General features: G+C 44.9%; 1 protein-coding gene and 1 long non-coding RNA gene across 4 annotated transcripts; one reads left to right on the top strand and one right to left on the bottom strand.

Moving 5' to 3' along the window:
* Positions 1-48,300: 48,300 nt before the first annotated feature.
* Positions 48,301-178,009, top strand: LOC138265363 (dehydrogenase/reductase SDR family member 4-like). 3 transcript variants are annotated; one of them, XM_069213007.1, is made up of 11 exons: positions 48,306-48,496; positions 57,583-57,674; positions 85,485-85,657; positions 93,345-93,522; positions 109,607-109,708; positions 120,820-120,890; positions 121,498-121,549; positions 148,723-148,857; positions 149,100-149,162; positions 172,835-172,887; positions 177,706-178,009. In XM_069213007.1, exons 2-11 carry the CDS (start codon positions 57,639-57,641, stop codon positions 177,818-177,820), a joined length of 978 nt encoding a protein of 325 aa, XP_069069108.1. In that variant the 5' UTR covers positions 48,306-48,496; positions 57,583-57,638; the 3' UTR covers positions 177,821-178,009. The 3 variants fall into 3 exon arrangements, with proteins under 3 accessions (XP_069069110.1, XP_069069108.1, XP_069069109.1); XM_069213009.1 differs by lacking the exon at positions 57,583-57,674 and having other exon boundaries at positions 48,301-48,496; XM_069213008.1 differs by lacking the exons at positions 48,306-48,496; positions 57,583-57,674 and adding an exon at positions 48,973-49,068.
* LOC138265365 (uncharacterized) lies at positions 105,291-215,441 on the bottom strand. The gene is made up of 3 exons (XR_011199350.1): positions 215,227-215,441; positions 214,951-215,021; positions 105,291-106,276 (listed from the first exon to the last, which is right to left on the bottom strand). It is a non-coding gene; the product is annotated as an uncharacterized lncRNA (long non-coding RNA).
* Between the last annotated feature and the right edge of the window lie 72,917 nt (positions 215,442-288,358).

Here is a 288,358-nt window from a genome sequence, read left to right as displayed (position 1 = left end):
CACAAGCCATTGTCTCTTCCAGACTGAGGTCACATCAGCACTTGCAGTGTAGGTCCTCTCCTGTCGAAGATCAGGTATCAAGTGATTGAACAGATAGAAAATGGTGGTCACGTCCACGGCGGTGCGTACCGTCACCGCCGGCGTACATCGTGATTGGCTCCTGGGACCCAAAGGGTCCAATGTTAACCAATGCAGAATCGCGCCACGGTCTTCGACCGCCCACCGTGACGGTGTACAACACCAGCACAGTTACCTCACATCCCAATGTCCCACTTTACAGGTCAGGCAGCCACCATTTCAGGGGCCCACATGGATTTATTTTTAACTGTATCACACATACCTAGGCCTTGCCTACAACACTCATACAGGCCAAATTCGGGTTATGAATGGTTTTCTGAGTAAGCTGTGTTTACGTACCTCTGAGTTGGTTGACTCTGTGCTCGCTGTTGTCCTTCATAGGCACCGTCCGCTGGGACATGTAAGGAGATGGCGGCATCCTCCGGTGTACAGACCGCTGGTGGACCTGTCGACAATGGAGGAAAGACATGTAATCATCACCTACAGGATTGATTGTGCCACAATCCTGGAACTGTGCCCAGTTGGAGCCAGACCTGATGTCAGCTATCCACCATCCCACAGGAATCCCCCCTCAAGTGCAGGTGCTATCAGTACTCCATTTCCTAGCAAGTGGGTCTTTTCAAACAACAGTGGCCATAGCATCAGGGATGTCCCAGCCTGTTTTCCAACGTGTTGTCCAGAGTGTTGTCTGCCCTGCTGAAACACATGTGCCGCTATATCGTGTTCCCTCAGGTGGAGGATTTGCCTACAGTGAAAGGTGACTTCTTTGCCCTGGGACATACCCCCAACATACCCCCAACATCATAGGAGCCATTGATGGGACACATGTGGCCTTGGCCCCCCCCGCAGGAGTGAACAGGTGTACAGAAACCGGAAGAGTTACCATTTGATGAATGTGCAGATGGTGTGTTTGGCCGACCAGTACATCTCCCATGTTAATGCCAAATTCCCTGGCTCAGTGCATGATGCTTACACCCTGCGGAATAGCAGCATCCCCTACGTGATGGGGCAACTCCAGAGGCACAGTGTGTGGCTATTAGGTGAGCATCTGGAACCAAATCAGTGGGAATAGTTGTCTGGGTCTGGGGATATCCCTACAGGTTAGTGTGTGTCTAACAGTTGTCCCTCGCCATTTGCAGGTGACTCTAGCTACCCCAACCTGTCATGGCTACTGACCCCAGTGAGAAATCCCAGGACAAGGGCAGAGGAACGCTACAATGAGTCCCATGAGCGAACTAGGAGGATTATAGAGCGGACCTTCAGCCTCCTGAAGGCCAGGTGCCAGTGCCTCCATATGACAGGTGGTTCCCTATTCTACTCACCAAAGAAGGTGTGCCAGAACATCGTGGCCTGCTGTATGCTTCACAACTTAGCTTTGCGACGACAGGTGCCTTTTCTGCAGGAGGATGGTCCAGATGGAGGTGTTGTGGCAGCTGTAGAGCCTGTGGACAGCGAAGAGGAGGAAGCAGAAGAAGAGGACATCGATAACAGGAACTCTGTGATCCTGCAATACTTCCAGTGAAACACAGGTAAGAATACAAACCTGCCTACTACATGTACTTTAACACTAATACCTCTCTACTGTCTGTCATTTTCACCCAGTGTATGGTCACTGAGTTGTCACTTTCCCTTACGATTTCATAGATGTGGGTCCCACTGTGTGACATCTGCTTTGTTTCCTCATGGACTAGAGCTGTGTGACATAGGTATGTTGACATTACAATTGAAAGAGCATTTGGTCACTGTAATTGCTAATACACTATTTCGAAATCACAGACAGACTCCAGATTGTTTTGTGCTTTAAGGGTTTTTATTTAAGTGCTCAATATTGGAGGGGGTTGTAAAATGGTGAGAGGTGATGGTGGAGGAATGTCCATGGCAGAGTCCAGTCTATTAGTCTCACAGGTGCATTGTCCAAATGGGCATAGGAAGTGGAGCTGGGGCAGTTTGAGGATGGACAGGGTGACAAGGTGGGACAAAAGGATGACATTCAGGGCGGTCTCATTTCTTGGCGGGGGTCTTGGCATTGTTCTCTGTCTTTGTCCTGGATCTCAGGAACCGTTTGCGGGGTGGTTCTCCCTCTGCAGGGGGTGGGGTGTTGGTGTGGTGGTCCTGTGGCGATGCCTCCTGTCCACTAGCGCCGGCGGAAGTGGTGGGTAGTTCATCATCCAGGCTAGTGTCAGGGGCCCCTTGTAGTGCCACAGTGTCCCTCTCGGTGTTGAGGACTTCCTTCAGCACCCCTACGATGGTGCCCAGGGTGGAATTGATGGATCTGAGTTCCTCCCTGAAGCCCATATACTGTTCCTCCTGCAGCCGCTGGGTCTCCTGAAACTTGGCCAGTACCGTTGCCATCATCTCCTGGGAATGATGGCACGCTCCCATGATGTTGTAGAGGGCCTCGTGGAGAGCGGGTTCCCTGGGCCTGTCCTCCCCCTGTCGCACAGCAGCCCTCCCAGTTCCCCTGTGTTCCTGGGCCTCTGTCCCCTGAACAGTGTGCCCACTGCCACTGCCCCCAGGTCCCTGTTGTTGTTGGGGTGGTGGGTTAGCCTGGGTTCCCTGTAGTGGTGGACACACTGCTGATTGACGTGTCCTGGGGACAGAGGTATGGGCCCGCTGGATGGATGCTGGCTGGCGTTTCCAGAGGGGGCAAGCTCTGTAATGGCCTGTGCCCGATGAGTGGAACCGACTGTCCCGAGGTCCCAGATGGGCCGGGCTGGTCGTCTAGATCCAGTTGGACAGAGCTGCTGTCATCACTGTGGGCCTCTTCTGTTGGTGGTGTGGACCCTCCTGTGTGGTGACGTTCGGTAGGGGTCCTGCAGGGGTGTGAAAGCATGATTATTGCATCTGGGTGTACCATGGTGTGCAATGGGTGGGTGACTGTGTACCCCAGTGCTTGCATTCCTGTGTGGGACCTTGTGTGATGATGGTTTAGGGGGGTGTATGGGTATGTGCAGTGGCCATGCATTGGTGATGGGTGTCCATGCTTTGTTGTTGCATGCAGGGCTTGGTGTTGGGAAGGGTGGTTTGTGATATTGGGACATTTTTGAGGAGTAGGAGTGATGGGGGTGAGGGCGAGGGTGGGGATATGTGATGGCATGCAGGTAGGGTGGGGGATATAGTAGTTAAGGTTTGACTTACCAGAGTCCATTCCTCCAAGTTACTCCTTCGAGGCCCTCAGGATGCAGAATCGCCGAGACTTGCTCCTCCCATGTTGTTAGTTGTGGGGGAGGAGGTGGGGGTCCGCCGCCAGTCCTCTGAACCGCAAGGTGGTGTCTTGAGACCACGTTACGCACCTTCCCCTTGTAGGTCGTTCCACCTCTTCCTGATGTCATCCCTATTTCTTGGGTGCTGTCCCACTGTGTTGACCCTGTCCACTATTCTTCGCCATAGCTCTATCTTCCTAGCTATAGAGGTGTGCTGCACTTGTGATCCGAATTGCAGTGGCTCTACCCGGATGATTTCCTCCACCATGACCCTCAGCTCCTCCTCAGAGAACCTCGGGTGTCTTTGCCGTGCCATGGGGTGGTGTGGGTGATAAGTGGGGTGGTGTGTATTGTGATATGTGGGGTGATATTTAGTGGTGTGTTGTGTGAGGTGCGTGGATGTTATGTGGGTGATGGTGTTGTGTGCCTGTGGATGCTTGGTTGTAGATTGTAGTGTCTCTCTCTGGCCTTCTGTCGCAATTGTGGTCGAAGGGGTTTGTGGGTGATGTGGGTGTGTGTTTTATATTGTATTGGGTGTGTGGGAGTGGTGTGTGTATGTGTATCAGGTGTGTGTAGTTTGAGTTGTCCAATGTGGCAGTGTTTTGTAAGAGTGTATTTTGAGCACGGCGGTGTGTACCGCCAATGGAATACCGCGGTTGAAAGACCGCTGTGTAGATTCGTGGGTCGTGATAGTGTGGGCGTATTTCTGTTGGCGTGACAGTGGAGGATTTGTTTTCGCCAGTTTATCACTGACCTTTGGTGTGGCGGACTTGTGTGGATGTCTCATTTTTGGCAGATTCCGAGCTGTGGGTCATAATGACCGTGGCGGAATTCCGCTGCTGCGATGGTGTGTTGGCGGTCTTCTGCACGGCGGTAAGCAGCTTTTACTGCCAATGTTGTAATGACCCCCTTGGTGTATGGAGTTGAAGTTACAGAATTTCATGTTGTATCCAAGTTACATAGTGCATCAGCTGTCAATGTCATTGCTGGGGATCATGTCAAGGTACTGTCTGCATCTCACTCAACTGCAACAGTACCCCCATTGTAACCTGTACTCTGTGTTCCACTCCCTCCACAGGTAACCTTGCCATTGTCACCATAGAGAAGATACCAAAGACTGCCACTGCCCCCTCTGGATGAAGGCCCCAGTGAGAGCAACACCCCTGGATGTCTGGACACTGACGAAGAATGTGGCCCATCTGGGACACTTTGTCAGTCAACAACTGTCAGCCTCACCCTGCCCACAGCAACTCCTCCCACCTCTGTTGCTTCTACATCTCAGGCAACCATTCACCCCCTAATCTGTGTTCCCATGACTGTGTCATCTATTGTGTGCACTACAGTACAGGTACCTGAGTCTCACCTTGCCTCCTCTGACAATAATGGACCTGCCACCATTGGGAGTGGGCACACTGTGCCAGAGGCACAGGCACGTGGGGGCAGGGTGTGTGGGAGGGATGCTGTGGGCCAGAGGATGGGGTCACAAAGGGACACTACTGACTAGGATACCATCTCCCAAGACTTGGGGGCATACCAAAATTCCCAAGGCATGATTGGTCAGGTTATCACTTTGTTGGGGAAATCCAAAAGCTGCATAGGGACAACCACCAGGAAGTTATGCAGCAGTGGCAGGCACAAAATGCCCACTTGGCTTCCATTGCAGGAGTGCTGAGAGACTTGAATACCACACTGAATACGTCTTTTACCCAACCTCTGGCCCCTTCCACTAGCAATGATACATCAGGCCCTTCTACATCTGCGGCTGCTAGTGGAATGGAGGCCCTGCAAGGTGAAGGACATGCCTCAGACACCCCACCCTCTGTAGCTGAAGGACACCCTCCGCACAAAAGTAGACGTCCACCTAGACATCCAGCAGCTGCCAAGACCAAACCCACTGCCATGAAGTAAAACTCTCCTGAACTGTTTCTGTTGACTGTCCTGTAACCAACTCCATTTTCCTGTGGGGCAAAGGACACTGGACCTGTGTTCCCAAATGGTGTACAGGATACCCTGATGATGTAATCCACCATGACTATCACCATTTTTTGTGTGTGGTTAACCTTCATAGCCACATATGTGTTATGTTTCAGTTTCTCCACAATAAATCACACTTAAATACAGGTCCTGTGCATTTCTCGTTCATCAACAATATACAATAGTTGTGCATGCCAACTCTAGTCTGATCATGTCCCTCTGTATTGTACACCCATTGTTAAGGACCCCATACGTGGACGGCATCAGCAGGAGACTCATTACAATAGTATTGAAACTGTAGAGATACCAAATAGGTTGTAAACTATAACTACACACAATCAGTAAAAGATATACTAACAGCACAAAGATCATGAATGAGAGTAGCATTAGGATGTCTGCTAAGGTGTAACACAATGCTAAACTATACAATACAGAAGTTAGGGTCATGTCACTCTACCAACAAGGCAGGAGGCACAAAGATTGGTTCTCTGTATCCCCTGGCAAAGCCTTATCACATACCCATACCATAGCTTCCAAATACACATATCCCATGGTACAGGCAGAGATCAGTACAGATCTACCCATACTTGGAAACGTTCACTTACATTTGCCACATACCTATAGGCTTGTCATTCACCTTTGTCAGTCCAATGTGACATAAACATTGGTTTGCAAAGTAGGAACACACTGACAGCTAGATTAGCTGACTGCTACCATTGTGAAGGGAGAGGCTATGGTCCTACATTTACACATGAGCCAGACACTTATTCAGACACAAATGACAGCATTAGACAACCTCATGTACCCTACAAGTGACCATGACAGGAAAACACTTTCCCACCCCAGAGTCCTGACAGTCTAACAATGTCACCACATAATCTAGACTCATGGTACCTGTTATCAGCCATGTCCACTTCTAATGTTTGTCTGCAGTTCCCATCTGCTTCTGACACTGTCTGTCGTTTGCCAAGGTTGATCAGCCAAACAGGATCCAGGCAAATCTGTGTTTGTAAGCAAAGAGGGATGGGACATAGCACTATACACTCCTCAGATTAGAGAAGTCATGCCCAGAAGTGTAACTTTGCATCTGCCATAACAACACATGACAATAAAGACCACTCTGTTCTGTACACAATACAATTTACAGTTTGCAAGCACAACTTACCTATAGCTAGTGAAACTATCTACAACCCCACAGATGATGCAAGAAAGGAGGTGACATGCTACCCCTCTACTTCACGTTGCGAATTTGACCCACATCATTACGTCTACTTCACATACAATTTAGTCAGTTGAAGTACTGATTGATGTTATCTACCCCAGAGTCTTCATCTTCATCTGGATCTTCACTTGACAAATATGCCTTACCACCCACAGGTCCTGCTGGCTCCCCCTCATCTGGTATAAATGGTATCTGTCATCTCGGGGCAAGATTGTGGAGCATGCAGCAGGCAACTATTATTTGACGTGCTTTGTTGGGGGAGTAGAGGAAGGCTCCTCCTGATCTATCCAAGCTTCTAAGTCTTGCCTTCAGGAGCCCAAACGTCTGCTTAATGACATGCCTTGTCCTCCCGTGGGCCTCATTGTAGCAGACTTTCCCTGGTATGTTTGGGTACCTCACTGGTGTCAACAACCACAAATGGTTTGGATAGCCAGAGTCACCTGTGAATAAAGTGGTAGAACAACACTCACATATATGTGGGAAATGAAACATTGTGATGGCAGGAGACATACATTGCAAACACGCATTTCAATTGTAATTTACCAACCAGCAAGGCCCTCTATTTGTGGAGTAGTATCAACAACAGTGGGACATTGCTGTTCTGCATGATGAAGGAATCATGGACTGATCGAGGATACTTGGCACTGACTTGTGAAATGTTCTGGTCCATGGAATGGAATGTGGAATGTGTCACATAGCATAAAACTCTGCCTTCACATAGGCCAAATCTGCACTTTGGTGAAACCTAATGTAGCTGCCCAGGTGTTTCAACAACTAACAAAGTGAATCCCTAAAGACCAGACTGAAGATGGGCTGAGACTATCCTGCAGTTATGGCCTCTGTATTCTGAAAGGACCCAGTGGCAGGAAGTGTATCACTGATGAGACTTGGATGATGGAAGGAATGTTATAGGGATTGTGAATGGCAGGCATCAGATCTGGCTCCAATTGATCACAAAGATTAATGATAGTATGGCAAGTCAGCTGATAGATCTGGATACTATGGCCCTCTTTATGACATTGGTGGTGAAGACCACTGAATAATGACCATGGCGGTGAATCCTCCCATAGACAGCCAATGTACCACCCGAACTGCCAGTGCAGTCTGTCCACTGACCACGGCAGTTGGCATCTTCAGGCTGGCGGAAGATAACAACCTGCCCACCATATAATGACATAACAGACCGTCAGGATTTCCGGGGCGAGACCACTACCACCAAAAGCCTGCCGGAAAAAAATCATATAAAAGGAGACACTCACCTACAAGGAAACAGAGGAGTCCACGGCCACCATGGACCCCGAACTGGAAGTCCTGCCGATGCTGTACTACATGATGGCAGTCTAGGAGCAGCAACGCCGATGAAGACAAGGGTGGCGAGTACAGCCACCTAGCACACAAGGGAGGGAGGGGAGAGTGACATACCGACGCACACAACACACACCATACACACAAACCACACACTGAGAACAATCTGCAGAGAAATCCTACCCCAACATAAGCCAGAAGTAAAGAAAGCCAGGTCACATACCTTTGGTACTACCTCCGTCCCCAGCTGGGACTCTGCGGTCTTCCGGGCCTAGCATCTAAGGTCCTCCCACTGTATCCTGCAGTGGGTGCTCTGCTGGCTATGGGCCCCAGGGTCTGCACTTCCTTGCCGATAGCACACCACAACCCTTTCTTCTGATGGGCGCTGACCTGTATAGGGAACACAGACAAATGGACACCTTGAACTCAACACTCCATTCTGTAACGGAAATGGCTTACATACTGCATAGACCCCACATTATTCCCACACATGACCCGTACTTCTGCATACACATTGCATGCAGCAAAAACACCCCCCCAAATGACACACTGCCAGCACACACATACATCTTCATGCAGCCATGTCGTATCCAGTGTACCCATGAGGTACTCACCTGTTGGTCTGGAGTCCATACAACTGCCCATACAAGGGTAGGACCCCAACTACAAGCTTTTCCAAATCCTCCGATGTGAAGGCTGGGGTCCTTCCCCCTGTAGAATGAGCCCTTGTGGGTTCCAGACACAGGTCACAGCAGCACACGCAGTGGAGGTGTTGATCAGTAGAGAGTCAGGAATCAAGTGACGTTTTTGGTTTACTTAGTTACCTACCACTGCGGAGGAGGAGGCAAGCACCCGTGTACAGACCCCTAGTGGACTCGGCTACACTGGAGGAACCACACATCATAATCACCTATTGTCTGGATAGGGCCACAAATACTGAGCTATGTCAACAATTGGAGCCAGATCTGATTCCTGATATCTGTAGCACTACAGCTATACGACCTGAAGTACAGTATAGTCAGAGCACCACTTCCTGGCAAGTGGTTCTTTCCAGGTGACTGTGGCTTGGCTGCAGGAATGTCACTGTGATTGTGCTTGGTAGGGTTTTGGATGCCTTGCTCAAACACATGAGCAGTTACATCTCATCCTCCCAGAGTGAAGATTTGCCCACTGTGAAGGCTGCATTCTATGCCATGGGACACATACAACATGTGATTGGGCCATTGACGGGACCCATATTGCCTTAGTCCCTCCCAGGGCAAATGAGCAGGTCTACAGGAATAGGAAGAGTTACCCCTCTCTAAATGTCCACATGGTGTGCTTTGCTGATCAATACATCTTCCACGTCACTGCCAAGTTTCCTGGATCTGTGCATGATGACAAGTGTTGAAGAATAGCAGCGTCCCACAGGTGATGGCACAACTACAGAGGCAGAGTGTGGCTCATAGGTACGCTTTGATCTTTACCCAATGTATGTCAGTGTATGCCAAATGAAGTTGTACTCCATGCCATTGCACATGAGTAATGTGTGTCTCTCACTACTTCCAGGTGACTCCGGCTACCTAAACCTTTCGTGGCTGTTGACCTGATGGACGAATCTGAGGACAGGGCAAGAAGAGTGGTACAATGAAAAGCATGGGCGTACCAGGAGGGTTATTGAATGCACATTTGGTCTACTGAAAGCCAGGTTCCGGTGCCTCCATTTAACTGGTGGATCCCTATGCGCATCCCCTATGAAGGTCTGCTAAACAGTGTTGGTTCGCTGCATGCTTCACAATTTGGCCTTCAGATGCCATGTGACCTACCAGCAGGAGGAGGGGGAGACATTGCACCTGTGGCAGCAGAGGACACTGTAGACAGTGAGGAGGAGAAGGATGTGGAAAACAGGATACATATGATACAGCAGTACTTCAACTGACACTCAGGTAAGACTGTACTTCCGGTCATATCCCCATTACAGTTAAGTGCTGTGTGTCTGCTGTGTTGTGCCAAGCACTACCTTTACTTTTCAATTGACTGTCACTTATGCTTTCCCTTTTTGCAGATGTTGGTTTGGTCACATCTGTGTACTGATGTGATGACTATAGACTGCTTAAACACATTTGTTGGATGGATTCACTCATTACAGGACATTTGCACAGGATAATGCAGTTCAATACATTGCATATTGTTGTATGATAAAGCACAAATACTTCAGTTGTGTTCAAGGGTGTTTATTGAAGTGACAAAAAGGATGGGATAGAGCAATATAGTGGGGTGATGGTGGACGAAAACGTCAGTGTAGTGACCCAGTTGGTTTATAGCACAGTTCCATTATCCATGGGACCATAAGAAAAGGAGCAATGGCAGACCAAAGTGAACAAGGTGACTTAGTGACACAAAAGGGAGACATTCTGGAGGGGCTCATTTCCCAGCAGTGGTTCTGGTCTTGGCAAGTCTCTGGTGTCTTTTTGTGTCACAGGGAACGTTTGTGAGCGGTTCCCCTTCTGTAGGGGGAGGGGTGCTGGTGGCCTGTGAGTGGTGTGGCAGATCCACCTGTCCACCAGTTGCAGGAGATGTTGTTGGCTGGTGAGTATACTGGCTAGTGGAAGGGGCCCGCTGGTGTGCTCTGTTCTCATGCATCGTGTTGGCCATGTCACCCAGCACCCCTACAATGGGGGCCATGATGGCATTTAGGCCCTGCAACTGCTGCATGACCTCCCTGTGGTGTATCCCCTGCAGCTGCTGGTTCTCCTGCAAGTTGGTAACCACCTGACCCATACTGTCCTGGGATTGTTGGTAGGCCCCCAGGACATGTGTAAGTGGCTCCTGGGCAGTCGGTTCCCTGGGTCTAGCCACCCCCTAGGGCACAGCTGACTTCCTACTGGCCCTGCCCCCCCGTGCCTGTGTCCCCTGAACAGTGTGCCCACTCCCACCCTGACCTTCATTGTCTTGCCTGTGTGGTGTTGACTCAGGTCCCTGTACAGGTGGGAACACTATTGATCAACGTGTCCTGGGGACAGAGGTTTGTGGACATTGGGTGGCTGCTGGGGTGTTGGAGTCAGATGGGGGGGCCCAGTGGTGGACTGGGTATGGGACGTGGAAGCTGACTGACCAGTGGTCTCAGATGGGCCAGGGAGATCATCCAGATCGTGACATCCAGAGTTGCTGTCATCACTGAGGGCATCTTCTGGTGGAAGACTGGGTTGCCGTGGCACATGCTCACCGCTGACATTGGCTGGGGTACCTGTGGACATGTATGTGATTTGTTACAGTCATGGTCTGTCACATATTCAGCATTTCAGGATTTTCCTATGGGTTGGGTGTTGTCCTCCCACCGTTGATTAGTGTATGGGGATGAATTGTGGGATTTGTAGTGCTACATGCTGTCCATGCATTCCTGTTGTGTATGCATGCAGAGCTGGGAGGGTGTGCTTGCAGTGGGTAGGGCATGCAGGGGTACACAATTGAGGGAGGTTATGGGGGTGGTGCACTGTATGGGGTGGAATGTGGTGTAGGGAGCGAGGGTGAGACATGCCATGCAGGTATCGGTGGTGGCAGGGTAGTAATGGTGACTTACCAATATCCAGCCCTCCAGTGACTCTAGTGAGGCTCTCAGGATGCAGGATTGCCAAGACTTGCTCCTTGCGTGCTGTCAACTGTGGGGGAGGAGTCGGGGTCCATTGCCAGTCCTCATGATGGCAACTTGGTGCCTGGAGGCAATGGAACGCACCTTTCCCGTAGATCGTTCCACCTCTTGTGTATGTCGTCGCTTGTGGTGGATATGTTCGCACGGAGTTCATCCTGTCCACGATCCCCTGCCATAGCTCCATCTTTCTGGCAATGGATATCTGCTGGACCTTTGCACCGAACAGCTGTGGCTCTACCCTGACGATTTCCTCCACCATCAGCCGCAACTCCTCATCTGTGAAAAGGGGCTTCTTCTGTGGTGACAGGCCTATTGTGTGGCGGTGCAGTGTGTGTGTTATGCAGAGTGTGTTGGGGTATGATGTGTGGTGTTTGATGCGTGAAAGGTGAATAGATGGCTATGGTGTGCATTTCTTGTATTGTCCTTTGCTGGCAAGGTGTGGTTCGTTTTTCGTGTTTGCGAAGGATAGTGGGTTGTGTGGGGGTGTGTTTTATAGTTCTGTTGGTGGGTGTGTATATGTGTCAAGTGTGGGTTTTTTCATCTGGTCAATGCTGGCTTCTGTTGATGGTGGATGCCCAATTCTACCATGGCGCCAATGGTTGACTGCCATTGAGTGTCTGCTGTGGTGATTCGTGGTCCATTATTTGGAGGGTGGTGTGTTGCTGGCGTAACGGGGAGGGTGGTGGGTATGACAGATTTTTGCCTCTGTTGGGTCTGACAGAATTGTTGTTGTGGCTGGTTTCTGTCAGATTTGTGTTTGTGTGTTATTATCTGTTGGGCAGATTGCCGTCTCCATGGCTGTCTGTTGGCGGCCGTCACCACAGTGGTCTTTGGAAAAGACTGGCAACATCATAATGAGGGTCAATGTCTTTCCTCCATAGCGTGCAGGTCTACTAGTGGATGGTACACTGGTAGTTGTCGCCCCCTCCTTATGGCAGGAAGAATATGGCCCTCACTTTGAACACAGCAGGATTTCCCGCCCTGTTCAGGCTGGCGGTCTTTCCATTGACCGCCAGCCTCCTGGAAAACCCGCTGGCTGAATAATGTTTTCCCCGCCATGCTGGCGGGCGGAGACGGCCTGGCGGGGAACACGGCTGCAACATTGCCATGACAGGGTAGCTGCGGATAATGTTTCATAAGCTGTCAACCTTTTCCTGGCGGGATATCCTGCCAGGAAAAGGCTGGCAGAGGGGGTGCCCTGGGGCACCCGTGGGGGCCCCTGAACTGCCCATGCACTTTGTATGGGCAGTACAGGGGCCCCCGAGCAGGCCCCCGTCGCGCTTGTCACTGCCGGTAAATTTACGGGCAGTGACATGCGCAACGGGTGCTGCTGCACCCGCCGCACACCAACATTGGCGGCGGCTCATTCCCGCCAGGAAAAGGTTGACAGCTTATGAAACATTATCCGCAGCTACCCTGTTGGATGGTGTTTCATCCCGCCCCCAGGCTGCCTAGCGTCAGGAGCATGGCGGTGGGTGACGGCTGCCGCTGGTGGCCGTCATCCATTTCATTATTCAGCCCACCATGCCGGCTGGCAGCTTCAGCCGCCGCTGCCAGCATGGCAGGCCGAACCACCATGTTCATAATAACCGCCTATGTGAAGAAAATTCAACATAGTATGTGTCACGCAGCATGTTGACATCTTGTAAAGTCTGATGCCCAACACACACATATCTGCTGTTGAGGGTGGTTACAAACTCAGATATCTACGTTACAGCACATAGGTATGAACCCGATGACACCCTCATTGGGGCACATTCCCGCACTTAACTGTTGAAATACATACAGATAATTCTGTTACTGTACATTTTTGTAAGTCCAGCAGATTTGAAATGTCTTACACATATTGCTGCATATTATCTACGTTTTCTAGAAAGCATTGGAAAATCAGAGAAGGTGTACATTGCTAACACCATATGTCCTCCTGTAACACAGCACTTAGTGCACAGAAGCACATATTGACAACGAAACATGGAGGCAGTGTTGTGTAGCCATTTTAGCTGTAGCTCCATGCACGTTATTTTAACACACTTGGCCAAGCCGCCGTGCACCTTAACCTGAATATATTTTATTTGACTTTATCTTATTATTATTACAATAGCCACTTTTATGGTCTTGTTTTAATTTCTGTTTATCTAACTGTTTTTGCCTAGGCCAGCACTCTGTTCTCAAACAAGACATTCTTGCTCACTCTGTGCTTCTTCTAAGGCTACAACACGGTACATTGCCGGTGAAAGTGGTAGATGTTTAGTCTCCAACATTCTTAGAAAATACACATCCTTATGTAGGGACATTTTCTTAGAACATCTTGTCCTTTACACGTTAGAGGGAGATTCCGCCCAGAGAACCACGACTGCTGAATGCCTCACTACAGATGCTAACGCAGACTACAGGCCTTTGCTTAGGTATGGGGATGATGTCTTCCCAGGGGAACCTGAAGGGCAGAATCAGAGCTTAACATGCTGTGCTCAATTATAGCCTAGAAAGGAATTTGTCTGTTGACTATAGTGACAATATGATAGCGTTATTCCTATGCTTCACTCTTCTCGTCATGATTTTAATACTGTCATGCTGAGTCATCATGGTTACTGCAGCTCATGCTTTGCTATCTAAGATGCAGTAATTTTATTAAAATCATTACTGAAACATATACTGCCTCTGTTTGTCATTTTTATGTGAGACCAAGGTAACTGAGAGAAACGGATGAGACCTGAAGTGACCAAAGCTTCCCTGAGAAACCAAATATGTCATGCGCTCTGCTGCCCAGTCATCCCTGCCCTTGGGTAGAGATGAGGCACTATTAGTTAGCCATAGCAAAACCCGGATTGGAGTGACAGGTATCACCCGCAGTGGGTCAGACTTAGGCCCTCATTACAACCCTGGCAGTCGGTGTTAAAGCGGCGGTAATACCGCCAACAGGCCAGCAGAAAAAAAAAAAGAGATCACGACCATGGCAGAAACTGCCAACATAGACAGCCTCTTTAACACTACGACCGCCACAGCGGTAGCAACAAACACCGCAGCAGTAACCGCCAACAGACAGGCAGAAGACAATGCTCCCCCCACTATATTACAAGAGGCCTATCACCCACCTTTTCTGGGGCGGTACCAACGCCATCAAAAGCATGGCGGATACAGTACTTGAAACGGAAACCAGTCACCTTTCAACACCCAACGAGGAACCAGGACGCCATGGAGCCAGAGTTACAGGTCTTGCCCATGTTGCTTTACCTCCTCTTGTATCAGGAGCAGGAAAGACGCCGGCGACGACCACGGTGAGTACTGCACCTAGCACACAGGGGAGGGGAGGAGGGAAAAGAGAGTGACACACACATGCAACACCCCCACCCTCACCCACAACACCATACGCACAAATACATGCAGCAACATTACATATACACCCCGCACCCACTGGAAAAATGCAAGGACAAAATGAAATGATTGTAACGAGTGTAATCATTGAAAAATCAGATAGGCCAAATTAAAATATCGGTATATACAAATATGTATACCAACTACACAAGTCCGGATATTAATGAAATCATTGTCCATGGACCAGTGGTCCCAAAATGCATGGACGAAGCCCACACAAGATACCTGACTCGAAACGGAGAGAACACTGCAGGGTCATCAGATCATAAATAAACAGGCACCTTAGGGGTAGGGGGTGGGGGGCACCTCAGCCGGATGAACAGACGATGCCACTGCTCCACGAGGGGGCTCCATGCCCACAGTTTGGTCCTGGGGAGTGCAAAGCCACAGTCTCTCAAGTGGGTGGTTTGCCCACTACTTTATCCTGGGAGTGCAAAGCCCCAGTCTCTCAAGTGGATGTGATTCTCCACTGGTTCTGGAGGGGAATTGTGCCCAGAGTGCTTCATCCTGCCAAGGACTGAGGTAGTGGATGTGATTCTCCAATGGTTCTGGAGGGGGCTTTGTGCCCAGAGTGCTTCACATGCAGTGTGGCAGGTCCAATTCCCTCACCTGGGTGTGTGTGCCACGAGATTGCCTGGGAACAGGTAGCATGACACTCCATGGAGGCAGAGACACACTCCACCCTGCTGCAACTTCGCCTGCCAACTGCTGGTACTGCCAGTGCTGGTTGTGTTGCCTCATGTTGTGTGTGCAGGGTCCAGGATGTCTCCTGCAGCCTCGGACGGCTGCCCACTGGGGATGATAGCCATGTCAGCTGTGGTGGCACTGTCTGAGCACGTCGCGGGCTGGTGGCGGTGGTTGCGGCGGTGTCTGTGGCAGAGGTGCTAGTGGTGGTGCATGTGTCAGCACCTGTGGAGGGACACAGCAGGACGTCTCCTACATCCTCGGATGGCTGCCCACTGGGGATGATGTTGGGGACTGTTGCTGAGGCAGCAGACATGCAGGTGGCGGTGCAGGTGGCGGTGCAGGTGGTGGTGTACACCGCTGTACAGGTTGATGTTCTGCTTGACAGAAGGGGTGACTCTGGTCTCTCAGCCAGAGCCTCCGTGCCCTGTCCTGATTTGCTCTTCATCTCGTGTCCCTTCCCCACCTTTGATGTCGCTGCTGGTACCTTGGCACTGTCCCCTTTTGGCTTGGAGGAGCCGTTGCTTGGTGGTTGGTGCGGCTTCTCCCTCTGGCATGTGGGGACATTCTTCACCTTGGCAGGTGGCGGAATGGGCTGATCCTTGGCCTCGCAAGGTGGCACACTGGCAGCCCTGATGGGTGCCACCCGCAATGTGACCGGACTTGCTGAGACCACTGTGCTGGATGATTTTGTGGCCGAGGTGCTGGGCTGAGACCTGGACAGCCTAGACCTAGGGGAAGGACGGGGGGGAGGTGTAGGGAAGAGGCCAATCTTAGCCAGTAAGAGTTCTTAGACACACTGGGACGGGAAGATGGAGGAGGTTTGGGAGTGGAGGAAGAGGTAGTGGTTGTAGGAGGTGTCCGTCTGCTGAATTTGGGTAAAGGTGCATGGGCCGGAGGCTTTTGTGAAGTGGATGGCTGCTGTGTGCGTTTGTGTGCCTGCATTTGTGTAGATTGGGAGGAGGGCTCACAGACACACTGGGAGATGACACAGGGAATGTGTGCATGGTAGTATGGTAGTGGGGGTGGTGACTGCATTTGAGCGGTGTGTGGTGATGGGCGTGATGGTGATGGAGGTAGTGGATGAAGATGTAGTGCATGCAGGTGTGAGTGGAGATGAGATAGGGAGGGAGGAGGAGGACGTGGAGGAGGGGGACATAGTGGAGGCAGTGGATGTTGCTGTGTCTGCATGGGGATGGTGCTTGTGTGCGTGCCTGTGGGATGTGTGGTGCTTATGTTTGCCATGTCCACTCTTGTGTGTTGATGAGTGTGCATGCTGGTCTATTGGTGTGCTTGCGACAGGTGGAGGTACAGGGGATTGGGTTTGGGTAGAGGAAGTTGAAGTGGGGAGGCTGGACACAGGGACAATGGCTGTCATCAGTGCTGAGGCCAGAGCCTGAAATTCTCTCTGTTGGGCCGCCACGCCAGGATGAATGCCCTTAAGGTATGCATTTGTTTGCTGCAAATGCCTCTCAACACCCTGGATGGCATTCAAAATGGTTGATTGCCCAACAGTGAGGGATCTCAGGTGGTCATTAGCCTCCTCACTGAGGGCAGCAGGGCTGACTGGGGCAGGGCCCGAGGTGCCTGGGGCGAAGGAGATGCCCACCCTCCTGGGTGAGCGGGCACAGGAAACTCGATGAGGGGCTGCTGGGAGGGCGGGGCTGGTGGAGGGGATGGCATGTGAGATGCAGCTCCCTCCTGGTCCGATGCCACTGCTCCTCCGCCAGATGATGCTAATGAACACAAGGACAGGGTGACAAAACAAAAAAGAGGGTAAAGACAGAGGAGACATGGTCAATGCCGGCAACACCACTAACGTTGGCGGACACAACACACAGGGAGCAGCTCTTTGCACTAAGCCATGCACTAACAGGGCAGGGGAAAAGAACATGCCCATGGGGGACTCTTTCTAGACCCATTTCATGCACAGCTTGAACCCATGGGATCCTGACTAGGTGTAGAGGGTAAATACCACCTTTGAGGTTGGAGTGTGAATGAGCCTGCAAATCAATGTTGTAGATGGCCACTACCACTATTGGGGTTTGGAGTGCCACAGAGCCTGCCTAACAAGGGACCTAGCCTACCAAGATCGCCCTGGCCTAGGGGAACCTACAGCCACCTCCCTCACCCAGACACCTTGTTAAGCGTGCAGAGTCAGCTGAATGAGAGTGTACTCACCCCCTTGTGGCTGCTTTGATACCCTCAAGCGCCCATCCAACTCAGGATATGCCACCGCCAGGATCCGATACATCAGGGGGGTCATAGTGCGACGGGGACCCCTTCCACGTTGGGAGGCCATCCCCAGCTGGGCCTCCGCCTTCTTCTTGGTCCAGCAGCGCAGGTCCTCCCATCTTTTCTGGCAGTGGGTGCTCCGTCTATGGTAGACCCCCATGGTCCGCACTCCCTTGGCGATAGCACACCAAATACCCTTCTTCTGGTGGGCACTGACCTAGAGGAATAGTGCAGTTAAAAAGGATGTTACTTTCCCGTACAGTGGTTCTCACACATTGGACACAAACCTCCCACCCTATCCCATAAAAACATACACTCACCATCCTCACATGCTGGCCCGTCCCCCTCTCCCTTCTCTTCCATCCACAACACTCCATACAATCATGTCCCATCCACCATGCACATGGTTCACTCACCTGTTTGTCTGGAGGACCGTAGAGTAGCGTGTACTGGGGAGGACCCCATCCACCAGTTTCTCCAACTCCTCCACAGTGAAGGCAGGGGCCCTTTCCCCAGACACTGTATCCATTGTTGCTTCCAGACACAGGTCACAGCAGGACTTGCAGTGTAGGTCCTCTCCTGTTGACGGTCAGGTATCAAGTGAGGAAACAGATAGAAAATGGCAGTCACGTCCGCAGCAGTGCGTACCGTCACTGCCGGCATACATCGTCATTGGCTCCTGGAACCCATAGGGCCCAATGATAACCAATGCTGAATTGTTCAGCGGTCTCCGACCGCCTACCGCAACACTGCACAATGCCAGCGCAGTTTCCTCATTTCCCCTTGTCCCACCTTACAGGTCAGGCAGCTGCCATTTCAGAGGCCCACATGGCAGGCCAACTAACTGCGTCACACCTATTTAGGCCAGGAATATGGACAGACGAAGGCACATGGAGACAATTTAACGATTGGGCTAAACAGCCTTGTGCAACCTATGTGGTGTATGACCCTCTGCTCACCGTTCTCCTCCATAGGGCACGTCCTCTGGGGCAGGTGATGAGATGGCAGCATCCTCCAGTGTACAGACCCCTGGTGGACCTGTCGACAATGGAAGACAGACACATCATAATCACCTACAGACTTGATCATGCAACAATCCAGGAACTGTGTGCCCGGTTGGAGCCAGACCTGATGTCAACTATCTGCCATCCCACCGGAATGCCCCCTCTCATGCAGGTCCTGTCAGTGCTCCATTACCTGGCAAGTGGGTCTTTTCAAACAACAGTAGCCATGGCATCAGGGATGTCACAGCCAATGTTCTCTAACGTGTTGTCCAGAGTGTTATCTGCCCTGCTGAAAAACATGCGCAGCTACATCGTTTTCCCTCAGGTGGAGGATTTGCCCACAGTGAAAGCTGACTTCTATGCCCTGGGACATATCCCCAACATCATTGGGGCCATTGATGCTACACATGTGGCATTTGTCCCCCCCCCCCACAGGAATGAACAAGTATACAGAAACCGGAAAAGCTACCATTCAATGAATGTGCAGATGGTGTGTTTGGCTGACCAGTACATCTCCCAAGTGAATGCCAAGTATCCAGGCTCTGTTCATGGCGCTTACATTTTGAGGAATAACAGCATCCCTTATGTGATGGGGCAACTCCAGAGGCACTGTGTGTGGCTAATAGGTGAGCCCAAGGTCCCCACACAGTTTAATTTGGTATCTGGGTATGGGAGATCCCCTAATGTGCGGAGGATGTCTAACAGTTGTCCCTCGATATTTGCAGGTGACTCTGGTTACCCCAACCTGTCATGGCTACTGACCCGAGTGAGGAATCCCAGGACAAGGGCAAAGGAACGCTACAATGAGGCACATGGGCGAACTAGGAGGATAATAGAGCGCACCTTTGGCCTCCTGAAGGCGAGATTCCGGTGCCTCCATCTGACAGGTGGATCCCTATACTACTCACCAAAGAAGATGTGCCAGATCATCGTGGCATGCTGTATGTTGAACAACCTGGCTTTGCAACGCCAGGTGCCTTTTCTGCAGGAGTATGGGCCTGATGCTGGTCTTGTGGCAGCTGTGGAGCCTGTGGACAGTGAAGAAGAGGAGGCAGAAGAAGAAGATGTAGATAAGCGTAACAACATCATCATGCAATACTTCCAGTGAGACACAGGTAAGAGGATGGAATTGCTTCCCACATCTGATACTATTGTAGGACCTAGCATAAATCTGCCTTTTTAGCTCTGTGTATGGACCCTGACATGTCACTTTGGCTTTCCATTTCACAGATGGGGGTCCCACTTTGTGCCCACTGCTATGTTTACTGCTGGCCAACAACTGTGTAACATTGGCATGTGAACATGTACATTGACATTGCTATATTTCTGAGAGGTTGCAATTACACATTTGTGAAAGTACAGACTGACTCCAGATTGATTTGTGATTCAAGGGTGTTTGTTTCTGTACTAATAAGTGGAGGGGGTGTTCAATGGGCTGGGGTGATGGTGGAGGAATGTCCATGGTGGAGGTCAGTCTCTTGGTATGGGGGCATAGGAAGGGGAGCAATGGCAGTTTAAGGTGGACAGGGTGACAAAGTGGGACAGAAGGGTGACATTCAGGAGGGTCTTATTCCTGGCGGGGGTCTTGGCAATGTTCTCTGTCTTGTTCCTGGATCTCAGGGACCGTTTACGGGGTGGTTCTACTTCTGCAGGAGGTGGGGTGCTGGTGGCCTGTTGTTCCTGTGACAGTGCCTCCTGTCCACTAGCGCCGGCAGAGGTGCAGGGCTGTTCATCGTCCAGGCTAGTGTCAGGGTCCTGTTTGTGTGCCACTGTGTCCCTCATGGTGTTGGCCAGGTCTGCCAGCACCTCTTCAATGGTGAATAGGGTGCTGTCAATGGACTTCAAGTCCTCCCTGATCCCAAGTTAGTGTTCCTCCTGCAGCCGGTGGGTCTCCTGAAACTTGGCCTGTACCGTGCCCATGGTCTCCTGGGAATAGTGGTATGCTCCCATGATTTAGGAGAGTGCCTTGTGGAGGGTCGGTCACCTGGGCCTGTCCTCCCCGTCTCACAGCACTCCTCCCAGTGTCCCTGTTGTCCTGTGCCTCTGTCTCCTGAACCATGTGCCCACTGCCACTGACCCCAGGTCCCTGATCGTCCTGTGTTTGTGATGTTGCCTGGGGTCCCTGTAGTGGTGGACACACTGCTGATTGACGTGTCCTGGGGACAGAGGTATGGGCCCGCTGGGTGGGTGCTGTGCTGGTGTTTCCTGAGGGGGGGCTCTTGGTGGTTTTGGAATTCTCGCAGGGTAACCGACTGTCCAGAGGTCTCTGATGGGCCAGGTTGGTCATCGTGATCCAGGCGTGCGGAGTTGCTGTCATCACTGTGGGCCTCTTCTGGGGGGGGACTGGATGTTGGTGGTACCTCCTCTCTGGTGACGTTGAGTGGGGGTCCTGTGGGGATGTAAATGCAGTGTTATTGAATCTGCGTGTGCCATCTTGTGCATGGGTGTGTTTCCCTGTATGGTTGTTATTAGCAAGGCAGCTTTGCCTTGTGTGAGTGGTGATTTTGTGGGCTAGGTGATTCTCTCTAATGTGCATGCTTTAGTGATGGGTGTCCATGCAGGTCTGTTATGGGTGTCCATGCATTGGTGTGGCATACAGGGCTTGGTTTTGGGATGAGTGGGTTGTGATAGTGGGGTGTATGTGAGGTGGTGGAGTGATGGTGTTGCGGGTAGGGCTAGGAGTTTGTGATGGCATGCAGGTAGGCTGGGGGTATTATAGTAATAGAGATTTGACTTACCAATGTCCAGTCATCCTGCTACTCCTGCAAGGCCCTCAGGATGCATTATTGCCAAGACTTGCGCCTCCCATGTTGTTAGTTGTGGGGGAGTGGGTGGGGGGGGTCCACCGTCCACCCCGGTCCTCTGTCCGGCTTCCTAGTGTCTTGCAACCATGGAACGCACCTTTCCCCATAGGTCATTCCACCTCTTCCTGATGTCATCCCTTGTTCTGGGGTGCTGTCCCATGGCGTTGCCCTGTCCACGATTCTCCGCCATAGCTCCATCTTCCTAGCAAAGGATTTCTGCTGCACCTGTGTTCCGAAAAGCTGTGGCTCTACCTGGATAATTTCCTCCACCATGACCTTTAACTCCTCCTCTGAAAACCTGGGGTGTCTTTGGGGTGCCATGGGTGTGTTGTGAGTGGTATGTGTGAGGGTGTGTGGGTGATGTGTTGTAGTGTGTGCTGTGACGTGCGTGGATGGTGTATGGGTGATGGTGTTATCAGGCTCAGATTGAGTGGGTGCTCCTGGCTTGTCTGTCTCTCAGTTAGCGATAATTTTTTTGTTGAAAGGGTTGTGGGTAATGTGGGTGTGTGTTTTATATTGGATTGGGTGTGTGGGTGTGGTGTGTGTTTGTGTGTCAGGTGTGTGTAGTTTGAATTGTCTGATGTGGTGTAGTTTTGTTAGTGTGTGTGTATTTTGAGCGCGGTGGTGTGGACGCCAATGGTTTACCGCAGTTGAAAGACCGTCGCGGTGATTCGTTGGTCCTGATACTGTGGGCGTATTTCTGTTGGCGTAACGGTGTGGGTTTTGGTACCGCCAGTTTATCACTGACCTTTGGTCTGGCTGACTTGTGTGGGTGTCTGTATAGTGGCGGATTTCTCTGTGTGGGTCATAATACCCGTAGCGGTATACCGCCACGGTTATGGTATGTTGGCGCCAGTCAGCACGGCGGTATGCGGCATTTACCGCCAATATTGTAATGAGGGCCATAATCTCAGAAATAGAGATAATATAAAAACGCCTGATAGACATCAATATACTGGCCACCTGAATTTGTCCACACCTGCTCATATGGAGAAGACGTTATTAAATCTTCCTTCTCGCCCCTTGTTCCAGAGGAACTCACTGAATCCTATGCCATTGATTGGGCTTTGGCACAGGCACCTGCGTTATATCATAATCACATAGGGTGTGATAAAGAATCCCCTTACCATGTAATTCCTATTATTAAAAATCAACCTCAACCACAACCTCAGTATCCAATAAAACATGATGCAAAAGCACCTGTGAGGGAAATACTCACACAACTAGAATACCAGGGCGAAATTGAACCCTGTGTCTCCCCAATGAATAATCCATTATTCCCAGTAGATAAACCAGACCATTCATATAGACTGGTTTTAGACTACAGACACTTGAACAGTCATACACGCACATATGCTATAGAAAATTCACATAGCACAGCACTAATGAACAATATAGAGGTAAAAAATACAAAACAACACTGAATATTTCCAATGGTTTCTTCTGCCAGAATATAGCGCCTGAGAGTAGAGATTTAACAAGTTTCAGTGCACTAGGCTCCCAGAAAGAATTCTATTGTTTACCCCAGGGGTATAAGAACAGACCAGGACTGTTCGCAGCTTGTGTTACTGCAATTTTATACAAGATTGACCCTGAAGCATTGTCATATGTAGATGACATTTATCTTATGGATAATGAATTAATACAACATTTAAAGCGGGTAGCCTGCATTGTTGTCGGATTTGCTGATTTTGGCCACAAGTTCAACTCAGTGTCCTGTTCCTGGGATATGAACTGTCAAGTCAAGGAAAGAGCCTAGTGCCACACTTCTTAGAAAATGCACACAACTACAACCTCCAACAATGATCAAAACACTCCAATCTTTTTTGGGTTTTCTAAATTTTGGCAGAACTTACATTGCAGATTATGCTTCATGCATAAAACCTTTATATGATTTGATACATCTTGATTTCTCAAGTACATTTTGGACAATTGAGCACACACGCATTCTCAGAGAATTGCAGACAGACATGCTTGCAGCACAGCATTTACACACAAGGGACAACAAAACACATTTGGTCATCAGAGTAATTGCTGGTGCCATTGGTTTCACTTAAGTGACATTTAATGAAGGTGTGACAGTCCCTATTGCATACAAATCACACTTGTACTCAGCAGCTGAACAACGCTTTACTCCCACTGAGAAAATCCTCACTGCTGTACAGATGGCTGTCTTTAAAGAGAGACCTCTAGCCCAGAGCAAACACATTATTTTCGTTTCTCCAATTCCAGCCCTAGAGGCCGTTACAAAAGCCAGTGATCCAAACGCAAACGTATTGCATCCACGTTTGATAAAATGGGCCACGTCTTTGACAGCCACTGATGTAGACTACGTTTTTGACCCAAAGTTACAAATTCAAGAATTTTTGCAGTATGAACTATGATACCCAGTTCCAGCAAACACACTGCCTATCGAACAATACCATAGAGTCATGTATACCAATGGCTTTGCACAACCTGCAATTGGCAATAAACATCAATATTCTGCTGCTTGCGCAGTTGTAAGCGGGTCTATGGAATGCAATAAATTTTGTCCCTTACACACATTTACGCAAAACCTAGGGGGTTGCACAGCACAACTGGCAGAACTAAAAGCTCTGTTGATGGCACTGGAACACACAGATACTGCACAGCCTACGCTGATTATTTGTGATTGTACTATTGTGTCCAGTCCTTCAATGAATACCTGCATTACTGATGCCAGAATGGGTTCAGAGATTCTAAAGGCAACACCATTAAACACAGAGTTCTGTGGGGGAAAGTAGCAGATCTGAAAGAAACGCTACCAAATGTCATGTTGTACACACACTTGGACACCAGCGTGTTAGAATACAGGTTGCTGGGAATACATTGGCTGATGAAGCCGCAAAGTCAGCTGTGTCTGTGGCTGCTGTTGCTTTAGTAACTCGTTTGAGTTAAAAACCGGACACAGACATATGGGCTGCCGTGACTGCTACGGTAGATGGTACGCCCTATCCAAAAGGGTTTCCTGACAAATATTCCTACTGAATGGGAGATATGCTGAACACTGAGGTTAAAATACCAGGCCTAGGGGAGGAATGTTTTGAATACTGACCACTAATGTCGTGTCACACTGCTTTGCACCTGGTTTAGCTGCCTATTGGCTTTTGACGTGGCATTAGACATTACTTTTTGTATTGGCCTTATTGTGGTGTTAGACATTGCAGTGGAGACATTGCAAATGAGCTGTGTTTTTTGACATGGAAAACCAAGCTGTGTCTTTTTTTTCTGTATTTTGTTCTCACCGAGCCCTAGCATGATAAGGGAGTGCATGTTTTGTGTAATTTCCCCCTCTAGTCAGCCTTGGGAAAAGAACGGGCCTTGGAGACCTGGCCATCCATCGACGCTTGTTTTTTTTCCCCAACTCTGACCTACAGTAGCCAGCATTTGTTTAAAAAATTATCCTCTAAGGGGGAGGGCTTTCTAGAAAGTTCTCTATTCAAAGATATAAAAAAGATGACTCTGTTCAGTAGCGTGGAATTCCGAGACTTCAGTCAGGAGTGGGCACTAGCTGCCTGACGTGTCCCGTGGGGGTTGAAAATCTCTTTCTTGCAGTTCAACAGGAGTCGATCTTCTTGCTGGCATGAGAAGGATGAAGCATTTGGTGGGCCCATCTACGGCGATTAATTTTTATTAATTATTTGCTTTGCATTGCATATGAATATATATATCTATATATCAATATATAAGTGTTTGTATCCTTGCATGTATGTATTTGCTGTATATAGATTGGAGACTTTTTATACAAAGTCTCACATTGTGGTTACACATTTTAGAAGTACACTTTTTACTAATCAAACCTTCCTTCACAAACCTTACAAAAAGCTATAATAAATATCTTCTTCAGATTAAGAAGTGCATTCCAGAGAATCTTTTGGACTCCTTTCAGTGTACATATCTTGGCTCAGTCGAAAGTAAAGCAAAACAAGGAGTACGAGATATTCCCAACAGAGATATAAGATCACAATTGATTAAAGCAGAGCATGAAGTGGTAGCATCTGCCCATGCTGGTGTGGCGGCTACAATCTCAATTTTACAAGCCCGTTATTGGTGGCCAGGCCTCTACAAAGATACCAAGGAGTATGTCCTTTGTTGTGACATCTGCCAACAAATTAAAGTTTCTACTGCCAAATGCCCACCGCAGATACCCCTCTTGATTTCAAATAAACCCTTACAATGTATGTACTTAGACCATTGTGGTCCCCTAACACCGGACAGTGCATACAAGTATATTTTAGTCGCTGTTGACTCTTGCTCCAGATATTTATGGGTGTGGCCACAATGCTCGGCTGATGCTCTGACTGTTATTAAAGATTTGCGAGTCTTTATCGGAACATATGCAGTTGCGGCTTTCCATTCAGACCAGGGCCATGCTTTTGCCTCAAGGGCATTCAGGGACGCCATGGCTTCATTGAGGGTCCAGCTCCAGTACTCGTCTCCATTTTATCCTGAGGGTAATAGTGTAATGGAACTATTAAACCATGATTTACAGCAATCCTTAACAGCCAGAGTCTTAGGTACGGGTCATAGTTGGCTTAATCACCTGTGTGGAGTTCAGACAGCACTTAACAATCTGCCTAGTATGTCCCTGGGGTTCGTACTTCATATGAGTGCCTGTTCAGAATTCAAATGTATGTTCCAGATCTTGATGGTCCTGGCGTGGAGGCGGCAGAAACAACTTTTGACATAAATGAACATATCACTACCTTACAGGAATTGCAACAGTTCTGTGATGACAATTCTTCTATCAGTGCTGTCTACACAGGAATCAAGGATGTGCCTGTAACGCCTACCCGCTGGATTCCTAGACTCAGGGATCTAGTACATGAAAAGGTTGTTGTGAAAAAGGAATTTGGTCCTTCTTATCGAGCACCAGTCCCAGTCTTGGGGATACATGGTACCAGAACTGTAATTCTACACCGTTGGCAGGTGCCAAAGAAAATCGTTTTGTCTCCATTGACAATGTCAAACTACACTATGTGACCGATCCTGCACAGCAGACCAAGAGGAACAGCCAGTACTTCCCAAATCCCTCTCACTACTGGTCAAGAAGTTCCCTTACAAGTTCTAAGTAGCAACACTGACGCCTCTCCGAGCTTGGGGAGGGTAGAAAATAAACTTGCATTGGTTCCACTAACATCAAATAAAACAGAGCTAACTGATTGATTCGATACACCTTCAACACAAACGGATGATGCAATTTATTCTGTGCCATCGGGAGAAAGACCAACTCCACCAACTAACACAGCTCCAGCTTTTGCATAAACTGCTTCTAGATATTTTGCTGACATCAATGACGACGTCTCAGACTCATTCGCCTCTTTAACACTTGAACTGTCAAGAACACGTAAGCTAACAATGGCTTAGAATAACATACTTTATTTTTCCATGGAACTATCTATGGCTTTGGATTGGTTATGTTATCACTTTCTTTTTATTAATACTTGGACATTTTCTTCCTGAAAAATCAACAGTTGAATTGGTGGATGAGGTATTGAAACCACATTTTTCATCACACAAAGTCCGAAGAGACTTATCTTTTGTGCACATTTCCGCAATACCAATTCCTGATGGGATTGTTTGAGATAAAGTAATATTTGATATATACAGACCCACAGAGGTTATTCAAATACCATATGTGTTCAAACTATCTATGAATGATATAATAATACCAGCCATTGTTTCTGATGATTGGGATGTGAAAATAGTTGATTCTATGATGAATGAATTGCAGTATTATACTTTATTTGAAAACAAAGATGTTTATCAATCTAAAAAAAATTATGGTGATATGTTTTTCTATAATTATTATGGGCACCATTTAATATACAGAGCGAGTAGACCCAAAACTGTTTTTAATTAAACACAATGGGAACATTGTCCGACTCCGCCACAAGGGAGTTCCAAAACATATTCTGCAAAGTTTGCATATTTTTCTGGGCATGATGTAAAAAATGCCAAGTCGTATTATTTTAAATTGCCACCTACTAAAGATATACATATATTATTGACGAATACGAAATTTATATATTCTGAATCCTTTGTTTCCCGGTTGTCTATAGAAGGCTATTATTATTGACTGAAGTCAATTGACGTAAAAAGTGTATGGTGAACTAGAAATTGGCAAATAAGGGGGAAGGAAGCTTTATTCAGAGCATGCCTGATACCTGTTCAAATGATTTTCTTAAATGAAACTGTACAACAAACAAGTTGTCTGGGCTTAGCAAAGATAAATGAATTAAACACGGCCAGTTTACCAGCCCCTGAAATTTTTTTAAAATGGCAAAAATATACAAATGCAACTGAAGACCAGCTCGATGAATGGGTCCAGAATGGTACATTTAATGTTTCACTTACACGTCCTGGCAGGTGGGTATTGGGGCCAGTAGATAGCCACGGGTGTCATCAATGTTTTTTAAACTCCTCAGGGGTTTTAGAACTAATAGGCTGGACCCTCGCTATATATTATCCGAACACCTGGGGGTATAGTTACAACATACAGTGTAGGGAAACTATGCCACCAAAGGTTAAGAACTTCCTTACTAAATGTGGTTAGAGAACACCTCATTCTCCTGTCTAATAATACAGATTTACAGGATTTTCTGTTAGGCCCCAGAAAACACTGCAGAAAGTGTTTCTTATATGAAGTATATAATGAAATTTGAAAGCTTTCCCAACAAGAAGCAGCTGCCCGGTTACGGCAAACTGATCAGGAAAATCTAAAAAAGGCATTAGCTGTTGTGGATAGTGGGATTAATACCCTGTCCGACCGAATATACACCTTAAATAATATTGTCTCTTCTGCTATAGACATTATACAAACAGATATGTCTTCTTCACACCATGGACAGAGTCAGTTAAGGTCCATTATGCAGTTGGGTTGGACACTTCAAACATTGAAGGCGGGTCGCATTCCCTGGCAACATGTCAGCGCAAGGGAGTGTTACAGTGGGCTAGGTGATAAGAAGGACTCTGAGGCTCGAGTGGGTGAAAGTGGTAATTTATTTATAATTTCTGAATATTATCAAATTGTGAGTTGGTGTGTCCTTTGTCCCGTAACGTGTCTCTCTTGTCTTTTCTTCCCAGCTCCCCTCTTGACCGGCACGATCCTCTGTCAGACTCCCAAAACACACCGGAAAAGGAACGAAAGGGAAGGTAAGTCAGGGTTTGGAGTTACATAGACCGTAAGAGCGTTAGACTAGAAGAGAGAGAGAGAGAGAGAGAGAGAGAGAGAGAGAGAGAGAGACAGAGAGAGAGAGAGAGAGAGAGAGGGAAAGAGTGCGTGTGTGGTAAGGCAGGAACAAGATAGTGTAAATACAATCACCCTTTTTGTGTCTCACCAAGCAGAATGACTTGCATTTAAGGGCTCAGAAGGTTACTACTAGAACCACTGCAAAAATTGTCTCTAAGGTCCTTTTCCCTGTCTCTCCCGTCAGTTCTTTGCCCCCTCCCAGCTGCTCCCCTCTCAGCCCCCTCCTCACCATCCCTACCCTCTTCCCTTCTGTCCCAGTTCTTCTGTTTCTCAGTAAGCTGTCCTTTAAAAAAGGACTGTACCTTGTTCAGCCACGCCCCTCCTGGGACGTGGCAGTTTCTGCACGTCTCCTCGCTTCTTCCTTTCTCCACTGGGTCCGTTGCCTCTCTGGGAATGTTGGGGTTCCCAAATCTTCTCTCGTCTTGCTCCGATTCGCCGCCCGCCATCACCTCAGGTTCCTCCGCATGTTCCTCCTTCGCACCCGCTGTAGTCCATTCTCACTCTTTTCTTCGCCCTGAATCTGGAAATCCGGGGTCATGGGGCAGGCGCCGGCCTCCTTGTCACCACGGCAACAGGGAACGCTCTCCTCCGTAGCGCGCGAACAGTGCCAATCGGAGGTTTTGAGAGCCGCGTTGGAGGACATCCGGCTACAGGGAGATATTTTCTTCCTTTAATTTAACGCGACAACAACAACTAATAGCTAAGAAAGAAGCAACTTATGTCATGCTAAACATCGAGAAATTAGAAAAGTTGCCTTTTACTGTGGCTGCAATTCCATCTGCTGAGTGGCTAATACACGGGGTCATCAATCAGCCTATTTCTACATTTCAATTCACCTCCTGCTTAAAACACGTTCCGGTAGGCAGATATGAAAGGCTGGGAGATAGTTACATCCATGAGGTGTGGGAGCTTTCCTTCTCATACAAATGTCTCAGTGGCATGAAAGAAGTCTTTCTTAGCGATAGTTAATGTGAGACTTCACTCAGCCATTCAATGGTTTGTAAACAGCTGTCCTTGCATGGGGCGTGTAACGCGTCTGCAGCAAACTTGGCTTGTTATCTGAAGGGAGTTCCGGTCCCCTTGATTAGACCTATGTTCTAGGTGCTTTCAAATGGCAGCTATGTCCTCCTCAATGGTGAAGACTGTTGTGGGATGCGGGCTGGAATAGTTTATGTCGTTTCAGTCTCTAAGGTCGTTACATGCTGCGGGAACCTACTTTTCCCCCCACTAAGATAAAAGAGGTAGCTGACATTTGGCCTCACATTGCTTCTTCAAATGTGAATTTTGACCAGTTGAGCAGACTAAAGGCTTTATTGTTTCAAAGTCATGTGACCCTCACATCAGCACGTGAGACCTACGCACTTCAGGTGGCAAGGTCGTCAGCAGAAATACAGTCCCTTTTAAGTCCAAACTTTCCGAGACACTTCGGTGAACTCGTGGTACAGATATTTAATGCATCCAGTACAACTGGAATCGCATATTTCTTTAAGGCTGTTGGTTCTGGTTTTGTTCACATCTTCTCCTCCATATTCGGTTTGATACCAGCAGCCATCCACTCAATTTTTTCGAGTATTTTTGGGAGATTTCCAATAACTTTGGCTTTATTAGCTGGCATTTTGCTGTTGCTATTTGTTATGCCCAATGGCTGTCCCGCTGCAACAAAGAGGAATGGAAACGCTCCCATCAGCGCAGCTGTGTCATGAATGCATGATGCAGTATTTTGGAGCAACACTCCTGGAGCAATTGGAGTGTGGCTGGTTTCTGTCATTCAGACCGGTTTTAAATTGTGTGCAGCCCGTGTTTCGGTGCCTCTGGTGCTCTTTCAAACACGCACTGGAAATGTGTCTTTCTACGCAGCGCTTGCTTTCATTGGACGCTGATCTGTTGATGTGCTCGCTGAGGGCTCATTACCGGACATGCGTGTTGAGGTTGTGTTTGTTACGGGAAGCCACTTATGAGTTGCCCTTCCTGGAGGATGTGGCTCGTGACTCATCATTAGGCAATCCATGGAATGACGCCTTGGCTGAGGCTATGTAACACAAATGCTCCTTGATCCTTCTTGGCGATGCTTTTCCAAGTTTAACATCTGCCGAAGTGGAAGATTTCCTGTCCTCTACGGTGCCGGAATCGATTGGAACTTTTCAAAAATAACTTTGACTTTCGAAATTCAGTTTTATGCCACTTGTTTATGTTTTAAATTGTCCTTTTACATGCTCACGTGTCCCTTCAATTTGTCATAATGGACATTGCTTTTACACATATATCTTAGGTTCAGCTTTTAGTAGCAATTTTATATGTCCTTAGGCTTTGAACCACCTTCAACCGACAAGGGAAGGGTGTTGTGTAGCCATTTTAGCTATAGCTCCATGCACGTTATTTTAACACACTGGGCCAAGCCGCTGTGCACCTTAACAAAAATATATTTTATTCAGCTTTATTTTATTATTGTTACAATAGCCACTTTTACGGTCTTGTTTTATTTTCTGTTTATCTAACTGTTTTTGCCTAGGCCAGCGCTCTGTTCTCAAACAAGACATTCTTGCTCACTCTGTGCTTCTTCCAAGGCTACAGCACGGTACTTTGCAAGTGAAAGTGGTAGAAGTTTAGTCTCCAACAATCATTATTGAAACATATACTGCCTCTGTTTGTCATTTAACTATGAGAGCAAGGTAACTGAGAGAAACAGATGAGACCTGAAGTGACCACGGCTTCCCTGAGAAACCAATAATGTCTCGCGCTCGGCTGCCCAGTCAACCCTGCCCTTGGGTAGAGATGAGGCACTGTTAGTTGGCCAGAGCAAAACCCGGATTGGAGCGACAGGTGTCACCCGCAGTGGGTCAGACTTAGTCATCCACACCGGGGGCGATTCTGCAGCTCAACTTCCAGTAGTCTCATTGGAATAATGAGAGCCTACGCGACAGCAGCACCTACAGTTGTACTGCCTGATATGGGAAATAGTGAATGACACAGATGCTAAAACTCTTCATACATATAATGTACCTAAAATGGCAGCTGCCTGCTCTACTGTACTGGACACATGGAAGTGACCTAATTCCACCTACGGAAGTCGTCCTGGTGGTAGGCGATCACCACCGCAGTGAAAATTGCTTTTCGAAGACATTGGCCCTCACTACGAACCTGGCGGTGGGTGATAAATTGGCGGTAATACTGCCAAAAGGATGGCGGTAAGTTCTGCCAGATTATGATCATGACGGTGATAACTCCCATAGACAGCCAATGTACCACACCAACCACCACGGCGGAAACAACAGCCACCACAGCAGTAGCCGTCAACAGCCAGGCAGAAGACAAAGTACTGCCCACCATATTTTGACCCTGCAATCTGCCACCTTTTCTGGAGCTGTACCTACGCCAACAAAAGCCTGGCAGAAACAGAGCTCAGATGTGAAAGGGCTCACCATTGGAGTCACAGGGAAGAACAACGCCACCATGGAACCCAAACTGGATGTTTTCCCGATGATCTTCTAAGTCATTGTCCACCTGGAACATCAACACCGTTGAAGACGATGACAGTGAGTACAGCTACCTAGCACACAAGGGAGGGTGGGAGGAAAACAAGAGTGACACTCACACGCACCACACACACCCGACACACACACACACACTATACAATCAACCAGCTGCACAAGAAAAACAATTTGTCCCCGAAAAATGGCAGAATAATGCAAGGACAACAGGAATTGACTAAAGTGATTGTAATTAGATCAACATCAAAATTAATGATTTTATCTGTCAATGAAACAGATATGTACACATGTACGCAAAGGGACACTGCCCAGTCCAATGTTCAAAGGGCCCACATGGCCACAGGGCACAGTCTAAGGCCCAACTCGAATCCTGACCACATCTGGATAGTACACTGCAGGGGCATCAGTTTCCAAATAAGCAGGCACCTCAGGGGGAGAGGGAGGAACCTCAGCCGGATGCGGGAACAAACCCACTGGTTCTGGAGGGGGTAACAAGCCCATTACTTTGTCCTGGGGAGTGCAAGGCCACAGTCTCTTGAGTGTGTGTCTTTCCCACTAGGTCTGGAGGGGGCAGCATGCCCATTGATTGTCCTGAGGAGAGCAAGGCCACAGTCTCTCGAGTGGGTGTCTTTCCCACTTGTTCTGGAGGGGGCAGCATGCCCATTGCTTTGTCCTTGGGAGTGCAAGGCCATAGTCACTCAAGTGGGTGTCTTTCCCACTGGTTCTGGAGGGGGCAACATGCCCATTGCTTTGTCCTTGGGAGTGCAAGGCCACAGTCTCTGGAGTGCGTGCCTTTCCCACTGGTTCTGGAGGGGGCAGTCCGCACAGTAGCCTCTGGAGGGTGGACTACATGCCGTCTGCCTGCGGTGATGGCTGCACAGTGGTGGTGGTTGGAGGAGGCTCCTAGGCAGCTCCTGCACTCACTGATGGCTGCATTGTGGTGTTTGTTAGAGAAGGCTCCTAGGCAGCCCCTACACTCACTGATGGCTGCATTGTGGTGTGTGCTGGAGGAGGCTCCTGGGCAGCCCCTGCACACACTGATGGCTGCATTGTAGTGTTTGTTGGAGGAGGCTCCTGGGCAGCCCCTGCACTCACTGATGGCTGCACGTCCACAGCTTGCGTGGGGGACCCTTGACAGCTGGTGGTGGTGGCTGTGTTAGCCTGACAGCTTCCGCTGGCATCAAGTGCCTCCTCTCCTCCTTTTCTGGGGTCGGGGATCCCTTACCCTTCCTGGCAGGGTTGGATGGGCTCTTCCCCTCTCTGCCTGGTGGTGCAGGCTCCTTCCCCTTCTTCACAGCTAGTGCAGCCTCCTTCCCCTTCTTCACAGCTGGTGCAGGCCCCTTCCCCTTCCTCACAGCTGGTGCAGGACTCTTCCCTTTCATCCCTGGTGGTGCTGGTTCCTTCCCCTTCAGTATCGTAGGTCTGTTATCCTTACCACCATGAGTAGGTGGTGCTACTACTGTTCCCGTGGACTGTTTGGCTGAGCCCTTGGTACCCTGCCCATACGTGCAGGACAGGAGGGAGGGGTAGGGAAGCAGTCAAGCTGGGAAAGAAAAAGCCTTTTAGGGACATTGGGGCGGGTGGAGGGAGGAGTAATGGGAGTGGAGGATGAGGGAGTGGGTATTGGAGGTGCATGTCTGCTGGACTTGGGTGCAGGGGCATGGGCTGTATGCTGATGTGAGGTGGATGGCTGTTGGGTGTCTGAGTGCTTGCGTTTACGTGTCTTTAGGAGGGGGTACTGACACAGTGGGAAAGGACACAGGAGATGCGTGCATGGATGTTGTGGAGGTGTCTGCCAGTGTGGTGTGTGTTCTGCTTGGTGTGGTGATGATGATAGTGGATGTAGATGTTAGGGCATATAGGTGTGAGTGTGGATGTAACTGGGAGGGAGGTGGAGGAGGAGGAGGGGAAGACAGTGGAGGCTGTGGATGATGTTGTGTCTGCAACAGTATGGTGTTTGCTTGAGTGGCTGTGGGATGAAGTGTGGTGCTTGTGTTTGCCTGTGCCACTTTTGGGTGTTGTCTTGTGTACATGCTCGTCTGTCTGTGTGCTTGGGATGGGTTGGGGAGAATGGGACTGGGAAGTGGAAGTTGGAGGGGGGGACAGTAGAAACAGGGACAATGGCTGCCATCAGAGAGGAGGCCAGAGCCTGAATCGATCTCTGTTGGGCCGCCAAACCACCATTAATGCCATCCAGGAATGCATTGCATTACTGAATCTGCAATGGTTGACTGCCCTACAGAGATGGATCTCAGGAGGTCTATAGCCTCCTCACTCAAGACAGTAGGGTTCACTGGGGTAGGACCTGAGGTGCCTGGGGCGAAGAAGATGCCCACCCTCCTGGGTGAGCGGGCACAGGCAACTCGCTGAGGGGCTACTTGGAGGGCGGTGCTGATATGGGGGCTGGCGGCTGTACCTTCAGCTGGGGTGGTCAGAGAGTTGCCCGCCACCACAAGGGATCTCCCATCAGAGGAGGTATCAGAGTCTGTGTTGTCCCCTCCTGTATCTGCTGAGGGGGCTCCCCTCGCCCTCCGTCCCACTTGTTCCCTCGGCTTTGGTGGACTCTGCCTCCAGTGTCCTGTGGGATTCAGCTCCCTCTGTCGCCGGTGCCCCTCCTCCTCCATCAGATGATGCTAATGCTTTCAAGGACAGGATCACAAAACAAGAAAGGGAAGGAAAGAGACAAAGGATACACTGGGTCAATGAAGGCACCAATACCACTGTCGGCGTACACAGCACCCTCACCAACAGGGAACAGGCCTACCTACTATGCATCACACTACCAGTGAAATGGCTAGTCACCAATGCATGAGGAGGAGCACACACCGTCATCTGCAGCACACCTTGGACCCACGCATCCCTGCCTAGAGGTTAATACGAACAAGCTAGGTTACCTGCATTTGCCATGCAACCATTACTCTTCAGAGGACCTACGCTGCAATGTCAGGCCTGGCCTTAGGGGAACCCACTAACACACAACCACCACCCAGATACCACCGCTCCAGCCATAAGTTGTAATGATACCCACTGTACTCACCCCCTTGTTTCTGCTGTGATTCTGTCAAGCGCCCATCCAGCTCAGAGTACACCACTGCCAGTATGAGGGCCATCAGGGGGGTCAGGTTCCGACAGGCACCCATTCCTCATTGGGAGGCCATCTCCAGCTGGGTCTCTGTGGTCTTCCGTGCCCATCGTCTCAGGTTCTCACACCGTTTTCGACAGTGGGTGCTCCGCCTTCAATAGACCCCCAGGGTCCACGTGTCTTTGGCGAAGGCACACCATAATCCCTTCATTTGATGGGTGCTGATCTGCAGAGGTAATACATACAGGAGAACTCCATTAAACAAACAGTCCAGCCTGTCACACACATGGCCCACCATGCCCGATTCCATCACCAATGGCACACACATCGGCCAGCTCACAACATGTACACCACCAACAGACAATACCCCCACCCACCCTTACATGATGCCTTCACACACATCTCCCTGCATTCATGCCACATGCATCGTGCCCACAGTGTACTCACCTGTTGGTCTGGAGGCCCATACAGCAGTCCATATGGAGGAAGTACCCCATGCACCAGTCACTCCAACTCCTCCGAAGTGAAGGCTGGGGCCCTTTCCCCAATCAAACGGGCCATGGTAGGTTCCAGACACAGGTCACAGCAGCACATGCAGTGTAGGTCTTCTCCTGTGGAAGGTCAAGAAACAAGAGAGGAATGATATAGAAAATGGCGGTCACGAACGCGGTGGTAAACACCATCACCACGAGCGTAGATCCCCATTGGCCACTGTACCCCATAGGGCCCAATATTATCCAATGAGAAATTGCATGGTTCACAACTGCCTACCACCATGGCGCACAACATCAGCGGAATTACCTCACTTTCACCTGTCCCTCTACACAGGTGTGAGAGAACAGGGCTGATTGCAGAGGCCCCCCAACTTTTTGCCCCCATTTGCCACTTTTTGCTGGTGTTTTCCTGACTCTGATAGTGCCCTGGGTACTGCTAACCTGTGCCAGGGCCTGTGCTCTGTGTAAAATCAGTATGCACATTAGGCTAATTATAATTGGCTAAGTCAACCTACCTATAAGTCCCTAGTATATGGTAGGGCATGTAGGTTTAGGGACCCCAGCATAGGTTGTGTACCCATGGGTGCACTGCTGAGGTGCCCATTGTAATTTTAAAGGCAGGCCTGCCTTGCCGGCTGCTTTTAAATTAAAGTTATATGCAAATTCGACTTTGGAATTAAAAGTAGTTCCAAAGTCTTAAATTACCTTATTTTGACAATAAGTCACCCCTAAGGTGTGCCCTATGTGCCCCTAGGGCTGGGTGCCATGTAACTATAAGCAGGGACCTTATAAAAATAGTTTTATAAGCCCTGGTGAGGTAAAACAGCCAAATTAATGTTTCCCTCATTGTAGTGAATGGCCTCCATAGGCTAGAATGGGGAGAATTTATTTTAATTTTAAAAGTTCCCTTAAGTAACAGATACAAGACGTTTGGTATCAAATTAATTGTTATAATAAATCCCACAACTTCCAGTTGTGGGATTTAATATGACTTGTTCCGGTCAAGAGTTTTAAACTTTAACTGAAAAGTTGCCAACTTCAGCCCTGCATTGTTTTTGCTTCTGTGCTCTGATTGGCCAGCCTCTTGCAGCCTGGCCAGGCTGCCTTGATGAGGTGTGAAGTGGCCTGGCTTCACACAAAGAGATGTGCCTGTGGGAGGAGATCTACCCTCAGCAGATGGTTAGGCAGGAGGGGGAGGGCTACCAAACTGGTCTTCAAAGGCAGAGAAGGACATTTGGAGCACCCCAGCAACACCCCACATCCTGCAAATCCAGACAATTAGGTGCCCCCTTGATTAGATTAGGAAAGGGCAGGAGAGGGGTGTGTTTAGGATTTTTAGCCATACCAGTGGGTGGGCTCAGCCACATGTAACCTCCAAAAATCACTTTCAGCCATGATGGATTTTTGAGGAATGTTGCTCCCTGGGATTGATTTTTGCCACACTTACCAGGAAGTGGTCATCACAGGGGGAAGGACCCTGCCCCTGGTTGAGGAACCAGGACCCCCTTGTTTTTCACCCAGGAGCAGGGATAAAACTGACAGACCTGCATCCACACCCAGATCCCATTCAGATTCCAACAAGGAAGAATTATAGGAGAAGAAGGACTGCCCTGCTGGACCCCTGACCTGCACCTGGGCACTGCACTCTGGAGGACTGCACCATCTGCACACTTGGGCTTCACCACTAAAAGGACTTTACCTGTCTTCTACTGCTTCAGGAAGGGACTCCCTGTTTGCTACAGGTACAAAGAAGCTGCCCAGAGTCCCCTGCATCAAGTCCTGCAAGCAGAGCCCAGCTGACCAGCGTCCAGTGGCCATTTGAGGAGTCTGACCAAGTGCATTCTGGGAATTGTAGTCCCAACTCCCAAGGAGCAACTCAGAGCTTCTGGAACCTTGGATCAAGTTGTGGACACTTCATGGACACAAAAAGGACCTCTGCAAGAAGATCCAGAAGTTGGAGGCGTTTGGAGCAACTCCATAAGTTGAAGAGGTGCATTATGGGAGTTGTAGTCCCAGAATCCAAAAGGCACACCAGAGCCTCTGAACCCTTGGCTGGTGCTGTGGACCACTTTCCTGAATCAGACACTTCTGAAAGTAAGCCTTACAGTGTTACCTCATGGGTGGCCTGAACTCTGGACTTTGTTCCTTTCCAGTGTGACCTTTTTTTAACCCTTTGAGCGCTAGTTGCTTCTATGCGCTAGAAAGCATTAATTCTTGAAAAATTCATATCTCCGGTTCCCCTTATCCGATTTTATTCGTTTTGGTGTCATTTTAAAGATAAAAATATAATCTATTTTTATAAATTGATTTTGGATTTTTAAACTGTTTCCTGTGGTTTATTTAATTACTGTTTTGTGATATTTGAATGGTTTACGCTTTGTCTCCTAAGTTAAGCATTGTTTCTCGTTGCCAAGCCACCAAGGGTTGAGCTGGGTTTATTTTACTGAGACCTAACTGGACCTAAGTGGAGGTTAGTGGCCTATTGCTAAGTGTAGGTACTTACCTGCCCTTACCAATAACCTATTTTTGAACAACAGGACAGGTGGTTGCCATTTCAAGGGGGGATAAACAGGCCTATTGATAATTGCTGCGTCACAGGATAAATAGGCACATACTTTTAAATTACACTGTCCCAAAACAGGATGTGGACTGCTGTTGTGGTATAGTTGTTCAAATTGTGACAGCCTACTCACTCTTGTGTCCCTTAGATACCTACTGCTGTGGATGAATATGAGATGGAGACATACCCCCCGTGTACAGACCCCTGGTGGACTTAGCTACATTGGAGGACAGGAACATTACATTCACCTATAGACTGGACAGGGCCACAATCACAGAGCTGTATGTCCAGTTGGAGCCTGACCTGATATCAGCTATCCGTCATCCCACTGGGATCCCCCCTCTTGTGCAGGTTCCATCAGTGCTCCATTTCCTGGCAACAGTTTCTTTCCAAGTGACAGTGGGCTTGGCAGCAGGAATGTCACAGCCAATGTTCTCAATCGTGCCGGCAAGAGTCTTGTCTGCCCTGGTAAAACACATGTTCAGCTACATTGCTTTCCCCCAGGTGGAAGAATTGAACACAATGAAGGCTGTATTTTATGCAATGGGACATATCCCCAATATTTTTGGGGTGATTGACAGTACACATATTGCGTTTGTCCCCTCCCCGGCAGAATGAACAGTTGTACAAGAATCGTAAGAGTTTCCACTCCATGAATGTGTGGAGATGGTGTGCCTGCCAGACCAGTACATCTCCCACGTCAATGCTAAGTATCCAGGGTCGTTGCATGATGCCTTTGTCCTGAGGAATGGCAACATCCCAAATGTGATGGCCCAACTACAGAGGCACAGGATGTGACTTATAGGTGAGCCTTGGTCTGCACCCAGTGTATGTTCGTGTATGCCTCTGCTTTTAGCCAAATAGAATAGTGTGTGGCTAAATGTTGTCTCTCAATACTTGCAGGTGACTCTGGCTACCCAAACCTATAGTGGCTGCTGACCCCTGTGAGGAATGCCAGGACAAGGGCTGAAGAACGTTATAACGAGGCACATGGGCGTATCAGAAGGATGATTGAGAGGACCTTTGGCCTACTGAAGGCCAGGTTCAGGTGCCTCCATCTGACAGGTGGATCCCTGTGCTACTCACCTAAGAAGATCTGCCAGATAGTAGTGGCCCTCAGAGGGCATGTACCTTTGCTACAGGAGGAAGGGACTGGAGATACCCCAGTGGCAGCAGTGTACCATGAGGACAGTGAGGATGAGGAGGCATGAGGATATGAACAACAGAACATTAGTGATCTGTCAGTACTTCCAATGACACACAGGTGAGACAGTGCAACTTCACATTTCTATGTATTTTGGTGTATTCTGTGTGGCAGTGGCATGCTGGCATTACCCACTTTTTGCCTCTACTCACTGTCACCTATGGATTATCATTTTACAGATGTTGGGGATATGACAATAATGTTGAGAAGTGATCACCACAGCCAGCAACAGGTCATTCATACTATTCTCTCACTATGTTCAGTTTCATTTGCAATGGATGTATCTGTTTCAATCAATACAAATTTGCAATACTTGAATTACTAGTAGTCGAGTTTTATCCAAGGGTGTTTATTGTAGTGCTAAGAAATTGAGGGTAAAGTAAGTGCAATGGAATGGGGTGATGGTAGAGGAAAGTCCAGGGTATCGTTCCAGTCTGTTTGTAGCACAGTTACAGTGCCCAAGGGAACATAGGAAGGTGAGCAATGGCAGTTCAAGGTGGACAAGGTGACAGAGTGGAACAACAAGGGGGACAATCGTGAGAGTCTCATTTCCTGGCAGTGGTCTTGGCAAGTGTCTCAGGCTTCTGTCTGGGTCACAGGGAACGTTTGCAGGGTGGTTTACCTTCTGCAGGGGGAGGGATGCTACTGGCCTTTGGGTCCTGTGGCGGTGCCTCCTGGCCACTAGCGGCAGCAGAAGTAGAGGGCTGTTCAGTTGACTGGCTAGTGGTAGGGGCCCACTTGTGTGACACTGCCTCCCTCATGATGTTGGCCATTTCTGCCAGAACCCCTGCAATGGAGATCAGGGTGTCGTTAAAGGCCTGCAAGACCTTCCTGATCCCCTGATACTGTCCCTCCTGCAGCTGCCTGTTCTCCTACATGTTGTCAAGGATCCAGCCCATCGTGTCCTGGAAATGTTGGAAGGCTCCCAGGATCTCGGAGAGTGCCTCCTGGAGAGTCGGTTCTCTGTTACTTTCCTCCCCCTGGCACACAGCAACCCTTCTAGTTTCCCTGTTGACCTGTCCCCCTGTCGCCTGAACGGTGTGCCCACTGCCACTGACCCCAGATCCCTGATTGTCTTGTGGGTGCGTTGTGGAATGGGGTCCCTGTACAGGTGGGCACACTGCTGATTACCGTGTCCCGGGGACAGATGTGTGGGTACGCTGGGTGGGTGCTGTGGTGTTGGTTCCTGATGGGGAGGCTCTGTGGTGGTCTGTGAGTGGGTTTGGGTGACTGGCTGTCCAGTGGTCCCTGATGGGCCAGGTAGGTCCTCCAGATCCAGAAGTCCAGAGTTACTGTCATCACTTGGGGTCTCTTCTGTTGGGGGACTGGATATTGGTGGCACTGACATTGGCTGGGGTACCTGTGGGGATGTAAATGATGTATTATACCATTTGAACATCTCTGGCTTCCCCTCTATGCTTGGTGTTGCCTTGCCAGCTTTTGCTTGTGTATGGGATGTATTGTGGGATTGTTAGCTTCCCTATGGTGTTCATGCTTTAGTGATGGGTGTTCATGAAGGGCTGGGAGGGCTGTCCATGCATTGGTATGGCATGCATGGCTTTGCATTGGGGTTTGTCAGATGTGTAGGTACAGTGTGTTGGATGGTGTGGGGTGATGGGAGAGAGGGTGAGGGTGTGAGATGGCATGCAGGTATGGGGGTGATAAGTAGCAAATGTTGACTTACCAGTGTCCAGTCCTCCGGCTACTCCAGCGAGTCCCTCAGGATGCAGTATTGCCAGTACCTGCTCCTCCCATGCTGTGAGCTGTAGGGGGAGGTGGGGGTCCACCACCAGTCCTCTGTATGGCAAGCTGGTGTCTTGCTGCTATGGAATGTACCTTCCCCGTAGGTCGTTCCACCTCTTCCTGATGTCGTCCCTTGTTCTTGGGTGCTGCCCCACTGGGTTGACCCTGTCCACGATTCTCCGCCAAAGCTCCATCTTCCTTGCAATGGAAATCTGCTGTTCCTGTGCTCCAAAGAGCTGTGGCTCTACCCTGACAATTCCCTCCACCATGACCCTTAACTCCTCCTCAGTGAAACGGGGGTGCCTTTGTGGTGCCATGGGTGTTATGTGATATGTGTTGGTGAGGGTATATTGGGTAATGTGGTGGGGTGTGTGATGTGGATTGCGTGAGGGGTGTATGGGTGTATGTGGTGTGTGTGTCTGGTTGTCTCTGTGTTCTTCTCCTCAGTTTCCTGGAAGTAATTGTTGTTTGTAAAGGGTTGTGGGTATTGTGGGTGGGTGTTTTATAGTGGTGTGGGTGTGTGGATGTGGTTTGTGTATGGTTGTCAGGTGGGTGTTTTTGGTATTGGCCAATGTAGTGTTGTTTTGTATGTGGGTGTCCATTCTGAGCGCAGTGGTATGTACCACCAATAGTTTTTCCGCAGTTGAATGTCCGCTGTGGTGATTCGTGGGTCATAATGTGACAGGCGTTGTTTTATTGGCGTAACAGTATGGGTTTTGGGACCGCCACGTTATAACTGACCTTTGGTCTGGCGGATTTGTGTATGTGGCTGTATTCTGTCGGATTGGTGTGTGTGTGTCATAATATGGTGAACGGATATCCACCACTGCGGTAGTAAGTTGACGGCCGTCAGCTTGGCAGCAAGCGGGATTTACTGCCAGTGTCATACTGAGGGCCATTGTTGTCTTTGGCGGACTTGGGCCAATGGCCATGTCCGCTGGCGGTAACAGTCCTGTACATGGTGGACATGACCGCCATCTTCTGCAGTATTGCTCACTTGACTCATGACACTGCTGCCAGCAATACCACCACTATCTGAGCTGCTGTGTACTGCTTCTGGGAGCTATCATGTCACGTCCTGCGGGTGGTAGGGCCCCAGCCTTTACCCCTGAGGAGCTGGAGAAGCTTGTGGAGGAAGACCTACCCCTGTGTGAACAGCTATATGGTGCACCAGAGGAGCAGGTGAGTCCAATGCAATACCAATGTGTGATAGGTGTGGTGAATGATGGTGTATCTGAAATGTAAAGTAGTGAAGGTGTTAATGAATGCAGAAGATAATCTGTAAATGAGTGTGAGTTGAGAGGATGAGAATGTTTACCTACTTGCTGTCACTGATGTGTACTGTCCACTACTATTGGTATGGTGCATGTGGACATGACTTTTTCCTTTTGTTTGTGTCATCCATGCAGGTCAATGCCCATCAGAAGAAGGGAATTTGGTGTGCCATTGCCAAGCAAGTGTGCACCTAGGGGGTCCACAGCTGGTGGAGCCCCCACTGTAGGAAGTGGTGGGAGGACCTGAGACACTGGGCCGGAAGACCGCAGAGGCCCAGCTGGGGATGTCCTCCTAACAAGGGAGGGGTGTCTGTCAGACCTTGACCCCCCTAATGGCCCGCATTTTGGCAGTGGCCTACCCTGAGGTGGATGGGCGTTTGAGGGAAGCACATCAGCCACAAGGGGTAGGTACTGACAGAACTCATTGCCTCTGATAGTTTAGCGCATGATGTCTAAGTATTGCAGCTGTGACAATGTCGTAAGTGCTACAGGTATGGTGACTCGTAGGAAGACCTGGTACTACAGTTGCCAACATACAAACACAGATCAGGCCATTGTATTGTGCATGGGAATATGTTAATCAGCTTTGTCTACCAAATAGTATGACTGCATGTGGAAATGCACATGTGACTGAGTCATATTTGTGACTCTACTCAATCATACATATTTGTAATCTGCTGTGTCATACTTCCTAACTAGTATTCAGAAGTCCATTTACCCAAATGGTGAGTTGTATAGCTCTTTGGACTCTGACCATTCCTATTCCACTGGATCTGCTCTATGTGCAACATTGGGTTTGAGAGATGAGTAAAAGGGCCAAGCAATCCTGCGTCCTGAAATAGTTGGACACTTCATGTGAGGCTGTCTTGATTATGGCGGTATAACCTTTTGATGTTCCTTTTATGGGAATTCTTTGCTAATGTGTTTTCATGACTTGCCATATGTTTCTAATGTTCCTGGCATGGGCATTTATGATACTTTTATGACAAGTGCATTTTTATAGTAATGTTTCCTGACTGCTACTTATGTTTCAGAATAATGAGTAACCTGTATGTTATATGTGACTACTGCTGATTTCTGTCGGATAACAGTATTGTGTAACATTCTAACAACTGCTTGGGTAACATGGTATTACTGACATGTTGTGTTTGGTCTAATGATGTTGTGTACAATACAGTTTATTTTCATATAACTTGGTGTTGTGTTTCCTTTGTGGTGGGGATATTGCGTCATGTGTGTGGTGTGTGTTGTTCAAATGCTTTACACATTGCCCCTGGGATAGGCCTGACTGCTCGTGCCAAGCTACCAAGGGGGTGGGCAGGGGTCATCTTGGGTGTGTACCTCTCTTGCACTGACTAGAGTGGGTGGGGACTGCCTGGCTTAGGTGCATACCCTAGCCAACCAGAAACCCCATTTCTAACATTGGTACATTAGTAATCAGTTGTGTAACCGTTAGTTTCAGAATTAGGTAGTGGAAATCACATGTCTGGACAGTTGTTAGTGATGTAGGTGTTCCCATGTTGTCATGTAGAGGTTTATGTTCAGCATGTATGGTGGAATGGTATGAGCCCTCCATGCACATTGTTTGTGTCCATTGTTTTGTTGGTATAACTATGTTCCCTTTGTGCTAGGTAGGCCTTTTTGCAGTACATAGACTTGTTGTCTATGTGACAATGTATCAGATTAGTGGGTGCAGAAACTCCTAATTAATCTTTTCCTAGAATTTAGACAGATGTTTCAATGACATGCTATGTCATTTTGTGATACACACTGTATGGGAATGTCACACATGTATTAATATGAGGTTTTTGCCATTGTGTAAGTTGAGTACAGAATGATCATTTAGGCATGTGTTTGGAAAGCAACATGCTGTGTCTTATGTGACGTGAGATGAGTTTACTTTCATGGAACATGAGTTTTAGTGATGGACTGGGCAGGTGTGGAGTAGGAGTAGGCATGATATTTTGTTATCAGTCAACTGCATTTCTTTAGACTGATTGGATGATATTGATGGTGGACAGTGATGATCTGTATGGGAATAGAGTTTTGATTTAGCCAATCCATCTTGTCCATGATTCTTTTGAGTAACAACTGTATTGATGGGATGGTGAAGGTGTGGTCAGATGGTTGGTTATGTTGTGGGTGAAACTATTGTCATATGGGAAAGTTGGAAGTATCTTGTTGTGACATGATGTAGACTCTGAATGGTTTCTAACTGGAGCTTTATTTGCAAGAGATGTTTTGATACTGTTGTGCATGTTGTAATGTTTGTGTGTGTGAAGAATGTGATGGCTTCTCTTTCTCTCTCTCTCTTTCTGTGCATCAACATCAGCAGGCGAGGGAGACAGGGCACAGCGGTGTGGGGAAGCTGCCGACCACAGGACCAGTGGCTCAGAGGGTGAGGGGAGTGCCACAGGGAAGGTAGGATCCACGTCTTCTTAAACAAAATTCTCTTCCAGTACATACTTCCTGGTGGTGAGGGACCCATCTCTGTCTGCCACCCCCTTACTATGACCGACCTCCCTGTAGCTACCCACCCAGTTGGCCATGCCCGCTCACCCAAGAGGGTGGGCTTCTCGTTTGCTGCAGGCACCTCTGCCCTTGCCCCTGTCAGCTCTGCTGCCACAGTGAGGAGGCTATTGACCCGCTGAGGTCGATCTCTGTGGGTCAGTCGACCATTGTGAATGCCATCCAAGGACAGGCAACTCAAGTCCAACAGAGTAATGCATTCTTGGAGGGCATTCGTGGTGCACTGGCTGGCCTACAGAGATCCATTCAAGCTCTGGCCTCCACACTGATGGCAGCCAGTCACCCTTTGTCTTCCGTACCCCCTCCACCTCCCTCTTCCCAATCCCAAAACCCTCTCCTCTGACCCAGCCAAAGCATACAGACAGACAAGCATGCATCCACCTCAACATCCAAGGGTAGCTCTGCCAAACACAAGCACCACAAGACACACCACTAGCATGCACACAAGCAACATACACCTGCACACACAGCAACAGACATGATCTGTCCTGACACCCCATCACCCCCACCATCACAGACACCATACCTAACACACCTGCAGACACCACAGAAACATTCACAGATCCAGCCACTACACCTATCTCACCCTCAGACATCCACCCCAGTAACCACATCCACAGACACCACAAAGACAGATACGCCTATATGGAGCACATCCACCATAACTGCAGTCACCACCCCTACAGACACTCACCCATCCACCACGGCATCTCCTAGCACCTCTACCTCCTTCTCCCAAGACACATAAATGCCCACACTCACCCACCCAACAGACACCCACCACCCACAAGTATACCTCACACAAACATGCACCCACAACTTCCACACCAACAAGACAACCACTCCCTCGCCCTCCACACCCAAACCCTTTTGCTAGAACTGTCCCTGTGTGTCTAAAAAGACTCTCCTTTTGGAGTTTGCACTTTTTCCTACTCCTCTCTCATCCCGTGGTGCCCTAAACAGTCTGTGTCCCTCCCCAAGTTCAGCCCTTCCACCTCCAAGACCTCCCCTGCCCTGCAAGTTCCCATGCCCCTCACCCTGCCAAGAAGTCTACCCTCCACCTAAAAGCCAACCCCCTCCTAAGGAAGATCCCAAAGGCCCCCCTCCAAAACCCAACCCTCCCAGATTACCCCTGAGGTGCCTGCCTGCCGTCCCCATTAATGCCCCTTCCTGTAAAGGTTACATGGCATTCAGGAGTCAAGTTCGGGTCACATATATGTGCACGTGTGCATTGTGGACTTTTAAAAATGACTGGGACTATGACCTACATTGAGGCTACTAAATATACTTGGGACCAACCAGTTGTTGGTTTCCTGGTTACATCTTTGTTATGCATTTCTTTCTGTAGTATGTAGTTGCTCCTGGCTGACATTAGTTGTTTGTACGTATGTGTGTATGTGTCTGTTCTGCTTGGGCTACGTGTGCTGTTTGGCAGTATGTGAGGTTGTGTCCAGTGTTTTTTTCCAAAAGTGGTAGGATATGTGTTGTGTGATGTACATTTGTGTGTTATAGGGGTTTAGTTGTGTCGGTATTGTGTGTTGTTGGTGTTGTGATGTGTTTGTTGGTGTGTTGAGTGGCTTTGTGTGCATTGACTGTGTGAGCGTTATATTCATGAAGTGTTGGACATGGAGTTCTTTATAGGTCGATCGGTAAGTAGTATGATTGTGTAGTTGTAGGTGTGTTTTGCATGTTGTTGTTACGTTGTGAGATCTGTGTGATGTGTCCCCAGGGAGTGTCCCCTGTGGGTTCCTGCCAAGTGATTGGAGATGGTGAGCTTGTGTTGTTTTTGTGACATGTTGTGGTGTTGAGTGGTACTTTGTGAGTGTGGGCCTGTGCAGTGTTACCATGCGCACCTGTATGTGATTGTGACGTTTGTGTGTGTGTGTTTGTGGGGTGGCCGTGCCATGTTTGTTCTGTATATGCATGTGTGTGTGTGGCTGTCTGTGAGTGTGAGTGTTAGTGTGCCGTTAGGTGTGAGTGTCGCCCTTGCACCCCCTTCTAGAATGTATGTTGTGTTGGTGTACAAAAATGTACAATGTACAGCCATAACAGGTAAGCAAGTATACTTATGGTTGCTGTTGACGTTGTCGTCGCTGTTTCAGAATTTGTTGTGCGTGCAGGAGCAGCGGAAAGGCATGGGGTTCTGGTTCCTCGGTGGCTCCGGATGAGTATGGCTGCCCTAAAGTGAGTGTCTCCTTTTATATGGTTGGTTTCTGTCTGGGTTTCCGTGGTGGTGCGACCACGGCAGAAGCCTTGGCAGTGTGCAACTTCGTAATCTGTCTGGTGTAAACGTGGTCCCTGCCGGCCTGTGGGTGTCCACCGTCATCAGTAGCAGCTGGGCCGCTCTGACGGTGCTGGCGTGCTTTGGCTGGGTTCTGGTGGGAATTCCATCATGGTCATAATGTGGCGGTCTTCTCTGCCAGTCTGTTGGCGGTGTGACCGCCACCGCCAACATAGCGGTCTTAGGACCGCCAAACTCGTAATGAGGCCCTGAATGTTTACTTAAAAATTATGAGGAGCTATCAAAATAGCCCATGATCCCCTATAGTTGGGCCTAAACGCACAAGATTCACTCTCTGTAAGCTGTACAGGATTTGCATAGTCAAAACTATTTTCTATACATACCAACATTTTAAGGCAGACAAAAAGGAGATTTAAAAAAAAAAAAAACAAAGCTGGTACCCCACTGACTTATATTGGAACATGGACAACGTGCCTGAATCCGGACTCTAAGTACTACTGTGACAGAAAATCCGCGTTTGGCTTTTTGCAGTTCAATAACACATCACTAACAAAAACATAATTCAAACTCTGGTTTTGTTTGCACTGTGTAAAACTGCCAAAAATAATATGTTGCCAGTCACATGATCTAATTTCCCCTTCCAAGAACTAAGGACAAACTGTCAATATTTCATGTCACGGGTAATTCCTGGAGCGGATGATTGGAGGGTGTGTGATAGGCATCATAAATTTATTTTTGACACTTTTACAAAACTCCAAATCAGGTTATTGCATGCAGGAATAGGTGGGGGCGAGCGAGACTAGTTTAGTTTCCCAGTTAAATATGGAGTGTTTGCATATATGTATAATCTTCTCAACTTGGACCGGATGAGACGGGGTTTGGTGCTCCAGAAAGCGCCCTTTGTCTCCTGTCGCATTTGTACCCGCCCACGCTTCGCTCTGGTGTAGGTTTACACTTTCACCTTCTAGCTGGGAGGGTCTTGAGAGCTCCGCTCTGTGGGACGAGCTAACAGAGTGCGGTGATGTATTAAAGCGCTTGCTTCTCACAGCGCAGTAACTTGACCTGCAGCGCTGCCGTGGGCTCATCACCTTCTCACCGGTAAGCATTGGATCAGATATTACAGAAGCGCTTTTCTAGCTCTCCAAGGTCCCCTTGGGCTTTCTTTTGGACACCTTAGAAACGACTGGAGTGTTTATTAGTTTTCCCAGCTGAAGGAGCTAGTGCTGAGATAGCTCACTCGTCACTTTCACTTGTGAAGGAAGAAACAGCTTTCTGTCCCCCACGCCGACACATCTGCCTCTGCATTTCTTTTACGTCTTCAGCGCGTAGGTTAACCCTAAAAATCTCCATGTTAGTGCATGGGCTGCAGACAGCGGAGGTTGGAGTCATGGGGGGATCCCCAGTCTCCTGTACATTAAGGGGGGCACCCCAGCTTGTCTGTACAGTGCTGTGTGTCTCGCTTAAGCAGCTGTGCAGCGTGCTCAGAGCTGTCTCATACTGTCTCACACTGACCCAGAAGCGACAGGAAACCAAATAACAATGTATTTTATTCTCTTTAATCCCACCTTGGCAAGCACCTTACAAGACTTGGTGTGGGTCCCTCTGACGGTGGACTTCTAAGGGCACTGCTTCTCTGGGAGAAGTGGCAACACTAACAAACTGGGCCAGAAGTAAGTAAGGTTGTCCGTTTCCCAGAAACAAAAACATCAGCCCTCTATACAATTTGTACCATCCTGCAGAGGTCCCAACATAATAATATTTTAGTAAAACCGTGTATGTCGCTGCCAAGTTCTCAGTATGAATATGATTAACATTTATGGGTTTGTAGTGTGCCTGGAGTGACCTTTGAGCTCTGATTTCCTGGTTCATATGTCAATCGCTAATACCATTCCCTAGTTTAGTTCCCTTCTGGGACATGTGGTTCTGGTTATTTTATGGTAAAATTGGGATTAAAAGTACCTGAAAGCAAAGAAAAAACATTTCTTGTATTGTATAATTAGGCACCAGACCTGAGAGATCTCTTGCTCTTGATTCAAAAGTGTGACTTTTGTGTCTGAAGTTCCACCACTCAATTGTCCTTAGCAAGTGTTTTTCCAAGTGGTGCAGCCACTGTGAATAGAGTTGATGTTTAGTGAAGAATTAATGGTTTATTGCGTTATCTGCCTAATGCAGCTGCAAGCTGTCAGAACTGTTTGTGGCTTTGTAGGCAGAATGAGTGCCCTTGATCACCTGTGCTGCTGCATTGGGGATAGGTGGGGTTCATCACAGGTCCCCACCGACGTGTCATTTAGTGATCTGTGGTAGTCTGTGCCCCATGCTGTCAGTGCAGCCTTCCATTTTGGATTCAGTCAGCCAGCACTGATGTGTGCCTGTGCGCAGTGTTTGCAATGCATCAAGTTGTGAGTCAGGTACAGGCAGACCAGAGTCTACAGGAATCCTCAGGTCTCACACATAGGATCTATTTCTTTGGGCTGAACACTGAGGTAGGGGAGGGTAGCTCTGATGTCTCTGTCCTGAGTGTATTGCGAGGCAGTGGCAAATGGGTGGGTGGAGAAGTGCACTTGATCTGTGCCAAGTGTGTCTATGGGCACACACTCATGACACTTTGTTGTTGTGGTTCCACAACAGCCCAGTGAGAGGGTTACACTTTTACACCATTGACTACCTGACAACATGAGTATGGTTTACCCAGTCAAGGCAGTAGTAGACACCGAGACAGAGCCCCACATACAGTGCCATCCAATCAAAATATCTCAGAGCAGAACCGAAGAAACAAAGCAATGTAGGGCTGAACAGTGTCTTCGGTAACTTCAGGATATAAGCCATTCCCACATAGAGTCCTTGTAGCAATGCGGAAGAAAATACAAAGAGCGTGAGTATGATCCCAGATGCGTGGCACTTGGCAGGACTGCGTATATGAAATTGTCTGTATTTATTTTAACAAGGCCTTTCTACCTTTGTGTACTTAAATCATCAGTTGGTTCATTAAGGCAACCCTAGTTCACATTTTAAAGCATTTTGTCCTTACATTGGCTGTACAAAGTATGTTCTGTAAGTGAGAAAAATACAACTTTAGGTTGTAACTTTAGGTTCTGAAATCTATCTATCTATCTATCTATCTATCTATCTATCTATCTATCTATCTATCTATCTATCTATCTATCTATCTGTATGCCTATCTCATACATCTAATGTCCGATTCCAACATTTTAACCAAACAACACTGCACTAATATGAAAAGTATTGCGAGAAACTGATGTGTGTGGCAAGGTGCAGTGTTTGCTATTTTCTGTGTCATCCCCTGGTACTTTCAGCAGCTGTGGTACTGGGGCCACAAGGGTGGGCTGGAAAAATATATGTGTGAGGCTAATCTCAGGGCAGGGAGTCAGATCTTCAGCTTCTGGAATAATTCAAGAAGAGAGGGGGCGGCTCTAATGTTGAGTGGGAGGTCATGCAATGCTTTAGAAGAGATTTATAAGACGGCTTGATCTACGGATTTGCTTCTGTGGACGTGTCGAACATGTGCTAGTAAGTGGGGGTGAGTGGAATTCGGTGAGTTTGATTCCGTGGAATCACGCAGAACTGCATTAAAATTCCACCAGATTTCATGAGATTCTACGACGGGGCAGAGTGGGCATTTGGTGCTATTTTCTTACAGCAAATTGCACCCTTGCATCAAAAAATTGTTCTTTCCTAATAAAATAGAATGTCCAAATAACATTCTGTTCCATTGCACACTCAACAGTGATTAAAAATGTAAGGATGCTGAGTGGTATCTAAACTTGAAAAAATATAAACATTTTTATAGAAAGAAAGGAGAAAATAAAGTATGGCGGATGACAGAGGCAGGATAAAGGAAGCAGAGGTGGGAAAGAAAATGAAAACGGCAGGAAAGTATTAAGGAAATACATGGAGAAGAAAAGAGGTGATTAGGTGCTATAAGGACGAGGCAGCTGGAAAGGTGAACGAGCAGGGAGGGTGGGAGTAAAAAGGAGAGACAGAATGGAGATGATGAGAAAGAGACCAAGGCGATACGAATGAAATTGTATTAAGGCAGAGCAGCGACAGCAAGATAAATATAGCACAAAGGAAAGATAGCAACTGGATCAGAGTGAAAAAGTAGAAGATATGAATGTCAATAAAGATGGGAGAAGAATGGGGAAAACATAGGATGATCTGAAATAATGGAAAGGAAAGAGATGGAATGTTGTAGGGAGGAAAGCAATAGGAAACAGAAAGAGCAATGGAAAGTAGAAAGTTAAGTGTACAGAAAGGAATGCATTCCTAGGAAGGGAAAAGAGAAAAATCAAAAATGAGATGGGAGAGGAGAGGAGAGGAAGAAAATGATAAAGAAAATATATTGGAATGAGATATTTGAAAAAATGAGAAGCGACTAGGGAGGAAAAGAGAAAAAACATTAGGGATTCAAGTTAAGGAAGGAAGGGAATGGGAAGCGAGAGGTAGAAATAAGTGATGGAGAAAGGGAGAGGGACAGTTTGAAAATACAGTAAGAGTAGGCAGAAATGGAGAGGGCAAACAGAAAGAAATTGAGCCAAGCTTTTGAGGTGAGGTACAAAGGTGAACAAAGGCAGGAAGAACATAAGGATGAGTGAGAGGGATGAAAGGAAGGGAATAGAGTGGAAGTGTTTGAGGGAGACGAGAATGGGAAAGGAAGAAAGGAAATGAGGACTGCAGATGGGAATTGAGAGACCTACAACAACAGAGTTTTATTGGGTGTGGTAGTGTTCAGAGGTACGAGGGGCCCACTAACCAAATCGTAGCTGTCTTTATTACAGACCTTAGCTGCAGGTTGACTGACCTTTATGGAAATCAAGAGGTTTTTCACAATGTGCTGGCATCTCTGAAATGCTAGTAGGATTGGAGCCAAGTCAGTCAAGTCTAGTAGACCCTTCCTGCATATAACTTATTCTGCCCCAGCCCTACCAGCATTTTAGAGACACCAAATCTGCCAGTGTCCATTAAACCTACTGTAGAGCCACCGGTAGCCCTACAAGACAGTGCAGATAACATGTGCAAACAACATTCATACCTCCAAACTTCAAGAAAGGCAGATCTCTCCATCCACCCACTTGGTATAGTTCATTCTTCAATACCTTTATGAAAGTGAACTCAAGACCTGCTGACACTTTCTCCATCACTACCCGACGTCTACAGATAACTGGTTGTAGGAAAGTACCATCTTGCCTGACATGTTACCCCCATTCTTACTGTATGTATGTTTGTTTTTGCCTGTGTCACTGGGATCCTGCTAGCCAGGACCCCAGTGCTCATAAAGAGTGCCCTCTATGTGTTCCCTGTGTGGTGCCTAACTGTATCACTGAGGCTCTGCTAACCAGAACCTCAGTGTTTATGCTCTCTCTGCTTTTAAAATTGTCACTGCTGTCTAGTGACTAATTTTACCAATTCTGATTGGCACACTGGAACACCCTTATGATTTCCTAGTCTATGGTACCTAGGTACCCAGGGTATTGGGGTTCCAGGAGATCCCTATGGGCTGCAGCATTTATTTTGCCACCCTTAGGGAGCTCAGACAATTCTTACACAGGACTGCCACTGCAGCCTGAGTGAAATAACGTCCACGTTATTTCACAGCCATTTTTCACTGCACTTAAGTAACTTATAAGTCACCTATATTTCTAACTCTCACTTAGTGAAGGTTAGGTGCAAAGTTCCTTAGTGTGAGGGCACCCTGGCACTAGCCAAGGTGCCCCCACATTGTTCAGGGTAATTTCCCCGGACTTTGTGGATGCGGGGACACCATTACATGCGTGCACTACATATAGGTCAATACCTATATGTAGTGTCACAACGGTAACTCCGAACATGGCCATGTACCATGTCTAGGATCATGGAATTGTCACCGCAAATACCATTCTGGTATTGGGGGGCCAATTCCATGCATCCCCGGGGCTCCAGCATAGAGCCCAGGTACTGCCAAACTAACTTTCCAGGGTTTTCTCTGCAGCTACCACTGCTGCCAACCCTCAGACAGGTTCCTGCCCCCCTGGGGCCTGGGCAGCCCAGTCCCAGGAAGGCAGAACAAAGTATTTCCTCTGAGAGAGGGTGTTGCACCCTCTCCCTTTGGAAATAGGTGTGAAGGGCTTGAGAGGAGTAGCCTCTCCTGGCCTCTGGAAATGCTTTGAAGGGCCCAGATGGTGCCCTCCTTACATAAGCCAGTCTACACCAGTTCAGGGATCCCCCAAGCCCTGCTCTGGCGCGAAACTGGACAAAGGAAAGGGGGAAAGGGGAGTGACCACTCCCCTGACCAGCACCTCCCCAGGGGAGGTGCCCAGAGCTCCTCCAGTGTGTCCCAGACCTCTGCCATCTTGGATGCAGAGGTGTGAGGGCACAATGGACACCCCTGAGTGGCCAGTGCCAGCAGGTGACGTCAGAGACCCCTTCTGATAGGTGCTTACCTTTCTCTGTAGCCAATCCTCCTCTGAGGGCTATTTAGAGTCTCTCCTGTGGGTATCTCACCAGATAACGAATGCAAGAGCTCACCAGAGTTCCTCTGCACTTCTCTCTTCGACTTCTGCCAAGGATCGACCGCTGACTTCTCCAGGACGCCTGCAAAACCACAACAAAGTAGCAAGAACACTACCAGCAACATTGTAGCACCTCATCTTGCCGGCTTTCTCAACTGTTTTCTGGTGGTGCATGCTCTGAGGGCTGTCTGCCTTCACCCTGCACTGGAAGCCAGGAAGAAATCTCCCGTGGGTCGACAGAATCTTCCCTCTGCCAACTCAGGCACCAAACTTCTGCATCACCGGTCCTCTGGTTCCCCTCTCATCTTGACGAGCGTGGTCCCTGGAACACAGGAGCTGGATCAAAGTGTCCCCGACAATCAAGTGGCCCTTCTGTCCAAATTTGGTGGAGGTAAGTCCTTGCCTCCCCACGCCAGACAGTAATCCTGTGTACCGCGTGTGAACTGCAGCTGCTCGGGCTTCTTTTGCAAGACTTCCTTTGTGCACAGCCTAGCCTAGGTCCCCAGCACTCTGTCCTGCATTGCCCAACTCGCTGAGTTGGACTCCGACTTCGTGAGACCCTCTTTTGTTGTGGTGAGTTGACCGTCATGCTCAGATCTTCTGAATGTCTGTTCAGGTGCTTCTGCGTCTGCTGCCTGCTTCTGCATGGGCTCTCTGTGTTGCTGAGTGGCCCCTCTGTTTCCTCCTCCAAGGGGCGACCTCCTGATCCGTCCTGGGCCCTGGCAGCACCCAAAGCCTTCAACTGCGACTCTTGCAGCTAGCAAGGCTTGTTTGTGGTCTTTCTGCGTGGAAACAACTCTGCATCTTCCAGCACGAAGTGGGACATCTTCTGACCAAAGGAGAAGTTCCTGGCACCTTCCGTTGTTGCAGAATCTTTGGCTTCTTCCACCCGGAGGCAGCCCTTTTGCACCTTCATCTGGGGTTTAGTGGGCTCCTGCCCCCCCCGGACACTTGCATGACTCTTGGACTTGGCCCCCTTCCTTTGCAGGTCCTCAGGTCCAGGAATCCATCTTCAGTGCTTTGCAGTCAGTTGTTGACTTTGCAGAATCCCCTATCTTGACTTTACTGCCTTTCTGGGGTAGTAGGGTAACTTTACTCCTACTTTTCAGGGTCTTGGGTTTGGGGTATCTTGGACACCCTTAGTGTTTTCTTACACTCCCAGTGACCCTCTACACACTACACTAGGCCTGGGGTCCATTCGTGGTTCGCATTCCACTTTTGGAGTATATGGTTTGTGTTGCCCCTAGGCCTATTGTCTCCTATTGCATTCTATTGTGTTCTACAGTGTTTGCACAACTTTTCTAACTGTTTTACTTACCTGATTTTGGTTTGTGTGTATATTTTGTGTATTTTACTTACCTCCTAAGGGAGTATATCCTCTGAGATACTTTTGGCATATTGTCACTAAAATAAAGTACCTTTATTTTTAGTAACTCTGAGTATTGTGTTTCTTATGATATAGTGCTAAGTGATATAAGTGGTATAGTAGGAGCTTTGCATGTCTCCTAGTTCAGCCTAAGCTGCTCTGCTATAGCTACCTCTATCAGCCTAAGCTGCTAGAACACTTCTAATCTACTAATAAGGGATAACTGGACCTGGCACAAGGTGTAAGTACCACAAGGTGCCCACTATAAACCAGGCTAGCCTCCTACACTGGTAATGCTATTCAACTCCACGCCACTCCACTGTACTCTATGACACACCACTTCAGTCTACGCCACTCCACTCCATCCCACTCAACTCTATGCTATTCCACTTTCTGGCACACTAGGACACGCCCCTCCACTCTACGCCATACCACTCTAAGCCGTTCCACTCTATGATACTTTACTCCATTCTAAACTATGTCACTCCACTCTACAACACTTTACTCCACTCTGCTCACTCTACTACTCTGTATGACACTCTACACCCCTCCATTCTATGCCACTCTACTCTATGCCACTTCAAAATCCCCTGTGCTACTCTACACCACTCTACTCCTCTCTACAACATTCTACGGAACTCTCTCTATGCAATTTCATGCAACTTCACTCCACTCTACACCAAGACACACTACTCCACTGTGCCACTCTGTGGCACTCCACCCTACGCCACTCTATGACACTCTATGCCACTCCACTCTACAACACTCTACTTCCATCCACTCAATGACATTTCACTCTACAACAGTCCACTCCACTCCACTCCACTCTATGCTACTCCACTCTACAACAATCTACTCCACTCTTTGCCACTCTGCTCCACAAAACTGTACTCCACTCTTCACAACTCCCTCTACACCAGTCTTTGACACCTTACTCCACTCTATGCCACTCCACTCTACTCTACGCCACTCCACTCTATGCCACTCCACTCTACAACACACTATCCCACTCCACGATACTCCACTTCACCCTATGCCACTCTATGCCACTCCATGGCACTCTATGCCATTCCATGACACGTCATTCTACTAAACTTCACTCTATGCCACTCCGCAATACTCTGCACTCCACTGTACGCAACGCCCTCTACACCACTCCGCTCTACTCAATGAATGACACACTGCACCACTCTCTCACACTTTTTGACACTCCACTCTACAACACACTACTCTATATCCTTCCGCTCTATGCCCTTCCATGCTACTCCACTCCACTCTAATCCCTCCACAACACTCTCCACCACTTCATGACAACCTATGCACTCCACAACACTCTATGCCACTCCACAATACTCTACTCCACTCCTTTCTATGCTGCTCTAGACCACAACACTCTATGCTACTTTATGACAGCCCACAACACTCTGCTCTACACCAGGCCACTGTTCATCACTCTCCCCTAAGCCACTTACCTTTATTCATGCTTAACAGAAGACACGCTGATGTACAACATGGCTAAAACACATTGGCAAAGCCAGTATTGCTTACATAGGCGGGACCTATTGGTTTTGCCAATGCTTATGTCTCCTTCTCTCTGTATGTATCATGGAAGCTACTTTTGATGTCATGTGGATGCAGGCAGCCAAGGTGAAGTACTTTTATAGAGTGGTTAGCGACTGAGAAAATATGGGCTTTATGGGGGGCTCCCTCTCCATTTCTTGCAGGGGGGCCCTAAAGGTTTTGTCATGCTACCTACTCTGCTTCCTACTCACAGAGGTCTACCCACATAACCCTACTAGACCTGGGTAAACAGAAAGCGTTACATGGACATATGGTAAACTAGTAGGAAAGAATAACAGAAGAATTCATTCATCCTAAAAGGGTTAATCAATCCACCCGTTAGAAGTTAAACTTAATTTCAGGTCTTATTCAGAGTAATCAAAAAAGATAATAAGGCGAGAAAACATTGAAAACAAACAATCTATTTCAAACAAAAGCTAAAACAAATACATCAATGCATACACAAATATTTAAATTGAAATGACAGTGGTGTGCCTGGCTAACGGTATCGTTGCTCTCCAAAAGATTTAATTCACGGTGTGGTTATCCATTTATATTACCCATATATCCACAAAACAGTGACGGTTGCTCTTTAGGATGAATTCTTCTGTTATTCTTTCCTACTAGTTTACAATATGTCCATGTAAGATTTACTCTGCTTCCAGCAGCACATGAATAAACATAGAGAATGTTCGAGTTCATATGTGCACTGCAGACAGTAACGAGAAACACACAGACCCCTTCTTTTCCAGGTGCTGCGCATGGGATAGGAACATGATCTGAACTCAGGAGAATTTTGTGCCCTCAGATGTTGACTCAGCAATTGCTGCATCTTAAATGGCAGGTGGGTAGTGCTGGTTCCAGAGCATTCATGCCAATAGACCTGATTCAGGGCAGGAGGCTCACAATTGTTTGAGCCAAAAACAGCTGTATTTTGGTTGTCTCCCATCTGAAATTGTCCATGCTTTAATGGAAGTCAATGCAAAAAATACATTTCCCCAAGTACTTTGTTTTAAACCACCTGCTTTTTTCTAAAGTATTGGAATACATGCCGGAGGAAGGGGTGGCCATCTGTGTGAAGGACTGGGACTAAACGCCTGGACTGAAACATTATTCCACTAGTTCCAGGGGCTCTGTATGTGCGCATGTGCTAGTTGAATACACCACATCCTATGCATCCGGAATGTTGAAGAGACAACATGCTTCAAACTACTGCTCTTAATTTCAATAATGTGCTGCCAAGAATAGTAAAGGCACAGAACCATACAATGAAGTTTGCATTGGTAACACGGGGACACCAAGTAACCAGTGCAAGTGTACTCGTACATACAAAGTTTAAGAAAAACCACAAACTCAGAAGGTGCCCTGAGAATCAGTCGTTCTTCATTATTTATGTATTTATTTTTGGCCATTCATTTACAGGTAATGGATGAAAGACACACTACGGCGAACAGGACTTTGTCCCAAAATGCGAGGGACTTTATGAAGTCATCCTCAAACAATCCTCGAAGACAGCAAAACCATATGAAAAAAGATGGCTCAACTGGTCCATATATTATGCACCAAAGATAAACTTCGAAGAGAACTGGTACTATTAATTAGTCTATGTCGGGGACAATATGGAGAAGAAATTCTATCACTGAACGTAGACTAAATAGACACTAAGGGGGTCATTCCGACTCCCGCCCGCCGCGGTCACCGCGCGGCCGGCGGGAGCCGCCAGAATACCGTTCCGCGGTCGAAAGACCGCGGCGGTAATTCTGACTTTCCCGCTGGGCTGGCGGGCGGCCGCCTACAGGCCGCCCGCCAGCCCAGCGGGAAAGAGGCTTCCACGATGAAGCCGGCTCGGAATCGAGCCGGCGGAGTGGAAGCTGTGCGACGGGTGCAGTTGCACCCGTCGCGTATTTCACTGTCTGCGCAGCAGACAGTGAAATACATTTAGGGGCCCTCTTACGGGGGCCCCTGCAGTGCCCATGCCATTGGCATGGGCACTGCAGGGGCCCCCAGGGGCCCCGCGACCCCCCCTACCGCCATCCGGTTCCCGGCGGGAGAACCGCCGGGAACTGGATGGCGGTAGGGGGGGTCGGAATCCCCTCGGCGGCGCAGCTAGCTGCGCCGCCTTGTAGGATTCCAATGGGCGGCGGTACACTGGCGGGAGACCGCCAGTGTTGCCGGTCCGACCGCGGCTTTACCGCCGCAGTCGGAATGCCCATTGGAGCACCGCCGGCTTGTCGGCGGTGCTCCCGCGGTCCACCAACCCGGCGGTCATTGACCGCCGCGGTTGGAATGAGGGCCTAATTGTGCTAGCAATTATTAACAAAGCAACTAAGTCAGTCAGGTCTATTCGGATAGTAGAAGAGTGTCACCTAAAAGATTCCAAGACTTAATTGGTGGACCTTTGGAGCAGTGTTTTTGCGACCTTCCCATTGGTCCTTTTATCAGCACTCAAAGGTATCTTGGACAAGAGTAGCGCCATGAATCATGCCCTCCTTGACACCATTCTTCGGCATGGTTTCTCACACTATCCTCCTTAACCAAAAAAGCACCACAATAGCGTCAATAGCATGAAAAGCATCAACCGCCACGGTGTGAAGTATTGTAAATACGGCACAACCATAGTGTTGTTCGGTGGGGCACCTACAACACAAGGAATGGTGCTGATGCGGCACTTTCTTGTAAATATGCCCCATAGTTCCTTACAGTCTGTAGCCACACCTAAAAAATAAGTGGGAGAGGTAGAGGAAACACGCCCTACCAAGGGTCGCTCTAGGGAAAGAAAGGGGCAAGAAATTGGTTGTTAAATGGTTAATGTTTACTTTGTTAAGGGGATAGTATCTTTAAAAGAAAGACAGCTAGACTTGTTTTGACAAGAGTCACTGTGAGAGGACACTGTAGAGAACCCAGTTGAAGTGAAGGGAGAAGGCACGCACCATTGACTAGGAGGCTGAGTAATCGGAAGAGAGGATAGAAAAGAGTCCCCAGTGATGAGGAAGTTGAATAAAGCAAATGAAGGTGAAGCACGTGTGGATGCCTGGTAGGCCCAGGAGGCCATGCTGAAAGGAAAAGTTTAAAGAAATAATTTATAAGACATTTGATTTCGGTTAGCAAGGCAAGGATCCTTGGAAGGAAAGTGTAACTGTAAACCTATACTGAAATATTAAAACAGCCCTTTCCACATAGCAACAGTGTCAATAACGTGGTTTACTGTTAAAACACAAAGGGACATTCCTCTTCCATCTGTTCCGTTAGATCTGGTATCTAAGGGTGGTTTCCCTCTGAGTTTTGCACTTCAGACCTCCTGCTCCTGCTGACTTTGTTTTCGCTGGCCTTAGTACTCCGCACATTTTACCACTGCTAAAGTGCCTGTGCTCTTGCTCTAAAATGTGGTAGCATTAACTTGTCCACAACCAGCATATTTCTTTAATTTATGTGCAAGTTCCTAGAAGAGTGCACTACATGCCCAGGGCCTGTAAATTAAATCTATTAATAGGCCTGCAGTACTCATTGTTTCACCCACATTAATAGCCTTGTAACATGTTTCAGTCCTGCCACTGCAGAGCCTGTGTATGAAGTTTTAAACTGCCATTTCAACTCTGCAATGTAGGCTTTTTGCCAGGCCCAAACCGAGACTCGCATCGCTGTTGCACCTTACATCTTGGAAATGACTCATCGCCTCTGGAACAGTCACAGCAGAGGTTTTCATGGCTCAAGTTCCTCACATCCCTGACGATTGATCCTCGATGACAATGGTGAACTGAACCGATGCATCACCTCGACTGCACAAGGCATCCTCGACTCTGACTTCAAGTTAAACGTGACTGCTCTGTGTCAATCTACCGGAGGGTGGTCATGGATTATTTTGGGATTTGCTTGTGCCTTACCCTGACAAAAATTGTGGTTGCTGCTTGACCAGGGCTCACACCCCAGTCAACCAACAGCCCAATTTCTAATATGTTCTATCCCTTCTCTGTAATCAAACTCTTTATACACAATTCACGTTGGCATACCTTTTTTTAGAGATTGTTATTTACAAATGTGCTAGTTCCGTGTAAGAACGGGGTTTATTAGTTGTGGTGGACTCGTGTCCCCCACAAGTAATATAATCACTATCTTGTTATGTCCAGTCAAAGTTTTCTGTAATTTAAACCTGAGTTCAAACCCTGGAAGTTATGGCACAGAGCTGGCAAGTTTAACTTAACATAAATGTGTAAATAATGTAAAAATTCCAAAATCTATTAAAAAAAAAAAACTACAACTCAATAAAAAACCCATTCCAATGTTAAAACAGTGAGAAATAGCAATAATCCAAATAATACAGAAATGACATAAATCCATTCAGTGCAGTTGGAGATATGTGTTTTTAAAGATTTAAGTGCAAAAATGACCAAGAAAAAGAAAAAAGCTGAAAATAGTTGTAGGAAATTGGGTTATTAGTTGTGTGGCCAGAATAAGTAATAGGTCCAGACTACCTACTGGGTTCCACCTATGGGGAACTAAGGAAAATATTTACGAGCCCCTAGCGCCACTGGAGTGTTACTTTTTGTGAAGCTACGGTGGAACTGTGCACTGCGCCATATTTACAAGGCGACGCTAAGCCACCTTTTGTGGCTGAACGCCACAATTCTTATTATGGGCCTCTCTGATGCAGTTTTATGCGACAGAAGGGCATGCAGTGGGTGTTGCACTAGGTGTTCCACTGTAACACCCATTGCTTTTGATGCTGCCCCAGATTTACAAGAATTTGTTAAACTGTGGCAACACCAAAAATGAAAGCCAACCCAGGAGTGGCATTAGCATGGAATAACAAGGAGAAATACTTTATTTCTCCTCGTTTTTGCTTTTAGCATTTGTGCTGCATTCTGCAGCACACATAGAAAGAGCGAAATGCCATGAATGATTGTTTTTGTGCAGGGAGGTGTCCCTCCCTGCACATAAACAATCATTCAACAATGACAATTTTCTACTTCGATGTGTGCTGCATTCTGCAGACACATAGAGTACCAAATCACCATTGTAGACCTTTTATGTGCAGGAAGGGACACCTTACTGCACATAAACAATCATTCCCTTCAGCACAGAAACCCCTGCACTATGGTGCTACATTTCGCACCAGCGCTAGGGGAAACACAGGGGTGCACCATATTTCTGTAAATATGGCACATCCCTGCATTTCAGAACTGAAACAGCATGGCGCTTCCAATATTGGCACTGCGCTCCACCAGTTTCATGTAAATCTGTCCCTATGTATCCCTTTGTAGTGTTGGACTGTCTGAAAATTCTGAGGGAGAGCAGTCTAAAGCCTACTCAGGGGAGGTGATGTGGGCTAGTATTCACCATTCACTGACACACAGTAATAGCACTTAATAAGTGATTGTGCAGTTAGTACTTTTTCTTTAGAAAAAGGAGAAGAACATTTATTGCACACACACACACTACTAAATACTACTAGCTAATTTACAAATATGTACATTGGCAGGTGGAAAATACCATAGATGTCATTGCATTGTGACCTTTGACCCCCCCAAAGGGGTCACATAAACATATCAATAGAGTTTACTGGTTTTGTCATGGTAGGAGCAACAAACCACATTAACATCATCATTTCTTACATAAATGCAATGGTCAAAAACTTTAATCATTAGAAAATTAATTTAATAATATTAACAATGTGCTTTCACTTGGATTACTAATCATTGACAACAATATTAAATCAAAAAAACATATAAATTAAGACAAAATGTATTCTTGTATCATATTTTAATTGCATTGCATAGACATGTAATTTCTTTAAGCACTCTCAGGTCTTTGAGGCTTTTCAGGCCACAACACCTGCATGCATAAACATTACCCCTAGAGGACACAGCACTCCCAGCTGTAGAGCAAAAGTTGAAGCCTGGGGCGTGCTTAAAAATAAGAAGGAGATTGTGGCAGGCTCATTGATTCCCTGCCCCTGCAAAGTTAATGTCAGCACTCCTTGGGAGGGGGCTGTCATGCTCTTGCAGTCCTTCCAGGCCTCCCTGGCAAAGGCGGTGGTACCGATCCCATTTTGGGGGCCACCACATGCAGAAAAGTAAATGAACAGTGAAGCCTAACATGGCATTATTTGGCTCTTCTCAGGAAGAGGTGAATATTTAATAAGCGTCTCTCCCGCTGTGTCTGGGACAGCCAGGGCTTGGGGACCCATGGCATTTACATTTTGAGGGGGCATCACACACAACTCTTCATCGATGAAATCAAATCCTGCGCCAACCCCCAGGTCCTGGCTTACCACCGGGGTATTGTTTGGGAGAGGTAGCAGAGCCCATGGAGTCCATTGTCAAGAAAGATTGACAAAATCTAAAAAGCCATAACTCGTGTCCCGTTTGGCTGATGTTGCAGTCTTGGGATCATTTTACTCCTGGTGGTGAGCTCTATCCTTGAGGGGCAGTTGCAGTAAACCACCTCCCAGCCAAGGAGGTACAAACATCAAGGAGCTGGTTCTCATGGCTTCATGTGACAGCCTTCGTTCTAGTCTTGGTTTCTGGGCTCAAAAGTCCAGGGCTTTCCCCCAACTGGTCTTTAGTGATGTAAAGGAGCCAGCCTAACTGGCCCTTGGGAGACTTACCACTGGTTCTGGGGTCAACTAGCCAGAGTCCTTAGTCCTTTATGGGCATCAGGAGGATCTTCCTTCCAGTTCTCCATGGCAGTACCAAGATCCAGCAGGGAAGAGTTGAAAAATCACCTGGTAAGAGAGAGCCCCCATCTCGTGCAAAAGTTTTTAAAAGGGAGAAGAAGGTTCCAGAAGGCCGGCACCCCTGCCCAATCCTAGGCTGCCGTGTCACCTCTCAATTCCTGTCCCAACCCTCCTGCACTGTATGCTAGGACAGTTCAAAATGGCATCACCCAAGAGTCACTGGTCATATCTGTTCCTGGGGCCTCAGGTCCACCCCTTGCTGATATCACTGCCAGGGTCTTGCACACTAAAAGATCAAAGAGAGCCCTCTCCTGGGTTGGCTCCAGTAGTCTGGGTTTTCAGTCGGCTTGGGTAGGCCCAACCTTGATGGAGTGTGACAGCTGAGTGATTTATGCAGATCATTCCCCCCCACTCCTTTCCTCAGGAGATGAGTAAAGTACTGTTGATTGCTCCCTTTGTTTAGGGAGGCCTTTTTTCCTATTGCTGTGGAAAAATGTAATTAACTGGGCACATCAAGGCAACAAAAGGCCCGGGCTCTGGTTGTGAGCTGAGCCAGAGAAATGTCAACTCTGGATGAACCATAAAGTATACAGATACAATTTTGTAAATTACAGAATAGATTATCCCGTCACAGGTTACACCACAATTTGAGACGTCAATGGTCTCTGTAGGAAAAAAAGGAAGCGAAACTGCACCCTAAGGCAGTTTTCTCCCTATGTGTATAAAAAAGTGCCACTACAGACAAAAACAGTAAATCACACTGATAGTCCCTATTTAGTGTTCACTAACAATATGAGGCCTATCCTAGAGTCCCCATTTTGTAAGGCTACCTGTGTGCATTTGCGGACAGTGCACAATAATAGTCTCCCAATGCGCAGCCCCCACATGTGCACACGTGTGTTCACATGTAACCGGGAAAGTTCCCCATACCCTTGCTTCATCGCAACAGCCTAATCTTATAAGATTAACACTGCCAGTAAATACACTCAGTCCATTTGTCATGTGATTACTGTGGATGAGACAGATGTAGTCAATCGTTTATTAAGCGCACCACTCACCGGGATAGGGTCTCAAGGCGCTGTAGGGGGAGGGTCGGGGGGATGCCGTATTACTGCTCAAAAAGCCATGTTTTTAGGAGCTTTCTGAAAGTCAGGAGGTCCTGGGTCTTGCATGGGGAGGCGAGGTAGGAGAAGGATCTGCCTCCGGAGGTGGTACGTTGGATACGTGGGACTGTGGCGAGGGTGAGGTCAGCAGAGCAGAGGAGACGAGTGGGTGTGTGGAAATTCACTCGTTCGTTGAGGTAGGCTGGTCCAGTGTTGTGGAGGGATTTGTGAGCGTAGATGAGGACTTTGAAGACAATCCTTTTTCTGATGGGCAGCCAGTGAAGGGATCTGAGGTGAGCGGAGATGTGTTCGTGGCGTGGGAGGGTGAGGATGAGAAGTGTGGCTGCGTTCTGGATATGCTGGATTTGTGCTGAAACTTGGCTGTGGTACCAGCGTAGAGTGCATTTCCATAGTCTAATCTGCTGCTGATGACTGCCTGGGTGACGGTTTTTCTGGTTTCTATGGGAATCCATTTGAAGGTCTTCCGTAGCATGCAAAGGGTGTTGAAACAGGCTGATGTTATTGTGTTGATTTGCTGGGCCATGGAGAGAGATGAGTCTAGGATGTTGCCGAGGTTGCATGTGTGGGTGGAGGGTATTGAGGGTGATTCAAGGGCAGTGGGCCACCAGGAGCCGTCCCATACCGTCTTGTTGGGGCCAAAGATGATGATCTCTGTTTTGTTGGAGTTGAGCTTGAGGTGGTTTGATGTCATCCATTTATCGGTGTTGAGGAGTCCGGCGTGGAGGTTTGTCTTGGCGGTGGAAGGGTTCCTGGTGAGGGAGATGACGAGCTGGTTGTTGTCTGCGTTCGAGATGATGGTGATTCCGTGGGGGCGGAGGATGTTGCCGAGCGGGGCCATGTAAATGTTGAAGAGGGTAGGGCTGAGGGGGGACCCTTGGTGGAACCCGCAGTTGATCTTGGTTGATGGGGACTGAAAGGGTGGGAGGCGGACTTTCTGGGTTCTTTCGGCGAGGAAGGAGGTGAGGCAGTCAAGGGCCTTGTGCCGAATTCCTGCGTCGGAAAGGCGTGTGCAGAGGATTTGGTGGCAAAGAGTGTGGAAGGCTGCGGAGAGGTCCAGGAGGATGAGAGCGGCGGTCTTGCCCTTGTCGACTCTGGTTCTGATGTCGTCGGTGCAGGCAATGAGGGCGGTCTCAGTGCTGTGGTTCTTGTGAAATCCAGACTGGGAGGCGTCGAGTGCGTTGTTTTCCTCTAGGAAGTGAGACAGTTGGGCGTTCACTATCTTCTCAGCGACCTCGGTGGGGAAGGGGAGAAGATAGATGGGGTGGTAGTTGGTGAGGTCTTCCGGGTCTGCTTTGGGTTTTTTGAGGAGTACAGTGACTTTGGCGTGCTTCCAGGTGTCTCAGAAGGTTGCATCATCGAAGGAGCTGTTGATTACTTCGCGGAGATAGGAAGCGATGATTGGGCTGGCCTTGTTGAAGATGTGGTGGGGGCAGGGGTCTGTGGGGGAGCCTGAGTGGATGGAGTGTGTGGTTTTTTGGTTTCTTCGTCGTTGGTAGGGGTCCAGGTGAGAAATAGCGTGGGGTGGGGATGTTGTGTTGTACGTCATGTCTGTGGTGGGTATGGTGGGAGCGGATGGTGTGAAACTGTTGTGTATGTCTAAGATTTTGTGGTGGAAGGAGTTGGAGAGGGAGTTGCAGATGTTTTGTGTGTGGGGGGGGAGGTAGAAGGGGCAGTAGTGATGTACCCCCAAAGTAAAAAGTCCAAAACCGGGTGATGCAAAAAGCGAACAAAATCCAGCCATACCGAATGGTTGGAACGCTATCATTACAATAGTCAATACTCACAGTAGGTTGTGACCAACATGCGATTTTCGGCCAACTGCAACCGGGCCTGCTTTGGATACATCAAGTGAATTTGTACTGTTAAACTTTTGAAGTTAAAAAAGTTCAAAAAATGTTAGAATCCCATTGGACTAGAGGACAGTTTTTTCAAAGTTTCCAAACATGCTTCTGGTGCCGAGCCACCCACAGGAGTACACTTCTAAGGCCCCAAGGGCCTGAGCGGAATCTCTCAGAGACTCACAGCGCCCAGTCAAGGTCCAGTTGCTACTGGTCAGCTGGATACTTTAGGAAACAGGCTTCTTGCACCTTCTTATGTCCCAGTAGACACAGTAACCAGCAACCTGACCCTTGGAGTCCACTTCTTTGTCCTTGTCCAAGTGTGAGCAAGTCCAGCCCTTCAGGTCTCCTCATAGGTCTCAAACAGCAGGTGCAGTTCTTCATTGGTTCTTCCACAGGTCCAAAAAGTGTTCTTGGGATGGGGCATTGAGAATCCACATTTATAGTTAGCACACGCTAGTGGGTGGGATTGACTTATGGGCACTCTCTAACCAACTGGGTAGAAGTTCCTGGGGTCAACCCTACCCCCTTTTTCAGTAGTTCCTATTTACTTTACCAAAAACAGGGCCACATGCAGCACTCAAGATACAATTGTAGCGCTAAAGCCATGTCAGTGGGAGATTTACTAAACTGTCACACAACTCAGGGCAGCAGTTTAAAAATGCTATTGCTAGGTCCTTTTGAGAATCATGAGTCTTTAATTAATAAAGCCACCTGATGCAATTGTGTCTCAGTTATACACTCTGATATCCTTAAGGTGGAAAGATGTTGCGTTCCAGGGTCTAATTATGATTTTATTTCAGTTTGTTGAGCCTGGTGGAGCTATTAATGGACATAGACATCACTTAAGGCTTTCGAGAGGGATTGGCATTAGCTTTGCCCACCACCCTCCTTGTACTCGTTCTATGAGGTACTCTATCCCCATTCCAATTTATCAGTCTCATATGGAGCCTAGAATGCCCCCTGCATCAATAGTCACTGGATGACTAAATGTTGTTGAGGAAGTCCCTCTGGGGGCATCTCAAGGGGTTACACATTCTGAGGGGCCTGTTACTCCTATTGTTGATTCTGGGTTGCCTAAGGCTGAGATACTGTTGATGTCATGGAACCTAGCAGGATTAGGCAGGAAACCAGAGTGGATTACCTATATTAATCGCCAGGATGTTTGTTTATTTCAGGAAACTTTGGCTGAGGAACATATATGTATACAAGGGTTTATATCGTATAGCAACCCTGCCCAACCTCCAGAGAAGGGTTTAGGTCGCACAAAAGGAGGTTTATTGATGTTATTAAATAAGAAGTTACATTGTGACTATTCACCACTAAAGATAGATTCCATGGATATTATGGGAGTTCAACTTACATTCCATCAGGATTTTAGGATCATTTTAATTAATGTTTATGCCCGTTCGGTATCTCGGGAATCTGAGTCTCAGACATTATGTCAGTTGTTTGAATTTTTGGATTCCTTGCACCCCTCAATTTTGTTAGTAATAGAAGGAGATTTGAACTGTACTTTTGAACCTTCGATGATTAATAATGGGTTAACTGATGAAGAAGATGAATTGTGGGGAATCCCGCAATTAATGAATATCAGCCAATGTACTCATTCCCGTGTGGCCACTCAGTTGGCTACACTTTGTCTAAAATATGGGCTTATGGCATGCAATGGGCGCACGCCCTCAGATTTAAATATGGCACCCACATTCAAAAGAGGTATTTCTTCCAGTACTATTGACTACTTTCTAGTGGATATTAGGTTGTGGCCTTTATTAAAGGACATGACGGTGGAACCCTGCTGCGAAAGCGACCATAATCCCTTGCTTCTTACCCTATGTGGAGATGTATTCAGGAGATCCTCACCCACACCATTGTACAGTGGTTCCTACTCCATTGCCGAGCAGTAATCACACAAGAGTTTGTTGACCAAAGGTATTGTCCAACCCCTATTTATTAACTGGGATTTATAAAGCTTTAATCGATGTGATGACAGTTTATGAAGAATATGAAGATAGCAACATTCCCATCCTTAGCGTTCATAAATCATTGTTGAAGAAACTGCAGAGTTTCTTCTATAAAAATATCTCTTCTAAATCTTTAGCTCCTAATATGATGGTTACCAATGTATGGTTTAATGAGGATTGTGCTAAGGCAAAGTTGCCACTAAAAACTGCAATCATAAATGATTCGATCGACTAGATGTACGTACAAAAAGGCCACAATGCATGCCAATAAACTATGGGAAGATTCTGTCTGGCAGGATTTGCTTGTTGCAATTAAATTAAATAAGAACATGTTATTTTGGGAGTTACTATCCAAAAGACAAAAAGGGAATAAGTGCAGCATTAGGAATCACATACAACCAGAGACTTGGGTGACTTACTTCTCCCAACTGTATTCTGCTCCCCCGAATCCATCTAACAGCAGTTTTTGTGACTCAGCCCTCATATTACCACTTACTTCCAGCGATAGCCTTGACCTATCCTGCCAGGATACTTATACTCCAGTAGACTGCATTTTTTTTCTTTTTTGAGGAAACATTAGATGTGATTCAGTCTTTAAAATCAGGCAAGGCGCCTAGACCAGACAAAATACCAGGAGATTTATATAAATCAGAACCAATTATTTGGTCCTGGTATATAAATCTGTTCTCAAATAAAATTGCTAACGGTGGTGCTATCCCGAGCACCTGGAAAGGTGCTGAAATAATTCCAATTTATAAAAAAGGAAATGTTAACTTGTCTGTTAACTATAGACCCATTAGTCTCATTGATAATCTCCAGAAGATTTTTGCAAAACAGCTTTTGGAAAGACTCACAAATTGGGCACAAGATCACCAGGTTTTTTCTCCATTGCAGGCGGGGTTTCGCCCTAAAACCAGCACAATAGACCAGGTATTTAGATTGGTGCTTCTATATTGGAAGTATGTAGTTCTTGCCAAGCAACCTTTATATGTTGTTTTTGTGGACTTACGATCAGCCTTTGATCTGGTCCTGAGAGAGAAGCTATGGGAAGTATTACTTAGGCTTAAAGATCCATTTAACATAGTTGATCTTCTACGGCGATTACAAGAGAACACTTATGCACAAGTGAGGTGGGGAGACCAAGGAGAGTTGCCAGAAAAAATTCCCATCCAGAGTGGCGTGCGCCAAGGTTGTGTTATGGCCCCGTTTTTATTTATTTTATTTATCAATGAGGGGGTACCAATATTGCTCTTTTGCCAGAATGATGTGCCAATATTGAATGCTCAAAAGATCCCTATTTTACTCTTTGCCGATGATTCACTCCTAATCTCTAAGACTCCGATGGGTCTTCAAATTCTTGTTGATAAGTTTAAATCTTTTTGTTTAGATTATGGTTTGGAGTTGAATGCTAACAAAACTAAGTTACTGGTGCTTGGCCCAGGTTTCCGTGGGAGATGCACCATTGACTTGGATGGGTCTTTATTGACTCAGGTTAACTAAATAGATTAATTAGGTGTGAGGATATCAAGTAATTTGCATTGGGATGACCAGATCGGCAAGAGTGTAGGGCTTCTTCAGCATAGAGCAGCCGCTATCCTGCATTTATATAAAAGTTCGGTTTCAAAAGCTGTTTCTCCTGCCATTAAAATTTATTTGGCCAATGTGCAGGGAGAGGCAGCCTATGGTGCTGAAATATGGTTTTTTTTAATTGTAAAAAATTATCTGTGGGAGAAAATAATTTTGCCAGGGCTTTAACTGCTTGCCGCGTAGTACCCCTTTAATACAACTGTTCTTGGATCTTGAGTTCAAATGTATAATGGATGTGATAATTTGAAGACCTCTACTTTACTGGATAAGGATTTGGACTGTTCCCAAACTTGCTATATACATGGATTCCTTTTGTGATCTTTTAAAGAGACCACATTTGACTTCCATCCCATGGGTCAAACATGTGTCTAAATGGTTTAATATTCTGGGATTGACTAGTTTTTGGGAAAATCCCCAAAGCTTGGAAAAAACTCACAGTTCTGTTTTGAAAACAACTTACTGGTCCTATGTAAGAACGGAGTTAATCCATATTAATTCCAAAGGTCGTCTCACTAACTCTTATATGGACTTTAAGTGGGTTCCCCAGTTTGAACCATATTTTGATTTTATATCTGATCTGCGGGGGAAGGGGTAGTATGCATGTTTTTGGTTTGGGAATCTTCCACTGTTATAATTTTTAAGCTGTTGGGGGTCTACTCCATTATCCAATTTACACACTGTAAGTTATCGTAACTCAGAAACGGTGGAGCATTTTATGTTTTTCTGCCCTTCTTATTCTATTCCACGTTCAAAAGTGGATTTGTACTATCTGTCGAGCCGTGGGCCTGAATCAGTGTTGCATAGCAATGAGGATTTTAAGGAGCGATACTTCTAAGCCTTTGATTGTGGCAGTTAGCAAGTTCCTTGTGACTGCATGGCACATACGTAGTCGTTTTTTAAAATAGCAGTTTTTATGAATTAGTTTTAGCATACAGTATTGTTTCATTCTTGTGATTATTATATTTTATAAGATGGTTATATAATATTATATTTTTCTTATATCTCCTTGGATTTTTAAATGTATTTTGACTGTATATGATGATGCTTTGATGGTTAAGTTGACCGAATAAAGCTTGTGTTGATGATGATGATGCTGCCCTGCATTGTGTCACAGGGTGGGAGCAAGAGATCACTTTATCTACAGAGATATGGCTCTGACCTCCACCCTTGCTAGCGCTGGTGCAGATTTTAGCTGCGGTGGGATACACACACACCTTTGCGCCATTGTGAAAGGGTAAGTGTGTGAGGTTAGCATAGGTTTTGTACTGGAAGGGTACCCTACCAGTACAAAATACTATGCCTAGACGTCCTATAAGACTGTTTTTACTTGGTGTGTGTGTGCCACAGTGCAGCACACACGCAAAGTGAGAAAAAAAAGAAAAATTAAAACATTACTCTTTTTAATGCCTGGTTTCAAAAGGCGTTCTTTTTTTGCACAAAACTATGTGCCTCACATTTTTAGCAGATATGGTTTTGCATCAAAAAAGTTGGGTGGTTGCATGGGAACACCCATGTAATGCCACCTTGACCCTAAGTAGTGCAAAGCAGCTGGAAAGTAAATAATTAGAAAAACATTTTCCACTGGTTTATGTCACTTTTATGACACAAACACAGCACAAACTGATAGGAAATCACCCCCTCAGATTCTTATTCTGTCCAGCTCGATATGGATACAAAACTGTGCTCCCTAGCTTTGTAAGATTGATAAGATTTTTTTTAATTGTTTGTTGTCGCTGTAGAGTACATTGACTATGGCAGCTTTATCAGGAAATAATAAATTAGGTGGCTTAGCCTTAGTAAGCCAGGCACTCCATTCATTAGCAATTGTACTCAAAATTAGAGTACAAGCTAATTGAATGGTAGCAACCAGTCCTTGAAGTATCACCACTTACTTTGAAATGTCATGAACACTTGGCTCCCAGAACCTCTCCTTTAGTATCTAGAAAAACATAAGAAACCATGCACTGATCTGTGGTGTTTTGGTTTCTGTTTGACTTCCCTTGAGAAGGGTCATGGAGACAATGAGAAACACAAGCATGCAGAGTAGTCTCAGCAGGATGCTGAGCCAACAACCTGTTGGCTCTTCTGGTTTTGCAGATGACTATTGTTAAAAAAGCCAGTATGGTGTGAGAATCATGCTGAAACTGTTCTTAAGCATGTTTGTGATGAAATTGAAGGAGATGAACAAAATGAAAGATATCTGTAGGACACGGATTTGAGGGGTTTGTTTGCAAATATAAGATATAGGCAAAGCCAAGATAGTTTAGGCTTTACACCTACTGATACGGAAGAATATTAGGTTGTCTTTGTGAGTTTTGGCCCAAGAGATTTGTTTTTTTTCCAGTAAATGTAGCAATACCATGTATTCCGGAAAACAAATAGATAGGCATACAAAAGCAACCAGGTTATTCACAAAGAAATACCGGTTAAAAAAAATTGAAGATGAGGTGCAAGCATTATCTAAGTGAATTATTTGTTGGTCAGTGGGTCATCACAATCTTCCTGGTCTTTTAAAGATGCATCATCCTAAGGCAGTACAAATACAAAATTGGCATGTCATTTCAAACAACTTATCAAGTCTCAAAGTTTGCTATAATGGAAGGAGCCTATGCCACTCATATTGTGCAGTCATTTCTAAACGTTTTCAAAATACATTTAGAGTCAATCAGACCCGTGATGGCCTTGTTTGAAAATTAGCATGGATGCAGCTATTTCTAGACTTTGGTGGGTGTAGTTGAGTTCATGGAAATTTAATGTACACGTTTCTCATTCACCTCTAATTCCTAAAAGTCTTTTATTTGGTGCAGGCTTGAAAATTTGATAAAGAAATAAGTGGAAGATAAAGACAATGTTTCTTGTTTTTACAAGTTAGTAATAGGGCTGTTGGTTCTTTAATTTCTGGAAGGGGGGCAACTACATCTCCAGCAAATGAGAATTCCCTTTTGAGGTAGAACCCATGGCTGGGGGCAGGGGTGGGGTCTTCTAAAATAAAAAATAATTCTTGACACCAAGTATTACAAGAAATTAGCCAAACCTTCCATAAGCATAACTATATAAAGAATGTTTTGGCCTTGACCACGGACAACAGGATTTCTCACTTTCTTGTATTTTCTGTTGCTTACATAGGCTGGAAGAAAGAGGGTCTGCAGGCTCTGTTCTTTTTTTGGTGAAAGAAACCAAAATTTCACTCAAGGCCAGTTTTGAATATCATGCGGTAGATTTAAGAGCCCCTAGCGCCTCCTTATAAGGCCAAAATCGCCACCCCCAAATTTACAAATTGGTGCAATGCTTGCTTTGCACCACTCTGTAATAATTTGTACTACATTATGCCTGTGCCAGGCATAATGTATGCAAAGGGGGCATTCCCCTGTTAGGGGGGACCAAAAAATCGTGCAAAGAAATCTAAGATTTTTTTTCTGTCATATTTTTCAGCACTTTTAATCCCTGCTGAGAGAAGGCGTTAAAAGGAGGCTCCCATTGTTTACTATGGGCCTCAATGGGCTTTGCATGATTAGTATCTACATTTCTTACCTAATACCGCAAAGCTCCGAACTAGCATCAAACATGTTTATGCTATTTCCCCAAACTTCTGCCATGGTGCACCGTATCTTTGATACGGCCCACACATGGTGGCGTTAGGGGGGAACTATGGGGTGCAAGAAAATTGGCGCTGCACTGGGTGCAGCTCCACTTTTCTTAAATGAGTCCCCAAGTCTTTAAAACAAGTACTTGGCCCACCGCCCAATCAGGATGACAACATTTCAGTCTATAATTCCATTAACACAGCAAAGAGATTTGTTGTTCTTCAAGGTGCTGATCACTCAGAACCTTCAGACATATCCAAGATTTATGATCAGCATTATCAATTTCATGTTAATATTCACTTCTGGGATTTTGACAAAAGTGGGGGTAGTGTTGCATTCTAATCAGTCCCATTATTTTTGTGTTTTTTTTCTGTTTCTTCTTTTTCAATGGCTCTAGAGGATGAAGATCTGTTATGCAGAGAAGAGCTCAGCTCAGCCTTCACAAGATGTGACTACTATAGGGGCTTGTTTTAAGACTTTGTTTGAAACAGTGTTGCTTCCTCAGGACAGATTGGGCACATTACATTGTTCTGGAAGATGTACTGAAAGACTGGTTATAACTTTAGGGTCTTCTGGCATCCATAGTGTGTTTAGTGGCTTGGGCTTGATTTAATCTGAAGAACCTTATGACATTTCTTGTAGAACATTGGCCTCCAATGACAATAAATTATGATGTCATGTTAAAACTGAGTCTTTCAGAGAATCCCTGATCGGTGGTAGAGTGAGGGCAATCTGATGAAAGGTGGTTCTCTGAATCTGCAATTAGCACTGGTATTGACAAAAGAGGCCGGTATGATGGGCAGCGGGGCATCATTGCATTGCCCCATGTTCCCTTACATGCATTTGCACAAATTTTAGTTGTAGTTCAGATTCTTACAAAGGTGCAGAGACAGACAGCGGAGTTGATACAAGTAGCACCAATTTGGCCCAGAAGAATATGATTCCCGCTCATTCTGTCTGTTATAGAACCTTGTTAGGAACTTACAGTAATTCCATTTCCTCATCAATTTTCAGGGCTACCACTCAAGATGCTTCAAAGGCTTCAGTTGGCATTCAGAGATTTTCTGGACACTTTGCAAAATGTACACGGTTCAAGAGACATTGATGTATAATTACAGCAGAACATGTGCCACATTAAAATTCCAATGAAAAAGATTGGTAAAATGCTTATTCTTGGTATTCTCTAAAGTTTGGGTACTCGCAAAAAGTTTCCCATGGGCCAAAAAGTTTAGCCTAGTATGTAATCGAGGGCCACGCTGATGCCAGCAGTGGCAGTCGGGCAGGGTGTTTGCAGATAAGGTGGATGTAGAGGAAGTGAAGCATATGCATCTGGTGGCTGAATTGCACATTGAGAAACCAGAAAACCTGAGATTAATCCCGGCTTCCACACTTTACCAAATAGTGTGACCCTATTCAATTGTTTTATTTAACTTTTCCTCCTTGTTCTTCATTATCATATGTGAGGACCTCGAAATACATGATTGCAGGAGGGTTGCTGTACTAAACCTTTATCTGTGTTTATTGTAATAGATTATAGTGTTGTTAATGTATAATAAGAACCCAGGTCACCCAAAGAGTGCACATAACAATTGACTTGCCACTTATTTCACTACTGGTGTTGTTTTCAGGGTGGGGGAAATTGAATGTTTATAAATTTATGTTTCAAAACTATCACTCTTAAAAAATACTTGTCAGTGCTTTGATACCATCTAATGTACTAACGTTAAACCATTCTGCATGTTAATGAAATACTCTTTTTGAATTCTGAAGAGACTTTATTATATTTTTACACTTTTGCTATAAGATGTCTTCAAATATGAAGGTGCTTCTAAAGTTAAGTGGTGTGGGACTCCCTAGTGAATTCCTTTTTTTTTTAAACCCATGAATTAACCTTTAAATAAAAGTGTGCCTCTTTATTTATCAGCTCGAGTAAATAGCAGTCCATTACTGCTCTTCACCTGGGGGCTGCATGGAAAGGTCAGGAGGGCTGCATGTGCCCCCGGGCCGTACTTTAATTATAGGTATTTGGACTCCAAAGGAATGCTCCAGAGAATTGTGAATCTTTGACTATTTGAGAGGTTTTAGGTAATTGATTTAAATTAATATTTCAGTGTAAGGGCTTTTAGATCTACTGCTTCTGATCTTTCCATAAAAATTCCTTTAGCTGCTGGATTATTTCATAGTTTTCAAACTGTTAAGTCATTATTCATGGTGGGATATTTATTTGGCATTCATGGCTATACAGAAAGAGGCATTTGAACCCCTGAGGTCTGTTATATTTAGTGCCAGTAACCTATGGATGTATAATTTGCAAGCTAGACAGTCTATTAGATCATGAGCCTTATCTACAGTTTTTTTTATGTCAAGTGTGTAATGCTTACTAAACGTCCCTCTTCTTGGAAAAGTGACAGCTAGGTGTACCTGGGATTTTTGCAGCAGAGGCTGTAATTAGGGCGGTATCCATAAATAAAATGTTCATATGAAGCCAAACGGTTTGTTCCTCATACTTTTGTGAAACAATACAAAGAATGGAGGTCTCCATTCTTCTGATTTTGTTTTTGTGGCATTAAATGGTGTTTGCTGAAAGATTGTTTAGTTCTGAAAATAAATTATTGTGATAGTGCATTATCTGTGTGTTTGATTTGGCCAGTAATTTTGTTCGAAGGTACAGCTTAGTAAATCCTCAAATGTAAGGACAGGGATGATGAAGGCAGATGATATGGTGATATTTAAATTACTTAGCAGCTATCTTCTTTACATCAATTCTAGACTTCCTCGCCTCAATTCTTCGAATACACCCTCCATAGGCTTGTACTACCTCTTTATTTAGTATTAAAGGCTGTTTTGGGGTTTGGAGGTGAGGTTAGAGTTAGGAGACAGGTCCTGAGGGCTTGAAAGGGGAAAAACAAGTTTATAAGCTTTGTGAATCTCTTTCCAGATGATTACCCTCACTCAAATGAAAGGATTGGGATGAGGATAGCTAGATTCAATATCATGAAGATTATCAGTAATTAATTTAAACTTTCTAGAATGCCTATTTTTGGTGATTGTTAAAGATGCATGACTTGATACAGAGAACTGTCTATTTTTCTAGTTAGGGGCACATTTAAAACTGTGTGATGTCTATATAATATGTCCTACGTCAGTTGTTAATAATAACACTTATTGACACAAAGACTTAGGCTCATCAAAAAATGTAAAAACAAATAATTGCCACTGCCATTCTCTTAAAGCAGTGTAGTTTATTGTTGGTGTAATAGGCGTGTCCAATGTTGGTTGAGAAGGAGGAACAAACAATATGTAAAAATTGTAATATATAAACTCACAATATGCAGACCTACCTTGCACATTATACTAATAACCTAAAATGGAGCTAGTCCTATTTTGGACACACTCTTTGGTAGTAAAAGGCTGTTGATAATATCCACTTTCATGTGACTTAAGAGTACAGTTGAATTGGATCCATTTCATAGGTGATGCCTTAAACTTGTCCTAGATTTTTAAGTTGCAACACTTTGCATTCTTGAATTTGTAGTTTTGTCTAACCATGTGGGAGCATACAAGCCAGAGTATGCAACCTGCCACATTCCCTTTGTTAGAAACAGAAGATAACAATACTTTAATAAAGTCAAGTCAATATTGATTTTAAGCTCTAGGTTTTGTGTGACAAAGTTTCAAAGGTCACCCTTTTAGAGTCTGCCTGTTTACAAATAAATAAAGGTAATCTTTGTATGCTATAGGTGTATATTTTAGTTTGACAACAATGATGGTAAGACATTACACATGTTTCATATTGATGGCAGAGACAATGATCTGACCCTTTAGGAATAAAGGGGCATATTTACAAGAATGTAGAGCATCATAGATGATGCACCACTTTTCTTGCGCCCCCTACCAGCACCCAACAACACTATGGTAGCGCTGTATTTATGATACGGCACACCATCGCAGTCGCTAGGCCAATAGTGTCAGAATTTTTTATGCTATTGGGGTGTTTTGTGGTTGACGCTAATGCAGCAAAGTGCAAGGAGGCCCATAGGTTACTCTAGGTGCAAGCGTTAAAAATGACGCCAAAAATGGCACAGTGAAATCTTGTACATTTCACTGCACCATTTTTTGAAGGCCTCCTAGTAGCCGGAACACCTCTTGCATACATTATGCCTGGCGCAGGCATAATGTGATGCTAGGGGTTACAACATTGCACACTGCATGCATTGCGCCACTTTGTAAATAAGATGCGGCAAATATGCCTCCTTAACGCCACATTCGTGTTAAAAAAATTACACTAATGTGGTGCAAGGAAGCGCTAGGAGCTTGAAAGTATGCCCCAAAGTTCCAAATTTCCTACCATAATTAAGGTACATGGAAGTGTTATTTGTTGCAGTTGCCGCAAGAATACATTGGATCTGATAATCTCTTCAAGTGAGTGAGCTCTGCATATATTTAAATAAATAATTACTGAAATGATAGCAAAGTAATGATTCTGCCGAGATGATCTAGAGGTTTTAGCGATGGTATAACATGGAGAAGATGGGTTTATATTATTTGTTTGCAAGATAATGGGAAGGTTCCTGTGAAAACTAAAGTTAGAATTATTAAGGAATATCCTATTTGAGCCCTGATGAAGCAGTTCTCCATGAGGCATGTTGGGTTCCTGAGTATTGTACCATCTGCTAAAGCAATTATATGGAATATTGGTGAATGGCCTCTGTGAAGTTATGTGGTCCATCAGAAATATCTATTTTAGTTTTTTGTTTTTTTCCCCTTGTTTTAAATCATTGTATTAAACAGTTCTCAGCATACACTGACAGGTTCAAACATACAATATCCCGACTGGCAGTACACGGATAGAAACATATCACAGTCTCAGCGTCCATTAAAGGCAAATAATCATCAATGGCAGATAAATGTATAACAGTCATAGCATTTTACTGTTCAGAAAACCCTTCCTCGACCTATCAACATTCCCTCCGGGATGCTCTTTTATGGTCCTCTGTATTCCCCCCCCCCCATTGGCTCCAAACCTGTTCTCACTTTCTAGGGCTATCCCGACTCGGATGGATCACCTTCTCAGCTTGTTGGCACCAATCCAAGTCTGTTTCCCAAACCACCACCCTCGGAGGACGACCCACACCCCAGACCCACACTGTAATATATATATTTTAACAATTGAATTAGAAGACTGAAAAGGAAAATCTTGGCTCATAAGTATGGCCGTAAATTGACATATTTTCTTGAAGTTTGCCCAACATATTTTTAATAATCAGGATACAATACACTCCATCATGGTTACTAACAAATCCTTGATGTATAAAGGCCACAGATATTTATAGCTATGGTTGCCAGATAACTGCACGCTAACCAGGCACCACTCCTACAGTCCTGTCTTTTCTGTCTATAAATCAGTACTTTCAGTTGAATCCATATAAGAATGGGTCCCCAAGTCCAGCCAAGCCTTCTACAAACCACAAAAGGTGAATGCACACATAAGGGAAGTAATACAGGAAATGTCATATTGCATTATCAATTACTTGTATCCACTCAAATTAAAGTTTCACTCAGTATGTCAAACATACCTCGGTATATTGGTACTCATAAGTAGACTATGCCCACTGTAATGTAACACATAGCAATACTTCATACTTGACTGCTAATCATCCAGGACCAATGGAATTGTGTGCAAGGTGGGAATTGCTCCATTTCACACTCTATTACGTTAGTCCCCGCACATTTGTCCAGTTGCAACAGTCAGAACCCACGCATCGTCTCTGTTGAGTGGCGCATTGCTGAAGTTGCTCTTGTCGTAAGCCCAAATTCAGATGTGCATCACTTTAGGGGCGGACACATTGCCAATCTTTCCCACAGATGCTTTCGAAATTCTGACGTGCATTAAGAGCTTGCACCATAGATATGGCGCATCCATGTTGCTGTATTCTGTCAGAGGGCAGCACAACGTTTTCTGACATATCGCTATGTCAAATGCAGCGAAGCTTGAGTTCTCATAAATCTGCCCCTGGGTCTGAATCAGTGAGACAAATAGCCAAGGCTTGGCAAGTCAGAATGATTGGTTGAGCTTGTGAGGTCAACTGAACAAATGAACAAAAGAACATTTGCTTGGCTACTGTGGGCCTTCTGTGGCCAAATGCCACGAGCACTACCAACATGTAGTCTGTAGTAAATATGCAGCCCACCTGGAACTGGTAGTTGAGAACAAAGAAAGGGCATTCATGGTATTTTAGCCAAAATAGTGTTGAGAGGTATTTGTATCCCAGTAGTCAAGTGTGTGGTTGTATCAACATTGTTATTCCATTATGTGGAGTGTGTTTGTTACTTTGGTGTTGATGTTTAGAGCTACTGAGATTCACAGTGAAGAGTGTAGGCAACTCTGGGTGAGTATTACTCATCCGCGGTTCCCCTGCTATGGCAGAGGAGCGTCGCCCCCACCAGCAGCAACTGCTGCAAATCCTTTAACAATGAAAGGATAATAAACTAAGTTTATTATCTTTTGATTGTTAAAAGGGCGGAGCATAGGGGATTATGAGAACGAGGGGAGTGCACTGTGCACTCCCCTCAGTGCGCATGTTGTTTTGCCGGCCATCTCGAGCCGGCCAAATACAAGTGCACTGTGCTCTCTCCAGCATGGCACTGTGTTGCCGGGCTGGAGAGAGCAGGCGCAGGCTCCCAGCATCAGAATTGGCTGCAGGGCAGTCTGGGAGCCTGTGCTGACTGCTAAGGAGATGGATGCTCGGCGGCATGGCATGGAGAGCAGGTACATTTTTTTATCCTTTATTTTTTAATATTATTAATATTCCCACCTCCCCCCTGCGCGCTGCCTCACCTCTTGTAACCCCTGTGAGCCGCGACTGGTATTACACTTCCTCAAATTGAGCATTTGGTTGTTTTTGTCTGTCTGTTGAAGGCTATTGCTATCTGCCTATCTAACTATGTTTATTGAGTGCTTGTGTGCACCTTCCCCCTTGGATACTCATAGTTCTCTGAAAATAGCATAATTGGCTGTCAATTGTAACAATCCCTTATTTGTAAAAGAATAAGTGCTGATGCACAACTCCCTACTTAGAATACCGTGGCTGGTGCAATCAAATGTCAGAATGACAAATGGGTACTTTTGAATCCACCTCATACCTCTTCAATCCACTTTCAGACACTCCCTACCTCTTTACCTCTTTTTTGCAGAATCTTTAGGCCCATATTTATACTTTTTGACGCTAAACTGCGCTAACGTAGTTTAGCGTCAAAAAGTTTAGCGCCGACTAACGCCATTCTGAAGCGCCATGCGGGCGCCGTATTTATGGAATGGCGTTAGCCGGCGCTAGCAGACCGGCGCTGCCTGGTGTGCGCGAAAAAAAATCACGTACACCAGGCAGCGCCGGCGTTGGGAAAAATGGCGTTAGGGCGTCTTAAAATGGGGCAAGTCAGGTTGAGGCAAAAAAATCACCTCAACCCGATTTGCACCATTTTTTACGACGCCCAGACGCCATTTAAATGACTCCTATCTTAGTAAAGACAGGAGTCATGCCCCCTTGCCCAATGGCCATGCCCAGGGGACTTCTGTCCCCTGGGCATGGTCATTGGGCATAGTGGCATGTAGGGGGGCACAAATAAGGCCCCCCTATGCCACAAAAAAAATATTTAATAAAAAAAAAAAATACTTACCTGAACTTACCTGAATGTCCCTGGGATGGGTCCCTCCATCCTTGGGGGTCCTCCTGGGGTGGGCAAGGGTGGCAGGGGGGTCCCTGGGGGCAGGGGAGGGCAGCTGTGGGCTCAATTTGAGCCCACAGGCCCCTTAACGCCTGCCCTGACCCAGGCGTTAAAAAGAGGCGCAAATCCGGGTTTTTTTGACCCGCCCACTCCCGGGCGTGATTTTTGCCCGGGAGTATAAATACGACGCATTTGCGTCGCAGTCATTTTTTTAGACGGGAACGCCTACCTTGCATCTCATTAACGCAAGGAAGGCGTTCACGCAAAAAAATGACGCTCATTGCTCATACTTTGGCGCTAGACGCGTCTAACGCCAAAGTATAAATATGGCGTTCGTTTTGCGCCGAATTTGCATCGAAAAAAACGACGCAAATTCTGCGCAAACGAAGTATAAATATGCCCCTTAGTATTTTCTGTCTTTCTCTCCTGTCTACCTGTCCCTCTGTCTCTGCTTCCCCCTCTTTTCTTCAATAAGTAGGCATGAAGAAGAAAAAGTGTTGGTTCCCCAAAATGAGTGCCGGTGGGCCCCACCGGCAACCACCAGCTTAAGTTAAGAAGCAAAGAAATTGGGCTGCCTCCGTTGTTGCACTGCAAATTCTGCACCACAGTGCATGGAGGTATGATCATTGTGTAGATTACACAAGCTGCTGTCATATAAAGAGGATAGACCCTGAGCTCTTTCCTTGACCTCAGCAACAGCTTAGGGAACCATTCAATAATCAGTTACAAGGAATTACTGAGAATGAGGGTGGACTACTTTTTAAAGTGGTCCACAACCGTGAAATGCTGTGGGCTGATCGCACAGCTGATGGAGTACTCTGTCAGTGAATCCTTAAAGTCACGCTGAACCACATTTGCCAGTGGCTTAAATCACCTGTACAAAACCCATTTTCTCCAGTTGTATGTATGTAAGTGAATATGTCTGCTCAGCAAACTTTTGTGTTTGGACAAGATAAAGCCTCAAAGCAAGTGTTTGTGTCATCTAAACAAACAAGCTTGGCAAGGGCAATAGTTCTTGCCTATTAGAGAATTATTGCTTTGTCAATGTCGTTTATCCATGTTGAAGGGGAATGTGGCTGCTGTGCAGCATTACTGAAATAAAAAAAAGCATTATGACGCGGACACCACTAACTGCGTCATAGTGTTTTTTTTGTTTGTTTATAGCAAGGTGGAGGAGGGAGGTAACATGGAGGGACAGGGTCCAAGTCATGTTCCAACACAAACAATGAGGGTGATGTGGTAGGGGAGGAGCTGGAGGCAAAAGTGGGTGGGATGGAAGGTTTGGAGTCAAGATAAGGGACAATGAAGGATGGGAGGGGGTGAGGGCAAGCTACAATGGAATGAGAGAGGTGTGAGGCAAGCTACAATGGAGTGAGTGGAGGTTGGAGGAAAGCTGCAATGAATGTGGGAGAGTTGGTGGGGGCAAAAAACAAGGATGAGGGAGGAAGTGAAAAACACAGAGGGGGAAGAAGTACATGAGGGAGCCAGCTGGAAAAGACACCCCGGTCGAGTGCTTAAACACAAATTAAAACATAGCACTTAAAAAAATGAGAAATAGACTAAAATAATAAGTCAATGCTCTAGAGGAGGTACATGCACACAAATAGGAAGGAAACCTATGGGAGATGGCCAACAAGAAGCAAGCAAATGAAAGTGACAATGAGGCCAAACAATGGTAAGCAATGTGTGGCCTTTAAACCCACTGTTATAAAAAGAAGGTCTTGACGAGAGAGCACATGCGCTATCTGGACCTACAAAATGAATAACCCCAGAGGATTCTACCTATGCCCAGGAGACATGGTACACTGTCCCTGCCCATGCCTGCCATGCATGAACTGGCAGATATGGGCTTGGAAAACCTGAGATTATTGCCCAATCTTCAAGCGCGGTGATGGAACAACAGTTTTAGTGGGGCTGGAGGACTGCCAGTTTACAGTATTCCTTCTGCTCCAAAAAAGCCTAAATAAGATACTTAGAAGGTAATTTAGGCCCTAGTATGCAGTCCACAGGTCTGTCAAGGCAGCAGTGGGGATGGCTTTTGCTGCCCTGGTGATAGCCAGCTACAATATCTAGCAATCCATGCCTATCTGGCAGGAACCTCAGTGTTGTGAAATGGGCACTGTGAATGCAATTCACATAACAGAATATAATGTGTGCTAAGTGGGCACTGTATTTAAAGTAGGTGCTTATCAGACAAGCATGGAGTTGTTTCATGTTCATGTTGGCCATTCTGCATTTTCTCTGCTGGCACAGAAAATCTGTGATAGTTTTCCTGCGGTCAGAAGAGAAGGAAAACAGTCACTGTGACTGAAGGGTCTTTTAGTAGAGGGCTGTCAAATCCTAGGTGTACACCACAGGAGTTAGTGATTGCTCTGCCACTTTACACTTTGGACTTTCCCTTACTCTTAGGAGCGTTGTGGGACCACGAGTTATATGGTGGTGCTCCCTCCATGCCAAACTATTAATGAAGCACTTAGGCAGTTAGAAACACATCACCAGTTGATGTGCTTTTGGATTGAGGGCCTGAACCTTGATTCAAACTGTAGACAGTAGACACTTTTAATATATATTTTTTAATAAATGACTCTGAGATAGTGGAAACATCTCCATGTTTGCATAGTTCTTTTAAGCAAAGCCATACTGACTCTTTCAGGGCTTTACACAGTCACTATCAGCTAGTGGCCTTTTGTCTGAGGGCTGCAGTTCGGAGGTTTACAATGGAGGACTTAATGGAGGTTCTGGTGTTGTACACATTACACTTCCCTCAACTCTAAGTCAAGTTGTGGAATCAAGAATTATGGTGGTGTTCCCCTTACACACATTTCTATATGAAGCCCTTAGTTAATCAATAGACATGCTTTGGAAAAAAAAGTCTGACCACTAATTAAAACCACAGACAAAAGAGCTGATACTATATTTTGTCCTAAATTGTCTTTAAGATCCATACTCAGTATGACAACTCTCTCTCCCAGGTAAAAATTGGCCTTCTTCTCCATTAGGTGGACACTCACTTTGTCTTAGAGTTTATACATATTAAATCACAGTTTATACCCCATAATTAGAGTCTTAGAGCCTAATTATGACATTGGCGGTCCTAGGACTGCCAATGCCACAGTGGCTGTTGGACTGCCGCCAAATTATGACCCTGGCGGTTGGACCACCATCCCTGCCAGAAACATGGATTCTGAGGGACAGACAGTGGTCTGAGTCAGTGGCAACATAGTAATATGGCAGGGTGCAGCATTTGGGTTGAAAGCCTCCTCATCCCTGCAAGTTTGTCTGCCAGCTCGTCTGAGTGCCAAACTCATAATGAGCCCTTTATCCCATTACATCAGGCTGTATCATAATCTGTAAAGCCACTCGCACTTAGACCTTTGGGTCTCTGCCATACCTATGATGTTTTGAGTTAAATGAGGCTCGTTTTCTCTTTGCCAAAGATAGCCTTATTGCACAATAAATAACGGTTTCTTCTCCTAACCCCATACCCTACATCAATCATTTGTGCTGAGATTCTGGGTTGTTTGGGGAAGTGGCTGGAGTCACATGGGAAGCTGATGAAGCCCCTGCTCTATCTCCTGGTCAAGAAGCAATCAATCCCTGGGATTTAGCCTGCTGTACCCTCTATTGCATGGTTGAAGCTGCTTCTCCCAGCTTCCACAACTAAGCTAACACCACAGTCTGTTGAGCCATATTTGCAGGTGGAGAGCTCTGCGGCAGAGACTTGAATACATTTGCTCCTCCACTGCTATATCCATCCTCCCCCTAATGCCTTGGAATATAATTTTCAAAGGTACTGGGGGCCTGACCATCTATTTAGGAGATAACCTGACAATCTGACAGAGGTAAGAAGGCAGAGATTGCTATATTCCTATGCTTTTTTTCATAGGTGCCCTAGGATATTCTGTGCGTAGCATTTCCAAGTGGATTTATCCCACTTTCTGTTCTGGACTTTCCAACATTCTCATCTTAGGTAGTATATCAAAAATACCTAGAGTGAGGTTGGAGGAGAAGAAGAGCAGGTGATGTACAAAAGAGCAGTAGTCATTTAATATTTTCAGAAGATGCTGTAGCTCTTTGCAGTTATACTGTAGTTTTGTCTGCTGCTGTGGTTCTCATCCAAACATCTAATTGTGATACTGACCTTTTTATATTTACTCTACAGGAACAGGTTACCAGTCTCAGGGTTGAGATGTGTTCAATGATCAAATCTAAGATGACTCTTTTGCCTTTGCCGCTAAAAAGTCTTTGCTGTTTATCGAGGATGAGCAGCAGGGCAGCAGAGGGGAGCAAAATACATGCTGGGAAGGTGGCTGTGATGACTGCGTCCACTAAGGGGTAAGAAAACATTACAAAGAGAAAACAACTGATTGTTGTGATGAGTCCATTGAAATAACAAGGGCAGAGATAAAAGGGCACACAAGAACACGTTTAACTGATTTATGATGCTCGGACAGAACTTGAAATTATTATGCATTTATTTAATTCCCACATTTGTAATACAATGATGGTACAAAAGCAAATATGAAACAAATTACGGGGCTCCAATAGAATAAGAGTAATTAAAATCATTTTTTTAAATTTTTTATTGTTTGTACGTTAGTTGTACATGTACATGCACCCTTCAACATATATATACACAGAACAGTGATAATTTCTATAAAAGAGTAGGTGCTACAAAAGACGGCGCAGTGCAAATGCAAATAAAGTAAATGACCCAGGGACATCCAGTCACATGGGTGAAATGATTATTAGTGGAAGTCACACATGAGGTCTGATATACCACCAAGCACTCTTGGCATGTCCATAATAATGAAACCAAACTACTGGGGGCCACTATCTGCAGTCAATACCCAGAGAGTACTATAATTAAACACCAGTGCACACTGTAAAGACAATAACACACTCTATGTGAATGATATGTCCAGCGTAGGTAAATTTTATTCCATAGAAAGTCAAAACCATGAAATCCTCAGCAACACAACAGCCGACATGTGTGTCATCCTCCGGACATTATCAAGGCTGCAAATAGTACATTATAAAACTAATTGGTATCTACAGTGCTAAATACACCAATAACAACAAGACACACCCTAAATACAAGGGGTCGGGTAGGCCCGTCCGGCGAACTTCTGACGGGGAGGCCGCTGCCACACTGGAAACCTACACGCCTGTCCTGTTACGAGTTTCCTGGTAGACTGATGGGCAGAAACCAAGGTTTCCGCCCTTCAGCCTATCGGGAATCAGGTGGCAGCATTGTCTCAGGCTCGAAATCAAACCAGCGGCAATGCTGTCTCCTGCAGGGTGTACCAGAACCCTTGCAATGTTCACTGTCTACACAGCAGACAGTGAACATTGGAGGGAGCTGGGCAGGGGGACCCCTGCACTGACCATGCTAAGGGCATGGGCAGTGCAGGCCCCCCGTGACCCTCTGCACCTGTTCTTCTCTAGCCTTTTCATGGTGATAAAACCGCCATGGAAAGGCTGGTGGAGAACAAGGTCATAATCAGCAGGCCTGCACTGCATGCAGTGCCAGCCTAGCTGATTGCAATCTCCACCCGCTTTCAACCCATCAGGATCACCGATCCCAGCGGAGATGGTGGAACCCTGGTGGTCTGACCACCAGGGTCTTAATGTATCAGTCAGACTGCCACAGCAGCGGTGGTCCTGACCACCACCATGGGGCTGGCGGTCTCAAGACCTGAAAAACAATGACATAGATTCCAAATTTTGAACCTGTGATATCCCTCAAGGATAGACTGAGAAACCCATAAACCAAGCATGATAAAAAGCATATGCTGCCTTGTCCTGAGTGGACTGAAGGCCCACAAGACCATGCAATGTGCCAATGTGTTAGGTGAGTAACCAAGTTGTAACCAACATGTAAAAGGCAAGAGCAACTGTGCGTCATGATAAGATCAATACAAAGACCCAATCCTGCAAGCATAAAGTAAGAGAAGAGAAAAGTAAGGAGATAATTACCTATTACTACTATTAAAGAGTCACTTAACAGAATATTTGGTATGGCATGTGGCCAAGAGCATACTAAAAACAAAAAAGGAAAGAGAAAGTAATGCAATGAGGGAAGGTTGGTTTGGCAAAAGGAAACTAATCCAAAATGTTGTAGTGTTGATAAGAAGAAACAAAATACATGCAACCTGTGGTTGTCGTATTGATCCAGGGTTCTAGACATCTCTGTGTACAAGCCCCCAAACAGAATTTTATAATCAGTCCATGATCCTTCAAGCTCAGGCCTATGCATGTCTCTCAAAGGTAAAACTCAGGCATGCCATGATGCCTTGGGGAAAAGAATACCAAAGTGGGGTATGGCTCATGACGATGTCTACACTGCAAAGGTGGTTCCCCAAAGTCAAAAAAAGCATATTGTGGCAGAGCATTTCTATTCCATATTTGATCTTTCATCTCATGTTTCAAATAGTAGTGGACCAAAACAGATCAACTGTGCTGCATGGACGTAAAATAATCCAAATAGCCAACATCAAACTATAAGGAAAAACATGAATAGCAGCCAAGCCCTGAAACATGAGAGTTCCCTAGATTCAAAATTTCTCAGATGGGATTATTTGGCCACATAGCTGACTAAGCACTCTTCTGTATACAGTGGCAGTGGGCTATAAGACAAGACAGCAGAAGGCGAGCACTCTTTTACTTTGGAAACAATTTCTGAGCTAATTATAGTGCATAGAGAAGAGACTCAATGTGACAGCCAATGACCAGAAATGCCACACGAAATTGCAAGGAGCTGTCTGGAAAATGGCAAAAGCATGCACATCTTGGAAAATGAGTCAAGGTGATTGAAGTTTGAGCCTCTGACCTCGAGACAGACAGAAACTAAGCCAACAAGTAATTAGCAGGACAAGAGGCCCACATCTCAGACATGAATTGGAAATAGGAGGATTTTGAAAATAAACAAATTAGCAGCAAACTCAGAATCCTATGCTCCCAAAAAGGGACAGAACGTTCAGATGCTCAATTGTTTATTATTTGAATCTCCAAATTGCTTTTCCTGATCTAATCGACTGAGGCTGCGATTGGCTGATCCAGTGTGTTCATAGATTCCCTCTTAGATAGAGGCAGACTAAGATCAGCTCCAATACTTTTTTTGTATTCTATAACAGGTTCACCCTTCTTTTTTTCCTTTGTTCTTTCTTCTCTTTTTGTTTCTTCTCTTTCGTTTCTCTCTAGGGCTAAAAAACCACAGGTGGTATCAAGCTTCCCTATCTCAAACATATTTGACTGACCCAATCCCACTGCAATATTTTCTCCCTATAGGTGGATCCAGCACTCTTGTTGTGTGCTTGAGCATAGAGGTTGCATTAGGGAGGGGAAGCAGAGGGCTGTATAAGGGTTGTTTCCAAGTTGATGTGGGATACAGTGGGCCTCTCAGTGAGGGAGGGGGCAGTTTTGCTACTGGTTGGCAGACAAAGATTAAGGGCTTTCCTCTTTGAAAGTGTAACAGTGCTAAGCTTGAGCCAATCAAAGAAGAAGAAAGGTAACCGGTCTTGGAATTAGCGAAATGATTGCTGATGGAAAACTCGTAATTCCAACTCTGAATGTTAGCAGGCTCAATGACCAGAAAAAAAGAGAACTGCTATCTCAAGAGTTTAAATTAATTAAAAGCAAATTGATTTGTCTACCAGAAACTAATTTGGGAGATTCAAGGAGCAGTTGGCTGGGATACGTGGAGTTCAAGCTAGTTGTCATATTTGAACAATCACAATTAATGATCCAACTGAGCAGCTTTTACAAAATCAAATGTCATCAGCTAACGCCCAAATAGATAGATTCAACAGCAATGACTTAGCACGGAAAGATATAACTGATAGGACCCAAAATTATGAATAATAGTGGCTATGTGGGAGATGTGTTAGCTTGGAAGCTGCGGCAGAAGGGCATGAGTATTAGAACAGTTGCCATTAACAACAAAGAGGAGGAGTTAGTAGATGGACCCAGTGAGATTATTAAATTCCTGAAAAGGACTATCAGGACTTCATGAAGATTAAAACCCCACAATAGATCTCATTAATGAATTCCTATCTAATACAAATCTTCTAAAGCTAGAATATAGATATAGGGAACTACTGGGTTCCTTAATTACCATAGAAGAATTAAAGGATGCCATAGATATCCTTCTATGTGAGAAAGCAGCTGGCCCTAACAGATTGCTTTTGAATTTGATAAGGTTTTCTTTATTTGTGGTTCCTCCATTTTACTAGAAATTATTTTAGAGGCAATGCGGGGCTCCTATATTTCACAATTAATTATGTTTCTTTAAAAAACCAAATATCCTAATCTGCCAGGGTCAAATCATCAAATGTTCCTAATCAGTTGTTTTTCAAAAATATATTTCAAGATTATTGCACGCCCTCTCAGTGGGGTAATTTCCAGGGTTGTTTTACCATGGCAGCATGGATTCCTTTTTAGGGATAGGTACTACTGACCACATCAATTGAACAGTTACATTGATCAGTATAGCCTCCTGCAATCACTCTCCCCTGCAATGATCGTGCTGGATGCTGAGAAAGATTTCAGTTCATTCACTTGGTTATTTTTGTGGAGAGTTATGGTAATCAAGGGTTGTGGATCACAATTTATCAGATTAGTTCAGGTGTTATATCAAACACTGATTGCCATGCTACAGATCATGTGTGAGTACTCTGATTACATAGCATGTGGAACTCAGGGCTGTCCCTGCTTATAATTGCTTTTCACAATATACCTAGAGCAATTTTCAGTTAAGCTTCTATACAATATATCAATAACACCCATCCTCAGTGAGAACCATCCAATGAAAGTGCTGGCTTACGCTGATGGGATTGACATAGTAAACACCCCTCCAGAAACAGCTGTAGAATCTAAGAGTAAGAAGTTAATACTGTAGAAACATTTCAGGCTATCTTCTAACTAAAAAGAAACTATAGAACGTAGCTAATCAGGTCACCGCACTACAAGGTAGCAGGAAGGTTACTAACACACTTTGGGGGTGATTCTAACTCTGGCGGGTGGCGGAGGCCGCCCGCCAGAGTTCCCCCCTCCAGAACACCGCTCCGCGGTCAGGAGACCGCCGCGGTGATTCTGGGTTTCCCACTGGGCTGGCGGGCGACCGCTAAAAGGCCGCCCGCCAGCCCAGTGGGAAACAACCCTCCATGAGGATGCCGGCTCCGAATGGAGCCGGCGGAGTGGAGGATGTGCGACGGGTGCAGTTGCACCCGTCGCGAATTTCAGTGTCTGCTCAGAAGACACTGAAATTCTTTGTGGGGCCCTCTTACGGGGGCCCCTGCATGCCATTGGCATGGGCACTGCAGGGGCCCCAAGGGGCCCCACGACACCCCATACCGCCATCCTGTTCCTGGTGGGGAGAACCGCCAGGAACAGGATGGCGGTATGGGGTGTCAGAATCCCCATGGCGGCGCAGCAAGCTGCGCCGCCATGGAGGATTCCTTTGGGCAGCGGAAAACCGGCGGGAGACTGCCGGTTTTCCATTTCTGACTGCGGCCAAACCGCCGCGGTCAGAATGCCCTGCGGGGCACCGCAAGCCTGTTGGCGGTGCTCCCGCCGACCCTGGCCCTGGCGGTCCGTGACCGCCGGGGTCAGAATCAGGCCCTTTATCTTGGTTTGATCCTGCAATGGATATTGCTAAAATAATCACTTTTAATTGCACTCCCTTAATAGAAGTGACCATGGAATAATCTGCACTTAACCCTCATAGGTCAAGATTAATTTAATACGGATGTCAATTCTGCCAAACAGCTTATATTTATTTTGAATTCTACAGTTGGATCTCAATTTGAACTGGTTTTAAAAGATCAACTCCTTATGTACTGAATTTATATGGAAAGGTAGTCATCTCATAGAGCTTTTAAGTTTCTCAGGTTACTTAAAACATAGGGTTGGGGGGCACACCAAAATTTGAGATTTTACTCATTTTCAGGATTAATGCAGCATATGAGTCTTCTTATAATGGACTGCAGGTCTGACACCCAGAAGCGTTGCAACCTCCCATCAATCTATGAGGTTGCACAATGGTGTTAATTACATTGTTTAGAACAGAGCAACTTCAAAAATGTTCGGTTAAAGGTAGCTCAAACTGCAATTAAGCTCTCAAAAATATGGACAAACAGTTTAAGATAAAAACATTTCATTATTAAACAACTTTATGGGGCTTCTCTAGTACTCTGAGTATTCCATGAAAACAGTGCCAAACACTGGAACACTTAAAGGATTTGTTGGCTAGGTGATCTATATCAGGACCCCACATTCTTCTCTTTCTTCTAATTTCAGGAAACAATTGGTCTGCTTAGTGAATCCTTTTTCAAATATTTGTAAATCAGGTACTATACTAAAAAAAGATCTATATCTTTGTAGCTTCGATAGATGTCAGTTGTTATCCAATCAACCTGAAGTTAATAACCCCATAATTGGCCAATAGTACCACATTTTTTCAGAATAGAGTATTGTTGAACTTGGAAACAATATAACCATTAAAGAACTCTTATAGTCAATAAAAGTAGGTAAGACACTTCTTCTGTTAACTAATTTAAAGGTGCACCATTGTAAAACCTTTGTGATTTGTATCATATTCATGTTAAATGAATGGACATAGTTCATATGTTTGCAAACTGCATATGTCTTGACCATATTATATCACTCAAAAACATACTTTGTTTGGAGTCAATAAACGCACACAAATTGCAATGCTCTATTTGTAGCCTTAGTCATTGTCCAGATCTGTTTAGCTGCAGCCTGGATCAATAGTAAACCACCTGTTGCTCAACAATGGAACTTTTCTGTATCAGTGTAAGGCCCTCCTTACAACTGTAGCGGGCCGGGGAGAAGTGGCGGTGATACCGCCAACAGGCCGGCGGAAAACAAATGGAATTATGACCATGGCGGTTACCGCCATGGTCATCTACCACTTCTCCTCTTCGACTTCTGGGCTAGAGACTTCGGTCTCCAGACCGGCGGCCATCAACAGAACGCCGGCGGTATCAGGACGCTGCATACATGCTGTCTGCTGTGACTGTTCATGTCCATTTGTGGTTTATCCATATTTTGTTCCCAAGGACATTAATGGCTTCATGATTTGCTGCACTTAGTATGTCAAAGTAAGCACGTTTGTATGTTATGCAGTCCATGCTGTGGAAAGCTTACATTCAGTGCACAGGGACAGAGTAATGTTGGAGCGTGGAACAAGAATGATGAGATTGTAGTTGGCTGTCCAGCAGAGGGACCATACTGAAGGCATGGTTTCTGAAGTAAGATGTCAGACTTTACTTCGGTGGCAGGATAGGGTGTTCAGAACATTAGGAGTCCAGAGATGCAGCCCTCATATAGCTCATACAATGAGTTTGTGAAAGTGTGCACAAGGGATTACAGTAGGTATATTGTGTTTCTCCATTATGCGAAACAGCTGTGTGGAAGTCGCAGTGCTGGTGGCTAAAGACGAAGTGGTGCGCAAACATGTTTGCTTGCAAATAGATAAAACTATTGGAGATGTATAAGAATGGTGAACTGCAGACAACTACTGTGTAATGTGTCATAACAAGTGTCTCCTACAGACAACTGTAAGGGAGCTGCAGGATATATTACTTCATTTTTGATATTACCTATTTTTGATTTGAGAATTAACCCTTTGTCACCTTTATTTAATACCTCTTTGTGTGCATGTATGTGTGCTTGTGTGTATGTATGTGAACAATAAAGTTTGTAAATTTTTCTTCAGAGCCAACAAGGCCGGGCTAATTTCTAGCAAGTTATCAGGTGATTGTTTAATGTAAATGGAATGACCACAATGTGACTGACATCAATAGAACAAAATAAACAATTCCTTTTCTGAGACATTAATGTTTAGTGAAATGGGTGCCACACTCTTGCATGCATTCTTACTGAAATGTTAGTAATTTTTTATGGGCCAAAGAATCAAGCAAAAGGAGTTCTAAAGCCTTGTACATAAATTATTACTGTTGCCTTGTTGACAGTGTACTCTTGTATGCCTCTATTTTAGGATCGGGTTTGCAGTTGCAAGGCGCCTCGCACAGCAGGGTGCTCATGTGGTTTTGAGCAGCCGAAAGCAAGAAAATGTGAATGCAGCCATTGAGCAGCTTGCAGCAGAGAACTTGCCTGTCTCTGGAACTGTTTGTGATGCTGAGAAGACGGAAGACAGAAAAAATCTAGTACAATTGGTAAAAAAAAACTTCAACAGAAGGTTGCTTCTTGAAAACCATAGGAGATTTGGCTGAGGGTCTGTTACAGTTTGACCACTAATGATCACAGATAACAAAACACATGTATAATTTGACCCCTATAAGTACTTAATTGTGTACTCCAGACCCACAAAGGCACAAACAAATGCAATGCTCACACAAGCTCCCATAGTTATAGGTTGGCAGTCCAACATACACCAATTTTATTTTTTCCTTTCCCACACGTAAGCCAGAATATTTTGTCCTAGGTTTATTCAATGGACACATGGATGAGGTGGTAGTTTGATATTCCTTCTTGCAGTAGCCATCACCATGTGCTAAGACATGAACAATGGACTTGGTGTGGAATTCTGTGAACTGGCAGTGGAACACAAGACACAACTAAACTCAGGAAACTACGTGCATCGAGATATAGAAAAAGGTAGATGAGCTAACTATTCACAGGGTAATTGTTGCAAGAGAAGGATCACAAAAAATGTCTCATGTTTACTGATTTTCCGAGTTCGGGCAGCTGTTTCACTTCTACTCAAGCTTTGTTTTACCTGTTGACATTTTTAAATAAATTTATAAGGGTAATGGAACTGAATGACTATTAGATTCCCTCTAAAAGCAGATATAAACTTTTGTTGAAAGGTTTTGATATTGTTAATATCTTCTACCACAGATGGGGATGATCCTATTTTTTCAATTTAATGACTGACTGCATTTATAAAGTGGCATTACAATTTCACAGTCACATTGTGCTCTTCATAGTGCATAAGAGGCAAACAGCAAAGTCTTGATATATTTTTCAAAATTCTGGCAAAATGGTGTGAAACCTAATATAAAGGCTGGGAATATTTCATAAGCCAGGAGAATGAACAGAGAAATCATCATTTGTTCTGAGATTATAGAGTGAACTATTTTGCAGAACCTGACTATAACTCCTTTGAGCCCCTGAAATAATGGCCTAAAGTTGTTTGCAGCACCCATGATTGAATATTATGCAAGGTTTTTGTTAAGTCATTGTAAGGAAAGCATCATCAGAGAATCTAAATGGACCTATGTGTCATAATAATCATTTGATTCTGTAGACATTTGAGTACCCTTAAAGAGGTCTCAAAGTACGGTGAATTAACATTAAAAGTACAAGAGACTTTTGGGACCTATGTGGGGCTCTACACTCAACTCAGTAGCCATATGACTCAAAACCACAATCACTAATAGCTGGGCATATCCTCAGGACCTAGTGCAATCATTGGTTAATGTGAAACATTCTGTGCCGGAACTTTAATTTATGATGGTTGTTCTAGGGATATCTGCATTATTCCATTTAATTATTTAACCAAATTACTTCACATAGCCCTATTGGAATAGTGAGTCGAACAGTCATTCATTATGTTAAGAGGTGGTTGGGGTAAAAGCTCTCATACATAATTACATTGTATTTAACACGTATTAAACTTGTTGGACCTGGTCCCTCCTGCAGAATCACCCCCAAACAGTGCTGAATTTGTTTTTGTTGGCTTTAGAACTCTGCTCACTTTGCCACTGCTAACCTGTGCAAATGTGCTTGTGCACTCTTCTTCAAATATGGTAAAATTAACATACACCTGATTGGCACATTTAATTTATTTGTAAGTCCCTAGTACCCAGGCCATGTAAACTAAATCCTACTAGTGGGCCTACATCACTCATTTGCCACCCACTGATGTCACACTTTAAAACATGTCTCAGGCCTGCCATTGCAACCCATAGTACAGCTTTAAACTGCTGCTGCAACCTGGAAAAACAGACCTTTTCTCAGGCTTAAAACCTTCATTTTTAATACATAGAATTATCCCCTTACCTAGGTCTTAAATGGGTCGGGTGCTTGATATTTAAAAAAGTAGGACATGTGGGTTTAGGTTTTACATATCTTGGCAGTAAAAATCTCCTAAAATTGTTTTTCACTACTGTAAAGGCCTATTCATCCCATTGATTAATGCTGGGTTATACTATTAAATTAACTTTGGATAAGGAGCAGATAGAGATATACTGTGTGTATTCAAATTAATTGTAATTTAAAATCATCTTTAATGGTAAAGTAAGATTCTAAGCAAAATTTCTGAAAATGGCACTTTTGGAAAGTAGGCATTTTCTTGTCCCAATCATTTGTACCTTCTGCCAATGTCTTGGGTCACACAACTGTGAATGGCTCTGCTGTTGAAGTGTTTACAGTCCACCTAGCCAGTGACACAAAAGGGGACTAGTGTGGCAGGATGAGCCATCCTGCCAGAACGGCCAGGCGGTGGAGCTGTGCCCTGCCCCACTTGCACTTCGAAGGGCTGAACCCCAGCACATGGAACCTGACACCAGGTTAGTGTTACTCCAGACAGTTTGGAACCAAGACAGGGGACCTTGATCTCTCCAGAACCAAATGCTTGGGTAGGGCATGGGGCCCCACCACATACCCACAAAGGGTGCCTCCCGGTATGCATACATACTGGACCCTCTGAACCCCTCTTCAGGACACTCCTGGACCTGTGGAAGATTCAGAAGGACTGCTCTGTTGGCAGAAGGACTGCCTTGCTGCCTTGCTGCCAGAAGGACTGTTTTACTTCTTGATGTACTGCCTAGCTACTTGAAGGACTGGCTTAGTGCTTATAGAAGAGCAAGACATGCTACTTGAACTCAAGCCACCAGAGTTGTACCAAGGGCTAGTTGGCTGACTTCCTTTGTGAGCTACAGGAACATAAGAAGCTCCCCTGCAACTTGGCTCTGCTGGAGTGAGCCCTAACCCCGCAAGTGGTGCCACTCAGGTGCGGCACCTTTGGAAGTGGTGTTGAGGGTACTGCACCTGTCTAACCCTAAAGGCTCGAACTTTGAAGCATTTGTCAAGAAAAACTGTATGGAGAACCGACAGAAGAACAGGAGCTACCTGCAAACCAATTTCCTAAGTGCATCGCCATGGCGCCTAGCTTTGCTGTAGCTCCTGCTACGATCTTCTTCACAGCAGTAAATCCTGCTCAGTGGAACCTTTTGGTGAGGGTATCCACCCTTGTGGAACCCTCTTTGGCTACAGCCTGCAGCTTCATCCAGCTGAAGAAATACAAATTCCAAAATATCATCTAAGTCCAAAGGTAAAAATCTTCACCGCTATCCCCTCCAGCTGCTCCCCGAAGACAACGGCTCCTCCTTGGACAGAGCCTTATGCCTTGTCCAGCTCAAGACTCTGCCTTATCCAAGACTTTTCAAGAAAATGTTCCAAGTCCAAAGGCAAGACTAGACCCGACCAAATCCACCTCTTGCATCCAACCCATGCCCCACCATGGTCCGCCTTAGCTTTTGTCCGGGTCTTGCGGGACCAGATACTCATGGTTGGTGCTTGAATTTTTGGGTTTTGGACACAATATAGAATAAAAATATCATAAAACAAAACTATTGTATTAAGAGTATCATGATGTCATAAATATTGTTGGGTGCAATATCAAAGGTAAAAGTTTTGAGTTAGTTGGTTTTATGGTTAATTTGTTATGATTTTTGTAGTGTTTAGTTAGTTTGGAATGTTCATTTTTGTTTAAATATTTCATTTCTAAAGTATTTAATGTGATTTGTAAATATAGATATCGATATAGGCAAGGGATGTAGGGGTTATGAGAGTGGGGAGATATTTTAAATATGTTGTGTACATTGTATTGTAATATTTGCTTTTTGAGTGATAATATATTTTTGCTATTTCAAGTGTAATATTTTATATGCTATAAAGACATAGGGGGTCATTACAACCCTGGCGGACGGTGTTAAAGCGGCGGTAAGACCGCCAACAGGCTGGTGGTCTTTTTTTGAGTATTATGACCATGGCGGTTTCCGCCGCCGGTATTTTGACCCGGCTTACCGCCGTGGATTTCCAGCGGTAGGAACCGCCATGAAATCCATGGCTGTAAGCACTATCAGTGCCAGGGAATTCCTTCCCTGGCACTGATAGGGGTCTCTCCCGCCCCCCACCCCTCACCCCCACCCTGACTCCCTCCCCTACCCCCCCACCACCCCTGCCACCCCCCCAAAGGTGGCAGGGCCCCCCTCCCCACCCCGACCCCCGACATTACCTTGCACATACACACCCGACACGCACGCAGGCACCACCAGCACACATACACACACACCGACATACATGCCAACATCCACACACACAGTCAGACACGCACACCCACATTCAAACATACACGCACACATCCATACAGTCATACCTACAGACATACACAAACTCATTCCCAAAACACGCAACACCCCAGCAAGCATACACGCACTCACACACCCCCTACATACTCAGACGCACCCCCCCATGCACCCACACAACACACAACACCCCCCATCCCCCTCCCCTACCGGACGATCGACTCACCTGTTCCGTCGATCCGCCGGCAGGGAACGGGAGCCATGGGGGCAGCTCCCCCGACACCACAGCGCCAACAGAACACCGCCGCGCAGAATCACAGGACGTGATTAGCTGGGCGGTGTTCTGTTTGCGTGGCGGTGGAGGTGGAGCAACCTCCACTTCCCCGCCGCCCGCCAGTATGGCTGTTGATGGCTCTCCGTCAGAAAAACGACGGAGGGCAGCCAACGGTCATAATACGCCGAGCACCAAACCGCCACTACTGGCGTCCTTCTGCACGGCGGTCCCTCGGCGGTCTTGCTAAAAGACCGCTGAGGTTGTAATGACCCCCATAATTGATTACATGTTGATTTTTTAACTTAAACATTGGTTATGTTATAATAATAGGAATATTGCTATTTTCTTATTTTTTAATATGTACTTAATTGTTTTGATACACTTCATATATAATTTCTTAAAAATATTGCAAATTATTGATATTAAAATGTATGTTAACACAAACTTAATGTTTGTTTTACCTAGTATTTTCACATTATTTGTAATGTGAATTTTCTATTTTATTTTAGTTGACATTTTGTATTTATGGTGTAATGTTACATTTTATTTACTGTAATAGTAATTTATAACATTTAAAATGCATTATGATGTACTATTGTTTTTAAATTTTGTACAAAGTTTTAACTAAAGAAATTATTATTTAGAAATATGTATTTTACATATTGAACATTTACACATTTTTACAATAATTGATGTATCATTTGTAGCCTTCTCATTAATATTGTTTTTTATTATTACATTTTAATTTTAAAGATTTTTAGATGATTAAAAATAAATATAATATATAGGTTTACTTGATTAGATTTGCCTTTAAGACTGTGGTAGAAAAAATAAATTAATTATACAATTGTTTTTGTTCAATAGGTTTACTATTAACGTTTTTTTTCAAAAGGGTATGATTTTTGTTTAAAATCATGGTTTGGTTAAGTTTTTTTTTCAATTAAATTGCTATATTTTGTTTAAACATTTAGTTATTCATTCTGATGGTTGGTAGATTCTTTGTAATATGCCTGGTGCAAAATGATTGTATATTAATTATAGTTATTGAATAATATTTCCCCTTATTACATAAATTAATATGAATGTATCATGTTTAGTTTGTTTTATGGATTTTCAATTTTTTTGCCTATGATTATGATTGATATTATGATTATTTATGATTTTGGAAATACAGAATATTTACTTAATAATATGTATTCTCAGTGCTAAATATATATTGTGCTATCCTTAGTGTTAATCTTCAATGAATTATTTTCGATTTACCTGGGAATGGTCAACGTGACCACTTTAGTGTTCTAAACTTTCCCCTAAATAGTTTAAATTGCAGTAGGATTAGTAAATGTAAGTTCTTTAGTGCAGGGCTGTGGAATTAAAACAAATATTTACATGCACATGAGACAGTTTGCTTCATAAATCTACTTGTCCTGTAAAACAAAATCCCCTTGTCTATTTGACGCCACCTAGTGCAGCAACAAATTCTGGCAGCAATCTCATTATATAAGGGCTCTGATAATAACCTCCCTGAGTATGCCAGGGCTCATACTCTAGTAGGATTAGAATATCAACAATTCTCTTATTTTGGGACTTTTCAATAGATCTACACAATGGAGCTGGAGATAGCAGTAAGAAATAGTTCCAGTGTTGGAATGCCCTTTTGAGGTTTGTAAATATACTAATTTGCATGTTTAGAGGTTTTACCAGCTCTTCTTCACATTCATATTTCCATGTGCTAAAATGAAGTTTACAAATGTTTTCTAGAAGTGTGATTTCCTGGCCTATTTCTGTAAATTCTTGTGAATTCATGAACGCCTTAAATCTGCACTAATATAAGGACATATTCCATGATTTCACTTTTGTGAATTTCTTTAAGAATTGGACACCTAATTAGGTCTGGTATAAACCAAGATTTTTTTTGTTTTTATTCACATTCTATCTCTCTCTCTCTCTCTCTCTCTCTCTCTCTCTCTCTCTATGTGTCTCTGTCAGGAATGGCATTCTGCTCTTTCACAATGGCAATGCGTGTATTTTGGGGTGAAAAATATTTTTGCTTTTGCCAATGTTTGTTATAATGATGAGGGCTTGGCAACTTCCACAACAAATAAAGTTTTAGAAAAAACATTTAAAAAAAAGACATGCACTGACAAAACCAAAAGGCTGCCTCTAATGTCATACCTATTGGCTTTGCCAATGCATGTTTATTTCTGTATTTCTCATATTGAAACTGGTTACATTGATTCCCACTTATGAATATTGTTTTGGAAAAAATAGCATGCATTAACATATTTTACTTAATAATGCTCCAAATAAATGGTACCTAAAATGTCTCTGTAGTTTAGCAAAATGTTTTGTCCCAAGGGCACAACAAACATAAAACGTGTTGTCCTTGACCCCCAAGCAATAGGTCCATGATGTCAGGTTATGGAAATTCCACACCCCTGTCCAAAGCTTTCCCCTAAATGTCTGAGTTTGCAGTGGGAATAGTAAATGTCACCGCTTTAGTGTCCAGCAATTTCCCCAAAATGAATTAGATTGGAGTGGGACTAGTGATATGACCACTTTAGTGTTGAACACCCTTTCCTAAATGGCTTACATTGGAGTGAGAATAGTAAATGTGACAGTTTTAGTGTCCGACACCTTCCCGTAATGGCTTAGACTAGAGTGGTAAGAGTAAACTTCACTCTTTTAGCGACTAACGAATGACAGCATGACTTCTTCATGAACAGGAAAACTATTGAAAAACCTCTTTTAAACCAATAAACTGAATAAATCATTGTCTGCTTACCATAGATAGGAAGGAAAATTCAGTCAATTGAGTAAGACAATTCAATCACAACTTTGAAACTTCAGAAACAAGACTAACACTTAAAGCAAAGAACAGAAAAATGGAAAAACTATTTACAGCACAATTCACACTATGTAGACTTCAGGCCAATCCACCCTATTCAATGAGCGTGCACTGGGCGCGCAAGAGCAAGTTACACCAATCCAAATAAAGCAGACAACCTAGAAAGGAAAAGTCATTAGCTCAGAATGCCCATCCATTTGTATGACTTGCCTTGCTATACACATCACCTTTTACAGACAAGTAAAACCAATATATCTTGAGATCTAGGATTTCAACAAATCTGATAATCAAACGAAACTAACCAATAGAACTTCAACAACTAACAAAAGAAGCAGAAATCCATTCCTCAAACAAGTACTCCCAATTGCATTACAAATGCATACACCATGCAAAAATCAGTTCATCCCATTCATAATGGACCCTCTAAATCATTCAGTAACACACTCTCTGCACTTCATGAGAGTTTTCAGTACTAGCGGAGTGCTAAAGCTCTAGGACTCTGTTATTCCCTGGACTGAGAAATCTCTGGGAACTCTTTAGGAGAACCCCTACAAAAGAGGAGGCACTGTTATGCACCATCGTCTACTATCATTTTTGTGGAAGCAGAACCCTGAACTGCAAGGTTAATCCGCTCCTTAATTTAAATCATCCAAATTTACTGTAGAAGTTCTGCTGCATCATCCTTGTGATAAAGAACATCTACTTTAACAAGAACCAACATTAAATTAGCAGAGTTGTAAATAAGTAATTGGGGCCACTCAATAATTCGGTACCAGATCAAGGCAAAAGTTAAAAGATGTTTTACAAAATTCTGATTGGAAACAATACAGAGACATGCAAAATGTAGCAATAAATGATCATATTCAGTATACAATGTAAGAATGTATAATTATTCTAAGTCCCAATTAAAAGAAACATCATAAGAGAAACAGACAGGTCCTTTTGCATAAAGAAAAGTCATTAAAAGTAATCTGGCTCACCCCTTAGAACCAAGGGGTTTTCATACACAATATCTACATATGAAATTAGCAAAACCACAGTTTCACCATAGTGTGATCCCATGTATCATCAGAGAAATCCATGGAAAAATATCACACGTTATCACTATCCCATTTTCTTAGAAAGCATCGAACAGCCTCAGCAACATATCGTCAGAGGAAGTTTGACTAAATTCAACATCTTTAAAACACTACTTTATACACCAGCCAACAGCACTAAGCCTCATCTTGAAAAACAGCGGAAAAGACCTTGGACTTTAGATACTTTTGGAACACAAAGAAACGTCCATTCATAATACATGCACTTTAAGAAAACTCACCAATCATATTACAGTGTTGCTAGCTCTGCAGCTGCAACTAGATGCAAGAGGAGGTGATCTTACCACTTTAATGTTTAGGAAAGAACTAAAATTGATAGAAAAACTGGACACAATCAACAATGGACTGAACAATTTAGAGGACTGGAGACAACCAGCCTTTTTTAGGGTGTTTTATGACTGCTCAGTAACATGTCATTTATGAGCTATGTTGAAATTATTTTTTTGTTTCTGATATGTTAAAGAGATTCAGTATTATCATGTAGGTATCTTTGAAGTGTTTTTGATCAATTATATCTTTATAATATTTTCTTACCTTAATTCTTGCGGCACTAGATAGGCGGGCATTCATGGTCTTGATGAGCCTCCTTATCACTAAAACAGTTTGAGATTTTTTTCCATTTCTATTGTAGCATTTGGGTGTGCATACACTAACACTTTTTTTGTTAGAGCTTTCACATTTCTTTTTTCAAACTCCCTGGGATCACCATGCCATTACTTGTATTTTTTGGTACACTCCACTTTTATAGTAGCAATCCAACAGGTTTCTAACTTCCTGTCCACATGCACGTAACAAGCATGGAGGCCATCCAGCCACTATTCAGAGGTAGTGCGCATGCGCAGCCTCACTTTAAGCAGACAGCACATCACTGAAGCTACCACGAGTAAGTCCTGTGCTTGCCACTGGATGTCAATGCTTAATTATTTTCAGTTTTCCTAAGAATTTCTCAAATTTTGGACAGCATTGGCAATGAGCGCCAATCCTCTGGATGATGTGTTGTGTTTTTGGGAGGAACATTGTTTCCCAAAATGGCAAGAGGTTTTCTATGCATAATGAAACCACTTGGATTCCCCTAGAATGCATGAAATCACTGGTGTTCTCTATAATTTCATTTGAGTTACATCTTCACCCTCTCTTTTCAATAGTTACTCACCATGCATGGTGTCAACGTATGTAATTACGCTGATTTAATATCATTATTATTTTTTATTATTTCTTTGTGTCACAATGCTCAGGTAATACAATTTTTACACCGTGGTTATTTCATACCACAAATACATGTAATGGTTACTATTCACCTCCTCCAAACAAACGTTGTACAGTTTTTCTACAGCTAATTTAGTGATAAAGTGTCAGATACGTTCTTTTTGTGGGATCTGTTTTGCAGAATGGAAGCTCAAAGGGGTGAAAGGAAGCCACTCCATATTATCTTTGATTTACTTGTGATCTAATAGTATTGGGACCCCACTTAGTGGCGATCTGTTAACATTGAGCTATCATTTTTCTATACCAAAACAAAATCTATAGGGGTATGATAGGTCTTTGGGAAATTTTTGCAGACTTTAGCAGCTGACCCATGAATTTTTTTTTCTTGTTGGTTGCTACCATTCACCAGTCTTGATGAATACACTGTTGAAGTTATCTTAGGGGGTCAGAACGTCACAGATCTACCCTATTGACTGGAATTAATTTGGAATGATCAAACTGAACTTTCACTAATGGTGTTTTGTTGTATTTAAAAAACTTCACCAAACAGTCAACAGACTGTTGGTTTTATATCGCAAGAGCACCGATTATCACTTTTTTGTCACCTTTCCCATGATCTGCATCTCGTTTTGGAGTCCTACTTTTTCTTATCATTTTCTCAATTACCTTGCTACTTTTATTTTAAAACAGTAAGAATACGTTTGTATGAAAATAATTAAATGTTTGTCATTTTTCTTTGGCATTGTGTTTTGTGTTTTGGCATTGTGTTTTGCCAAGAAAGTGTAGACTAATAGCTCTCTCTGAGGGGGTCACTATGCTTTTGGTTTAGATCAGGGGTCTTCAAACTGAGGGGTGGACCCCCCTAGGGGGGCCCCAAGTGATCCCAGGAGGAGTGCCAGGCACTGGCCAAAAGAAGCATTATGCAGATAACAGTGCTTTGTTTTAAGCACAAAACTGTTTGTTGCATTTGTAAAAAAGGTAATGGAACTTAATGGCAATGTTTAAATAAGTCTAGACATGTTTAAGCATTGCCAACTCAAAAGAATAATTGTGTAAACTTCTGAGGGGAGCCCGATGATTTTTTTTTCCTCCACTGGTGGGGCACGGTATTGAAAAGTTTGAAAAACACTGGTTTAGATTATGTAGCCAGATTCCCAGGAATACAGGGATGCCTCTTAACTATTACAGGTGTTATCTACAAGGCAAACTTGCCCTTAGGAGTCACACAACAGAGCATCACAAAAAGGTGGTGGCTGTCAGTGTACCTCCTGGACATAGCCCTTCTTAAAGGATTAAAGTAGATCCCATGGACTCACCAGAAATACCCCTCCAGGCGGATGCAGTTACTCACTGTACCTCACTGCTGTAGTATCTCTACAGGAAGGTTGCCACCTGTACAAGGATACTTGGTGCAGCATTGAAGTAGCTGCTCCACATTTCACTGAATTGGACAGCACATTCATTGTAATAGGGTGCACTGTTGCTGTTTGTACCCAGTACACTTTTTGAAAGTGCACCGTTTGCGTAATACGGCCCCTGATTTGTTAATTGGAAAACGGTTATGTAAGATGTCTTGTCTGTTCTCCTTGGTAGTTAAAGCTATCACGAAGGCAACATGGCTGACTTATTTAAAGTGAAGAACATCATGTTGAAGACAATAGAATGGATTATTTTTATACTAGATTAAGACCTGCAGGCACAAATTTTGTTATATCGGATTCCTTTGCAGGAAAAGCATTAGGTCCCCCCAACCTCTGCAAAGCAATAGACATGGAAGAGTTGCAAGTGATGATCCCTGTTAGAGCTCTTAAAAAGGGTTGCATATTGTTTTGGCAATGGTTATGTTATATGTTTGTAATCTTAAAAACATCATTTTCAGTGTGTCTAGTAAAGTACTTTCTGGATACACCCTCACAGTGTGACCTGTCTGCAGTGACATCGGCGGCAGCTCATCCGCCAAGGCGGAGGAGCATGTGAGCGCATCTTACCTTATCTGGTTATTTACGTTAATTAGTAAGGGGACGCGTCCTTAAGCCAATGGACCTTTTGACTCATTTAAGATGTTCACACCATTAAATCTGTACATCATATGAATATCACCAAATAAACATTACAATACTTAGAGTCAGTAACTGTACATTCCATGACCCATTTGGCCACGAATAACCACACCTTTTAGCATCAGTTAGAATATTTATTTCCCTAGATTATCAATGCTAAATCACGTAAATTAGTCTCAATGATAAAGATTCAGAAACAACACTGTTTCACCGAAACGTCCCAAAACTCTTAACTTCACTAAAGCATTAATAACAAGACTCTCAATAGCGACAGTACAAATCAATAACAAGAGTAATTGCACGATGGAAATAACATACATTTGATCAGTAAATGAATAATGTTGGTTCGTTGTCATAACGGATGACTAGAGAAAACTCCTCACTAACTCCAGATTAGCATTAGCATGTTGGGCTGCACGCAAAAGTTTTAGTAACACAAATTTGGAAAACATCTAGGTATGGCTCTATCAAAAAGCAGCAGTTGGTACCTAAAAAACAAAAGACAAATCAACAATAGACATTTCAGTATATACACCTGTCTTTAAGGATCAGAAAGCAGCGTTGTCTTCATCAGTGGACATCAGCATCAGGACAGAATGGAAGGAAGGGGAGAAGGTTCAACATCAGGGCTCTAAGTTCTCTGAACTGTCAAGATAATATCTAAGGCAGGCAGGAAAAGCGCTACAGGCTCTAAGTCTCATACGCTAAAGTAAGCACCAGCATCACTGCATGGAGCAACGGAAAATAAACTCAAATATAGCAAAGTATCAGAATGTCAGTAGATAGGCTGGCAAGTGTCAAAGTTACAGACAAATCTCGTAACGAGGGTCACAGGAATGAGCTGGTAACTCCAAGAGCAGTGCGGTGAAGTTAAAGTAATCCCACGTTGTCATTGGTCAGAAGCGTCTTGCGAGAGATGGTTATCCAATATTATTTTTTTTCAAAATCAGAGATTTCACTAGACAATCTTTCACACGTCAATGATAGGTTCTTCTCCTCTTGCGTACATCAGTCGGTACAATAAGAATCATTTTGTAGATCCTTCTGTCCTCCATCAGTAGGCCCATTGTTACTTCCTGAGAGCGTTGCTTTTCGATACGCTTCGTGGTAAGGGCTGCAATAATGTAGAAACATTCAGGTTTACACACATTTCCTCTGGAGAAATACATTTTGGTATTACAGGTTTTGGACAACTTTGAGACTTAGACAAAGGATTTGTTATTCAGCGAACCAGAGATCATTTTACTAACGTTGGATTTTTCAGTATTTGGCAGACATCTAGTTTCAGTCTAGGCCTCACTAACTTGAGGCTTTTATTTAGCATAAGCAAAATTCATAAAGTTTAGCTGTAAGTATGGCATTTTATTGCATTTTTTTACAAATATATAAGCTCTTAAAACATGTTAATACACTATTAATGAATAACTTTGTAAATGGTGGTGGTCAATCAAGTAGGCACATTTCAAGTCACATGTTATTTTCTATGTTAATACAATTTCTATGTTAAATCAAATAACAGAATACTGAAATTATTGTTAGTGTTAATTTCAGCACTCAAAAGCTTCGTCTCACTTTTTTATGCAGCGGACGAAAGGGAAAAAAAATGATAATTTACCTAATGTTATTATCATTTTATTTTCCTCTGGGAGCCAGGTTACGGCCAGGAGGGGCTCGAGGAGGAGAAGGGCTGGAGGCAGACTGGTGAGTGCATATAAAGTGCGCATGACGCTTTGGCCGGCCGTATTCGGCCGGCCAAACAGACGTGCACTTTTCATTTCTCCACCTTCCGGCTGTCTTGAACAGCAGGGTGGGGAAAGTGCACAGGGCCCTACTCCCTGTCTGAGCGCCGAGGCAGGGCCCTCAAACCAATTACGATGCTGCTATCATGCTGTTGACAGCAGCGTTGTGATTGGAGAGGAGTCTGGAAGCCTTGTGCTTCCGGGAGTCTGCGGAGGATGGAACCGTCTCTCCCAACATAGAGGCAACATAGAGGCAACCCCAGTTGACAAGTGGCTGCCACTGTTAGACATATAGACAGGATTTGGGTCAGACACCTTTGGCTGTTCGACTGTTTGAGGGTCATTCACATTCTGACTCTGTCTGTGACAATATATATAATGGAGTTATGGTCCAGCTAACCATAGCCAACTTCAGTCATGGGCTCTATTGACCTCTGAGTGATGCCAATGTGTCTGATTACATATGCAGATTCACCTTAAATAGAGTGTGCTCCAGTGCCTGGGCTTGTGCTCCAGTCACTTTAGTTTTGCATGTCCTCATTTTAAAGGCCCCAATTGTTTCTTTCCTTCCCTTTTTTTCTTTCTTTTCATTCCTTTTACAGCACTCAGTAGCTTTATAGACAATGTTACTGGGTTCCTTGTTTACTGTTTATTTAATCTTCAGTGCTCCGTTTCCTGGATGCCCACTAATTATAAACCTGGTAACCATCTTCATAATTGATAGTGTGTCAGTGGTTTCCCGTTTCAAGATGACTGCCTCATTCAGAACATATCACTCGATTAGCGCTTTAATTAATCACTGCACATTATAAGATAGCTGCACGTTTTTATGGATACTTTTTATTTATTCTTAATTGCAGGCACATGCCTGCCATGTTTATGCGACTGCAAAAAGAACAAGTGATGGACGGAATGCTGAACAATGTCAAACATTCACCCCCAGTACAGAGATCTGGGCCTAAATCCATAGATTTTTTGCTACCCAGGCCGTTCCAGTTTGGACCCAGCCATATGCAAATCAGTCTTGACCCTGTTTCCTATGGTAACAGTCCAGCCCGAACTGCCAAGCCAGGTCCTCCCTGGACTGAAAACAAGCATCCTAAGACCGGTTTCAGGGTATCACCATTCATCAGCCAGGCTAGCTTGATTCCAGTGGCATTGGGAGCACGGGACCCACATCTGGGCATACCCTTCCCACTTGGGGCAGCAAATGCAAAAAGAAAAAGTGATGGACGGAATGCTGAACAATGTCAAACATTCACCCCCAGTACAGAGATCTGGGCCTAAATCCACCGTTTTTTTGCTACCCATGCCGTTCCGGTTTGGACCCAGCCATATGCAAATCAGTCTTGACCCTGTTCCCCATGAGGACAGTCCAGCCCGAACTGCCAAGCCAGGTCCTCCCTGGACTGAAAACAGGCATCCTAGGACCGGTTTCGGGGTATCACCCTTCATCAGCCAGGCTAGCTTGATTCCAGTGGCATGGGACCCACATCTGGGCATACCCTGGGGAGAACCTGTGGAACCTGAGGAAAGGGTCAAGACTGATTTGCATATGGCTGGGTTCAAACTGGGGTGGCATGGTGAGAAAAATAATTGATGGATTGAACCCAGACCTGTGACTGGGGGTGAATGTTTGATTGGTTCCGCATTCTGTCCATCATTTGTGTTTGCTTTGCTTTTGTCGCCATAAGTGTCCTGGGTATGCCCAGACGTGGGTCCCGGGCTCACTGTGCCACTGGATTCAAGCTAGCCTGGCTGATGAAGGGTGATACCTTGAAACCGGTCCTATGATGCTTGTTTCTGGTCCAGAGAGAACCTGGCCTGGCAGTTCGGGCTGGACTCTTCCCCTGGGGAACAAAGTCATGACTGACTTGCATATGGCTGGGTTCAAACTGGGGTGGCATGGTGAGCAAAAGAATTGATGGATTAAACCCAGATCTGTGACTGGGGGTGAATGTTTGATTGGTTCCGCAAGCCGTCCATCATTTGTGTTTGCTTTGCTTTTGTTGCCATAAGTGCGCCGTGTATGCCCATACGGGGATTCCGGGCTCACTGTGCCACTGGATTCAAGCTAGCCTGGGTGATGAAGGGTGATACCCTGAAACCAGGCCTAGGATGCTTGTTTCTGGTCCAGGAAGAACCTAGCCTGGCAGTTTACTGCTATGTTGTGTGTTTCACTGTGCGGTGCTCTGCTGAGAAGAACTTGTGAGTGATCTGTGACCTTTTATTTATGGTCTCTGTTGTAGTGTGCCTCAAGGCTTTGTCTTGCTGGACCCTATGAAATAAGCCAGGGTCAATTTCTGTACCCACATTTTGCATACATGCATATTTTGTGAGCACCAGAGTTTGACTATTTTGGATTTTGTGCTCTTGTAATAGTATTTATGATTTCAAAGACATCTGGGGTATAAATATTGGACAGAACAATAGTATTAGTGTTCCTGTCACCTGTAAGGGAGCTGATATTTTCTTTTTCACATTTTTCATGAATGTGTATTGGGATCCATTTGGTTGTTTCGGCAGTCTGTTGTCTTTCTTGAGAAAGACCTGTTCGCAGGAAGGTCAATGCTACATGATATGACCAATTAAATGTGAGCAATATTTGATACTAAGATGATTAAATAATTGCTGGTATTCAATTAAACAACAGCACAGTTACCTTTCCATGCTCCTCGTTTTGTCTGATTTTGTTTTTGGTGCAGGCCTTAGACAAATATGGCGGAATTGACTATCTGTTCTCAAGCGCAGCTACAGAAGCAGTTAGCAAGGACATCTTGGAGACAACAAAAGAAGATTGGGATGAGGTAATGTAACCAGGGCCAGAAATGTAACCCACTAGCAGAATCTCGCTGTCACTGTACCATATTCAGCTTCAAAAAGTGCTCATGTCTTTTACCACATTTCTCCAAAATGAAATCCCTATGTAATGAATTGTCTTTAAAGTTTAGGTTCAATGTAGACCCTTGTCAAGTTGAGAGGTGTGAGATTTCCTCTTCTTCCAGGAGTATTGCACAAAAGCTCATCATGTAAATATTAAATCATCTATCAAGTGCAAAACGCGTACCTAGCAACTGCTGATTGTAAATGACAAGGCGTTTAAAAAAAAAAAACCTACGCAATTATATCCACCCAACATGTTTATTTAGGTACACTTCCCCAAGGCTTCTTTGAAGAAGCCCTACAAATTGGGAACATCAATGACATAGTTACAGTGTGCACCGCTGAATGAGAGCACTTCTCTTTAAATTCAGGGTGTCGCATCTTATGTATTCAATACCTCATGCTTTTTTTCCTGTGCATTAATGACAGTACTAGCAAAAAGACATTTGGGGGTAATTATGACTTTGGCAGACAGTTTACACCGTCAACCGAAGTCCAGATGGTCAGGTTGCTGCCAGTACGGCCACCTTCCTGCGGGCCCCATTATGAGTTATCCACTGGATCAGCGGGCTGAAACAGAGTTTCCGCCCACTGGCGCAGCAGGTAATGGCCTACAGCATAGTCACCAGCTCATAAAAGAGCCGGCGGCAATGCTGTAGTGCATTAGCTGCACCAGCACCCATTGTAAAGTTCACTGTCTGCAGAGCAGACAGTGAATATAGCGATGGGTCTGGCCAGGGGGGCCCGGCACTGCCCATGCTAAGTGCATTAGCAGTGCAGGGCGCCCCCTGGGGCACCCTGCACCCCATCTCCGTCAGCCTTTACATAGAGGTGCTACCGCCATGTAGATACTGGCGGAGAGGGGATTTGGATTAGGACCACCAGGACCGCCAGTCTCTCCTTTGGAGGAAAACTGGCAGTGCTGGTGGTCCGACCGTGGCACGACAGCCACTGTCATAATGTGGCAGTCAGACCACCACCGCAAACCTGGGGGTCTATGGACCGCCAGGGTCATAATGAGGCCCTAAGCCTTAAAGACTGAATACTGGACAACCTAATTTTGATGACACAATTGAATGGGTTTAGTTCTAGAACTAATATTTTTACAAGAGACTGGTTTAGATTACAGAAACATGGTAATGGTGCACAAAACAGGTCAAGCTTATGCAGGACTATGTTGCTGCTTAAATAATACAGACCAAATACATTTTGAATATATTTTGAGTGTCAGTTGCTTTACAGTATATATGGGCTTCCTTTTTAAACACTGAACTAAATGAAGAATCGGTCATTCCATTTGATATCTTCAGAGTACACAGCTGGTAGGAAAAGATGTCAACTTTTGGATTATGGAATGGACATATAGCTCTCATTACTGAAGAACCAAGCCATTTTCTTCAGGATCACACAAAGATTGTCTGGCCTGTTTAAAAATGTTATCCAATATAAACATCAATATTCTCAACTACTTTACCTGTAACATAATATAGATGTGTTAGTGTCATGTCTGTAATTCACTTGACTTTGTGCATTTCATACTTTCATTTAGTAACAGGGTTGTGCAGTTGAGGAGAAGGTGGTGGCACTCTCACTGGTGGCTCATAGGTGCATGGAGGGGGCCAGCTGGAGCTACATTTTGCATTGCCTTGTATTGCAGTAGCATTTGTCTAGAGCGTCATAGCCCAGTTGAAGCTCCGAGCAAATTAGCAGTTGGGTTGCATGTTACTCCTTGAGAGTACTTTGGTTTGAAGACCGAGTCTGTCACGTGGTTTACTGGGTAGTGTTTCATTATCGTGTGTGAGGATCATAGTTGTGCTCATATCATGATTTGTTAGATCACTTTTGTGTTCATTGAAGCTTAAAAGAGTGTGAGTCAGTTATTCAATACTTTGGAAGGTTTCTGTGTTTTATACTAGCTAAAACAAACAGTCACTCATGAGTTTAGGCACTCAATAAGTCACCTATGCACTCTTTCAGTTGTACATGCACTCATATATTCATCCATCCACCCACTGACACATCTCTAGCATGCACCCACTTACCAAGCCAAAATAAGATCAAATAAAATACTTGGAAACTCAACACTGATATGCAAGATACATGGAAAGAATAAAACTTGTGGGCATATCCTGCAATAAAAAATAAATTGAAACATAGCAGAGCCAGCTTCTTGCAATGATATTCTACATGGTGCACTGTTAGTTTAATGATCCAGCATGGTCATAGGCAACGCGTAGACCTTCTTGGTATGACAGAACAATGATACTCTGTCACTATGGACAATACATTCCAAGATAGTCACCCAGTATAATGGCAGTGGCCTTGTGGAATACAGTGTGCTTCAGAAAAAATTAATAGCAACAAGCATCCCCGACGTAGGCAGACTAATGTGATGACTATGTATGAACAGGTATGTAGATATGTTGTCCCAGCTGCTTTATCCACAGAGCCAGGTCTTAAGCCTCTTGCAGAAGTAGAAATCAAGAATTAAGGAGGAACCTCTGAAGTGTTGTGGGAGGCGATTCCATGATGTTGGTGCAATATATGAAAACAAGGAACCTCCTGCTCTGTTTTTTGTGAAATGGGGAGGGTGTGTGCGAGTGAGTGTTGAGTGTGAGTCTAAGCATAGGTGCATGCCTGGCTGGTCAAAGTGTATGTGGCTGTTCAGGTATTCTGGTCCAGTGTTGTGCAAAGCTTTGTATGTGTGTACGATGAATCTGAATTGGCTGCATTTATGATTTTGGAGCCAGTGGAGTTTTCTGACATGGGGTGAGATATGAGTGCACCATCGGACGTTGAGTAGGAATCTTGCGGAGGCATACTGAATGATCTGAAGTCTGTGTAGAAGCTGCTTGAGAATCCATCATAGAGTGTGTTACCGTAGTCAAGTCTGCTTGTGATGAGTGCCTGTGTGACAGGTTATCTGGCGATGCATGATAGCCGTCTAAAGGTCTTTTATAGGTATTCAACGGATGTGGAAGCAGGCAACGTTCACTACATTGACTTGTGCTATGGAGTCGAGCTTGTCACCCAGGTGCTCCCTAGGTTTCTGGCATGGTCAGTGGGTGTTGGTGCCAGCGCTGTTGGCAACTAGGTGGCGTCCTATAGGAAGGTCTTGTTTTCGAAGACCAGTGCTCCCATCTTGTCTTAAGCTTCAGGCAGTTTGTTCTCCTTAATTCTTCTGCCATGGTCAGGCAGTTGGTGAAAGTGGTTGTGGTTGCCATGTTAGTCAGAAAGAATATAAGTTGTGTGTCACTGGCATAGAAGATCGTTGGATGCCTTGGGATCAGATGATGTTCCAAGTGGAATCATGTAGACGTTCAACTGAGTCAGACTGAAGGATGATCACTGGGGGACTCCGCAGAACAGCTCTTCGTCTCTGATGTGAAGGGTGGCAGCCTAACACTTTGGGTTATTCCTGTGGGTCCATGAAGTCCGCTCTCGTGGAGTCCTCTAATGAGTGTGTTGTTGAATACTGTGTTGAATACCATGGAGAGATCGAGGAGGATGAGGACCATTGTGTTAGTCAGTCAAGGATGGTCCAGATGTCTTTAGTGGCTATGATGAGTGCTTGTTCGATGATTTCATTTCTTTCTAAATACTGACTGACTGTTGTTCAATAGGCAGTGTAGTTTGAGGTGGTTTGTGACTTGCTTGTTGATGGCTTCTCTATCACTTTGGCTGGGTAGGGGATCAGGGAGATTGCCCCAAAGTTGCTCAGTTAGCTCGAGTCAGCCAACGGCTTCTTGAGGAGGGTGTTGACTGCTGCATGCTTCCAGTCTCCCAGTTGAGTAGCGGATGTGATGGTGGTGTTGAAGATGTGGGTGAGAGCAGTACTTATTGGTGATGCTCAAAGGTTGCAGAAGTGGTGAGGGCATTGATCTGGTGGGCCCCTCAGTGGAGGCTTGGCATGATGGCTGCTGTGCCTTCTTTGGTGAGGGTTTTCCATTTGGTTAGATGGCCATGTTTTGTTGGTGATGGGCAGGTTGGGGATGAAATTGCTTGGGTCTAGTTGGTATGTGAAGTTGCTGTAGATGTTTGCAATTTTGCTGTGGAAGAAGTTTGATAGGCTGTTGCTGAGTTCTTGGGATGTAGCAATGCTGCTGACGGAGGCTGAGGATGTGGTAAATTCTTGATGATCGATATCTCCTGCTGCTATTGGAGTTTGCTTCGATGCGTTCAACTACCAGTTTTTTCATGGTGTTTCTCGGTTGCTAGCGGAAGCATTAGATTGCAGTCTTGTAGGTGGGTTTATTGGTGGTTTGGGCTGGCTCCAGTTTTGCTGTTGGCAGTGCCGTATGGAACCTCAAAAGTCCTCTGGGTACCAGTTGCCCTGCTTGATGGGTCATGTTTGCTTGCTGGTTTGATGGGTGTGAGGGAATCTGCACAGTTCTTCTTGATCCAGTTGTTGAAATTGGTGTCCTGTGATGTGTGTTGGTTGTGTGATGAGTTGGGTTAGTCCAATGTTGTTCAGGCTTTCAAGGAGAGATGTGGAGCAGTGATTGGTTGTGTCTTGTTGGTGAAAGTTGTGGTCGCTGAGTAGTATGAGGTCTCTGGAGTTGAGTAAAGTCAGCGATGAAAGTGATGAAGGTAGTTTGGTGGTCAGTATATTTATTTAAGGTGACGTTTTTAGTGATTTGCAGCTTGAAGTGCAGGTGTTCCATGAACTGGATGGCACTCTCTGAGGACAGTGAACGTTTGATGGAGCCTTTGTAGATGATTGTGTGTCCTCCTCCTGGCTTGTTAGAGGAGTCCTGTCTTGCAATTGTGTAACTACTGTGATTGCTGTGGCGATCTTCGGTGCCTATGTGTATTTGAGCCAGGTTTCCATGAGGAAGAGGAGGTCCAGTGCATTGCAGCTCAGCAGGTCATAGATTTCGGTTACATGTTTGCAGTAAGATCATGTGTTGTGTAGCATGCACACGAGTGAGTGTTGGGGTATGGATTTCCTGTAGAGGGTGTTAGGTGAGGGTTATATGTGGGTAGGCTGGTGCAGGAGAAGTGGAAGTGGGTTCAAATGAAAACTGTTGCCATGGTGTGTGAGGTGATGCACCAGAAGCGGGAGGAGAGACGTCCTCAGTTAAGTGATCAAAGAAGCACTGTGAGTTATTGCTAGGAGGCTAGCGGACCAGGGTTTGTGGCATTAGGTATGGTCCAGGTGCAGATGAGTGAAGACTGGCTTTCTTTTGGTGCGTCAGCAACGTAGATGTGCAGCAGCTGCCATTAAGTAGGTCTGGGTGATTGAAGGATGGGGGGGCAGTGGTTGGGGCTGCAGAGAGGCTAGAAGAAAAGGCGGGATGGAAACAAGGCAGGAAGAGCAGATAAAGAGTGAGGGTAGTGGGAAAAGCAGGGGGGCATGGGGCTGCGGGAGCATGACAGAGGGAGCAGAAGGACTAAAATGGGTGGCAAAGGCACAGAAATGACTGAGAAGAAAGGCACTAAGGGATGAAAGAGAAAACAAGCACAAAAAAGAGGTGAAAATGACTGACAACTGGCACAAAACACATGAGAAGAGCAAAAGACACTAAGGGGTTAGCGAGAAACCAGGCACAAAAACAGGTGAAAACGAGTGATAACAGGCATAAAACAGGTGAAAAAGAGTGAAAACAGGCACAAAGATTGAGTGAAAACAAGTGAAAAAAGGCACAAAAACAGGGAAAGAGCAAAAGACACTAAGAGGTGAGAGAAAACACAGTAACAAAAGAGAGGTGAAAACGAGTGATAACAAGCACAAAAATATGCGTGAAATCGTGTGAAAAAGCACAAAATAAGTGAAGAGCAAAAGCACTAAGGGAATTTGCATTCCTGTTGATGGACTCTTGGAGTAATAATGTTCTCCTAGGATCTGAGGATTGTGAGAAAAATGACGAGCTTGAGAGACCTTAACTTCATCCAATACTTCTGATAAGATTGTAGGAACTGATGCAAGGAGGTACAGAGTTGATGTGCATTGGCAGGGTTGGTAGGTCAGGGCAGAACCTTTTTGTACACTTTTAATCATGTCATTCAGTGCCTGTTGCTTTCCATCAATACCATGAATGTGGGCTGCAAGAGAGTTTAAAAGGATCTCTTGTATTACGAATTTGTCTGCTTGGAATGTTACTGCCGATGATATCACCTCCATGGTGTTCAGCAAAGAAGACCAAATGACTAGAGGAGGAGTTGGCATACCTGATAGGAGCCTTTCCATCTGATCAGGTGGAATATTTTATGTATTAGCTTGGCCCCTTTTGGGCATAATGGAGAATCTTATCAGCTGTTTTTCTTTGGTGGTGGTCCTGGAACGTGAGCATTCAATGGGGTGACTTTGTTCACAAGTGGCAACATAATAGGTGAGAGCAAGGTGTTGTAATCGTGCTTTAGAGAGGGAAATGTGAGCCAAACTGAGCGTGGCTGTTCATGCGATTGATTGAGTTGGCTGAAAAGAATCTCCCGCCACATTATGGAGTCTTTGGGAGCCTCCTCCAACAGTGCATCATTTAGTCCATTGTAGGACTGATGTGTGTGGCAGGTCTGAGGGTGCAGTTGAAACCCATTCTGCGGAGAGGACCCACCCATGGAGTTGCCAGGAGACCCTATGTGTGGGGTGCTTGAGCTTCCTGTTGGAGATATTTGGTTATTATGTGCCTGCTCTGTGGTGGGAACTTGGGCTTGGGTAAAAAGCTGAACCTTAGGATGAGTGTCAATGTTAAGATTTATTGCAGATTTATGGGGGGCAGAAGTTGTTGAGCATACACCCAACCCCATGAGCAACCTCATGGGCAGCTTCTTTTTGTAGCTCAAGTAGCATTTCTACTTAAGCAGCAGCTTTCTCAGTGCGAATGGTCATAGCGTGATGCCGTGCCTGCATTGAGAAATCCTGCTGTGAGGCATTTTAGCAAATGAAAATCATGCTAGGAGATGCACATTCTCGCTCGTCAACTTAATGTTGGCTAGCTGTGTGCAAGACAAAACTCCACCACATTGCGGTTGGTGGAGTTTTGACAGAATTACAGCCTCCAAGCGGCCGTAGAGTGGGCAAAACTCCTTAAATCATGCAGAATTTTTCACACACCCAGCTCATGATCATTTCCTCTTTTAGGCGCAAAGTATACAAATAAAACAGTGTTACCCAACAAAACTTTGAGACAACCCTACACCCCACTGTCTACTTGCACTTCCACCTATGACTTTTCAATAGATTAACCTACATTTCCTCTACTACTCTAGTTAATGACCATACAATCAAAAAGGTTTTTGAAGTAACCAACTGCAATTTTGCAGGCATCCAATAAAAAAACTGCTACAATTGTAAGCAAATAAAGGAGCAAACAGTTTATTAACTTACCCACACGTTGGCTACAAAGAGCAAAACACACAAGTGCCGGCAGAAAGGACCAGACCGATTCTACCCAGGCCCACTGACCTGTCACTGGCACAGTTTTATCAAGATGACTGTCATTTAAAGTGGTTTTTTCACTACTGCCTGCAGGCTTCTTAGTCGTGTGGATGCGCTACTTTTCCTTCCCATAGTCAAAGCAATGAAGGTGCAGTAAACCTCAGGGTAGAAATGACCCTAATCTTTAACTCTAGGAACATGTAAGCTTGGAAGACATCTCAGCTGTCTTGACTCTAAGCTTCATGCAAATATCTTAAAACTTTATATTCAAATGTGTACTTTGACTTTGATACAGCAGGTTGCTTTTGTGCTGAAAGAATATGCTATATTTTTGGGCCAATAAATCTATTTTTACAATTACCGTCTAATGTAATTATCTGGATTCATAAAAACATATGAGAATTGAAAAACTGATGGTACTTGTGTTTTCAGGTAATTTTAGAGGCAGCCCAGCTATCGACAATTTTAATTGGACTTATATATCACTTCATTTGTCCAGTAGCGGCTCGCAGCGAGCAGAACGGGTGGGGCGGCGCACGGAGAGGGAGGTAAATAAAAAATTAAATTAAAAATAAAACAAATAACACATACCTCCATCGCTGCGCCTCTCTGCTCCATCCACTCCTCTGCTGGATGCGGACACAGGCTCCCAGCCTGCTCTTCTGCCAATCCTGGCACTGCTCAGAACAGCATCAGGATTGGCCGGGAACGCCCAGCTAGGGCACTCCCAGGCAGACTGGGAGCCTGTGCAGGCTCTCTCCAGCCCGGCAACTGTGTGCCCCTCAGTGCTCGTCCCTCCCGTGACCCCACTACTTTTACCAAAAAACAATAATAAACAGAGTTTATTATTGTTTTTTGGTAAAAGGTTTGCAGCTTTTGCTGCTGGTGGGGGGGGGGGTGTGACGCTCCTCCACCCTAATGGAGGAGCTGCCCCTGCATTTGTCTAGTGAGGTGCCAAACACTTTCCGATAGCTCTCATTTGTAGTGTTTATATAGATGTGTAATGTGTGCCACAGTTATAATCACAGCCACTGGAAATATGCAGTGAGAGGACAAAATTTTGTGGCAATAAAATGCAGATTATTTGTTGTATCACATTCTGTGGTAGTATCAATTCATCATTTTATCATTTTTACACAGCGAGACCTATTAGTCCTGGTTTAGTAGCCAAATACAGCAATAAGTAGCTGTAAGCAGCTGTAAGGTGACTAGCCAATCTTTGTGAATGACCTTCTGCTGCACAGCAACACGTGTCACTGTTTGTAGTAGCTTATGTCACTTTAAGATAGAAACTTTTGAGAATGGCAATATTCCAGTGGCCCGGGGTATAATTAAATGAGCCTATGACATTTTGACCAAAATGACAAAAGCTAAAATGTGTTTTATACCTCGTGAACAGTTCACCAAATAAGGCTGAGGTAATCTCAACTCACTGTGTCCTGCCTTTATGAGAAGAATATTTTGTTGTTGTTTAGTAATCTATAACACGTTTCTGCCATTTCAAAGTAGGTGATAATTAACTTATCAACATCAGAATGATGAAGGTATGAACGTGTCCTGTTGATCATTGGTTTTTTCCAAAGGTTTTTATAATAACATCAGTACTGTCATTATTTAGCACCAATTACGAGAACGCTGCCCCTATATCGCAATTAATAAAGAAAGGATTCCAGAAATAAAATGAAAAACAACACACAAATAGGGATGCTTGGCACTATGCACGGACACCAAAGCATACAGAGGCTGACTGTGTAAGCCATGCCATCGCAAAAGTGATCTTGCAAATGCTGAGTAATGGCCCGTCTCCTCTTTGCCAGCCTTTTTAAAAGCATGTAAGACATGGCTTTTTGATTGGCTTCTGAGGTGTGACCAGTCAGTCACAGACTTCGCCTAGTTCAATGGAACCATAAAAGAATACATGTGCTTTACAAATAATATACAGAATGGCATCCCATCTAAATAAAGTAGAAAGATTGCAAACCTGCATGCTTTGTGATTTATTTGGCCATACCTGGGTGGTACAGTATACCTTTACACATGTGCACCTTGAACAGAAATACAAACATGCTACACATTTGTAAATACAGCCTTACGAATGCATACAATATAAATGCTGTAATATAGTAATGTTTTGTTACTTTATTGTTATTAGATGGATTGCACATTGTTTTATGAATAGTGCATTGAACATAGTGAAGTGTTTGATCTCATCCCCTTCTCACTTTTATAGGACAAATAATTCATTGAATTGAAGGCGTTAAAAATATCCTGATGCAAAATAATGTTAGCCTCATAAAGATGAGGACTAGGCTGTCTTCTGCAATTCCTGTTAAACAGAATTCAAATTAAGACATTTGAATAAAGTCCATTACAAACACATATATAGTCTCATCTAAGGATGAATTTACAGACAGGTTGAGATGATAAAATTCCAACTTTCTAAAATCTTTTTTTTCAGAACTGTGACTTAATCTGAATTTACCATTAAAGAGGCTTTTAAATTACAATTTTGGAGACACCAAACTTGAAATTACTTTCTGCTCCCAATTGAAAGTTATCACTTATTAATTGTAATAAGATAACTAAATATTATCACTTATTACTTTGACTGAGATAACCCAATATTATCCTATGGGAACATATGCATCAAGCAAATATACTAAAAGTTGGTTAAAGGGAATGCAAACTTTTAGTTAACAGATTGCAATAGAAAAAAAATCATGTATAACTGTGTCAGTTACTAATACTTTGGGCAAACAATTGTCCATGATAAATATATAAACAATATATTTGTGGACTACTTTAAACTATTATATAGAGAGGAAACCCTAACTGATGATCTAGAATTGTGCTTTTTGGAGAAGCATATTTTCCAAATTTAAAGTAAGAAGATTATTTTTTAAATATTATTAGAAATAACTAATCAAGGATTTGGGATAGCAGTAGGTTTACTTAAAAATGGTAAAACATTTGTATTGGATAATATTCCAACTAAATGTTGTAATTATTCCAATATAAAACTCTCACCACTTCTTGCAAAAAATATAAACAAATGCCATGGAAAAGTTGTAAACTAATGATCATGGATGACATCCTTATAACACTAATTCAAAAACATGATAAAGATCTAACCTTGTGTACCAATTACAGACATATCTCTAAACTTAATGCCAATTTTGGGATTCTTACTAACATTTTAGTATTAAAATTTAAAGATTATTCTACAAATCACAGTCAGACTGTTTTTATTAAAGGAAGGTTGTGGCATAAAAAGATATGCACTCTATTTAATATATTAGATTTGCACAATAACTCAGGAGTCCCAAAAGTTGTACTAATCCTCAATTACAAATAGCTTTCAACAGGGTGAAATTATTCTATTTGTTATAGGTTAATCCTGGTTTCCTACAAAATGTATATCTCTTGTCATTATATTGAATAGATAAGCTAAGGCACATATATTAAACAATGTCATTTAAGCTAAAGGTTTTTATTTAAAGAAAAGAACCCACCAATTATCTTTGATACATTTTTAGAGTCACCCCCTACTTGTGCATTGAGAAAGAATCCTCTATTTTACATGTTGCCATAATTGTTGTCAATGAAGTCATTCCATACTTTTCTCATCATTGCTTCTTTTTTCATTTTTGATTTCAGAATTTGAACTTGAACTTGATGGCGATGTTTTTTTTGGTGCAAGAGGTATTTCCTCACATGCAGAAACGTGGGTAAATATCATAAAAGAAGAGTTGTAGGTTAACACTGGTGGGGGAAAAAAGCTGAAGGCTAAGAATAAGGTGGGAAGCAAATAAAAAAATAACCATCTGTGACAAAGAAAATATTGAGTGATTGAGGCTGATGGGATGGAGAGAGGTATGAATGAAAATAAAAAAATGGGTTGGGTACAGGAAGAAGGTACAAGGGTGAGACAAATGACTGGAGAGAGCAATGTGATAAGGAATTAACATATATGTGGGAGCAGGGTAGCCAGTGAGAGATTATGGCTAATGGGCCTAGGACCAAGAACTGGTGAATGAGCAAAAAATAAGAGAAAGACATAGATGAACTGACAGACTGTAAAGACTGCAAATGATGATATAAACTCTGATGGTGAGTATATGATGTTGAGGTAAAAAAAAGTATAACTATGGTGGTAGAATATAAAGTAGTTAGGGCACAATATGTAGACAAGTATTCATTTGATCAGTAATCAATAAAGAAGGATATATAATCAAAGGTATGAGAGAAACATTGTTAAACTATTGACTGGAATGTGAAATATGTACCCACTTTTCAGAACTCCACACATACATCTTTTGCTCTTGTTCCTTGCAGTGGTGGTTCTATTGTCCTGAATTCATCTGTTCTCGGCTTTGCAGGCATTCCAGTAAGTAAAGATAAAAGACTGTCACAAGCTTTTAAATGATGTTTGGAAACTGAGGAGGTGAGAAAAGTCATAACGCAAAACATTTGAAGGCTTTAATGTTTCATATATTGCTTTTTTTATTGGAGACTGGCTCACTGGTGAATTGTATGCCACATCTGCAGATCATTATTTCACATGAGCATCTGATACTTAACATTATCAATCTCCCAACTTCATCCAATTGCATCCTTATATGTTGGCATCAACAATTCTGCTGAATCCCACATCCTCTGTAAAAGCTGGCAGCTGCTATTATCCTCTCACCACCTGAACACGGTATTAGTATCTGCCTGTCACCTCTAAGGGCAGTTTAATTACTGAGAACCTTTCCATTCTACAACAACAAGCACACTGAGGTTGCAAGCTTGATTACCTCCTCTTCAAACGAGAAGAAGCATTAAGAAGTTGAGCACAATCTTCTCAAAGATAAAAACTATTCTAAACTGTGGGGCTCTCCTTCCACTCATTTTCACTTTTCAGGAACCCTCATAGGTGACCTTTCTAGTCTTTTTACCTCAACAAAACAATCATCATCACACACATCACATCACATCACCAAGACACAACATATCTGCTTTAAAACAAACCATAGTATTACATTTTAGCTTAAATTAATGTTTTAAACTTCATTTAAGTAATATTTGTCAGACCAGGGGAGCCAATATGTGTCAGACCACTCTGAGGGTGACTCTGTTTTGTGCCTGTCTGCTGTGTGCTGCCCATTCCTTTCCAGAGCTTCCTGGCCCATGTGGCCAGAGTGGAGGCCTTCTGGATTGGCCATAAGGGGGTTGCCTGGAAAGCTCTGTGCATTCAGATCTGGCTCTGCTTTTGCAGTGTGCTAAAGGTATGCATTGAAGTTGAGGTCAGCCTAGAGGACTTTACTTGGCCTATGACTCATCTGTTTCTTCTACCACTCCGTTTGAGGGGTGGTTGCCCAGACCACCATTACCTCAGGATTACTTACTGGCTGGTTAGTGGTGCCCATCTAGCATACAGCCCCCAGGATTAATCCACTGACATCAGTTGAAATTAAAGAAGGTCTACATTAATGAACATAGAAGAAGGACTGCAATAACATTGGGGCATCCATAAACAGTGAAGCAGGAAAAGCACATCACAGCTAGAATAGTGAACACAAAAGTTGTACTATATATTTTTGGAAAGGCTACAGATCCACTCTTCTAAGGTGAATTGAAATTCCCATTAGCGATTTTATGACTTACTAAGGACCCCCAGGTACATTGCCTTTAATACTCCATTTTAAGGTTATTAGATTATTGTTAGTACATTTAACGCCACTCACTTAAGTTACAATTGCAGGTAATGTCCCATCTACTGTTTGAACCAGTGATTTCTTACTCCCTACCATAGAGTTTGCCTAATGTTATTTGTAGTAACAGCATAACCAGCCTCCCATGAAACAATTCTCCTCGAGCTGATGAAATATCCACTGTCCCTATTTCTTACAATAGGTACCTTCTGCATTTCCATACTAATTACCTAATCTAACCCTGGGTTTGTATCCAGAATCTTCTTCACAATGTTCCTCCTGACATTCTTGAGCTCTGCCACTCCAGCTAGAGCCCCTACGTCTTCACTATAACATACACTAGTCCTAAAATATCAAAAGAAGGGGGGGAGTTCTAATCTAATGTACTTATCGCACATCCAGAAACCCTAATTGTTGAGAACTACTTCAAACCCTACTTTGAAACTAACAACACAGACCTAATTTTCTATCTGTCCAACATGAACTCGTGGCTAATCAGCCTACAATAGGCTTACTCCTCTTTTGTCCTCCACATTATCATTGAAGAGAAAGAAGCCTATTTCTGTCCTATTACATGTTTCACATCAATATTTTACCATTTTCTTTCAAATTTAAACAGAAAATGTTAGGATAGAAATAAACACGTCACGTGGAATATAGTCTTATACAGTCCCATAAAGTAAATGAAGACTTGAATTTGTAGTATATCTAGATATGCTTTTGAGAAATAAGAGATGGAAAAGAGAGAGATACAGAAAAGATAGGGACGTGGAAGAAGAAGGATTAAAAAAGTAAAAAGAAAGAGAAAAGTTAAAATGGAAAAAAGCCCTTCCATTTACATATTGTGAAACTATTCAGGTTTAATTAAATTATTTGCTGAAGAAAGTTGATGAAACAATGTTGCCTATATAATTGAAACAATTTTAGGACAAGCAATGCAGGAATGTTTGAGAGGGACTTGTAACAGTTTGATGATGTGTGGAACATTGATAGGAAGAGCAGTCTAAAAAAACGGTAACAGGTGTCCAAAGAGCATCTTTATGTATAGCAAGAGTAATGGGATGTATATCGGCTCTATCCCATCGGTGATGGTAGTATACACTATACCAAAAAGCTTTAAATGAAACATTAAATGCATTTTCCAAGTCTTAGCTATTTAATGAAATGCAACAGCCAAAAAAAGAGTGATAATTTTAACACTGAATAAAGAGGTGGACCATACTTCTACTAAACTTCCTAAAATGGCTTTTGCATGTGAAAAGCTTACATTTGTGCAAAAAATGTAATTGCATTGTTGACTTAAAGTAACCCAAAATTTATGAATATGCCGACATTCATATAGAATATGAAATAACGTAGCTAATGGAGCCTGGAATGACCAACAACTGGCAGGGATAGTATGAATCATTTTATTTAAAGCATCAGATATGAATAAAAGTCTGTTGTAAATATAAAAATAACATTTGGGTGGTGCATACAGTACAGGATAATTTTGTTCTATAATATTACAGACTAAGAATTTTAAAAATCTTGTTCCTATTTAAATTCAATTTCAGCTATACTTCTGGAGTGGTTGACAAATGAAGAGCTTAGTATGTAACAGATAAGGAAGTATTAGAGGAAGCAAGCTGCAATAAGTGAGAGATGGGGCTTCCGACATGACACCAGACGGCAGGGTCAAAAAGGCTTGAGAAATGGATTCAAAGAGAAGTACCAATTGTTTTTCAAAGGAATTAGAGAGATTAAACATAGACTGTGTCTGTTGAAAAGAAAGGAAGGTATTATCTTGAAAAAGCGGTTTAACCCATAATAAATCTTTATCTCTCCACGCCTTCCAATATCTGACTCTGCCGTTAAATGTAATCAGTTTTTTATACCATATTGAGGATTCTAAAAATAAATCATGTTGAGTAAGATGTTGAAAAAGAACTGGGTGTAATAACTAATAAGTATGTTTAAAGATAAAGGTAGATTAGGAAATAGGTATCTGTGTAAAGAAATGAAACTGTGTAAACAAGTTCAATTCAATATCAGCCCAGATAGGAGGAGGTATAGAATTGTCTCAAAGGTGAAAAAATGTGGATAGTTTCAAACAGAAAGTAGAATGATAATAAAGTTTGGGGAAATTGACTCCACCAAGTTCCTTAGGTCATTGTTATTTGGAGATGGATAATCTGGATTTTTTTAGTATGCCATAAAACTTGAATAACATTGTATATAGTTTCTTAAAATGAAAAGGAGGAATTTGTACAGAAACATTGGAACAAATATATAAAATGAGAGGGACAGATATCATTTTAATTGAATCCTATCTTTTCCACCATGATAAATATAATAGGTTCCATTTAGAAGTCAGTATGACTATTTTACTTAGTACCGAGTTGAGATTAAAAAAACTTTACCATTAATATTGTATTTAAACCACAATCCCAAATATTATATTTTTTTGTGTGGCCACACAACATTATTACAATTGGAATCATGTTTAAAGCATACTTTATTATGTGAAAGAATTTCACATTATCTGAGTTAAATGTGTAGCCTATTACTTCAGTAAATTGGTTTACTTCAGATACAAATGCAGGTAAAGAAGTCACTTGATTGATATAACTAAGGGAATGTCCTGAGCAAAAGCAGCCATCCTTACCTGTTTTCTGTTATATTGAAAACCTTAAATAGTAGGATTCTGTCAAAGTCTGAGTAAAAATACTACCAAAGTAAAATAAAAAATAATGGAGATAGCGGGAAACTTTGAAAGAAACCTCTATGTAAGGGGAAGTAGGAGGATTGTAAACTATTAACAAGAACATATGGAGACAAACCAAATTTTGAAATATAGGTGCAAAACTAAGCCACTGAAGAGTTTGGAAGATGAACGGCCAACCAATTCTATTAAAAGCCTTTTCTGCATCGAGGGACATAGCGGCTAAGGACTGCTTACATACATGAGAAAGACATTAAAAGGAAGCATAGTGTTGTCAGATATCAGTTTGGCTTTAACAAACTTGGATTGTTCCCGTCCTATCAATTATGGTTACAGAGAATCCAACTGAAGAGCAATATGTTTTGCAATGATTTTATAATCTATGTTTACTAAATGTATAGGTCTAGAATGTCTAGAAAATTTGGGATCCTTTCCTTCTTTAGGAATTAGGCAAATTAATTCTTCCCGGAAGTGCCTTTGGCTCTTTTGTTTGTAACTAACACTTGAAATAAATGAAGTAATTGAAGTACCAAAAGATGAGAAAAAGAACCACAGAAGTGAATTGTAATCCCATTTGAGGCCAGGGCTTGCCCGGGTTTGATCACCTACAGAGACTGAAGAATTTACTCAGGCGAAATATCACCTTCCAAAGAAAAAAAAAAGCAAGATTGACATCAAGTTCTTTTTAGATAGAAGCGAGATATTGTTGATTGCACATAATAGAGGGAGATAGCCCAGGAGTATATAGCAGTTGATAATTGATAATTTTAAATTCCTTTAAAATGTCTTCATCATCAAATAGGGATCTGTTGGTAGTACCAAGAATTGTGTCTATGTTAACTTGTCCTTTTTTTAATTTTTAGAATTTATAGGTAATTGGCCAATAGTTTACCACCCATATTTGGCTGTCCATAATATTTAGTGCTAGACCTTAGTTAGAAGGAAGCAGCATTTTCAATGGAAAGTTGGTAAAACTGGAAGTTAGCTTTGATTAAGTAAGCAAGACATGTGGGTGAATTGGTAGTGTAACATGTATTCAATTTTTTTTTATATTACTCAAAATCTTAGAAAATTCTTGGTTATTCAATTGATGCTGCTTTGAATGAGTGCCACAAGCTATGCAGTGGTATATTGGGGATATCACTAAAATAGAAAAATGTCTTCACAAAATCTGTAAAACAACAAGTAAAATGAGCATCCACTAAAAGTGAGTTATTAAAACACTGTTTCCATGGTGTTTAGGTAGTGGGAGGAGATCTAAACCTACAATAACCTGAGCATGATCTGAGATAAATATTCTGCCAATCTCCAAGTTTAGTAGGTTTTGAGATAATACTTTAGAGGGAAACAAATTATCAGTTCTGGATTGAGAATTGTGCATGTGAGAAAAAGGTATACTCCTTCATGGTAGGATTACTGAACTCCATGTATCCACCAGAGAAGGTTGCTTTATACTTGAGAGAAATTGCTTATGCATGAGGGAAAGAGCAAATTTAGCCTTAAAGTTCTGATCAATCAAAGGGTCTATGAGAAGATTATAGTCTCAACCAAAGTAATCATCCAAAATAGACACTAGTTTATGTGAAATGCTGGCCAAAATCTTTTATCAGGTTGTGTGGGTGCATACATGTTAAAAATTAAAATAGAAATATTGCTTATGAGCAGATGTACATGAAACCACCTGCCTTGGTCATATGACTCTTGAGAAAGCAGTTTAATGCCAAGAGATTTTCTACAATGGCAATGGAGGATCATACCACTCTTTTTCCCAGAGCCTAGAGAAGAAAAGGCTTGACATACCCAATTATGTCTGAGTCTTTGAACTTCCGTAGCTGTGAGATGGGTATTTTGTAAAGGAGCTACTTCTGCATTGAATTTCACTAGATGGGAGAGAACGTTTTGTCTTTTAATAGGAGAGTTCAACCAACAAACATTCCATAACATTATACATAATAACATCAGCAAAAACTTAATAATGTCATACATAAGATATAACCTTCATAGGAGCAACAGCTATAACAACTAAAATGTAATGTATATTTTGAGAACATCCACCTGGAAAATGGTACAGTGAATACAGCAATAGGAAGGAGAGAAAGGAGAGAAAGGCTAGGGTGCTGGAACCACAGGAAGAAGAAGAGCCGGGGCAATTGCAGAGGAGGCCCTAACTACAAGAGGTGAAACAGTGAGACAACTGCATAGCATGAGTGTACCTACAAGGGAAACAAAACCTAGGAATTATTGTGTGAAAAAGATATTGAGGATAGAGATAATTGGCATGCAACAAATCAATGAGAAAAGCACATACTCATGTATATATAAAAGAAAATCTCCCAATGATATAATCACAATGGAAAGAAAATGTTCAGCAGGAGGACAATCTTGGACTATCCATATGATCTTCTTTACAGGTATCTAAACATTTCTGCAGCTGGTCTGGATCCTCATTCATCATAGTCTTGTTGTTATGTTACGTTAAAGAGACAAGCTTGAAAGAGGCCATATTTGGCATTCAAAGCATGGAAAGCAGAAATTGTTTGCATCTTTCCGAAGTAGCTTTAGCTAGCTCTTGAGAGAAATAAATATTATTTCCTGACCACGACACATCCCTCTGCTTTTAGCTGCTTTGATGACCTGTAAGAGATCAGTATTTTCCAAGAAAAAATTATCACACTTCTAATTCTCTGAATAGAGGTAGGGTTCTTTGGTCCATGACCCAGTCTATAATGCTGCTGCACATTGAGAGATGTAGTATCTGGCTTTTGAAGCAGAAGAAGATCATTTGAAGAAGATTCCGTGGATCACTGCACAACACCTTTTCTATTCCCAACTCATCCTTTCCGCTGCCTTCCCCTACTTCTTCACCACTCACCTCCACTCTTTCTCAGGCAATGCCTCAGGAGGCACCCTCCTTAATTCCATATCTGCCATAAAAAATGCCTTTAACATACATGATTTCAACCTCCACTATTCCATTCACTTACTAGCCATTCCAGAGACCTGGTGTAATGACGCCTCACTGCCCCAATCCTCTACATTATCATTCTAATTTTAACAAGAATAGGGACCATGGTAGAGGAGGCAGAGTTGCTTTCACCCATGGCTCCTCAGTTTCAGTCAAGCTGCTAAATGGACCCTCATTTATTTCTTTTTACCTCCACTGCATCTTTTATCTACCACCCTCTCCAAAAATACCTTGCCACCATTTCCATCTGATCTCCTGGACCTTGCCCAGTGCATGCTTTCTATCTCAACTCAAGCCCACATTGTAAATATCTTTAAAAAATGGGCTAACAACACCTCAGATGCCTACACCCTTCATCGTGAACATAAACAAGCTTGGCTAATCCCAGCCCATCAATAGCCTTGCACACTAAGGTGGAAACTGGCTTGATTTTCTCATCTCTCCTATTCCCAAATCTAGTCTTCTGGGAAAATGTATTCCAAATTTGCTGGCCAGATCATAACCCAATCTGCATCATCCTGGAAAATTGTCCCTGCACATATGTGTGTGTATATCATACAGCAACAAATTGACAAGTCTTTGCAGTTACCCAGGGAAACACCTATTTGGAATACCAACAGCAGAAACAAAAGTGAGAGAATCCCATTTGTGGTTGACTATCATCCATCTGCTCCCAACTACTGAAATAATATTCAATAAACATTTCTCTCATTATCCACTTGTGAAAATTTGCAAAAGGTTTTTCCAAAATCACCTGTCATTTCTTATCACAGAGCTTCCAATTTAGGATTGCTTATTGTGAGAGCTGAACACAAGCAAGCTGTAACAAATGCAGGGGTTCATTGCTGTGATTCTAAAAGGTGTATCACATGTGAATACCTTTTGCAAACATCACCAGTAACTAGTTCTGTTAGGAGAAGGACTTATGGAATAAGACAGCATCTTACATGTCTCTCAACATGCATTATATAAGTGATTCACTGCCAACACAAAAGTTGTAAAAACAATACGTAGTCCAAAGAGTGAATGACCTCCGTACATGATTCAGTTATCGCAAAACTGCATTAATTAGTAAGAAACCTGACCAGCCTGCAGACAATCAATTTAATCTTGTAGACCCTTTGCTATCAGATTTAAAGATTTTCCCTGTGGAAAATGTGTTAAAGGAAGAACTATTGGATGTCAGAGAAAACTTCTGAATATACCGTTTAAAACCATGGCATCCAAATGGACTGAACGTCATTGACAATACCACCTGATTACTGCATATCTCAAGAGATCTCAGGACTAAATTGATTTCACATTCTAAATAGAATCTTCACTCACGATGCTTCTTGAAAATCCAGCATTGTCAGCTGAGCAGCCACTGAGCAAACCTATCTATCTATCTTTAGGTATATGTACATATATATTTACATTCACTGAAAAACAAAAGGGTACAGGGATGTTATAGTTATGTTGATATTTTACTAATACGAAACCATAGAAATTCAGCAGTTATAGTTATACTTATACTTATGTTAAGAAACAATAGGCCTGATTTAGAGCTTGCTTGAGGGCTGGTTTTGGGTGGATGCTGGCCATTAATCTCCTCCATTAATCTCCAATGCACCTCAGATAAAACAGAAATCCTTTTGATGGACCTCCTACACCTGGGGTGTGAGGTGTAAATGAAAGCTATATCATCCCCCACCAAATAACTGGGCACCTGGTCTTTGGGTATCAACACTCTCACATCTCCAGCAGACACTGTTGATTAACTGCCACCATTACTGATGGACTCCATTTGTCTGGCTTTTATGTCCAGCTCCTTCTGACTCAGTTCATGAGCCAGCATGATCTTTTCTCCTCAATCCTTAGATTGGTCACGTCCAGCTTGAGTTTCCTTTTCTCCATCCTGTCCTCTGACTCCACTTGTGACAGGCTCTGGAAGACACCCTGCTCCGTGCCCCATTCTTGGTATCCTGATTCTTCTATTGATGGCAGTAGGGGGGTTTCCTAAAGCTCTGGGGTCTCCTCTGGGTCTTGGAGAGATACTGGTAAGTCCACTTTGGAAGCTTTCCTGCCCATACTCAGCCCTCTCTCCTTCTAGAGCTTTTGTAGCTCAACGTTAGTGAGGTTGTCAACATTTACTCCCTCCATCTTCATGGTAGTAGAGGAAAGTAGGGCTGCTTATATTTAGAACAAAAACAAAAGCAGCCAATGGGGACTAAGGAGAATTTAAATAGAAGCTACTCTGATGCCAAATTATTGATCTGGGATTTTGTGTAACACAAATCATTGTATGGTACTGCACAACCACAAGTCCTCATTGAACATCAGTGTGAGAAGTTGGGTTTTTGGTTGACTGGGGTGTGAACCCTGGTCAGGGTGAACAACACAAAGTCACTAAATTAACATGTGCTTAACACTGGGAAGCTTAACTTAACACAATGCAATAAATTCCCAAACCACATTAGAAACAGAATAATTCTATTAAAATATTTAATTAATACCAAAACCATCCAAATACCAAAATCCATTTAGAAGAGCCAGAGATATGAATTTGTAAAGTTTAAGGTTCTAAAAAGCACTCAAAAACGAAAAGGCTAACTGGGGACATCTGGTCACGCTAGACCGGGGCAGAATCAAAAGTTAAGGCAGACTGAAATAGAATGCGGTTTAGAAACACAAAGTGGATAGGACACAGTCAGCGCTGACCTTTGGACATAGAAATTATTTGACAAAAACATCTCTGAAAAGGTAGAAGTTCAGTGGGGTAAGGCTGCAGGAGAGCTCAAGAAGGGACTGTCGTAGTCGGATAGCAGTGGAGCAAGACTACTTTAAAGACTTTTACCTTTGGAGTTGGTCATCAAAATGGAAGTCCAAAGTCTCCAGTGGGACAAAGCAGAAGGCTGTAGCTGAAGACAGTTCCAAGAGGGTGGATACCCTTTTCACAAAGGCCTCTGAAATAGATTTTCTGCTGTGGAGAAGAACGTAGCAGGAGAAGCCACAAAGCCAATCTGACCAATGATGCACCTCAGGTGGCTAGTCAAGAACTCTGGTGCCGGTCTCCTCCCCATTCTCAAAGCACTTTTTGGCCAAACTTTGTCCAAATCCTCAGTTTTGTAAATAGGCCATCTGGGTACTAGCACTACAACCAAGGGTCCAGAAGTGGGTGGAGACCTCTGGGAGGCTCAGGACTCACTCAGGCTGGGCCCAGGTGTGGGTTTAAGATGGTAGAAGCCTGTTAAGTCCCTGTGGCTCTGAACGGAAGGCCAGAAAACTGTCCCTTGGAGTCACTTCTGGAAGTCTTGGCTGCAGATGAAGATGCGGGGCTCAACAGCAGGGCTGGCCTCTGAGGGTTCAAGGCAGACTCCAGACAGCAAAGCAGTACATCCAGGTACAGCAGCAGTCTGGCACAGTGTACATCAGGTCACAGCAGCAAGCAGTCCTGAGAGTCCTTCTGCAGGTCTAGCAGTGAACTAAAGAGTTTGTCTGAGAGCCCTGTTTTTATATCGTGCTCCTAGAACTGGGGTCTCCAATGAGTAGCTCATGAGCTACTGGTAGCTCTCCAGCTACCTGTAAGTAGCTCTTCTGGGTGCGTACCAGCCTACTAAATGAAAAGGTTTTGCTTGGCTAAATTAATTTTCATATACCACTCCTAAGCTGATTTTTGGAAAAAAAATGGCTGAAGTTCCACAATATATTTAAAGCTGATATTTGAGTTAGAACTTATGTGACACATGGGAGACTTTTCACAAATGGTTTTACCTTGATGCCAGATGTATTGTAACTATGGCTGTTATCTATTACCCATGTAGAGGCATGCTATAGTAACAGACTTTTTTACATTACTGATGTAACCATGCCTGATACACCTAAATGATTGTTGGCAGTAATCATCTTTCGTATGGTGACCACTAATGTAATCTTTTCAGATGCAGTCACTATTACAACTCTAATATTAGTACATTTCAATGAAGTTAATTGAAAATAAGTAGCTCTTATTACAGAAAAGATTGGAGGCCTGTGTCCTAGAAGATGGGAGATATTACCTTAAAGGTTCTTTGAAGTTCCAGGAGTTTCCTGCCTCACCTGCCTGGCTCCTAACTGGCTGCACTGACAATACAAGGTTGTTAAACCTATGGTGTGATGGCAGAGCACAGCCTTTTCAGGTATAGGTACAAGTGGGCTATGGTCAGCTCCACCCCTCCCCACCCCCATCCTGCCAATGGAAAGGGCATTCAGGCTCTGCTAATTCCACTATTATGTGACTTTCTGGGATGAATTCACAAAGTCTCAACTGTCAGTTACACCCAGTCATGTGAATGAAGGCAGACTGCAGGGACCGAGGGCTAAGGGCAGGAAAATGCCACCTTTCTAAAGGTGGCATTTTCAAGATTGTAATGATAAATTCGACTTTCACATTAAGTATGGTTTATTATTACAAGTCCGTAGGTACCAACCATGCATTATCTACCTCCTCCCATTTAGGAATTACAGCTTGTTAAATGTAATAAGGAATTTGCAATGTTAACCTAGGGGAGTGGTAGGCCTCACAGTAGTGAAAAGTGAATTTGAAGATTTTTCACCACTAAAACATGTCATACTTAAAGGTACAAGTCCTACCTTTTAATTACACAACACCCTGTCCTGTGGGCTACCTAGGCCTACCTTAGGGGGGACTTACATGTAACAAAAGGGAAGTTTAAGGCTTGAAAAGGGGTTTTAAATGCCAAGTCGACAAAGCAGTGCGACACTGCCTTCGGGCTGCACTGGCAGGCTTAATTCATTTTTTAAAGTGGTGTTTAAGTAGGTGGCACACTCAGTGCTGTAGGCCCACTGTTAGCATTTAATTTACAGGCCCTGGGTTTATGGTATACCACTCTTTAAGGGACTTGCAAGTGAATAAAATATGCCAATCAGACATATGCCAAACAAACCTTGATCAGGGAGAGAACACAATCACTTTAGCACTGCTTAGGAGTGCTTTTGGTGCTGGAATCTTTTGTTCAGAAAGAAAGAAACTGCTTTTACTACTTTCTATCAATCAATCAGTTGAAGGTCCTGGGAGGAGAGAGGGGTGCTGGGAGGCAGTGAGCAGAACTAGGCAGGAGGTGGGAAATAATGGGTGGCATGCAAGCACTACAATGTGGGAAAAGCAAGGAGAAAGCAGTAAAAAGGAGAAAAGAAAGAAGGCACACAAAAAAACAGGAAAAAAGCACCAAAAAAGCTGTGAAAATGAGGAAAAATAAAGGAGCAAGTATACAAAAATATGGGAAAAAGCAAGCAGAAAGCAGTGAGAACAAAGGAAAAGCAGGGAGAAGGCACAAAAAACAGGAAAAGCAAGGAGAAAGCAGTGATAATGAGAGGAAAGCAAGAAGAAGGCACTTAAAAATGGGGAAAAAGCAAGGAGACGACAGCTGCATAGTGAGATCGGGGTCTTAGCATTTGAAGGTACAGCATTTTTCAAACATCTACCAAAGTTGACATTAAATGATGGTAAAGACATGTATGAGTACGCCGAAGTAGCCAAGAAACCTAAAGTGAGACTTGGGCCCTCATTACAAGTCTGGCTGTCCTAGGACAGGCAGACTCGCGTTGGCGGTCGGACTGCCGCCAATGCGGCTGTCAGACAGCCACATTATGACCGTGGTGAAAGTGTCACGGTCTGACCACCAACACCACCACTTTGTTCAGTCTTAATCTGACTACCGTTTCCGCAAGCTTTTGCAAAGGCTGGCAGAGATGGGAGGGCGGGGCAGAGCAGGGGCCCCCTTGGGCAGCCCCGTTGCGCTTTTCACTGCTTGAATTACAGGCAGTGAAAAGTGTGACTGGTGCTATCGCACCCGATGCACCGTAAAATTGCTGCTGGCTCCATTACAAGCCAGAGTCAATGTGGTTAGTTTCCTACTGGACCAGCGGGAAACTCATAATAGGGCAGGCAGGTGGAAGAACGAATTGGCGGTCTTCCGTCCTAAACTTGTAATGAGGCCCTTTATGTTCGACCAACCTTGTTGTACTTAGATGCACATTTTACAAAACAGAACAAAAGACTAGTGAGGAACTTGATGCCTATGTATAGTGGCTAATTGCCAATTTGAGGTTTTTACAGGCCATTTGATAAAGAATTAATTCATCAGTAAATGTACAGATAAAGCTATCAAGCAAAACCTACTTTCTACTGGAAACAGAACTATGGAAGAGACTATCAGAGCTGCAAGGATTGTTGAAACTTCAAAAATGTCAGCCCAAGAATTGGACAACAGGAGTGACTCGGTATGCATTGTGAGAACCAAGGACAATAAGACTCACAGGGCAGCCCAGGTGGTAGCTAAGGCATTTTCAAAAAGACCAATATATGTTTCAAAATTATGATAATAGTACACACCATAAAAGTAACAAAATATGTCCTGCCAGGAATGTCACCTGCAGGTTGTGAACCAAAGTTAGTATTTTGGCAAGGTTTGCCAGAGTAGTAAATGTAGCAGATGTAGTGTAGGGAATGTATCTGAAACTGATCCTGATGAGTGGGAACTCATGAAAATTTATGATGAACTGAAGACATGGTCATTGTCATGGTTGATGGTGATTTTGTGCATGGTAGTTCTTTGTAATCTGTTGAGCCATATGCTAACATTTGTATTGTAGACAAAAAGTTCTGAAGGCTGGTGGATTGGGAGCCAGAATCACAATATTTTTTAAGGACATACAGCTTACCAAAACGTTGCCACTTTCGATAGGTTGCCAGTGTCTTTTGAAGGGTATAAAATGGAACTGGCTGAGTTCTTTGAAGATATATTAAAATTCAGAGGTAGGAAAATCTTCAGGAAAATGTATGTGCTATCAAGGGACGGTTTGTTCTTGGTTACTTTCATCAGAGATTGTTCCATATGGTTTTAAAATCTGGAGCAAAAAAATCAGGTTTTGGTCTAAAAACTTGACAGAATAAATTATTATTGACAGATTCCGTACTGTTTTGCCAACAGACATAAGAAATAAGATTTCAAACATAAAATCAAAATAAAAAGGGGGCAATACCCATCAAGCACAAGTTTAAAAGTGTGCCATTTTGTCTGAGGGAAGACCTAGCAAAAGACCTGGACGGCTGATATGTAAAAGGGGTTATTGAACCTATTGAATATTTGTTGTAATGTCATCATTAGCCATACCACACAAAGAGTGGACATTTGAGGGTATGTGTTGGCATCTGCAGTATAAACAAAGCCATTTGGATAGATTCCCATCCAGTACCAAATAACATTGAATTGGTGGCTATGATATGGGGCTCTAAGCGGAGCTCTAAGCTTGATTTGGCAGCAGGCTATCACCAGGCTATTCCAGATCTAGAGTATAGAGATTTCACTGCCTTTGTTTCTGCTAACGGCACATTTCATTAATGCAAAATTCCCTTCAGGCAGAGGATCATGTACTAGATGTTCAGAGGAGTCAAAGATGTGGCAGTGTTCCAAGACAATATCTATGTAAATGTTGCCACAAAAAAAGAATATGACAGGATCATTCAAAAGGTTTTAGCTATTATGCATGAACATGGAAGTACTCTTGAAGTCAAAAATGTGAGTTTCTGAACAATTGAGCAGAATATTTAGAACTTGTCTGAAAATTATATAGGACCCAGACCTGCTGTAGGGCCTCATTATGAGGCTGGCGGTCCGAGCAGACAGTGCGCATTCCGATGGTGCTGGTGTGTTGCGGTATTGGGGTTGGCTCCCTTAAAGAGCAAAGGCCAACATCGTAGCACTACCGGCAGGAACACGTAATACAACGTTCCCACCAGTCAGCCTGGCAGAAACATTGTAATATTCTTGGGGGGACACTACTGATATGAAGGTGGGGTCCTCTCTGTGGGTTTGGCAGCTGGCTTATCCGACTGCCAAACTCCTAATGAGGCCTTTAGTCAGCACGATTACTGATGCTTCACCGCCTAATGATAAAGTTGTGTTGAAATCCTTCATTGTGCTAAGCAAGTTCTTCACATGGTTTATCCCAGATTACACCTGCTACGCCAAACCTTATTAGAAAAATGTTTTGTTTAAATGGGAGTGATTCTTTGGATGAATAGTCAATTGGTAGATTCATGGGTTCTTGGGCGATAAGATCCTAGTTTTCAGTGCACAATCCCCATTGATGAAAGCAACCCAGGTTTAGGAGCAGTTTGAACCCAAACCGAAGGGGATGTTGAAAATACTTTTGAGTATGCATTGCTGATGTTAAGAGACACAGAAGTACTTTTTTCCATCATTGAGAGGGCATTGTTAGCGTGTTGGTGGGACATACAAAAATGTAATCCTTATATTTGAAGAGGGACATTTGTGATAAAGACTGACCAAAATCCATTAGTCTCACTTCTATCTGGAGAAAAAAAAGATCACTCACCATGCAGTGCATGTTTTTCCACAAATCTGTTACTGTATAATTTTGACATCTTTTATATATAGGGTAGAAACAAAAATCACAGCAGTTAATCTGTCATGTCTTCTTGTGGAAGTTTTGGTTCTGGGGAATATGGAAGCTGAAGATAATGAGAGTTGTCTCTTTGCTGCCATTGACCTACAATCGATGATAGTATCAATGCAAATGAATGGAGAAAAGAACTCGGCTAGTATTCTTTGTTGATGTAAATTGTCTCATTTGAGAAAAATGGTTTGCCCAAGGAGAAGAGTGTGGCTGATACCCCCAGGCAGTTTCATAAAAAGAATTCTCAATGATGCTCATGAAGGCCACCTTTAACAAACATAGGACATCTGAAATATTCTGGTGGCCCAGCATGGTTTAAGAAGTCAATAATTGCCTGAGAGATAGTGTTATCTGCAACAGGGGCCTTAGGGTGAGAAATTCTCCCATGCAGATGATCGAGTTCCTTTCTTGTCCTTGGGAAAAGGTCAATATTGATTTAGTTAGACCTTTCAAATCTTTGCCTACACATTCTCACTTTGACTAAGTCAACTGTTGTTCTAAATGGCTTGAAATTCACTGTGGTTGAAGCTAATTTGATATCTCTGATTGAGGTCTTGAAAGATGTGTTTTCAGGGGAAGTTTTTTTATTATTTGGTTTCAGACAATGATTTTTAATTTGTGAGCAAGCATGTGAGTGTTTTTTTTAATCAACGGGGTGTCAGGCCTCCTAAGAGCTCACGGTATGACACACAAACTAATGGCTTATTAAAAGGTATGAACTGTGTTAAGTGTGTATACTCACCAATATCCAACAAGTGAATGGCTGTAGGTTTTGCCACATGACTCCACATTCCACCACTAAATGTTCTCCTTTTGAAGTATTGAGAGGGCATACGCTTTCCTCCAAGCTATGTCTAGCATGGATGTCTGGAAGGGCGATTGTGAACGACATTGATGAAATAGTTGGAACAATGTGACAAAGGTACAGAAAAAGCAAAAGAGGTTGGCAAAATTAAGAAATGTAGAAGAGGAGACTTTTAAGGTGGGGGATCATGAATGCATCAAACATCTTGTACACTGTAAGGAAGGTGAGACAAAATATATGAACCCTTTATTGTTGACAAGGTCTCTGGTGATGCCAACAGAGTGAAAGAGTAAGCTTAGTAGAATATAGAGAGAGTAGCAAAACTAAACCAATGTGGAATGAGACAAGCTACAAGCTTGAGGCCAACTCTGAATGCTAAACATGTGCTTGCTGAGGGTGGAAATTTTGTTCCTCTTCATAGAAGTTCTTGTGCAAGATAAATACATGAGAAGTTCTATCTTTTACTGTTATCTTGTGACTCAGAGTTCTTTGACACAACCTCATGGTAAAAAATATTGTCAGCAAAAATATTGTGTCAAAAATACTGTTTACCACAGAATTGTGTTTCTGTACACTTAATTGAAATGTCAAAAATATTGACTCAGGCATATCATTTAAGGGCGTGTCATCCCAAAACAGGTACAAATGTGGGTTTTAACTAAGGCACACACACACATTTAACATTTTCAAATCTATTTTGCCACTTACTAAAGCTGTTGTCTGAAAAGTTTTGGGATCATCAGTCAAGTGGGGCCCGAGAAAAAGGGAGGGTCCCGAAATGCATTTTTGCCATGTAGTGTCCCATAGGGACGTTAGACACGACTACAACCCGAACCGCTCAATAGAATTACACCAAATTTAACAGAAATGTAGATCTTGCACAGAAAGATTCCCTTTTTGTAATTTGTTGTAAATATGTTCAGTAGTTTTGGCAATATTAAAGTAAAAAGATGCATGTATATCTAGAGATGCAGATTTACCATGGCTCCAGATGCCACCAGCAGTGCTGTGATTGGCTGACTGCAACCTGAGAAGAAAGCTGTGGCCATCATTTCCTGCATCAGGATTCGGCTCTCAGGGGGATATAAAATGTAAAAGTGATAGAAGGGGGCAGAGTAGAGAAACTCTGACCCCATGGGACTGATGGAGGGGTCTGTGGGGTCCCCTCAATGGAAAGAAATTGCTAAACAAAAAACAATTTGAGCTTGCGAAAATCAGTGAAACCACTGTACCACTCAGTGTGACCCCCAGTGTGCTCTGTGTTAGATCTGCAGCTCCAAACCCCAATTAAAAAAGCACATACACCCACTGACAAACCCACATACATACTCACACACTCAATCACACATTCACACACTCACTTACACACCCATGTAGCCACTCACACACCCACTCACAGACACTCATAACCACTCATACACCCACTCAACTGTGATTTGTTGTATGTGCTGTACACCAACATATTTCAACTCAACAGTAAGCCTTCTTAAAGGTAAGAACCCCAACTTCCCCCAGTAATAAGTACATATCATCTGTATACATAGAAAAGTTACACGCATTGTAATGCATCTATACAAAATTTATCTAACATCAACACAGTGCATTAATCAAAAAAACATAAGAAAATAATTAATCCTCAATTCTCTAAAATAACAAAATTATTATTGCATATTTTGCACAAATCACTAGTAAGAGGCTCATTCAGTTAACAATGACAGTGTGTGCCAGAGAAGCCTTAGAAGGGGCCAGAAAGCATGCAGCCTTTATAGTTAGCAGATGGTGGTCCGTCCATTCCACAGGAGAGTTGTCTAGTCTACAGACATTATCATGTCGAACGAAAATAGCAACTAACGTATGTCCTGCAAGATGTGAGGGAACTGTGCTAGTGCTATCGCAATCCAGGCTTGCCTTCAAATCAAGTAACTCCTTTAATGCTAGGTCCTTTGTATTTTCCAAATGATTGTTAAAATCCCCCAATATTAAGGGCTTCGGGCCATGGCAATGGGTTCAATAAGCGCTGGCCAAGCAGATGAAAAGGCATTTTTTGGGCCTGGGATGATAAATTAACAGACCCTCAAAAAAGTAGCACGTGTTGTTGTCTTATCTTAAGATAGCCCCCTTCACAGAGGGCAGCATTAACCTTGAGGGGTTCGAAGGTACAATGCAAATTATTCCTGAAGATTATTGCCAACCCTCGTCCCTTCTTCCCCATCCTATCAAGCATGGCAAACAAGTACTCAGGTTGAGAGGCAACCCGAAAATCAGGGTTGAAATCCTCTCTGGCTCTTGTTTCCGTAATAAAGAAATGTTAGAAATTGGGTCTTTGGTTGACAGTCAGCTGACCCCCCTGTTCAAGCAAGGACCCTCACTCTATTTAGGGTAAAAAAAGAATCACCCTCATCTAACGCCTGCTTACCCCCTTGGTAGATTGGCAGAGCAGTAGGCTTAACTTTGGAGTGCTAGGTGTAAAGTATTTGTACCAAAACACACAGTAACTTAATGAAAACACTACAAAATGACACGACACAGGTTTAGAAAAATATGAAATATTTATCTAAACAAAACAAGACCAAAACGGCAAAAATCCACAATACACAAGTCAAGTTATCAATTAAAAAGCAAAAAGAGTCTTTATGTAGATTAAAACACACACTAACATTGTTAGCGTGAAAATGTACCTTGGGTGCGTCAAAAATAACCCAGCACGGGTGAGTGTGCGTCAAAAAGGGGTTGCGATGTGTTGATTTCACTAACGAGCGAGACCTTGCATCGTTTCTCCTTTTGCTGGGTCGGGCGCGTTGTTTCTTCTCTCCGCAGGAGAGCGATGCGTCAATCCGGTCAGCACTCTTGGGTCCGGGCAGGCCTTGTGTAGTTTTTACACGCCCAGCGGTGTTTGCGTCAGAAATCCAGCCGCACAATGATCCGAAAATCATGCAGCACGGGTTGGGATCTCCAAGCCTCCATCAGCGATGCTGCGCATCGTTTCTCCAGCTCCGAGAGTCGATTCTTCAGTCCTTTTTCCAGCAAGCGTCGATTTTCAACCGCGGAACCGGCAGCACATCATTTCTTCTGTTGCAGATCGGAGTCGTGCCGATCTTTTCCCCGCACTGCGCTCTGTGTGTGGATTTCTCACTGTTGGACTGCCAGCTTCTCCTTTCAGGGTGTCAGGAATTGGAAGGGCACCACAGAGCAGAGGAGGACTCTCTCCAGAGGCTCCAGGTACTGGCATACAGAAGTCTTTGCTGCCCCTGAGACTTCAAACAACAGGAGACAAGCTCCAAATCAAGCCCTTGGAGATTTCTTTACAGGAAGGAAGGCACAAAAAGTCCAGTCTTTTCCCTCTTACTCTGGCAGAAGCAGCAACTGCAGGATAGCTCCACAAAGCACAGTGACAGGCAGGGCAGCTCTTCTTCCTCAGTTCTTCTGCTCTTCTCACGGCAGAGGTTCCTCTTGTTTCCAGAAGTGTTTCTAAAGTCTGTGGTTTTGGGGGCCCTTCTTATACCCAATATATCCTTTGAAGTAGGCCTACTTCAAAGTTAAGTCTCTTTTGAATGTGAAATCCTGCCTTGCCCAAGCCAGGCCCCAGACACTCACCAGGGGGTTAGAGACTGCATTGTGTGAGGGCAGGCACAGCCCTTTCAGGTGTGAGTGACCACTCCTCTCCTTCCTCCTGGCACAGATGGCTCATCAGGATATGCAGGCTAACCCCCAGCTCCTTTTGTGTCACTAGTGTGAGGTGCAACCAGCCCAACTGTCAAATTGACCCAGACAGGGAATCCACAAACAGGCAGAGTCACAGAGATGGTATAAGCAAGAAAATGCTCACTTTCTAAAAGTGGTTATTTTCAAACACACAATCTTAAAATCAACTTTACTAAAAGATGTATTTTTAAATTGTGAGCTCAGAGACCCCACACTCCGCATGTCCATCCACTCCCAAAGGGAATTTACACTTTAATCAGATTTAAAGGTAGCCCCCATGTTAACCTGCTAGAGGGACAGGCCTTGCAACAGTGAAAAACGAATTTAGCAATATTTCACTGTCAAGACATATAAAACACATTACTATGGCCCTCATTCCAACCCTGGCGGTTTCAAATCGCCAGGGCGCAGGGCAGCGGAAGCACCGCCAACAGGCTGGCGGTGCTTCCTGGGCTATTCTGACCGCGGCGGTAAAGCCGCAGTCAGAAAAGGGGAACCAGCGGTTTCCCGTCGGTTTACCCCTGGCCCAGGGAATCCTCCATGGCGGCGCTGCTTGCAGCGCCGCCATGGGGATTCCGACCCCCTTCCGGCCATCCTGTTCCTGGCAGTTTTTACCGCCAGGAACAGGATGGCTGGAACGGGTGTCGTGGGCATGGGCAGTGCAGGGGCCCCCTAACAGGGCCCCATAAAGATTTTCAGTGTCTGCTTTGCAGACACTGAAAATCGCGACGGGTGCCACTGCACCCGTCGCACCCCTGCAACTCCGCCGGCTCCATTCGGAGCCTTCTTCCTCGTTGCAGGGTCTTTCCCACTGGGCCGGCGGACGGCCTTTTGGCGGTCGCCCGCCGGCCCAGCGGGAAAGCCAGAATGGCCGCCGCGGTCTTTTGACCGCGGTGCGGTCATTCGGCGGTGACCGCATGGCGGGCGGCGACCGCCGCCCGCCGCGGTCAGAATGACCGCCTATATGTCCTACCTTAACCATACACTGCACCCTGCCCTTGGGACTACCTAGGGCCTACCTTAGGGGTGCCTTACATGTAAGAAAAAAGAAGGTTTAGGCCTGGCAAGTGGGTACTCTTGCCAAGTCGAATTTACAGTTAAAACTGCACAGACAGACACTGCAGTTGCAGGTCTGAGACATGATTGCAGAGCTACTAATGTGGGGGCACAACTAGTGCTGAAGGCCCACTAGTAGCATTTGATTTACAGGCCCTGACACCTCTAGTGCACCTTACTAGGGATGTACTATAAATCAAATAGGCCAATCATGGATAAACCAATTACATACAATTTACACGGAGAGCATATGCACTTTAGCACTGGTCAGCAGTGGTAAAGTGTTCCGAGTTCAAAAGCCAACAGCAACGGGTCAGAAAAAATAGGAGGCAGAAGGCAAAAAGATTGGGGATGAACCTGCATAAGCAAAAAAAGTCCAACAAGAGACAATCCAAAATATACGCTTTAATCATCTCTCTTATTTCCACACAGTGTTTGCTTAAAGAGCGCACATTAATCAGGCCATATTTCATATATTGTAAGTTCTTAGTTTCTAAATTCACTGATTGAGTTGAAACTTTAAGCTTCACCACCGGTAAACCTTTGTTTTCCATAGTTTTAGGTTCCCAATTGCAGAGCAGGCAGCATCATGGAGCCTGGGCCCCGGGCCCTGTCGGGCACGGATGGGCGCAGACGGGCTTGCCTTAGGCACGCCTTTGGCGCGCCCGTTGCGCGTGTCCGCTGCACGGCTGCATCCCCTTCGGCTTAAATGCAGATTGGTGATCCAGCCAAGAAAACAGACCGAACAACTAGACCGCCCCCCAACCTCTACCCTCAAGACGGGCGCCGCTGCCACAGACCGGGGAGGGCTCTCACAGACCCTTCACCACAATAAGTTGACTGGCAACAGTAACCGGCCCCTTGTTTGAAAATGGAGTCAAAGAAGTCCCCTGATAATACAGCACAAAAGTGAAAAACTATTGCTAAAAATATAGTAAAGTTTTCATATATTGGAGCAGAAATGCATTAAAATGCCTAAAAACTTGGAAAAAGCAGAGCCAAATCGTGTGTACTTACAATGTCCATGCTGTGGCCCACTGTTGACATTTAACTTACCATGGGTACACTTTGGGACCATATACTAGGTGTAATAAATTGGGGTTATTGTTCGAGGGAGTGAAACCTTTCATAAGCAACAACCACAATCCTTGTCAGTGTGAAACACAAAAGTTACTAAATTAACCTATGCTTTACCCTCTGGGAGCTTAGCACAAAAGCAGTCATGCTTAATTTAGAGGCACTTTGTTAAGGATTTATACAGCACAATGTACCAATGTTTGTTTATTTTGATTTAATTTAGAAATCAACATCCTGGTGATGTGTTTACATGCAAACACCAAGCAGTGTGGAATAAATTGTACAATTGAATTACATAACAGATAAGGAACTAACAGATTTACTACACTTATTTCACAATTTTTATAAATTCATGCTGATTTATAGCTGACAAGAAAAATTATTTTTCTCCTAGAATCTACTCACATAAAGCACTTATCACTCACCCAATCAACATACATGCATTGCCATTTATTCTACATAAATCAACTGTCAGTAAGTACCACATCAATATTAGGCTCACAACTCCATTAAAAGAGCAAAACAATTCATTTTTCTTGCTCACTTCAGTGCTGTATCCCCTGGAAGTAAGGGGTCCTCTCTTTTACTTATTTTTTATAGCTGAGCCTCTTTTACAGGAACATTTGCTGACAATGTATTAGTCACATCTTCCTATGAAATGCTTACTACATTTGCTTCTTTAACCATCATTTGAAATTTCCTCTGGTCTATCTGTAGAACAGGTAGCACCTTTGTTAACATCCAATAATAAGAGATGGCCCTTTACTTCTCATTCTATAAATAGGCCTTTATTTTCTGCCTCTAGAACTGCACGAAGTCTACAGTCCTCCACCCAGCTCAGGCATCATCACTGTACCTGACATAGTCTATAAAAACTGAGAGTGTAGCTGAATATTGAGGAAAAGTGTTACCTATTACTGATTGTTTCATTTGAGCTTGAGCTAAATGTTGCTGAAGTGTAAATGTCTGGAGAATCCCATTGCATTATTCTGCATTTGAGCGTGTTAAACTAGAACAGAAGTCGTAAATCCATTGAACTGCTTTCTTTTCTGCATTTTTTCATAAGTGTTGGTATGGCTGCAACCGCTGATTGTGTCATCTCTTTGTGTTCCTTGAATTGATAGTCTACTGCATAGTGTTCATTTGGGCAACATTTGTGTCACATTAGCATATTGCTTTACATTAAGGGCCAGATGTAGCAACTTCCCAAATTGTGATTTGCAATTTGCGAGTCCCTGCGACTCCTAAAATGGAAGTCGCAATTTGGGATGCAGAAAGGTGTCTCAGACACCTTCTGCGAGTCGCTATGGGGTCGCAAAGACCCACCTCATTAATATTAATGAGGTGGGTTGCAGGTTGCGACCCTATATTGATTCTGGGCACTCACGGGGATGGAGGCGTGCTGGGAACAGCAGACCTCCATGTCCGTGACTGCTTTTAAATAAAGCAGTTTTGTTTTTCAAAGTGCAAGCCGTTTTCCTTAAAGGAAAACGAGCTGCACTTTGAAAAATAAACCAAAACCTTTTGTTTCAGTATTTTTCAGAGCAGGTAGTGGTCCATTGGACCACTGCCTGCTCTGAAAAATGATTTTTTAGGCCATGGGGACCCCTTCCCGTTTGCGACTGGGTTACCATCCACTTCAAGTGGATGGTAACTGCGAGTCCATTTGCGACCGCTTTCGTGGTCGCAAATGGAATTGCATACCAGTGCGACTCGCAAATAGGAAGGGAACACCCCTTCCTATTTGCGACTCGGAAATGCATTTTGTGAGTCGGTTCCGACTCGTAAAATGCATTTCTACATACCAGATGCGCTTTAGCGACTCGCAAATGGCGTTTTTCGACGTTTGTGAATTGCTAAAGCTTTCCTACATCTGGCCCTAAGGGTCTTATTTACAACTCAGCTGACTAGTAACTCTGTCACAACAGTGACGGATACCCCATCCACTGAAATCTAAATCCCACAGAAGATAATGAGATTTTGATTTCCGCAGACAGGATATCCATCACTGTTGCGACGGAGTAACCAGTCTGCCAGTATTAAATCAGGCCCTAAATCTGCAATTTCTCTTCCAGTGTCTTTCTTTACCACATATGTTCAAGTTCGAGATTTCATCCAACCATTATTAACATGGTTATTGAAACCTCTGCCTGATCTTCGAAAACCATTTAGTCCACCTCGTGAAGGACGCTGAAGGTGACACAAAAAGGATGATGGACGAAGTGCTGACAATGCAAACACTCACCCCCAGTCACAGATCTGGCTTTAATCCATTGTTTTTTTGCTGCCCATGCCATTCCAGTTTGGACCCAGCCATATGCAAATCAGTCTTGACCCTGTTCCCCATGGGAACAGTCCAGCCCGAACTGCCAGGCCAGGTCTTCCCTGGACTGGAAACAAGCATCCTGGGACCGGTTTCGGGGTTTCACCCCTCATCAGCCAGGCTAGCTTGAATCCAGTGGCATGGGAAGCACGGGACCCACGTCTGGGCATACCCTTCCCACTTAGGGCGACATTAGCAACACAAAAAGGATGATGGACGGAGTGCTGACAATGCAAACACTCACCCCCAGTCACAGATATGGCTTTAATCCATTGTTTTTTTGCTGCCCATGCCGAAGGTGCACATCACGTCTTTGAGGAAGAAATCGTTGTCCTCCCTGCTGAAAGAATTCAGTCTGTGCCAACATCAACTTATCTTTTGTAAATTTATTTTCGGCATCACAATGATCACTACAATATGTCATGTGTGCCAAGATCTCATCAAGCATCTTTGCTTTGAACCACATCACACATTTCTGAAGCTGTGACCTCAACTCGAAATGCAAACCCAGCAAAAATGCCAAAACAAATAAGGAAACACCTTCTTTCAGTGTATCTTCCATTCCACCATATTGACTATAAACCTGCCATATTCTTTCATAGTATGCATGTACCCACTCCTCTGCATTTTGAGTTACACTCATGATCTTAGATCAATTAACCTGTTTCACTGAAACCTTTGTTTTCAAATGATTAATAACTTGTGTATAATTTTCCATCACTACAGATGAAAGCTCATAAGTCAGCGTACGGCTCTAATTTTTCATGTGGCCACTTCACTACCAATTTGAAATCAATCCACAAATCTTTTGAGACAATATTCAAAATCAATGCATCCAGAACTCTCCACAGTAGCTTAAACAAGGTAACAATTCTACCTGCCTTTTATTTTTCAAGCTTTCCCTAAGCTTTGGAAAATATTTCATAAAAGTTCACAAATGCTGTTTGGACCACGTAACAGGAACTTAAGTCGGGCCAATGCTTTCTGATATTTCAATGGGAATTCTCCCACAACACCATCTCATTCCGAAACACCCATGACTTAGTTCACTTCACCTTTCAGCTGATTTTCATTCTAGTCTGTCTTCTCACCTTTTCTAAATTCTGTCAATCTTTGATTAATTCTACAATTTCTCTAAACATTGTTCCCAGTCATAGTGTTTTCTTTTTGCATTTCAAATTTCATCACTTTAATATTGTCAGACTTGAATTTTTTCATTTTATTCATAACCACTCTCGACTGCAGAGCCACGCTCTCCAGTTTTTCATACATATTACGAGCCATCTTCCCTACTACTAAATTTAAAAAAACTAGCTCATCATAAGTCAATTTCTGAATCTTGTAATAATCAAGATCTTCCACAACAATGTTTTTTAAATCCACTTAAATCGCTGCATGAACACTCATCCCATCAATTTCCATATCTCATTCTTTCTCACTCATTTTGCTCAATTCTTATTCTTAGACTTCATTTGTACAATTTTGTCAAATAACTAGACACTTCACCCTCTTCATCAGAATCTTCTCTATAATTCATTTTCTCATTTATAATTTAATTCTGTTTTGGTTAATCCTTAATTTAGTCCATCCACTCGTCCACTAGTATACAACGTTACCAACCTCACATCTCAACCTTTTCTGTTGAGCCTTTAAATTAGCTCTTGTATCCCATTTGTTCAGTGCTTCAAACTGAACAGGTCTCAGTTGTAGAATACTGTCAAACATACAGCGTATATTCTTAACGTCAAAAGTACCTTTTTCAGGCATCTGTAATTTCTTATATTTTTCCATAGCCTTGTGCCACTCTTAAAGCCAAAAAGACGTGTGCATGCCAGCATTTATGATCATCTCAAAGGCAGGACTTCCAACAAGTTGTGTAAGCTAACCTTTTTATAATAATTTCACTTTGAATTAACTAAATTTGCTCCCATCTTAGAAAGCAATCGTCTCTTCACAACACAATACATGATCAAACACAGTGGGCCTTGTTTACAAAGGTAAACATAGACTTGAACTCTAAGGTAAGACCTGAAGTCTAAGATTACATTAGAAGTCTATGTTTAGTCCAGAAGTGCTGGCAGCATGAGAGCAGCATTAGGATTGGCCTGAGCGCCCTGGCTTTGTGCACCCAGGCAGACTGGGAGTCTGTCTTGCTCTCTCCAACCCAGCACTGTGTTGCTGAGATGGCGGGCCAAACACACTTGTACCACTCCCCCTCTGTCCCTGTCATCCCCCATGGCCCCGCCCATTGAAAAATAAAAACTATAATAAACATTGTTTATCATTGTTTTTAGTTTTCAATTTACAGCTGCTGCTGCCGAGGGGCGAAGCTCCTCCGCCATAGAGAAGGAGCCGCCGCTGGTCACTGGCCTTAAAACAAGGTTAAACAATGGGCCCTATTCCATTTGGTTTGGTAGTAAAAAAAACAGCTAAGAGTGGGGGTTGATAGCTGTGCCATTTTATCTGATCACGCTTACAGTCCCATTTGGAGTGTTGCATGTTTCTCTCTGTGAGCTGATGTTGTCTGGTGCAGCAATGTCTAGTTTGCAAGACATCATCAGACAATATAAAAAAATCTGTATTACTAACTCTTTCATTCACTGTCTGCAGGTACTACTAGATGTACTAAAAAGCAGAAGTTGTCAGTGCTTCTCAGTTGTAGATGGAAAATTTGTCGCACACTTCATTCTCAGAACATCTCTAGCTGTAAGTGAATGATGTCACGTCTGAACACTTTTATATGTAACACTTTCTTTTCCCGCTTTTCCACAGACTGTTGGTCCATACAGTGTCAGTAAGACGGCTGTAAATGGCTTGATCAAGGTTCTGGCCCCAGCTTTGGCACCTATGAATATTCGAGTGAATGGCCTGGCACCAGGCCTTATCAGAACTGATTACAGTACCCGGGTAAGTCAATGAAGAAATGAATGAGAAGGGAGGGGGCATGCCAGCTGAGATCTGGAAGGAGGCAGACAGATATCTTTGAGTTTTTTTCTTGGGCTGAGACACCTGCCCCAATCAATAGCAGCTCATTCATAACTAGTTAGTAACAAGAAAGGACAAATCCCTCACAATGTGAGCAGTCATCTGCTATTAATATTGTGCCAAAGGTTTTGAACAATCAATAAAACGTACTGAATTGTGTCTAGTCATTAATAGATGCTGGAGAAAGGATGAAGACCGTGTCGGGGAGACAGGGCGATTTCCAAGAGGTAAGGTTTTTACTGTTGACATTGTAACTGTGACTGAATGTAAGGATAGGATAGGCGCAGAGAGAGACAGAGAGGTAGAGGTGGAGAGAGGTAGAGTAAGGTAGGGGTTCAAGGATGTCGGTACAGCTGCATCATGGACGGGTATGGAATATCGGGTGGATAAATTCCGTTTCACCACAATATTGATGCCTGAATATTGAAGACAAAAACATAGACAGGTATTTATATATGCTAGTGGCTATTTACTAGGCTGCTGGGTAAATAGTGAATTTTCACTGCCGTTTACTTGGCCGCTATCTAAGTAGTAGAAATTATGAACTATTTAGCCTTAGGCTTTTAAAATAGCAGAGAAACGTCATGATGAACTGATTTGGAGTTTGGTGGAGGGGCTACTCCATCACATCCTTGATGGATATCCTGTCTGCCAAAATAAAAATCCCATTATGTCCTACAGGATTCATATTTCGGCTGACAGGATATCCCTCACCGTTGTGATGAAGTAACTCCTCTGTCAAACCCTAAATCGGGTCCGAAGTAAGAGAGATGCTGCACTGTTTGGTCAGCGATGTGCAAAAAGTAGAAACACTTCACTATTTATTCTGCCGCTTGTTAAATGGAACGGATTCTGCACTGCTTGGCTGCTGGTCATGCGAGTAGCAGAAAAACTTCTGTATTTACGCTGCCACTGAATAAAAAGTAGAGATTCTGCACTGTTTGACCATCAGACATACAAATAGTAGAAAACCTTCACTGCTGGCAAACAGAGATTCACCACTGTTTTCCTTACAGCCATGCAAATAACTAAGAAATGTTATCTAAATAACTTAAATGTAGTTTATTGTGCCTTATGCAGATTTCAGCAGGTAAGTTATACAAGGTAGAACTGCAAACAAAAACAGAACACGATTGGCATCCATCTCCTTATGAAATTTAGGGTCCTGATGTATCATATTTTTTCATTCACAGAAAGTGGTCGCAAATTTGGCACAAACTCTTTGCGAAAGGAATAGCATTTTGCAAAGCGACCTATGTACTGTTTCTATAGTTCACCAAATACTCAATCTCATGGGGTTGAAGATCAGTGTGATTAATTAATATTCATTAGGCAGGTGCCAATTTTTCACCCTCTGTGATTGACTGGAAAGGCCTTTGTACATAATGATAAGCACTTTTTGGTTACAAACCCTGTGATTTTGTAAAATGAGGCCCTTAGTGCTAACAGCGGCTTACATGCAAGCAGTAACTTATAGGTTTCCCGTTCCCAAATGTTTGAGTGGCACAGAATGTCACTATATTACACCATGAGCCAAGATATAGTGACTTGGGAGGGTCTTTCTGGAGCTCACTTGGGCTCTACCAATGCTCCTACTCCTTTACCTTCATCGGTGACTAATGATAAAGATGATTAGAACCTTTGCAAGGCTAGATAAAGTTGTTGACTCCTCCAAAGCTATGTACACTCGATTAGTCACAAACCATGGAAAGTACAAAGGCCAAATATAGGATTAACAAAAGGCTCTGTGTTATCAGAACATTTTTTTTGCTGCAAATCAGTGCACTCCGACAATATTTATTCCACGTCAGTTCAATTGAACAGCACAGACTAATACTTCTATGAACAATGATTGTAAAAGCAGAATCCAGAATTGGAAATGTTGTGTCCCAGTAAAGTAGAACCTTCTAATATTATGGATGTTTTTATCAAAATAGAAACAGTTATGAGGTGACCAACATAGTATAATTAAGAGGCTTTATCCAGTCTCCTCACACAAGAATAAAAAGTTGTGGGCCTGATTTAGATTTTTGTGGATAGAGTTACCTTTCGGCGGAGGTCCCTCAGAATGGCAGATGTTTTGTTCTCTGCCATCCAAATTTAGAGTTGTCCGCTGGCCTGTTGACAATGCTCTACATTGACAGGAACTGTGACATGGTGGTTCCTGTTTAAGCATAAAATATATAAAAAACAGTACTGTAAGACATGATTTCTGGCCAGAAAACGTTTCAAAATCTTTCTGTTTTTCAAAAACAAACTCCCAAAGCATGAGTTTGTTTTTGAAAGACAAAAAAACTAATAGTCACACATGTTGGGAGGTTTCTCCAGGGATGATGGGGTCATTAATTTTTCCTGTCCCTTACAGACAGATTTTAGTTTAACTAGGATAGACAGTATAAAGTCCTTCCTTCAACAGCCTCTCCTCTGTCAGGCCACCAGAGGAAGTATTTTGTTGAGGGGCCACAAGCAAAGGAATAGGACTATAATTAATTGGACTAAATGTAAATGGAAAATGAATGCATTATCCCAGTGAATCAGAGAAAGATATAAAGGCAGCAGAGGCAAAGAAACTCACGGAGAGTTTTATTCATTGACTTTATTTACTTTATTACAAATATTTTTCAGAAATGATACAATTAATAAACAGAGACATTTTGTTACCCCACATTCTTGTGACCTGCAGGTCGATCATTTAACAGTTTCATAGAGAACGAGTATCAACTGTTGAGGTAACAAAACTGATTTGATTGATTCTCTTTCAAATGTTTCTTTCTGGCTGCAGCTCAGACTAAGCCTGTGTGCTAGATGGTGACTCTCCGCAGTAGCAATAGTGCTGGCTTCGAGCAGAAGTATCCAAAACAAGGTCAACATTAAGCATAATATTTCAGCACCTAGCTGTCATCAACCTTTCTGAACAGTTATTAGTAGCTGTAGATGAGACACTCTTTCTGCATGTGGAATTGGTGGAATTTTGATGATTCTGCATTACACTTGTAAGGCGGAGTTCTATCCAAATTCCACAAACCGATGCACGGCGGAATCTTTTTCATTCGCACAGCTCCAGAACGGCAAGTATGAGAAAGATTTAGCATCTCCTAGTGCTTATTCCGGTCGCTACAAGGACATCTGGTTCAATATTTCTAACACAAATGTTTGCCACCACTCGCAGTCGGAAGGCTGCCACTCAAGTAGAAAATCTACTTGAGTGGTAGTAAAATCAACTTGAGTAGCTGCGCCCTCTGGTGCACCTCGTGGTGCCATTTATGTTGATTTGTCAGTGTGGAACATGCTCCTGGTGCTAAATCACAGCACAAGCAGCATTATGTGCATATTTCTTCCCGTTGGAGGAATGCTGGGTAATCTTGCAGAGTTTTAATGTAACTCTGCGCAATTCTGCAGTCAAATTCCAAGCGCTCTACCCACTCCTAGTTATCAGGCACAGACAAAAGGGCAGCCCTGCTTGGAAAGTTTGAAACTTTGAAAAGTGAAACCTCTGACCTACCCCTTACTCCCACCATCTATCCAATATTGTCACTCAGGAAGACTCATGCAGCAGCTCTTTAATAAAAAAAGGACCTCACAGAATTTCTTGGGGCAGCCTATTCTTTTTCTCCCTCACCTGGGTTCTGGGTTGCCACTCTCCATCCAAAAGGGTTGCAGTCAATACATGCCCACTGTGTATGGAAGCTGTATCTACTCTTCATCATGTCATGCAAAATACATTCCACCCATCTAAACATCCAGACTTTCACCACACAAGGGGCCAGATTTACAAGAAACTGTTGCAGTGCGTGCTGTGCGAAAATGAGCAGTGCCATGCTGTACCCATTTTAACATTCAGAGATGCGCCATATTTGCAAGTATACGGCTCACCCCTGCGTTTCCCCCTGCGTTGGCACTAAATTAAGCAGCCTGCACCAACGCAGGCATACTTGCACAATAGTGCAAGGGTGTCTGTGCTGAGGGGTGTGATAGTTTATGTGCAGGAAGGTGTCCCTTCCTACTCATAAAACAATCATCCATGGCATTTTGCTTCTTTTATGTGAGCTGCAAAATGCAGCACACATAGAAAAAGCAAAAAACGAGGAGGGATCAAAGTAGTCCTCATTCATTGTGTGATGCTAACGCCACCCCTGTGGTGGCGATCAATTTTGAACCTGCCTCAGATATATGAATTCTTGTTAATCTGGGGCAGTGCCAAAAGCTATGGGTGTTGCGGTGGAACGCACACTGCAACACCCATTGCACACCCCTCTGATGCAGAAAACAGAGTCAGTGGGGCCTATATTTACAAGGAGGTGTAAAGCCACAAAAAGTGGTGCTACACCTCCGTGTAAAAGTGGGCAAGTGGTTAGCCCCACCGGAACGTCTCAAAAAGTGAGGCTTAGGTGGCACTAGGGCCTTGTAAATCTGGCCCATGGAGTCTTACTACTACACACCTGCTACATATCCATTACACATACATGCACAAGGAAGGTAAGCACAAAAATGTGGGGGTCATACAGAAACCCTCTTTGAGCTACCTGGAGCCTCCATCACCCGCTTTTCTGCTCATCAGAGCCTTTCTATGGTCCTGAGTCCCCTTTTCCTTATTTCCACAGAACTTTGACCACTTTGTTAGCCATTGACCTTTTCTCCTGACTTCAGCCATCTGACTTCGTCAAACCCTTTCTGCTATCCTTCAGAAAACACATTCATTTCCACGTAATCACCTTTAAACTCTTCTGTCAGGTTTCAGTCTCTGTGCCCACAGGTCCACTCTCAGACTAATGTGCCAGTATCAGACAGCGTCTTCTATCACTCAGAGGTCAGAGTGCAACAGTTCCAGGTTTTTTCACTCTGCATGCTCTGATTTTTCAACACATACTTACCAGCTTTACATATGGACTGAAGACGTGGGAGTTTCTAGGGGCTGGCAGCATAAAAAGCATGAACAAGAACCATTTACAAAAGGGCTATCCTAATACATGTGGCCTACTGTCAAGTAGGTGTTCTCCTGCTCCCCGACTTCCTTCTTTTCAAGATCCTTCTGTACCTTTCAGCATTGGTCCCTTTACTAGTCCTTTTCAAGCCTTGTTTTCTGAGTTGTTTTGGTCCTCCTGATTATTATTCTGGCCTTGGTCACTGGTTCTGGTTTCTGGAATCTGGTAATCCTGGTTGTAGCCCTTCCTGACGTTGGCCTTCCTTGACCTTCTCCTGGCTCATCCTGGTATTAATCTTTCCTGGGCCTCCAGATCCTGGTACTACTAATCTTCACCAATGATCCTGGTTTGGTTCATTCTGCTTCTCCTTGCCCTGGTCCTAGCCTTTGTGGTCAACCTGATACTCCTCCACTGGCTATGGGTCTTCCTATTAGGTCTTTTTGGACTGGTTCTGGGCTTTTTGCATCCTGGTCTGGTGATATTGATCCTTGTGTCTCTAGTTGTCCTCGTTCCCCTGATCCTGGCTAGCCTGGTCCTTATAACTCAGTCCCTAACTCCCCTGCTCCACTTGGAACGTCAAGTCCTGATTTCCTTAGTTTGTCCGCTCCGGTCCTCCTAGCCTGATTTCTGGTCCTTCTTATTCTGATTCTTCTAGTCCACTTAATCCTCCCCTATCTGGTCTCTGGCCTAAATATCTTTTGTCCGCTGCTCCTTACCTGACTAGTTGGCTGGGTCCTGCTTTAACATGCCCCAATACTCTATGCCCTGGTCACCCTGCTCATTGTCATTCTGGACTAAATTATCCATTTTGTCCACTCCTGATCCTCCCTGTTTAGGTCATACTATTCATAGCCACCTGGCTTAGTCATGGATCCTGTAATCCTTCTTGTACTGGGCCTTCTTTACCTCCTTGCCCTACTCCTGCTTATCCTGGTATGCCAGGTCCTAACACTACTGGATCTTTGTTATGTGAGCTTCCTTTTATCCTTGGTTGTGGTCCCACTGGTCCTCTTGGCTCTTGTCCTGCTTGCTTTGGTGCCTGGTCATCTCCTTTTGAAGCTTCTGGTCTTGTTCTCCTAGTCTTTATCACACTGAGTGTGGTATGAGTAGTAGTGGATTTCCTATTCCTAGTGGTCACAGTCTGTGTCCTCTTCCTGTTTGTTTCCACTTAACTTGATCCTTTTGTTACTGGTCCTCCTTGTTTGGTTCTTTGTGTGTCTAATCCTGTTAGGTCTGGTCCTCCTGCCCACCCTGGTCCTTTCAGTCTCCCTTCTCCTAGCTCTTCTTTTTTTCCAGATCCTCTTTACCCTCGTCCATTCCTTCTGGTTCTTTTGATCCTTCTCACTCTGCTCATCTGATTCCTAGCACATCAGATCCTGGTTCTGCTGGTCCCCTTGGTCTACCTGGCCTTTTATGTCCTGGTACTCTTAGACCTTGTCGTCTTAGATCTTTTCTTTCTGATTTGGATCATTCTTGTCCTCCTGGCTTGGTGCTTTTCCCTCATGGCCCTTCTAGCACTGCACCCAATGACCTGAGCCCTCTTGGTCCTGGTTCTCTTTGCTTAGGGCTTTCTGAGCCTCGTCTTTTTAGTCCTCGTCTTCTTAGATATCCAGTTTCAGTCCCCTTAGTCTTCCTGGCTCTGGCTGTTCTGGCCCTCCTGATCTTCCTCACCCTGGTACTACCACCCCAAGTCCTGGTTGTTCTGCTTCACTTATATGCCTAGCATTCAGGTCTAGTCTGCTTAGTCTTCCTGGCTTTGGTCCTGAGCCTCCTTTTCCTGCTCACCCTGGTCCTCAAGATCTTAGTACTCAAGGTCCTGATCTTCTTAGTGCTTTTCTTTCTAGTTCTCCTAACTCTTTGATTCCTGGTCCTCTTTCAGAATTTTTCCTCCTGACTCTGGTTGCATGTTTCCCTGTTCTGAGCAACCTGGTAATCCTGGCCAAGGTAATGCTATTCTTGTTTTTCATAGTCCTTGTCCTTCTCAATATTCTATACCCATTGCCCATGATCTTCTTGGCCCTGTTCCTTATAGTTTGGTTTCTTCTGGACATAGTTCTGTTGGACCTGACCATCCTAGTGTTAGTCCCATGTTTCTGGTCACCCTGCCACTTCTTGTCCTAGTGCAGTTGTTGTCACAAACTTATGGACATCATGGCCCTTTTTGGTTAAACCCATCTCTGCCCGGTTTCTTTCTGATCCTCTTGGTCCTGGTCACCTTGTCCTGGTTCTCCTCTGTGTCAATCTCCTAGCCCTGGTACCACAGGTCCTGATCTATCTTGCTTCTTGTGGATTAGCAGTCTTTGGCCCTCATTACAACCCTGGCGGTCGGTGTTAAAGCGACGGTAATACTGCAAACAGTCCGGTGGAGAAAAAATGGGATTACGATCGTGGCGGAAACCGCCAACATCGCCAGCCACTTCAACACTCCGACTGCCACGGCGGTACAAACAAAAAGCGCGGCGGACACCGCCAACAGACAGGCGGAAGACAATGTACCTCCCACCCTATCACAACAGGCCTATCCGCCACCTTTTCCGGGGCGGCACAAATGCAAACAAAAACATGGCGGAAACAGTATACAGAAGAGAAAACACTCACCTCTCCACACCCCAGGAGGAACCAGGATGCCATGGAGCCCGAATTGCTGATAATGCTGATGATGGTCTTCCTGCTCCTCTATCAGGAGCTCCATTGACGGTGGCGACAACCACGGTGAGTACTGCACCTACAACACAGGGGAGGGGGGAGAGAAAAGAGAGTGACACACACACGCAACACACAACACCCCCACCCCCACCCACAACACCATACACACAAATACATACTGCAACATTACATATACACCCCCTACCCCCTGGAAGAAGGCAAGGACAAAAGGAAATGATTTGAACGAATGTAATCATGTGAAATATATTATCAAAATTCAAAATCCAGTATATACAATTATGCACACCAAATACACAAGACCGGATAGTGCACCAATCATTGTCCTTGGACCACTGGGCCCAAAATGCATGGGCGAGGTCACACATTAGATAGAAAGTATACAGGCCCCTCGGGGGGGCGGGCACCTCACCCTGAAGAATGCACGACACCACTGCTCCAAGAGGGGGCTCCATGCCCACAGTTTGGTCCTGGGGAGTACAAAGCCACAGTCTCTCAAGTCTTTCCAGTGGGTGGTTTGCCCACTGCTTTATCCTGGGGAGTGCAAAGCCACAATCTCTCAAGTCTTTCCAGTGGGTGGTTTGCCCACTGCTTTATCCTGGGGAATGCAAAGCCACAGTCTCTCAAGTCTTTCCAGTGGGTGGTTTGCCCACTACTTTATCCTGGGGAGTGCAAAGCCACAGTCTCTCAAGTGGATAACAGTCTCCACTGGTTCTGGAGGGGGCTTTGTGCCCAGAGTGCTTCATCCTGCCAAGGACTGAGGTAGTGGATGTATCTCTCCACTAGTTCTGGAGGGGGCTTTGTGCCCAGAGTGCTTCATCCTGACAAGGACTGAGGTAGTGGATGTATCTCTCCACTGGTTCTGGAGGGGGCATGGTGCCCAGAGTGCTTCATCCTTCCAAGAACTGAGGTAGTGGATGTATCTCTCCACTGGTCTGGAGGCGGTTTTGTGCCCAGAGTGCTTCATCCTGCCAAGCACTGAGGTAGTGGATGTCATTCTCCACTGGTTCTGGAGGGGGCATGGTGCCCAGAGTGCTCCACGTGCAGTGTGGCCGGAACAATACACTCTCCTGGGTGTGTGTGTCACGAGATTGCCGAGGTACAGGTAGCATGATACGCCATGGAGGCAGAGACATACCCCACACTGCTGCGGCTTCGCATTCCATATGCAGGTGACAACTGTGATGACAATGCTGCTTCATGGAAGCTGCCCAGGGTCCTTGAACTCACCACCAGCATTGGGCGACTGACCACTGGGGATGGTAGCCATGTCTGGGGTGGTGCCACTGTCTAAGGACGTCGCGGGGCCGCTGGCGGTGCTTGCGGCGGTGTCAGTCGTGGCGGTGCTTGCGGCAGTGTCAGTCGTGGCGGTGCTTGCGGCGGTGTCTGTGGCGGCGGTCCTGGCTGCGGGGTCTGTGGTGGCAGTGCTGGTGACTGGGTCTATGGCGGCGGTGCTAGCGGCGGGGTCTGTGGCGGCAGTTCTGGTGGCGGGGTCTGTGGCGGCGGAGCATGTGTCAGCACCAGCTGAGTGAAAAAGCAGGATGTCTCCTGCAGCCTCGGACGGCTGCCTACCGGGGAAGAGGCTGGGGACTGTCGCAGTGGCTGTAGACATGCCGGAGGCGGTGCAGGTAGCGGTGCTGTTGGCGGTGCAGGTGGCTGTGCAGGTGTCACTGCAGGTGGCGGTGCAGGTGGCGGTGTTCTCCACCATATAGGTTGGCGTGGACGTGGACTGAAGGTGTGACACTGGTCCCTCAGTCGGTGACACCATGCCCTCTCCTGACCTGCCCTTCAATTTTTGGCCCTAACCCACCTTTGATGGTGGCGCAGTTGTCTTGCCACTATCCCCTTTCGTTTTCGCTGACCCCTTGGTGGCAGGTGTTTTCGGCTTCTTCCTCCGGGATGTGGGCACCTTTTTAACCTTGGAAGGTGGCAGAATGTCCTTGCCCTCGCTCCATGGCACACTGGCAGCCCTGATGGTTTGCTTACTCCATGACCCCGCAGTTGCTGGCACCACTGTGCCTGGGGAGGTGGTGGCTGAGATGCTGGGCTGGGACCTGGAAAGCCTCGCCCTAAGGGAAGGACGGGGGTGTAGGGAAGAGGTCAATGTTAGCCAGGAAAAGTTTTTTAGACACACTGGGATGGGTAGATGGAGGGGGTTTGGCAGTGGAGGAAGAGGTAGTGGTTGTAGGAGGTGTACATCTGCTGAATTTGGGTGAAGGTGCATGGGCTGGAGGCTGTTGTGAGGTGGATGGCTGTTGGGTGGGTGTGTGCCTGCGTTTGTGTACTTTGGGAGGAGGGCTCACTGACACACTGGGGATGTGTGAATGGTAGCGGGGTGGTGAGTGCATGTGAGCGGTGTGTGGTGATGGGCGTGCTGGTGATGGAGGTAGTGGCTGAGGATGTAGTGTATGCAGGTGTGAGTGGAGACGAGACTGGGAGGGAGGAGGGAGATGTGGAGGAGGGAGACACAGTGGGGGAAGTGGATGTTCATATGTGTGCATTGGTATGATGCTTGTGTGAGTGCCTGTGGGATGTGTGGTGCTTTTGTTTGCCTGAACCACTCTTGTGTGTTGTTGTGCGTGCATGCTGGTCTGATGGTGTGCTTGGGATAGGCTGAGGTACTGGGGATTGGGTCTTGGTGGAGGAGGTTGGAGGGGGGAGGCTGGACACAGGGACAATGGCTGCCTTCAGTGCTGAGGCTAGAGCCTGAAATGCTCTCTGTTGGTCTGCCTAGGTCAGAATGAATGCCCTTCAGGTATGCATTTGTTTGCTGCAAATGCCTCTCAACACCCTGGATGGCATTGAGAATGGTAGACTGCCCAACAGTGAGGGATCTCAGGATGTCAATAGCCTCCTCACTGAGGGCAGCAGCGCTGACTGGGGCAGGGCCTGAGGTGCCTGGGGCAAAGGAGATGCCCACCCTCCTGGGTGAGCGGGCACGGGACACACGCTGAGGGGCTGCTGGGAGGGCGGTGCTGGTAGGGGGTGTGTCTGCTGTACCTGTTGATGCGGTGGGCACAGAGGGGCCTGCCACCGCAAGGGAGCTCCCATCAGAGGAGGAGGTCGCTGTTGCTGGTCTCTGCTCCTGTCCCCGCCGTGGAGCTCCCCTCGCCCTCCGTCCCACTGGTGGCTTCAGACTCAGTTGTTTCGCCCTCCAGGGCCAAGTGGGATGCAGCTCCCTCACACTCCGGTGCCAATGCTCCTCCGCCTGATGATGCTATTGCACACAAGAACATGGAGACCACAAAAAGGGGGGGGGGGAGACAGATGTTCAGTGCATGCAACACCACTACCGTTGGTGGACACAGCAGACAGTGAGCAGCCCTCTGCCCTACACCATGCACTTATAGTTCCTAGATTAATCACATGCCCATGTGGTACAAGGCCTAAGCCCTATTGCTGCACACCTCGAAGTCACAGGAGCCTGACTATGTGTAAATGGCACTAACCACTAGTGGGGTTGGGGTGCCACATAGCCAGCCTCACAAGCTCGCCCTGGCCTAGGGGAACCCACTGCCCACCTCCCCCACCCAGACACCTCGTTATGTGCGCAGAATCGGCTGAATGAGAGTGTACTCAACCCCTTGTTGCTGCTGTGATGCCCTCAAGCGCCCATCCAACTCCGGATACGCCACTGCCAGGATCCGGAACATCAGGGGGGTTATGGTGCGACGGGCACCCCTCCCACGTTGGAAGGCCATCCCCAGCTGGGCCTCTGCTGTCTTCTTGCTCCAGCGGGGCAGGTCCTCCCATCTTTTACGGCAGTGGGTGCTCCGTCTGTGGTGGACCCCCAGGGTCCGGACATCCTTGGCGATGGCACGTCAAATAGCCTTCTTCTGGTGGGCACTGACCTAGAGGAATAGTACAGGGGGAAAGGAAATTCTTTACCCGTCCGGACCGTCATACTCATTGGCCCCCGTTCCCACCCTTGCCCTGACGCACATGCACTCACAGTCCGCACATGCAGGCCTCAGCCCCCCCATGTATCTTCCATCCACACCACCCCAAACAGGCATTGCCCATGAAGCATGCTCACAGTGTACTCACCTGTTTGTCTGGAGGACCGTACAGTTGTGTGTACTGGGGGAGGACTCCATCCACTAGTTTCTCCAACTCCTCCGAAGTGAAGGCAGGGGCCCTTTTCCCAGACACATGAGCCATTGTCGCTTCAAGACACAGGTCACAGCAGCACTTGCAGTGTAGGTCCTCTCCTGTTGAAGGTCAGGTATCAAGTGAGTGAACAGACAGAAAATGGCGGTCATGTCCGCGGCGGTGCGTACCGTCACCGCCGGCGTACATTGTCATTGGCTCCTGGACCCATAGGGTCCAATGTTAACCAATGCAGAATTGCGCTGCGGTCTTCCACTGCCCACCGCAACGGTGTAGAACGCAAGCGCAGTTACCTCATATCCCCTTGTCCCACCTTAGAGGTCAGGCAGCCGCTATTTCAGGGGGCCACATGGCATTAATAATAACTGCATCACTCCAATGTAGGCCTTAAATATACACAGTTACAGGCACATTGCGGATTGATAAATGTGTGAAAATTACATTTTGTGATTCCTCAGTGTTGGCTGACTCTCTGCTCGCTGTTCTTCTCTATAGGGCACGTATGCTGGGGCAGATGATGAGATGGCGGCATCCTCCGGGGTACAGATCGCTGGTGGACCTGTCGACAATGGAAGAGAGACACATCATAGTCACCTACAGACTTGATCGTGCAACAATCCAGGAACTGTGTGCCCAGTTGGAGCCAGACCTGATGTCAGCTATCCGCCATCCCACAAGGATACCCCCTCTAGTGCAGGTCCTGTCAGTAGTCCATGTCCTGGCAAGTGGTTCCTTTCAAACAACAGTGGCCATTGCATCAGGGATGTCCCAGCCAATGTTCTTTAACGTGTTGTCCAGGGTGTTGTCTGCCCTGCTGAAACACATGCGCAGCTACATCGTGTTCCCTCAGGTGGAGGATTTGCCCACAGTGAAAGGTGATTTCTAGGCCCTGGGACATATCCCCAACATTATTGGTGCCATTGATTGGACACATCTGGCATTGGTACCCCCACGCAGGAGTGAACAGGTGTACAGAAACCGGAAGAGCTACCATTCTTTGAATGTGCAGATGGTGTGTTTGGCAGACCAGTACATCTCCCATGTGAATGCCAAGTTTCCTGGCTCAGTGTATGCCGCTTACATTTCGAGAAATAGCAGCATCCCTTATGTGATGGGGCAACTCCATAGGCACCGTGTGTGGCTTATAGGTGAGGACAAGGACCCTATACAGTGTGAATAGGTGTCTGGGTATGGGGTTGTCCCTAAGGGTTAGTGTGTGCCTAACAGTTGTCCCTCGATATTTGCAGGTGACTCTGGTTACCCCAACCTGTCATGGCTACTGACCCCAGTGAGGAATCCCAGGACAAGGGCAGAGGAACGCTACAGTGAGGCACATGGGTGAACTGGGAGGGTGATTGAATGAACCTTCGGTCTCCTGAAGGCCAGATTCCGGTGCCTCCATATGACAGGTGGTTCTCTCTACTACTCACCAAAGAAGGTGTGCCAGATCATCGTGGCCTGCTGTATACTGCACAACCTGGCTTTGCGAAGCCAGGTGCCTTTTCTGCATGAGTATGGGCCAGATGGTGGTCTTGTGGCAGCTGTGGAGCCTGTGGACAGTGAAGAAGAGGAGACAGAAGAAGAGGATATTGACACCAGAAACAACATAGTCATGCAATACTTCCAGTGAGACACAGGTAAGAAGATGTCACTGCCTCCCATATCTCATACTATTATTGGAGCTAGAATAAGTCTGTCTTTTACACCCAGTCTATAGACCCTGACTTGTCACATTGGCTTTCCATTTCACAGATGTGGGTCCCACTTTGTGCCCTCTGCTATATTTTCTCCAGGCCTACAGCTGTGTTACATCGGTATGTGCACAAGTAAATTGACATTGCTATATTCCATGGTTATTGCAATTGCACGTTTGTGAAAGCACAGACTGACTCCAGGTTGTTTTGTGATTGAAGTGTGTTTATTTCTGTGCAAATAAGTGGAGGGGGTTGCAAAATGGGCAGGGAGGATGGTGGAAGAATGTCCATGGCAGAGTCTGGTCTATTTGTTTCACTGATGCGTTGTCCAAAGGGGCATAAGAAGTGGAGCAATGGCAGTTGAAGGAGGGACAGGGTGACAAAGTGGAACCGAAGGGTGACATTCAAGGGGGTCTCATTTCCTGGTGGGGGTCTTGGCAATGCTCTCTGTCTTGTTCCTGGATCTCAGGGACTGTTTGCAGTGTGGTTCTCCATCTGCAGGGGGTGCGGTGCTGGTGTTGTGTTCCTTTGACGGTGCCTCCTGTCCACTAGCGCCGGCGGAAATGGAAGGATATTCATCGTCTAGGCTAGTGTCAGGGGCCCCTTGTTGTGCCACAGAGTCCCTCCTGGTGTTGACAAGGTCTTGCAGCACCCCTGCAATGGTGACCAGGGTGTTGTTATTGGACTTCATGTCCTCCCTGATCCTCAGATAGTGTTCCTCCTGCAGCCGCTGGGTCTCCTGAAACGTGGCCAGTACCGTTGCCATCGTCTCCTGGGAATTATGGTAAGCTCCCATGATGTTGGAGAGGGCCTCGTGGAGAGTGGGTTCCCTGGGCCTGTCCTCCCCCTGTCGCATAGCAGTCCTCCCAGCTTCCCTGTTTTCCTGAGCCTCTGTCTCCTGAACCGTGTGCCCATTGCCACTGACCCCAGGACCCTGATTTTCATGGGTTGGGTGTTTGCCTGGGTTCCCTGGTGGATACACTGCTGATTGACGTATCCTGGGGACAGAGGGATGGGCCTGCTGGGTGGGTGCTGTGGTGCTGTTTCCCGAGGGGGAGGCTCTGTGGTGGCTTGTGCCAGTGTCAGGGGAACCGACTGTCCCGAGGTCCCTGATGGGCCGGGCTGGTCATCTTGATCCAGTTGTGCAGAGCTGCTGTCATCGCTGTGGGTCTCTTCTGTGGGGGAACTGGAGGGGTGTAAATACAGGATTATTTTATCTGTGTGTGCCACCATGTGCAATGGGTGAGGGGCCCTATACTTCAGTGCTTGCATTCTTGGCTTGGTCCTTGTGTGATATCTGGTTTGGGGTCTATGTGGGTATCTGTAGTGGACATGCTTTGGTGATGGGTGTCTATGCTTTGGTGTTGCATGCAGGGCTTGGTATTGGGATGGGTGGGTTGTGATAGTGGGGCATATGTGAGGTGTTGGAGGGATGGGGTGAGGGTGAGGGTGGGAGTACGTCATGGCATGCAGGTAGGGTGGGGGGGTAAGGTAGTAAAGAGTTGACTTACCAGAGTCCAGTCCTCCTGCTACTCCTGCGAGGCCCTCAGGATGCAGTATTGCCAAGACCTGCTCCTCCCATGTTGTTAGTTGTGGGGGAGGAGGTGGGGGTCCACCGCCAGTCCTCTGTACAGCAATCTGGTGTCTGGAGACCACGGAACGCACCTTCCCCCGTAGGTCGTTCCACCTCTTCCTGATGTCATCCTGAGTTCTTGGATGCTGTCCCACTGCGTTGACCCTGTCAACAATTCTGTGCCATAGCTCCATCTTCCTTGCAATGGAGGTGTGCTGCACCTGTGATCCGAATAGCTGTGGCTCTACCCAGATGATTTCCTCCACCATGTCCCTGAGCTCCTCCTCAGAGAACCTGGGGTGTCGTTGAGGTGCCATGATGTGGTCTGGGTGATGTGTAAGGTGGTGTGTGTTGTGATGTGTGAGGGGATGTGTTGGTGTGTGTTGCTTGAGGTGCCTGGATGTTGTGTAAGTGATGGTGTTGTGTGTCTGTGGATGCTGGTGTTGTTTATGGTGGTGTCTCTCTCTGGCGTGGTTTCAGAATTCTGGTAGTAAGGGTTTGTGAGTGATGTAGGTGTGTGTTTTATGTTGGATTGGGTGTGTGGGTGTGGTGTGTGTATGTGTGTCAGGTGTGTGTATTTTGATTTGTCCAATGTTGTTGTGTTTTGTAAATGTGTGTGTATGTTGAGTGCGGGGACGTGTACCGCCAATGGAATACCGCGGTTGAAAGACCACTGCGTTGATTTGTGGGTCGTGATAGTGTGGGCATATTCCTGTTGGCATGATGGTGTTGGTTTTGTTATCGCCAGTTTATCACTGACCTTTGGTGTGGCAGACTTGTGTGGGTGTCTGTATTATGGCGGATTCTGAGCTGTGGGTCATAATAGCTGTAGCGGAATTCCGTGGCCGCAGCGGTATGTTGGCGGTCTTCTGCACGGCGGTGAGCGGGATTTACCGCCACTGTTGTAATGAGGGCCTTTGTCTTTAACCTTCTCCTGGCTTGGGTTGTCCTGAATCTCCTGAATCTGTTCCTTGTCCATTGTGTCCAACTGGTACTGTAGCCATTTTCCAAGCCCTCTTGATCCAAACTCTCCTTCTTTGGGCCTCCTGAACATGAGTCCTGGTCCTCCTGGCCATCTCTGTCTAGTCCACCTGATCTTCCAGATTCTTGTTGGCCTTCTTATATCTGATCCTTCTCATCCTGGTCCTGCTACTTGTAATGGCTGTTCTACCATACATATTAATCCAAACCCTGGTTCAATAGGTCCTAATCTTCATGATCTCATTAGCTCTGCTTGTGATCCTCCTGATTGTGGTCTTTTCAGTTTCACTGGTTCTCTTGATCAGGTTTTCTGTGTGCCCTTGGTCTTTCTAGTTACTGTCCTGTGTATCCTGGTATCCTGGACACACTGGCCATTGTCCTCCAGGTCCTGATCTTAGTAGTCATCTTCATTCTGGTCCAGATGTTCCTGGTCCTCTTTTTCCTGCTCCTTGCCTGCATGGTTCTGCAAACACTTGTCCTGTCACAGATCATCCTAGCCTTTTCTAGTGTTGATATCACTTGACATCTGGTTCATGCTAGTCTAAGGGCTTTCTGACCCTGTGTTTCCTGGTTCTGGATTGTCTTGTTATCATTCCCTTGTACTCATGCCCCTTGTCATTTGAATCTTAGGTTTCCTTTTGCAAATGTTCCTAGACCTTTTCATTATCCTCACCTTAATTCTCATCCTACATTTCTACAGATTTATTTTGTTCCCTGGTTTGCCTGCTCCTAATCTTTCTGATCATGGGCCCACTGGTCAATGTATTTCTGACCGTGGTTCTAGTACTCCTTTGTCTGGTCCTCATGTTCAGATCTTGTGGTCATGGTACCTCTGCCCTTGCCTTCCCTAGCCCTCCTAGTCCACCAGCCTCGATCTCTATCCTAGTCCTACTAGTCCTCCTTATTCTTGGTTTGCCTCCTCTGCCTTGTTCTTGTCCATATGCCCTCGGTCCCCATTATGATTGTCCTCCCAGTAATGTTTGTCATAGGTCTGGTCTTTCTCATCTCTTATTCATTGGTCCTCCTAGTTCCGATGTTGTGTGTCACCCTGATTCATGAAGTCCATGCTACTCTTGTTTAGGATCCATGTGAGTCTGATCCTCATAGACTTTCTGATACTATTCCCCCTGGTCCTGGACTTGCTAGACATTCAAATCCCTCTTAGTCATGCTGATCTACGGTCTCCTTAGTGGTCATCATTCTCCTACTGTTTCCTTCCCCAGACCCCACCATAACATCTTTAGACAGGTACAGCCTCCAAACTAGCCACTGATTTGTTTTTGGCTTTCGTTTTTTTCAACTGAGACAGCACTACCAAGGACAGAAATGAGGGCTCTGTAGAGACATAACCTTGCCTAATTCAAACACTGCTTACCATGTTAATAATCAAAATTACCATTCCCAAGATACATTGCTAAGGTGACTAAAATGTCAGTGTGGTTGAATGGCCAATAAGCATCTATGCCTGAAACCATATCAACTGGTTAATAGTTTGAAAAAGTGTGCCTATTCATCAGGCAGAGGAGTGAACTACCTAGATGCATTGCTTACCTGTCTCTTGCTTTTACATTCCCATTCCTCAGAAGTCCCATTTCTGTGTTTTACTCAGTTTACCTCCTGCAAGTGTCTTAAAGCGCTTTGTCCCAAAGCACTGTGTCCCAAAGCACTGTGCCACTAAGCACTTATTGTCTACTTTAAAATCCCCCTCTGTGTGGCTTCAATACAACATTTCTGTCTCTGTTCCCTTTTATGCTGCTGCTTGTCCACTGCTGCTGTGTTGCACGGTTTGAAATATTAAGCAAGCTGTAAAGAAATGTCTCCTTGGCATGGGTATCCCCTGACTTTTTGCCTTTTGTTGATGCCAGTTATGATTGAAAGTGTGCTGGGACCCTGCTAACCAGGCCCCAGCGTCAGGGTTCTTTCCCTAACCTGTACCTTTTTCCCAAAATAGGCACAGCCCTGGCACCCAGATAAGTCCCTTGTAAATGGTACCCCTGGTACCAAGGGCCCTGATGCCAGGGAAGGTCCCTAAGAGCTGCAGCATGTATTATGCCACCCTGGGGACCCCTCACTCAGAGGGAACAAGAGCCACCGGTAGGTGACTCTCATGATTGTCAGCGACTATGACCTGGTGGAATGTATTAGGGACTATCTTTTCTGTTGACACCAGTTGACTTGACAGTAGAAATACTGGCTCCTGTGTCACGCAGAGCCTTCACCCTTTGCCCATCAATGGTGACCCACTGCCTATACTTGGAAGTATTGGCAGGCATGTTGGCTTTAGGCACCATCTCCTTATCTCCCAGGGATACTAGGGACACCTCTGTCTGTCCCCCAAGGCTAACTGGGACTGTCTTCCCCCGAGCGCTTCACTAGCCAACCCAGGTGTCTGTCCTCCAGTGGTGGACTGTGCTCTCTTGGAACACCGGGAGTCGCCCTTAGAGTGTCCATGCTGGTAGCACTCTAACCATTTGGGGATGAACTTCCCTAACTTCTTATCGAAGTACCCTGGTTTCTTCCCAAACCTAGAAGAGGAATGGTTACCACCCCCCCTTGGGAATTGTTTTGGGGGCATTTTGAGAGTTCCTAATCTTTAAGTTTTTCTACCCCCTCTTTCTTCTGTTGGGAACCCTGGCCACCTTTGTGGGTATCCCCCCTAGATGTGTTTCTGGACACTCTGGTGCTAACCCAGAGGTCCGCCTCCTCATCAAGCTTCCTGGGATCAGTCAGCTTACTATCTACTAAGTCCTGGCGCAACTCTGTAAAAGAAATACTGAGCATATGCTCTCTCAGAATCAAATCATATAACCCTTTGTAATCATTTACTTTGCTGCCCTGCACTCATCCATACAGTGCCTTATTGGAGAAATCAAAACAGTCTACCCAAGTCTGTGTGGAAAGTTTGGTGCTGTCCCTAAAGATCTGATGGTATTTCTCAGGGGTCAGCCCAAACTTGGCCAATAATGCGGCTTTCATGAGTGCATAGACATTCTGATCATGTGGATCTAGTGTAAGTAGTGTGTCCTTCCCCACTGCTGGTACATAAAACCACAAGGCCGCCCCCCATTGCTCCTCAGAGGTCCCACGGGCCCTTAGTGCGACTTCATAGGCAGCCAACCACTTGTCAATGTCATCTCCCACCACATAACTTGGCACCACATTCTTCGGTATAAAAACCTTTTTCTCCCCAACAGGTCCTGCTTGTATGCTGCCACCATCACTGCTGGACTCAGACTGTCTCACCTTGATCTCCAGCTCCTTGCGACTCAGTTCATGAGCCAACAAAAGTTTCTTTTCAGCCAAGGCTCTCTCAGCTTCAATCTGCTTGGCTGCTCTCTCAGCTTCAGCCTGTTTGGCCTCTTTCTCTGCCCTCCTTTCCTCCTGTTGAACTTCAATTTTCAATCTTGCCATTTGCAATTGAAATTCCCTCTTCTCTCTCCTTTCCTCTGCGGTCGGGCCCTAATCAGAGACACTGCTCCCTGGTTTGGCAGGGGGCACAAATGCAGTGGTAACTTCATGCACTGATGGCAAAAAATCCTCTGAGGGGCCATCCTCTGGACCTTCCTCCTCAACATTCTTATCAGAATGGGCTTCTGCGCCGTTTGGAATTCCTCCTTTCTGGAGGCTTTCTGGGTAGGTACTCCCACATCCCTGCAGAACTCCTTCAGCTGTATAACAGTGTAGGTCTCCAGCATGGCCAGATCAAAATCTTCATATCCTGTTTGAGACCCAGCCAGAGACATGTTGAATGAGGGTTTTAGTTAAAAAAGTGTCAGGAAAAATGAAATTTCAGAAAAAGATAATAAATCAAGTTGATGTTCAACAGTGTTTAGGTAGTGAATACTTAGCTACTGTATGTCACTGCACAAATACAAGTCCTATCCTCACCGCTGATCACCAATTTTAAAAATGGGGTCTTTGTTTGGCAGTCAGGTTACCCTGTGCCCATGCAAGGACCCTCACTCTAGACAGGGTAAGTCACACACAATCCAAATTATCCTGCGCCCACCCGCTGGTAGCTTGGCACTGAGCAGTCAGGCTTAACTTAGAAGGCAATGTGTTAAGTATTTGTGCAATAAATCATGCAATAACACAGTATAGCACCACAAAAATACACCACACAGTGTTTAGAAAAATATATAATATTTATCTGATAAGATGCAGGTCAAAATGATTAAAATGCAATAAGTATATGTTGAGATATCACTGTAAAAGTGATATAAAGTGTCCTAAGTCTTTTAAAAGCAATAAATGTCTTTCAAGCACAAAGTACCTGGTTCGTGTGCAAAATCTCCACAAAGAACCCCAGAGGAGGAGATGCATGGAAGCAAAGGGGCGTGCGTTGATTTCTCGGGCTGCACACGGTGATGTGTCGTTTAGTTTTCACGCAGGGACGGCTGTGCATCGATTTCCGGCGCTCGGTCGACGATCCTCTTTGGGTTGCAGGATTTTTGGACGCCCCAGGGACGATGCGTGGATTTACTGCACTCGCAGGACGAAGTCACAGGAGCTGCATTGATTTGGTGGGCGTTGTGTCACAATTTCTACCGCATGGCAGGCACTGCGTCGATTCCTCTCTTGAAGTCGGGGTCGGGCTGCTTCATTCCGGCTCGGCTGTATGTCGATCCAGTGGGCCGTGCGTCGAATTTCCAATCGCCCTGCTGGGGCTGCGTCGATCTTCTCGATGCGAAGTCGGGATGCGTCATTCCGGTTCCACGTGCGGGGAATTTTTCACCGTTGTGCAGGCTGTGCATCGAATTTCACAGCACAATGAGTCCTTCTTGTAGAGATGAAGTCTTTTTGGTCCTGAGACTTCAGGTGACCGGAGGCAAGCTCTATCCAAGCCCTTGAAGAGCACTTCTTCACCCAAGCCAGAGAGCAGCAAGGCAGCAGGGTAACAGCAAGGCGGCAGTCCTTCACAGAAAGCAGTCAGGGCAGCCAGGCAGTTCTTCTTGGCAAGATGCAGATTCTGGTTCAGGTTCTCTTCTCCAGGACGTATCTGAGCTGCTAGGGGCAGAGGCCCTGTTTAAATACCCAAATGTGCCTTTGAAGTGAGGGAGACTTCAAAGAGTGGCTTAGAGGTGCACCAGGTCCCCTTTAAATCCTGTCTGCCAGGTTCCCTGTAGGGGGTGTGGCAGTCCTTTGTGCGAGGGCAGGCTACTGTCCTTTGACATGCAAGTGTCAGGCCCTCCACCCTCCCAGCCCAGGAAGAGCCATTCAAAATGCAGATGTATGCAAGTGAGGCAGAATATCCTGTGTTTGGGGTTGTCTGAGTGAATGCACAAGGGAGCTGTCAACTAAACCCAGCCAGACGTGTATTGTAAGGCACAGAAAAATGTAAGTGCAGAGAAATGCTCACTTTCTAAAAGTGGCATTTATAAAATAGTAATATTAAATCCAACTTCACCAGTCAGCAGAATTTTGTATCACCATTTTGGCCATACAAAAAATGACCTTCCTACTCCTTTCAGATCAGCAGCTACCACTCAAACAATATGTAAGGGTAGCCCCAGTGTTAGCCTATGAAGGGAGCAGGCCTCACAGCAGTGTACAAACGAATTTAGGAGTTTTACACTACAAGGTACTTGAATGTGGAGTTAAGACTAGTATATACACTTTTCTCAATATTTTATTTTTGTCTTCGATACTTAAAAACTAAATATTGAGATAAAACTATGTTTACAAGTATTCCTCCTGCATGGGCATGTATTAAACGTGTGATATGAATGGCAGTAATGCTGGAGGAGAATCTCACAAATTAAATGCGTTTTAACAGAGGAATGATAGGCAGGTAATGTTTATGTAGAGTTTGTAGCTACTTTTGCATTTTTCATTTAGTGTTCTGTAAAAACCATTTGATTCGTTTTGCTGTGATGACATTGGCGGATCATGTTTGCGTGTCAACTGTGGCATCCTCCTTATTGCTTACTAGTTGCTGTGGTACATAACTCTCAGTTTTCAAATGCTCTTGGATGCTGGACCTGGCTATAGGGCCTCATTTATATATTGGAAAGGAGGGAATTCCCATTCATAGCTGACGGAGTTCCCTCTTCACCAAAATAATTGTCCATACGCCCAATTTAAATTCAGGCAGACAATAGTTTGAAGACAGCAGTGACTACAGAGCAAAAGCCATCAGAAGTTTGGCTGCATCTCTGCCTACCTAATTTAGATGGGCAGACATAGAGCCTTTTAGCAATGATTGTCACTCCCAGGAAAAACCTGGAGGTAAGAGGCAATGAAAAGTGCTCAATGCTCCACTCACCATGGGAGGAAATTCTCAAAGCGAGAGGGGCATTGTTGTTTTTTTCATTTTGAAATGAAAAATCCCGCTTTGGGTTTTTCTTTTTGAAAATAAAAAAATGTAAATTTAATGTACAGCTTGATCATGTTGATGGAGCTGTTTATCAAAATTACAATGCATTAGCAGGAACTGCTCTGATGGCAGTTCCTGTCAATGCTGCTAATATCCACTGGGGGAGTGGGCATTACAAAATTTGGTAGGTGGCACCTCTGTTAGGGAGATGAAGTAATTTATTTAATTTCCCTGGCAGAGGACAGGCCATCTGTCAAATGTTAAATCAGGCCTATAGTCTCTTTGAGATCCCAAGTCTTTACACTTCGGAAGTGCAATAATGGTCTTCTGTTATAAGTGTGCGGTCTATTCTGCATGCACAAACTTTGGATTAATAGTGCCCAGAAATGGCTAATTGTGTACAGTGCACTATGTGACCACTTAATGTTGTATATAGGTAATGCATTGAATGCATGAAGGTAGTGCATGGTGTGGATGAATGGTGTGCATGCGCAAAGTGGATGTCTAGCCCAGGTGGATGAAGGAATGTCTACAAAGTTAGGGGCATATTTATACTTGTTTTGTGCCAAACTTGCATCAATTTTGTCTGCGCAAATTCGGTGCAAAACTAACTCCATATTTATACTTTGGCGCTAGACCAAAGTTATGGAGTTAAAGTAATTTTTTGGACGTGGAAACCTACCTTGCATTAATGAGATGCAAGGTAGGCGTTCCCATGCAAAAAATGACACTATGGCCTTAGCGCCATATTTATCCACCGTGCTAAAATCACACACGGGGGAGGAGGGGTCAAATATTGGTGAAAACTTGCTTTGCACCATTATTTAACAACTGTGTCAGGGCAGGCGTTAGGGGACCTGTGGGCCTATTTCCATGGTGGAACACCATGGGAATAAGCCCACAAGGGCCCTCCCCAGGCCCCAGGGACACCACCACCCACACCAGGGGGACAGCGGAGGATGGGCGACACCATCCCAGGTAAGTATAGGTAAGTACAGGTAAGCATTTTTATTTTAAAAGTGCAATTGGGGGCCCTGAAATGCCCCCCCCTACATGGCACTGGGTGCAATGGCCTTGCCCAGGGGACCCTTGTCCCCTGTGCTGGTCATTTGGGTGGTGGGCATGACTCCTGTCTTTTCTAAGACAGGGATCATATGGAATGGATGGTTTTACGTCAGAAAATGATGCAAGTCATTTTTGTTTACTCTAACCTGCCTAACGTCATTTTTTAGTGCAAAACCCCTTTCTCCCATACCGGCACCCCTACCTGGCTAACGTAACTTTTTTTTACATTAGCCTACCCTTTGCGCCGCCTTGCACCATTCATTAAATATGGTGCTTGGCTGGTGCTCAAGAATGGTGCAAGCCGATGCAAAACTGCAGTTTTGCACCAAAAAGTATGAATATGCCCCTAAGTATCCACAATCTCTAACTGACATGGCTAAATACCTTTTTGGATTTGTAGATATAGATTAGATTAATTAGTGGATTATTTATTTTTTGAGCCACATGTTCGTGAATTATTCAAAATATAAACAGATGGAAGACAGTTCTGTTATGGATGATGTTGATATAAATACACCTTTTTGGACCACATTAATTTCTAATAAAAACTTTCTGCTCTTTTATGAACACGCAGTTGGATCAAGAAGCCTTCCTTGGATATCTCCAGACAATCTTTGGATTCAGCAGGTAATGTGCATTTATTAGATCTTAATTCAGCAGATCATTTTTAAAGAAATGGTTAAGTTCCGTTCTTTCCCTGTGCTGGCATACTTTGGGCTGCCAAGTGCATGGTCAGCCTTGAGCCATAGTGCAAGGAGACATGCATTATAGTCAAGATAGTGTTTGTGCAGGAAGGGGTACCTTGGAGGCTCTTTCAATGTTATATGTGTGCTGCAGGATGGAGCACACATGCAAAGAGGAAATAACAAGGAGAAAAAACAATATTTTTCCTTCTTAAACGAGCCTTATGCAGGTGCTGCATTTTGGAGCAAACTCATGTCTATTACTCTTGGTAAATATGGATTTTAGCCAAAATCCAAGTGCGGGTACACAGGTACCACCAATGAAATGTCTCCAGGATGCAACATAAAGCAGGGCAGTGCAATGTACTGCTTTGTGTACTTTTCTTTTATAAAGCACCATGAATTGAAATTTGCTTGGACTTATAAATATCAAAATATCTGTTGAGTCGGGCTGCATCAAAAAAGGGATGCAAATGTGATGCAACCTCTCCAAAAATCTGGTCATCACCTTCTCAATAGGAAAATCCTGGGAATTCTAGGCAATGATACATCATTATTTTGTTGTGTACTACCAGTTTGTGGTTTGTGTGTAGCTCTAATCCCCCAAAAAATTTAAATGGTTAACAGTGCAATAACACCTCCAGATCCATCTAATTTAATCTGATGTACATTTGTTGTATTTAGTTATATTACACTCACCAATCACCCTTGTAAGAAATTGGGTTATTATTTGAGAGGAGGACCCACAAACAGTCACTATTTCAACCTGTGCCTAACTCTCTGGTTGCTTGCCACAAAAGTACTAAGGTATAATTTATAGGCAATGTGTGAAGTATTTATATAGTACTAAAACAATAATAAATTAACAAATCACAGCACAAGAAAAAACCCAAACCAAATCTGGAAAATAGAGTACACTTAATGAATAAAATGACAGCATGGTGAGTAGAACCAAAGTTATGAATTTTTAATGTTTTTGGTAAAAATAGCACCAAAAGGCACAAAGCGGCACTTGGGGTTATCTGATCACACCAACTAATGGAAAGTCACAAGTTGAGACTGACAGGGATGGAGCATGGGTTAGATACATAGACCAGGCTAATTACACTGAAGAGTTACCTTCTCAAGTCTGGCGTGAAGGGTTCCTTTCATTTTCGTTAGGGCCGTATGGAGCAGGTCGGATGTTATGGATAGTCATCGCTGTAGCACAAAGAGCAGGTTGGGCATCACTGAAGTTCAATGCTGGAGCGTGCAGAGCCACTCAAGCGGCCCAGACATTTGCTGCTGTAGCTTCACGTAGACAGTCGTTGCAGGCTGTCTTGGCCGTAGCATTAAACACAGCTCTTGTTTTGTCAGTCATCATGAACGGTCACTGTTGATGGGAAGAGTAGGGATCGCTGCAACCTCACATTGGTGGTCATTGCGAGTGGCAGAATCTTGGCGCAAACGGGCCCTCTCACATCCGTGAGGAGCACAAACTTCAGGATTTCCATATCCTTTTGGAGGAGCTCTTACTGAAGCCAGCCGCCCAGGGTTCAATACCCAAGGATTAGGACTCATTCCAAGAAGGGGCCATCAGCAAAGCTTGAGTAGGTCCCGACATGTCTAGTCACAGTTGTGCAGTTGTAGTGATGCTTCTAAAAGCATCCCTGTAGCTCACACAGGAGGTCAGCCAACTGGTCCTTGAAGTCACTTTGGGGAGCCTTGGATCAAGCCAAGCAAGTCCAATCTCCTTCCTCAGGTGTCAAGGTAGTTCTTCAAACAGCAGTCCTTCTTCTGAACCTTCCACAGATCCAGGAGTGTTCTGATTTGGGGACTGAGAGTGCCACCTTTTATCCCCAGTGCATGCCTTTAGGTGGGGATGTGTCTCCTTCCTTCTTTCAGAGCGTATTACAAACTGCCTAGGTGGCCAAAGCATGAGCAGGGCTGGTGGCAGGCTCCTTTGTGTGTGTTGGAGGCAAAGCCCTTTAAAGTGTAAGTGGGGCTAGTTACAACTCTGCTCTCACTTACCCTGTCATGATGGCTCTTCTTCCCCACAACTAGGCTCCTTTGTCTCACTGTCTGGTAGTATTACACATCCTCAGCAAAGTCATGTGGCCCATCTACAGGCAGAAAGGCACAGTTGATTGGATGATGAAAATGTCACTTTCTAATAGTGGCATTTCTATAATTGTAACTTAAAATCCAACTTCACCACTAAAGTTGGATTTGAAATTACAATTTAATAGAGACCAAGAAATATATTTCTACCTCCTTCCAATCCAGAGTTACCACGTATTCAATGTAATAAGGCACCTCAGTGTAAATCTATAGGAGAAGTAGGCCTTACAACAATGAAAAACAACGTTAGGAGTTTTTTCTGGGAGTGGGTGGTAAACTCTGCTCTGCTGGTGGAGTTTGTGGAGTTTTGCCACTCTGCACTCCACTTGGAGCATGAAGTGTGGCAAAAACTCTGCCAAATGGCACGTGGTAGAGTTTCCCTCCACTCTCACCCCTTACAAAAACCTTTCACGGTCAGAAAACACAAGAGGATCTGATCGGCCATCTGAACCACACAAGGCATCTAATATACACTATTTGAACCAACATTGTTCATCAAATCAGCTCCTTAATGAATACAGTGCACCCAGACTATCCGACCACTTCATGGTAAACATATGTACCGTCTAACTGGCTCTCATAATAACTACTGAGAGTATCCAAACGGCCCATGAAATAACCACACATAAATTAACCAATCTTTCTTTAATAAGCTCCTGTAGACTACCTGATCAGCTCTCTTTATATACACAAACGCCTAATGGTATTCATACTGTCTTAAAGCCAGGAGATGACATTCAAGCGCCAATCCAGATATCCTTGAAGCATGTACCTTGGATAATTTAGTTTTGTTAATTTTTCACTGGTCATGCTGTTATCCAACAAACGATGATTTGGCAAAGCATACCTAATGCAAGCTACTGGGACTACAAATGACCTCTTACTGGCTCCTTGCTGGTGAATTTATGGACATTTAGAAGATTACTGCCTTTGTCCCTCAGACTTCTTTCTGGTATGCAATAGCTGTTCAGTACCTAGCATTAAACTGCACAGATAGCTCCTCCTTCAGGAGCAACAAGACATAAATACCTAGAGTGCCTCCACCAATAACAACAAGTATTGGCAGTTCAGGGACCCCCCTGCAAAGCAAACAGTGCACATTCCGATGGTGCTTGGCCCCCCTCTGTGCGACGGCATTTGCCTTGGCTCCAGGTGGGGCCGAGACCAAAGCCACCGCACAGTTTCTACTGCCTAGAGTTTTCATTGGTGGTTTTCGTATAAATAAAATGTGTTTAAAAAAAAAAAAGTCAGACTTTCTGCATTGGCAGACCTCACAATTCATCCATTTGAACGGCATGTTTATTTGACTTACAACAAGGGACCTTTCAAGTGCCTTTTGGAATTTATCTATAAAATTAAAGGCAATCAGATGAAATGAAAAATAAACCAGCCACACTGAAACGATTTTGATACATTCTTGCAATCTAACATGAAACATTTTTAAAGAAAGAAATGCATAATGTGTTTAAATTCTGAACACTACATGTACGTCTAATGAAGAAAATTAAGAACGGTATGTCTAATGCGTGCAAGCATGCGGCAGCAACCAGGGTTGACAAATTTCTTGGTTTTCAATAAACACCATGGTTCTAACCTCTGGATTTCAGTTAAAAAACACCCATTCTGGAAGTTGCAGCATTTGTTTCTTCTATTTGGCCTACATGGAGGAACAAAGCCGGAAAACAACAAATTCCTGGAGTAAATGTATGTAATTCATTGTAAATGGAATATATGCCAGATTTAAATTTGATATAGGTTTATACAGATTCATCGTGGAGTTACAAATATTTGCTTGCAGTGTGACATGTGTGTGCTTAATCAAAAGATTGTAATGACATGCAGTGTGCCAATAAAAGTGTTCACTCCAGAGAGGGCAGGCTTTCATAGGCTTGCAGACTGAATTCTTCCATAACCCAGTAGAAGAAGAGATTATTTTTCCAATGAGAAAGGAAGGATTCCATGGACAATCACAGTAGCCCTACCATGACTGCATGTCCTGGACAACAGGGGTACATTGTAGGCGACCATGGCAGCGGAATCTACTCATACGTCAGTCTCTCCATCTGTCCCTCTGTCTGTCTGACAAGCCCATGCATCTTTGTGTTTCATGTCATACTCTGTCTCATTCTCGTAGGTGACTAAGGGGGTTATTCCAACTTTGGAGGAAGTGGTAATCCGTCCCAAAAGTGACGGTAAAGTGACGGATATACCACCAGCCGTATTACGAGTCCATTATATCCTATGGAACTCGTAATACGGCTGGTGGTAAATCCGTCACATTTGGGACGGATTACCACCTCCTCCAAAGTTGGAATAACCCCCTAAATGTCTGGATATCTCTGCACATGGTTACATATAGGTTTGATGGTTTGCGTGCATGAGCATCTATATACCTGTGCAAGGGTGCTTGTATGTCTGTTGGTCTGTGCATGGACTTCACATTGATATATGTTTGCTTGAGGATATGTGGGTGGGGTGACTTTTTTGTGTCGTTGTGTCTCTGTGATTATACATGAAAGTTGGCATGCATGTGTCTATAAGCATGCTCTATGTCAATGTGGATGAGAATGCTTTGTGCCCCTGTTTGCATGTTCTATACAAAAGTCAAGACGTTTGGCTTTGTACATTTTGTTACTAATGCTGATTTTCTTTTTGTATTTAGATTGGGAGAACCAGAGGAATGTGCCGGCATAGTGTCCTTTCTCCTCTCATCGGATGCCTCTTACATCACTGGTGAAATCATAGTGGTTGGGGGTGGGTACAGATCAAGAATATGAAACAGACAACTATCATCATTCTAACTTTCCCTGCACGTATGAGGAATATATTGGTCTACCCGACTACCGCCTATAATCCCAAAGGGCTTCTTTATACACTTCCAGGAACAATATTCAGCATTGTTTTCATCACTAAGTATGAGCACTTAATAACTGACTAAAATAAATCAAAATTGGGCAACAGAAAAACCTGCAAGAGATCGCATGCCTTTGTCGTAAATTGTGGTTTATATTTGACCTGCCTTCCATGCCAGGGCAAAATAGATCATATTTTTAAAACTGAGTACTGAGAGCTTGATTTAAAGTTTGACAGATGGAATAGTGTCCCTTAGGTTAACAGAGGTCATTACCTCAGTCATCCCAAGGGTGCTCTGCCCATGACATTTGGAGATGACTGCTGGTCCTGCGTTCATCTATGTACATTCAAAGAAATCACTGTTATGGTACTAAGAATTTGGTGTAGGGCTGCAATCGGCTTTGACGACCATACATCAAACTATTGACATTATTTGGTTTTTCAAAAAAACAAACTTCCAAGGTGGGAGTTTGTTTTTGTAAAACATAAAAACTAATGCCCCCCACACCTACTGAGTTTTCTCCCAGGATGTGGGGATGGTTACTGATTTTTCTTTTTTTTAATAAACTTCTTTTTATTGATTGTTTACATTTCATAAAAACAACATTACTTAATGTGACACGTCTTTGAGCCACTTCGCACCCTTCTCCATTCAATGAATACACAGAGCAATGCCTAGTCCCCGCACAGGTCCCTCCAATACTACGAAGTTCATCCACAGCATTTTCCAAGGCCCTCGGATTTATACCACCCCCAGTCTCTTTCCGATCCTCCCGCACCTGGGGAAGTTAGTCCCCATTTCTGTATTCTTGCCACGGGCCTTATACTTCTCAAATTTCCTCTGCCAATCTCTGACTTTGTAGACTGATTTCTCTGCCAGCATACACCAGTCCATGTTGGTCGCCTATTGTTCCACAGTTGGGGTATTTCTGCGGTCCCACACTATGGCCCTCATTCTGACCCTGGCGGTCGGTGATAAAGCGGCGGCCAACCCGCCAACAGGCCGGCGGTCCAAAATATGCAATTCTGACCCTGGCGGGAACCGCCAACACAGCCCGCCGCATTAACACTCCGCCCGCCACGGCGGAACAAACAAACAGCGCGGCGGTCCCCGCCAACAGCCAGGCGGCAGACAATGTACCGCCCACCCTATCACGACCCACCAATCCGCCACCTTTTCCGGGGCGGGAGCACCGCCGATAAAAACACGGCGGAAACAGACTACGAACGGGAAAACGCTCACCTCCACATACACCACGCGAGATTCCGGCAGTATGGAACCCGAGTTGCAGGTCATCCCCGCACTCCTATACCTGCTCCTGTACCAGGAGCACGCCCGGCGGCGCGGAAGACATCGGTGAGTACTGCACCTACGACACAGGGGAGGGAAAAGATTACCGGCACACACCCACCCACCCACACCCACTACAACACACACATCAATGCATTCCCACAGATCACTGTCACAACCCACAAACCCCCCCCTTCCGAAATAATGCAAAGACCAAAAGAAGAGATCTCAAACGGGCAGATATATTGAAAAATGGACAGCAGTAATCCAAATAAATAAATAAACTATGTACAAAATATATACAGCTACTAAATGTAGTCCAACCACTGTCCGTGGACCACAGGGGTCCTGAGCAAAGGGGCAAGGCCCAGTCCCACGACAAGAACTCCACGGAGAGAACACTGCAGGGGCATCAGAAAGAAAAAAGGACAGGCACCTCAGGGGGAAGGGAAGGGGGGGCACCTCAGCCACTTGAGTACACGACGCCAGATCCACGAGGGGACTCCATGACTACTGGCCCATCCTGGGGAGAGCAAAGCCACAGTCCAAACAGTCCATACAGTGGGTGGCCTGCCCACTGGGCCATCCTGGGGAGAGCAAAGCCACAGTCCAAACAGTCCATACAGTGGGTGGCCTGCCCACTGGGCCATCCTGGGGAGAGCAAAGCCACAGTCCATACAGTCCATACAGTGGGTGGCCTGCCCACTGGGCCATCCTGGGGAGAGCAAAGCCACAGTCCAAACAGTCCATACAGTGGGTGGCCTGCCCACTGGGCCATCCTGGGGAGAGCAAAGCCACAGTCCATACAGTCCATACAGTGGGTGGCCTGCCCACTGGGCCATCCTGGGGAGAGCAAAGCCACAGTCCAAACAGTCCATACAGTGGGTGGCCTGCCCACTGGGCCATCCTGGGGAGAGCAAAGCCACAGTCCATACAGTCCATACAGTGGGTGGCCTGCCCACTGGGCCATCCTGGGGAGAGCAAAGCCACAGTCCAAACAGTCCATACAGTGGGTGGCCTGCCCACTGGGCCATCCTGGGGAGAGCAAAGCCACAGTCCAAACAGTCCATACAGTGGGTGGCCTGCCCACTGGGCCATCCTGGGGAGAGCAAAGCCACAGTCCATACAGTCCATACAGTGGGTGGCCTGCCCACTGGGCCATCCTGGGGAGAGCAAAGCCACAGTCCAAACAGTCCATACAGTGGGTGGCCTGCCCACTGGGCCATCCTGGGGAGAGCAAAGCCACAGTCCAAACAGTCCATAACAGACTCCACTGCCACTGGAGGAGGCATGTTGGCCAGAGGACATCCTGCAGCCCTGCCCGAGACAGATCCTGCCCTGCCACGTCTGCCAAAGGGCCAGCGGTTCCTGCCTGGAAGGGCCCAGTTCAGCGGTTCTTGCCTTGAAGGGCCCAGTTCAGCGGTTCTTGAGACGGCGGTCCCCAGCGGAGCGGTGCTGGAGACGGCGGGGCCCAGTTCAGCGGTTCTTGCCTTGAAGGGCCCAGTTCAGCGGTTCTTGAGACGGCGGTCCCCAGCGGAGCGGTGCTGGAGACGGCAGGGCCCAGTTCAGCGGTTCTTGCCTTGAAGGGCCCAGTTCAGCGGTTCTTGAGACGGCGGTCCCCAGCGGAGCGGTGCTGGAGACGGCGGGGCCCAGTTCAGCGGTTCTTGCCTTGAAGGGCCCAGTTCAGCGGTTCTTGCCTTGAAGGGCCCAGTTCAGCGGTTCTTGCCTTGAAGGGCCCAGTTCAGCGGTTCTTGAGACGGCGGTCCCCAGCGGAGCGGTGCTGGAGACGGCGGGGCCCAGTTCAGCGGTTCTTGCCTTGAAGGGCCCAGTTCAGCGGTTCTTGAGACGGCGGTCCCCAGCGGAGCGGTGCTGGAGACGGCGGGGCCCAGTTCAGCGGTTCTTGCCTTGAAGGGCCCAGTTCAGCGGTTCTTGAGACGGCGGTCCCCAGCGGAGCGGTGCTGGAGACGGCGGGGCCCAGTTCAGCGGTTCTTGCCTTGAAGGGCCCAGTTCAGCGGTTCTTGCCTTGAAGGGCCCAGTTCAGCGGTTCTTGAGACGGCGGTCCCCAGTGGAACGGTGCTGGAGACGAAGGGGCCCAGTTCAGCGGTTCTTGCCTTGAAGGGCCCAGTTCAGCGGTTCTTGAGACGGCGGTCCCCAGCGGAGCGGTGCTGGAGACGGCGGGGCCCAGTTCAGCGGTTCTTGCCTTGAAGGGCCCAGTTCAGCGGTTCTTGCCTTGAAGGGCCCAGTTCAGCGGTTCTTGAGACGGCGGTCCCCAGCGGAGCGGTGCTGGAGACGGCGGGGCCCAGTTCAGCGGTTCTTGCCTTGAAGGGCCCAGTTCAGCGGTTCTTGAGACGGCGGTCCCCAGCGGAGCGGTGCTGGAGACGGCGGCCATTCTATGGCCAACTGCTCATTGCCTGGTGGTGCCCTCCTGGGCAGCGGGGATGGTGCTCCTTCAATGCCCACCTGGGCTGTGGGTGGTGGGGCCCTTCTGGCCAGCTGGGCTGGGTCCTCCCTGGGCAGCGGCTATGGGGGTGGTGGGCTCTGCCGGGGCAGCTGTGCCGGTTCCTCCCGGGGCAGCGGCTATGGGGGTTGCGGGCTCCTCCTGGGCAGCTGTGACGGGTCCTCCATGGGCAGCAGGCCTGCTGCCTGACTTCTCCGCCTTGCTGCCCTTGCCCTCCTTAGTCGGGAGTCTGTGGCCCTTTCCTCCCTTTGGAGCTGTGGCTGTTGACGGTGGCTGGTTAGTGTCCTGGGGGGATATCGAATCCGGGCTCCGGCGGCGGCCCTTCCGCCTTCTGCTCCTCTTCCCAGGGGGTGGGCTGGCTGTCCCCTTGCTGCTGGGCGAAGATCCAGACCTGCGGGCTGGTGGGCTCCAATACCCCTGCACCCTTGTCAAGGGGGCTGCAGGGCTGGTGGTGGCTGAGGTGCTCTTTTTACCGAGACGAGAAGGAGGGGGGGGCTCAGGGTCAGGAAAGAAGGTAGCAGTAGAGAGATAGATTTTCTTGGGACAATGGAGAGTGGTAGGTACAGTGGGTATGGGAGTGGAGGGAGAGGATGTGGTTGTAGGCGAGACAAGTTTGCTGTCTTTGGGTGCAGGTGCAGGAGCGGGAGGCTGTCGTGAGGTGGATGGCTGTTGGGTGGGTGGGTGGCTGCGTTTGTGTGGTGTGGAAGAGGGGGTGACAGACACAGTGGGAGAGGACACAGGGGACGTGTAAATGGCAGTGGGGGTGGTGACTGCACATGTGCGGACTGGAGTGGAGGGTATGCTGGTGATGGAAACACTGGCTGATGGTGAGGTGAATGAAGGTGTGAGTGTAGACGTCACAGGGAGGGAGGAGGGAGACGAGGAGGTGGGGGTCACAGAGGTGGTAGTGACTGTTGGCATGTCTGCATCGGAATGTTGCTTGTGTGAATGTCTGCGTGATCTGTGGTGCTTATGTTTGGATGAGCTGCTCTTGGGTGTTGAGGTGTGTGCAGGCTGGTCTGATGGTGTGGGTGGGACAGGCAGAGGAACAGGAGACTGGGAGGAGGGAGTTAGTAGAGGGAGGCAGGAGACAGGGACAATGGCTGCCGTCAGTGCTGAGGCCAGAGCCTGGAACGATCGCTGATGGGCAGCCTGACCCGAATGAATGCCAGACAAACAAAAAGGGGGGGGGGGGAGAGAGAAATAAAGAGATTTTGAGTACATGGATCACCAGTACAGTTAGCGGACATGACAGACACAGATGCCCCCTGCACTAAGTTGCGCACTTGGGGTCCGCTACGCATTCCGTGGAACATGCTCTACACGCCTAGAGTTGACAACTGCACCCATGGATGACACGGCCCAGGGATGGCTGTACTGACACACTACTGAGGGTGGTGGCTGGGGACACAGGGGCTTACGGGGGTGCCCAGCCTACAGATATCGCCCTGGCCTAGGGGGACCCCCAGCCCTCCTCCCCCACCCAGACACCTCCACTGCGCGACAACAGAGTAGATAATGCTTGTACTCACCCCCTTGTGTCTGCTGTGCTGCCCTCACGCGCCCATCCAAATCAGGGTAGGCCACCGCCAGGATCCGGAACATCAGGGGGGTCAGTTGACGGCAGGCACCCCGCCTACGTTGGGAGGCCATCCCCAGCAGAGACTCGGCGGTCTTCTTGGTCCCGCGGCGGATGTCCTCCCACCTCTTGCAGCAGTGGGTGCCCCGTCGATGGTGGACCCCCAGGGTCCGGACTTCCTTGGCGATGGCACGCCAAATCCCGATCTTCTCATGGGCGCGGACCTATGTGACACGTACAGGGAGGGAGAAATACCACGTTCAAGTTTGTCTGCATTTTCGTTGCCAGTGGCCCAACGCCCCCCATCCCCGCCAGGCCCCCCGCCAGGCCCAACATGCCCCCCATCCCCGCCAGGCCCCCCGCCAGGCCCAACATGCCCCCCATCGCCGCCAGGCCCCCCGCCAGGCCCCCCGCCAGGCCCAACATGCCCCCCATCCCCGCCAGGCCCAACATGCCCCCCATCCCCGCCAGGCCCCCCGCCAGGCCCCCCGCCAGGCCCAACATGCCCCCCATCCCCGCCAGGCCCCCCGCCAGGCCCAACATGCCCCCCATCCCCGCCAGGCCCCCCGCCAGGCCAAACATGCCCCCCATCCCCGCCAGGCCCCCCGCCAGGCCCAACATGCCCCCCATCCCCGCCAGGCCCCCCGCCAGGCCCAACATGCCCCCCATCCCCGACAGGCCCCCAGCCAGGCCCAACATGCCCCCCTTCACCGCCATGCCCCCCGCCAGGCCCCCCGCCAGCCCCAACATGCCCCCCATCCCCGCCAGGTCCCCAGCCAGGCCCCCAAGCCAGCCAGTGGCCCCAAATCCATATTGAATTAAACTCACTTGTTGGTCTGGAGGACCGTAGAGTAGCGCATACTGGGGGAGGACCCCATCCACAAGTTTCTCCAACTCCTCTCCAGTGAAGGCAGGGGCCCTTTCCCCAGTCGCAGCAGCCATTGTCCCTTCCAGACCGAGGTCACAGCAACACTTGCAGTATAGGTCCTCTCCTGTGAAAGTTCAAGTCGCAAGTGGATAAGTAGATAGGAAATGGCGGTCACGTCCGCGGCGGTGCGTACCGCGGCGGTGCGTACCGCCACCGCCGGCGCCCTTCGCCATTGGCTCCTGAAACCCATAGGCTTCAATGTTAACCAATGCGGCTTCGCGCCGCGGTCTTCGACCGCCGACCGCCGCAGTGTGCCGCGCCAGCGCATTGACCTCACATCCCATTGTCACACTTCACAGGTCAGGCAGCCGCCATTTCGAGGGTCCACATGGCTCCATTTCAACTGCGTCACACAGGCCTAGGCCTTGCATAGCCACTCAGACACGCCATTCACTGCATAGAGAATCGTTTACTGTGCAAGCTGTGAGTACATACCTGTGGGTTGCTTGACTCTGTGCTCCATGTTGTCCTTCCTAGGCACCGTCCGCTGGGTTTGGCGAGGAGACGGATGAATCCTCGCGTGTACCGACCGCTGGTGGTCCTGTCGACAATGGAAGAACGCCACATTATCCTGACCTACCGGCATGACCGTGCCACTATACATGAACTGTGTGCCCAGCTGGAGCCCGACCTGATGTCCCCCATCCGCCAACCCACAGGGATTCACCCTCTGGTGCAGGTCCTGTCAGTACTCCATTTCCTGGCAAGTGGGTCATTTCAGACAACAGTGGGAATTGCTTCTGGGATGTCTCAGCCCATGTTTTCGAAGGTGTTATCCAGAGTGTTGTCTGCCCTGATGAAATACGTGAGGAGCTACATCATTTTCCCTGAGGTGGGCGAATTGGCTACAGTGAAGGGTGATTTCTACGCCCTTGGACATATTCCCAACGTCATTGGTGCCATTGATGGGACCCATGTGGCTTTGGTTCCCCCAAGAGACAGGGAGCAGGTGTACAGGAACAGAAAAAGTTACCATTCCATGAACATCCAGGTGGTGTGTTTGGCTGACCAGTACATCTCGCATGTAAATGCCAAATTCCAAGGGTCAGTGCATGACACCTACATCCTGAGGAATAGCAGCATCCCTTACGTGATGGAACAGCTAGAGAGACACCGTGTATGGCTATTGGGGGACTCTGGGTACCCCAACCTGTCGTGGCTACTGACCCCAGTAAGGAATCCCCGGACCAGGGCAGAGGAACGGTACAATGAGGCCCATGGGCGTACTAGGAGGGTGATCGAACACACCTTTGGCCTCCTAAAGGCCAGGTTTCGGTGCCTGCATATGACAGGGGGATCCCTAATGTACTCACCTAAGAAGGTGTGTCACATCATCGTGGCCTGCTGCATGCTTCACAACCTGGCTTTGCGCCGCAGGTGCCTTTCCTGCAGGAGGATGGTCGAGACGGTGGTGTTGTGGCAGCTGTGGAACCTGTGGAGAGTGACGAGGAGGAAGACGACGGGGCTGAAACAGACAACAGGGACAGAATCATTGAACAGTACTTCCAATAGGACACAGGTAACAATTCAAACATAATTTAGTAAATGTAAACTACTCTCCTGCATCTCTGCTGCCTGTCTATTTGCCCCAGTGTATGATGACTGAGTTGTGGCTTTTCCCTCCCTATTTCAGATCTGGGGTCCCCACTACGAGTCCTGTGCTTCGTTTCCCCATGGACTACAGCTTTGTGGCAGCTGTTTGTTGACTTCACTATGTACAAGGACATATTTGCACTGTCATGTCAATTACAATATTTTGAAATCACAGCCAGACTCCAGATAGTTTTGTGCAAAATAGGTGTTTATTTCAGTGCTCAAAATGGGATGGGTGGTTTCAAGTGGGTGGGGGCTATGGTGAAGGAATGTCCATGGCAGAGTCCAGAGTAACAGTCACACAGGTGCATTGTCCAGAGGCCTGTGGAGAGATGGAGCATGGGCAGTTCAAGGATGGACAGGGTGACAATGTGGGACAGTGGGATGACATCAGGTGGTATCCTTTGCTGGCGGGGGTCTTGACATCCTACTCTGTCTTCTTGCGAGATCTCAGGGCCCTCTTGCGGGGTGGTTCTTCTCCTGCAGGAGGTGGGGGTCTGGTGGGCTGCTGTTGTGCGGGGGCCTCCTGTCCACTAGCGCCGGCGGAGGTGGTTGGCTGTTCTTGGTCCAGGCTAGTGGCAGGGGCCCTTTGTTGTTGTTGAGTGTCCGTCCTGGTGTTGATGAGGTCCTGCAGCAGCCCTACCATGGTAACTAGGGTGGAGGTGAGGGCTCTGATGTCCTCCCTGTACCCCTGATAGTGTTCCTCCTGCAGTACCTGGATCTCCTGGAACCGGGCCAGTACCGTCGCCATCGTCTCCTGGGAGCGGTTGTATGCTCCCATGATGGTGGTGAGGGCCTCGTGGAGAGTGGGTTCCCTGGGCCCGTCCCCCCCCTGTCGCACAGCTGCCCTCCGAGTTGCCCTGTTTCCCTGGGCCTCTGCCCCCTGGCCGGTGTGCCCACTACCACTGCCCCCAGGTCCCTGTTGTTGTTGGGGTGGTGGGTTATCCTGGGTGCCCTGTAGTGGTAGTCACACCGCAGATTGATGCGCCCTGGAGACAGAGGCATGGGCCCGCTGGGTGGGAGCTGTGCTGGTGTTCCCAGAGGGGTTTGGGTCTGTAGTGGCCTGTGCCTGTGTGAGGGGAACCGACTGTCCAGAGGTCCCCGATGGTCCGGGCTGGTCATCGGTGTCCAGGTCGACAGAGCTGCTGTCATCGCTGACGGCCTCTTGGGTGGGGGGTGTGGAGAATTCTGGGCCCTCCGTGGCGGTGTGTTGACGGTCGGGTCCTGCAGGGGTATAGAGGTATGGTTATAGTTTCAATGTGTGGCATATGGGTGTATCTGTGGGTTCCCGTGTCCCCAAGTGCTGGCATTCGTGTGTGGGGGCTTTGGTGAGGGTGGCTTGTGGGGGGGATGTGTATATGCATTGGGCATGCTTTGGTGATGGGTGTCCATGCTTAGTGGACGCATGCAGGCCTAGGTTTTGGGATGTGTGGGTTGTGATGGTGAGACATTGGCAGGGAATAGGTGTGCTGGGGGTGGGGGTGAGGATGGTGGTGGGGGTGAGGATGGTGGTGGGGGTGAGGATGGTGATGGGGTGAGGGTGAGGGTGAGGGTGGGGGTGAGGATGGGGGTGGGGGTGAGGGTGGGGTTCGAGGATGGGGGTGAGGGTTGGGGTATGATTTGGCATGCAGGTGGGGGGGAAGCAGTAGTGAAGCTTCAACTTACCAGTGTCCATTCCTCCGCCGACTCCTGCGAGGCCGTCAGGATGCAGGATGTTCAAGACTTCCTCCTCCCATGTTGTAAATTGTGGGGGTTGAGGTGGGGGTCCTCCGCCAGTCTTCTGCACGGCGATGTTGTGCCTGGATACCATGGAACGCACCTTCCCCCGTAGGTCGTTCCATCGCTTCCTGATGTCTTCCCGATTTCTGGGGTGCTGTCCCACAGCGTTGACCCTGTCGACAATCCTCTGCCATAGCTCCGTCCTCCGGGCAATGCTGGTGTATTGGACCTGTGTGCCGAAGAGCTGGGGCTCTACCCGAACGATTTCCTCCACCATGACCCTGAGTTCTTCGTCTGAGAAGCGGGGGTGTCTTTGGGGTGCCATGGAGTGGTGTGTATGATGTGTGGGGTGGAGTATGTGTAGTTAAGTGTGTTGAGTGTGGTGGTGTGTGTTGTTTTGTGTGTGGATATTGTGTGGGTGATGGTGTAGTGTGCCTCTGTGTGATGGTATTCTGTGATCGTTGATGTGTCTCTCAGTGCTTCTTTCTGAATTTTTTGTCGTAGGGGTTTGTGGGTGATGTGGGTGTGTGTTTTATATTGTATTGTGTGTGTGGGAGTGGTGTGTGTATGTGTATCAGGTGTGTGGAATTCAAATCGTCCAATGTGGCTGAGTTTTGTTCGTTTGTGTGTATTCTGACCGCGGCGGTGTGTACCGCCAATGGAAAACCGCGTTTGAAAGAACGCCGCGTGGATTCGTGGGTCGTAATGGCATGGGCGTATTTCTGTTGGCGTGACGGTGGAGGTTTGGTCACCTCCACTTTTCCGCCGACCGCTGGTCTGGCGGTCTGTTGTGGCTGTCGGATTTTCGGAGGTTTGGCTGCTGCGGGTCAGAATGACCGTGGCGGGTTACCGCGACCGCGGCGGAATTATGGAGGATTTCTGACCGGCGGTAGGCGCCTTTTACCGCCGAGGTCAGAATGACCACCTATGTCCCTTCTAGCCACTATGAGGCCCATGTAGCACAACAACAGAGTGTACTTGGTGATTGTCTACTCTCCCTATATCTCTAGGGTTACTAGCACTAGACCCACAGTTTTTCTTCCCTGTGATCTCTGAGATGCAGCTGCTTACCCCATCACAGTAGTACCTGAGCCTCTGACAGCCCCACAGTACATGTAGTAGCATTCCTAACTGTTTGTAGCCTCTCAGGCATTTGTCTGTGTGTTCCCCAGGCAGTGTCACCTACTTATTGTTTAGTATGTCATTTGGAGCAGCACTTTCAGCTGTACCAGGTGGAACCCTGTTCTGATTGCTACTTCTAGAGAAGACAACATGCCAATTGATGATTTTTTTCTGTCCCTCATCACCAGGTTTGCTCTGGCGGTGATGGACAAGAAAGAATTACATTGTGAACCATAAATAGGACAGATGGTATAATGTCCTTCCTCCATTGGCTTATCAGAGGAAATATTTCATTGATGGAGCAAATTGGGGCTCTGTTGACAAGATACTTAAGGACTGCCCATCTCTTTCTCGAAGCGGACAGACCGAAGATTGTTGGACGGGGCACTCCGTTGCACCTCTGACAGTGTACCCTGCCCACCAAACTGTAAATTGGTCCTTGATACAGACCTCAGATGCTGAAGAAGAGCTTCAGGTTTTTGGTGATGAAACAATAAAAATATTAATATTTTACTGCCAGCACTGAAAGAAAAAAGTGCACAAGAATATGAAAATCATAAAATAGATACTGTCCTGGAAAAGGGCAAAACTATGCACATTTGGAACATATTAATAAAAATATGCCTGTTCATGCAATGGATTGCATTGAAGTGTCCAATCAATGCATGTACTTTTCCTAATTATTTCTTGAAATAAATCTGTTTCTTTTCAGAGTAGTTCCCTTTTTAAGTCTCACCTACAGACAGTTTTCATCTGTCTGATGTTGAAGACCTATTGTGGGCAAAACTAGTACTTATAGTGTGATTTGGGTCAGGCCACTGCTTAACTCTTCTAATTCTTCTCGTCAATCTAACTTGATTACTTCTTATTTTATGGCTTTCCTTCCTATTCTTGTGTTTGTTCCATGGCCAATTTTAGGCATGAGCCAAATGGGCAATTGCCCAGGACTCCTGCCTTCCAAGAAAACCCCCGGTAAAGTTAAGAGGTAGCCAGAAGTCCCAGATAGCAACATAAAAAAGTGAAATTTAAAAAGGTTTTCTTACCTAACTTGACAGTCGGCATACAATTGTATTTTGTAAGTTTGCGCCACTTTTGCGTCAAAAAACGAGGCAAATGCGGCACTAAAAGAGTATAAATATGGGCCTAAGCAGCTTGAGATTTCGGCTATTCTTGGATGACCCTGGTTCTGGAGGTTTAACAGGCAAATCAATATTGTTTATTATCACAACGTGAATTATTGGAAAATGGATAATACATTTGAATATATTTTGCCCAGGACCCTAAAATCCTCGAGAGGGCACTGGTTTGCTCCTCTACGGTAGCAAGGCTTCTTTAATTTCCTTTTCATTGGATGGCTTGTATTCTTCCACTGTCTATGTCGAGGGAAACACTTTTTTCTTTTGCTTTCAGCATTCCATGGAAGCAAGTGTGTTTTCTTAATTTTTCCCCGTGTGGTGTTTCCACATCCCATCCCTGATTGTGCCCCTGCACTCTCCTTGTAACTTCCCAGCACTTGAGAGAGACATAAACAACAAACAAAATAAGCACTCTGAGATAGCCAGATTTGCAAGTCACTACCATCTTTTACTGGGAGCCTTGCCTTTCACCCATTCTTGGAAACGATTCTCCAATGAATTATTTAACTCAAATGTGTATTAATGTCTCCATGCCTGCCAGACCTTCTACAAAGTGTCACTCTGTGAGCATATCATTAGGCAGAATGAAAACTTTGCTGTAAGCAAACTCAAGTTCGATTACCAGTTGTACTCCAACCACAGCAAAATACACTGAGCAATAGTTGAGCAAGGTGTGCTTCAGGTAATGATCAATCCCATGAGACATTGCAAGGACAGTTAATATAAAACCAAACTCTCTTTCATTAGAGAATAACACTGTTAAAAAACCTTGAAAATGAGGAAAATATTTTAAACATGTATTTTAAAATGAAAATCCTAGTCTAGGGCACACAATATGAATTGTAACCACAATGAAGACAAATAAAATGGCAGCAGCAACATTTACTAAAAGTATGATTGACAGGAACCACTCCAACGTGATTACTGCTGTATATTTTAAACAATCGTATCCTCATTCTGCTACATCTAAAAGCTAATCCGATTCTAGCACTGCAGATAATAAAACCTATTTCAAGATTCGGAGAGGGTGCACACCTGAATACCTGTTTGAACAATAAGGCTCAAGTTCAATTAAATAACAAGGCCTGTGATTGACCTTTCACAAGGCCAGCTACACTGGTAAGTCAGCAAGCGAAGACAGAGGGGTATATTTAACAAAGGTTTGCATCTCCCTTGCACCATGCAGGGTGACACAGAGTTCTGCAACACCTAAGGGGAGATTTACAAGCCATGCAAGGCCATCTTGCGTGTCCCTGCATTGCTTTGTAAATTTGGAACAACACAAGGCAGTGCAAGAGTGCAAGTTGCTGCTTGCATTACTCTGCCTTAGGGAGGCATTCCATTGGTGGAGTAAAGGTGTTCTTACGCATCTACCCGTGGACCTTGGTGCATTTCCAGATTTACCAAAAGTGGTAGACCTGGTCAAAATGCCTCACCTTCCCAGAGGAGATGCAATGAGAAGAAAACATTTTATTTCTCCTTGTTTTTTCCTCTTTCTACATGTGCTGTAGCCTCAAAGGATTGTTTTTGTGTAGGCAGGTGTCCCTTCCAGCACAAATACAGTCCCGCCTGCAAAGCAGGCACCCTTGCACCATGGCAGCACATAGTCACGGGGAGTGGCAGAGTCAAGTACAGCCATGTCACTAAGCTCACCTGGACAGATCACACCATCTTTCACTTCACCACCACAGGATCCCCCTGCACCGCCACCAAGGTGCCCAGCACCCCACATTCCAGCTGGAGAAAAGTATCAGAGAGTCAGTGGACTAACATTCTCAATGCCTCCGGCCATAACACCAAACCCAAACTAGAACAGGCTGTCAAGAACTTCTCTGTCTGGATCACCACTTGCACAAATTGAGTCACCTCTGTCAAGCCCACCAAACTCAAGAGACCAACCAAGCAGGTCAATTGGAACACCACAGAATTGAGAAGCTTGAAACACAACTACAAGCCACTAGAAAGGAAATGGCACACCAGCAAGAAGCCCACAGACTGAGCCACCTTTAAGTAATCCCTCAACCAATATCCCAACTAACAAAAGAGGCAAAATGAGTTCCCTAGCCAACAATATCAAAGCAAACTCTAACTACAGCAAATAACTCTTTTTACATCATCAGAGAGTTCTCCAAACCCTCAGCCACAGAAAACATCATGACCCCTTCTCAGGAACACTCAACACCTTGGTGGACTTCTTCCACAACAAGATCTTCACCATCTACAAAATCTTCGAACTGCAACCCATTGCAGCCGACACCCTCAGCCCCCTCACCCCCATGGATGAAAACCCTGATGCTACTTCTGATCACCTGCTCACCTCGTGAGACCAGCTCACCTCACAAAACACCATAGCAATCATGAACTCCCTCTATTCAGGAGCACCAGCAGACTGCTGTCCCCACCACATTTTCTCCCTCAGCAACAAGCTCACCACCATTTTCAACTCATCCATAACCACCCCCACCTTCTCCAAAGGATCGAAACATGCAGAATTCAAACCCCTTCTCAAGATACCATCCGTCGACCCCAGTGAACTCAAGAACTACTATCCCATCTCTTTGCTCCCCTTACTTGCCAAAGTCCTCAAAAAGGTCATCAACCGCCAACTCACAGATCACCTGGAGATCGACAATCTTCTGGACTCCTCACAATCCTGATTCTGTACCAAACGAAGCACTGAAACCACATTGATCACTGCCACTGACATCTGAACCCTCCTTGACGGGTGAGAAATGGTGGCCCTGGTCCTCCTCGACAGAAGCTTTTCACATCGTATTCCACCACACCCTTATCAAGAGGCTTCATCTCATTGGAATCCAAGGACACGCTGTCAAATGGATTTCCTCCGTCCTCACCCGAAGAATCCAGAAAATCTGCCTTCCACCTTTTACCTCAGATTCCAAAAGCATCATCAACGCCGTCCCTCAAGTCTATTCCTCAGCCCTATACTGTTCAGCATCTACATGACCCCCTTAGCGAACGTCATCAGAACCCATGGAATGGACATCATATTCCACTCAGGTGATACCCAGCTCACTATCAGAAGACCCCTTTACTATGAAGGCTGACTTCTGCAGTTGTATGATGGGCATCTCCGAAAGGATGAAAAACAACTGCCTAAAACTCAACACATACTAAACAGAAGTGCTTATCTTTAGGAATGACACCTCCCCATGGAACAACTCCTGGTGACCTTCTGAACTAGAACCCTCACCTACTCTGACAGACCACGCTTGCAACCTTGGCATCATCCTTGACAGCAAGCTTACCATGAAAATCCAGATCATCGCAGTTTCATGCACCTGCTTCCTCACTGTTCCCATGCTCCTTAAAATCTTCAAATGGCTCCTCGCCAACAGCAGATGAACCATCACTCATGCCTAAATCTCCAGCCAGCTAGATTACGGCAACGCACTCTACGTAGGAATCACCATGCACCTGCTGAAGACCATACATAATTCAGCAGCCAGACTCACCCTCGACCTCCCCAAATGGAACCACACCACCTTCCACCTCAAGAAGCGCCAATAGCTCCCCATTCAGAAGATATGCCAATTTAAGATACTGATCCACACCTACAAAGTCCTTCACAATAAGGGGCCTGCATATATCAACTACTGCCTGAACTTCCACCAACCCTCAAGACACCTGCTCTCTGCTTCCCTTTCCCTCACTCACAACTCCTGCATCCACCAAACCTACAGTGGAGGATGTTCTGTCTACCTCATGGAGAAATCCTGGAACAACCTCCTTCTTTAACTACGGACCTCACCCTCTCCTCTGGAATTCAGGAAAGGAGTCAAGATCGGGCTGTCAACTGAGACCCCATAGCAACAATGCGCTCAGTGCCTGGACTCCCTCACAGGTGATTAGCAGCGCTCTATCTATCCGGATTGATTGATTGACCCTGGCACAGGCTCTTGACTTAGGGCCAGATGTACATAATGCAATTTAGCATTTTCTAAATAGCGACTTCATAAAAATAGCTATTTAGGAAATGCAAAATGCTATGTACCAAGATACCGATTTCTTAATAGTGATTCATCGAAGTAGGAATCACTATTAGGAAATCGCCAATAAGAAATCCCATGTCATTTGTGACAATGGCCGGTTTTGCATTTCCCATATAGCGATTATCTTATAGGAAATCGCTATTTGGGAAATTAAAAAACCAAGGAAGGCTATGGGCAAAAGGCCCCCCGGAATACACCCCAAAAATAGAGGTGCATATGTAAGCCACACATATGCCCAAGAGGCATGTGTGTGCTCTATTGCTCTTTTAAAAAAGCATTTTGGGGTGCTTTTTTTAAACTGCATTTGGTTACCATTGTCTTGAAGTTGATGGTAATTGCAGTTCCTAAATGCCCAATTCACATTTAGGAAATGTTCTGTACATCTAAATAGGAATCGCAAATAAGTAACCCCTATTTATGAATTCTTATTAAGAGGATCACAAATTGCGATTTCTACAGGGTAGAAATCACAATTTGCGATTCCCTAAAGGGCTTTGTACATCTAAAAAATCCATTTTGCAATACCTAAAATCCCAAAATAGTGATTCGGAGTGTTAAGAAATGAAAAATGGCTTGGTACATCTGGCCCCATATCTATCATTCATTGCTCAATTAGAGTGTAAAGTCTATAAGCCATGGAAATTTCATAGCAGAACCCACTACTGCAAATTACTTTTAGAGCGCATCATATTTGGCTGTAAACATGGGCACCTTTTAAGATGTTGATTGAGGCCCCCTGCCTCTTTATTATTCTTCCCAGGCTTGAATTTAAAAATCCTGCACTTCATAAGCTAGCTAGGAAGAGCTTCTTTCAGTAGACCGGGAGTGGTGGTAATAACCTAAGCATTTTGATGCTCCACACATGAGTCTGGTCAACAAATTAATACATTCAATAATATGTGATGCATATTCGGCTCTACTAAAAGGACAGACCATATTCAAATATCAAACCATAAAGGTTTATTAAATGTTAAATGTTTACATAAGGCAAAAATCAGATTAGTATAATCAGAATGCATATGCTTTAAATAATAGGTGACCAAATAGGATCAAATCTTAAGAAGCAGACAACGAACCAGCATAGGGTTGCCTCAAAAGGAAATTGCAAAGGAAAAGTCAGTCTTTTCTCTCTGAGAGAGAACTCTAAGTGGAAGATTTATGGTAAGTGGCGCTGCACCTAGTGCAGCAACACTTTTCTTGTGCCCCTTAGCGCCCCCCTAATGCCACCATGTGTGCGCCGTAATAATATACGGTGCACCATGGTGGTAGTTAGGGAACTAGCAGCAGAATTTTTGATGCTAGTTCAGAGCTTTGCAGTATTAGCATAAAAAATGTTTACACTAATTCTGCAAAGCCCATTGAGGCCCATTGTAACCGTTAGTGTACCTCCTTTTAAAACTTTAAAAGTGTTGAAAAAATGGCGTAAAGCAATCTCTTAGATTTCCTTGCACCATTTTTTTAACCCCCTAACGAGGGGAATGTCTCCTCTGAAAACATTATGCCTGGCGCAGGGTTAATGTAGAGCAAAGGGTTACAAAGTGGCAAAATGCATGCATTGTGCCACTTTGTAAATTTGGTGCAGCGATTTTGGCCTCATTGGGCCACATTAGCGTAAAAATAAATGATGCTAATGTGGCACAAGGAGGCACAAGGGGCTCTTAAATCTTTCCCTTAATCTCCTACTCTGCTGTGCTCTATTCTGCTATACACTGCTCATTTGAAATAAAGAAACACAGGGGCATATTTATACTCCGTTTGCGCCGGAATTGCGTGGTTTTTTTTTACGCAAAACTAACTCCATATTTATACTTTGGCGTTAGACGCGTCTAGCGCCAAAGTCCATGGAGTTAGCGTCATTTTTTAGCGTGGACACCTACTTTGCGTTAATTATATGCAAGGTAAGCGTTCCCGTCAAAAAAATTGACTCCAAGGCATGTGCGCCGTATTTACACTCCCGGGCAAAATTCACGGCCGGGAGTGGGCGGGTCCAAAAAAATGACGTACGGCCGCTTTTGCGCCGTTTTTTAGCGCCTGTAAAAGGCAGGCGTTAAGGGACCTGTGGGCTCGGAAGGAGCCCAGAGGTGCCCTCCCATGCCCCCAGGGACACCCCCTGTCACCCTTGCCCACCCAAGGAGGACACCCAAGGCTGGAGGGACCCATCCCAGGGACATTAAGGTAAGTTCAGGTAAGTGTTTTTTTAAAAAAAAAATTGTGGCATAGGGGGGCCTGATTTGTGCCCCCCTACATGCCACTATGCCCAATGACCATGCCCAGGGGACAGAAGTCCCCTGGGCATGGCCATTGGGCAAGGGGGTATGTCTCCTGTCTTTGCTAAGACAGGAGTCATTTCTATGGGGGTTGGGAGTCGAAAAAAATGGCGCAAATCGGGTTGAGGTGAAAAATTTGTCTCAGTCTGACTTGCCCCATTTTTTCACGCCCAAGCTCCATATCCCCCTACGCCGGCGCTGCCTGGTGTACGTCGTTTTTTTCAACGCACACCAGGCAGCGCCGGCGGCTAACGCTGGCTAACGTCATTGATTAAATACGGCGCCCGCATGGCGCTTCAGAATGGCGTTAGCCGGCGCTAATTTTTTTGACGCAAAACTGCGTTAGCGCAGTTTTGCGCCAAAAAGTATAAATATGGGCCACAATTTCTAACATTTTACACAGCTTCATGCATTTCTCAAGAAGACTGTCCAATCAGGTTAAAGTGAGATGATACAATTATGTCCTCAATATGTTCTCAAGATTTCCCACAATACAAACTTTCATCTTCCCCCTTCAAATCTACACTGTGTGCTACTAAATAAGGTATATGGACTAGTCTGCACCCTGTATGTGTCCCTTGAATGTGCTATTCATTAAGATATTCCAGGATGATCACAAAGAAAAGAAAACAGGTCTTCACATGGGAAAGAAGAAAAAAGAACATATAATCGACAATTAGAATACAGCTTGCCTAGAAATAAAACATCCATGTGTCACAAAGCAAAGATGGCAACCAACATTAGCCATTTTGGCCTAAATTAACTAAAGTCAATATAAATGTGAATAAAGATGATTTCTCTCTATCTTAGTGTATCTATACGTTCATATCATATTAATTAAAACATTTAATATAAAAAAACGTCATCGGTTGTATCGCTATTTCAAAGTGGAATTCATATTTTGTGAAATGTTTTTTTGGTATATCAGCTTGGTTTAAAGGGGACATTTTGGTTGTATTGACCTTGTATTGAAATGAGTTACCTAAACAACAAATAAAGAACTAGGTTCTCTGTTATACCTTTTTCTCTTTCAATAACTGAGACTGAAAGTTGTGTTTCCAGCACATGTGAGATGGGTACTCCTAACTCTTCTCACCAGGCACTGTGGGCAAGGTCTGGCTCCGATGGTCATCGTCCCTGAATACCTTCATATGAAGCCTCAAGGGCTCAATGTGAGGGAGGGGCATCAGGGAGGTGGCCCACTGCCATCTAGGGATATGCTAAATGTAAGCTTCACAAACAAAGTAGGAGGAACTCGGGACAGAAGTTTCCTGAACTCTCTCAGGACAAATTTCAGATTCGCACAGCTCAGATTCCTGCAGGTGGATGTCCCACTCAAGAAGAATGGGATCGGCTGCAGTGTACTAAATGGTCAGTGATGCATTTACCACATGCTGTTAGGGCTGCTTCTAGTTCTGAGTGGAAGAAGGTAAAATACTGCAATCCTTGCTCCTCACTCACTTTCCTTTTAAAATCCTATTAAAAAATGCATTTGATCACTCATGGTCCAGAGCAAGTGGAAGATCACTTTGTGCCACCGAAGCAACATACTGAAAATAGAGCAATTGGTCACACCTCCTTCATTCACTGGCTGGTTGCCTGTGTCACTCAATGTTTGGACTTGCCCATCAAACAGCTATGAGGTGTGTCTCCATACTATCCCTCATGGGAGCCACCATTCGTAAGCGGGTGGTCAGAGACACTGATGACCCCCCCCCCTCAACTTCTTATTGCCTGAGTGTATGATTTGCTGTGGATATTGATGCCAATCACTCATCCTCCCTCTAGTGGTCCCCGCACACTCTTATAAGTATCTCACAGCTGGTGGAAAGGATCCATGTGTAAGGGGAAAAGAGGGTGAGGGTGAAAGAGAGAAAAAAGAGAGAGAGGGAGGGAGACAGAAAGAGAGAGAGAGAGCATGAGAGAGAGAGAGACAGAGAGACAGAGAGGGAGAGAGAGGGGCACTCTTCTGTTGGTTTGCTGGTGGGAAATCTGGGCAGGAAAGTAGTGGCTCAACATGTTTGGTGAATTCTCAAGTATTGCCAACTTCTCCACCTTGGTTGGGAAACCAGAATTCGTGTGGAGAGCACAAACATGATATACAGATAGTGTATCACAGAGTTTAAATGATAATTTACCTTGTGCAGCATGCAGCGGTATTTAAAATCCCTTAGCCTACTTGAAATTCCACGCAAGAGCCAAAGTGGGATGAAAGGATATGACTATACCAGTAAGGAAGAAGTATTCAAGTTGGGAGACAATATTACCAAGTACAAACTAAGAATGAACTCACTGGAGGACACGGATGTGGCACCAAGGGAACTGATAATGGGGATAAACATCAAAAGTAAATAGATGAGTGGATCGCATGCGACCTGAAGCATCAATGATGGAGTTGTAAAAATTAATGTTGCTGAACGGCTTGCTTATCCACGTGGTAGGTCTTTATACTACCTCTGTCTCCACTCACCTGAAAGGGCTACTTTCTAAGGCTGGGCTTAGTGTGGTTACATAGAACATCCATTCTAAACAGCCCTGGAAAAAAAAAAAATCTGTACATGACTGTGTTCTCTATTTCCTTGTTCTCTACCTTATTCAGGTGTGATGTCTTCAGTGTCTTTTCTCTGCCGCTGTGTCTGGTGAGAAGGCAATAGTCTAGCACTTGTCTTCAACACAGATTATGAGATACTGTCTGCATCAAACTCCATTGGTGACCACAGCAACACTGTGGTGAAGAACACTTTTATAATCCAGTACTTAATGTATGCACATCGCTGAGAATGGTCTGAAAACAAATTCCTGCTACAGAGTGGAGTTTTAAGAATTCAGATGACTGGGCTGCCCTTAAGGGCCAGTTGACAGTGACATTTTCGGTGAAAGTGATCCCACTAAGTCTGCAGTTCACCTTTTGCTGAAAATTTCCCTTCTACAATATCACTCTTTGCCTTGCCCTTAAATTCCCGCATCCACTGTGATGGAAAACTTCTGTGGTAAATTTGTTTAATTTTGAGCGCTCAATATAAAGTCACCTTTTATTCCAGTATAAATTTTTAGATCTGGATTTTGACAGCACAGTTGTCCAGAAGACCTGTTACTTATAACTTACAGAGATTGGAATTTAGGTCCACCCCCCACACCCCATCAACCTCTAGCTTTTTTAAAATAACCTCTTTCAGATATTGCTTCAGATCTTGGTAATCCCAATTTTACTCAATCCAGGGAAGTATTTCTTTCTAATCTCACAGTATCAGCTGATTGGTGTATGTGAACATGGCTTATTAAATGGTACATGTTGGAAATTGGGATAATTACTTTAAGGGGAATGAAACCCTACTCAAGCAGCACCCCACAATCTGTCAGATTGAGACAAAAGCAAACCCCAAATTAACTTTTGCTCAACCTTCAGGTAGTTTAGCACAGAGCAGTCAGGCTTATTTCAGTGGCAATATGTAAAGTATTTATGTAGCACTTCAAACAGTACTACAGTGAAAACACAAACCAAGAAAAATCCCACATCAACTTGGAAGAATAGAGTAAATGTAATAAATTATTTGAGTCCAAGATGACAATAATCGATTCAGTACAACAAGACATGTAATTTTAAAATTTGAAATAAAAATAGTGCCTAAAAGCACAACTCGCCAATTGTTGTATCTGGTCTCACTGGATCAGTACAAAGTCACAAGTTAAGGCGGGCTATGATGCAACATGAGTAGATGCAGGGACCAAATTAGGCCCACTGAACAAAGTTTCTTAAATCCTGGTTTCAGAGCTTTGCAAGATCCTGCATTGAGTATGTGTAACACATAACTGGTTCCGAGGAGCTGCATGGCTACGATGTGAAGTTCTGCATGGTCATCAAGGATGACATCAACAAAAGGCTTGCAATGTGAAGGCCTGCGTTGAGGATGTGTCGTGAACCAATGGTTCAGAGGAGAATGTGGGCTATGAGGTCTGCCATTGGGATGTGTTGCACTGTGACTATGCTGAAGCCAAGCTGCAGAGAAATGCATTGGATGGGTTGGTTCTGCCCACAGGACCACAGCTGGGTTGTGATAAGCGTCAATATGTATGTTATGACACAGTTTAAACAGTCATAATTTAATGTACACTAGAAAGCCAAATCTTTTCCTTAATAGGGCTCTACTTTCTCAGCAAGTTGGTTGTACTTTTCAGCAACTATACCGGCAAATGTAGATATGGCTGTTATGCATTAAACGACAAGGTGTCACCACTTCTCACAAAGAGCATATCGTAACAAATAACAAGGAAGTGGCATTGTTATGCACTTTGTAAAAAGCAATGTGGACCATGTAAGAATTGCTAGACCTTAGTAGAATTTTAATGGCCACTATGCAAGGTGATTTGAGGATCTTACACTAAAACCCTTTTTAGAAAATAAAAGAGCAAAATTGTGCTTTGAAATTACATTGGGCCAAGTGTATCGGCCAAAACATGATAAGCTATAAATTACACTTAAAAATTGTCAGTCACCATTTGACTACTTATAGCTAGCTATCATTCCACTCCCTTAGGCTCTTGCTTACTTTCTCTGCTCACTCTCAATCTCTGCCCCACTGCCTCTCTCAACCTTTTCCGCGATATTCCTTTCTGTTTGCTGTTGCATCTATCCTCTCCTTCCTGTCACTCCTGCTCTCCCTCGCTTTTTCTAGTTACTCCCCTTTCTTTTAATCGCATCTTTTTTCTAGAATTTCTTCTCTCTTTTTTCTCTTCTATCTTCTTTGTACTTCTCAATATTTTTTATTCTCTCTCTAGCCATTTTCTCTATAGACCATATATGGCAACTGAGGGTTTCTCTTGGATTTGCAAGGCTATTAGCAGCGCCTGCCACCTTTCTTTGACCACTGTGCTTTTCGCTGCTTCCCAGTACCAGAAGCCTACCATGCTGGGAGCCTCCTAGAACTGAAGAAGTCCCCTACAAACATTGAACAAATAAGTTAATGCAATGTGGCCATCACATCGCCACAGCTTAACATCATTCCTTGTTGGACAGGACATAGGGCTGCATGAAATTGGTGGGTTTTAACTGCTTTAGGACAGAGGGACTGTTAACATCCACCACATTCCCTTCACAGCACGGCAGACTTAAACGGTTCATCCACAGTGCTGGAAAAAAATATGTTTCTGAAAAAACACCAGAATTGTTTTCTTTTTCAAAATCATAGTCAGTTGGTGAGGCAAATGCTTCCCATGAGTCCCAAGTTTGATTTATTTTTTTGCTGTTTTCCACTGCACGTTGTGCACACTGACGTTACACAGCAAAATGAAAGTGAAAGCAGATCTCACTAATGGAGTTTGCGAAGATTCACAAATGTCCGACCACCCAGCATTCCTGCACTTTTTCTAATAATGGTAGTGCCCAACTTGTGTGACTGTGCTTTCACCAGTGAAACAAAAGGCTCCCTAATGCCCCTAAGGCACAAGGAAAGATTAAGATTTTACCATGCAAATTGGCCAATTCCGGAAATGTGGGTAGTCATAGTATTTAAGCCTTTTACATTCACATAAGACATATCTGATACAAGGGTTGTCCTTTACCAGTACTGTGCAGCCAATAAATCAGCCATCCCTAAATGAACAGCCATGGAATAACTGAAGAGATCTGACACAAACTGAGGGTCGATTGAAGGATTGTAAACTAGTCCATGTCTGCAGGTCCCAAATATCTATTCCATGCTTCTCCAACAGGTAGCTTGGGAGCTACTGGTAGCTCTCCAGCTACCTCTAAGTAACTCTCCTGCATGCATCCCAGCCTACTAAATGAGAAGGTTTCGCTTAGTGAAAATAATTTACGTATAACAAAATTGAGATTGTATAGTACAGACAAAAATGTGCTTCTTTTCAAATCTCATAAGCTGATATTTAGCGAAAAATGGCAGAATTTGAAAAATATTTTTGAATTAGAAATTTGATTGATAAATCATGTGGCACTTTAGAGACCCATAAATGTTATTACCATGGTACCAGAAGCATAGCAGCCATGGATGTTATATGTATTACCCATGCAGAGGCATGCAATCTTGTCTCATGTGGCCACTATTACAACAGTAATGATATTAGTAGCTCTGAATTAATTCCATTGAACATAATTAGCTCCTATCACAGAAAACCTTGGAGAGCCCTCATTTATACACTATGGCTGCTTCTTTACATCTCACAATGGCTTTCAGATTTGAGATGAATGATAGAAACAATACACATCCCAGCAACACTCTCCTCTTCTCTTTCCTTCCAACAATGCCAGCCGTGGCCTAGAACTATACACTAAACAAAAAAGTATTATTTTTTTGTGTCTGGCTTGCGTCACTTTTGTGGTGTAGCCAGTGCAAAATCATTTTTGGGATTGCAAGACAAAGCCACCTTTTGTGGTTTTGTGTAGTTTAGTAAATACAAAGTAATGCAAGGCAGAACATATAGCTGCTTTGAGTTATCTTGCATTGGGAAGGCATTTCATGGACGGAGCATGGACGTTCTCATACATCCACCTGTGGAATTTGGTGCATTCCCAGATATACTAAAACTAGTACACTTGGGAATGTGTCAAAACTGTATGCCTTCTCCGGTGAGGTATAACAAGGAGAAATGTCTTTATTTCTTCTTGTTACTTCCTCATTCTATCTGTGCTGCTTTGTGCAGCACACATAGAAGAGGAATATGCCTTAATAGTTTGTTTTTGTGCAGGACGTTGTTCCTTCTGGCAAAAAAAACATTCCTTCCTGTAATGCAGACACCCTTTCACCATGGTACAAGGATGCCTGCATTGGCTTTAGGCAGCACAATGTGCACCAGTGCTAGGAGACAGCAGTCCCATAACTTTAAAAAAATGCCACATTTCTGCTATCTGCCTTTTACGCAGTGAAGCGAGTTGTCTTGCTGCGATGCGTTGTGTGAGATGTAAGTAAATAGGCCCCAATATTTCTGATTGGACAACCCAGTGAAGTAACCAGCTAAGCAGACTATAATCATAAGAAATACCATAATAAGACCACAGAGCTGTTGAAGGCTGCCAGCTTACTGAAAAGACATAAATTGCGCGTCTGTCTTTCTCACACCTCATCATCCACCACATTGCTAGGCACTGCATCTTGTAACATGATAACTGCACCTCGGTGGTCAACACGCACGACATTCAAACACTTCCCACATTGGATCACAAAACAAACACAACACCCTCCTAACCAAATACCACCCTATCTTGGCATAGCTTGCTGCTCATGTAGGTAAGAGCTTCTGTACCACACATATGGCTAGTAACTGCTATACAAATACACAATACAATACAATATTTACCACTTGTGCATCACCAGGATTCTTTTTGATCCTATTAAAATCTCTGGTTCCATTACACTTTAGAATTATATAACAAAATGTGCTTAATTTGTGCTTTTGTAACTGCTGGTATGTGTTGAAACATTTGTACAGTTCATTTACAGGTGTTTAAATTGTTGTGAATTAAAGACACATTGACATCCTACAGTACTTCTATTTGCACTCTCTGTACACAAGGCCACTGTGATTATGCAATTCTGCTGCTGCAGCCTTATCTGATTCTGCGACTACAGTGTTTACTGCATAATTTTAAATTTACCTCATTTGCCACATAATCTTTCAACTGATACATAAGGTGCAGATTTTAACTAAACAGGTAAAAAGTTACTGATGTCCTTCTTAAAGGTTTACTGGTCACTTTTCGGTTACTTGCAATGAGTGGTATTTGGATGTGGAACTGGTACTAATAAAGGGAAACTTTAGCCCAGACAGAGCTAAAATGTGCAAAAATGACAAGGTAACCTATTAAAAAATGTCCTGCATTACACAGAATAAGTTTTGTATTCTTCCCACCAAATGTAGTCAATATTCTCCATAATTAAGGCCTGCACTGCTGCCTAATTCCAGTGGCCTTGCCTGTACCACAGAGAGATTGTCACATAGTTCACTTTACAAAATCCTCACTTTAAAGTCAAAGGTCGTAAAGTAAACAACATCTCCACAATAAAATAATAAGCATCAATTTGTCAGAAGACAGTTGGACATTTATTTAACCTGTCTTGGAACAGAAAATGCAACAAGATTAAACCAAAATCTAAATGTATTTCTATTACTCATTCACCTTTTGAACTCCCGCTCCTCTATACTGTGCCAGGTGCCTCGTCGTTTGGGGTGCAAAAATGTTTTGCGGCTGGCCCAACCTTCATATGCCGCCCATGGCTACGGCCCTGTGCTGCCAACATGTCTTCAAAGCATTTGTCAAAACTTGAGTGTGAGCATGATAATATGAGCTCCACCCTATTGGCTTTTCTATTTTTGTGATCGGACAGGCTGCCCCAAAATGTCTGACTGAAGTGTTTCAAGATCTCAGCCAGAGTTTAATCCAGCTCCCAAAGGCAAGCCCACAGTCACTCCCCAGCTGTAAAAATAGGTGTTTGTGCAAGGCTTCACTGAACTTATTATTAGGGAATGTGTACTATTCCTACCTCTGCAAGATGGTGTTTCTAAATTACTATTACATACAATATGCTGTGCGGTGTATGTGTTTGAGTAGATAAATGTGAAGAAGAATGAATGACACATTAATGCACCAACAGCCCCACTTCCTGTTCTTGAGTGTCTGCTTGTTAGTTGGGTCTAGATTACATCACAGTTACTGCTCAGATGCCAGCTAGTCCAAGATGGAGTATAATAAGCTTCCAGCTTAAAGAAAAGTACCACACAAGTTCCACTTAGCTACTGAGATTTGAGGATGGTCATGGGTTGACACTTGCATGGTTTCAGTTGGTGTATTATGCCATTTTACTGTTAAATGTGTGACACTTTAAGTGACACGTTCTCTCAAGTGAATAAAACCAATGACCAGCATTTGAGTATCTCTGTGAGTTCTGGGACCATATTCATGGTGCGACGGAGTACACCCTCTGCCAAGATATAAACTGCCCTCTCGGAGCCTGAGCAGAGGGCTGAGCGCCCTAAAATATCTAGGCCTTGTGTCGTAGACTAATTGGTGGCCACCGGTCCCGGGAGCACAGCAGGATGAACATTCAAAACTTGCTCTCTAGGGATGCTGCTCAGTCTGTGCGCCTCTTCACAGACAATGTGATGTTGATTCCGAACATGTCAGACGCATACATTGTAGCAAGCTGGACCCAGAGAAGGTTTCTATGGAAACCACTGTCAATAGTCCGCTGGACCAGACAGGCATTGACTGGGGCACTGCAGAAAGATTAAAAGTAATGAGCCACATTGAAACCAAGCAACTCAAGCAATGTTCAGAGGAGCCAAAAATGTGTGAGAATGCATTTTAGTGCAAGAATGCAGGGACATGCACACAAATGTGTTACAGTAACCCCAGATGTGTGGTATTTGGCATGGCTGTTTAAATGTCAGTTGTGGAGAAATTGTCCAATGTTCTTAGACAAACTGACTTTCAAAAGATTATAATTAGTCTTTCCTGTGGTACACAACTGTTTTTTTAGTTGTGCTGAAGAAACAGAAAAGCGTCTTGAAAATGTAAAATGTTGAAAATTGAAACTTTCTAGGTTACCTTCACACAGAGTTATGTACATGAAAGAGACACCATGAGTGTGCCATGCCTGAAATACAATATCTAGAAAATGCCAATAAACAACAACACAAACATCATTGAAAGAAGACCCTACATGAGATTAAAAAATGTACAGTATTAAAAATGAAATACTATGCGCTCACATTTAAAGATGGTGTGTAATTTATCTTTTGTCATAGCTTACTTATTCATGTAACTTGAAAAGATAGCTGTACAGGAAGCAATTGTTTTTAAGTCTGACATTAGCCAAGATGTTTTGTTCCCACCCCCCCCAAAAAAAATCTTAAAATGTACTTACAAATTCCTATTTAGATACAGGGCATCAGTGTGCCTTCCTTACCACTGGTTTGTTCTACTGTCATTCACATTTTAATTCCACCCATTACAAAACACAGCATGGGGCAAAAGGTCGGCGCACTTTAGCTATTACTTTCATAATTTCTGAGAGACTGCTTTCTCCCAATCACAGTGCTGTCAACCATATTGAATATAGTCCAGTTGATTGAAGTGACTGGTGGGCCAAAGGTTCCCTTTTTATAAAAAAAATATGGCCTGTTGTTTTTTGAGTTTTTTTGTAGGTGTCCAACAGACCCCTAAAAAGTGATATTGGGATTTTTGAAAAACAAAAAACTTTGCAGTGTGGAGCCAGAAAAACACGGGCCTTCTCAAAAAGCTGCTCTTCTTAAACAGCAACCAGTGCAAAAGTGGTTGTTCTCAAGGCAGTGTTGTCCCTTTAAGGCAAGTGGGGATATTGAAATATGGCTAAGGTCCTCCTGTGGGTTGGCAGACAACCTATTTGTCATGCATAGAATCTCAGTAACACTATTTTATGAACGCCTTTCCTTCTTATGGTAAGATTAAAATATTTGCTACAAGAAGTTTGGACCTTTAGGCTTGTTTTCTGCTGAGAGTATTTAGCAAAAGACAAGCCCACGCTTCTTGCGACAAGTGGTGCACCTCATCTATTCTAGGTATCCCAGCTATGTTGTAAAACTAGTCTTCAGTTTTGGGTTCCTTCTACATTCTCACGTAGACATCAAGACATTATATGCCAAGCATTCATTTTGATTCCTGATTTGACAGCTGTGTTTGATCAAGAAGGGATACTAATTATACTGTATGTATTGCTGTTTTAGTAGCTTTGAGGAATTGCCCAATAGAAGGTCACATATGTTTTTATGATGGTCCTGAAAGACTCAAATGTGTATTTCATGAAGTGCAGTAAGTCACCTTGCTGCATTGAGCTGCCTGTAAGGGAAATGGCAGGAAGGCACCTTTTGGCTGCTAGGGCCAATGCAGGCACCACTGCGCCATGGTATGAGGGTGCCCTCGTTGCAGACAGGATTCATTGTCTTCTTTCTCTGTGTACTACAGAATAAAGCGCACATAGAAAAAGGAAAAAACAAGGGCTTTAAACCAATTTCTTCCTGTTATGCCTCACCTGAGGAGGTGTAGGGTTTTGACCCATTCCCAGTTCTACCAGTAATGGCAAAACTGGGAATGCACCAAAATCCATGCCTCCCTGGGGCAGAGTATTCTAGATGCAGGACCTCGCAGGGTGGTCTTGTGTGGCTTCATAAATCTAACTTAGTAGTTCGCTTGCCCTCGCGCCACTTTGCGTGCTGCCAGGGCGACGCAACTACTTGATGACTATGCCCCTCAGTGCTGAGGACGGAAACATTGACGCAAGTTCGTTTTGTTAATATGTATGTGAGCTTTATGGTCGCTGTGATATAAGTTTTTTTGTTATATGAGCAGTCTTTTTACATATGTTTTTCCATATTTAAAAGAAATGTTGTGATTGTGTCATTACTGTTTATTACACCTTTTCCAATCACTTATATGTTATATTGTTTACAGAACTTTTGTATTTTAGCTTTAATGAGTTTTATAACATTTTTCAGTAATATTATAAGGTTCACATGCTATATTCCTTTTACCTCCTATACATTGTGAATTGATGTTAGGCGTCTGTTATGTTGTATGGCTTTGAAGTGACAACTATGAGCACACTTCTGTTGTAATTACTTGCACATTATAGGCCTCAGTCCAAGTGAGACAGCGCAGAAAGTTGAGTGTCTGCATCAGGGAGCTGATATTACTTCCCGGTCACAGATTCAAATGCCAGTGCACCAATGTGATGGGTTACCACCTGAGGTGCGTGTGTGTGTTTCTGTATGTCTGTGTTCAATGTTAATTGTAATTCATGTGTTTTGTGTATTTTGCTTGATAGCAGCATGAGCCTATGCTCAAGGAGCAGCAGAGAGCTTTACAGAGAAAGTTTAATGTCAGCAGAAACAAGACTGCACACAGTAGGGTTCTTTTTTACCTTTAGAACTTCATTACAGAGAGTTAAATACTTTCCCACAGTCAAAAGATCTTTGGTCACTTAATGAAACTGGAACGAGAAACCAGGTCTGCAGGTCCCCATGTCAAAGAGAACATATTTGAACACAATCATAATAAAAGCTGTTTCTCTAATTGATGAGTAGGCTGCAATTTCCTTTGCATCTTATCTCTTCCGCAACAGAGAATAGGCGCCCTCTAACATTGAACTGTTTAAAGAAAAAAAGAAGAAACATAAATGCACCTTTGCCAACAATAGGCCTGATTGTGAGGCCTTGCTAAAGAGGAGCAGCTTGTCAGTATGATCAGACTTGTGAGGTCTCAAATTACATTTCCTTCTCCCCTTTAATACGAATACATTTATACAGAGGACTGCACTTTAGTTCTGCTCTCCCTCAAAGCCTCCGAATATACAGAAGAGCTACCCAGCAATGAAAGTAGGACTGAGGCCCTTATTATGAGTTTGGCGGGCGGTGGAGGCCACCGCTGTAGTCCTGCATCGGACTGACCTCATATGCAGCAGTCCCTCCGCGGTACCTATCACAAGTTTCCTTCTCGGCTGGCGGGAAACACACCACAGCATTGATGCCAGCTCGTAATAGAGCCGGCGGCAAAGCTGCAGTGCGTCAGGTGCGACAGCACCTGCCGTGCTTTTCACTGCCCGTAAAACGGGTAGTGAAAAGTGCGACTGGGCTGTCCTTGGGTGCCCCTGCACTGCCCGTGCCAAGTGCATAGGCAGATCAGGGGTCTCCATGGGGCCCCCGGCACCACCTTTCCGTCAGCCTGTGCATGGGTGACGGAAAAGAGACTCATAATCCGGAGCGCAACCCTGGCAGATTGAGACCGCCGGCACCGCAAGGCTGTCCGCTGGCAGCAACCTGATAGTGCCGGTAGTCAGACTATGGCGCCTCCGCCACGGTCATAATGGGGCGGTCAGACCTTTTGGCGGTGGTCTGAGCACCACTGCAAGTCTGGCAGTCCATGGACCGCCAGCCTTGAAATGAGGCCCTGAGTGTCTGAGGGAATCCTTCCAGTGAGCAGATCAAAAACAAAATGAGGGAATACAACTTCTATCAGTACATAAAGGCAGAGGACCATACTTTTAAAAATTAAATGTTTTTGGGCATCACCAGGTTACTGAGCCCTTAGGTCTCTCAGTGGGTGTGCATTACACCAGAAGTCTCTCTGCTGAATTGTGGGAGTGGAAGGGAGGGGGGATACCACGTGTCCAAAATAGTTCTTCGTGAGTTCAGAGGCACAGGAGTCTTTGCTGCCCAATGATGCTGAATCCCTTTAGAATCATAACACTGACAGTTCTTCGCTTGTCTCTAAGGCTCCAGACCCAACTACAGCCCTAAATTCATAAGTCCTTAATTTATCAGGAGGGTGTAACACCCTATGAACCACCACTCTGAAGCTACACCCCTGGGTAAAAAACCACATTGAGTACAAAATGGAAAGCAGTGCAGATACTACTCAACATTGAAAAAACAAAATACATCTGTACATCAGTTGGAACCTGTTTTAGTACCCCCAAGTGCTAAGTGGACTGCACAGGAACAGCCTGCATGTTCTGGTGATCTAAAACCTTAACCGCAAATACCATTTTTTCTACAGAACTACATAAGTGGGAGGCATGTTAGGAGCGATGTCTCAAGGCATGCTCATAGCCCTCAACCATCCTAGACAAGAGGAGACCTTTGCTGGGGCAGGCTGCAGCAAAGAGACATTTACATTAATTCCAATTTCGGTGGAAGAAACTGTAGTTCCCAAAAATGTGGCATCACCTTTTAGACCAACTGGAGAGCATGAGGAACTAATACATGGGTAACCAAAATGCAAATAAAGAACATGTGAGTTATTGAAACAGTATGCCAGGGGTACTGGAACTGATCCCTGAAGACTCCATAGAGTTGACCCTTTATCTCTCCATTAGCTCCAAATTGCTGATTACGGTCTATGAAAGGACTAAAAACAATAAAGGAGCCTGCATGCTGTTTGGCCTGAATGCTGTTTTCAGGAACCATGTGACCCAGAGCAGCTAGGGTAGTGGCCACTCCCTCCAGTCAAATCCTAATTAACATGAGGGGCCTGGGGGGGGGGGGGGAGTCAACAGTACAGCTGATGGAGCAGATGTAGTGGAGCTACAGCCCAGAAATCTCAGGACCAATATCACCCCAATTATAGGTTTTTTGTTTACTTCAGTGCAACGCTCCAAGTACAATGAGTATGTTCAGACGTGGGTAACGTGCTCACCGTGCCACTAAAACCAAGCTGCACCCAGCTGATGAACCTAGATCATGGCAAAACTGGCCTTGAATTGCTGGTCTTCCTCTTACAGAGAGGACCTGGTCTGACAGTTCGAGCTGGGCTCTTCCTATCAGACTATGGTCAGGACTGGGTCCAAGCAGAAATATGAGTGTGCAAAATAACGGACTGGAATGCAAACTGAGTAATTACCAGTGGCTGACATTAATTCAAGCACTCTGTCCATCACATTTTTGTACACTTCAGACATGGGTCTTGTTCTCACTGTGTCACTGAACCCAAGATGCACCCGACTGATGATCCCTAATCAAGGTGGGAACGTTCTTGGTTGCTTGTATTCCGATTTCAGGGATGAACTGGCCTGTTCATTGGGACCAGACTGTTTCTATTGGAGCAGTGTCAGAAGTGATTTTCATATGGCTGGATCCAAACTGCGGTGTCAGTGTGTGCAAAATAGGGATGGACCGGGAGTGGCACACTTTGTTACCAGTGATTTAAATTAATTTTTGGGCATTCCATCCATCACTTCTTTATATGTTTATCGCAATTGGCGGCTGTTTTTTCACTAAGGAAACAGGAGGTGGGGCTGATTTCCTTGCTTGCGGTACTGCATATGGTGTCATTGCTAGGCCACTGATTGACACGATAAAGCAAAATATTGAAGTCACTCTGGGGTGGGACTAAACACACAGGAAACTTAAGAATAACCTTCTGAAGTAATTAGACAGGGTATTATTTGTTTTACCACAGTTTGTATTCTAGCTGCGATCATCTAGATCATGGGTACAAGCAAACATTTTCTCAGGGGCCACAAAGTATGGTCTGAGGTGTGCTTGTGAGCTGCATTGATGCAGGCACGGTGGGAGTGGGGCTTTGTGCCGGGGGAAGGAGTTTAGGGTGGGAATCATATGCTCAGTGAGTCATGGAGTTGTTTTGAGGGTTTCAGTCTATTCTGCCCTCGAAATTAAGGCCCTTGCCTCCAGAAGAAAATGAAATTGACATGTCTTTGCTCTGCTGTATCTGAATCGCTATTCCTCTACCGCTGCTGTCGCTAACCTGAGAAAGTCACGTGTAAAAAAGGAAGTAACATTATTAATGAATTGAAATGAAATGCAATTGAGCAATGTTTTAACCAGGAATTCTGGGATGGATCCCAGCTTCCCCATTTGACAAAATTGTATGAACTTAAGCAATTATCTTATTTCACTTTATGCCTCCTTTTTGTATATTATGGAATATAAGAGCACCAGGAATTACTCAATTCAGGATATACTTTGAACAAAACCTACTTACTAGCCTCTTCGTAGACTGAGGTCAGGGTGGGAGGAAGCATGTTTTTTTCTACGATCATTTTAAAAAACTATAATTTTTTAAAACAAATAATTCTGAAGTACTGATAAAATCTGATGTACTAAAGTGAAACACTTATTCATGTTGATGAAATATACTTTTTCAAATTTTGAAGAGGCTTTAATACATTTTTTCATGAATGCGTTCCTAAAGTTAAGTGGGGCATTACAACATGGGGCACATTTATACTCTGCGCCACGTTTGCGTACTTTTTTTTACACAAATGCGGCGCAAACTTAACTCCATATTTATATTCTAACGCAGGACGCATCTAGTATTAAAATATTGGAGTTTGCACCATTTTCGGGATGCGTGAACCTCCCTTGCTTCAACGAGATGCAGGGTACAGGTTCCCATCCAAAAAATGGCGCTATCCCCATAGCGCCATATTTATCCCCCCATGCAAAAATGACACTCGGGTGGGATGTGGCCCCAAATAATGGCACTAAGCTTGCTTAGCGCCATTATTTAACACCTGGGTGAGACCAGGCGTTAGGGGATCTGTGGACCCATTTCCATGGTCAAACACCATGGAATGTGCCCACAGGTGCCCACCCCAAGCTCCAGGAAAACACCCCCCACCCACACCTGAGGGACACCAGAGGATGGGGGACTCCATCCCAGGTAAGTAGGGTAAGTATAGGTAAGTATATTGGGTTTTTTTTTAAGTGCCATTGTGGGCCCTAACAAGGGGCCACCTGCATGGCACTGGGTGCAATGGCCATGCCCAGGGGACACTGGTCCCCTGTGCTGGCCATTGGGGTGGTGGGCATGACTCCTGTCTTTTCTAAGGCAGGAGTCATGTTTTAGGATGGTTGTGTGCATGGAAATGAGACAAGGTTGATTAGCTGCATTTTTTTTGCTGCTAACCAGCCTAACACATTTTTTGACACACAACTTCATAATCCCATGCCTCCCCCCCCCAAACGGCTAATGTCATTTTTGTTGACGCTAGTCTAATCTTAGCGCCGGCTTGCACCATTCTATTAATATGGCTCCTGACTGGCGCTCCGGAATGACGCAAGCCGCAGGTAATAGTTTTGGTGCAAAACTGCGTTAGAGCAATTTTGCACCAAAAAGTTTAAATATGCCCCCATATCTGCTTCATTTCTTTTACTTCAGTTAGAATGTAAATAAATGCATGCTGTTTATTTATCATCTTACTTATTCTTAGCACTCTATTGAGTAAGCCACAGACAAGTGCAGTAGTTCAGCTGGGGGCGACCTGTGAAGGTCAGGAGGGCCGCATCCGGCCCTGGGTCAGTACTTTGAATTTATCGCCGGCAACAGTACTAAGGAAAATGTCCCCTACATAGATTTTCGACTGATCTTCCATATTTAAACAATAGATGGCAGTGTTGTATAAACCAAGTCAGAGAGTTTATTAGTACCAAGGGAGTGAAATGTGTTTTCTTTTTTACTGAAACATCAGCCTTTGGAAATATTACAAAAACATAAGTGAGATTTTTTTTATGCACAAAAACATCCTTGCGCAAAATTTAGTTTTATCAACGTTCTACAAAGTGATTGTCTCTGGAATATTCTATTCTATAAGCAACCTTTCACTTTTGCTTTGTTTAAAAATGTCTCTGTCACTCGCAAATTTAATTAAATTTGTTTTAATTTAAGCGTATTGATATATTTCACCTAATTTTTTGTCAGCTGAATCTCAGAAGCCTGCCTTGTGCCACTGCAGCAAATTAACTTACCTCTTGCATGGCGTTGATACCACCATGAAAAGGCTGGCGTAATCAGCAGGGCGGGGCTACATGCCACCCTTGCTGATTCCGACCTCCGCCGCCGTCAGCCCATCGGGATCACTGATCCTGGCGGAGACGGCGGTACCCTGGTGATCTGACACCAGGGTCTTAATGTGGCGGTTGGGCCACCACAGCAACGGCGGTCCTGACTGCCACTGCGAGGGTGGCGGTCTCAAGACCACCAGCCTCATAATGAGTCCCTTAGACTTGTACTTTAGTTACAAAGTCGGCACCTCTGGCTGCAAGCCCACGTCCTCTCTCGCATCTTGATTGCCTCAAATATATCTATCTATATATATATATATATATATATATATATATATATATATATATATATATATATATACATATATATATATATGTGTATATATACAGTATATATATATATATATTATACATATATATATTTTTATATATATATATATATATATATATATATATATATATATATATATATATTTATACATATACATATATATACATATTCACTGAAAAAAACGAAGGGCCTGATTTATACTTTTTTAGTGTGGCATTTGCATCATTTTTTGACACAAAAGTGGCACAAACTAACAAAATACAATTTTATTTTTTATGTTTGTGCCATTTTTGTGTCAAAAAATGACACAAATGCAGTGTTAAAAAAGTATAACTTAGGCCCTAAGTTTACAGGGGTATTATAGTTAGGTTCCGAATTTGCTTGCATAAATCCATATGAATTCAGGAGCTATAGTTAACATTCTTTTAAGTAACTATAACTCGCGCCCTAAGATAAGTATAACTCATGCCCTCACCATGCACAGATTTTTCTCCAAAACCTTGACTGCCAATGTTTCATTTATACTTTTAAGGACGCTATAGAAGTTGTCATGATTGCTGTAACATCAGGGGTAATAGGCAGCGCATGACGAGGCATGAGTTAGAGTTACCTTAAGGCTTGTAACAAGAAACAAAAGAACACGTCTTTAAATCTTGTCCCAATTGTATAGGTGATCTTCTTTATCTTATTCTTAAATTCCATCTCCAGCCAAGCCAACCTGTGTATCGTATGGGTTGTAACCCTATTGACTTCCTCAATGCTTTTCAGGGCTGTAAATAATATATAATAATGTCACCTGCATATAACACATGTTCCCTTATCTCAATTCATTATCAATCATTGTATCATGCTGTTTAAATTAATAGGTGGAAACCACTGGTGTACAAAGCTCTTATAAGTTATTAATCCAAGTGTTATCATTACACATAACCACAATAAAAACTCTTCTCTCAAAAAAATTCAGATCTGTGCAAAACAATAAAGACTTGCAATAAGTGTAGCCCCATCTTTTGTGTAAAAGCATGCACACACAAGTGGAACAGAGTCCCCCCCAAAAAAGGGGACCCTTGTACATCTAGTCCTTACATCCCTATAGTTCATTCTGTACCCTAAATCGATGCCTTTCCTCTGCTGATAAACAACAGCAATTCGCTCCTTGTTCAATTCATCGTATCATGCCTTCTTGATATCACAAACTAATTCGCTCTACATCAAGTCCTCTATATAATACAACCATAATAGTAGAACACTGGGGGTGCGCTGTCAGAAGTCATTCCAAAATTATATTTCACAACTTTTTTATAAAAACTAATCCAAATAGTGCTCACCTTATCGTCCCTGAATTGGCCAGCATACCTTACTGCTTAATCTCTCAAGTTCTGTGTAATACGATATTCTCCTGTAAGTACAATCAAAGGCTATCACAGTATGTAATTCTCCTCCATATGCCAGTCTTATGCTTAACAAATCACCAAGGTCACTAAATTTGTCCAGATTGCCCATGTCTTATCCTCTAACCTCTATTTACACTGATATATTCTACCCGATGTCCCCATACTTAAATGTATTTGGAAACATTATATTCAGAAACTGCAGCCACTTACCAATTGTTCCTATTTTTCGCAACCACAGAAGTACGCTGCTGAAGTCCAAAGCCGAGTCTATCTTCAATTTCCTTTAAATACCCTCTCTTGCGAAATCATCGAAGGGGCACTAGACTCTCAACTTATTGTTTACAAACTGCCTCCTAAGCCGTAATGCCAATATAATCTATTTGATCGCCAGCAGTACTATAAACGCCCCAAGATTCATTTTTAGTACTTACCCACAAGGGTAAATAATCGAGTGACATTTACAATCCTTGTACGAACCCGTCAAACTTCCGCCCCCGCATTATCATAGAAAGAGGACAAACACTCCTCTCTTACTATCTACAAGTCTCATACCCTAATCTAGCGCCATCTTTGTGTAACCTATTACCTGCAAAAATCCTGATTACCCTAAATGTCAAAAACCATAGTCCTGCTACTGCCATTCAGCATATTACTGTATATATGATCCATTTCTATACCACTACAGTGTACTCATTTTTCATACATATCAAAATAACAATATACTATAAAGTCTGTCCTGACTATGATCTCTGCTCCCTCATATTTAGAATGTCAGTAAACATGTGTATGCTTACTGTGCTTCTGTTAAACTTGTGTGTGCATCACTTCAGTCATGACCAAAATCCATAATTGTTGTCATCAGTGTTACAATCACAGTCCATCCTCCTTGACACAATCTTCTAATATAAAGACAAATTTATTCTTTGCCCCAAAAACATTCCAATTCATGGTCAGAGTTAAGTCCACAGTCAACTGCTTTCAAGCGCATAATCCAAATAGGTTCTCTTCTCCTGAGAACTAGTTCTCTATTTCCTCCCCAAGGGTTCTTAATAAATATGTTCAATCCCAAAGAATTTAAATTCTTTATGTGCACTTTGTGAAACACATGTTTTCATATGTAACGCCATCGGATATCGCTCATCATTGTGTCTAATGGCCCTACAGTGTTTCGCAATTCTAATCTTGGGGTGACAGATCGTACTCCCAATGTATATTTGTTCACATTTACATACTATAACATATACCACAAATGTTGTGTTACAGTTTATGTAAGTCTGAATTGTATATCTCTGACCCCCGCCCACTCTGAAGTCTTTCTTAGCATACCAGGACCATTTACAAACTCCACATCCTCCACATAAAAAAAAACCCTTATTATGAATATCCAGCTAATTAACCTTTGTGCACTTTGTCAGATAGCTAGGACAGAGAAGATTATTCAAGGAGTTTCCCTTCCGATATGCTACCTCTGGTCTTTTGGCAATATGACTTTTTAATTAAGGATCATGGGTCAAAATCCCTCAATATTTCCTTATACTTCTCAGTAGCATGATTGAATTCTCTGTGTAGTCCAATACTATCATTATTGTGTTCTTGTCTCCTCTTCTACTTGTCTCAGACCGTAACTCCAATGTTTGTTGTCTAGGTATTCGAAGTACCTTCCGTTTGGCTTTTATTATGTTACTTGTTTGATATCCCCTCAATAGAAAACGTTGTTCCCTATCTTGAATACACTCATGAAAATCTGTGTCCTTAGTACAATTGCGTCTTGCTCTTATCATCTCCCCAAATGGTATTGCCTCAATCTGAAATGTAGGGTGCGCACTAGTGGCATGCAAAACAGAATTACAAGATGTCAGTTTTCGAAATAATTTGCTCTCCATCTTATTGTTTTCCATGTAAAGTTCCACGTCCCAAATTTCTATGTGGGCTGAGCTATGTTAATATGCACATCTGATGTTGACATCATTGCTGTTCAAATATTCACAAAATCCCCTTAACTGATCTGAAATACCCATCCAAATCATAAATCAATCATCTGTGTAGCGTCCCCAATATAGGATGTGTTTTGCCATTCCGCTGTTCCTAATCCCCAAACCCACTTTTCCTCGAACCATCCCATAAAGAGGTTTGCATATGAGGGAGAAAACCTAGATCCCATCACCACTCCCTGTTTTTGTCTAAGCCATTCATCATTGAATAGAAAGAAATTATGCTTGAGAATTAAATGTATTATTTCCAATAGCATGTCCGTATGTTCCATTAAACCCCCAGATCTTGTTTTCAGCATGTGTCTAATTGCCTGTGTACCAGACTCATACTTTATACTCATATTAAGTGCCACCACATCTAGCGTAACTATCATCATATCAGACTCCCATTGTATATCACTAATTAAACTCAAAATGTGTTTTGTATCTTTTACGTATGATTGAAGATTTGCCACTGGGGGTTGTAAGAATATATCCACAAACTCTGATATTCTCTCAGTTAGACCTCCAATCCCTGACACTATCGGTCTCCCAGGGGAAAAGGGGAGATTCTTATGTATCTTGGGAAGGGTATAAAAACATGGAAACCTTGAGCGATCTACCTGTAAGTACATGTATTCCTCACGTCCAATAAACCTTTCCTGTGCCACAGTTTTAGCAGCTTATTAATCCTACTTGTCAGATTCATCATAGGATTACTTTTCATCTTTTCATAACAGTTGGCATCCTCCAATTGTATATAAATCTTTTTGTCTTAATCACAACAATTCATCACAACAATATTGCCCCCTTTATCAGCCTGTCTGATTATTATATCTGTCATTTTTTTGTGATTTCAGAGCTTGTTATTTCCCATAATTTAAATTCTGTTTTTGTTCACTCATTTTGCCTCTTGACATCTGTCTATCCGAATCTTCACACACCAATTTATAAAAGACTTGTATATTGCTATCTGTGGCCAATTTTGGTGTCCAACTTCATTTGTTCTTCAAACTTCTAGTCGCAGATGAATCTGGTATAGTATTCAGATCATTTAATACCCTAGATACAGTGGTTGGAATCTCTTCATAGTCAGTAATCGATAGTAAAACCACAGTATCATGTACATCTTGGATTGGCAATTCACTCTGTGTAATTTGATCCAATGACATCTCCCTGTGCTCTCCTTTTCTACCACTTAATTCAAAGAATCTCTTGAGTTTTAAGCATCTCAGAATCTTAAATAAATCAAACCTTAATTTGCAAACATCTCCCATACTTGTTGGGCAAAATCCCAGTCCCCTATTTAAAAGTGTCATCATCTCTGATGTTAGAGCCTTGATTGATAAATTGACCACATTCATCTGCTGTTCTGAGACCTTCCCTACACCTTTCTGCCCCAAGACCTTGTTTTCATTCCCACTCTCTGCCCCTACCTCTCTTTCCCCTTCGGGTTTTCCTCCTCAGTCCCTTCCCGTGCTCTGTTCCCAATTGCCTTCTTTGATCCTCCAAATCTCCTGTAAAAAAGTATTTTTATTGATAGTTGGGGTTTGTGAACTACCTTCTACACCATCTACATTACTATCACTAGTTGCAGGAATACTTCTAGATGTTCAGACTGAACTTACTGAGGTCATAGTTTGTGCTTGTGAAACCGTTCCCTGAATCAGATGATCATACTTTCTTGAGAACGTAAATGCCCTACCACTTAAGTAATCCTGTTCATCCCTTTTCAGTTTCCTCACCTTTCTTTGTTTCACCTTTTCCTGAAATCTCGATATATTGCGGCCATTAGCAGAGATTGTTGAGCCATTTGGACTGAACCTGGTGTCCTATGCAGATGATACTCAACGTATTGTTTCCCTCTCCAATACCCAACCGGATATGGGGACAGCACTGAGTCCTTGTCTGAAAGCAGTTGCTGCATGGATGTCGGGAAGTAAATTGAAGCTCAATGATGAAAAAACTGAGGTCATGTTCTTTGGGCAAACAAAAACTTCCTTAGTCAATCCTAGCATATCAATAGGAGTGCCCACTCTCCCGCACCCTAAATGTCTTATTAAAAGTCTTGGGGTATGGCTGGACCCCCAACTCTCAAAGTCACAACACACTAATAGAGTAGCTGGAAGCTCCTTTGCTCTGCTTAGGACTCTGAGGAAGGTTTTAACAATACTGCCTTTACTTGCCAGGAGACTGGTTATTCAGGCACTGATAGGTTCTCGTCTTGACTATGGCAATGCCCTGTTTGTAGGATCACCAAGATATGTGATACAAAGATTACAGAGGGTGCAAAACGCAGCTGCACGTTTGCTTCTAAATACACCTAAGCAACAATCCATACGGGCCGGAATTTCTTCCTTACATTGCCTCCCAGTAGATAAAAGGATTCAATTTAAGGCTTTATGCCATATTCATAGAGCTGTATTCAATCATGGCCCTGAAATGCTCAAAACTCTGGCATCTGTTTACATTCCAGCCAGACCGATCAGATCCTCCTCAGCTATGCTGGTCAGAGTTCCAACAGTGAAGAAAGCAAGATGGGGAGGAAGGTCTTTGTCATATCAAGGTGCTATACTCTGGAATAGCCTTCCTCTTAACATTAGATCAAATTCACAAGAGATTCCTTTCAGGAAGGCCTTAAAAACCTGGTTATTTAAAGCTTAATTCCTATACGAATATGAACAGTGAAAAGTCTGTGTTGCAGTATAAGCGCTACGAGGCCTCTGGGCAGTTTAGGCGCTATATAAGCAATTATAACATAACATAACATAACATAACATAACATATTGTTAATTAATATTACACAGTTCATCTCTGTAGCTTCATGTAGATTTAACTCCTTAATCTCCTTCTCTAATGTCTCAATGTGTACTTTAAGTTTTGATACCTTTCTATTTACATTCTTAATGAGAATATCCTTTAGCTTCGTTGAATTCAACTTAAGTTCTTCATCCCACCGTACCAATAAATCCATATCTAAGTCATCATATGTGGGAAAATATGTGACCTCAGGCCCTTCGGTATCCCATCTAACTTCTTATAATGTTTCAATGTTACACCATCCCACTATTTAGACATGTAATTTCTCTTAATTCTTTCTAATCTAATAAATGTATCCTGTAAACCTTCTTTACATGTTCGGTTTCCACCCTTAATGGCCTGTTGTACTGTTACCTTAAGGCTTGAGTTATAGTTACTTGAAAAAACTCAAACTATAACTGCTAAATTTCTATGGTTTTGTGTGAGCAAATTCAGATCCTAACTATCATGTTCCTGTAATCTTTGTTTTTTTCAGTGAATTTCTAAGTTTTTTTAATTCTATTTCCTAACTATAACCTTTGTTTTTTTTAAGTGAATTACTAAGCTTTGTTTAACATAAAGTATTTTTCATTACTGTACGTTAATCCAACACCACCAATGCCAGTGGTTAGCTGCAGAGCCTGGCCTGCTGCCAGGCCCTGCGGCCAACCCCTATAACAACCCAACCCTGCCCCCCCTCTAGTTGATCTCTGCCCATAGTAAATTAAAAATAATGTAAAACATGTTTAATTGATACTTTGAACAAAAGACTCACAAAGGGAACTTCGAAGAAGTCAAATTTTCTATTCTAACTGCTATTCTAACTCTTACATAAACAAAAGTAGCCAAAGTATTGGACTTTAGAAAGTTTAAACTGACTATTATCACTCCAACATAATGATCAGTACAGAAAGAACTGGACTTTGGAAGGGTTAGACTTATTATTTACATTCAAACGTGTGCAAAATCAGGGAAAATGTTGGACTCTTGCGCAGTTTAATTTACTAATCCCACTCTAACCTAAGCAACAGTAGCAAAATTGTTGGACTTTGGAGGGGTGAGATTTACTATCATCCCTCCAGCGTAAGCATAAAGAGGAAATGTGATTCTCTTAGCAAGTGTTATTGACACCATTCCAACTCCTAAACATTTTGATAAACATTTAAATACCTAACGACATAAAAAATATTAAAAAACATATACAAAATAAAAATAAATGCATTATAAAAAAATTAAATTACATCTTATTTAAAACCTAAATAGTAAAAAAATAATTTGATAAATCTGAAACAAAATAAACACATTTAAAATAAATACACAGCCCTTATCACTACCCAGACAACACTAACCAAACAAATGTAAATAAATTATAAATAAGAAATAACTCAATTAGAATAGCAATTAAAATAAGTAAATAATATTAAAACAAAACATAAAAGTAAATATAACATTTATTTAAAAAAAGAACACACATCATAGAATAAATAATTAAATAAAACACAAAAAATAATTGACATTACCAATAATCAAGTAAATAATTCACAAAATTATCCTTTTAATATTTAATTAACATAAACAAATTTGGAAAAAACACAATGCTATAAGTTAAATACCTTCACACCCTGTTCTTCTACCAACCCAACAAACTGCTTCTCAGTTATTCATTCGTAATTAAACTGTAGAAAATTAAAATGAGATATTAAAAATCACAAAGTATACTCGGATAATTAGAATAACAATTAATCAATACAATAATTGAAATAATTAATTACCAATTGAATATTTATATAACATATAAAATAATTTAATATAAAAAATGATATTTGAAATAATGTCCCACAATATTTAGGAGCATAGCTTGGTAACTGGGCTGGGGGGGGAGGGGTGAGCTTCAGATTTTCTAACGATCATAATGTTAAAATAACTTTTACAACAAGGAGGATCCATCAGAGGGACTTTTTTAGGAGGACTGCAAAGGGAGGTAAAGCAGATTGTAGGGGTCCAAAGTGAGAGACACCATAATATTTTATAAGATGAAAATTTTTTAAGACTTTCGTGTTTTTATCTGTATGTAAATATTCCTTATGAAATCTAACCAACACCTCACCATACCCCACTGAAAGCACCAGTACCCAACAATTTACCAGAACTTACATTTATTAGGGAGGTGTAACACCCGAAACAACCCCCAAAGCTACGCCTCTGAAATATTCCTCTACTTACCCAACTTCCCGCTACTAAATAATAAATGTAAAAATAAATCATTTCATCTTAAAACTATACAAAAAAAAGTATCATAATAATAACTAATATTTACTTAATTGATTCATAAACCATTTTTAATACAACTAGATTGATGTGAGCACTATCATATACAACATTATTTAAAAAAATATATATACTGTATACATAACAAATTATATTCTTAGCTACTATATTCAGCCCCTCGATATTTTTGATGGAAATATTTTGACACAATATTCTTTCAGGACTATCATTTTGAAATAATATTCGTGTTTTCACCAGTGATTTCCCTATCACTTTCCTAAACACACCCCAAATCTTCAGAGCCCAAGTACAGTTTGAATGAAGATTTCAGACATCTTGGCATTGCCCTGACACATGACATTTTGGGCCTGTGAGTAGTAAAGCACCCAGAATCTACTGAAAAAGTGGATAGGATTGCCTCAGGAACTTTGACCCCATTGGTTACGTAGGGCCCAGGAATCACCCCCACCCACTAACTGATGCCAATCATAAATGTGGCATCTCAAACCGCCATTTTTTAACACTTTCCGGACCAGCAGAAGATTGGAGGAGGACTGGACCTGCTATCACCTGAAACAGGCCTTGAGAGACTGGCCCTGATCCCTCATATACCCATTACAAAGAAGTTGACTTCAAAGGTCATTTGGCTGCCCTTCTGTGTGGCTACTGGGACACAACAAGCTGCAAGAGATTTTTCAGGAAATACTCAACTGGCCAGTAGCAACTAGAGTGTGACTGAACTTTGCTGTTGGTCTCTGTGTGACACCTCCACTTAGGTCCTGAGGGGTCTTAGATGTGTACGCCTCTGGTTGTTTGGGAACCTAACAAAAGTTTGGAAACTTTTTAAACTTTTCCTGCAAAGCTTCAGCAGGTCCTGCCAGAAAAAGTATCTGACGGCAATTCTACAGCATTGGATTGAATTTCAGCTTCATCCTGCACAAGAATCCGCACACCTACAAAAAAACAACCTATTATGAATTGGGGCTTAAAGGATGTCAGTGAGAAATCACCAAGGCCCCGGAGCTCAATTGAGGGCCAACCTGCTCAGGTATTCAGCCTTCAGTTTTGCAGCGGTAGCTACAGTTTTAGTGGCAGCCTGCACTGGGGGAATTTTTCTTCTCAAAAAGTGACAAAGTCCATTTTAAGTAGGGACTTTGAAGACATTCTAGGCTTTTCTTTATAAAATATGAAGTGGGATTTACATATTTTTAAACTTAAGACTTTCATACTTACATCTGGACCATTGACTTGCTGCACCTGATGAGTGTTCCATTGTGGTTGGCCTTTAATTGTGCCTAGGTCCCGATCTACCATAACCAATGACAAGCATTGGCGGTTTGGGCTTCTTGACACCATTTAAAACTTTAAAAATTCATATCACTGAGGATTGGGGTGGACAATCTCCACTCTAAACAATAATACACTTTCATACAAGGCCTTACATATTCAAGGTCCAATCCTTAAAACATCTGGAGAGTCAGCAAATACCAAATCAACCTAAATGTCAAATGATTATTAATTTGCCCAAGTAGATTAATATATGATTTGGAGAAGCTGATTGTTTTACAGGACTCCAGGATCTTTCTGTGCAAGACGTCCTGTTCAAGATTATTTGGGTTGCAGGGCCATGTTGGATGTGGGTTGTGTTGTGAAAAATGCTGTGGCACAGCCACTGAGATTTCCCATATTTTGAGGCCTAGGCGAGTGAGGCAAGATGGCGGAGGATGGCATGGGATAAACCAATACATCTCACTATTTTTTAACAAACACTGACAATGCCAATAGATCTGCCTTGTGTCTGAAAATGCTGGCTGGACATTTCATTTTAGGCAATTGTGAACAAATTATTTGCTCAGCTCCACTATGATATTCATACCATTCATCTGACAAAGATACAAAAAAAGTGGTCAAATATGGTACTTGCAACACGTTGGAATTTTAAAAAGCTGCAAAGTGCACTTTCTTGATGCAGTCTGCAGTTCCTCAGACTAAAGCGGTTTCTTGAGTCAGACACAAGCCCTTTCTGCAAACCTGCAAAGGTACCTGGAGCTTGGCTGCTGTTGCTGTAATTTTTCCTCCAGCTGTGGCTGCAAGGAAAGTGAAACTGGCCCCCTTTTCTACATTAAGGAGCTTGTGCTTGAGAAAGAGAAAAGGCACTGTAAGGTTATCTACTTTCTCGAAGTACATAAATAAAATGTTGTGTTGACATAATGATGCATTTCAAAACAAAGTGTGGATAAAAGTTAAATGGGAACACCAGCCATAAGGCAACAAAGTAGGGCAAGTAGGTAGTAGACAAATGTCTTGCAATATAAATAACAGCGGGGAAGAACACATGTGCCATTGTGCTATGCAGGCTCAGGGTATGTTCCTGTGGGTAGCAGTGCATGAACAGCCAATGGTAGTGTGGGAGGAGCAGACCCCACATTGGAAATAGGGAACAAAAGAAGGAAACTAAGCATTGGGGAAAGCAATAGGGTATAGCATTTTCTATGTGCCCGTTCTTAGCTGTAAAAGGTACAATGATAGGTTCTGCAATTACCTGGCCTAGTGCAGGCATTTCAAGCTGTGGCATTGGCACAGCTCACAAGCTGTCCCTTATCATGTGTAGTACCTTCAGCCAATCCTTCATTGTAGGACATAAGTGCTTCACTCTCCATGCATTGCAATGGAGGTACTCCTTAGGCAGAATTCTGTACCTAACAAAATCCGACCCTTTTATCTGACACACTCAGACATTTAGCTGGATAGTAGCAAGGAAGGAGTAGCAAAATTATTTTATTCCAAGCAAGCCTTTCATCTCAACCTGGGTGCACTATCTCTAGAGAACCTATTTCAGAGAGAAGGAATGTGTAAACGTGTGCAATTAGTTAAGAGCAGAACCACGGGAATTATGTGGCAGAGGAACACCAAATTATGCAGCAGGGTCAAGCAAATTATGGGGCCGGAAAAGGCAAATTATGTAGCATAATGCAGCACATTTTGTGATAGTATTACTTTCTTATGTAATTTTCACACTTGCTAATGCTCTCTGAGTCTTGGATGCAACTGATTGGTTTAACACTGAAATATGGCAATAAACAAAATAAAAGTGACCAGTCAAGCTGTGCAAAGGGCCTTTTACTTTGCTGCAACATACTTTGCTGCATATTTGGTAACATTTTAACCATTTGAGTTTTTTTTTGTCAGAATCTGTAGATCATACAGTAGATGATCAATGATGTGGCAAATGCAATCACATAATTCCAGGGACCCTGGTTAAGAATACCAGAGAATGAAGCTCTATGCCTTGCTCATGCTTGTGTGCATGTGTGTGGGCATGTGTTTATGAATCTGTGTGCTGAGGGTGAGGTGAAATCCTTGGTGATTGAGAAGATCTCCTTTCAGCCGTTGGGGCTTTTTTCAATGTGGTCCACAAAAGCTTTTTTCTTGGTGTCTCTAATTTGCTGATGATAGCTTATAAGTACAGCCTTGTAGGTACTTCTTGCTCTCCATTTCCTTTCTAGCTATTCACAGTGTTGTTTGGTGTCTCTGGGGTCTTCTGTGTACCAACTTGCCGGCTTGTTTATCTACTATGCTCGTTGGGTTTGATAGGTGCGATGGTGTCCGTGATATTTGTGATCCAGTTGTTGAAGTCTTTGTCGAGGTTATCTGTGGGGTTAGGCTGATCAGTGATGAAGGCGCTGAGACAGTCTGCTTCTGTGATTTGCTCCAGATATGGCTTGAAGTGCTGAACCTAGCAGTGTTGACTTGGGGTGTGTTGATGTGGAAGTGGATGATGGAGTGGTCAGTTCATGTGAGCTGTGTGGTTGTTGTATTTGATGGTGTTGCTTGTGGTGAAGATGGGGTTCAATGTGTATCCTGTTGTGTGTGTTGGTTTTGTGATGAGCTGGGTGAGTCCAATGTTTCTCACGCGTTCGAGGAGTGCTGTGAAGCAAGGGTCATTTTGGCCTTCCAGGTGAAAGTTAAGGTCACTGAATGAAGCCTATTAAGTTTGTCTTGTACTGTACAGCGGTGCGCTCAGTGGCTCCCAAACGAGTAAGCACTGTAAAAACAGTTTTAATAGTTTACATCAAGAATGTGGGCTAGGTGATGAGAAGATTTGGTTAAGGAATGTAGGGGTCTCCAACCTTTTCTGTGGGAAAAGCTACTTATGTTCAATGAAAATCATCTGAAGTTATGAATATTAATAGAATTTTAATACTGACCACATCAGACAAGTTTACATGTTTGTATTAAATACACACTTTTCTGTTTTGTAGGCTGGGCTGCATATACAGGAGCTACCTATGGGTAGCACAAGAGCTACTAGAGCTACTTGTTGGAGACAACTGTAATGTGTTTTGGGAAACTTAGTTGAATGTCAGCAAACCTGTGCCACCCTCTCATAAAAATATTGTTGCACCAGCTAACATTTGAAGTAAATTATACCAATGTGTGCAAAAGAGCCTTTTGCTCGATGAGTTGGCACAATTCAGTTATTATCATCACAGCAGAGTCAATACAGCAATATAATAAATTCCTGGATGCTTCTTTGGCATGATATCTTAAAGCAATATGTAGACTAGATTAGATACCATGGAGATGGTGCTGAATGACATGCCCAGACAATAATGAGAGGTCTTGTACTGCCCCAACATTACAACCAAAAGTAGTGTACGTCTACCCTTCCTGAGTTCATGCAGATTAGACATCGTCCACAATGCATACAAGTGAACATTTAAGGATCGCACCATGGATCAAAGCCGTGGCTTCCCGTCAGGAAAGTAGATTGAAACTTCCGAAGGAGTCATACTAGAAAAGGGTAGAGATTTTCAGCGACATGGGGCTGAATCCGAAACCAAACTGTGGCTGATGCCCTCTCAGTGACCTGCAGTTAAGTCTGAACCCACAACTCTGTCTCCCAGAGCTTGTGTCAATGCACCCCCTCTGACAAAATGAGCTGCAGCAGGCAGGACCAGGGAGAGATGAGCAGCCTACAAGCAGAGAGCTGAGAATTCTGCGGTCCATGGTGAAGTATGCATATAACATCTCTTACTGCACACCGGCTGTGAGCATCCTCGGCACTCTCAGAGGGACTGGAAAAGCGATATTTAGGAGCTAGGTAACACAGCTGCAGCAACGGACAATCACAAGAAAGTGAGTGCATCCGGATGCAAGGCACTGCAATAATTTATTTCAGAGTCAAAGGGTCCTCTGTGTTCTCTGAATTTCATGTATGTCCACACTGGAACAGGAACAAAACACAGGAGTCTATTATTAATCACTCAGAAATGCAAAGTATCAATGCAACCATCCACAAAATGCTGTGGGATGATCCAAAGTATAATTGACAGCTTCTGGAGCAAATGTACGAGAGGTGGTTCACCGAAACAACCCAATGGCTGAAGAATGCTCACCTACAGCCCCTTTATGTATGTGTATATGTGTTTTGGTACGTTTTGTATTGTGTGTGGTGTGAATGGTGACTCAACGTCTAGCCAGACCCAAAAGTGGGCTATTCATAATCAAGCCCGCATTTTCCAGACTTTTCCTACACAGGTAGTGACTTGCAGAATTTGTGCGAGGATAAAAAAACAATATTCTGAGCTGTGTAACTTGGAACAGGGGAAAAGTGTTCATCACTACAGAATTCAGAATGAGTTGACAATAACCGGTGTGCTGTTCCAGGGAGACTTGCTGAGGCACCCAGAGAGATTAAAATAATTGACTGCATATACATTACATTTTAAGAAATCCTGCATCTACATGGTCACCCCATATAGCGTGTGGCCAGGTGGTTAATGCTCTAAAGTAAAAAGATTTAAAAACTCATTAAATAGGTGTGCTTGATGCAAACCAGTTTACTACTTCAGTATAATAAATGGTTCCTGCATGTTCTTCTTGACTAGGCCTGGGTGGAGTTCGCAGAGTTCTGCTACGCTGAACTCTGTGATGTGCCGTAAAAACTCTGCTGCGCTACGAGGAGTGTCGCAAGCGGCCGAGTTCGGGTTCGCACTGATTTTCAGCGCTGGAGTTTTTTAATTCCTCTAACTTCTTTATGCCGCTCGAGTAGATTTTCTACTCGAGTGACAGCTTCCTCAGCGCTGTAGAGCGGTGTCAAACAGTGAAGTAAAGTGTTGGTGAGTGCAGTTTCATAGAGGACAGTAGAGAGTTATAGAGTGTAGCGGTGTACACTGGAGTGTTGTACAGTGGCATACAGTGGGCTGAACTGTCATACAGTGTATTCAAGTGGAGTGACATAGCATAACACAGAATAAAGTGTGATATAGTGGAGTGCCATCTACCATAGCATGGTGCAATGGAATGTAATACACTGAAGTGGTGTAGCATACAATGAAGTAAAGTATTATATAGAGTGCAGTGGCGTGTCATACAGTGGAGTTGTATGCCGTGTTTTAGAGTGTGAGATACTTGTAGAGGGGAGTACACTGTAGTGGCATACAATGGGCTACAGTGTTGTACAGTGGAGTAAGGTAGAGTATGCTAGAATGTGGTACAGAATGCTTCAGTGTAGTGGTGTATAGTGTTTTAGATGGTAGTGGCATAGTGTGCCGGTAAGTTGCCCAATGTACAGTGGAGTGACATGCAGTGGATTAAAGCAGAGTGGAAGGTCATAGAGTGGAGTGGTATCCAATGGAACAGCATACAGTGAGGTGGCATACATTGGAGTGCCGTTCAGTGGAGTGGGGTGCACTGAAGTTGCTTATAGTGAAGTGTTATTGACTGGATTGGCGTACTATGGAGTAGGATAGAGTGGAATAGTATACAGTGGAGTAAGGTATAGCAGACTACCATACAATGGAGTGCCATAAAGTGGAACTGCATATAATGGAGTGGCATACAGTGGAGTGGCATACAGTGGAATAGCATAGATTGGAGGTGTATACAGTGAACTGTCAAAGAGTGGAATGTAGTACAGTGGAGTACCGTACAATGGAGAAATGAACAGTTGAGTGACATACACAGGAGTGGTCTATAGTCATGTATGATAGAGTGAAATACCGTGGAGTGGCTTAGAGTGGATTCGCATACAGTGGATTAGTGGATAGTACATAGGCATAGAGTTGAGTAGTGTACAGTGGAGTGGTGTAAACTGGAGTGGCGTACAGTGGAATAGCATGAAGTGGAGTATCATACAGGGAAGTGGCATGGAGTGGGGTGGAGTAGAGTGGAGTGGCATAGAGTGCAGTAGATTGGAGCAGCATAGAGTGGAGTGGCATACAGCGGAGTGGTATAGAGTGGAGTGGTATACAGTAGGATAGCATACAGCGGAGTAGCATACACTGAAACAGCATACAGTGGACTACCATACAGTGGAGTGGCATGCTCTGTAGTGCTGTACACTAGAGTGGTGTAGATTAGTATAGCTTGCAGTGGAATGGTGTAAAGTGCGTCACGTACAGTGGACTGGCATAGAGGAAAGTGGGGTACAGTGAAGTAGCATATAGTGGAATAGCGTACAGTGTAGTGGTGTACAGTGGTGTGAGGTACAGTGTAGTGGTGTACAGTGGTGTGAGGTAGAGTAAAGTGGCATAGAGTTGAATAGCATAGAGTTGAGTGACGTGGAGTTTAATTGAGTACAGTGGAATATTGCAAGTGGAGGACATAACGTTGAGTGGTGTACAGTGGAGTGGCGTAGAATAAATTGGCTTACAGTGTAGTGGCATGGAGTGTAATAGCACAAAGTAGAGTGTTGTAGAGTATAGTGATATAAGGTGGTGTACAGTGGACTAGTACACAGTGGAGCGGCAAAGAGTAGAGTGGTGTAGAATGAAGTGTGGTAGACTGTAATAGCAAAGAATGGAGCCTTGTACAGTGCTGTGGCATAGAGAGGAGGGACGTACAGTGGAGTGAGGTACAGAATATGAACATTCAGTAGAGTAGCACAGAGTGGAATGGCATAGATTGGAATATCTTAAAGTGGAGTGGCATACACTGGAGTGGTATAGACTTGAGAGGCCCACAGTGGAATAGTGTACAGTGCAGTAGCATACAATGAAACAAGGTGCAGTGGAGTAGGCCAGAGTGGTATGGCATACAGTTGAATGAAGTACAGTGAATTGAGGTGCAGTGCAGTACCTTACAGTGGAATAACATACAGTGGAGCCGAAAAGCATAGAGTTGTGCAGCAAAGAGTGTAGTTGCATGCAGAGGAATAGGCTATACTGGAATGCCGTAAGTGGAGTGAAGTACAGTGAAGTGGTGTAGAGTGGAGTGATGTATAGTGGAGTAGCATAGATTGGGATACTGTACAATGGAGTTCTGTAGGGTGTAGTGACATACAGTGGAGTGATATAAAGTAGAATAGCATACAGTGGAATGGCAAATAATGGAGTGGCATAGAATGTGGTGTGGTGGAGTGAAATGGAGTACATTGGAGTAGTATAGAGTGCAATGGCATAGGGTGAATCAGCATACAGTGAAGTGAGGTATATGCTAGAGGCATACAGTAGAACATAGGGTGGCACATCATAGAGTGTCATGGAGTGGAATAGCGTATAATGGAGTGGCATACTGTGGAATACCATACAGTGGAGTGGCATGAGGTAGAGTGGTGTAGAGTGGAATAGTGTATAGTGGAGCAGCATACATTCGAGTGTTATAGAGTGGAGTGGCAGAGAATAGAGCAACACGGAGTGGAGGGGCAACAGTGGAGTTGCATACAGTGTAATTGTGTAGAGTTGAGAAGCATATAGTAGAGTGGCATACACCGGAGTGGCATACAGTGGTGTGGCATAGAGTGAAGTGGTGTGAAGTGGCGTAGCATACAGTGGTGCAGAGTGCAGTGGCATAGAGTGGAGTACCATATAAAGGAAAAATGTATAGTAGAGTGACGTACACTGGAGTGGCTGACAGTAGAGTGGCACAGAGTAGGAAAAATATAGTGTGGAGTGCTGTACAGTAGAGTTTCATACAGAAGAATAGAGTACAGTGGAGTGGCATACAGTGTAGTGATGATCTGTATACTGGTGGACTGGAGTGTCATACAGTGAAATAGCATACAGTGTACAGTGTAGTGGATTTTGATACAATAGACTGGCATAAAGTGGAATAGTATAGAGTGGAGTGGAATAGAGTGCAGTGGCATACAATGGAATATCGTACATTGGAGTGGTGTAGAGTGGAGTGGCATAGGAACAGCGTACAGTAGAGTAGCATACACTGAAATAGCATACAGTGGAGTACTGAACAATGGGTTGGCATACATTATAGTTGCGTGATCTGTAGTGCCATACACTAGAGTGGAGCAGATTGGAATAGAATTCAGTGGAGAGGTGTAGAGTGCAGTGGCGTGCAGTGGAGTGGCATACAGTAGAATGGGGTACAGTGAAGTAGTGTACAGATGAGTAGCGTACACTGGAGGGGTGTACAGTGGTGTGCGGTAGAGTGAAGTGGTATAGATTTGAATAGCATAGAGTAGAGTGGCATAGAGTTTAGTTGAGGACAGTGGAATACCATATAGTGGAGTGGCGTAGAGTCAAGTTGGGTACAGTGCAGCGGTGGTAGAGTAGAATTGCATACAGAGCAGTAGAGTGGCATAGAGTACAGTAGAATAGTGTACAGTGGAGTGGCAATGAGTGGTGTAGAATTTATTGTGGAAGAGTGAAATAGTGTTCAGTGGGTTTTTGAAGAGTGTATTGGCATAGAGTGGAGCGGAGTACAGTGGAATAGCGTATTGTGGAGTGGTGAAGAGAGGAATGGCACAAAATGCAGTGTGTTAGAGTGTATTAATGTACCCTAGGGTAGAGTAGAGGTATAGAGTGGATCGGTATGCAGTGGAGTGAGTTAAATAATAGTGGCATACAATAGAATAGTGTATAGTGGCGCGTGGTACAGCATGGAATAGCATATAGTGGAGTGGCATAGAGTGGCATTGAGTGGAATGGCATAGAGTGGAATGGCATACATTGAAGTGGTTCTGCGTAGAGCAGAATAGCATAGGGTGGAGCGACTTCATGCAGTGGAATAGCCTTGAGTAGTATAGAGTGGAGTACCTACAGTGTAGTGGCCTAGACTAGAGTGGCATACAGTGGAGTGGCATTAAATGGAGTGGGGTAGGGTAGAGTGGCATGTAGTGGAGTGGGGTAGAGTGGAGTGGCGTAGAACTGGATTGCATAGATTGGAGTGTCGTACCTAGCCCTGTCCATGCGGGAACTGGTGGCTTGACTGCTGTCACAGAGCGAGGGTGGGCGGCGCAGGGACCGCCAGCTGCTCCAGAGGCTGGACAGGATGGCCTCCTCAATTAGAAGACTGGCAGTCAACACCACTGGGCTGTCAAGAAGAACAGTCGGCCTCCAGGTGGAAATGGGCCACTTTGCAGGTGATGTGGCAAGAGGCCTGGGCCGGATCACCCATGTGATCGATCTCATGGAGGCACGGCATGTGTCCGGGGGTACAGGGGACACCCCACAGGACAGCGAAGAGGGCTCCACTGTGAGCAGTGTCTCTGCTGGTGACACCAGGGTGCTCCGGAGTGGGAGTACGAGGCAGAGCACTGCTGAACAACCTGGGACCAGCCAGGCTGGCAGAGGCCGCCGTAGGTCATAAACTACACACTGTCCCTGATGTTGGGGCACATGACTGCAATGTGCCCCATGCCTGGTTGGCTTTCTGAACTCCCTGAACAGTTTGTCATTGTAAATAGTTCAATTTCTGCACATATTAAATCGTTTTTTTGTTCCACTTAACAAATGGAGTTTTTGGTCAATAGGTGAGTATGGTTGAAGTTGACACGTACCTTCCAAAGTATTGGGTTGCTATGTGTTCGCATCTCAGTCTGCCTTGATTCGCGATGCTCCGATCCCCATGATGGCGATGTGGTTGCTCTTGCTCTTCATCCTCAGAATCTAGGTCTGCAGGGGTGAGAGGTAGCCCACGTCGGGTGGCAATATTGTGCAGGATAGCGCATGCGACAACAATTTTGAATGCCGTAATGGGGGTATACTGGAGGGCACCTCCACTTCGGTGGAGGCATCTGAACCGTGCTTTCAGCAATCCAAAGGTGCGCTCAATCAGGTTCCTGGTCCTCTTATGTGCACTGTTGTATCGTCTCTCACATTCATTGCTGGGTGTTAAGTACGGAGTCATTATCCATGGCCGTAGTGCATATGCACTGTCACCTGTTGGGCACAAACAGTACACTGTTAGAAAGTCCTGGTTGGTGTGCACATTGATCTGTGTGCATGTCTACAAGGTGTATGCAGCTCTACCTAGGAGGTATCTGTCTCCAAACTCCCCACGTTCCAGGCGTTGGTGTATCCCACTGTGCCTAAAAATGTAGGAGTCATGAGTATTGCCTGGAAATTTCGCGACAATGTCAGTGATGACATAATGGGCGTCACAAACAACCTGAATATTGAGTGAATGTGTACACTTTCTGTTGCGGAACAGATATTCCAGGTTTGCAGGAGGGCATATTTGAATATGTGTCCCATCTACACACCCTATGACATGGGGGAAGTTGGCAATCCGGTAAAAGTCCAACTTGGTGCTGTTAATTTCTGCCTCATTCCTGGGTAGGTATATGTATTGGGACATGTGTGTGAGTAAGGCATCTAGGAATGCCCTAAAGAACCCTGATAGTGCACTTTGGGATACCCCACCTGCCACAGCAATGACCCCCTGATAGCTCCCCGAGGCCAAGAGGTGCAGTGAGCATAGCACTTGCACATGCGTAGGGATGGCGCAGCCGCGCAGAGTCTGGCGTTCTAGCTGTGGTTTGAGTAATTCAATTAATTCTAGTATAGCTGCGCTGCTAAGTCTGTATTTGTCATAGACTTCTTCCTCAGTTTGCTGAAAAAGAGTCTGCCTTGTTCTGTAAATCTTCTCCTGTCTGTGGCTCCTCCTCCTCCTCTGCTGGGCTGCGTGGACTCTCCTCCTCACTGCTATCAGGTATATCTCCGCCATCTTGAGTAACCCAGATGCCTTCTGGGTCTCCTTTTATACTTTGGTAATGGTTACCACCTGCTCTGAGTTAGTGGTAAATGGGACATGCAAACTGGGCTTTTTGCGACTAGTCGCAATTTGCGAGTTGCAATTGCATATGGTTTGCGACTCGCAAATTGGGACTTCCTATTTGCGGTTCGCAAAATGGGGTCGCACATTTTGCGAGTCGGTAACGGCTCGCATCGCTTTTTGCGAGTCGGAAATTGGATTTTTGCATCCCATTTCCAATTTTGCAGAGTCGCAAATAGCGATTCGGGCCATTTGCGACTCGCAAACCTTTGCTACATCTGGCCCTAGGTCCCTGAAGCCTTAATGGGATATTGAATATTTGTTCCATTGTGTTCTATAGAAGACTCCTTGATATTTTCTGAGGGCAGTCTGTTGTACTACCAGGGCTGGACTGGGAGCCGAAAGCAGCCCTGGCAAATTTTGTTGGACCAGCCCCCATACATTGCACAGTGAGCGAACCTGACCATTAAAATGGGGCATGGGGTGTTCTCCCCCAAAAAGAAAATTTGGGAAACAGAGGCAAAAATGGTGCATTTTACAACAGTTTTTTACTTTATATAAGCAATTGTATTCGTGTAGTAAATGATGACCTAACAGGGCACCAGGATACAGCAATCTTTATTGGGGATCTTTAATGATTCCTTCACCCTCTAACAGTGCATCTCATCTCTCCATAGCTCCTCGCTCACATGTATTTCATTTGTTTTATAGTGCATCTCACCAGCATAGGGTGTTGGAGCACTTTACATCAAACACAAATGAAGACAATGAATTGTACATGTGTAAATAGTGTATAGAAAATGTTACCTAAGACACTGTAGACTACATGGTGTAGGATTCGCATGTCATTCTTACTGGTAGGCAGTTGTGTTGTGTGCAGAGTGCTTGGTCTGGGGACACATAAACTCAGGATTTAGAACATAACACAATGGTTAGGGCTGGCTTTAATTATAAAATTAGGATAATCAAATAATGGGGGAAAAACATAACTTTCTAACCTGTACCATGCAGTTTGCATGCAGCTCTATGATTGCAGTTCACAGCTCACTGTGCTAGTTTATGATTGTAAGTTATGAACAGCACAGTAACAAAAGGAGCTCTGTGACAAAAGCAGTATCCCACTGAGCTATACACAAATACAATACTGTTTTGTGATCTGCATGGTACACGTTCTCTGTGCTACCTTAGATGAGTCAAACCTACCACGAGACAAAACCCTGATCTTTCTCCAGCAGGTACATTAATCACCAGAGTTATCTTGGCACTTTTGTTGTTGTCTGAAAACCGTTGGATACACAAGGAACTCTGCACTGTGTTTATAACTTTTTCACTGCTACAAAAACCGCCCTGTATAACAGAAGCACCCCCACACACTTTCAGCCTCCTTGAGAAATGACCAATGCGGGTACGGCCACCCAGCCTTGAGTACTAAACACAGACAAAAGACTCTTAAAGTGTTGGTCACCCAGACAGATGTTTGTTGTAATAAACCTAAATTAACAGAGTACATGCCAAACACAGTAAGTAAAAGTTAATATTGATTCAGAAAAAATGGGCTTCATGCACATCATTGAATGCAGCAGAGCTGCACAGTTAGTCAGAGGACAGCGAGTAAAATCTAACACTGAAGAGCCACAAGGTAGGATGTTAATGTGTACAACAATTCCGACTGCAGAGCATAAGACTGGGAATGTTCTGCCGAAAATTAGCACATGTCTTAACATATTCTGTAGCATATTGTGAGAACAAACTTTGCAGTGCAAACTGTGAAGCCATGTGCCCTTGGTGTTTGTCTTCGAAAATATATCATCTTTCTAATTCAGATTCAGGTCAAACCCTGCTTTTCTGATCCAGCTTTACAAGGTCCAAGCTCTTCCCTGCGCCACACTAGAGTCATTTTTTAGGCTAATGTGGCTCAAGGTGTCAATTTTTGCCACGCCATATTTACATATGCCCAGAAGTTCCTCTCATTCAGTTTAAAATAAACTTTACTGATATGCAAGTGAATAAAAATGCAGAAAAATTTAGATTTTCGTAGCCTTGGTGTCTGAAAGGCTAGATTTTATTAAAGACACAGAGGCAAGTATAATGCGTTCTTTTCTTACTTTCATAAAACAACAGCCAAGAAAAAGTACAAATCCCAGAACTCTGGGAGAAAAACTACCACATTACATCATAATGGAATAGCCAATAACACGTCGCGTATTGACATAACTATCTTAACTGAGAGCAACAAGCCCTCCTTTCTTGCGCGAGTCAGTCAGAAGAGGATTCAGAGAGCAAAAAAACAACCATACACAAAGTCAATAAAGCAGATAAGAAGTCTTTAAAGGAGTCCATGAGAAGCGTAAAAGGAAAAACTGACCACCAGGAACTTCGGCACGGAGAAGTCAGATAAGATGAAACTGGATGTAGCTGAACTTGTTGAAGAAAGAGGAACTGTAGAAAAAAGGAACTGGGAGGGTTAATGTAACTGAGGTGGGATAATACTCGCCTCTGTGTCTTTAATAAAACCTAGTCTTTCAGACACCAAGGCTAGGAAAATGTTGATTTTATTTTAAGACCAGAGGCTTGTATTATGTTTGTTCAAAGCAACAATATAATGTTGTCCAATTGATGGTCAGGAGGTTTACAATGAAAAGTTCTAAACGTGTTAACATTTGACCAATCTGCAGATCTGAGAATATCATGTTAACTAGCTCCCGCCCAGAAAGCACGAGAGGCCGCAGCCCCTCTCAGTGAATGGGCGCCAAAAGAAAGGCTAGAAACACCAGCCAGGGACATGAGCCATCTAACCCAGAGGCCAAATTAAGAGCCGACACAGGTTTGTGGGGTTCTAAAAGGAAATAAGCAGTTGGGAGAGGGGTTATTTCTGAGATCTGCAGTTCGAGAAACTTAAGTCTTTAAACAATTACCAATACACAACTTAGGTTATGAGAGGAAAACAGGGGCATGTACAGGTAATACATTAGTCTTAGTACGCCTATTGACCTGAAAATAAACACCTAAAGAGGAATATCGGAAGGAGGAAACATCCAGAGCCTTAACATCAGATAAACGCTTGATAGAAACTAAACACAAAAGCATAGTCAATTTGCCAGGCAAATGATTGAGTGATAAGTCAGCATTATCTGGCCATGTGATACAAAGGCGAAGTACAGCATTACCATCCCACATAACATTGCATTTAGGAGCTGTAGGCTTAGAAAAACGTACTCCTTTTAAAAGTCAACAAACCAACGGGTGTTCACCAATCGGTCTTCCATTCACTCTGATATGTTCCGAAGAGATCGCAGATCTGTAAGTGTTAATGGTACGATAAGCCTTACCCTGAGATGCTAGGAAACCAAGTAAATTTACCACCAAGGTAACATCTGCTAAAAGGAGATCTGAATCCCTGTCCAAACACCATCTACACCAGGCCAACTAGGCTGACCTACAGACCTTTGTTGTGCCCGGAGCCCACGATTGTTGGATAAACTGGACAGCCTCTTCCAAAATTCCCGGGGTTCTCCAGGAAGCCCTGAAATTCATTCTCCAAACTATGAGATGCAGGTGCCCTCTAAAATCAGACTGTGTGGAAGACCCTAGAGGGTTCAAGGGCAGATTGGGAAAAGGAGAAATCAATACTGGGAGATCTGAGGCTAGCTCTAATAGGGTTGGGTACCAAGGCTGGGACTGCCAAAATGGAGCGACCTGGACTGGGGATGATTGTTGTCTGCGAACGTGAGCCAGAACCCGGGCAATGAGGAGGAAAGGAGGAAACACATAGAGAAGGATATGAGGCCATGACTGAAGGAAAGCATCTGTGGCAACCACTAGTGGATCCGGCTTCCAACTGAAGAAGGACGGGAGCTCGGTGTTGATATGAGCAGAAAAGAGGTCTATTGACATGGCGCCGAAGATGGAAGAAAGGTGATTGAATACAGGAGGATGAAGACGCCAGTCGCTTGAGTCACTGATATGCCCGGAAAACCTATTGGCTACCATATTCAGCTTGCCCGGGAGATATTCCGCCTTGACTGAGATGTTTCTCGGGAGACAGAATTCCCACAGGTTCCTGGCCAATAGAACTAGAGGTTTGGATCTTGTGCTGCTTTATGTACCTGACTGCAGACAGATTGTCCATCCTCAGAACTGTGCACTTTGCCCTGTCTTTTATAAAGAACTGGATGGCAAAGGAACCTGCAAGCATCTCTAAGCAATTCATGTGCAGTGTTGACTCCTGAATGGACCATGAACCTCGAGTGGAGAGTTGACCACATCTTGCGCCCCTTCCAGTCTGACTTCCGTTTGACTCTAAGACAAGATCTGGTGCGGCAGAGAAAATCATTCTCCCGTTCAAACCATCTAAGTGACTGAGCCACCAGAAGACTGAGAAGAACTTCTCTGGATTCGGAATCCAGAACATCTGGGTCTGTGTAAGCTAGGCCCTTGCAAAGGTGACGGATCTTTAATCCTGCTTTACTTGCACCACATACTCCCACACGGGATCTCCCTTGTTATAAATCCATTACTCCATTTCCCCTTCTTACCACCATATAATATTTTCCTGTCTTTTAAACATTTGCCCTTTTTACTAATCATTATATTTTCAGGAAAATATATAATCTCGACATTCCTGTAAAATGAAGATTGGTCAGCCTGTTTTTATCAAGCTGATTTTCTTCACTTTTTAAATTAATCAAAATGATAGATTTTTAACAACTGTAATCATTTTTGGTCTCTTCTTTCGACCTTAATGAAGGTCTATTAAAACAGTTGTCTTACAGCCAACCTAGAAATTCCAATGAGCACTTGCACTTTTACTCCCTCATTGCCCTATACATTCGAAGTGTTGCATTTGCACTTAAAACCCCACACTGTCCCATGCATTTTGTAGGGGAGGTTGGGGTGCACATGTTGGGGAAGGCATAGCACTTTAAGACACTCCTGCTCTTGATTCTAAGGAAGGCCTATTAGAATGTTCTTTCTGTGGCCAACTCATAACTTGTAATATGTATTTGCACTCTAACTCCCACATTGCCTTATTCATCTTAGCTGGCGGATTTGCACTTTAGCCCCTACACTGTCCTACGCATTTAGCAGGAGGCTAGGGTGCATATGTTGGGGAAGGCACAAGTAGGTGGGTTAAGCTAGTTCTCTTTCCGACTATAAGGAAGGTTGTTTAGAGCGGTTGTCTTGCCGCTGACTCAGAAGTTGTTATGAGCACTTGCACTTTAACTCCCATATTGCCCTATGCACCTTAACCCTTTGGTTTAACTGGCACGCCTCAGTGCATACGTGTTATTTATGGCCAACAAAATTAAGTATGCCAGAGTACATAAGGTCTAAGGTTAGCTGGGTATGTAGTAGGGTCCACCTCTCAAACTATTTAATTTAAGCTTGGATAAGAGGTTCAAAAGGCTGGAATGTGTTATTTAAATGGAAGTATAGATGGAAAACATTGCAGTGCATTTATAATTAAGACAGACTTGGATGGGAATGTTTTAGGTGTTTTACAATGTGTTTTATGAAATGTTTTTTATTAATCAACCAATACAAAATGAATTTGATTTGATTGCCGATTGGAGTATACATTTCTTCTGAACAGAAAGTGCAACATTCCAATCAAAAGTATCCACAGAAATGGTTTGTATAGCAGATATCTTTGTTTATATGTTCTCCAATATCTACTTTCATGCCAGTATTTAGTGTGGCCTCAAAACTATGTTAAGGGTATTTATTAAAAATGATGTTGTTTAATGGCTGCACCCTACTCAAATAATTGTCTGACCTTGTTTTTAATTAGGCCCTTGACTCTAATGCAGCCTATGACCTCACTCTCAAGAACGTTGTGGACTCAACCGAAGTGTGGGACTCAGTAGGAATAAAAAGTTCTAATTTGCAATGACTTAACTTTTCAATATGTGTCCATCCAAAAGTACTCATTTTAAAATCAGACTGTGAGGAAGACCCTAGAGGGTTCAGGAGGCCATGACGGAAGGAAAGCATCTGTGGCAACCGCTAGTGGATCCGGCTTCCAACTGAAGAAGGAAGGGAGTTGGGTGTTGATACGAGCAGAAAAGAGGTCTATTGACATGGCGCCGAAGATGGAAGAAAGGTGATTGAATGCAGGAGGATGAAGACGCCAATCGCTTGAATCACTGATATACCCAGAGAACCTATTGGCTACCATATTCAGCTTGCCCGGGAGATATTCCGCTTTGACTGAGATGTTTCTCGGGAGACACAATTCCCACAGGTTCCTGGCCAATAGAACTAGAGGTTTGGATCTTGTGCCGCTTTATGTACCTGACTGCAATCAGATTGTCCATCCTCAGGAGAACTGTGCACTTTTCCCTGTCTTTTATAAAGAACTGGGTGGCAAAGGAACCTGCAAGCATCTCTAAGCAATTCATGTGCAGTGTTGACTCCTGAATGGACCATGAACCTCCAGTGGAGAGTTGACCACATCTTGCGTCCGATCCAGTCTGACTTCCGTCTGACTCTAAGACAAGATCTGGCGCGGCAGAGAAAATCATTCTCCCGTTTCAACCATCTAAGTGACTGAGCCACCAGAAGACTGAGAAGAACTTCTCTGTATTCGGAATCCAGAACATCTGGGTCTGTGTAAGCTAAGCCCTTGCAAAGGTGACGGATCTTTAATCCTGCTTTACTTGCACCCCATACTCCCACACGTGATCTCCCTTGTTATAAATCCATTATTCCATTTCCCCTTCTTACCTCCATATAATATTTTCCTGTCTTATAAACATTTACCCTTTTTACTAATCATTATATTTTCGGGAAAATATATAATCTCGACATTCCTGTAAAATGAAGATTGGTCAGCCTGTTTTTAGCAAGCTGATTTTCTTCACTTTTTAAATTCATCAAAATGATAGATTTTCAACAACTGTAATCACTGTTGGTCTTTGCTTTCGACCTTAAGGAAGGCCTATTAAAAAAGTTGTCTTACAGCCAACCTAGAAATTCCAATGAGCACTTGCAATTTTACGCCCTCATTGCCCTATACATTCGAAGTGTTGCATTTGCACTTAAAACCCCACACTGTCCCATGCATTTTGTAGGGGGGGTTGGGGTGCACATGTTGGGGAAAGCACAGCACTTTAAGACACTCCTGCTCTTGATTCTAAGGAAGGTCTATTTGAATGTTCTTTCTGTGGCCAACTCATAACTTGTAATATGTATTTGCATTCTAACTCCCACATTGCCTTATGCATCTTAGCTGGCGGATTTGCACTTTCGCCCTTACACTGTCCTATGCATTTAGCGGGAGAGAGGGTGCACATGTTGGGGAAGGCACAAGTACTTTAAGATAGTTCTCTTTCCGACTATAGGAAGGTTGATCAGAGTGGTTATCTTGCCGCCAACTCAGAAGTTGTTATGAGCACTTGCACTTTAACTCCCATATTGCCCTATGCACCTTAACCCTTTGGTTTAACTGGCACGCCTCAGTGCATACGTGTTATTTATGGCCAACAATATTAAGTATGCCAGAGAACATAAGGTCTAGGGTTAGCTGGGTATGTAGTAGGGTCCACCTCTCAACCTATTTAATTTAAGCTTGGATAAGAGGTTCATAAGGCTGGAATGTGTTATTTTAAGTGGAAGTATAGATGGAAAACATTGCCTTGCATTTTTAATTAAGACGGACTTGGATAGGAATGTTTTAAGTGTTTTACAATGTGTTTAATGCAATGTTTTTTATTAATCAACCAATAAAAATGAATTTGATTTGACTGTCGATTGGAGTATACATTTCTTCTAAACAGAAAGTGCAACATTCCAATCAAAAGTACCCGCACAAAAGGTGTGGATAGCAGATATCTTTGTTTATATGTTCTCCAATATCTACTTTCATGCCAGTATTTAGTGTGGCCTCAAACCTGTGTTAAGGGTATTTATTAAAATTGATGTTGTTTAATGGCTAGATCCTACTCAAATAATTGTCTGACCTTGTTTTTAATTAGGCTTTTGACACTAATGCAGCCTATGACCTTGCTCTCAAGAATGTTTTGGACTCAACCGAAGTGTGGGACTCAGTAGGAATATAACATTCTAATTTGCAATGATTTAACTAACTTTTCATTATGTGTCCATCCAAAAGTACTCATTTTAATGTCTTCCTCCAAATTGTTAGTTGTATTTAATGCTATAAAAGGATTCCAGGTATCATTACTAAGCTTTGATGTTGAGTACACTCTTTACCAGAGAGGGGCAGGAACTGTGGAATACCATACAGTGGAGTGGCGTGAAGTAGAGTGGTATAGAGTGGAATAGTGTATAGTGGAGCAGCATACATTTGAGTGGTGTTGAGTGGAGTGGCAGAGAGAGGAGCAACATGGAGTGGAGGGGCAGTAGTGGAGTTGCATGCATTGTAATTGTGCAGAGTTGAGTAGCATACAGTAGAGTGGCATAAACTGGAGTGGCATACAGTGGTGTGGCATAGTGAAGTGGTGTGAAGTGGTGTAGCATACAGTAGTGCAGTGGCATAGAGTGGAGTAGAGTATAAAGGAATAGTGTCCATCCCAAAATACTCTTTTTAATGTCTTCCTCCAAATTTGTAGTTGTATTCAATGCTACAAAAGGATTCCAGATGTGGATCTGCACTTGGAAAGACAAAGCTGAAGAGGGGCAGGGACTGTGGGCACAGGCACAGACAAGCCCACACCCATCTGCTCCAGCATTACAGAACCAGTATACAATGCTTCATAAGATAGGCCACGACTTGTATAGAACCACACTAGCAGGCCCCCAGAGAATTATACAAGCAGATGTTTGTAAACCCAGGGATCAACCGGGGGTTCTGGGTCCTAAATGTTGTTCCACATTCTGAAGAGTTTAAGTTAACTCCTGGGGAAATACTGGGTGGAACCCACTTTGTCTAGTAAGGTATATAGGGCCAGGTGTATGAATCTGGCTAATTGCGATTCGGTAATTGCGATTTTTAAGAAATCGCAATTACCGACTCGCAAAGGGCCATGTATCACATTTGCGATTCGGTAATTGCGATTTCTTAAAAATAGCAAATGCAATTACTGAATCGCAAATTGCGATACTGGCCCCATTCGCCTGTTGGCCCATAGCTGCGCATTTTTTGCATTTCGCAAATTGTGATTTCTGAAACAGAAATCGCAAATTGGGAAAAGCAAAGGGCCAGGGTGCTGGGGGCCTAAGGCCCCCTCTCCTGCACCCTATTTTTTTTTTTTGCACATGTAAAGTACACACATGCCAAAAGGGCATGTGTGCTTTACATATCTAATTGAAAAATGCAGTTGTACTGCATTTTTTAATTTTGCACCAGGTTACCACCTGGTTGCAGGTCATGGTATTTTGCAAGTGCAAAATACCATTCTGCGAAAAATCGCAATTTGCGTTTTTTTGCAGAATTGCTTTGCGACCTGGATTTTGCGAATTGCAAATTGCGATTCACAAAATCCAGGTTGCAACGCAGAAAATTGCAATTTTTGCGATTTTCATTTTTTGGTCTGCGAATGCAGTTGATGCATTGCAGACCCCGATTTTGCACTCGCAAACGGCCGATTTCGCTGTTTGCGAGTGCAAAATCAGATGAAACATCTGGCCCATAATGTTAATGGAATTTCTGTTGCTAGGTCTTTTATGAAATAAGATATTCAAGAGAAAAGTCAGGGACACTTCTTTTTACTGCATGCAGATCTGTTACCCACTTAGAATACTCCACTGCTATTACAAGTCACACAGGTGTTGCTTAGGTAACAGTAACCAAAATCTCCAGTAGTGGGATCTGCAAGACTAATTTATCAAAATCAGGGAGAAGCCCATAGATGACAAGTACTAAATGAAAAAGATAGATCTAGAAAAATGAATTAAAGTATTAGTACATGAGACCCTGAGAGATAAATATGTTTCAGGAAAGCTATAGACATAACACTTGCTAAAGGTTTATGGAGACACTGGTTTAACTGAAAGAGTAAAGAGCCAGAGAGTTGAGGGGGGATTCCAAAAGCAAGAAAGGGAGCACAGTTGCAGAGTGGAGCAGGGGTCCTGCAGGCTTCGTTTTGGTGCATGGTTTGGTAAGGTAATAGATGAGGCTCTTTCAAAGCCTCCCTCCTGGCCTAGCCCTAAACATGTTTTTTCCCCAGCCTGTTCCTGCTCCCACTTGTTTTCACGCCCATTCCTGCTTGTCTGCTCACCCACTCATCATTCCTAGGAGGGTCTGGTAGGAGTTCAGAAGAGGCTAGATGACCTATTCCCGTCCAACCCAATCATCCAGTAGAGCCCGCTGAGACTATAATGAGTGGAAGATGTGCAATTGGAGAGGAGTGACTGCAGTGTTAGTCACCACAGGCCAAGGTTTGTGCAGGGTAGGTCCAGTTGCGGCTTTTGTTCCTTGGTGCATCATGCGTCAGACCGCGCCTTGTTCCAACCTTGAGCAAAATGTTTCTGTAAAACTGTTGCACAGTGGATGTAAAACCGTTCATAAACTTGCCAAAGTCTTTGCTTGAACATTAGCGCAAGCAAATCTTAGAAACCTGAAACCTTCATAGGGTATGTGTGGTCACTAATTCAACACTTTCCTGGTCATACAGGGAAGGACCAGGAAAGGTAAAGATAAATATCCTTGGTGAGGCTAATAAAGAATGCTCATATGGAAAGCTACATTAAAACTCTATTTGCTATGACAAAGGCCCCTCACATCCCCACTTCTTGGATGCCACCATGCTTACAGAGCAGTTTTAGTACTGTCTATTTACTAAATATAGGAATTAGATAAGAAGACCCAGCAAAGTAAGCAACTTAAACACTAAACAAATGTATATTTGGAAAATGCTGGCAGAAAACTAGTAAGTACTGCAACTGAAGAAGTTTTAAAAATACAGCAGTGACATAATTTTCCCACAAGGAATAATTCAAATTACCAAGAGTAACTGAAAACAACTTACCACACTGAATGATCTACTACTGCAGACAAAATGTTTATGTGTAAAAACAGAGCTGCTAAGAAGTGATGGTTCGACAGTGTCAGAATGCCATATTGAAACATTACATTTATTTAATTTCTCATTTTTATAGAGCACAACTGAAGTTATAAGAGCTATTCGTATAATACCTACCTTCCATCACATTACTACCATCATAGTCACTATTACTGCATCTTAGCTGCCATATCTCTGCATGCATACGAACAGACAGATGCTCACTTCCAGCTGGCTCCTGCGATTTCTTGACGCTGCTAATGCTGCAAAGCGCAATGCTTTGCCATGCTCACTTCCCTTTGCCTGGGGTTTGCTGGCTCCCGCTCCCAAGACTTTCTGCTGCTCCCTTGCTGCCTTTGCTCTCCTGTTGTTCCAGCCATGTTGCTGCAGGGGTTAGGGATGCTTGAAGCTTGGGGCATGGGTCTGAATCATCTAGGATCGACAGAGAGTGATCTACCACACTCTCCTCCCATTTACCACCTTCTGTGCCCCTCCCACGAAGGGTAGCATCTTTCTCTTTCCACTGACTACTGTCTTGCATTTGGTGGAGTTGGTGTGTGGCTTCAGCTCCCTCCTAATTTCTACTCTGCAATGCCTCTATCCTGCTGTGCTGCTTCAGTGGCCTGAGCTTTGCCTGGAAGGTTATGCGGCTGCCTATGGTGCACTGTGAGGGGGAGCTGGCCTCTTCAGTGACTGGACCACTGGATCATTGGCTTCTTTACTTTCAGACCCTCTCACAGCTCCAGCAGATAAGGACATTTGGTAAACTGTATGGTTTTTGTCTGGGTGTGAGTGACAACTGCAGCAGAGTATCACTAGAGTGGAATTGTTGAGGTAGTGCAAAGGTAAACAAGCGAGGAGAAGAAGGAGCAAAGTAGCAGTGCACAGGAGAGCAGAGGAAGACTAGCGAGCATGGTCAAATAATTTCTGATGAAGAAAGGATCTACCTTAAGCTTGTAAACACCAAGCAAAGCCAAGCCAAGCTGAAGCAGAAACTTGCTATTGCTGCCAAGGTTGCTGAGCTAACAGACTTCACCAGAAACCCCTGGGTGTCTTGTAGAGTGGAGGGGAAATCTAAGAGGGTCAGCCAAACACCCCCACGCAGAAACTTGCAAGAAACTAAACGGAGCCTAAACATAAAAGGCACCCCAAAATAATCTACAAGGAATTATAAAGCAGTATAAAGGGATTCTTTTTGGTCCAGAACTCATCCAGTCTTTTCTATTTTGGATCATTGCTGCTATGGAAGCGGCCAGTTGTGCTCATGCCCTGGGGAGGTGGGAGTCATCCCCACTTAGGACGACCTATTATATCCTGCCAGTCACCCTCCATTTCATTGATTCTGGGAAGCCAGTCTCTTGTAGTGTTATACTTCAACAGGTGAGGTGACTGCCCAGTCAGTTCAAACTGAGGCAAACATTTCAAGAAGGTGGCTCTGATGTGGCTTGTAGAAAATTGTCTTGTGGCAGTAGATCTGATTATCTTCGGGAATCTGGCAACTTGGCTTCTATATTGTTACCAAGCAATGGGTCCACCTGGCTCCATACAATCTAACTATCCAGGTGCAATGCTTCATGAAGGCACACAGACACTGTTACATTGCAACTTTAGAAAAGCCCCATATTTTGGGAAAGAGAAGTGGAAAACTTTAAAGATTATCTTTAGCAGTCCTATCTAACATAATGAGAGTAGCCAGACAAAATGTTGAATCAAGAGTGCAAGCTGCACATGCAGTATCTACAAGAGACCCTATAAGTGACTCTGAGCTTCTACTGCAGTAGGAAATAATCCAAGGTAATGACTTGATCCAAGTCAGCTACTCTAAGCTAGAAGCTAAGTTAGAAGCTATTATCAATGGTTATACAAACAATGAAACTAATACTGTGAAAGTGGGTAAAAAAGAAAAGGTCGATAAGCCCGTTGTAAAGGAAAAGAAAAAAATGCCAGCTACACCTACACCTCTACCTACACCGCTCCACAATCCCTAGTTATCTTCAAAAATATGGAAAAGAAAGTTAAGAATACCCATTGTTTTGCAAGCCAGAGGCTCCTGCCAATAAGTAGACTCACCGCAAGCTAAGAACTAGGTCATTTCTATCCCGACATCCTTAAATAAAATTATGGAATACTGTGCCAAAAGTTTGACATTAGAATGTTGGCTCGCAGCCGCCCTTATCTCTACTAGCACCTGTAGCTCTACACTAGAGGAGAAACATTTATCAAGACAGCAAGGGGAAACTGTAGTCCTTGGCCAAGACAAGCTATAATTAGGCGTGAAAGTTAATCCGCTGGACACACTTTCCAGTAGTTTTGCACGGAAGGAGCTTGTAGCAAGCCAGTGGTCAATAATATAGCCTTATATTTAGCTGCCTTGGGCTATTACTGTTGTTAAAGGCCCTGAGCCCGAGTTATAAGCCCGAGTCGCAGGCAAGGGCTCATAATGAGGGAGTGAGCCTTTCACAACCGTTAAAAGTTAAAAAGAGAGAAACATGAAGACAAACATTAATATTTTGGAGCTCCAGGCTTATACTAGCCATTTGAAGTCTGGAGCTACTCCATTGTCGATAATTAAGCTCTCAACTTTACAATGTGATGACCACTTCCTGGGAAGTGTGGCAAAAATCAATCCCAGGAGGCAACATTCCTCAAAAATCCATCATGGCTGAAAGTGATTTTTGGAGGTTACATCTGGCTGAGCCCACCCACTGGTGTGGCTAAAAATCATAAACACACCCCTCTCCTACCCTCTCCTAAACTAATCAAGGGGGCACCTAGTTGTCTGGGGTTGCCGGATGTGGGTGTGTTGCTGGGTTGCTCCAAATGTCCTTCCCTACCTTTGAAGACCAGTTTGGCAGCTCTCCCCCTTCCTGCCTCACCATCTGCTGAGGGGAGATCTCCTCCCACAGGCACATCTCTTTGTGTGAAGCCAGCCACTTCATACCTCATCAAGGCAGCCCGGCCAGGCTGCCAGAGGCTAACCAATCAGAGCACAGCAGCAAACACAATGCAGGGCTGAAGTTGGCAACTTTTCAGGTAAAGTTTAAAACTCTTTACCTGAACAAGTTATATTAAATCCAACAACTGTGGGATTTATTATAACAATTAATTTGATACCAAACTCTTTGTATCTGTCACTTAGGGGGACTTTTAAAATTAAAATAAAGTCTCCCCATTCTAGCCTATGAAGGCCATTCACTACAATGAGGGAAAACAAATGTGGCTGTTTTTACCTCACCAGGGCTTATAAAACTATTTTTATAAGGTCCCTGCTTATAGTTATATGGCACCCAGCCCTAGGGTCACATAGGGCACACCTTAGGTGACTTATATATAAAAATAAAATAGTTTAAGACTTTGGAACTACTTTTAATTTCAAAGTTGAATTTGCATATAACTTTAATTTAAAAGCAGCCAGCAAGCAGGCCTGCTTTTAAAATGACACTGGGCACCTCAGCAGTGCACCTATGGGTGCACTACCTATGCTGTGGTCCCTAAACCTCCATGCCCTACCATATACTAGGGACTTATAGGTAGGTTGACTTAGCCAATTATAATTAGCCTAATTTGCATACTGATTTTACACAGGGCACAGGTCCTGGGACAGGTTAGCAGTACCCAGGGCTCCATCAGAGTCAGGAAAACACCAGCAAAAAGTGGAAAATGGGGGCAAAAAGTTAGGGGGCCTCTGCAATCAGCCCTGTTCTCTCACACAAGCCCCCCCCCCTCTCAGCCCACAAGCCCAGGAGACTCAGCCCAACCCTGGGAGAGCCTTCCTGGCCTTTCAGGTGAGGAAGACAGTGAAGAGAACAGGGTGTCCCTTTGGAGGGCCTACACTGCCTTACATCCTCCTGCCCTGGTCACTCCCTCTGGGTAGTGAATCCATCCCAACAGTGAAACAACCCATCTCAAACTGAAACTTCCCTCTAGGGGGGGTCTTCCTCCTCTCTCTCTGCCAACTTGGGTAGTGAGGTGCCCACCTCCCCTACACCTAACTTTGCTAGGGCAACACCTAGCTAACCCAAAGAGGTCACCCAACACTTGATCAACCCCACCATGACCAACAGGGTCAGGGGGCCTACTTTGCTTTTGGCCCTGGGATCTGCCTCCCAGGCCAGGTACGGTGCTGCCAGGAAAGCTATCACCCAGCAGAGGCTACTGACAGCTGTCAGTACCCACAACCACACCCTAAGCTCTCCACTGACAGGAAGCTGAGCTGCTTTAGGGGCAACTGTGGGGTCCTGGAACCCCTCTTGCCGTCTAGAGTGGGGGGCTACCTCCTGTGGCAGACACCCTCCTTCCACTCTTCCTTCTGTCAGTTTAGGGGCAACACCCTGCATCTGGACAGCTGCCTGACTACTCAGGTCTTCCTTGGGGTCAGGTGAGGCCTCACCAGTGCCAACTCTGGGCTCCCCCCCAACTGGGGCAGAAGGCCTTTGGCTCCCTAGAACTCTCTTTAAGAGTGGCCCACCCTTCCTTTTCTTGGGGACCCCTGTCTCCTAACTGTAGGGACTGACTCCCCAGGACTTTGGGTTGGGGGGGGAGCACCCTGGGCGACCGCCCCATCTGGGACCAGACTCACCTCTAGGAGGTAATTGCCCAGGATACAATCTAGGGGGAGGTCAGCACTGACTACCACCCTAAACCAGCCAAGGATACCCTCCCTCTCTAGGGGCACTATGGCTACAGGCTTGGAGGTGACTTCTCCTCTGGCTATCCTGACTTTCCTGGTCCCTCCTGGGACATACATGTCTGGGGTCACTAACCGGTCACTCATTGTAGTGTGACTGGCACAGGTGTCTCTCAGACCAGTGGTAGGGATCCCATTCACCTAAATGGGGTGGAAGTGTCTACTCCGACCCTCAGGGATCACCAGCTTACCATCTGGTCCTGTCTCCCAGCCCAATGCTAGGAGGACTTCATCATCTGAAGAGTCCTCCTCCATGGTACACTGGACAGCCCAGTGCTAACCACCTTCTTGGGACAGGCTGCATCTCCTCTGAAATGACCTGTCTACTGACAGTCAAAGCAAGCCTTACTGTCCAAGAGCTTTTTTAACCCTGGGTCACCCTCTCTGCTTGTCAGAGTGGGATTTACTCTCCTCCTTCTTAGGGTTCTAAGGTACAGAGGGAGTCTCTGTGGTGGGCTTACCACCTCCCTCCTTAGGTTTTTGGAGACCTGACCCCCCCTTCTTGGAGTCTCCCCCCTGGGACTTGACAACCACCCTAGTTCTCAACCACTCATCAGCTGCCTCCCCTAGCTCTCTAGGGTTGGTCAGCTGAGAGTCCACTAGATGCTGGCGTAACCTTTCTTGGATACAATTGGTCAAGATGTGCTCACTCACGATCAGATTGTATAACCCCTCATAAGTATTTGCTTTGTTGCCATGAATCCAGCCCTCTAGTGCCTTAAGTGAGGTGTCTACAAAGTCAACCCAAGACTGGGTATTGACCTTCTGGGTGTCCCTGAAGTTCATCCTATACTGCTCTGGGGTCAGACCAAACTTTTTTGTTAAGTACCTCTTCATACTGGGGTATGAATCTGCCTCCTCCCCCCTCAAGGTTAGGAGCCTATCCCTCCCAGAGTTGGGGACCAACTCCCATAAAAGGGGACCCCAGTATTGAGGCCTAACCCTTCTCATTTGGAGTGCCCTCTTAAAGGCCTCCAACCACTTGTCTATGTCATCCCCCTCTACATAAGCAGGAACCACCCCCTTGGGTAATGTGGGGCAAAACCCCCCACCCTTGGACACCTCAGCTTCTCTGTCACTGCCACCATCTCTTTTCTCTTTCTTTGCCCACTTCTTCTTTTCTAGGGCCAGCTTCTCTGCCTCCAAAGCTATAAGTGCTAGCTGGGCCCCCAGCTCTCTTTCCCTGAGGGACAGATTCTCTCCTCCTGAAGGAACCCCCTTCCCCCAACTAGCATTAGATATGACCCTAGTGACTGTGTGTAGTGAGGATCGGTCTTCCTCATCCTCACTTAGGCTCAGATGCCCTCCCTCCCCTGAGTGGTTGGAGCTAGCATCCTCCCCTACTTCTTCCTCCTCTGGAGCTTCCTCTGAGCCTACCTCTTGGGCCTCAGCCCATGGTATCAGGGATTTAATCAGGACATGCTTCCTGAGGTCAGTGGTTGCAGGCAACCCCCTTGCAGTACACAACCCCCTAAGCTGGACTACTGTCAGTGTGAGTAGGCTAGCCAGATCAAGCTCCATGGTTCACTAGTTTTGTGTCAACAAAATCTTTTTGCAAAAATTGGAAACAAGAACTTAGAAAAATCACAAAAATTGAATAATTGAAATTAATCCAAATTAAAAATTAAAAAACAATTTGCACTAGGACAATTTAAAGGATTTTTAATTTGTTTTACCTAAAACTGTAATGTGATACTGAACACAAGTACAGGATCCCACCACTGCGCACCAAAAAATGTTGGAAAATGGGTTATTGGTAAGGGCAGGTAAGTACCTGCACTTAGCAACAGGCTACTAACCTCCACTTAGGTCCAGTTAGGTCTCAGTAAATTAAACCCAGCTCAACCCTTGGTAGCTTGGCAACGAGCGACAAGGCTTAACTTAGGAGACAGAGTGTAAAGCATTCAAATATCACAAAACAGTAATTAAATAAAGCACAGGAAACAGTTTGAACATCCAAAACCAATTAATGAAAATAGATTATATTTTTATCTTTAAAATGACACAAAAACAAATAAAATCGGATAAGGGGAACCGGAGATATGAATTTTTAAAGAATTATTGTTTTCTAGCGCTTAGAAACAAAAGCACCAATCTGGTCATCTGGTCACGCCTCGACCGGGGCAAAGTCAAAGTTTAAGGCCGACCGCGATGAAGCCCCGCTCCGCTACAGCCCGCGGGAGGCCTCGGTCAAAAGTTTACCTTCGCACTTAGTCGTTTTTCTGAAGATTTTCTTCAGCGGGATGAACCTGCCAGTCCAATCCGACCTCCTGGAACTCTTCTCCGGATACGCGTCGCGGGAGCCCTCAGTGGAGATTTTTACCTTCGGACGTATTTTTTTTTTCGAGGTGAAAATCCTTCGACTGGGGTAAACCTGGATCTTGATCCGACATCCCTGGAGCCCTCCTCGGATACGCTGGCTGTGGGGTCCGGTCAACTTTCTACGTTCGGACTTAGGGGGTCATTACAACACTGGCGGTAAAATCCGCTTACTGCCGTGCAAAAGACCGCCAACACACCGCCGCGGCAGCGGAATTCCGCCACAGCTATTATGACCCACAGCTCGGAATCCACCAAAATCTGGACACCCACACAAGTCCGCCACACCAAAGGTCAGTGATAAACTGGCGATAACAAAACCGACACCGTCACGCCAACAAGAATACGCCCACACTCACTATCACGACCCACGAATCCAGGCGGCGGTCTTTCAACCGCAGTATTCCATTGGCGGTACTCACCACTGCACTCAACATACACACACATTAACAAAACACTACCACATTGGACAATTCCAAATACACACACCTGATACACATACACACACCACTCCCACACACCAACAATATAAAACACACACCCACATCACCCACAAACCCTTACGACAACAATTGCGACAGAAGGCCAGAGAGAGACACCACCATCTACAAACTAGCATCCACAGGCACTCAACACCATCACTCACACAACATCCACGCACCTCACACAACACACCTCTAAATATCACCCCACACATCACAATACACACCACCTCACACATCACCCACACCACCCCATGGCACCGCAAAGACACCCCAGGTTTTCTGAGGAGGAGCTCAGGGTCATGGTGGAGGAAATCATCCTGGTAGAGCCACAGCTATTCGGATCACAGGTGCAGCACACCACCATAGCTAGGAAGATGGAGCTATGGCGCAGAATCGTGGACAGGGTCAACGCAGTGGGACAGCACCCAAGAATTAGGGATGACATCAGGAAGAGGTGGAACGACCTACGGGGAAAGGTGCGTTCTGTGGTCTCAAGACACCAGATAGCGGTTCAGAGGACTGGCGGCGAACCCCCATCTCCTCCCTCAAAACTAACAACATGGGAGGAGCAGGTCTTGGCTATACTGCATCCTGAGGGCCTCGCAGGAGTAGCTGGAGGAATGGACTCTGGTAAGTCAAACCTTTAACTACCATATCCCCCATCCTACCTGCATGCTATCACATATCCCCACCCTCGCCCTCCCCCCATCACTCCAACTCCTCACACATGTCCCACTATCAAAAACCACACATCCCAAACCCAAGCCCTGCATGCAACACCAAAGCATGGACACACATCACCAAAGCATGCCCACTGCACATACCCATACACTCCCCAAAACCATTATTACCGAAGGTCCCACACAAGAATGCAGGCACTGGGGTACAGGGTCACACACCCATTGCACACCATGGCACACACAGATGCAATAATCAAGCCTTTACACCCCTGCAGGATCCCTACCCAAAGTCACCGGACAGGAGGGTCCAGACATGTCCACTCCACCCACAGAAGAGGCCCACAGTGATGACAGCAGCTCTGTCCAGCTGGATCAAGATGACCAGCCCGGCCCATCTGGGACCTCTGGACAGTCGGTTCCCCTCACACCGGCACAGGCCACTACAGAGCTTACCCCTTCTGGAAACACCAGCACAGCACCCACCCAGCGGGCCCATACCTCTCTCCCCAGGACACATCAAGCAGCAGTGTGTCCACCACTACAGGGAACCCAGGCTAACCCACCACGCCAACAACACCAGGGACCTGGGGGCACTGGTAGTGGGCACACGGTTCAGGGGACAGAGGCCCAGGAACACAGGGGAACTGGGAGGGCTGCTGTGCAACAGGGGGGAGGACAGGCCCCGGGAACCCACTCTGCACGAGGCCCTCTTCAACATCATGGGAGCCTACCACCATTCCCAGGAGACGATGGCAACAGTACTGGCCAAGTTTCAGGAGAACCAGCGGCTGCAGGAGGAACAGTATTTGGGGTTCAGGGAGGAACTCAAAAACATCAATACCACCCTTGGCACCATTGTAGGGGTGCTGAAGGAACTCGTCAACACAAGGAGGGACGTTGTGGCACAACAAGGGGCCCCTGACACTAGCCTGGACAATGAACTGCCCACCACCTCTGCCGGCGCTAGTGGACAGGAGGCACCGCCACAGGACCACAACACCAGCACCCCACCCCCTGCAGATGGAGAACCACCCCGCAAGCGGTCCCTGAGATCCAGGACATAGACAGAGAATAATGTCAAGACCCCAGCCAAGAAATGAGACCACCCTGATTGTCATCCTTCTGTCCCACTTTGTCACCCTGTCCATACATAAACTGCCCTAGCTCCACTTCCTATGCCCCTTTGGACAATGCACCTGTGAGACTAATAGACTGGACTCTGCCATGGACATTCCTCCACCATCACCCCTGACCATTTTACAACCCCCTCCACTATTTATAACTTAAATAAACACCCTTAAATCACAAAACAATCTGGAGTCAGTCTGTGCTTTCGAAAATGTGTATTTGTAATAACTGTGGAAAAATGATAGATCCAATGTAATGTCAACATACCTATGTCATACAGCTCTAGTCCATGCGGAAACAAAGCAGAGGTCACACAGTGGGACCCACATCTGTGAAATCGAAAGGGAAAGTGACAACTCAGTGTCCATACACTGGGTGAAAATGACAGACAGGTAGAAGATCTAAATCAGATATAGCAGGCAGTGTTGCCTTGTTACCTGTGTCTCACTGGAAGTATTGCTGGATCACCGTGTTCCTGTTGTCTATGTCCTCTTCTTCTGCTTCCTCGTCTTCACTGTCCACAGGCTCCACAGCTGCCACAACACCTCCATCTGGACCATCCTCCTGCAGAAAAGGTACCTGTCGTCGCAAAGCCAAGTTGTGAAGCATACAGCAGGCCCCGATGAGCTGGCACATCTTCTTTGGTGAGTAGAATAGGGAACCACCTGTCATATGGAGGCACCTGAACCTGGCCTTCAGGAGGCCGAAGGTCCTCTCTATAACCCTCCTAGTTCGCCCATGTGCCTCATTGTAGCGTTCCTCTGCCCTTGTCCTGGGATTCCTCACTGGGGTCAGTAACCATGACAGGTTGGGGTAACCAGAGGCACCTGCAAATAGCGAGGGACAACTGTTAGACACACACTAACTCTTAGGGACATCCCCAGACCCAGACACCTAGTCACACTGTATTGGGTCCATGTCCTCACCTATTAGCCACACACGGTGCCTCTGGAGTTGCCCCATCACATAAGGGATGCTGCTATTCCGCAGAATGTAAGCGTCATGCACTGAGCCAGGAAACTTGGCATTTACGTGGGAGATGTACTGGTCGGCCAAACACACCATCTGCACATTCACAGAATGGTAACTCTTATGGTTTCTGTACACCTGTTCTCTCCTGCGGGGGGGGACCAAGGCCACATGTGTCCTATCAATGGCACCTATGATGTTGGGGATATGTCCCAGGGCATAGAAGTCACCTTTCACTGTAAGCAAATCTTCCACCTGAGGGAACACGATGTAGCTGCGCATGTGTTTCAGCAGGGCAGACAACACTCTGGACAACATGTTAGAGAACATAGGCTTGGACATCCCTGATGCTATGGCCACTGTTGTTTGAAAAGACCCACTTGCTAGGAAATGGAGTACTGACAGGACCTGCACTAGAGGGGGGATTCCTGTGGGATGGCGGATAGCTGACATCAGGTCTGGCTCCAACTGGGCACACAGTACCAGGATTGTGGTACTATCAAGTCTGGATGTGACAATTACATGTCGCTCCTCCATTGTCGACAGGTCCACCAGCGGTCTGTACACCAGAGGATGCCACCATCTCCTCACCTGCCCCAGCGGGCGTGCTCTATGGAGGAGAACAGCGAGCAGAGAGTCAACCAACACTGAGGTACGTGAACACAACTTTATAGCAAAATGTTTGAAAATCGATATATGGCTGTATCAGTGTTTAAGCAAGGCCTAGTTATGTGTGACGCATTTAAAATTAACACCATTTGGCCCCCTGAAATGGTGGCTGCCTGACCTGTAATGTGGGACAAGGGGATATGAGGTAACTGCGCTGGCGTTGTACACCGTTGCTGTAGGCAGTCGAAGACCGCGGCGCAATCCTGCATTGGTTAACATTGGACCCCATGGGTCCCAGGAGCCAATGACGATGTACGCCGGCGGTGACGGTACGCACTGCCGCGGACGTGACTGTAATTTTCTCTCTGTTCAATCACTTGATACCTGATCTTCGACAGGAGAGGACCTACACTGCAAGTGTGACCTCAGTCTGGAAGAGACAATGGCTCAAGTGTCTGGGGAAAGGGCCCCTGCCCTCAGCACGGAGGAGTTAGAGAAACTAGTGGATGGGTTCCTCCCCCAGTACACACTACTTTACAGTCCTCCAGACAAACAGGTAAGTAACTGTGAGCATGCCGAATGGGCAATGCCTGTGTGGAGTGGTGTTGATAAAAGATAGGGGGGGGAGAATGAGGCGTGCATGATACGACGGTGAGAGCATGTGCGTCATGGCAAGGGTAGGGATGTGGGCCAATGACTGTGACGGTGTGGACGGTTATATCTTCTCCTTTTCCTCTGTACTATACGTGTAGGTCAGCGCCCACCAGAAGAAGGATATTTGGCATGCCATCACCAAGGAAGTCCGGACCCTGGGGTTCCACCACAGACGGAGCACCCACTGCCGTAAAAGATGGGAGGACATTTGCCGCTGGAGCAAGAAGACGGTGGAGGCCCAGCTAGGGATGGCCTCCCAACGTGGGAGGGGTGCCCGTTGCACCATGACCCCCCCTGATGTCCTGGATCCTGGCAGTGGCGTATCCGGAGTTGGATGGGAGCTTGAGGGCATCACTGCAGCCACAAGGGGTTGAGTACACTCTCATTCTGCTGACTCAGTGCGCATTGTAGGTGCCTGGGTGGGGGCGGTGGGCTGTGGGTTTTCCTAGGCTAGGGCGAGTTTAGTAGGCAAGGTCCCTTCTTAAGGCAGGCCCTGTGGCACCCCACCCCACCTGTATTCAGAGGCAACTACACCTAGTCAGGCTCCTGTGACTTCCATGTGTGTGCAGCAATCGGGCATAGGCCTTGTAACCCATGTCCCTGTGATTAATTAGGAACTCTAAGTGCACAGCGTAGTGCAGGGGGCTTCTCTGTCTGTAGTGTCCGCCAACGGTAGCGGTATTGGATGCACTCAACATGTCTTTCTTCTGTCTTAGGCAGAAGCCCGGGGACTGGTTAGCAGTACCCAGGGCACCATCAGAGTCAGGAAAACACCAGCCAAAAGTATAAAATGGGGGCAAAAAGTTAGGGGGCCTCTGCAATCAGCCCTGTTCTCTCACAAGGACACTTTAATTTAAGTTCATTCATGTTAAACAATGATTTATGCCCACTTAATGGACATGTCGTCTGAGATTGCCCAGCTCAATCTACTTTCTAAACAGAGTCCTGTCATCAACGACATATTAATCAGTCTGGACACATCGAATATGGTAATAGATTTGAACATGATACAAAGAATCAACAGTGACCATGATCCTCTATATGAACTTCTCAGGCTCCCCTATGGAGTCGCTAATGATCTCAGGAGCTTTCCAGCAAAAATATGTCAGCAAAGTAAAATAGCCTTAAATTGCCTGACATAGAACCAGTACCAATAGACCTAAGATGCAATCTGTTTTTGAGCTGTGGAGCCCTGAATATGAGAAATTGTTAAACTCAACAGTCACCCCAAACACTGGCATAATTCAGAAATTGGAAGCATTACTAAAAATAAAGATAACGTGTTGGCTATGTGGTACTTGCCCTAAAGATGCAAAGAAAGATGCAAAGAAAACTATGGTAGACTTTGGAAAATTTAAATTTGAATGAATGGATAAAGAATGCCTAAGTTGAAAGCAATCTTTAGCAAATAGCCTAACAGGCGTTTAACATCAGAAGGAGAATTATGCCAAAAAAAGTAAGGATGGAATATAAATGTTACTTAAATTCAAGCAAAGCCAACACCAAGTTAACCAGGCAGGCTCTCTGCTCTCAAAAAATCTTCAAGTAACAAAAACACAACCGCTGCCGGCTGGGGCCACCAGAATACCGCTGCGCGGTCAAAAGACCGCCGCGGGTATTCTGGGTTTCCCGCTGGGCTGGCGGGCGACCGCCAAAAGGCTGCCCGCCAGCCCAGCGGGAAACACCCTTCCATGAGGATGCCGGCTCCGAGTGGAAGGGGTGCGACGGGTGCAGTAGCACCCAACGCGAATTTCAGTGTCTGCTAAGCAGACACTGAAATTCTAAGTGGGGCCCTCGACACCCCATACCGCCATCCTGTTCCTGGCGGCCAAAACCGCCAGGAACAGGATGGCGGTATGGGGGTCGGAATCCCCATGGCGGCGCAGCAAGCTGCGCCGCCATGGAGGATTCCCCTGGGCAGCAGAAAGCCGGCGGTACACTGCCGACTTTCCGTTTCTGGCCACGGCTGTACCGCCGCGGTCAGAATGCCGAAAGGAGCACCGCCAGCCTGTTGGCGGTGCTCCCGCGGACCACGGCCCTGGCGGTTTTTACCGCCAGGGTCGTAATCACCCCCAAAGTGTTTTAGAGAATTGGTTTGATGGGGTTGTGAAGAGTCCATAAAGTTCCTGGTAACCTGCAATACACAGGGTCCCTGGGTTAAACACTTACCACCTCTATATGACCCTCCTCCTATTTGTACTCAAGCCATTGACCCATCTAGTAGTACACATGAGCCCAATGAATTGCACAGTGATACATTCAGCTAGTATTGCAATCGATGAAGAGTCATGTATACAGTTTTCTGACAGGGAGGGAAGAGCAGCCATTTTTAGTAAAAAACAGCAGAAGGTACCTGGCGCAGAAGAAGTATCAACTGATATCTACCAAGCCTATCTTCCAGTCTGGGTTCCTATGTTGACAGGAGCTTATAATGCAGTATGGGACAAGGTGGAGGTTCAGGCATCCTGGAGAACATCTGTTAGTGTACCGATATATAGAGAATGCCTCCTGCAAAGATCGTGCCAACTGTTGTCCAATTTCACTACTAGATGGAGTCAGGAAGCTCTATGGCAAATTGCTCCTCAATCTTTAAAAAGATTGGGTAGAAGATAAGATGATTTCACCACTACACGCCAGCTTCAGGAAATCACCAAGGCACAATCACAATCTATGTGACAGTACAATATTCCCATAAAATACACACACAAGAGAAGCTTGTGTCTTTCATAAATGTTCTTCACCTGAGAAACTCATCCACAGTAAGATATCGTCCCGGTGGGGAAACCACAGCAATGTGAGGATCAATGTTGGCATGAGACAGAACTGCACCTTGGCACCAGTCCTGTTTAACATCTTTATCAATGATGTTGGCACATTTCCACTGGCCTAGACTTTGAATGCACCAATCTGTGAGGGGCTGAAAATTCCCATCCTCCTGTTGGCGACAATGCGATGCTACTGGCCTGCACTGAATTGTCAATGCACAAATTATTGAGATAATTCAGAGATTGTTGTAAAACAAAGTACCTCACGATAATACAGAGAAGACTAAGTTCATGGTCTGAAACTGCAGACAAACTCAGCAGAATATATTTCAAATATTTTTGTGTGGGGCGCTATAACTATTTGGGTTTCAAATTTGATGAAACAATGTCCTGGACTAAAGGGCTTGTGAAAAGGGAGGCTGCACTAGATCAATATGTAAACTCTGTCCTTTGATTGGCTTATACATGAGTATACACAGATTAATTGCCCCCGCATTCGATGCATACCGAATGAAGGCAGTGGTACAGGTGTAGGAAGCTGGCCTGGTGTGTGGTGAGCACCTATGATGTTATTACCTTATACCAGGTCTAGGTATTCCCTATAAGTGAAGTTTAGGCAGTTTCTAGGAAGCCAGGGCTCTCTAAAGGTAGCTGTGGATGAGCAGCCAAGACTTATCTAGGAGACATGCAAAATTTGTGCAATACCACTATAGTTACACAGCTCTTACACACATGAAAGAACTACGCAGTATTACAAAAATAAAGGGTGACGGTGGACGAAGAATGTCAGCAGTGCAGCACAGGAGTTGAAGAGGAGTCCCAGAAGTGATGTAAGTGATGTACCATGTCAGAGGTCGTGATGCAGTTGGTCAGTGGTGCTAGAAAGCTACCAACAAGCCTTCGCAAATCCAAGAGTCTGAGCTGAAGGTTTGCAAGGCTGAAAAGGACCAGCAAGGTCCAGGGGACTTGACCAAGGAGAGGATTCCGGGGTGACCCTCAGCAGCTGCCAGAGTCACAAGAAGAGGAGGCAACCCCAACAGGGAACCCACTGGCAGCAGACACAGGAGTCACGGTGAGGCCCACTCAGCACACCTGAAGAGGAGTCCCACGTCACTGGAGCAGCAATCAGGAGACTGTGCTTTGCAGGAAGCAGTGCTGGGGGCCAGGGATACACAAAGTCTGAGGATCCTTTGGAGAAGGATCAAACAAGCCTGGTAGCTGCAAGAGTCGCAGTGCACAGGGGTACTGTCCTGCAAAGAGAGGCAAGGGCTTACCATCTTCCAAGTTGGGCAGCTGATAGAGAGCACCAAGGAGACCACCGCAGGCCACCTTCTGTGATGCAGGATCCACGCAGCTCTGGAAGAGAGAAAATCCCTGCAGCAGGTCGTCATTGCAGTTGGTGCCTGCAGATGTAGGGAAGTGATTTCTTCACTCCAAGGGAGTTTCCTTTTTGCCTCTTGTGCATGCAGTAGACTCATCGCACTCAGAGAATACACAGCTGGGGAAATTGTGCAGTTGCTGGAAGGAGCCGGGAAAACAATGTTGCAGAGCGGAGTCATTGCTGTAGTTGCAGATTGTCGGTTCCTGGAGTGTCCAGTTGCAGTCCTAGTGGCCAGAAGATGAAGTAAATGATGCAGAGGAGTCCTTCTGGAATCTTGCACATTGAATTTGAGGACCCACCTAAGAGGGAGACCCTAAATAGCCCCGGAAGGGGGACTGGTCACCTAGCAGGGTGACCACCTATCAGGAGGGGGCTGTGACGTCACCTACCTGACCTGGCCACTCAGATGCTCCCAGGGGTCTCTGCCCACCTTAGATTCAAGATGGCAGAATTAAGTGGCCACCTGAAGGAGCTCTGGCACCAACCCTGATGGACAGGGGAGTGGTCACTCCTCATTCCTTTGTCCAGTTTCATGCCAGAGCAGAGACCGGGTGAGGGAAGCTGGCCTGGTGCGTGGGGAGCACCTATGGTGTTATCACCTTATACCAGGTATCCTCTATTAGTTAGGTGTAGACAGTGTCTAGGAAGCCAGTGATCTCTAGGGGTAGCTGTGGTTGATCAGCTAGGACGTACTTAGGAGACATGCAAAGCTTATGCAATACCACTATACTCACACAGCACTCACACATATGAAAGAACCACACAGTGTTGCAAAAAAAAAGGTACTTTATTATAGTAAAACAGATACTAAAATACTGCATGGGCAATACTCCACTAGGAGATGAGTAAACACACTATTATATACACATTAGAAGTTAGTGATTAGCATAGAAAGCAACAGTTAAACAATAGAAAATTGTGAACACCCTCTGGGGGACCAAACCATACACTAAGTAAGAGGAATGCAAGAGGCAGTCTTCCACCCAAGGAATTGGAATCTGTAGAGGGGAGCTGCAGGAACTAGGAACCCCAAAAGGTAAGTTCCAGGGTGCCCCCCAGTGACCAGGAGAGAAGAGGAAAGTACCTGTTTTTTCCCCAAACTCACAGGGTAAACTTTTGAAAAGGACTGTGCAAGACCCAAACAAGACTTGAAGAAACCAAGGGTGGATCCCGACTGAAGAGGACCTGTGAATGAAGGGGACCAAGTCCAGTTCGAGTTTGAGTGTCTGGGTGGGGCAGGACCCACTACCCACCCTTCTGGAGATGCAGGACCAGGTTGACAGTGAATACAGGAAAACGGCTGTGCAGCACTGAAGCAGGAGAAGAGTTCCAGGATTGATGCAGATGATGTTCCACATCAGAAGAAGTGTTGCATTCGGTCAGTGGTGTAGAAAAACCACCAACAAGCCTTAACAAAGGCAAGAGTTGCAGATAAAGAGTTGCAGATCTGCAGGGGACCAGCAAGGTCCAGGGGGACTCAAGCCATGGAGTTTGAGTCCCAGGTGACCCTCAGCAGTGAAGGGAGTCAAAAGACGAGGAGAAAGCCCCCACAGGCAACTCACAGGCGTCGCAGTGAGGCCCATTTAGCACAGCTGGAGAGGTGTCCCACGTCGCTAGAGCAGTAGGCAGGAGAATGTGCTTTGCAAGGAAGAGTGCTGGAGGGAGAATGAAGATCACTTGGAAGGAGAGCCACCAAATCTTGGTAGCTGCAAGAGTCACTGTGCACAGGGGTACTATCCTGCAAGGAGAGGCAAGGGCTCACCGTCTCCCAAGTTGAACAGCTGGTAGAGAGGACCAAGGGGACTACTCCAGATTATCACTTGTGTTGCAGGATCTACGCAGTTTGGAGGAGAGAAGATCCATGCAGCCTGACTTTTTTGCAGCAGGTGCCTACAGATGCAGGGGAGTGACTCCTGCACTCCAAGGATGATTCCTTCTTGCTTCTCATGCAGGCTGAAGACTAGCCAACCCTCAGAGGATGCACAGCAAGGGACATGTTGCAGTTGCTGGAAAAAGCTGGCGAAACAATGTTGAGAAGCTGGGTCGTCGCTGTAGTTGCAGCTTGTCGGTTCCTGGAGGGTCCAGTTGCAGTCCCATTGGCCAGAAGATGAAGTAAAGGATACAAAGGGGTCCTGCTGGAATCTTGCACATCTAATCTGAAGAACCACCCTGGAGGGAAACCCTAATTAGCCCAGGCATGGGGTGTGGTCACCTAGCAGGGTGACAACCTACCAGGAAGGGGCTGTGACATTACCTGCCTGACCTGGCCCCTCAGATGCTCCCAGGTGCCTCTGCCCACCTTGGATTCAAGATGTCAGAATCAGGTGGCCACCTGGAGGAGCTCTGGGCACCACTCCTGGGGTGGTGATAGACAGGGGAGTGGTCACTCCCCTTCCCATTGTCCTGTTTCACATCAGAGCAGGGACTAGGGGTCCCTGGGCTGGTGCAAACTAGTTTATGCAGGAGGGCATCAAATGTTCCCTTCAAAGCAAATGAGTGGCTTGGGGAGGCTACCCCTGCCAACCTATGTAACACCTATTTCCAAGGAAGAGGGTGTTACCTCACTCTCCTACAGTTAATCCTTTGTTCTGCCTTTCTCTGCCTTAGCTGGTCAAGCAGCAGGAGGGCAGAAACCTGTCAGAGGGGTGGCAGCAGCGAGGGCTGCCCGGAAAATGGCAGAAGATTAGTAGGAGCACTGGTGGGGGTTCCCTAAGGAGCCCCCAGAGTGCATGGAATCATACAACTGATACTGGAAACAGTATTGGGGTATGATTCTAACATGTTTGAAACCAAACATGCCCAGGTTCGGAGTTACCATTATGTAGCGGGATACAAGTAGTGTGACCTTTGTCCAGTGCACGGGTAAAATGGCTTGCCCGCACTTACAAAGTCCAGTGCAATGGAGCTGGTACCTGCTCTCTGGGCTACGAGGGCCTGCCATAGGGCTGACTTACAGTGACCTGGTGCAGTGACCTGTAGTTAAAGGGTGCATGCACCTTTTCACGTAGGCTGCAATGGCAGGCCTGTAGACACTTTTTGCATGGGCTGCCATGGTAACATAATACATGCTGCAGCCCTCGGGGAACCCCTGGTGCCCTAATGCCCTGGGTGCCTAAGTACCATATATTAGGGACTTAAATGGGGGCACCAGTATGCCAGTGGTGGTGTGTGCAAAGTGCTAAGCAACCAAATTTAGAGGGCGCAAGTACAGCCTCAGGAGGTCCTGGTTAGCAGGATCCCATTGAAGACAGTCAAAACACACTAAAAGCATGCAAAACGTGATGTAACCATGTCAAAAGAGGGTACTTTCCTATAACATGGTCCTATGGGGCAGAGATGTGGGGCCAAAAGAAAGATTTTGCAATTCTAAGTCCAGTAAAACTAAAAATGGGGAAAATTCATGTGATGTATGGAACAGTGTCAGATTTACGGTCTTAACTCTGGTCCTACTAACAATGAAAAAAGTGTGTACGTCCTGTGAAGGACAAATGTTCCATTCTCACTCCAGTACAACAAACGCTGGAAAGCATACCTATACACCTGGGAGGTCACAAGTTAGTGTGTTTATATAATATTGGATTGTTTTGAACTTTGAAACTAAAATAAAATGCAAGCAAAGACAATGAAATAATTCTGAATCCCAGTAATTTGTTCTAAATAACGTGAATACGTGTTTATTTTTTACTTTTTATTTCATAGACATTAAATACAACATCTCTAAAATGTAGCATCATTTATTCTAATTAATCGTCTTAATTCCAATAAAGTACCCACCCAATTCCTCCCATTGTTACATTAAAAATAAAAAATGATGGACCCCGATATTTTCTATTTTAAATTATTGACTTAAATATGAAAAATATAGAGCAATAATATACTTACAATATCACTTTCCAAAAATAGCATGTCTTTTAAACAAAATAACTCACCGTATCCACTAATAAACACTACAACTAATAAAAAGGAAAAAGAATTGAACATATGAAGACAATAATAACATTAAAAATAACGGCCGAATTTAGAGTTTGGCGGACTGCCCGTCTGCCAAACTCCCAACAGCATTATTAAGGAAAACAGACGACAGCATTGTCTCCGGCTGGTAATTGAGCCAGCGATAATGCTGGAGCCTGCAGGGTTCACCAGCAGCCTTGCAATGTTCACTGTCTGCTGAGCACACAGTGAAAATTTCGATGGTGCTGGCCATGGGGAGCCTTTGCACTGCCCCTGCACCCGGTGTGAAGGTGATGGGAAGGGGGGGGCCTGCACTGCTCATGCCAAGTGCATGGGCAGTGCAGGAGGCCCCGTGCACCTGTTCTCTGACAGCTTTTTTATGACCGTGTTACTGCTATGAAAAGGCTGGTGGAGAACAAGGTCGTAATCTCACGGCAGCGCTGCATGATGCGCTGCCCTGACGTATTACAATCTCTGCCACTGCCAGGGTGCCGGGATCATGGATCCTGGTGGTGCTGGCAGAACCCTGGGGATCAGACTGCCGCAACAGCGGTGGTTCGGACCACCACAGGGAGTGTGGCGGTGTGAAGACCGCCAAACTCGTAATGAGGCCCTAAGTATCATGAATCTAGAAATAGACATTATTTAATATTTTTTAAAGAACACTACCGATCCCACAACCTGAAAAATGTAGGATGAAGGCAATATTAAACAGGCACTGATTTTATAAATTCCTATATTAAAGTATAATGAAAATAGACACAATAGTAACCATTAAAAGAATATTAAATAATACAATATTTAATTGAAGAACATATCATTTATTTTGTTGTAAAGAAACCTGTATGATTACCCTTGATCTTTAAACTCTCAATGTTTACAATGTTTGCAGTTGAGATATTGTGACCTTGATTATGGACAATAATATTCTGGAGTCGATATTCAAATATCATACCTTATGATAATAGCACACAGACCTTTATTCTCGTTCCCTAGTTTCTTCCTTATTTTCCATGTATATCCAAAATATTTAGCAACACAAAATTGACTTATTTTGGGTACCCCATCGAGATAGGACAATGTAAATTTTCAAGTCGAGACAAGTCAATCAATCATTATTCGGTTATATACAACCAGAAAAGCAAAACATAAAATATAAAGGTAAATATTCTCAACTATTCCCTACAGACGTGCAATTATCAATTGTTTACACACCTTGTTATAGTTAAAACAGATCAATAAAGAAAAATGTGCCATGGCCACATAGAATAAATCATCATGGGAACAATGATACAACGAAGGTAGACTGCAAATATGTTTTTATTCCAAATATAAAGGTCCATAAAACATATTGAATCAGATCACACCATGTACAATATCAGTCATACACCCTATCTTCAGGAAAGATCCTTTTGGCTCATTAGCTACCTGTGACTCACGCGGGGACATCAATCCTCTGAGTTAATTTAAACCAAGTTAGCATTAACCACAGAACATGGGTAGATCACAGCATGCCTTACAAGTCAGTGAAAGCATAACTCCAGAGTTATACAAAGCATCAATCCCCTCTTTTCTGTCTACCAGAGACATGGAGTCTGATTCCACAAGTCATGCATCATGTCAACCTTGTTTACCAGCTGGTACCCCAGAGTGGAATCACAAATATCACTACTTCAGTAGGACTGGATAAGTCTGGGGTCCTTGACAAAACTAGCATTGCTTGACTACCCAGGACATCGTCCACAATGCATCTTATGCATACATCCAACAAACGCCAAGACTCAAGAATATGGAAGCGCCCACCATTTATACAATAAAACATGTTTTTTGACTGTCTTGTATTTCAGATTTTTCACTTGAATGTTAAGTCGATTTTCCTGTTGGTGAAGCAGGTCTACCTCACATGCAGAAGTGTGGGTAAGGATTGCAAAGCATGGGAAATGATGGGGTGAATACATCTATGAGTAAAAATGCTGCTGTAGACAAGTGATAGTCATATTTAGGCCCTCATTACGACTTCGGCTGTCTTGAAAAAAGACCGCCGAAGCCACGGAGCTAACATACCACCAGTGCTGGCAGTATGCTTGGCCCCCTATTATGCCTTTTTCCACTGGGCCAGTGGACGAAAATATCGTTTCCGTCTGCTGGCCAAGCGGAAATGTCATATCAACATTGAAGCCGGCTCGTAATCCGTTGACCATTTCACTGCCCGTAATTCGGGCAGTGAAATGAACAATGGGGCTGTGCCGTGGGGCCCCTGCACTGCCCATGCCAAGCGCATGGGCAGTGCAGGGGCCCCCAGGGGACCCAGAGTCCCCTTTACCGCCAGCCTGTCCATGGCGGTGTTTACCACCATGGACAGGCTGGAGGTTGGGGACTCATAATCCCCAGGGCAGCGCTGCTTACAGCGCTGCCCTGGTGAATTGATACCGCCCGGCTGAAGCTCGGAGGTATACTGACGGGACCGCCAGTATGACCGTGGCGAATGTGCCACGGTCATATTATGCTGGCGGACACGGCCAGCCTGTTGGCTGTATTTCCGCCAGTGTTCCGCTGACCGCCAGGGTCATAATGACGTTGGAGAGAGGCCTAATAAAATAACCTGTGAGTGCTATAAAATGGGAGAGAAAATGTAAGCTAGGGGCTAGTGCTTTTAGGTGATTGATGGTTGGGTGGTTGGGTAGAAATGAGGAGGACAGGAAAGAGGGAGAGGTAAAAGGAGGCTTCTGGGGGCATTAGGAGTATATGGTCAGTGATGTGATATCAGGAAAGAGAGAAAGGAAAGAGAAAGTGATGTGGAGAGTGACAAAGGAGTGAGAGGAATTGAAATGTCAAATGAGAAGATGTGGAGTAAATCAATATATGTGACTGAGAGAGGGAGCGTGGTATTGAGGAAGCAAAGCCATAAACAAAGAGGTAGGAAAAAAAATCCAAAAAAGCACTCAGTACATATTTGCGACATAAATATCCAGACTTTTCAAAGCACCTTTAGAGGTCATTGCTAGTCGGAAAGTATCACCCAAGAAACAACTGTGTTTGTAAAAAGGAGTGAAACAATTGTTTCCATTTAACTCAGCAATTGAACGTCTATTTGTTTTCACATCTCCTCACACTGATCTTGTGTCTATTTCTCTGGCTGGGGTGGATCCATTGTCCTTACTTCATCTGTAGTTGGCTTTTGAAATATTCCTGTGCGTAAAGTACATTGGCTTTACAATAGCATTTTGAACTCTTTCATCTACTTTTTCATTGATTTTCCTGGAACCTGACTTTGGAGTGAATCACACACACATCAGCACTTGTCACTGCATTATCTTTTAGATCCCTAGTATACATATCTCCATACAAGAAGCGTAATAAATATTGGAGTCTCAGTAACATTGAATTTGTGTTCCATGCTAAATATTGTCAAAAGCTATCTCCAAGTAATGTAAAAGAGCATGCCACATTTGCTCACCCCCAAAGTACAAGGAATCTAAAGCTCAGCGCTCTTCTCTACTCAATGAAAATAACATACTAAAGGTTGGCAACACACCTCTTCTTTCCAGCAAATGTATGTTAGAGGTTCATGCTAGGCTTTTGAAGGCAGGAAAACCTTTCAAAATAGTTAATCCAGGTTGCTCGACTGACCTCTTTACCCTAAATGTTGTAGCTCCCTTATCATATAGTATGCCATATGAACACTGAGACTGTTAGCCTATTGCCATTTTTCCACTCACAATTTAATTTTAGTTTTTTAAAGTCCTTGCTATTTCATAAAATACACAATTTACCATTGTCTTCATTTTTTCACCTACACACATTAAGCATATTTATTCGCCATCCTTCAATGAAACTGGGACCCTCATGGTTGGATTATTCTCCCATGCATGTTAGATAGCCCTAATTCCCTCACGTTTACATCATAAGACTGAACAGTGTCACACTGCAGTTGCAGCTAGTGCCTCCCATGCCATCCTGAACCTGAAATGTGATACACAAGTACCAGTAAGAGCAATCATTCTGTACAGAGAGGTCTAGACAAAGAGACCAATTCCAAATTGACAATATTCCTCAAATCAGAATTGCTGAAACTGCCAGGTGATTCAACCAATAAGTTTCTCATTCCAGTGTTGCTCCATTCTGATTCACACTTATGCACTACAATGAGGTGGACGTATCTGCTAAGTCACATCCGTTTCTACAAGGACATTGGCCTGCTACTACTCTGTGCAGTGCATGGCACTAGACCTGATAATCCTATAGCAAATCACAGGGTCCTCTTTAACTTAGCCCACAATCAACTACACCCACACAATGACTCATATTGAAGAAGAACAACTGCAACGCTTAGGTCAGGCTACCTATCAGCAATCCAGTTTTGCTAGTAAGCAATAAACATGTGTGAGTGATCTTGCCCAGGTCTGCAGACTCACACTGTGCCTCACACCACTCAAACCAGGCCTGACTACTCAAACTCGAATCCTATAATGCTCAAGTGAAGTGTCATACCTAAACTTGGCTGAAACTTCAGAACTTAGGGCCAGATGTAGCTAGCCGTTTGCATGTCGCAAACTGCGAAAAACGCAGTTTGCGCCATGCAAACGGCCTCCCGCGATGCTCATTCCCAAATTGCGAGTTGGTACCGATGCGTAATTTGGGAATGCGACTCGCAATTAGGAAGGGGTGTTCCCTTCCTATTTGCGACTCGCATTGCAATTCAGACTTGCTTTGTGACCGCGAATGCGGTTGCAAAGCAACTCGCAGTTACCACCAGTGTCACACTGGTGGTAACTCATTCGCAAAAGGGAAGGGGTCCCCATGGGACCCCTTCCTCTTTGTGAATGTCGACAAAAATGTTTTTTTCAGAGCAGGCAGTGGTCCTATGGACCACTGCCTACTCTGAAAAAACGAAACCAAATGGTTTCGAAGGAAAACGGGCTGCAAAATGAAAAAAAAAAACTACTTTATTTAAAAAGCAGTCACAGACATGGGGGTCGGCTGACTTCAGCAGGCCACCATCCCTGTGAGTGCAGGGACTCGCTATGGGGTCGCAAAAAGCAACCCACCTCATTAATATTAATGAGGATGCATCTTTGCGACCCCATAGCGAGTCGCAGAAGGTGTCTGAGACACCATTCTGCATATGCTTTTGCGAGCCTGAAATTGCGAGTCGCACCGACTCGCAATTTCAGACTTGCAAAAGCATATCTTGCTACATCTGGCCCTTAGACCCTGGGAATGTTCCAACTGTCACAAAGCCTTGTCAATTACCGTGAGTCAAATGGCCCAGGTCTTGGTGATGAGAGAGTGTGTGCATCTCATTCGCTATGGACCAGTACCATTGTCCCTTCATCAGACCATTAAGTAGAATAGCCAGTCCCCTGGGGATAGTCCTTCCTTGATACAGTCACTTCACACCCACAATACTTTGCTCTCATTCCTAGAAGATCTCAAGCCTGGTGTTCAAGAGTTTTTTCCATTCAACAAGTAATGCTTCCGTAGTCTGATGTGTCTTGGCTACCAGTGTCTGCCAAGTTCTCCCATTTGATCTTGCTACAGATTAGTATCCATCATTCAAGCTACTCTTTTCATGGGTCATATGGACTGCCTGTGCCACCCTGAGACCAAGTTAGATGCAAAATACAGCATCACAAAGGTCGATCCAGCAGCCAGCTGATATCCCTGGTGCATAAAGTATTACATATAGCATCACCCTATAGACCCTATCTACATACATCAATTCAACCACTTAGAATCATGTCTTATTATCACTACCACCTCTAGACCTACTTCATGGAAAACTCTGTAATTTCTCTCTGTATCCTCTGAATCAGTGATCACAACCTGTTCCTAACTGGGGTCCAAGAATACACTGATGTCTCTTGTCACAACCACTTCTTCCACAGCTGTGCTGCATGTTGTGGTACGAAGCACAAGCAATAAAACCCGGCCCTTGAGCAGAGATGAGGGGACTGCCCTCTTGAAGTGGGTCATTGGGAGTATCTGACATGAAGGGCTTATGTCTGCCTCTTTGACGTATGAATTACTCAGCAGGCACAATGAGAATGTATAATTTGCTGTGTGTGAAGCTCACTACCCACCCTTGTGCAAACATGAGGGTCCACTTTCTGGAGGCAGGCAGGGTAGGATGAAGTATTTGCAAGATTTTTTTATTGCAGTTGGGACTTCATAAACACAGAGATATTTTAAGTGTAAGTTTGAAGTAAATAAGTGGGAGCATTAATCATTTGAAAGGGGGCTGTTTAGGGAATAGAGGTTAGTTTAGTTGACACTTTGAGTTGCTAGGCCAAATTATATGAGTAGTGGGAGGTTTACTTCAAATAAGTGGTCTCTCTCACAACAAGGTAAGCTTATTGGTGGTTCTCCTCTCCCAACGAGTATCTTCCTGACAGGGAGTGAAACAGGGCTTGACCCACTGCTGTGATGCAGACAGGATCTTCAAATTGACCTGCCAGATATTCACGTTTAGTGTTAGGAGAACCATGAATCATGCATCCGTCCACAAAATTGTACAGTGGTGGCCATCAACAACATCTACATATTGGTAATTAGTTAAATGCCCTTGAATTATTTCTGCTAATCTTTTTGAGTTGTTCCTATATTCCACAGCACTTCCATACCAATGATTCTTTTTCAAAATGTTGAAACTTAGGCCCTCATTACAACCCTGGTCGGTGTTAATGCAGCGGTAATATCGCCAACAGGCCGGCAGTAAATTAATGGAATCACAACCATGGCGGAAACCGCCAACATAGACAGCCACTTTAACACTCCGACCGCCAGGGCGGTAGCAACAAACACCGCTGTGGTCACCGCCAACAGACAGGCAGAAGACAATGTACCACTCACCCCATTACAAGGCACCAATCCGCCAGCTTTTCCGGGACGGTACCAATGCCATCAAAAGTACGGCGGAAACTGAACAACGAAGGGGAACCACTCATCTCTCGACACTCCAAGAAGAACCAAGACGCCATGGAGCCCGAATTGCAGATCCTACCCATGTTGGTGTATCTACTAATACACCATGAAGTAGAAAGAAGGTGGCATTGATGATGGTGAGTACTGCACCTACCATACAGGGGAGGGAAGGAGGGAAAACAGAGTGATGCACACATGCGGCACGCAACACCCCCACCCTCCACCCTCACCCACAACACCATACACACAAACATATCCAACAATATCACAGATACACCCCGTCACCCCCTGGAAGAACGCAAGGACCAAAGGAAATTAGTCTAACTAGTGTTATATTGGAACAATCAGATATATCAGGAGAAACACAAATTATCAGTATACACAAATATTTACATCAAGTACACAAGTCTGTACACTGTCCCTTGTAAATGTCCGTGAACCAGTGATCCCAAAAAGCATGGGTGAAGCCCACACCTGACACCTGCCTCAAAATGGAGAGAACACTGCAGGGGCATCAGTTCAAAAAAAAAAACAGGCACCTCAGAGGGAAGGGGAGGGGGGCACCTCAGCCGGAAGATGGCACTACGCCAATGGTCCTCGAGGTGGCTCCATGCCCTTTGCCTGGTCCTGAGGAGTGCCAAGCCACAGTCTCTCAAATCTCTCAAGTGGGTGGTTTGTCCACTGCTTGGTCCTGGGGAGTGCAAAGCCACAGTCTCACAGGTCTCTCAAGTGGGTGGTTCGCCCACTGTTTGGTCCTGGAGAGTGCAAAGCCACAGTCTCACAAGTCTCTCAAGTGGGTGGTTTGCCAACTGCTTGGTCCTGGGGAGTGCAAAGCCACAATCTCTCTAGTGGGTGGTTTGCCCACTGCTTGGTCCTGGGGAGTGCAAAGCCACAGTCTCACAAGTATCTCAAGTGGGCAGTTTGCCCAATGCTTGGTCCTGGGGAGTGCAAAGCCACAGTATCTCTAGCCAATGCCTTCTTCCACTGGTTCTGGAGGGGGCCTTGTGCCCAGTGTGTTTCATCATGCCAAGGACTGGGTGAGTGGATGCATTTCTCCACTGGTTCTGGAGGGGGCTTTGTGCCCAGTGTGCTTCATCCTGCCAAGGATAGGGTGAGTGGATGCATTTCTCCACAAGTTCTGGAGGGGCTTTGTGCCCAGTGTGTTTCATCCTGACAAGGATAGGGTGAGTGGCTGCATTTCTCCACTGGTTCTGGAGGGGGCTTTGTGCCCAGTGATGCTGCACCTGAGGTGTGGCAGTTCACATCCTCTCACATGGGTGTCTGAGTCACGCGATGTACATGGAACAGGTAGCATGATACTCCATGGAGGCAGAGCCACACTCCATCCTGCAGCGACTTAGGCTGCCAATTGTTGGGTGTACCAGTGCTGGAGGTGGTGCCTCAACTGGCGTGTCCAGGACATCACCTGCAGATTCAGACGGCTGCCCACTGGGGATGCTGCTGATGTCCGACAGAGTGGTATTGGCTGGGCACGTGGCAGTGCAGATGGTGGTGCAGGTGACGGTGGCTGGGGCGGAGATGCTGCTGGTGCTGGCCGTGGTGCAAGTGTCTATTGCATTGGATGGAGACACCATGCCGTCTCTGGCAGCCTTGGATGGCTGATCCTTGGGGAGGGTGCTGCAGCCTGACGTTGTAGCAGCGGTGGTGCAGGTGGTGGTGCAGGTGGCGGTACAAGTGGCGGTGGAGGTGGCGGTCGGAGCGGCGGTGGTGACTGTGGTGCAGGTCACTGCCATTCCTGATGAAATGGTGGTCACCAGCCCCTCACCAGAAGGCATCATACCCTGAGGTGATTTGCCCTTTGTCTAGTGGCCCTTCCCCACCTTGGTAGTTGCTGCAGGGTCCTTGGCACTGTCCTCTCTGTGTTTGGGCGAGGCCTTGCGGGGTGGGTGGTGTGACTTTCCCCTGCTGGAAGCCAGGCCCTTTTTGGCCTTTGCAGGTGGCGGATTAGGGTGGTCCTTCATATCTGTAGGTGGCACACTAGCAGCTCTGACGGGTACCCCCTTCGAGCCTCCCATTATTGCTGGGACCACAGCGGATGCAGATTTGGTGGCTGAGGTGCTGGGCTGGGATCTAGACATCCTGGCCCTAGGGGATGGACGGGGGGGAGAGGTGAAGGGAAGAGGTTAATGTTAGCTAGGAAAAGTTTTTTAGACACACTGGGACGGGAATATGGAGAGGGTATGGGAGTGGAGGAAGAGGTAGTGGTTGTAGGAGGTGTACGTCTGCTGAGTTTGGGTGAAGGTGCATGGGCTGGAGGCTGTTGTGAGGTGCATGGCTGTTGAGTGGATGTGTGCCTGGGTTTGTGTACTTTGGAAGGAGTGCTCACAGACACACTGGGAGAGGACACAGGGGACGTGTGAATGGTAGTGGGGATGGTAATTGCACTTGAGCTGTGTGTTGTGATGGGCGTGCTGGTGATGGAGGAAGTAGCTGATGATGTAGTGCATGCAGGTGTGAGTGGAGACGAGACTGGGAGAGAAGTGGAGGACGTGGAGGAGGGGGACAGAGTGGAGGAAGTGCATGTTGGTATGTGTGCATGGGTATGGTGTTTGTGTGAGTGCCTGTGGGATGTGTGGTGCATATGTTTTCCTGAGCCACTTTTGTGTGTTGATGTGTGTGCATGCTGGTCTGATGGTGTGCTTGGGATAGGCTGAGGTAGAAGGGGTTGGGTCATGGTAGTGGAAGATGGAGGGGGAGGCTGAACACAGGGACAATGGCTGACATCAGTGCTGAGGCCAGAGCCTGAAATGCTCTCTGTTGGACTGCCACGCCAGAATGAATGCTCTCCAGGTATGCATTTGTTTGCTGCAAATGCCTCTCGACACCCTGGATGGCATTCAGAATGGTTGACTGCCCAACAGTGAGGGATCTCAGGAGGTCAATAGCCTCCTCACCGAGGGCAGCAGGGCTGACTGGGGAAGGGCCTGAGGTGCATGGGGCGAAGGAGATGCCCACCCTCCAGGGTGAACGGGCACAAGAAACTCGCTGAGGGGCTGCTGGGAGGGCGATGCTGGTAGAGGGGGCGGCGGCTGTACCTGTTGTTGGGGTGGGCACAGAGGTGTCCGCCACTGCCAGGGAGCTTCCATCAGAGGAGGAGTCGCTGTTGCTGGTATCCCCTCCTCTCCACGTAGTGGTGCTCCCCTCGCCCTCCGTCCCACTGGTGCCTTCACCCTCCGTGGATTCACCCTCCTGGGCCATGTGGGATGCAGCTCCCTCAGTCGCCGGTGCCTCTACTCCTCTGCCAGATGATGCTAATGCACACAAGGATAGGGTGACAAAAACAAGAAGGGGGCGAAAGACAGAGGACACACATGGTCAATGCCAGGACCACCAGTAACGTTGGCGGACACAACACACAGGGAGCAGCCCTATGCACTACCAGTTACTAAGAAAGTCACCAGCCAATGGGGTACAATGCCTAACACTATTAGCTGGACACCTGAAACCCACAGGACCCTGCCCAGTATTAGATGCCTACTAACACTATTGGACTTGGAGTGCTTCAGAGCCTGCCCAACAAGGGACCTACACTGCCATATTCGATCTGGCCTAGGGGAACCCACAGCCCTTATCCCCCACCCAGATACTTCCTAAACTGCACAGAGTCAGCTGTATGATACTGTACTCACCCCCTTGTGGCTGCCGTCATGCCCTCAAGCGTCCATCCACTCCGGATAGGCCACCGCCAGGATGCGGAACATCAGGGGGGTCATGGTGCGACGGGCACCCCTTCCATGTTGGGAGGCCAGCCCCAGCTGGGCCTCCGATGTCTTCTTGCTCCAGCAGCACAGGTCCTCCCATCTCTTGCGGCAGTGGGTGCTCCATCTATGATAGACACCCAGGGTCCGCGCTTTCTTGGCGATGGCACACCAAATACCCTCCTTCTGGTGGGCGCTGACCTAGAGGAAAGGTACAGGAGGAAAGGAAATTACTCACCCGTCCGGACCGTCAGATTCATTGTCTACCAGTTCCCACCCATGCCCTGACGCACATACACTGACCATCCTCACATGCAGCCCTCAGCCCCCTCCAACATGTGTCTTACATCTACACCACTCCAAAAAGGCATTGCCGATGCATCATGCTCACAGTGTACTCACCTGTTTGTCTGGAGGACCGGAGAGTAGCGTGTACTGGGGAGGACCCCATCCACCAGTTTGTTCAACTCCTCCGGGGTGAAGGCAGGGGCCCTTTCTCCAGACACTCGAGCCATTGTCGCTTCCAGACTGAGGTCACAGCAGCACTTGTAGTGTAGGTCCTCTCCTGTTGAAGGTCAGGTATCAAGTGAGTGAACAGATAGAAAATGGCAGTCACGTCCACGGCTGTGCATACCGTCACCGCCGGCGTACATGGCCATTGGCTCCTGGAACCCATAGGGCTCAATGATAACCAATCCTCAGTTGCGCGGCAGTCTTCAACCGCCTACTGCAACGCAGCACAACGCCAGCGCAGTTACCTCATTTCCCCTTGTCCATCCTCACAGGTCAGGCAGCCGCCATTTAAGGGTGTGGCTTGGCACCTAACTGCATCACAGCACATTTGGGCACATATACGGACTAACTACGTCACACACGGATTTACTAACAATACTGCTGACACACTTGTGCAACCTATGTGGTAAATGACCCTCTGCTCACCGTTCACCGTTCTCCTCCATAGGCTACAACCACTGGGGCAGATGATGAGATGGCGGCATCCTCCGGTGTACAGACCCATGGTGGACCTGTTGACAATGGAAGATAGACACATCATAATCAAATACAGACTTGATCGTGCCACAATCCAAGACTTGTGTGCCCAATTGGAGCCAGACCTGATGTCTGCTATCCGCCAACCCTCAGGTATCCCCCCTCTAGTGCAGGTCCTGTCAGTGCCTCATTTCCTAGCAAGTGGCTCCTTTCAAATACAGTGGCCATGGCATTAGGGATGTCTCAGCCAATGTTTTCTAACGTGTTGTCCAGAGTGTTGTCTGCCCTGCTGAAACACATGCACAGCTACATCGTGTTCCCCCAGGTGGAGGATTTCCCCACAGTGAAGGCTGACTTTTGTGCCCTGGGACATATCCCCAACATAATTGGTGCCATTGATGTTATACATGCGGCATTTGTCCCCCCCGCAGAAATGAACAAGTGTAAAGAAATAGAAAAAGCTATCATTCGATGAATGTGCAAATGGTGTGTTTGGCGGACCAGTACATCTCCCATGCGAATGCCAAGTATCTTGGCTCTGTGCCTGACGCCTACATTCTGAGGAACAGCAGTATCCCTTATGTGAAGGGCCAACACCAGAGGGTGTGGCTAATAGGTGAGCCCAAGGTCCCCCCACAGTATGAGGAGGTGTCTGGGTATGGGGTAGTCCATAAGGGTTAGTGTGTGTCTAACAAGTATCCCTCGACATTTGCTCTGCAGGTGACTCTGGTTACCCCACCCTCTCATGGCTACTGACCCCAGTAAGGAATGCCAGGACAAGGGCAGAGGACCGCTACAATGAGGCACATGGGCGAACTAGGCATATTATTGAGAGGACGTTGAGCCTCCTGAAGGCCAGATTCCGGTGCCTCCATCTAACAGGTGGCTCCCTATACTACTCACCGAAGGAGGTATGCCAGATAATCGTGGCATGCTGCATGTTTCACAACCTGGCATTGAGACGCCAAATGCCTTTTCTGCAGGAGGATGAGTCTGCTGATGGTCTTGTGGCAGTAGTGGAGCCTGTAGAAAGTGAGGAAGAGGAGGCAGAGGAAGATGATATTGACAACAGAACAAACATCATCTTGCAGCACTTCCAGTGACACACCGGTAAGAGACTGTAACTCCTCCTCACATTTCAGAATACTTTAGGACATTGTACAAGTCAGCCTCTTAACCTCTGTCTATGGACACTGACTGTTCACTTTGGATTTCCATATTTCAGATCTGGGTACCCGATTCTGCCTTCTGCTATATGTACTGCTGGCCTACAACTGTCATACATTGGTATGAGTAAATGAACACTTACATCGCTATTTGTTGCTAATGTTGTCATTATACATTTGTGAAAGATCACACTGACTCCATATTGGTTTTTGCTTAAAGGGTGTTTATTTAGGGGCTAATGAGTATAGGGGTATGTGCAAGGGTCTGGGGTGATGGTGAAGGAAGGTTCATAGTAGAGTCCAGTCTCTTGTTATCACAGGTGCATTGTCTAATGGTGCATAGGCAGGGGAGTAATGGCAGTTCAATTGGGACAGGATGACATAGTGGGATAGAAGGGTGAAATTAGGAGAGTCTTATTTCCTGGCGGGGGTCTTGGCTATGTTCTACGTCTTCTGTCTGGAACGCATGGACCGTTTGCGGGGTGGTTCTCCTTCTGCAGGAGGTGGGGTGCTGGTGGCCTGTTGGTCCTGTGGCCGTGCCTCCTGTCCACTAGTGTAGGCAGAGGTGGAAGGCTGTTCCTCGGTTTGGCTAGTGTCAGGGGCCCTTTGCTGTGCCACTGCCTCCCTCATGGTCTTGCCTATGTCAGCCAGCACCCCTGCTATGGTGACCAGGATGGTGTATATGTTGGTTAGGTCCTCCCTGATCCCCATGTAGTGTCTCTCCTGCAGCCGCTGGGTCTCCTGAAACTTGGCCAGTACCGTGCTCATGGTCTCCTGGTATGCTCCCCTGATGTTGGTCAGTGCCTCATGGAGGGTCAGTTCCCTGGGCCTGTCTTCCCCCTGTCGCACAGCAGTCCTCCCAGCTTCCCTGTTGTCCTGTGCCTCTGTCCCCTGAACCGTGTGGCCCCTACCACTGACCCCAGGTCCCTGATCGTCCTGGGTTAGTGGGTTTGCCTGGGGTCCCGGTAGTGGTAGACACACTGCTGATTGACGTGTCCTGGGGACAGTGGCAAGGACAGACAGGACAGGCAAAGATCCCAAGAAGGGAATTGATAAGGTACTACAATTGTGTCAGGATAAATTATTGGATGTCTTAGGCTCATTAACTGAAGTAATGGAAATAACTGATGAGGCAGTGCTAACTGGTGCTCCAGTAAAACTTCCTATTCTCAGTCAGCTGTCTATTTGCCTTTTAGGCAATGCGAATGGAACCATCTCAGTGGAAATACGCAAGATATGAGGATTGATCACAAATTGTCAGAAATTGTGGAAAAAGGGTTGGGACCAAAAGCAGACGGCCATCTTGTTTGGGCATCGTGTTGTTGAATACATTTCCTCTTATGTGCAAAATATACTTCATTGGAAAAGGCATAGCAGAACCTGAAAAAGCTTTTTTACCTTTTTTTTTTTAAAGTCCCAGTTGAGGGAGAGCTTGTTCTTTCGTTTTACCTCAGCAGAGCACACTCCACCATTCATTCTACTCCCCTAGAGGAGGCAACACTTCAGGTTTTAGTGACAGGGTAGGGTATTCCATGTTCTTTCCTCAAAGTAGAAGATAATACAGAGGAAGATTTCAGTGGCCAGAGGGAAAGCTTGTGCCAACCCAGGCAGGTCATATCAATTTAAATCTTGTCTCCTCTTAAAGAAAGGTTGAGCAGAAGAACACCCCTCTTTCCCCACAATTGGAGACTCACCACATCAGACCAATGTATTCTGCACACGTTACAAGGGTACTGGGAAAATAATTTGATTTTGCAAGAGATTTGTGAGTTGCCTGCAAAAGAAGAAATTCAAAAGATTCACTCCAAAGGTTTCCTCAGCAATCTCTTCTTAATCCAAAAGACTGACGAAGGCTATCACCCAGTTGTAAATTTGAAACTTTTAAACAACTTTGTGCATTACGGACATTTCAAAATAAATGGGATACATTCTTTAGAGATTTGCTCCAAACAGGGGACTGGTTGTAGAAGATATGTTCCAATGCATGTGTCATGTACTCCTTATCTACAGTTTCTGTGGAAAGGAAGCAAATTCCTGATCAAATCGCTTCTTTCTGTCTTTCCTCAGGTGCATGGTGTTTCACCAAGACTCTGAAACTAGTGGTTGTGCTTCTGAAATTGTGCTGAGTGAGATTATTAATTTATCAAGAAGACATGTCACTCAATGCCGGTTCCAAAAGCATCTTGTTCACTTCAATTCAATGGGTACTGTCACTTCTCCAGAGCTACATTTTTGCGATAAATAAGAAGAGATACATTTCTGTCCCATCCCAAATAATGCAATTTCTACATTTCGTTATAGACTCCTAGAAATCAGCACTTTTTCCCCACAAAAGAAAAATCAAGCTAATAAAAAAAAGAGATTTGGACAAATATCAAGCTAGACAAGATTTCCCTTTGAAGATTAGCAAGGATAGTAGATTTGTTATTGGCACCCCTGCTCCCCTTCATAATCAGGCACTTCATTGTCTAAAAGCCCTTCATCTATGCAAAGGCCTCCCCTATCCGGCAGTGATTTCCCTTTTCCTAGAGGGAAACAGAAATTGGAGTATTGGCTCTCTCAGCTGGAAGCCTTGAATGAAAAATTAATATTTAGCTGGGCCCTAGATATCACGTTAGAATCAGACATCAACAGAACAGGTTGGGGTACAACATATAGTAACGGGGGAAAATGGTTTCCAGAGGAATCACAAAAATCACATACATTTCTTACAACTGCTTTCAGGTTGCTTTGCAGTCAGAAGCCTAGCTCCAACTAAAATAAATTGTTCTACTCCACATGAAGAATATCCTGCAATCCGATATATCAACAAATTAGGATGAGTAAAATCCAAGGAATTAGCAGATTTAGCAACAGACCGTTGGCATTATTGCCTTCACAGAGGGATCATGCTTGAAGAGAAATATCTCCCAGGACTTTCCAATTCAGTATCAGATTGGGAGTTCAGGTTCTCCACAAAAAACAGCAATTGGTCTCTCCATCCAAAAGTATTCCACAAAATTCTCCATATATGTGGCCTCCATAGATTTGATAATACCATTTTGGCCCTTTCATTTTATGTGGTCCTTAACTACTAAAATGCTGTAGACTTCTCAAGATTACTCTTCTGTTTCATCACATTTTAGTTGATTCACAAGGTCAGACTCATTAGTTGGTTCCCAAAGGTCATCTTCCTCTCATGGTTTGAAAGATTTCAGGTTATCCTGGCATATTCAAAGACTTTCATCTCAGGCATTTGTAGTTACCAACGATTCCTAGGCTTCTTTCACTCAAGCATAGTATAAATATGCCTGTTTGGCCTGGGTTAGCTGGTGTGTGGACAGGAACATGAATCTCCTATCAATTCTTTCAGCAGAAGTAGTACATTTTCTTTTTTCCCCTTTTGTTTTGGGAAAGGCTTGCAGGACAGACACCGCTTATCGGTCAGATATTTCTGTGGGCCATCTTCTGGTAAAACGAGAACCAGCAGACCAACATTTTCTATTCTGTGGAGCTTTAAAATTAATTTGACTCAGATTTCTTCCAAAACTAAAGTATCCAGTTGTCTTGGATATACATAAGGTGATAAACATCATTTTATCTTGATCAAACAATGTGCTATGCCCTTTAAAACAGTTGTCAATGCTTTTGTGTCTCTTATCATTGAGAAGAATCTCTGATGTTGTTATAGTGCTCACAGAGGTCTTCTTCCCACCTTGGGTCCAGAAATTGCAAACACTTGGGTGAGACACCATCCCAAATTCTTACCCTCAGAGGTCGACTGAGCCTTTGGATTTGGTGACGGAGTTAGAATCATACAATCAAAATCATTAACAAAAGCCCACAAACAATAATAAACGCCACGAATAACCTAACACTAAAACAAACTCCAAACTGAATAAAGTTTCAATGTTTTATTACAATCCCAAAATCAGTGGCACATAAATGGTGCGCAACGCAAAGTTTTACACATACATGAAAACCATAGGTTGACCAAAACATCTTAAAAGATTCAACCTAGAAAACATCAAAACTGTTAAACACTCCAAAAGAATAATGTACATTAGCAACAACACAATATGCACATTATTACCAGACTTTAAAGCAGACGATGGTGGCATCAGTGAATCAACAAAATACAGTTTTAACAATTAATTCTAAAGTTGGGACACTTCCTAATGCTAACCAAGACTTCGTCTAGTATGTGTGGTAAAAGGCTAACACATGCGGGCAAAAGCAAAGATAAAAAGACAAAAATAATTTGGAAAAAAATCATCTAGCTTGGGCGACTAACTACATAAATATGGTGGTGTAAGTTACTAAACTAAAAAGGAAACAAGAAACTTAGTTATACCTCTCCTTTTGGGACAGCATGCAGCGATGATTTGTCGAGCAGAGGGACCTCCTTCTTCCAGTGTCAGTTGATAGCATCAGGATGGTGCAGAACACGGCTGCACATAGTGTTAATCAGCAGTTCAGAATCAGTTGGGCATATTAGTACTAACGTTGCATGGGCAATTATGACTATGATGAGAAAACTCATCATGGGACTAAGAGAAGAGAATAAGAGCATACTTAAGAAACATAGAAAAGCTGGTGAATGACTGACTCTAAAAAGATCTCAAGATGGACTGCCTTCAGATTCAGAGTTCTTCACTAATTAAAATTAACAAAATGTATTGATTGGCTACTCAAGTGGGCACATATTGGTTGTCAGCTTCAGCATCCAATGGTTGAGCAGTGATGCCACCAAGTTTGCAACTTTTAGAGATTTTCACAGCAAAAATGCATTGCTTGCTTCTTCCATCACACGGTTCCGCACAAATATTGCATTTTCTAACAATTTGTAACATAGAAATTCTTTCACATGATCCCCAATAAGCTAAACTAATATTCTTTCACATAAAAACCATGAGCTTCCTCTGCGATTCAGCAGCTAGAACAAATATTTTTAAATTAACTAAACTTGAAACATGCTCTTCTCCTGGAATACAGTAGGGTATTCAACATTACATTTGCTGCCTGGAGAAAAGTATTCAGGTTAAAAGACAAAATGAACAGAAACATTTCCACTGCTGCTTGCAAAATGAACTTTCAGGGCTAGTCATGATAAACAAGCCTAATGCACATTAATAAAATTAAATCATTAATAAACCTTTGTGCACTTTTAAATGCAAATCAAGAATGCAAAACAAATTATTTAATTTAAACCCTATTCATGTTATGTCAAGGCAATTTTAAACTCATATTTTTTTCACCTTAGGAAAGCCATTTAATTCAATATAAGTATGTTTAGTTCATATTCAAATAATACTCAAAATACATTTGATTTCTACTATTTCTACTCAAGAATAATAAGTTCATGTTAATTTTATTAATAATTCACACATTATAATTTAAAAGTTCTTTCATGTTAACGTAGTGTCAGAAATACGAATGGTGGGCCACATGGCTCACTGAAATTCAAACGTGTACATTTTCATTTCTATGTTAGTTTCTCTAATAGGCCTTTCAAATTTAATTTATAAGCTGCTGTATGCTTCTTCTATGCCTGTCAGGTGTATTGTAAAGTAATTTCTTTCTGCTACTTATTCTCTTACCTATTCTTTCTTTCATTGCTTTTTTTCTATCATCTACCTGATTAATGAACTCCTTCTCTACCTGTGTAAGAACACATGTCAGGTTCTTCCGGTGTGCATAAGCTGTGCCAAATATCGGTGCAGGATCAAAAAATCCTCTTACTATGTCTCTTATTAGCCTTTGTGATGCTGCTGAAATGCTGGTTAATGGGAACAAAAGAGAAAACTACATCAAACTGCAACTAATCCCATAAATTGGTGGTAAACTGTGATAAGTGATTCCTTCCTGCACTGATGAAGGAATTTGTGTACAGATATAACAATCATGCAGATTCATTGTGTCTACATACTCACACAGTAAACTATAATACATATTGGAAAATAAATCTCCCTTTGTGTCATCTACAAGAAGCAATCCCTCATCCTTATAAAACCTATCCTGCTTAGATGTTGTCATTCTCTGAACTGGAGTTGCTGTGCTTTGCACCTCTCCTTTCATTGAAACACTCATTCCTGCAATCAATAAAATGCACGCAATCATGCACCCTACAACCAAACCAACACACACATTTTTACATTTACCCTGTCCAGGATTCATGGCTTCTGTAGAACCAGAGAGAGAAAGAAAAAGAAAATATAAAAGCAAAAGGGAGCAAAGTCAAAAACAAAAATCTTTTTTCAAAGCCTGTTTACACTAATTACAGCTGTTCTTGATCTTCAAGATACTTCTTGAGTTCAGCAAAAATTGTCAAAAACCTGTTCAAATGTTCATTTTCAATAGAACACAGTCTGTTTATCGCTAATCAATACTTCCGGAGTGTAATGTCTTTGTTGCTCAATTGGCAAGATTATTTCAAAACTCAGTTCAAATGCGATTTAAAGTTCCAGGAAATTCAGCTGAATTCTCACGGTCAAAACAAAAGGCTATAAGCTCATTCTCCCATTCATATGTAACAAGGTAAAGCCATTCGTTTGAAGAGTATCCACGACTAGAATCATCTTCACTTTGATTTGACTCTTCAACCACTTCTATTATTGATGGGAGTTTATCAGCAACCAGTTCATGTGCAGCGTTAGGCCATTTGTCTCCTTTCACAGTTCTCTTTCCAGGTGCAACTGCATTTACCATGTTTGCTGTACTGGCAGGAGTCAGTTGATTTTGACTTTGACTTTGCTCTCCCTCACCTTGATCTGCATGCAGGCTGCTTGCACTTCTGTCTGTGCCTTTATCTGCACTTGTGTCTATACTTTTGTTTGCACCCTTGTCTGCATGCAGACTTCTTGTGCCTTCACCACTTTGCACATTTTCTGCTTGAGGCACTGGTTCAGTCCTCACAGCTTGGTCAGCTGAGCACCTTCTTCATCAGCATTCGCTCTTCCAGGGTCAGACTCTGGGCCTAATTTATGAAAAGTTAGCACTGCCTTTGCATCATTTTTCAACAAAAAAGCAGCACAAGCTCACAATTTTTTTAAATATTTTGTAAGTTTGCCCCACTTTTGCGTCAAAAAATGACAGAAAGGCAGCGCTAACTTTTCATAAATCAGGCCCTCTTTGTTTTCATGAGGACATGGAACTTTGTGAGTGTGGCTTGCGTGTATCCATTTTAGAAAACCAGCACACTTCACAGCTGTCCTCGTCGCCAAGATCATTTGATATGGATCTTTCCACCTTGGCTCTAGGCAAGTCTTCCTCTTGTGCTTCTTGACCACAACCTACTCCTCTGCCTTCAGGCTGTGGTACTGGTCTTGGGTGTGTTGAACTGTTGCTGCTTCAAACTGAAGAGAGAAAGAGAGAAAGAGTGAACCACATCAGCTAGAACTTTACAATAATCAAGCACTAAGCCATCTATTATGTTCACAAGTGCATTTGCAGGTACTGCTGGCAGCTTAATTTTATGACCCATAAGGACTTCATGAGGAGACAGTCCTGACTTCCTGTCAGGGGTGCTACTCTTGCGCATCAGGACAAGTGGTAACACATCAGGCCATTTTAATGCTGTTGAGGCACACACCTTTGCCAATTGAGCTTTCAGTGTTCCATTCATTTGCTCCACCAATACAGATGCCTCTGGTGTGTAACTGCAGTGCAATGTTTGCTCAATGTTCAATGCTGCACACAACAATTTTATGATTTCATTATTAAAATGAGTTCCTCAATCTGATTCCAAAGAAGTCGGAAATCTAAAATGTGGCTTTTGTTCCTGGAGCATCAGTTTAGCTACAGTGAGACTATAATTCCTACATGTTGGAAAACCTTCTATCCTTTGGAAAATACAATAACTAGCACATAATTCAATCCATTACAAGCAGGCATTTCAATTAAGTCAAGTTGCATTCTGTTAAATGGACCTCCCGATTTACCTATGTGGCTCAAATTAACCACTGTGAGTTTCCCTGCATTCATTTGTTGGCATGCAATACATTTGTGACAAACTGTTTCTGCAACCAATCTAAATCTGGTATTGTGCCATGTCTGTTTGAAAGTGTGAATCATCGCGTCTCTACCGAGATGAACCTAACCTTAATAATACCTCGCCATCAAGTTCAGCAAACAATGTGGCAACACAACGTTCCCTTTATTTGAAATCCACATCATCCTCTCCCTCTCTCTGGGCATGACCTGCTTTTATCCAACCTCCGTGTTCTTCTTCCTGTCGCCTGTTTCTGCAATCTCTTAATCTCATCCCAGTTATCAACTACTGCCAGCAAGAAATTTTGATTTGTCTCATTGGTGATACTTTCATTACTCCACTCTTCTTAGCAGGTGATGCAGTGGAGTGTATAATATCTGGCAACTTGGTCAGCATAGACATTACCCAATGATACATAGTCATTTGATTTCACATGTGCGTTTGATTTCACGTGTGGTAAACTTCACAACCACAATCTTCTCAGGTAACTGTAAAGCGTTTAGCAAATCATGAATTATTTCACCATTTTGGAAGAGGGGATCCAGACGAGGTCATGAAACCTTGCTGGAGCCATAACTGCCCAAAGTCATGGACAACATCAAATCCATATTGACTATCGGTATATATTGTCACTTTGACCTGCTCGGACATGCAGCATGCTCTTGTAAGAGCTACCAATTGGACTAAAATGACTCAGTGAAGCCATGAAGCTTCGACCACTCCTGAGAGTGTCCAAACTGCATAATCTGCTCTCAGAGTACATTCAGTGTCTCTTAAACAGGAGCCATCAATAAAGACAGCTTGGTCATTCTCCTCTAGAGGAGTTTCCTGAACATCGGGTTTGATGCACAGTTCAGTTACATCGAGGCTTATAATGTTCCATTTGATGAGCTTAATTTGTTTCATTAACATTTACAGGCATTAATGTAGCAGGGTTCAGAGTCAAACACTTCTTGATCACAATGTTGGGGGGATCTGAGAATTAATAGTTCATAACTAGTTAGACAGGCATTGGTGAAATATTGGGTTCTGGAATGGGTCAAAAGTATTTCCACCGAATGAGGGACAAAGACAGTTAAAGGATGTCCCATCACAATGCCTTCACATTGGCTGATATTTACACCAGCGGAAGCCACAGCATTCAAACAGCCGGGCAAACCAGCAGCTACAGGACCCAAAGTAGCGTAAAAATATGCCGCTGGCCTGTTCCTTCCTCCATGGTACTGCGTTAAAACATAAATAGCATAATCAACACGCTCATGACAAAACAATGCAAAACTTTTGTGTAATAGGCATTCCCAAAGATGGAGCTCCGCACAAACTCTCTTTCAACTCAGTAAAAACTTTCATGCATTCTTCATTAAAGCAGATTAAATCTGTGGCTCCTTTGTGGGTCAATTTCTTCAGTGGTTAAGAAATTACTGAAAAAATCAGGATCCATTGATGACAGTAGCTCACCATTCCCAAAAACATTCTGGCATCTCTCTACGTAATTGGGGGATTTCTTTGCATTATTGATGCAACTCTCTTTCGGGACACTTTCCTCGCACCCTGCTCAGTTTGGTGACCCAAATACTACACTTCTGTAGGATGCTGGCTCTGTATATACTATATCCAAATGAGAAATAGGCTCTCATTACCAAAGCCGCTGCAATCAACAGACCACCAGTGCTGGCAGTCTGTTGACAGCCATATTAGGAGTCCTGTTTGAACTTCTGCCCATGTATGGGTGGAAGTCCGACTACTTGAAGAGGCGGTTCTACCACCAGCACCACCACAGCAACAAGACACCACATGCCATATTATGATACGTAATACGGCATGGCGAAGTCCTGTCGGTGGTGCTGTGCTGGTGGTGGAATACGCCAAGACCCATCCACTCCTCGGCGACCACCTCACCGGAAAAGGTAAGTTGATCATCCGAAAGGGGGAGTATGGGGTGTTGGGTGCATGTGTGTGGTGTGTGCGTGTGTGTGTGCCTGAATGGGTGTGCATGTGTGTATGTATGTGTGCGTGGAGTCTGTGTGTGTCTGCATGTATGCAGCGGGGAGGGGTTGTGTTGGGATGCAAGTGCGTGTGTGTTTGTATACAGAGGGGTGGGGGTATCTGTCTGAGTGGTGTATGTGTGCGAATGGGAGTATCTGAGTGCATGGTTGTGAGTGAGTGAGTGGGGGTGTCTGGATGTATGCAAACGGTTGGGGGGGTGTCTGCATGTATGAGCAGGGTGTGTTAGGGTATGAGTCAGTAGGTGTGTATTAGGATGCATGTGAATGGAATGCATATATGCAGGTGTGCGGATGGGGGGGTGTGTGCAAGTGTGGGGATGGGGATGTGTGTACAAGTGTGTGGATGAGGGGTGGTGTGTGCAAGTGTGCAGGTGGGGGTGTGCAAGCATGCGTATGCGGAGGGGGAGTGTGTGAATGTATGCCTGCGTTGAAGAGGTGGGGGTGTGCATGAATGTGGAGGGGGTGGGGTGTGAATGATTGCAGATGGGGGTGCATTTGTGTGAGTGAAGGTGTGTGACTGTCAGTGTGAGAGTGGGTGGGGGTTATTTGTATGGATACGTGTGGTTGGATGGGGTGTTTGCAAGTGTGTGGACGGGTGGGATGGTGCATGGAGGTGTGTGGATGGGTGGGGGTGAGCATGGAGGTGTAGTGACACATGTCCATATGTGTGCCAGTGACAGGAATGGGGATTCCTGATGCCGTGTGCGTGACCGCCAGAGTTTTCGTGGTGGGGTGACCACCACGGAAGCCTGGATGTACCCTGCTCTGTAATCTGGCCGGCAGGGAAAGGACTGCTGCTGGCCTGGAGGATCTCACCACTGGCCACCTTACTGCGACAGCACTGGTGGGCCAGGCGCCGGTGTGGCTGTTTAGCTTCGCCAAACCTCACATCTTGTAATGCGGTGGTCTTCACCGCCAGGCCTGTGGCGGTGCGACTGCCACCTCCACCGCAGCGGTCCACTGACTGCCAAAACCTTAATG

The sequence above is a fragment of the Pleurodeles waltl genome, chromosome 11 (assembly GCF_031143425.1).
Source record: "Pleurodeles waltl isolate 20211129_DDA chromosome 11, aPleWal1.hap1.20221129, whole genome shotgun sequence".
Lineage (NCBI taxonomy): Eukaryota > Metazoa > Chordata > Amphibia > Caudata > Salamandridae > Pleurodeles > Pleurodeles waltl.
Note: the sequence above shows the minus strand (reverse complement) of the source record. Positions and strands in the feature narration are given on the sequence as shown.

Coding starts and splice junctions, on each gene's coding strand:
- LOC138265363 (XM_069213007.1), top strand. CDS start 57,639: ATGTTGACTCAGCAATTGCTGCATCTTAAATGGCAG. Junction 57,675..85,484: donor TGCTGCATCTTAAATGGCAG/GTGGGTAGTGCT, acceptor TTTACTCTACAG/GAACAGGTTACCAGTCTCAG. Junction 93,523..109,606: donor GAAAAAATCTAGTACAATTG/GTAAAAAAAAAC, acceptor TTTTTGGTGCAG/GCCTTAGACAAATATGGCGG.